Below are 245,978 nucleotides of genomic sequence, written 5' to 3' on the forward strand. Positions count from 1 at the left end.
AAATGGCAAAATGTTTTCATATTTGGTACTACTTTAGTAGGAGGTCTTTAGCTGTGGAAGTTATCAATAGCCCAAATCGAAAACAGGGAAAAGGTAAGAGCAGGTCACCGTTAGCAAGAGATGCCAAATGAGTACAGAACTATAAGGTACAGTTGCCAAATACTGGTTTCTCTTTCCCATGGAAATGCCTTTTTTCTTCATGCGCTGAGAGAGCTGGTATATATGTATTTGTGATTCTCTAGTATTCTGGCTCTCTTTGTTTGGGAGAGATCTTGATAAATGACTTAATTTTCTTTTAAAGAAAAATATTCGATTGACTTAGCAGAGTAGATCATAATTGTAGCTTACCCATTGACATGGTTCATCCTTTAAATATGGCATTTCCCCCCTCAGCTGCAAGTTGCTGGGACTGGGTGCCGGAGAACTGTGTTATATGAATGCATGTGACAGCCCCAGTCTTAGGATAATTACTTGTAGGGAACGCAGGTAAACTTCCTTATAAGAGAAATTTACTTTGGACTTAGAAATCTCAGGAGCCTCACTATGAATTCCTGCTATGAACCGCACTACGAAATTGGTTTTCTGATTCAGTTTGCCCTGCCTTCCTTCCTACCCTCCTTCCTTCCTTCTGTCCGTCCATCTCTTCTTTATGGAGGTGAGAGTGCTGTGTTTTTTATTTCATAAGGGTAAAGAAGTAGAAATTCTTCCCTCTCTGACTTGCCCGCTTCCCTGTTTGAGGAAAGTTTTTGATATATATGCCTTACTGAGTACCTACTGTCTTTAATGTGACTTGGAATAATTTTTGAGGTTTACTGACAAACATAAAAATCCCTTTGACTTAACTGTAGTTGATCTATAGATTACACCTTTTCGTGCTCGCTTCGGCAGCACATATACTATAGATTACACCTTTTCATGAATGTGGATATTTTATTTCTTTTTGACTCTGTCTCCATTTAGTTTGGTGGTGGTGAAATTTACTTGCTGATTTTCTTTTATTTTCCACCGAATGAAGTTTGTGCTTGAATGAAGAGTGTATCTTAAACCCTTTTTTTTTGGATGGATTGCACTTGGATAAAATAGGCACCACTGTGTTGATATGTAATTAAATTCTTAACCATTATTTATCTATGAATGTGACCATTGTTAAATTTAATTATAGTGTATTCCTTTTTGAATTTCAGTCTGCTGCTTTGTAAAAATAACTATGTAATCGATATTTCAGCTTTTAAATTTGTAAATCCTAATCATTGTCATCCAGGCTATTAGAAATGAGGAGTCAAGGAGCTAACTTACGGTTCTGTACTCATTTTTAAAAATGGTTCATAAAGATTGAGATATATTCGGTGACCTTTTTCTGAGACTGAACATGGTGAGAAATGGATGCTGCAAAATGTGGATAGTGATTCTATGTTAATAAATTGCCATCATGGAGGTCAGAGAATGAACAAATTCAGTAACGGTAACTCTATTTTTTGTAGACTTTGTTTTTTGTCATCTATAAAATTGAATAGGATTAAGTGGTAATTTGGGCTGGGAACAAAGCTTTGTTTGTTCTAAGGTTTCTGAGCTAATCATTTTACCTTTTGTTGATCTTGTACACAAGAATGAGATTAATCTGTATTATATAAGAAAAGAACTGAGAAATATTTGTAAATGACAAATTTGGACCACGGGCTTTCTTCACCTTGTACAGTATAGTTAAAAAAAAAATACCTTTCTGGTGTAGGGTCATGTTCTATACTTTTGGGGCTATTTTACCTCAGAGTGTCTTTCTGTTCTTTTTCCATTGCATCAAGTTTATTTGAAATGGTTTTGCGCGTGTACTTCACGACCTGTTTCTCTGTAGGGGTAAAGAATTGCGCCACAGTTTTACTGACACCATTAGATGAAAGGTGGCTGTCAACAAGGCGAAAGTGAAACTGAGTGATGCCCTGTTTGAGAATACCATGGACTTGTTACTCTTCAGTGGACTGCTGACTTTTTCTTGGTGTAGTCTGCCATCTTGAACTTACCTCGAAAGTCCCCATTTGTTGTTTAGTGATGTAGCAGCTGAAGCAGGACTTAACTTGCAAATAGCTCTGTATATTTGTGTCATACCAATTATCATAACATTTCCAAAGTATAAAAGATATTTCAGGCTTATGCATGATATTTTGGGGTGAGTCTTCCACCCCAGCCTTTCTCCCAGCATACACTGAGCTGCCTTTGGGGAGCAATGGCATGGTTGGTCATACATGCATGTTTTCTGTACATTTCAGAGTGGAGTGCCTTAGCCAGGCCAGATGTTTGCTTTGTGTTTCTGCTGACCAAAGTTACCTAGACCTGTGAGAAGTTACTTGTCAGGTTATGGTATGAAAAATGTCCTTTCCTGCTTGTCAGAAATTAATTCCTCTATATTTGAGGGGAGCATGGGATAGAAAAATCCTTAAAATGCCTGGATAGAGTATGTTGTTGCTGCCTTTTCTGATCCTTTACTAACATTCATGATCTTTAGTGCATTACACAGTTTAAGATCATCACAGTTGACACTGCTCTTCTTCCATTTATACATAATAGATGTAGTTCATGAGTTTTAGTTTCAAGTAATGGAGTGAATGACTTCAAAATAAAAAACTAAATAGTCCTTGGCCTTTTAATAATATCATGCTTAAAATATTTTAAATTCTAATTTAAAAATCTTCATGCTGATTATGGTCTAGAATGTTCTACTACTACCAACATGTCATTTATTTTAATATAGAGGTATGGGGAAGAGGAGTGTATGTCTAGAGTTGCCCAAATTCTAAACAGGTACTGAGAAAGCATTAATCATGACCTGGAGTCGGCTTTGGGGGAATATGGAAAAGAAAAATTAGGCATAGGGTCCACCTGAAGGAGAAGAAAGGATCACCTTAATGCCCAGTGCCTATAGTGCCCAATGATCCTGATGCAGTGCAGAGTTTAAAATTGTCACAATTTAAATTGTTGTTCCGCCACTAACTTCAAACACCAAAAACTTCAAAGCCAAATGTGAATTTGAAAGGTTCCCAAGTGTTTAGTTTTCAACGAATTTGTTTTGTAGTCAGTCAAAAAACATTTGGAGTGTACCTTGCTTTCCAAAGTAGACTTTGCTTCTATAACCTGTGGAAAATAAAAAGATAAACTGAAGGTGTTTGAATCAAAGGGTCCCTTTCCCCTTTATATTTTAACTAGAAGCCTGTGTGTAACTCTTCCTTTTCATTCTTCAGCCAGCCTCCCTTTTGACTTGCTACCACCTAGGACAGAGACACCCACTTGTTTTGAGCACCTAGGTCTTGCCACATTCCAAATCTCCTGGATTCTTAGATCTCTTGACATGTCAAAGACTGGGAACGTGCCGGAGGGAACGGAGTAAACCCTATAGGCTAGAACTTTTGACTTTGGGTCCCCCCAAAAGCCAAAAACAAATACAGAAGTCTTTGGTTGTGTTGAGTCGTGTGTTCAGAGTGGCTTTTATCTTGACCTCAGTTCTGGTCTTAATTGAGCACTCTATAGGAGATTTCTGGTCAGATTAGAATTTTCTTTGTCCTGTGAGGTGTCTTTGTAAGAGCATGCCCTTTCTTGAGTACCCTGTGGGTGAATAACCATCCTAAGTTAGCTGCCAGTACTAGAACCTTCCAGAAGGAATTCTAATTAGTATGCTGCATTTGAAGCACTTTGACATGTACATTTTAAGTGAGTTTTAACAGTAAAACGGTGTTAAACTAATCACTGTGAAACTTGAAAGTGTGATGCTCTGTACATCTTAGGAAGCTTAAGTAGATTTCTGATTTTTCCTTTATTAATTAGGTAACCCATGTGATTTGCATATCTTACTTTTCATCTTTGACAGTGGCACAGATAACTGACATATTGGTAGGCAGTTATATTAGGGTATATGGTAAATCATGGTTGTGTAGCTTTTCCAGAGAAAGTGGCGACATGTTTCTTGTGTGAAACCATGGGAGTGGGATTTATTGGCTAATTCACTGCAGTGTTTCTACGGCGCAAAATAACTGTAACCTTACTTTTTAATCCATTTGCTAATAATATGCTTCGCTCTTTAATAAGTGTGCAAGAGATAGTAATCTAGCTGGTTTTGTTTTTGTTTGTTTTTTTGTTTTTAGGTAGGGACCTGCTCTTTAGACAGAGATCTTAAATTATATTTAGGGAAGCAAAAGATGTTCTGTCATTTGTAGCCCTCTCACAGGTGGCCCGAGTGAGGGAGTGGTGTTTCATTTTGTCAGAAAGGCCAGGTTCCCAGAATTGGAAAGTAGTACATGGACTGATTTTAGAATATTTGAACAAGGCCTTATCTCTGTAGGAAAGTCCGTTTGGACCTAACAGAAGGTTTGTCTGGTCTTCTACAGACCCATTCATGTTGTTTTACTCTTCACAGAATCATTTTTAGAAAGGTAGACTAAATCAGAGTGGTGCTGTTTTTAAACCTTGTGAATTGGATCATGGCCATATAGTACCTAATCCGACATGGAACTTAGAGGCAGTATTAAAAGATACCAGGTGTGGGGGAGCCTGGCTGACTCAGTTGGTAGAGCGTGCGACTCTTATTCTCAGGGTTGTGTGTTCGAGCCCCATGTTCAGTGTCGAGATTACTTAAAAAAAAGAATCTTAAAAACGAAAATAAAAACAAAACCAAACAACCAGGAATGGCTAAATGCCAGGATGCCTTATGGCTCTTTGGCTAAAGTCTTCTCTTGAGCAGTTTCTGTGGGTAATGATTAAGATTAGAATTGATTTAGTTTTTTTATTAAAACACACACAATTTGCCATGATATTCTTGACAAGCACTTTTTTATCTCTAAAGTAAGTACTTGACTTTACTTGGGACCAGCTTACTTAGTATGTGATGTTATTAGCCCCTTATGGGAGGAGTTTTCATTTTGCAAGATCTGTGAATGTTGCGTTTTAAATCTGTTTGAATTACTGGTATCATTCGCAGCAGACTCTAACAACTGCTAATTAAAACTGCCCACAATATTAACATTGTAGGTTATTTTCTTTAGCTAACTTACCCTATTAGTTTTCAAGAGACAAAGTCCCAGTGACATGTAATGACTTGCTCGTTCCAAAATGTGCCAAGAGAGCAGACTTCAGTATTAAACTCCAAATTTCAGTTGCTTAAAAAAAAAAAAAAAAAAAAAGGCATTTTCTCTGGGTAATGAGGAGGCAGAGAATTACTGCCCAGATGCAAACTCCCCCCCCACCCGCCACCTACCTTGTCCCCTTACCCTCCCATCCAACATATAATAGGTTAAATTTGCAGGAATTTAACCTTAGGAAGAGAAGTTGGTACTTTTCTGAGTAAGGTTTCATGCCCTGTGACTAAGAAGAGGTGGCGGGAATCACGGCCGAATCAATGACTCAGCTGGGTCGCTTGATTCATCGCAGTTCGCTTTGGGTAGTATTCTGAAATGAAAGGATGACTCCTTCCCGTCTCAGATACCTAGAAACAACACCACTTAAGCAGCCGGCGTGTGTTAGTGACAAGTAGAGTATATTAGAGTGGAAGATAAAGGGGAGCACAAAGTCTTTTGTTTTCTCTTTCAAGTCATTCAGTGAGCGTTTTCATCATTGTTCTGTCCAGAACTTGCTGTGTTCATCGTACATAGCATAGCATTTATTTTACCTGGTTATGTGCGGCGTGTGTATGTACATATTTAATATGGACACATATTTTCTGCATTATATGTATGATATGTTCCTTCATCCGTGCAGTCTGTTCTTGATTATCTGCAAATGGTGAGGCCTCATTAGAGTGTTCTCTTCTCGTGGACCTAGCATGTCGCCCATAACTCTGTGAAACCTCTTCCCGCTCCCGAGCCAGTCTCTCCTATTTGCAGTTCCTCTTCATCCCCAAGGAAGGCCCTTGAAATATGTCACTTTCTGTTTCCCTTTCACCAGGGATTGCGAATGAGAAAGATAGCTGCTTCCACCGGGTTTGAGGCTTCTGGCTCTGAAGGATGATGCAGCCCATTCCCCGCCCAGAGGCAGCTTGGGAGCAGTTGTGTTCAAGGGCTCGATGTGGGGAAAAAATCCAGCTCTTGCCGAACCGGGCTTCATAACTTGCTTAAATTCCTGAGCTCCAGTGTTGTGAGGTCTAGGTAATCTGACGCACAAATAGATGACAGCGTGCATTTTCACCGTCACTGTTGCATCATTGGTGTTACTGTTCCCTATTGCTAGCCCAGATAATCAAGACCCGACTGTTTCTTGCCACTGGATTCTGGAAGCCTTGCCCTTTCAACTGGATTTATGTTTGTTTCTGCTGCTGTGAACCCCAAAAGTAATGCAGTAGGTTTTAATTTAAAATTGTTTAATTCTATTATTGATAAATATTTATTGTAATAAAAGTAAAGAGTAAATAATTTTTAAATCCTTTTAACTGTTTTCAGATTGTCTTCTTTGTCCTTGGTAGGTGCACGAGGGGAGGGAGCTGTGGGGAGAAACATAATGTCCAGCTACTTGCTTAAGAGTTACTGTTTATTTTAAAACAAAACATTAAATGTTTTTTTTTTGTTTGTTTGTTTAAAGAACGATCAGCCCAGGGGCGCCCGGATGGCTTAGTTAAGCGTCTGTCTTTGGCTAAGTTCATGATCCTAGGGTCCTGGGATTGAGCCCTGCTGTGGGTCTCCCTGCTCCGTGGGGAACCTGCTTCTCCCTCTGCCCCTCCTCCCACTCATTCTCTCTGTCTCTCTCTTAAATAAATAAAATCTTACAAGAGAAAAAAATAACGATCAGCCTGCTTGCTCCCGGGTGTTCTACAGTCCTGGGCCCTGTTTCAGAAAGCAGAGTACCAGGCGGGTGGCAGTAACAGCGGTTCATGGTGTCCTGCTCTTGACTTCCCCAGAACTGGGCACTGGGCAGTGTATAATAATACTGGGTCACACTCAGTTAGTTTGTAAGGTGGTTGTCTCATACTTAAAAACATTTTCCTATAGAAAGAATGTTAATTCTCCAGACTAATTCCATAAGAACTGAATGACCCACACTTGGTACAATTAAACTTTAGTGTATGAATCACAAGCTTTATTGAAAAACCTCATATTTCCTAATATTGCTTCTGAGAATATTTCCTGTCTTTTACATCAAAATTGATCTCCCCACTTCTAGCAGCAGGCATTAATTTTTTTTTTTTTCCCCCCTGTAAGAGGTTTAAAGAAAGTGAGGGGAAAGTCCCTGTTGCAGCCCAGGCTAGTTGTCTAGCAGTGTGCTCACAGTCCCCTGGCCCTCCCAGCCTCTCGGTTGCACTAGCAGTTACCCCTGCCTTTCTGTCTGCAGACCTCCAGCACCCAGTCCGTGCCTGACGGCATCGCAGGCATGTCCTAGGTAAGCAGCGCGGGTCTGTCCCAGCTAGACGCCGTGCTTCCAAAATGTCCTGCTCTTCTTCCTGCTCTCATCTTTTTCTCCTTGCTTGCAAGTTCCCCGAAAGCAAACCTGATATCCGCTCCTTCCATTTTTCTTTTTGCCTCTGAAAATTTCTCAAAACCTCCCAAGCTTTTAATGCCATGACCGTTTCTTAGTCATGTTCGGCCTGGCAAGCTTTGACCTGGGGCAAGTTACTTATTTTTTTTCAGAGACTCAGTTTCTTCACCTGTAAAATGGGATTAGTAATTTTGCCGCAGTTGGGCATATGTGCTATGAATGATGCAAGGAGGTATTTAGCACAGTGTGTGGTCTAAAGTAGGTGCTTGGTTTCTACTGATAACTTTGAACTCTTCCCTAAGCCTTATGACCTACTCGTGACGCCCCTTCTTCCTTCCCTTCCCTGTTCCATCCTTCGTACCTTTAGTAGTCAATACATGAAGATGATGGGTGAGGCAGTTCTAAAAATAACTTGGAAATGAATAAAAGAAGATTGCCTTCTGAGAATCTATTAGTAAAATTCACACAAATTGGGAGACAGGATTAAGCCAAGAAATTATGTAAATGTTTGATGGGATGATTTGCTGTAATCTTATGGATGTGGAATTAAGTATGTGACTTGCTTTCATAGACTAAAATCTAGTCAGTGTATCATTTCCCTGGAAAAAGACTGTATACTGAAGGTAGATGGCAAGCCTGTTGCATAGCAAAAGAAGCCCATATATTCAGAAGGGTTTGCGTTTATCATCCCATACTTACCCAGGGATGGGATGAAAGGACTACTGGGGCTTTGTGGCGAGTTATACTCATTGTGGGCCCCTGAGTTCATTGCAGTCAATTGTACAACATCAAGAAACTTGCCAGTTATAGTTTGATTTCCTTTGGAGAGCAGCCACAGATATGTGCTGGTCACAGGTCATAAATACACATGCTTATGTCAGTTGTAGTTTCCTGCTCAAATAGGGTATCCTCTTTCTCTTTTGCGAGCTTATTAGTGTAAGTTATCCAAAGCATTCTGCCTTTTTTTTTTTTTTTTTTTTTAGGATATTATTTATTTGTTTGACAGAGACGCAGCTAGAGAGGAAACACAAGCAGGGGGAGTGGGAGAGGGAGAAGCAGGCTCCCCACTGAGCAGAGAGGCTGATGCGGGGCTCGATCCCAGGACCCTGGGATCATGACCTGAGCCGAAGGCAGAGGCTTAACCACTGAGCCATCCAAGCACCCCGCATCTCTGCTGTTTGTTTTGAGGCATTGCCTACCAGTGAGGACCAGCCTCTCGATATTTGTGAATCATCAAGGTAGACCTACACCTACAGCCCACCCCCAAAACCCTCTTATCTGTGACATTTGCCTGCTGCAGTCTCTTCAGGAACCTCTGTCACCACTCTTTAAAAAAAATAAATAAACTTTATTGTTTTTTATTACATCGAAAGTGATTTGTGTTTTTTGTAAAGTTTTTTGGAATAGAAAAATAAAAACCACCCATAGACCCACAGCCATACCTACTTTGTGGTTTTTTTCCAAATCAAAAGCTTTATTAAAGCAGTGTAAATTTGGGAAATAATGGATATTAATCAATTTCTGCATTTTAATTATTTCCCCCAAGTTTTTATTTGAATTCTAGTTAGCTGACATGCAGTATACAGTACAGTGATTCAACGCTTGCATACAACACCCCATGCTCATCACAATTGCCCTTCTTAATCCCCATCACCTATTTCTCCATCACTCCACTGACCTCCCCTCTGATGACCATCAGTTTGTTCTTTATAGTTAAGAGTCTGTTTCTTGGTTTGCCTCTCTCTCTTTCCCTTCCTTGGCTTGTTTCGTTTCTTAAATTCCACATATGAATGAACTCATATGGTATTTGTCTTCCTGACATAATACTCTTGAGCTCTATCCATGTCATCGCAAATGGCAAGATTTTATTCTTTTTTATGGCTGTGTAATATTCCATTGCATATATCTCCCACATCTTCTTTATCCATTCATCAGTAAATGGGACAGACACTTGGGCTCTTTACATAATCTGGCTATTGTAGATAATTCTGCTATAAACATCGGGGTGTATGTATCCCCCTTTTTTAAATTTAAATTTTAGTTAACATACAGTGTACTAATTGTTTCAAGTGTACAATATAGTGTACTTGAATACAACACACAGGATACAAAATCAATGTATAGAAATCTGTTGCATTTCTCTCTCTCTCTCTCTCTTTCTCAGAGAGGGAGTGGGGGTAAAGGCAGAGGGAGAGAGACTCTTAAGCAGGCTCCATGCCAGCACAGAACATGACATGGGGTTTGATCTCACAACCCTGATATCACGACCCGAGCTAAAATCAAGAGTCAGATGTTTACTGAACTACCCAGTGCCCCAGAAATCTGTTACATTTCTATATACCAATAATGAAGCAGCAGAAAGGAATCAATCCCATTTACAATTGTATCAAACACACTAAGATGCCTAAGAATAAACCAAACCAAAGATGTAAAAGATCTGGGGCGCCTGGGTGGCTCAGTGGTTTAAGCCGCTGCCTTCGGCTCAGGTCATGATCTCGGGGTCCTGGGATCGAGTCCCGCATCGGGCTCTCTGCTCTGCGGGGAGCCTGCTTCCCTCTCACTCTCTCTGCCTGCCTCTCTGCCTGCTTGTGATCTCTCTCTGTCAAATAAATAAATAAAATCTTTAAAAAAAAAAAGATGTAAAATATCTGTACTCTGAAAACTATAAAACACTGATGAAAGAAATAGAAAACACTACAAAGAAATGGAAACATTATGTGCTCATGGATTGAAAGAACAAATATTGTTTAACTGTCTATACTACCTATAACAATCTACACATTTAATGCAATTCCCATCAAAGTACCAACAGCATTTTTCACACAACTAGAACAAACAATCCCCAAATTTGTATGGAACCACAAAAGACTGAATAGCCAAAGCAACCTTGAAAAAGAAAAGCAAAGCTGGAGGCATCACAATTCCCAGACTTCCAAGTTACAGTACAAAGCTGTAGTGATCAAAACAGTATGATACCGGCAGAAAAAGAGACGCAGAGAGCAGTGGAACAGAATAGAAAACCCAGAAATGAACTCACAACTATATGCAATTAATCGTTAATAAAGCAGGAAGGAGTATCTGATGGGAAAAAGTCTCTTCAACAAATGATGTGGGGAGAACTGGCCCACTTTCTTACACTCTACACAAAAATAAATTCCAAATGGATTAAAGACCTAAATGTGAGATTTGAAACCATAAAGATCCCAGAAGAGAACACAGGCAGTAACTTCCTTGATATCAGCTTTCTTTTCTGTTCGTTTTTCTTCCCTATATACTAGATATATTTCAAATAGAACTTGGCCTACATTCTACACATTGTGTTACATCTTCTCTTTCTCATTTAATCTCTAACTTTTTCTAGGTCAGATCCATTCTTAACGGCGGCATTGTTTTCCAACCCCTGAAAACTACCAGTTACCCTATTGATGGAATTTGGGGTCATACCAGTTTTTTAATACTATAAATATCTGCAGTGAGCATACACCTGTGTACATTGCTTTCACTCAGCAAACACTGGTTGTGCACTTACTACACATTAGGTATTATGCTAGGCGCTATTTGTACAGTACTGAATGAAACTGATGTCATTTTCACCCCGTGAAGGTAGAGCCCAAGTCCCATTATCTCCCCGGGAAAGAAACCACAAGCTGACATGCAAATACCGGAGGGGGGGCGGGGCGGGGCCTGAGGTGCTGCGCGCACGCGCACTCCAGCTGCCAGTCAGGTGACCACCTCTCCCTGGCAACGGCTTGTGTTTAGCAACCGGCGGTGGTCTGGCGGTGGTCCAGGAGGAGCTGCCTGGGGCGGGAGGCACCTGTCATGAATCCACCGGGACCCCCGGGGGTCCCGGAGGAGAAGGAGGAGGAGCACTTGTCCACCCCGATTCTTGGGCCGTCCATACATTCTGACAACCCTCAGGAGCGGATCCAGGCCCGGCGCCTCCGCATCGCCGCGCGCCTAGAAGCCCGGAGGCGGTGAGCGGGGCGGTCTGGGCGGGTCCTCAGCGGGGAACCCCCGGTGCCGGCGACGCAGGGCGGGGACGAGGCGGGCGCCTTCCCCCGGCGGGAGGCTCTGAGGGGGGCGGCGGGCGGGCCCCGCGTGTGAGCGGAAAGATAGGCGGTGAGATAGGAAGATTTCTTCCACAAGGTTCCATCAAGCAAAGGATGGGATATGAAGACATTGAACACACTTGTAAAGTCAAAGACGGAAAGAACAGGTCTCTCAGCCCTTTTACCGAGAGCCTGCTGTGCGGTGCACTGCGAGCAGTACACTGAAGACACAGGCCGTCCGTGACATCCCCTGGGAGGTCTTTCTTTCCTTCTTCCATCCCAGCCTGCCTTCCACAAGCATTTCTGCAGTGGACCTCAGCTGTCACTTCTGCAGGTCTCAGTGGCTTATCTGGTTGTATGACACAAATCCTCATCCTTGAAGGGTCTGAGACTGATAATCATATCCTTCTCAGGCCAGGGTTGTTGCACCCGTCCATTCACGGACACAGTGGGCTGTCATGTGCCAAGAGGCACCTGCACGATCTTCTGAATTCCTGAACACCTCTCTGTGTGACAGCACTTGTACCTTGCCCTGGTGGCCGGGGTCAGCTACCTTACCAAGATGGTGACTTCTTGTCTGCTGGCCATTTGGACGCAAGGGGCCCAGAGCGGTGTGACAGTGTTCCAACAAAACTGTACTTATGGACACTGCAGTTTGAATGTAGTATGTTCACGTGTCACAAAATATTCTTCAGATATTGATCTTATTTTCTGAGATCACTTTTAAAAGATTTTATTTATTTGACAGAAAGAAATCACAAGCAGGCAGAGAAGGAGGCAGAGAGAGAGGAAGAGAAGCAGGCTCCCTGCTGAGCAGAGAGCCTGACATGGGGCTCGAACCCAGGACCCTGGGGTCATGACCTGAGCTGAAGGCAGAGGCTTTAACCCACTGAGCCACCCAGGTGCCCCCTGAGATCATTTTTTAAGAGAAATTTTAGGTTTGCAGCAAAATTGAGTGGACAGTACAGAGATTTCCCCGTCCACTACCTGCCCCCACACATGCACAGCCTGTCCCACTATCAACATCCTCCAGAGTGGCACATTTGTAACAAATGATGAAACTGAGTTGACGCATCATCACCCTAAGTTCATAGTTTACATCATGATTCACTCTTGGTGTTCTATGGATTTTGACAAGTGTAATGACATGTGTCCACTATTATGGTATCATACAGAATCGTTTCATTGTCCTAAAAATCCTCTATGCTCTGCTTAGTCATCTGATATTTTTTTTAAACCATTTAAAAAGTATAAAAATCATTCTTTGCTTCTGAGCCCTACAAAAATCGGTGGGTCATATTTGGCTCACAGGCCAGTCTGATGTAATGAATCAATGTGATGTTGTTCTGCGGGATATCCAGATGGTCCTTATCTCTTCAGACTATATTTTAGCTGAGATCAGGAGAATTAACGTGACCCTGTAAGTGTGTGGGTTGTACAAGTAAACATTATCATCTGTTGGATGTAAATGTGAACTTCCTGATCCTTTTTCTTGATTGAAGTAGAAAATAACACATTTGGCCCAATCAACAGCCGCTTTGCGTGTATTTTAGACCACCCCGATCTGCTCTAGCAAAGATACCACACCTGCATGGCAGCCGCGATCGGGACAAGTCCTTGGCTGAGCTTGCAGTATTGATAATCATTTTCTCAGATCCATCCAGTTTTTGCAGGGGCCAGAGCGGTGATTTAAATGGAGACTTGATTGGGACCACCCCTCCTGTATCCTTGACATCCTAAGGGTGACACTAATCCCTCCCTTAAGGGTGACATCCATTTGGCTTTCCCTGTCATGATAGCTCTTACCCAGAGGCCAAGGACTTAATGTGGGAGTTTCTCAAATTCCTAAGTATGTTGAGATCACTCTGATCGCTCTTTGAGGGAATGGCTTGGAGAAGCCAGAAGTGTACTTAAGGAGAGTGGTTACGAAGCCGTTGCATTGGTCTGGGTGAGGGATGAAGTTGGTCTGGTAGGATTGGAGAGAAAGCAGATGTGCTCAAGGCATGTGTTAGAGCTTCAACTGCCTGGATTTCCTGATTGGGGATATGCTGGTTGAAGACAGGGAAAAGGCAACAATGGCTAGAGCAGCTGGGTAGGTGGTAGTGCCTTGTATTGAAACGATAAAGCTACAGGGGGAAGTGAGGCAGCAGCATTTGGAGATCAGAGAGTTTGGCTTTGGACATATTAAATGAAATTGGATTTTGGAAGACATTAAAACTGACATGTCTCTTGGGCAGTTGGACATGGGTCTGAAACTCGGAAGAGAATTCTGGATTAGAGAGGTCAGTGCCGAGGGTCAACAGCATTATGATTGGATTGAAAACTGTAGGAATGGATTGACTTACACTGGAAAAGAGGATAAGAAGATGAGAGGAGAGCTCATGCCAAGCCCTAGGAAAGCTGTGCATTTAGAAACAGATAGAAAAGGGAACACTGACAGAGGATTATCTCCATGATCTAAAGATGCCATGAGTGGCCAGTGGTGCTGCGGGGGGGGGGGGGGGGGGGGCGGGATGAATATGCAAGGTACAGAGGTGGACCCAATGAATTTAACACCCTGAGCTGGGGAGTTTTTAAAATAATAATGGCCTGAAAAGGAGAGCAGGTGGTCAACCTTTTCTTCTATTGAACTTTGTTTATGTAACCAGGCCAATGAAAAAAAAATTTTAAATAAAATTTACAGTATGAAATAAGAAAACAGGGACAGATCGATACCTTTTAATTACATTACTGTATTTTGGGGTGGGAAAGGAAGGAAAAACATGAAGAAGTGTTTCCAAAAGAATTCTGTGAGGTTTGGAGAATGATTACATGTAGAACGACAGAACTGAACTAACCAGAGTTCAGCTTCTTCATGTTTTCAATAGCTGGGCTGTTGTTCATGTCAAATCCCTCTTTTTTTTTTTTTTTTTTTAAGATTTTACGTATTTATTTGAGAGATAGAGAAAGAGAGAGCACGAAAGGAGAGGGAGAGGGAGAGAAGCAGACATACCAAGCCGAGAGCCTGAAACAGGGCTGCATCCCAGGACCCTGAGATCACGACCTGAGCTGAAGGCAGGCGCCCAACTGACTGAGCCACCCAGGAGCCTCATATATCAAATCCCTCTTGTGCTGGGAGATGTAGTACCTTGGGGGTTGGGGATTTGCCCTGTGGCTAACTGAGCTGGGACGATAGAGCCATTTTATTTTATTTTTTTTTAAACATTTTATTTATTTATTTGACACAGAGAGATCACAAGTAGGCAGAGAGGCAGGCAGAGAGAGAGGGAGGAAGCAGGCTCCCCGCTGAGCAGAGATCCTGATGTGGGGCTCGATCCCAGGACCCCGAGACCATGACCTGAGCTGAAGGCAGACGCCTAACCCTCTGAGCCACCCAGGTGCCCTGATAGAGCCATTTTAAACATGCCCTCAGAACATGTGCGTGCAGCTTAGTCTGTGTGTGTCACAGGCCAACTGTATTCTTTGTGTTCTCTGAATTAACTTCCTTGTTAAAGGATAAGACATAGAAAGTTGCTGTATCGAAGCCTACATACATATTTTTTTTCTTAAGATTTTTTTCAAAGTAATCTCTACACTCAATGTGGGGCTCGAACTCACAACCCTGAGATCAAGAGTCTCATGTTCTTCCAACTGAGCCCGCCAGGTGCCCCCCATACATATTATTAAAAATTAACAGTAGCTGCAGAAATTGTTTAGAACTTAGATTAACAGAAGATTTTCCAGAAAGGAGTATTTTGTCATTGACCTTGTTTTTTTGTTGGCACAGGTTAATAATAATATGCAGACAGACTTTTAGTCCACTGTGTCATTTTTTTTTTAAGATTTTACTTATTATTTATTTGACAGAGAGGGAGAGAGATCACAAGTAAGCAGAGAGGCAGGCAGAGAGAGAAGAGGAAGCAGGCGTCCCACTGAGCAGAGAGCCCAATGCGGGACTCAATCCCAGGACCCTGAGATCATGACCCAAGCCGAAGGCAGAGGCTTAACCCACTGAGCCACCCAGGTGCCCCTCCACTGTATCATTTTTAAATGATCTGTAGCCGCCTTGATTTCCTCTGGTGCCCACCACCCTAAGTGCTGGGGCCTTGGTATGCCGTTGAGGTGTAGTTTTAGGGAAGAAGCTGTTAATAGAATCAAATGTCAAACAAAAATAAAGAACAGGTTTAATAAGCTAAAGCTCCTGAAAATCCCAGTCTCTACTGTCTCAGCTGAAGTTTGAAATTCCTGGAGATGTGACTCCAGTGTAAGGATGGCAGATGGAACACATACATTTATCTTGGATCTCTATCAAAACTCCATTAACGTGACATTTAAAGGGATTAAATAAAAAAGACATTAAACCCAAAAAGTCAAGCCAAACAGAAGGGACTCAACAGCAACAACATTTGGAAGCTGGGAAGCATAAGGACAGATGGTAAATGGTCTCGCAGATTCAAGACTATGGAAATATGAACTAGCAGTGAGGAAAGCGAGAGTCCCCACGCCTTGATTTACTCCGCAGTAAATCTGCAAAACACCAGGAAATCGGAAGCATCAGGTTCAAGTGGAAGTAGAGATGAAGAAGGGGATTAAGTCAGGAAAATAGTTGGATGCCAGGAACCTTTTCCCCACCTTGCACAAAAGATGGGAGGTTTGGAGGAAGTAAATTGGAGAATCTGCAGTTTGTGGGGTGCTGGGCAGAGATGAGGCAGAAACACTGTACTAAACTGCCGCTGAGACCTTGCAGTCCTTCTGCCTATTCGGGGAATATGGGCAAGTTGGAGCTTCACACACAGGCAGGAGACTGAAGTCTCTCTGGAAAATTTGACCAGCTGCCAAGGAAGGATTTAAAGACACCGACGTTCAGAGTTGCCCACCAGGCGATCCAAGTAGATGGTCCTGTGCTGAAGTTCATTGTTGTCAAGCTGTACCCTTGCATTCAGAACTTCCTTCAGCTCTCCAGTCTTTTTTGTTTGTTTGTTTTGTTTTTGACAGATTGAGATTCCAAGCAGACAGACAGACAGGCAGAGAGAAGGGGAAACAGGCTCCTTGCTGAGCAGAGAACCCAGTGCCGGGCTCGAACCCAAGACCCTGGGATCAGGACCTGAGCCAAAGGCAGAGGCTTTAACCCACTGAGCCACCCAGGCACCCCCAGCTCTTCAGTCTTAATAGTGACAAGGTAGTCAAGGATTTCTAGATGTCTGAGGAAAGTCTTTATCATGAAAGGTAGACACCAAAATGAACACACAGCAATAAAGCAACTTAGAGGAACTTGAGAACTATGTAGGGAAAAAAGTCAACAGAAATACAACAAAATGGCTATTATTCAGATGATCCTTGGAGAAAAAAAGAAATGATATTGCAATCACAGAAAAAGAATAAGATGTTGTTAAAGGGGAGGTGAGAGAAAAAAATAGAGCTCTTGGAGATTAAAAAATATGATAGAAATGGAAAACTGTAGAAGGGTTAGGAAATAACAGTCATGGAGTCGCATAGAAGGTAGAGCAAAAAGAAAAACAGAAACTTAGGAGAGAAAAAGATTTTTCAAAATTAGAGGACCAGTCCAGGAGATATAGTCTCTTTTTTTTCTAGATCCATAAAGAAAGGGCAGAGCAACAGAGGGGAGGAAATGATCACCGGAAGTATTCAAGAAAATTGATCAGAACTGAAGTTCTTGAGTTTCCTGCTTGGGGTGGGGTGGGGGGGAACGCCCTACTGAAAATATCCAGCCCAGTGGAGGAAAGTAGACCCACCCGCAGGCACACCATGGAGAAAGTTCAGAGCGTTACTGAAACACCCAAGTTCGGCTGCCCATTGCTCCAAAAGCCAGTACTCAAGAGACGAGTTTTTTAAAAAATTAATTAATTTATTTATTTGACAGAGATCACAAGTAGGCAGAGAGGCAGGCAGAGAGAGAGGGGGGAAGCAGGCTCCCTCTCGAGCAGAGAGCCTGATGCGGGGCTCGATCCCAGGACCCCGGAATCATAACCTGAGCCGAAGGCAGAGGCTTTAACCCACTGAGCCACCCAGGCGCCCCATGAGACAAGTTTTGATTGGAAAGGAATATGAGCTTTATTCAGGGGGCCGGCCATCTGGGGAGAAGGCAGACTCTTGTCCAAAAACCAACTCCTATGTATCTGCCTGAAGGTTTTTAGAGGAACTTTAGGGCAGTTAATCAGTAAAAGGGGAGCACAGTGGTGTTTAACCCTTCTTGATTGCGGGCAGACTCAGTGGTGGGAGCTACAGACATTATCCTCGTGCTCAGAGGCTGTGTACTGCGCCCTGGGGGTGTGTGTGGAGGTGGGGAGGTTGTGCAAGTGGGTTTCTTGCAGAGGCTTCTGAGGAAACAATGCAATGCCTAATCTATAGATACACAAAGAAAGCTTACTTAATCAATCCTGTAGGCTAAAAGTGCTTGCTAAAACTTTAAGAGGACTCGTTGGCCTGAGGGGCTGAGAGAGGAGTTTCAGGAACGCGGAGAGCCGGAAGGTCCTATAAGTTTCTGGAGTGAGAACTGTCATATCCAAGGAAAGGATTAAGAAACACAGTGACTTCAGGGTTTTGAAATAGCAACACTGGAAGGTAGAAGATGCCGCAGCAGTTCTCTCAAAATTCTGAAGGAAAATGATTTCCAACCCTGAACCCGAAATCCAGCCAAACAATCAATGAAGTGTCAATTTTTTAAATCCGAGAAGGGACTTTGTTTGGTCAGGAGAGGTGGGGTATTCAGGAAGATGGTGGCTCCATGGAGACCACGTGGGTGGGAGCCCCAAGGAAGCAGTTTCTTGAAACTGAGGTAAACCTGAGGAGGGAGATGTCTCTTTGGAGTTGACTCCTTTGGGGAATATGCTGGGTCAGCAAGCAAAACGAAACAAAACAACAAGTTTCTAGTAGCCCTGTTAAAGTAAACAGAACAGGTGAAATTAAATTTTGTCGTTTATTTAACCCACAATGTAAAAATAGTCTTTTAACATGTAATCAGTGTCAATTATATCGAGGTATTTTACTTTGTTTTTTATTCAAGGCCTTCAAAAATCCATGTAGTGTATTTTATACTCACAGGACATTTCAGTTTGGATGGGCCACTGGTGGTCAGTGGCTCGCTTTTATTGGACAGGGCAGTGCTAGGAAAGTCAGAAATGCTAAGTAAAAGGCAGCAATGGGGTTCCAGTGAAAACTAGGTTAATAAGAGTTCTTTCTCTTTCTGAAGCACTGGTCTTTGCTCCAGGAAGTGGAGCAACTGGAAGGCTTATTTAGATAGAGTTGGTTACTTAATTGGTGGTCAAAGTAGAAAGTCAAGAGAACGAGTGCATTTTGTGTGATAGTGGGAGATCCATGAACCTGGCAACTTTGGAAGACGATTGGAACGGAACACTTAGTTCTCTTAGCAATGGCCAAGAGTAGATTGAATAAGAATAGGGAAGTGCATGAAATGACAAGAAAGAAAATGGGGTTTTAGTTAGACTTGGAGTTGGCAGGGAGCGGTAACTCAACTCTGTAGCGGCCTATTTAGCCAGAGCAGCTCCATCTGGTTGAACAGAAATTTGTTGTTTATGCAGTAAAACTTAAACTGACCTTGCCGCCCGCCCCCCCCCCCCCCAACCAGGGGACTTACTTAAAAGCAAGTCCGGGAAACTAGTAAAATATGGTCTACCAGTCCCAGGTAACAGAGCCCAAATACAAGGGCGGGTCAGGCCAGGTGGAGACATCGAGTCGTGGAGCGTGCATACTGTTGTTGGGTCCCCCCCAAAATGGGTATCCCAATAATGGGCCCGTGATTGAAGGAGCGAGACTGATACAAAGCGAAGGTCAAGCAAAGCTTTATTTTGCGCCAAGCATCAAGAATCAGACTGACCATCAAGCAGACCGGTAGGACCGCCCCTCACAGGGGACGACCCCTCCCTGCTTTCCAGACTAACTTTTATAGAGCAAAGGCCATGTGGTTGGGCCTGGCCACACACAGGTGGCTAATTGAATTACAATTCACCCCACAGTAACCATGGAAACTAGCCCATCACCTTGGTAGCTAGGAGACAGTCCGCGCCCCCCACTGACTGAATACCTCCACCTGGCCTGATCCACCCTTGTACTTGGACTTTGTTACATGGGACTGGTTTCAGGGACTTCTTTTTAAGTCCCGGGGCGGGGCGGCAGAGTCAATTTAAGTTTTACAACAAAATGGCAGTTCAACCGGGGGTGGGGCTGCTCTGGCTGAATTGGCCCTTACACTGTCTCCCCAGCTACCAAGGAGTGTGGGCCCTGCCTTTTGGGCGCCTTTTGGGTGCCAATTCTGACCAAGGTGATAGGCTAGTTCAAATATCTACTATAGGGTGAATTGTAATTCAGTTGGCCACCCTGTGTGGGACCTAGCATGACTGTGCAGCTTCCTCTGTGTGTTACAATCTCACTGGCCACCTGTGTGTGGCCAGGCTCAACCACATGGCCTTTGCCTTTAAAAGTTAGTCTGTGAGGCTGGGACGGTCGCTCTCTCTGTAAGAGGCGGCCCCCAACGATCGGTTTGATTCTCCATGCTTGGCGCGAAATAAAGCTTTGCTTGACCTTCACTTTGTATCAGTCTCGCTCCTTTGATCATGGACCTAACAACTCCACATTTCAAAAATGCTGTAACACTGTAGAGTGGAGCTGAACTTTGAACAAAGGGAGTGGAAATGGAAATCAGTATTAGAAAGAAATCAAGAAAGAATGAGACAGAGAGATCTGCTTGTTGTACCGCAGATGGGGTCCTAATAGGATGGTTTCATTTTTCTCATGCCCTGGGAGTCCTCGTGGCCCACTGTGTGCCCGAGGGGAGAGATGGAGGTTGATGGGGTCATTCCCCCATGCATCCTCTAAAGAAGCCCATAATCTGGAACCTTATGTTACCTCCTCTTCTTTGGTCTGATTTTCTGATTAACACACACACACACACACACACATATACGCTATTGGTAAAATTCTGCTAGAAATTACGTCATTCTTTCTATAGGCTACAAAATATTTTCTTTCTTTCTTTCTTTTTTTTTTTAAAGATTTTATTTACTTATTTGAGAGAGAGACAGAGAGAGCTTGAGTGGGGGAGAGGGAGAAACAGACACCCTCTTGAGTGGGGAGTCCAGATTCGGGACTCGGTCCCGTAACGGGATCATGACCTGAGCCGAAGGCAGACAGACACTTAACCGACTGAGTCGCCCAGGGCCCCCCCCCAATTTTTTCTTATGTTGTTGTCTCGTAAGCTCTTAAACTGGTGGGTATTAGCGAGGGTTAATACGTGTGTAGGAATGTTCCCAGGCTTCTGCCGGTAGAGTTAGTGCTGTAATAATCATTCACATGCAGATTTCTCTGAGTACTTTCTGCAGGGAATTCGTGAAGGTTGGGTCAGAGGGGAGGCATTTTTAAGTTTGTGATAAACCTTAACGAGTTGCCTTTTATTTTATTTTAGTTTTTTATTTTATTTAATTTTTTTAAAGATTTTTTTTTTTTTTTTTTTTTTTTTTTTTTTTTTTTTGGACAGACAGAGATCACATATAGGCAGAGAGAGGCAGGCAGAGAGAGAGGAGGAAGCAGGCTCCCTGCCAAGTAGAGAGCCCGATGCAGGGCTCGATTCCAGGACCCCTGGATCATGACCTGAGCGGAAGGCAGAGGCTTTAACCCACTGAGCCACCCAGGCGCCCCCCAAATCGCCTTTTAGACAGGTTGTTATACTTCACATCCCCAGCTGTGGTGTGGTGTGAATAGCTGGGCACCCAAACCTGATGTTATCAATTATTTATTTATTTATTTATTTGCGATTTTATTTATTTGTTGGAGAGAGAGAGATAGCACGCAAGTGGAGGGAGCGGCAGGCAGAGGGAGAAGCAGGCTCCCCTCTGAGTAAGGAGCCCAATGCGGGACTCCATCCCAGGACTCTGGGATCATGTCCTGAGCCAAAGGCAGACACTTAACTGACTGAGAAAACCCAGGCATCCCATTATCAACCTTTTAAATCTTTTCTCCTCTGGTATGGAGAATAATGATACCTTACAGGCTTCTCAATTGCATTTCTTGTGTTCTATGTGATGTTGAACGTATTTTCAAATGTCTGTTTGCCTGTTGTATTTCTCCTGTAAATTGCCTGTCCACATCCTTTGCCAGTTTTTCTAATTGGTATTTTGTCTTTATTGTATTGATTTGAAAGAGCCTGTTCTCTTTTCTAGATGGCAACATTTTATCAAGTATCTTTTATGAGTTTATCCCTTGAATCAGGAGAAGAGTTTTAAATTTTAAGAAGTAAAGTCTCTCAATCTTTTTATTTTTTTCCAGCTTTGGTCTTATTCTTTTTATTTTATTTTATTTTATTTATTTGACAGAGAGAAATCACAACTAGGCAGAGAGGCAGGCAGAGAGAGAGGAGGAAGCAGGCTCCCTGTGGAGCAGGGCTCGATCCCAGGACCCTGAGATCATGACCTGAGCCGAAGGCAGAGGCTTTAACCCACTGAGCCACCCAGGCGCCCCAGCTTTGGTCTTATTCTAAGATGGGGTTTCTCCTGAATTTACTTCTAGTGTTTTTATGATTGTGTTTTTTAATTTTGAAATTTTTATCCATATGGGATGTATTTTCATATATAGTGTGATGTACTATGGAAACTCTAAATATAGAATCCACATTCTAGAAATAACTTTAGCTTCTCTATTTTCTCCCATCACAGGGAAGCACTTGGAGAATATTTAGATGGGAAGAAGGAGAGTGAGGAAGATCAAAGCAAGAGCTACAAGCAGAAAGAAGAAAGCAGACTGGTATGAGCTGGGTGGCATATGGGTCCTATCAGCCAGTGACACTAGGGAGCTGGGTGTGATGTCATGGTTTTCATACTTAGACTAGAAGAATCTCAAGAGGGATTGTGTGTGTTCCTGCCTTTGGTTAGGCAGAAGCGAATCTGAATCTTTCCCATTTTGAGAGCTCTCTAGGAGTGAGCTTTCATTTCATCCTGTGAGCTGTTCTTTAGTGCAAGTCAAGATGTTTACGCTGCCCATTCAGGGCCTCTGTTTCCGTCCTAACGTCAGTCTTCTCTCCCGCCGATACCCACCGTAGGCCTTCACTCTGGCTTGGCCGATCTGCTCACTCACCTCCAGTGGGGGCTCTGCTCGTCCTGTTCTGTGCCTCTTATCTTCAGGGATGCCAGTCCCTCCCTTGCCCTCCTCCCCGTTGTCCTCTACCTCTGTCTTCTCTCCTCTCATCAGGATGCCTTCCCATACTTCAAGACCATCTCAAGTCCCAACCCGAGAGGACTGCAAGTCCATGATTTCTCCACAGCCCAGGCTCCTTTAATTCACACATCGGGTACTTCTCTGTGCCATGTGTTTCATTTTAGACCGTTTTCTCCCTTGTAGGACTTGCAGTGTGCGTGCCTGCAGTGTCCCCAGCAGAACTGTAAGCTCCATGAGAGCGAGAGCCTCTCCGTATACCTGTGGAGTAGTGCAGGGCTTGTACTCAATAACCGCTAAAAACAAAGTCATCGACTGCTGTCCCATGGCAATGCCAGGGCTCCTGGGATGTTTAATAAAGGACTTGGAATAACAGGTGCAGGAAGAATGAACAACACTTCCAAACAGCAAGCAGAACTGGCAAAATGCTGCATTTAATTAATTGTTAAATGGATATCATAGGGCAGTGGGATGGTAGGAATTGAGGGGAAGAAGAGGGCTGCCCAAGGGGGCCTGATGGGGGAAGGTTCCATGGAGAAAGTGGGATTTGAGCTGCATCTTGGAAAAATAGGTGGGACTTCTAAAAGCAGAAAGGAGAGAGAGCATTTCTGGCAGAAGTTGAAGTACACTTACTGCGAGAAAAAAAAAATACTCAAGTTACTGAAATGTCATTATGGAGCAAAGAGATCTACAGAGACCCCTGAGTGAACTATATGGTAATGGATCAAGGATAAGATTTCTTACTATGGCAGGAAGAACACTGAGCTGCGGTGTGTTCTTGGTCCCAATCTGGTACTCACTGTGACGTTGATGAGTCATGCCCCCTGTCTGTCCTGGGGTCACTTCGTCGAAGTGTCAATCATCTCTGAGCATTGCTAGGTAGGATCAAAAGGATACTGTATATAATCTGGAGCCTCTTGATATAGTTTATACTGCTATGGTCTTGAAAATGCTGATACAGAGTTCATCTGGAGCATTCTTTGAGTGTGAACCTGAAGAGATAATATTGCTTTCATTAGCAGCTTTTCTTTTTTTAAAAGATTTTATTTATTTATTAGACAGACAGAGATCACAATTAAGCAGAGGCAGGCAGAGAGAGGAAGGGAAGCAGGCTCTACTGAGCAGAGAGCCTGATGCGGGGCTCGATCCCGGGACCCTGGGATAATGACCTGAACCAAAGGCAGAGACTTTAACCCACTGAGCCACTCAGGCGCCCCATCATTAGCAGCTTTTCAAGCTTCCTTTCACTTATGACTTTAATCATGTAAAGTGTTGGCATAGAAAAGAAATTTATAAAATGTATAAAATGTAGGGGCGCCTGGGTGGCTCAGTGGTTTAAGCCGCTGCCTTCGGCTCAGGTCATGATCTCAGGGTCCTGGGATCGAGTCCCCGAATCGGGCTCTCTGCTCAGCAGGGAGCCTGCTTCCCTCTCACTCTCTCACTCTCTCTGCCTGCCTCTCTGCCTACTTGTGATCTCTCTCTGTCAAATAAATAAATAAAATCTTTAAAAAAAAAATCCTTTAAAAAATAAAAAAAAATTTAAAAAAATGTATAAAATGTATAAAAACCAAATGCTGCCTTCCTTATTATCAAGATATTAATAACTGGTTCTACCATAAGACTTGGACATGAAGGGCCACTGTCCTTGGTCCTACACCTTATCAATCATTTTTACTTGGTGATTCTTTCGTTTCCTATTTAATCTTGCTCCAGTTTTATAAAGATATTCTTCCAAATTTTCTCTTAGAAGCTTTATTTTTGTATCATGTACATTTTGGTCTGTAGTCTATCTTGAATTGATTTTTGTGGCTGGTGTAAAGGTAAGGCTCAAGGTCACTGTTTTGTGTATGGATTTTTAATTGACCCAGAACCATTTATTGGAAGGATCATCCTTTCCCCACTGCACTGCAATACACCCTTGTTGTGAGTCAGGTGGTCACATTTGTGGATTTGTTTCTGGATTCTCTGTTCTGTTTTCTTGGTCTGATTGTCTGACTTTACACCAATTCCACACTGTTTTAACTATTGTAGTCTTATGACAGGACTTGACATCTGGTGGAATAGGTCCTCTAAGTTTTTGATTCTTCAAATTGTCTTGGCTATCCTTGACCTTTTTCATGTCCATATAAATTTTACAATCAGTTTGTCAGTTTTCACCAAAAAACCTGCTGAGATTTTTGAAAGTTTTATTTATATATTTTCGAGAGAGAGCTGTGGTGTGTGTGGTGGGGAGATTGGGGGTAATGGGAAGGGGAGGGAGAAAGTCCTCAAGCAGACTCCCCCTGAGTGTGGAGCCTGATGAGGGGCTCAATCCCAGGACCCTGAGATCATGACCTGAACCAAAATCAAGAGTCAGCCATTTAACCCACGAGCCACCCAGGTGTCCTCTGCTGGGACTTTAATTGAAGTCAGATTGAACCTATCGATCAATTTAGGAAAGAATTAATATCTTACCAACGATGAGATTTACAATCCATGAGTATAAAATATCCCTCCACTTATTTAGGTATTCTTTAAATTTGTCAACAGTGTCTTATGCTGAATTGTGTAAGACTGATGATTCACGGACCTGTAGCCCTGGAACAAATAACACATTATATGTTAACAAAACAAGAACAAAAGCAACGTCTTAAACTTTGCGTTGAGGCTCTAAGTGTTTTTTGCTGATATATAAAAGTACAATTGTTTTTTTTGTATAGTGATCTGATATTCAGCAACTTTGTCAAATTCTCTTGTCAATTCTAATAGTTGTCCTGTGGTTTCTTTTGTTTGTGTGTTTATTTTTTTACATATGTATCATATCTGAAAATGACAGTTTTAGCTTTTCCTATGTTTGTTGGTCTGTTGGTTTTCAGTTTTATTTTGAGTCTGAAATACTTGATTCAGAAATTTCTGATGTTCGCATTGTCTGAGCAGAAAATAGAAAATTGTTCAAAAGCTGCTGGAAAGCCTTTACTTCCTTAGGCATGTAAAACCGTTTGGTACAAGTGCTCCAACTGTAGCCATTTAAAAAGTCTGGCGAACCTCTGGATACTGGGGTTAAGGCTCCCATTCTGTATTCATTAAAACTGCATTTCCAAGTGTCCTTAGGAGGGTGAGATGAAATAGAATCTCTCATTGTTTCAGTGACTCCTTCGTACGGAGAAGCTTATAGGTTCTTTGTTCAGAAACAGTCTGAGAGCTGGAGAATTTGTAAGTTCCAAAACAGACTTAGAAAAACATAGGCACAGCCTAAGGGTACCTGAATTTTTGGTTGAAATCCTGTCATCACCCAAAGGTCAGGAGTGACGACACTGATGTGGAATTCAAGGAGGGATTTATTTATTTATTTATTTACTTATTTATTCAAGATTTTATTTATTTGAGAGAGAAAGAGAGCAGGAGCAGGAGCACATGAGGTGGGGGAGTGCAGAGCGGGAAGCAGACTCTCCACGGAGCAGAGAGCCTGATGTGGGGCTCGATCCCAGGACCCCAAGATCGTGACCTGAGCCGACGGCAGATGCTTAACCAGTTGAGCCATCCAGGCACCCCCAAAGAGGGATTTAGAAGGGGGGCACCAATAGCAAAACTGTTGCGCCCTTAAGGGAGGCAGCGGCGGAGCCCGAGTGTCTGGAACAGAAGATGCCATGTAACAGTAGCTTAAACAACGTAGAAGCTTATTCCTCTGGTTTCCTTAGTAGTTCAGAGCATCAGGACACTGATCAGGGCTGATACCGCAGCTCCTTGATGTCGGGGACTTCATCTCCTGCCATTCCTTCGGTAGCTGCATGTGCTCACTGTGTCATACCAGAGCACCACACGCTGGCCCCGGAGAGTTGAGGGATGCGGCAGCAGACGACAGGCCTTTTCCGTTCAACGCATGAGTCAGAAGGGGCACACATCACTTCTGCTCAGACTATATTCTAGCTGCCAAGGAGTTTGGGAAGTGTATCCATCTTGGTAGGTCCAATGTCCAGCTAAAATCGGGGGGTCCTGTTCCTCGGAGAGGAGGAGGGAATGGATGTGGGAGGATGATCGCCATTGTCTCTACCTCACCTCTCCCACTGAATTCTCAGAAAAGCGCCTGGTGGTGTCAGTCACTTGGAGGGTCTACGGGGCGAGTGCTGAGATGTGCCTAGGGTACCTGCCAGTGTGCTAGCCAGCTGATCCCTAGTCTAATGAGAAGAAGCCAAAGTACCTCCAGAATCACACGTGCTATTAAATCGTAAGCTCTGATATCACATCACTTTCCTGATGGAAAGGGATTGCCAAGTACATGCTACTCTTCAGGGTCTTAAGGTTGCTTTTGATTCCTGCTTGGCTGGATAGAACAGCTATAGACAGCTGTGCAAAAGGTTTCTAACTTCATAAATTCTTTTTTTTTTTTAAAGATTTTATTTATTTCAGAGAGAGAGCGAGAGTGGCGAGAGAGACCATGAATGGGGGGCGGGGAGAGGGAGAGGTAGTCTCCCCCACTGAGCAGGGATTCTGAAGTGATGTGGGTCTCCATCTCAGGACCCCCGGGATCAGGACCCGAGCACAAGGCAGACGCTTCACTGACCGAGTCACCCAGGCACCCCTCTAACTTCATAAATTCTTCTTCATTTTCAGAAGTTGAATAAATTGCTGCTCTGTGGCACTGAGTTGGTAACAAATATCCAGGTGGCTACAGATATCCGAGAGACCCACAGGAGAGTGGAAGAAGAGGAGATCAAGCGTCAGAGGTGAGGAACCCCCACTCTGCAGCGTGGGCATGAGGACGTCTCTTCCATGGGTCCCCAAATTCTCCCCAACCGTTGGAACATGGCTGTGTCAGAGACAGTCCAGCAGAATCCTTTTACTGCCCTTTAGGAACGAATACCTTCCTTCCCTCCCTGCTTTCCTCCCTTCTTCTCCCTTCCTCCACGTGGCCATTTTAGCTCATCTCCGCAAGAGCAAGAGTTTAACGATGATTTTAGTTGTTGAGCGTAAGGAATTCCTTCAGCACCTTTATTAGCTTTACCAGTATGCAACTAACTGGTGGTTTTATTCTTGTGACTTCCCACGGTGTGCCTTGGCCTGTACCTAGCACGAAATTGGCTGATTTCCCAGCCACACCAAGGAGGTAGGCTGTGTCCTATGACCGCGGAGGAAAAACTGAAGGTCTTCAGTGGCAGACGTACAGGATAAATGTGGGCTCTGGCAAGAGGACCTGGCTGTTGTTTTTCATTTTCTGAGGCCAGAAGTCAAGTGAATTAATGTGCTCTGTGCTCTAGCTCGGAAGGGAGGCAAGAAGGAGAGAGGGGAGCGTGAGTTTAAGTTGTGACTCCTGTCCTGGAAGGGTCGGCACTCTTGTCGGGAGGCAGTCTCCTACAATGACAGTCTGTGAAGGAGAGAGTCCTGGCATATGTCCTCGCGGCTGTTCTAAGGGGGGACCTCACCTCTTGTCCTCACACCTCTCTTCAGGCTGGTTCCCTCCTCAATACACTTCATCACAGAGTCTCTTTTGGAATTTCTGGAAAGGCCATGCTGATTTTCCATTCCTTAATGGTGGAGTTTCCCTATTTGTATGGCCCCCTGGTTGGTTTTTTTTTTTAATTTTTATTTATTTTTTAAGATTTCTTTTCAGTGTTCCAGGATTCCTTGTTTATGCACCACACACAGTGCTCCATGCAATACGTGCCCTCCATAACACCCACCACCAGACTCACCCAACCTCCCACGCTTCTCCCCTCCAAAACGCTCAGTTTGTTTCTCAGAGTCCACAGTCTCTCATGGTTCATCTCCCTCTCCAATTTCCCGCAACTCCCTTCTCTTCCCCATCTCCCCATGTCCTCCGTGTTATTCCTTATGCTCCACGAATAAGCAAAACCATATGATAATTGACTCTCTCTGCTTGACTTATTTCACTCAGCATAGTCTCCTCCAGTCCCGTCCATGTTGATACAAAAGTTGGTATTCATCCTTTCTGATGGAGGCATAATACTCCATAGTATATATTGTATGGCCCCCTGTATTTATTGATGATTTGGGAGAGGAACGGCCACACACCAGAAGTCATGTCGATAACCAGAAACAATAATATGGGTACCCTTTGTTGAGCGACTGCTGTGCCGCGCGTCATCTCACCTAACCCTGGGAGGATCCGTAGGAAAGTAGGTGCTTTCATCCTCCCTCTTACGGAGGAGAAAAATGCAGCTTGCTGGGGGTAAGGGACTTGTCTCAAGTTGAAAGTCCGTTAGTGGCAAAGTCAGGCCTTGGTCACTGGAGTCGTACAGTTTGTTGCGGAAGTATCTGACAGACTGTTGATCTGCCGTGTGTGTGCGTGTTTAAGTAGGTATAGCTTTAAGGTCCACCTGCTTTTGTTATGGGTCACCTTGTTTATTTGGTCTCCTTGCTTCCAAGCACTGCTTAAGCTAAAAGAAGATTCCTCAGAAGCTGGTTTGGTTTTGAGTGGGGAGTGCGTGGGAGCAGTGCTTGGGGCCCGGGCCTGGAAATTCAGACTCTTGAGAACCAGCCTGCTTCAGCAGGAGGCGGCTTCCCCAGCTGGGCTGGCATGGCCGCTGTGTTTGTGTCCACAGACTCGAGAAGCTGGAGAACGAAGTCAAGACCAGCCAGGACAAATTTGATGAAATCACTGCAAAGTGGGAGGAGGGCAAACAGAAGAGAATTCCCCAGGACCTGTGGGAAATGCTCAACACCCAGCAGGTGCACTGCGCCGGGCTGATCGAGGACAAGAACAAGCTGATCAGCGAGTTACAGCAGGCGAGACTCCCGGCCCCGACCCTGCCACAGGGGCTCAGGCTGGGGATTTGACTGGCTTATTGGTTTGCTCTTCCTGGGAAAAATGGGGAGGCCTCACTTCACGACTCAGATGATTGCACAACTCAGGCAATAAATTCAACCAGAAGGAAGAGCTTTGGAGAAATCTGGGAATTATTGGTGACCTTAGAAAGATGCATGCTCGTAGCCAATGCTGTGTCAGATTTTATGTTTTCAGTTAAGGAATGGCACGTAGTCTGCAGTGGATAGAGTCCCGTGTTGGATCCTGGATTGCCATTGCTCCACTGGGGGGCCGTAAGCTGTCTGGGAGCTTACAAGGAGGTTTACAGCAAGTAGTCACGGAGGGTTTGATCGCCGGCTGCTATGTCCACCTTTGCCCCGAGCTGAGGCCACTGTGCTCCGTCTGCCTGTGCCCTCTCCCGGGCGTCCTCAGATTCTTCCGAAGTGACTTTCTCTGTGTATAGCTGCAGTTCTAGCATTCACAGGTACTGAAGAGCGAGGTCCCAGGGGAGTGCGCTTGGCACCTCTTGCCTCGGTCCTATTTGGGGACCAACCTTCGGTTGCTCTTCTCTAGGAGTTGAAAATAAAAGATGACCAGTATGTGAAGGATTTGAAGAAGCAGTCAGATGACATCTGCCTGCTGCTGGAGAGGATGGAAGAACAAGTGAAGCACGTCATGAAAACCTTCCGTCAGGAGCTGAATTACATTGAGGTAACGGTGTGGTAGAGCTGCCTTCTGCCCCGGGGGCGGCCCCTGAGGAGGGCCAGGTCAGCCCTGACCGATCCAGGTGTCTCGTCCTCTGAAGTCGGCCCCTTCATTTGTTTACCCATTCATGCACTCACCCAACAAGTATTCATTAAGCACCTACTATGTGCCAGACACCATCCCGGGGCTGTGGATACAGCTATGAACTAAACAAAGTCCTCGATGGGATCTGTATTCTAGTAGGAGACAGCTAGACAATAAACAGATAAACTACTAAATACATAGTTGGAGAGGTGGTAATAAGTGCTTTGCAAGAAAATAAAACCGTGGAGGGATAAGAAGAGTGGAGGAGGGGGTATGTGAGCTGTTTATTTGTTGTATTTATGGCAGCTGGGGGCAGGAGCATGGGAAAACAGGTTCAGGAATGAATACTTTAAATTCGAATGAAATGTTAAGGCTTGACATTGAGATTGGCCTTTCCAGAATGGAAATCCTCTTGGATTATTATAGACTCCTTTCTGCATTCCTTGGCCTACCTCTTGTGAGCAGTGCGCTCCTCGGTTTGTGGGAACCCCAACCATGCAGCAGCCCTCGGCATGATGGAAGCGCATGCCGGGGCCTGCCCCGTCACTTCACCCAGGGCCCTGGCCTTCCTCCAGCTCCCTCCTCTGATGTTGGCTGGGCCACAGGGCACATTTCCTCTCAAAATTTGTGGGAAGTCCAGACTTCATAACACTAATTTCCACACAACTCCTTCCATAGTCCTTTGGTTGTATGAAACTTGGCAAGGTTGCATTTGGATTTGACTTGGACTGTCCAGTTGGTACATGGCCCCTTGTGCAATTACTTATGAGTTTTTTCCTACTGTGGAACCTGCCCAATCAAAACAGACACTAGAGCCCTCTTCTTTCTTGGTTGTAGAAAGCATTTGAGGTAGAACGACAAGAACTGCTGGCCAGTAATAAGAAGAAGTGGGAGCGGGCCCTGCAGGCTCACAATGCCAAAGAGGTAAAGGGGCAGTGGGTGTGGAAGGGGGTGGGGGAGGGGGAGCGGGTGGGGGGGATGTGTCAGGGGTGCTCCGTGGAAATCTGGGGCCGTATCTGCTGTGACTGAACTCGCTAGCCTTTATGTATCTTGGGGAGGATTGCCACGGCAGACATTTACTACTCCACTTTGTGGTTAGTCCCTGCTGCTCCTGGTGGTGACATTTGCTTCTGGTGGCGGTGAATACCACCTTCCTTTGCAGCTCGCTGGGGTTCCTGTGGTCCTGTCCCTCTCTTTTTTGTTCCCAGGCTTCTACCCCAGCCACGGATGTTTGTGACTCAGAAGATGTTTTAAAGGGTGTGGGGGTATCACTTTACTTCAGAGACATAAAGAACAAAGAAATAGCTTGACCAAGATCCAGTGGGGGTTTTTTTTGAGAAATATAAATGTCTGACCACAGGGCCCATGGCTAGTTTCTTAATGGAGCAGTCCTCTTGGAGTTTTTCAAGTAAGGAGACTCCCGAGTACAGTAAACGAGACAAAGCTTTGGGGCCTAGGAGCTTCTGAAGGCTGACGGACTCCCTCCAGACTCCTGACACTTGGAGACCCTTCACTGGGTCATGCTGCTCAGGCCGCCGGAAGGACTGAGACAGGGCAGGGACAGGGCTGACTTTCCTCTTGTTTTCCTGTGCCTTCAGCTGGAGTATCTTATGAACCGCCTCAAGAAGGTAGAGGACTACGAAAAGCAGCTGAACAAGCAGAGGGTCCGGGACTGGGAAGAGTACAACATGATCAAGATCAAGCTGGAGCAGGATGTGCAGGTCTGACTTGTTGCTTGGCGTCTGGGTGGCGGTTTTGTCCTTGGTGACTGCCCAGAACGTTCTAGAGTTAGTCCCTTCAACAGATACGTATTCGTTATCTGCTTTTTTTCAAGCGATCATATCTGAAGGAGCTCATGGACAAAATATATGGGGAAGAATTCTTTCTTTAATAAATCATGGAGGGGGGCGCCTGGGTGCCTCAGTGGTTTAAGCCTCTGCCTTCGGCTCAGGTCATGATCTCAGGGTCCTGGGATCGAGCCCCGCATCGGGCTCTCTGCTCAGTGGGGAGCCTGTTTCTCCCTCTCTCTCTGCCTGCTTCTCTGCCTACTTGTGACCTCTCTCTCTGTCAAATAAATAAATAAAATATTTAAAAAAAATCATGGAGGGCTGCCAGGAGGCAAAGCAGGAAACCACGACCTGAGGAATCACTGGGAGCATTATGACTTTAGCCAAGCAAAGGAAAGGTATCCCCAGGGCAAGTTAAGTATGCTGGGGCCAAAGTGGAACAGCCACCATCTAGTGAGTGAGTGGGCACTTAAGGCACAGTGTCTCTGATCCTCGTATTAACGCAGAAGGGAGGAATCACGGACCACATTTTTATGCCAGGAAATAGGCTACTTACCTGGCAAATGGTAGGCCCTGGATTCAAACCAGCTCTGTCTGGCTCGGTAGCCTGCAATGTTCCTAATAGTCCGAACAGCCTCTGGCTGATGGATGGACATTGCAGTAAGGCACATTCCGACTTGCCGTCAGAAAGAACGAACTCACTCACTCCCTTCCTTCTTTCTGCCCTCCCTTCCTTTTTCTTTCTCTCTTTCTTTCTTTCCTCTTTCTCTCGTTCTAGATTGATGTATTCGAGAGAGAGCGAGCTCTGGTGGGGCAGAGGGAGAGGGAGAGAATCCCAGGTGGACTCTGTGCTGAGCGTGGAGGCTGACTTGGGGCTCAGTCTCACAGCCCTGAGATCACAGCCTGAGCCAAAACCAAAAGTCGGACACTTAACAGGTGCCCCAGAAAGAACTTTCTAATAGGTAGAACTATCCAATGTAGAAAAGGGTCATCCCACAGAACAAAGGGTCTTTTATCTCATAAAGTATTCAAAGGCTGCCTGTCTTCAATGCCGAGGAAGGCTTCTCCCAATGGTAGGTTAGATTTTCTGGTTTGTGAAGTTCTTTCCAAGCCTAGGATTCTGTGCTTCATTAGTTTCAAAAAAAAAAAAAAAAAAGAAGCTCATCTCTAATTACATGTGGGTGTGATGTTATTAGCTCTGAATGTTTCAGCGCAGGCTATTCACCTCAGGCTCTGTCTAGGAAAACGTGTTAGACTAAAGCTTTGGCGCGCAGCCTGCGGCAGAGTTTCAGGACCTACTGCTCTTGTGTTTTATGTAACAAGGTCGCATCAAAGCCCCTCCAGACTACAAATATTCTTACCGGTCTTGAGACTTTTCCTGGGCCTTTCTCATAGTGATGTCATGGAAATGGGAGTCACTGACAAAGAACAGCGGGAGTCTGGGAGAGCGGTGCTGCGCACGTGGACTGTGTACATGGCACTTTTAATGAAAATGGCTCTTGTTAAGCTTTTCTCTCATTATTTTGGCTTTATGATAATTTGTGGGACAAAAGGACACACCGCTGGCCTCAAACAGTGAAATAATGGAAACTCACGTTCTTTTATCTGTTGTTTTGTTTTTTTTTTCCTTTTGCGTGAGAGCACGTAACACAAGATCTACTCTCTTAACATATTTTTGAACATACAATGACAGCGTTGTCGCTCAAAGACCTTCTGTTGTAACCGTGAGATCACCAGAACCTTTTCATCCCACATAACTGGAACCTTGCGCCCTCCGCCCAACACCTCCCCCTCTCTCCTCCCCCAGGCGGACTATTTTAGATCCCACACACAAGTGAGACCACGCAGCATTTGTCTTTCTGTGTCTGGCTTATTTCACTTAGTATAATGTCCTCTGTTTTCATCCCTATTGTTGCCAATGGTAGATTGTCTTTTTTTAAGGCTGAGGACAATTTCGTGATATACCGCATTTTCTTTCTCCATTAGTCCATTGATGGACACTTAGGTTGTTTCTGTCTCTTGACTGTTGTGAATATGCCTCAACGAACATGGGAGGGCAGACATCTCTTCAAGTTTCAGATGTCTGCGCCTTTGGATCTATATCCAGAAGTGGGATTATTGGATCAAATGGTCGTTCCATTTTTTTAATTTAATTTAATTTAATTTATTTATTTTTTTAAAAGTTATTTTTTTTTTCAGCGTAAGGTCGTTCCATTTTTTATCTTTTGAGGAATCTCTGTACTCTTTCCAGAGTGGCAGCACTAGTTTGCATTCCCACCAGCGCTGCACGGGGTTTCCTTTTCCACATCCTTGCCAGCACCTCTCGTCATTGGTTTTTTGACAATAGCTATCCTAAGAGGCGTGAGGTGATATTTCATTGTAGCTTTGATTTGCATCTCCCTGATAAGTAGTGACTTTCATAACTACTGGCCATTTGTATGTCTTCTAATTGGGTAGTTTATTATTATTATTATATTTTGCCGTTGAGTTGTAGGAGTAGAACCTCACATTCTTTTTTTTTTTTTGAAGATACTTTTTTTTTTTTAAGATTTTTTTATTTATTTATTTGACAGAGAGAGAGATCACAAGTAGGCAGAGAGGCAGGCAGAGAGAGTGAGAGGGAAGCAGGCTCCCTGCTGAGCAGAGAGCCCGATGTGGGACTCGATCCCAGGACCCTGAGATCATGACCTGAGCCGAAGGCAGCGGCTTAAACCACTGAGCCACCCAGGCGCCCCAGAACCTCACATTCTTAATTTAATCCTCAAATGCTTTAACACAGCCAAAAAATTCTGGGGTGAGATATTCAGAGCAGGCAAGTGTGTGCAGTTCCTGTGTTAGAATGGAAGCCAGGAGTATACTGTACCATATTACCTTTTAACTTGGAACAGATAAATCAGGGATTGCCATGTTGCTGTATGCGGGGAATTTTTGTAGATCAAACATAATCATAAATGCCCCTTACGTGTACTTTGATTAGACAGTAAAGTCAAATAGCATCGATTTTGTCAAGAAGATACAGTATGCAGCTTAACATCAAATTTGGTCTTCCTAAGTAATTTATAGCACTGTATCAGCTCTGAAATATACAACTAAAATTTTTACAAACTGCAAAAATACGAAGACTCCAATACACAGATTTGATGGGTAAAGTACAAGAAGTAAAAAAGAGAATGTATACTTTCCAAGTGCTTACTGCCAGTAAGGTGACATTATTAATGAGCAAAACGAAGCCTGTAAACAAGCCCTAGAGAGAGATTTTTACCACAGCGGCCCATCCCCCCCACCCCCATAACACTACTAGAAACGCTTAGTTCTTGATGCAGGAAGCAAATATTATTATTATTATTATTATTTTTTACTTTGGGTCCTACTTGTGCTTTTAAAATTGTAAAATGGTTTAGTTCAACTTCAGGGACTGTTACCTATTAATCACAAAAATCAAATCCAAGTTACTTATCTAACAAACAGCATGAACTTAACGTTGTGCAAAGCACAAAGATAAACAAGGCACAGGCCCTGAGAGCAGAGGTGAAGGGGCCGGGTAGGCTCTCTGAGGTCAGCCGACAGGAGTAGGGGAAATGCTTTTTTAAATTTCCGTTCTGCTTGGGGCGATGATGGCAGCTGGTTTTCGGGAGCTTGTGGGGCAGGAGATGGCGTGGAAAGCAGCTGTGGGTAGGCTCATGCAGACGCAGGAAGAAGGGGAAGGTGGGATCCACACCCGCAGCCCCCACTACACTGAAGGCCTCTCGTGGCAGGTTAGATTGTAATCTTTGTAAATTATTCACAAAAACCAAACACGATGTCTCACCGTTAGTCTTGGGAACATGAAATACAGCTTTGCAACAGTATCTTTGGATAATTCAAGAATAAGGGCGGACAGTTAACAAAATCAATTACAATTTTTTTTAAAGATTTTATTTATTTATTTGACAGACAGAGACCACAAGCAGGCGGAGAGGCAGGCAGAGAGAGAGAGGAGGAAGCTGACTCCCTGCTGAGCAGATAGTCCAATGTGGGGCTTGATCCCAGGACCCTGAGATCATGGCCAGAGCCGAAGGCAGAGGCTTTAACCCGCTGAGCTGCCCAGGCGCCCCTCAATTACAATATTAAAATATAAAACTATCTTTAACGTATGACAACCAAGGATGGCTGTCTATTGGTTATCCAGTGGTTATCCGTGCCAAACCCTGAGATAATTAACAATAGAGTCACCAGGACCGAAATTATCTCGAGCAGGTGTTGAAAACAAATAATGAGTCACATAATTCACGCAGCCGCTGGCGGCTCAGTTGGCCAGACTGTTAGTTCTGCAAGTTCATTGACAACACTGCCAGTAACTCCCAAGGTGCACCGTGACTGCGGAGGCCACTTGGGACCCCCTGCGGAGGGGTCTTGGACCAGAGCTGGGGTGACCGAGCAGCTGATCTGGGACCCCCTAGAGATGGAGAGCCCACAGTGCATGTTGCATTGCTAGTCCTTCCAAGTATCAGTCTCCTAGGATCACATTCTAGCAAAGAGCAGGAGCAGGTGCGTCCCACAAAAGAAAATAAAATCGGCTAATAAATAATTAACCAGGAGTGCAGGCAAAGACATGCAAATTAGAACCGGCAGGTGACAGAGTTTCTTTGTTTGTTGTTTTGCCTATAAAATCAGCTCAGCTGTGAGTTCTTTCAGGGCACAAAGGAAAAGACATGGCCTGCTTACTTTAGCTCAGTTTTGTGAACCGTGTTCAGCCAGGTGAGGTACGTGCGGTGGGTTCACAAAACTCACAAAAAAAAGTGAGTCAGTGATTTTTTCCTTTCAAGATGTATTGTGCAGGAAAAATAGAGAGTCGGTTTCCGTTGTGAGTATTATCTAATGACTGGACTTCAAGAGTGAAATTTACATGAACATTCATTGCTAGAACTCACGTGCTCTCACTTCCTTATAAATGTAAAGGCTGTCCTATGGCCAAAGTTTGGGAAATGCTGTCTTAGTGATAGGGGCTTATTGCAAAGCTATGAGAAAAAGGAGGTCCCTACATCCTCAGAGCAAACACCAGGCACTCGGGGTCTCAGCCCCTCACTGTTGTTCCAAATCAGAGCAAACCCAGAGAGCGTTGGTACCTTCCAGATTATCTCCATCAAGGAGGAGCTTTTCTGCTGGACTTTGTACTGAGCAACCTCCCAAGTCGGTGGCCTTCCCCATGTCCAGGGCTGGTCACATGTGAAGCAGCCGGGCTGGTTTCATTGGGAACACAGGGGCACAAACCCCTGCGAGATACCTACCCACAGTGGAGATTTAGAACTCTCTGGAATAGTTAAACAGGGTGCTCTTGACTGATTCTCTTGGTTATCCGTGCCAGTGCCTTTGTTCTTCTCTGCATCACCTCCTGGCCGGTTACCGTCCTTGAGGATAGTCCGGAGCGGGGAGGGGATGCTGCCTGGATTCCCCATCTAAGCTGATACCTTAGCAAGGCCCTTGGGGACCGGGGGGGGAGGATTTGAAAGAGGGCCACATGTCACATGTCCCTGCTTGTCAACTTCTGATTACACTTAATTGCATCGTCTGTTCATCTGTTCCTGCATTTCCACTCAGGAAAGGCAGGAGCAAGCTTGCCTCTATTTGCCCTGTCTCTAGCCCTGTCCCGCTCTTGACAAAAAAAAATTTTTTTTTACCCACAGTCAGCATGATCTGTCTTCTTCCCTCTTCCCTCTTTCCTTCCTCTCTTAGATTTGTTATTTTAGAGAGAAAGAGAGAGCATGAATGGGAAGAGCAGAGGAAGAGGAAGAGAGAATCCCAAGCAGACTCCATGCGGAGTGCAGAGCCCGACGTGGGGCTTGATCTCATGACCCTAAGATCACAACCTGAGCCGAAACCCAAGGCAGACGCTTAACCGACTGTGCCACCCAGGTCCCCCCAGAGCGATCTCTCTCTACTGCCCTGCTGCTCTGTCAGCCTCTTTTTTGAGCATTCCCTGCCTCACACCTAACACTGCTCGTGGTTTCCCCAAAGCACGGCACTCCCCTTGCCTCTCTGGAGCTCTGTCCCCTGACGCGTCCACGTGAGCGACGACTCCTCATTTTCCAGGTCTCAGACATGCTGGTGCCCACTGTTCAGAGATGCCTGCCTGGCTTGCAGGGCCATGAGCGTCCCAGGCTACCCTGTGCTTACCCCTCTCTTCTTGTCACTGGTGCTTGTCGATCTGTCCCTCTCCCAGATGGGGCAAGACCGTGCCTTTTTCAGCAGTGTTTTCTCAGCAGCACCTGGAAAAGTGTCGACATAGAGCAGGCCCTCAGATCAGTATTTGGTGAATGAATGAATACAGGTAATGGAAATCCAGAAAGAAAGGATGGTCATGTCTAGCGTCCTTTAAAACGAACACCATCTCTTAAACACCAGCACTGCCGGTTGGAGGTCAGAGTGGGGACACCTCTGTGGCAACGAGAACTTGTGTTTCTGCTGGGGCGACGTGTATCTCCCCATGAGGGTCTGGTCCACAGCACTGGAACGGGCCAGACCGGAAGGCTCTAAATGCCATCTCTCCCAGACTGTAGGGACACAGGCTTTAAGCTTGCAGCAGAATGATGGGTATTTTCTATAAAGATTTTATTTATTTATTTGTGTGTGTGTGAGAGAGAGAGAGAGGGAGAGCAAGAGGGAGAGGGAGAAGCAGACTCCCCACTGAGCAGAGAGCCCGATGTGGGACTTAACCCCAGGACCCTGAGATCATGACCTGAGCTCAAGGCAGACACTTAACCTATTGAGCCACCCAGGCGCCAGAATGATAGATATTTTTTGTGGTTGGCCTTTCATTTGCCCAAAATGGCAGATTTTCTAAGAATTCAGGGGCAGGCACTTGTCCCTCCAGTTCCTCTGACATGACTCCAGAACAAAGAATGAGGGACCCTCAGGTACAACCGATGATACCAGGATCAGTGAGTATCATGACTTTTTTAAACTTCAATGGTAGGTTCTTGAGCAGCAGCTTCAGCAGATGAAAGCAACTTACCAGCTAAACCAAGAGAAGCTGGAGTACAACTTCCAGGTGCTGAAGAAGAGGGACGAGGAGAGCACAGTGATCAAATCCCAGCAGAAGAGGAAGATCAATCGGTAAGCGGACCTGCAGCCCACCAGCCCCTTCCGCGTGGACCATGGGGATGGGGATGCACTCTTCTGTTCTAGAGGAGTGCAAGCTGGTGAAGATATGACCAAGTCTTATTAAAAGAGGGTTTTTTTTTTTTAAATTTTAAAATTTATTTATTTGACAGACGGAGATCACAAGTAGGCAGAGAGGCAGGCGGGGGTTGGGGGAAGGAGGCTTCCTGCCGAGCAGAGAGCCCAATGCGGGGGTTGATCCCAGGACCCTGAGATCACGACCTGAGCCAGAGGCAGAGGCTTTAACCCACAGAGCCACCCAGGTGCCCCCCAAAGAGGTCTTTTTTGGGAAAAAATAATGGTTTCTGCTGCCCCACCGCCTCCCCCATGAAAGAGTGTACAGCAAAAAGTCCGTCTCCCACCCCCTGTTTTGTGTGGTTCCTCTTTCCAATCTCTGTTGTAATTGTTCATTTCTTTTGTTTCTTCCAGAATTTCTTTAACCACATATAAGCAAACACAGATAGATGCTCTCACCCCCGCCCCCTCTGTCTGTTTTTAGACCAAGTGATAGCTTTCTATACACACTGTTCAGTGTCTTGAATGTTTCCGTATTAGTTCGTTAAGAGCTTTGACAGGCTCTAATGTCCCCGTGGATGGACATTTAGATTGCTTCTAATCTTCCGCTCTTGCCGATGACACCCGTGCCGGTGCCCACGCCAGCGTCCCACCGTGCATTTGCGTGGAGCCAGCTGTAGAGTAAATTCTCCACTTGCTAGTACAGAAGCAAGACTGTGCATTTTAGAGAAGTAGGAAGTACCATACGTGGAAGTAAGATAAAAGCATAAAATCAGGGGCGCCTGGGGGCCTTATTCAGTTAAGTGTCTGCCTTCGGCTCAGGGCATGATCCCAGGGTCCTGGGATGGAGCCCCGCATCAGGCTCCCTGCTCAGTGGGAAGCCTGCTTCTCCCTCTCCCACTCCCCCTGCTTGCCCTTGCTCTCTCTCTCTCTCTTTGTCAAATAAGTAAATAAAGTCTTAAAACCCATAAAAACACCATATGCCTACCAGCAGAGATCAAGTGTGTAGTGTTTCTTTCTAGATCTCTCCTTTCTCTCTCCCTCTCTCCATCCACCCGTGACAGCCACAAATCTGTGCAGTTTGTGGGGCGCTCTCTGGGAAGGCTTCCTGAAGAAGTGAAATAGTGAAGGGGGAGGGATGGGAGTTGGTGAAAAGGAGTTAGGACTCCCGGGTAGATGGGGCCAGAGCCAGGAATGAAGGGCAGGGCTGAAGGCAAGGAAGTCGGAAGCCGAAAGTTCCACATTTGATGAAAGAGACTGCACTCTGGGAGGGGGAGGTTGGTAGGACGGGAGGTGGGCACAGGTATGTGCGGCAGACCTTGTGTTTGATCCCAAGGGTCGAAAGATGAGTGACCTCAACCCCACCATCCCTTCCCTGGCTCTTCCCTCTGACTTGAAGCCTGCAGTTTTCCTTACCCTGAAAAAACCTTTAGCCAACCCTGCTGCTCCTACGTGAGGCCAACTCCTCCTCTTCTTGATCTCGTGACCATTTTCCTCTCACCACCAGCCCCGTCCCTCACCTCCAACACTCCTAATTTGACCTCTGACACCAGAACTGGACAGCCACTTCCCTCTGTAGGTGATCAATGATGTCCTTCTAACCAAACAACCACGGCTCTTCCTCAGGTCTCATCCTGTTGTTACTGGCACCGAATCTCAGAATCTTTCTTCTTTGGCTTTCATGACTCTAAAATACTTGCTCTTTTTTCTCAGTGCATTCCTAATTGGCTTCCTGTGGTGGTTCTGCTTTCTCTTGCCTGATAAGATATTCTGGAAAACTTCTCTTCCCTTTTCTTTATATTTTTATTCCAGCGGCCCTCTACACCAGTCTCATGGCTTTGAATATGACCTCTTTTTTCAAAAAGTATTTTGTTTATTTGAGAAAGAGAACTTGAGTGGGGGCTGGAGGGAGAGGGAGAAGCAGACTCCCCACTGAGCAGGGAGTCCGACTCGGGACTCGATCCCAGGACGCTGAGATCATGACCTGAGCCGAAGGCAGACACTTAACTGACGGAGCCACCCTGAATAATGACCTCTTTCTTGATGACTCCCAGCTACATATCCCTAAATCGACCTCACGTCCTCACTTTTTCTGGGACTGCCAAAGCTTGGAGAGTCGCTGTCACTGCCAGGAGACAAGTTTTGAGACCCGGCTTGCCTGCCCTCCCCGTTTTCCCATCCTCCACCTCTGTCCTCTCCATCTCTAGCTTCCAGCCAGTCATGGAGGATGGGACGTTTTTCTGAGGCTCCCCTTACAGCCACCTGTCCTGTCTACTTCCTGTCTTGATGCCTTGCCCCAACCTGCAGCATGCACCTAGAGTTGGTTTGTGTTTTATTAGCTTCTATGATTAGATGACACACAGAAACCCCTTTACTAAGTGCTGCAGGGAAAAACACTTTGGGATGACTACTTAATACATTTTTTTTTTCTTAGTAAATTTTTTTACATCTATATGTGGAAAGTCTCCTAGAATGTTGTAGTTAAGGAAATGAAATAATCACTTTTTATCAGATATCACTTTTTTTTAAAGATTTTATTTATTTGTCAGGCAGAGAGAGTACACACAAGCAGGCAGAGAGGCAGGCAGACAGAGAGGAGGAAGCAGCCTCCCCGCCGAGCAAGGAGCCCGATGCGGGACTCGATCCCAGGACCCCAGGATCATGACCTGAGCCGAAGGCAGGCATCCCCAGATATCACTTTTTCACTTTAACTTTTTAACTCTTATGAGAGCCTAAGTTAAATGATTTTTGCGTTTTATTGAGGCTGAAAGCATGAAGGGTGAATGTGTGTTTAGGAACCCTGTGCTTCTTTCAGAATAATGCTTAAGACAGAACATTTTATTTTTAGAATTTTTAAACACAAAATATGTAGGCCTTCAGACTCTGTCTTCCGGTGTAAGTGGGGCACTAACATAAGACACCTCTTCACGGGGTTGAAGCCTGACATATGGTTCGGTCTAAAAGCCGAGCCTGCCATGCATATTTCATGAGACAAGTTTCCATGCCCAGAGCTCCCAGAGCAGCGAGATGTGGAGCTGTGACATGCCTGGGCCCGCAGGGCCATTGGCAGGCTATCACTGTCCCTCACTGTGCTGGAACTTTCGGCCACACCCCTGGAGGGTAAGTTCCAGGCCTCAGCTCTGGGCTCCCCGGCATCCTGTGTAAAGTGTCCCCCACCGCGCTTTCATGCTCCGCTGTGATGAGTGTGTCTTTGCCTCTGTCTCGACTGATAGTACCTTCTGTTGGAACATATCCTTGTACTCTCGCTGTATCCAAACAGAGCCCTGGCAAGAGGCCGTCCATGTTTGATGAGTGAGGGAGGGAATGAATGAACAGTATCGGCTCTCTGAGGATAGAGGGCTCATAGCTTGTAGACTTATAGTGTGGAGTTTTACTTTTTTCCTTTCTATTTTCCTTGTTTTAGACGGGAATTGAACATCCAGATCATGGCAGTGAAATAGTTGAGATCTGCCCTTTAAAGACATGAGGGGGTGCTCGATACAGACACGCTTGCAGATGGCGTGTTGGGGAGGGTTGGGTCGCGCTTCTGAGCAGGAGACCGTCCCTCAGTGTGTCAGGGGCTCTGGACCTTTGTGAAGGAGTTTAGTCCTGGACCATCCCCTTACCTCCCGTGGCCTTCCTTTCCCTGATCATATTCGGGACCACTGGGTGCTAGAATAAACGGGAGGCTTCTCTGCACCTGCACGGCTCTGGCCCTGGGGTCTGTAGTGCTTTGTATAGTTGCCGAGAGGAACGGACACCACAGCTTCCGTTCAGCTGCGGATGAACTCTGTCCCCCCTGCCCCGCAGCCTGCACGATGCCCTCAACAATCTGAGAGCAAAATACAACAAACAGATCAAGCACTTTCAGGAGGAGAACCAGTCGCTGACCTCTGACTACAAACGCTTTGTGACGCAGTTCAAGGAGCTACAGAGAGCCATGAGGTATTTTAGGGACCTGGGTCCCAGGCACGTGTCCTAACTAGAGAGGCCCCTTCCCTCGCATGTCACCTGCCTTTTCTTGAGACGCGTGGGGACCGCCTCCAGGCTGTCATAGGAGAGAGCTGGTGACCCAGGCAGGGGGAGGCACCACAGCTCCACCTTTGGGCTCACCCTCCTGCTCATGGAGGGGACCCAGGCCAGGCCCCGGGGTCCGCTGGCCATGCCGAGCAACTCTCCTTCACAGGCATTTCGCTCTTGTTGATGACAAGCAGTTTCGGGAGATTTGGCTGATGAACGAAGAGGAGGCAAAGGACCTGGTCAGCAGAGCTTTTGCTGTAGACAGGATCATTCATACCCATCACCTGGGGCTCCCCTGGATAGCACCGGATTTCTGGTTCCTGAGCAATGTGGGACCGATCTCTCAGCAGCCGCGGAAGTCTGCCGCGCAGATCTTAGAGGAGGTGCTTATGCAAGCAGGTGACTGAGACTGCGTCCTAGAGCCCCCGAGCCCCCGAGCCGAGGGCCTGTCCGACCGTTGGGTCAACCCATTCATTTCAAAGACGAGCACACTGAAGTCCAGAGAAGGGGAGGAGGTCTCCTAGCTGGGAGGGCCATTGTTGTGGCTTCTAAGTCTCTAATTTAATTGACAGCTTTACCCTCTTCCCTGTATTATAATCTGGTAGTTTGATCTAGAAGCTCGATCACATTCAGGTTCAGTTTGGTTTTGCTGAGTACATTGTCGTGTACCTCCACTGGGAGAAATTAATGGCGGGTTGCCTGTGTCTTTGGGAGGTTGGCAGCTATTGGTAGTCATTGTCTAAGATCCATTCATTGCCTTAGGGGTTGCAAAATGGCGATATTCTACATTCTATCATATGTCTTCATGTAGTAGCTGGAACACTTCTGGAAACAGAATCGTCCCCTCATCAGCTATATGTTACCCTGAGGCACAGTTCATATAGGAAAAACAACTGCTATTCTTTCTCTCTTTACTAGTTTTCAAAGTAAATGGCTGGGTCTCTAGCATTTTCCAAAGGCGGCCAGTAACGTTTTTTTTATAAAATAAATATCATTGGCTACCTGGCTGGTGCCGTCGGTTAAGTGTCCAACTCTTGGTTTCTGCTCAGGTGGTGACCTCAGTTTGTGAGATCCAGTCCCACGTGGGGCTCTGTGCTCAGCTTGGAATCTGTTTGAGTTTCTCTCTCTTCCTTCCCCCATCCCTCCCCACCACACACTCTCTCTCAAATATATAAATTAATTAATAAAAACATATCATTATGGACACATTGGATTTAAACAAATTTGATGTGTTTCGTTTACTGTGCTTATTCTTACTGGTGCTCACGTCCCATCTTCGGCCAGTGGGGGTCTCTTCATGTTGGCTTCTGGGTCCTTTTGACACAACCTCACTAGTCATCGATAGCTTCCTGGCTTTCCAGAATGACCCGATTTCCAGTCTCACATTATAACTTTCCTGCTTCAAGTTTGTAATCAGCCATTTCTCAAGGTCAAGGCGGCCTGGTTCTTTTAAAGATAATGGTATTTTGAAGCCATAGTCTGGGAGTTGGAGTGCACATTAGTCGGGGTAGATCAATTTTTAGGGCTTCCTAATGGATGAGAATAGGGTGTAGAATTACATTTTCACCATAAAATAAATCACGTGTTCCTTCCAACACTTCCTAATCATCGGGATGCCAGAATTTTTACTTAACCTTATCAAGGTATATCTCATTTCTCCTAACTTGAAAATCTTGGTGCACAGTGACTCCAAAATAATTACTTGTTGTTTTTCCCACAACCACAGAACAGTTGCAGAATGAAGTATCAACTTGGCACTAACAAACTGATTATGAAAGATTGTTTGAACTTTTTTGAAGTTCTTTTTACTCTTAGGACACATTCCACTAGGGACGTACAGACAGATTGCAGTCTTTTATGAATTTTAAATTTTATTTTATTATTTATTTATTTTTTTAAAAGGTTTTATTTGAGAGAGAGAGAGAGCTGGGGGAGGGGCAGAAAGAGAGGGACAAAGCAGAACCCGCGCTGAGCGAGGAGCTGGACACCGGGCTCCATCACAACCCTGAGATCATGTCTGAAACCAAGAGTCAGAGGCTTAACCAACTGAGTTACACAGCCACCCCTCCCCCCCACATTGGTGTCTTTTACCTTATTATTATTTTTTAAAAGATTTTATTTATTTATTTGACAGAGAGAGATCACAAGTAGGCAGAGAGGCAGGCAGAGAGAGAGAGAGAGAGAGGGAAGCAGGCTCCCTGCTGAGCAGAGAGCCTGATGCGGGACTCGATCCCAGGACCCTGAGTTCATGACCTGAGCCGAAGGCAGCGGCTTAACCCACTGAGTCACCCAGGCGCCCTCTTTTACCTTATTTTTATTTTGTTATTTTTTAAAAAGATTTTATTTATTTATTTGAGAGAGAGAGTGGTCGAGAGAGAGCACGAGCAGAGGGGAGGAGCAGAGGGGAGAGGGAGAAGCAGACTTATCTGCGGAGCTGGAGACTGACTCAGGGCCCGATCCCAGGACCCCAGGATCATGACCTGAGCCAAAGGCAGTCACTTAACCGACCGAACCACCCAGGTGCCCCGAACCACCCAGGTGCCCTGAATGGTGCCTTTTAAAGCCACTTAAAATAGTTTCTATTTGGTTATGTCACCAACCAAATACATACTTAGGTCTTTTTGTTTTATTTTACTTTTGATTGTTAAGGATTGCTTTTTATAATTTAATTTTGTTTTTATATTTATGTAAAATAATTCCATCCTTCCAAAATCCAATATACAAAACAAGGTATACTGGAGGAAATGTAGTCTTATCCTCTCTGCTCTATTTTTATCCTTTTCCTGTAGGTAACTATCTAAAAATGTATGGTTTATTTTTCCATTGCTTTTACAAACAAATGTGTATATATATTTGTTTGTATTTATACAGACCCGCTTTCTAAATGAAAAGCATATGCTTTTCTCCATCTTGCTTTTTTCACTTACAAGGTATCCTGGAGGTCAGTGTATGGTAGTAAGAGGACACATTTTTCATGCCGTTTTCTCCGGTACTCCTTTGTGTGGCCGCGCTCTAACTTACTCAGATATGGTCTGTTGCTGGCCACTTGGAATATTTCCAGGTTTTGGTCTGTTTGTTTTTGCCCTTATAAACATTGCTGCAATAAATAGCTGTGTGCGTTTGTGTCTGCATATTTTCCTGGTGAATTGTTGGGATAGATCCTTAAAGGCAGGACTGCTGGATCAAAGGGTAAAGGCCTCTGTAATTCGGCTGGATCTTGCTCCATACCAACGGGACCATTTTGCACTTACACCAGCAAGATGTGTCTTATACTTTTCAAAGCATCTTCATTTATATTGTCTCCTTTTATCTTTCAAACAACTAGTAAAACCTGGTAGGACAATTTTTTAGGACTATTTCCAGATGAGGAATATACAGTATAAAACATTTTAAAATTTCTAATTTTAATTAAGAAAATGTTTGGCTCTTGCTATTAGCTACCAGTTCTTGCTAAGAAGTGAGGCTGCCCCCGGGACCCAAAGACAAAGTTGTCTTTGGCAGCTTCTGATCTGTGGCTGGTTTAGAAACCACCTAACAGATATGCTAGATTGTTCTCTAATGTGAGGATAAACAGGTTCAAACTCTCCCTTCCACTTCCTGGTGGTGGTGGGATTTTGAATATGATGTTGGCATAGAGATGAAATTTAGAACAGCAAAGCATTGTAGCATGGCAGAATTCTCCTGCTAGTCTTGTATCCAACCAACCCCCAGCCTCCCTGTTTTTGCCACACTAGGCTTTCTTTGGCTAATGAGACTCCATAGGACCTTAAAAAGGTTTTTTTAATGGGTAAATGTTCTTAAGGAAAGCTGTTTGTTGCTCAAAGTCAATAAAATCAAGCAACGATCTCCCTTTTCTCTCCCATCTCTCTTCTCTCTGCCCCGCCTGCAGAAGAGGAGGGGACGGAGGAGGCCGCCTCGGAAGCAGAGTCTTACCTCGACCTGCCAAAACAAATTTCCCCAAGAACTACCAGAAAGATCCTGATGCTCCTGTGTGATGAGTCGGTGAGGCTGGCCACATGGGGCTGTGCTGGAAGGACCCCCGGCCCCTGTGTCTGGTGTGCTGCTGCTGCCCAGGCTAGCCGGGCTGGACGCGCCCGGATGCAGGAGGCCACAAGCATTGAGCAGCAGAGCTGGGGCCGTTCACAGACAGGCCCGGCCTCAGAGCTGCCCCCAGCTGGCAAAGGGGTCCTCCCTTCGTGGGTCAGCAAGATGTGGGCCAAGTTGGCCCACAGGCTCCTTCTAATTAAAAAAAAAAAAAAAAAAAAACTGATTCTGCAAGAGAAGGGGCGCCCGGCTCACCTCGGTGAGCCCACCTGCCCAGTAGCGCGGCCACAGCTGACGTGGCTTCAGTCTGGGAGCTCGGTCTGTGATTTCTCGGGGTGTGTTCGGCTACGGATATCTCTGCGGCATGTTAGCCAGACCCATGGGATTTCGTGTAAGGGTGCTGAGCTGGCTCAGCTGGGAGTTGAGGTGTTGCAGGAATATGACTGGTTCACAAGCCCCTATTTCTGAGATGAGTCTAAGAGCTGCAGGTAGGACTGGCAGCCTCCCATCCCCTAGGGACTCTTCTCTTGGGCCAAGAGCTCAAAAGCTCAAAAGAGCTTTTGCCTCTGAGGGCGGCTCCTGCTGGGAGAGGCAATGGGGCAGGTGCTCCTCTCTCTCACCCACTTGCTGCCAGTGGCCGCCTCCCCCGCAGCCCTTCCCCAGGCCTTCCCAGCTCTGAGTGGGGGCCGATGCCCAGTATCCCCACCCACCCCCGCCGTCCTGTACCCTGGGCTGTGACATGGTTGTCCACCCCCCGCTGTGTCCCCCCTCTCCGCCATGTCACCCTCTCCCGTCCCCATCTCAGGGCCTGCAGCCCTGGTCTCCGGATACTGGAGGGCCAGCCTCTGAGCGAAGCGACTTTGGGCGGGTGAGGATCTGTGACTGGATCAGGTATGGGCTGCTCTGGGGAACTTAGAAGTTTGCCCAGGGGCTGGGGTGAGGTGAGCCTGCATCCTTCTGAGGTGGGAGGAACTAAAGCCATGATGAGAACTGGCCTTGTGTCCGGGAAGGGCTCATCCCCGGGGCCCTGCTCTGTGGAGTCATCGCTGACAGTTACACAGAGGTCGGCTGCAGACCGGGCACTCAGACCCCGGAGACCCGTCTCTGACTGGAGATGTCATCTTCCTTCTCAGGGTTTCCTCATAGAGAGCAAGCTGCTGAGCCTTCTCCTTCCCCTGGAGAAGAACGAACGCTATCTGCTGAGGCTGGACGCCATCTTCTCGGTGAGTCCCGCTGGGCCGAGTTGATGGGGTGGGGGCCTCGTTCTAAGCCGGCCTCCTCTTTTTTCCCAACATTGCCGTGGCCCTGGGAAGAGATACGGGTCTCCGGGCTTCTCTGGACTCGCTGCCACCTCCTTCCCTTTCCTTGTTCTCCATGCCACAAATCGGCCACAGAGTCTCCCAGCCCTGACCCTTCCTCTACCAGCTTCTCTCTCACGGCCTGGCTCTCAGACTGTAGAAGAACTCGGATGTGTGTCCAGCCTCCTCTAGGGTTCTCATACCCACCAGGCCTGGACAGAGCTGTTCGTGACTCTGAGCATTGTTCCTCTGCTCAGATATGATCTCATTGAGCTTCCCCGGTGTCGAGTGACCTCACTGGGCCGTGGCAGGTGTTGGGGGGCTCGGGGGACAAGCTCTTAGGAGCTGGGGGTCTGTTAACTCTCCCAGCCCGTGGACTTCTTGCTGTGGTGTTTGAGCAATGCCCCTATTTCCCCCCAGGCCCTTGGAATTGAAAGCGAGGACGACTTATATAAATTGGTGAACTTCTTCCTCAAATATCGAGTTTATCATTCACCCTCCGGTCAGGTAATGTGAAGTGCAATAAAAGAGAGAACGTTTGAGATTCTGGAAGTCCCCAGAGGGCATTGCTGCCTTTGTATAATCCTTCTGGAGAAACAGTGTGGGTTTTATGTCAGAGATAGCTGACGTAGTGTTTCCGGTGTTATTACCTTTTCTATTTGCAAGGGAAACAATGACTGGGGGTGGGAGTCTGTTCTCACACTAAGGCCCAAGGTGTCTTTTCCTGGGCCATTCCTCAAAGCCAGGCTTCAGCTCCCGGGAGCCCTGGGCCCATCAAGTTCTGAATATTTTGATCCTTACCACTTTCCTGCAAAGCCGGGCCCATCTGTAATACTCATCTTGATTGTAATGCACTATTCTAAAGAAGCCACCATGTTAAAAAATATTATAAAGTTTTAACTTAAAAATTAAAAACTTGAATTAAAAATATGTTTCATACTGCTGGCTCCAGGGTGAGTTTCCTGATATGCTTCTAAGAAGAATTGGCGGGTGAACAAAACCCAGAAGCCATAAAGGGGGAAAAATAGGATGTATTTGACTACGTAAAACAAAACAAAACAAAACAAAACAAACACAACCCTGTGGGGCAAAAATCACTACAAGCAAAGTTAAGATAAAGATGACAGCTGGGTGGGGGTGGGGAATGTTTTTAGCTCCTACCACAGTTAAGGGCCTATTTCTTTGATAGACAAAGAACTCGAATAAACCAATAAGAAAATGACCAACGACTCAATGAAATGGACGAGGGATATGAACAAAAATCTGTAAGAGGCAATATCAGTAACTTTTAAACATATGAGAAGACAACCAGGCTTCTTATAATAAGAGAAGTGAGAATGAAAACTCTTCCAAATTCCATCTGCTCCTGTCACGTAGGCAAAACTCTGGGAGTTCGATAGGATCTAGCGACGGCCAGGGCGTGGGAACCAGACATGCTCCCGTCACTGCTATTGAGCCCGTTGTCGTAGCCTCCGCGGAGGGCAGCGTGCAGTGTGGATGACACCACCACAAACACTGTCCCCTGTAGTTCTTCCTCTAGGATTTCGCTCTGCAGCTCTGTCTCAATACGATGAAAGCACATGCTTATTGTAGCTCATGGGTTTCAGCACCAATCGAAATGGGAAAAGATTTCGAACAACCTACAATTCCATCACGAAGGGATTGATTTCCTCATCAGTGGTGCATCGAGACAGCGGAATGCTATGCACCAGGAACAAAACAAAACAAAAAAATCAAGGAAGTTCTTTACATATTTTTTTTACGTGAAAATATCTCTAAGGTTTATTGGTATGTGAAAAATGCCAAGTGCAGAACTGGGTCTGCCGCAGATGATTATTTGTGTGAAAACGGGAGGGAAGGCATTGCTTGTATGGACAGAGGATTTCTCTGGAAGGAGGGTAAGACATGGATGACGTTGGTTTGCCTGCGGGCGGTGAACGGAATGAACCACGAGAACGAACTACGCGTAGGAGGAAGACTTTCTTAAATAAAAAAATAAAAAGGTAATTTGTGATTTTTGATTCAAAAAGATAAATATATATATGTGGTGTCAGCTTTACGAATATCAGTAAAATGAACACCTATGAGTCCCGATTTAGAAATGGAAGGTTATCGCGGTTTTGAAGCCCCCGTGTGCCTCTCCCTGATCCCATCCCCCTTCTCGTCCTCTCTTGCCGCTCACCGTTTCTTCCTTCCTATAAATGTGTCCCTTCGCGTCTTTTCTGTAACCTACTGTAAACGTTTCTCTTTTTTCTGTCTTCAGACACTCACGCTTGCTCTGCACCCTCAGTCCACAGTCACCCTTGTGTGTTTCTCCAGCTCAACTCCTGGCATCTGTCACCCCCACAGGAGCAAACAAGCCTGATGTCGGGACAGGAGCCAGGAGAGCGGATAGACCTCGAGGAACAGAAGGAGGAAAGCCTCGTGGAAGGGGAGCAGGAAGAGAAGGAGGCCCCCCCTTCTCCCAGTCTCATCCACCCCAATGATGTCCTCAAGATCCTGGAGGCCTTTGTCATGGGTCTGAAGAAACCCAGGTACGGTGCTGGAGGGTTTTCCTGAGGCCCAGGAGAGCGGGCTGGAACCTGGGCAGGAAGGAAAGGATGATGGGGGAGGGCTGGAGGAATCCGAGGGCACAAGTGATTTGCATTTTCTCATGCATCATTCATTCAGCAGTCAGTCACGGGGTCTGCTGAGTGCAGGTCACACCTTGTCATCAGGACAGTGGCCAGAATGTAACAAGGTGTCACGCGGCTCAGAGGAAGCAGTGGCAACCCCATCTGGCGGGTCCGAGAGGGCTTTAGACACCCAGACTGGGTTTTCCCAGGTGGATAAAGTGGGGGAAAGGGTATTTCAGGGTGTCACAGTGTGGGGAAAGGTGTGTTCGAGAATCATGACGGAGAGGTGTGGCTGCTATCAGGGTCTTCCCTGGGAAGTGTGGCTGGTGGGTGCGGAGCCAGGCCAGACCTTGAATTGCCTTGTCCGTTGTGCCCAAGACCTTTGTCTTTGCCTTGATGGGGCTAGACCATGGTCTTGAGGAGTGGGGAAGCCATAGGTAGGCTTTTTTTGTTGTTTTTTTTAAAGATTTTATTTGTCAGAGAGGTTGAGCACAAACAGAACAGCAGGCAGAGGGAGAAGCAGGGAGTCTGGGATCATGACCTGAGCCGAAGGCAGATGCTTAGCCCTCTGAACCAGCCAGGCACCCCTAGGCTTGCATTGAAAGATCCCTTTGGTGGCAGGGAGGGAGGTGATGTTGGCTACAGGAGAGCAGCCGAGGGTTTGTCCCGGCGGAGGTGATGACATCCTGGACCAAGGCCATCCTCGAGGGGAGGCCGAATTTTGGGGGGGGTTTGAGATGCGTTAGTGAAAAAAATGGGCAGGATGGAATGCCAGTGAGGCGAACTGGCTGAGAGAAGAGGGTGGATAGAACTCCGGTGATGCTGTCACAAAGGCAACAGTGGCACCAGGAATCGGGAACGTTGATGACAGTCATGTGCCCTTTCTGAGCATCTGCCGTAAACCGATAGGCTGGCGTAGGCGAGTGTGCAGGTGGGCGGAGGGAAAGCGAGCGTGTGAGGTTGGGCGCCACGGCTGGCACCATGTGGGGACCCAGGGGTACCAGGCGGAGACGAGGCCACTGTCGCTCTTGACCTTCAGGGACTCTCGGGCACCAGTGAAGATGAAGTATGTGCGCGATAACTCGAAGGACTCGGAGTACTGGGAGGCCCTGGCCACGGTTATCCCTGACGCCACGCAGAACCTCTGGGACGCCCTGTACACAGCCCTGGAGAAATACCAGTGAGTGCGCATGTCATTGCGCAGGAGAAGGAGGAGGCCAGGCAGTCGCTGGGGGAGGATCCCGCTTGCCGGGGCCACAGTTGCCACGTCCCTGGCTTGGAGAGAAAAAGCTGCCTTTGGAGGGAAACCTCCCGCCAAAGGGGCCTGCGGTGTTGGGGGGCTGGCCCCCCGGCCCCGGGCTCCCATTCTGTTCCTGCCCGCCTGGTCCGTTCAGGGCAGGAAGGTGGGTGGGTGAGGCTTCTGGGCTCCTCTTCCACCTCCAACCACAACAGAAACCCAGAGATCCCGGCCCCGCCTTGGCAGAGGACGGAAGAGGAGTCAATGAGCCTCTAACCTATTTTTCCGCCCGAAGCCTTGTCCTGACCCAGAGGGCCAAGCTGCTGCTAGAGAACGGTTCCCTGGAGCAGCAGAACACCGAGCTCCAGATGCTGCTGCAACAGTATCTAGACTCCAAGGTGGGTGGCAGGGACCCTCCGAGGAGGGCAGGCAGGAGGCTGAGGGAGGCCGTGGGACTATTCTTAGGAGATGAGTTTCTTCCCTCGCCAGAAGCAAGAGAGCATTGAGATGTGACATAAAATATGAACAGTCGTGCCTCGGGACAGAATTATCGGCCAATGGAGAGGACATTGCCCCAAGTCTCCTCCAGGACGTCTGGGCTGTAACCGGGCCCCTCTGATGCCACGGTCTTCGGCACCAGCTGCTTGCTGGCCCGTTCTCAGAGACAGGGCCAAAGCCTGCCATAGCGTCACAGGCCCCAGGGCCCTACTTTATTTATTTATTTCCCCTTTCTCGTACCCCCTCTGTGAAGTCGATAGGGTACAAGTGATTCTCCCAAAAAGGAGAATCAAAATCGGGAGACTCTGTGACCTGCCCAGAGCCCTGGGCCCTTCCCACCCTCCCGGCCCAGGTTGTGCGGCCTGGGACACGACGTGGCTAGAAGATGCTCCATCTGGGACAGATATTCCCTGGTCCCCACTCTTGATCATGCCGGTGACGGTTGGGCCGACTTCCCCGTGGCCGGCGGGAGAAGGAATCTCACCGTCTGCTTCTGAGGGTAGAGTCCGTTCGTCACACAGTGGCTGGCTCTGCCACTGGCACTGAGGCCGTGGCCAGGACAAGTCTTGACCCACTGGGCTGAGGGCAGGTCCTCTGTCACCAGCTGTGTGTGGGAGAGGTGACTGAGGCCACAGCCACAAGCCGGGGAACTTGCCGGGCCTTGCCATGGTTTCAGGCCCCAGGCCACACCTGAACGGAGGCTGTGGTAAGCCTTGGTGTCGTGATGGCCTCTCGGCCGGTGACAGACCTCAGGGGGCTGTGTGGCCCACGCTTTCGTCCGTGCTGCTGCCCCAGGAGGTTGGGTCGGAGCAGGGAAGGGCAGGGCTAGACCGGGGGTGGGCTGCACAGGTGAGGGGCGGACGGAGGATTTGAGAGAGTGACTCAGAGCAGGAGGCTCAGAAGGTTACCGACGGTTGTTAGCTGGCGGGAGCAGAAGCCAGACCAGAAGCTGCAGGACTTCTCCTCTGAAGGAAGGCAGCCTGGTGGCTTTCGCTGGCGTTCGGAAGCACTTGGGGAGGAAATGCTTGCAGAGACTTGGAGGCTGAGGAGAGCCCACAGGTGGGAAGGAGGAGGCCCCGGGAGACGTGTAATGACCTTTCTGCTTTCGTTTCCAGATAAACTCTGAACTGCAAGTTCCACCCACTCAGGTGCTCCGGGTCCCCACAAAATAGAGCTGGGCCTCCGAAGGCTGCCGTGTCAGGCTGTAAGCTGGGGCCGGGCCCAGAGCCGCCGCTGGCACGTTCCCCCTGGGGACCTGCCTGGGACCACTCTGAGTCTCCAGAGCTGCCGGGATAGGGCCCGGCAAACTAAGGCAACACGAGCCAGTACCTGTATCCTGCCGTCACCATTAAAGTCTTTAAAAAGTTGTGGCTGAATCTCTTTGAAGAGCTCAGGTCCAGTGACAGACTAGGCCACCTCAGACTGGGCCAGAACAGGCCGGTCACTGTGGGACTGGGCCTAGGCCAAGGGCATGGGACCCCCTTCTCGCATCTGGGGGCAGTTGGTGTCTCTGACTGGAGGCTGGAACTCTGGGGTCTTTTGTGGGATTTTTTTTTTTTTTTTTTTAAAGTAGGCTCCACACCCAGTGTAGAGCTTGGTGCAGGGCTTGAACTCATGACCCTGAGATGAGACCCGAGCTGAGTTGGAGGCTTAAGCAACTGAGCCTCCCACATGGCCTGGGCTCCTGTAGACTCTTTAGCCTTCACACTGTCCTTGGGCCTGCAGGACCCTTTTGGTGAGCTTTTGGGGTCCCTGGTTCCATTGGGTATATTGTGAGGCTCTTCCTGTGGGCAGCCTGGGCAGGTGGCCCGGTGCCTTCAGCCCTCCTCGAACCCTGGGCCATGAGACTATCCAAAGGGGAAGAGGCGGAGGGGTCCAGCTGGTGCTGAGTCTGCCGGCGTCAGAGTGCCCCTATTCTGGTCCCCCCGCTTGGCCCAGTGCAGACTGGTCAGCTCAGTGTTTAATTCCTTTTATTAAGAGACAAATCACCACTCAAGAAAGGAACAACAGCCAACAGAAACCCAGCTCTCACTGCAAGCACCACCTCCCAGCCTGGCCTCCACGAGCACCGGGCAGGGCGGGTGGGCACGGGGTGGGGTACCGGGGTTCACCCTCGCTGTGCCTCATCTAGGCTTCTGAGCACTGGACTGCGCAGAGGAAGCTCTGGGAAGCAATCGAAACCCACAGGCAGGGCCGGGTGTGGCTCGTGAACCCACCTCGGCAGCTCCCTGGGCAGCAGCAGGAGGAGCCTCTCCGAAGGGCCACAGGGTGGAAGCAGCCGCCTCCACACCCTTGGTGGGATGGGTCTGGCCCACAGGTGCAGAACAGAGAGGGGTGGTGTGGCCCCCGCTCACAGGATGCTGTGGGAGGGAGGGTGTCGCTTTTTGCTTATTCATTCTTTTCATAGCTCTGGGCACTGGCTAATTCTCAGTCAGTTCCATTAAAGCTTTATTCCTCCCCTGGAAGGGCTGGGGGAAGGTCGGGGGTGGCCAGACCGAGCCAGGCGTGCTTCAGCCAAGGAGGGGCAAGACCCCACTCCTTCTCACCCTTCCCACCCCACAGGCGGGGACCAGATGGGTGGCCCGGGGCAAGCAGCAGGCCTGGGGCAGGGGGGACGATGAGAGGGGTGGGGTGACCAGCCCAGCAGTAGGCTTCTAGGACCGGAGGCCACAGGAGTGGACACTGGGCTCCCCAGGGTGAAGAGGGGCAGAGGCTCGGCTGGGAGAGGAGTGGCCAGGCAGGAGTGGCCGCCTGGCCGAGGGCTTCACGCCCCGAGGAGCTTCTTGACCATGTAGCCGGGGAGGCTGTAGAGGAAGAGCGCCAGCATGAGCAGCCCCAGCAGGGCCAGCACTATCTTGATGATGAGCCACTTGTAGCGCGTGCAGATGAGGTACTTGATGGACTTGAGGGGGTTGAGGAACCAGACGAAGGCGGTGTCAGGCCGGCTGGGGGCGGGGAGGGTGGCAGGTCGTCAGGCAGTGGGTCTCTCCAGGGACACCGGGTACCCTCAGCCCTTCTGGACCCCCACAGGCCCTGTCCCAGCCCTGGTCCCGAAAGCAGTGGCTGGAGTCACGGTTCATGCCCGTTCTAAGTACCAGTTTTGCTGCTTACATGCTGGGGGTGGGGGGGGTTCTCTGTGAGACCCCCTGGCACCTGGGCCCCTCCCAAGGCCGAGAGACTTTCCGGCAGTCCCAGCCGTCAGCCTTCACCCTCTGCCCCTGACACTCACTCAGTAGGGAAGGGGCAGCCACCGGGGTTGCTCCCTGTCTGAGCTCCGGGGCTGCCCCGCATAGTCTCTGGGAAACTAGCGCGTCTCAGCCTCACCCCCTTTCTGGGGAACATGAGCATCCGTCCCCACTGGGCCCTGCTGAGGCTCTGAGGATCCCCCGTGGGACACCTACCACTTGCTTCCCCACATCCCGGCCAGCCTCCAAGCCCAGCCCGCGGTGTGTGCTCCCCAAGAAGGAGCCGGCAGACTTGCGAGGGTTCAAGAACCCTGAAGTGCGGGTCTGGCCGGCTGGAGCCGCAAGAGGACTGAGGGAGCACAGAGAAAGGGCACGGGGGTGAAGGCTCAGGCTATGGCCCAGCCTTGCCACCAGGGGGCGCCCCTGAGCCGAGTGTGGGCACTTCTGGGTGCCTCCCCGCCATCAGGACTGTCTGGGGCCTCACACCCCACTGCTGCAGCTGCTGGCTTCTGGCAAAAACTAGGACGAGCATTTTACTCTGCGAAATGGGGCCTTCCCTGGGAAAGGTGCCGCTTTCCTGCAAAGGTAACCTGTGCTTTGGTTCAGGGGAGAGGTGGATTGTGGGGGGGGCAGGGAAGCAGAAAGGGGAACCCAGGGAGGGATAGAGAGCACAGAGGTGCTTGCTTAGCGGGAGCAAGAAGACAAGGTTCCAGCCCCTCCTTCCTGTTCCCGTGGCCCCAAGGACCAGCGTTGGGGGTGGGGCAGCAGGCAGCACACTCACTTGGGTTTCTCTAGGGGGTCAGGTTCATTGCGGGCCAGCCCCACAGGATTCTTCTCTGCCTCCTCAGCTGTCAGCAGATGCAACTCTGCCTCCACCTTGCCCTGCAGAAAGGAACAGAAGGATCCCCCCAGCCCTCAGGAGGGGTGCTGGGCCCTCAGCACCCTAGCCAGGCCCAGTCCTGCCCTCTGCCCAAGCCGCAGTGGTCCGCACCGTGAGCTCAAACTCGTCATTCTCATTGCGGGCCAGGAGGGGCCACCAGCCTTTGACGCGCTTCTGTTTGAAGATGGAAACCAGGGGCACGTCCACCTCCCCCGTGGCCATCTCCATGGTGCACTGCTTGGCCGTCTTCGCGCCCCGGGGAAACCGGTTCAGGTCCAGCTCGATGGCCCCTGTGGCAGCCTCAGAGTCAGCTCGGATGGGTCGGGTCGGGTTGACCCTCCCCAGGGTGGGCTCCCCCTGCCTCAGCCTCCCCCTCCCCACGCGCTCCGTTCCCCAGCCCTGCACCCAGGAAGTCATCCGCGGAGAAGTGGTCGGCGTCCCAGATCTGCAGGGTGAGCCTTGCGGGGATCTTGTACTCTGTCTCATCCCAGGAGAACATGGACTCCTTCTTGGAGATGACGATCTTTTCCTCAGCAGCCAGGTAGTCAAAGGGGAACAGGTAGCGCCAGTTGAAGTTGCCCTCGCCAGTGAGGGAGTGATAGTGGACATCCGTGTCCTGCTTGTCCTCCTGCTGGCCCTTCAGCCACCTGCCCGGTGTCATCGGCTTCAGACCTGTGGCCACCCGCAGGGAGCCCCCTCCCTCTTCTCCTGCCTCCCAGGAAGACTGGCTCGCCCAGCCCAGCGTGCCTCCCAACCCCACCTCCGCCGCCCCAGCCAGGGGCCCTCTCACCCACCCCCGCACAAAAATGTCGCTAGACTTCTCCCCAGTGAAGAAGTCATCGTCCTCCAGGACCACCTCGTCTGTGTTCCACACGATGACCCGGAGCTCGTACCTGGGCAGGGGAGAGGCTGGCTTGCAGTCCGGGGCTGCAGGCTGCCCCAGGGTCTTGGATGTAGATGGGGCAGGTAACCGAGGGGAGTTCTGGGGACTCAGGGTGAGCATGGGGTCTGGGCCAGGTTGGGGTGGAGAGAGCTGATTCAGGGAAGGGGGCGAGGAGGGGGAGTGGAGAGGACAGGAGGTGGTGGGGCCACCCTCTAGAGAGAGAGTCACCAGCCAGCATGACCACCAGCCACCAGACCTCTAGGGGAAGCCTGTCTGGCCGGCCCCCAAGAGCACTTTGGTGCACACTCCTGGACGGAGGCTGGCCCAGGGCCAGGAGGGGCAGGGGCCGCTGCTGGGGCTCCTGAGCGTGATCCCGGGCTCCAGAGGCCAGAAGGCATCCAGTTCTAACACAAGTGCATATTGAAGCCCAGCAGCTGGCAGCGGACACCCATGCAATCTGGTTTCCTTTATGTCCTTGTCCCCAAAGAGGATTTTTTCCCCTTGAAGTATAATTGTCATTGCAAATAGGTAGTTACATTACAGCCATTAGGAGGGAGGTTGAGTCATCCCTTCCTCGTCACTTGGAGTGTGGCTCTGCCTGGAGTTACGTTATACCTTGACTTTACGTCCCAGGTGGCACAGTGGGGTTACGTGTCCCCTAGGGGCCGGCCAGGGAATAGCACCCTCGTGACCTCACACCTGGAGGCTATTCCAGGCAGAATTTGCTCTATAATTGGCAGGACCCAGTGCAAACTGGAAATGTGGGGCCCCTTTTAAAAAATTAAGAATTTAAGGGGCGCCTGGGTGGCTCAGTGGGTTAAAGCCTCTGACTTCGGGTCGGGTCATGGTCTCAGGGTTCTGGGATAGGGCCCCGCATCAGGCTCTCTGCTCGGTGGGGAGCCTGCTTCCTCCTCTCTCTCTCTCTCTGCCTACCTCTCTGCCTACTTGTGATCTGTCTGTGAAATAAATAAATCTAAAAAAAATCAGGTCGGGTCATTTAGGAAGATGAGTTTCAAGCTGATTTAAAAAAAAAAAGAATTTAAATATCGCCATCTTGAAATAAGCATGGGGCCCCTCTGAGTGCGGGGCCTGTGCTACTTCCCCCCCGCCCCCCCGCAGTCGGCCCTGGTTCCAGGCACCGAGGATGTCAGAACTGGCAGCAACTCCATCCTGCCATTTTACAGATGGCAAAACTGAGGACCAGGCAGGCAACGTGACCTGGCCAGGGTCAAGTGGGAGAGGCAGTCAGTTTGGCCTCACTCCTGCATATCTCCTCAGCGGGGGTTTTAAATAAAACCTGGCAGAGCTTAGTGCCAGCCTGGAGTAGGGACAGCCCGGAGCAGGCTCAGGGGTGGTGGCCGCTGTGAGGATGGCAATCCACTGGAGGGCGCCAGCGAGGGTGCATCGCCTCTCGGACTCTGGGACTGCACCCAGGGGTGTGGCTCTGCGGTGGCCAAGAGGGACCACCCAGGGCCAGCCCCACTGAGGGCTCCAGGGGTTGCTCTGTTCCCCCTCCCCCACCAGGCCACAGGGGAAACACCACTGACTAAGGTGATGCGGGTGATCTGAGCCTGGGGCCCCTACAGGAGGGAAGGCTGTGGAGGGGTGGAGAGGGGTGAGGACGGGAAGGAAGTAGGTGCTGGGCTGCAGAAGCTCACTTCTTGGGCTTCCGGGGGGAGATGTCCAGAGGTGTCCCGGGGGCCGGCATGTCCATCGGGAACATGTCCACCCACAGCTCCAGGCGGCCCTGCGGAGGAGGGGGGGCGTGGCTGATCTCCCCACAGCCTCCCCCCTGCCCAGGAAGGCCAGCTCTCTCCTCTGCGGCACCCCCCACCCCTGCAACCTGTGTTCCCTCAGGACCCAGTTCCTCCATTTTCATCCCGAGATGCCGGAATTCCTACGACATCACCAATAGCCAACCCCAGCTTCTAAGGGAGACAGTCCAGGGCTGCCCCGGAGCCCATGTGACTCTCACTCAAAGCAAACACTTCCGGCCCTAGAGTTGCTGTGGGGGGCTGCGGTGGGGAAGTGCCTGCCAGATTTTGGGGGATGTGGCGACCAGTATGAGGATTCTACGGACTCCGGTTGGGACTCCCCGATCCTAGATACCAAAGAACCTCAGATCTTGGCCCGCGAGGGTCACCTGCTCGATGCCGGGCTTGTCAGGGTTGAGCAGCGGCCGAGTCTCCACATGTTCGGGCACCAGGCGGCAGCCCACACGGGGGATGTCCTCCCAGTGCCTCAGGGCACACAGCGCCACGTGCTCTTCTGTGGGCTTCCTCTGACCTGTGGGTGCGGGTGGGTCGGCTGCACATGGCCTCAGCAGAACACGAGACCTGTGCTGGGCTAGACTCAGGGGCACAGAGAGGCCCCGGAACCATCACCTGGCCATCCTATCTCCTTTTTACTGTTGGGGAAACTGAGGCACAGGGGAGAACTGGCTTGCCCAAGGTCTCAGCCGCCCCTTAAGCCCTAGGGAGTCCTGTGTTCTGGGGTTTGCTCTGGCTGGGAAAGCTGACCAGAGACTCCTCCTGGGCTGTGAGGGTGGGAAGGGCAGGAATCCACTTCCCGGCCCAGGACCCCGAAGGTGGCCAGCAATATTTCTTCAGCACACATGGCTCCCTATTCTCTGGGAGGTGCCACGTGGGCAAAGGAGGGGCTCGGAGTCAGATTTGAGCCCACACCTCACTCTGCTTCTGAAGAGCCATGTGACCTCGGGCAAGTCACTGTAACACTTTGGGTTTTAGTGTCCTCTTCTGCAGAATGGGGAGAACCTTCCTACCCGGCAGGAATTCTGAGAGGAAGAGAGAAGACAAGTGGGCAGGTGCTATGCAGGATGGGAGGGCAGAGGCTGGGCAGACAGCAGTGGGACTCTAGGCTGACAGGCAGAGGGTCTAAGGAGACCCCAGTCTAGGCTTCAAGGTCCTGCCACAGGGAAGTGTGGGTTCCTCTTGGCCTCTGACTGCCCTCCCCCCACCCGCGGCTGTGTCCAGAGCCCCGTTACCATTCTCGTCCTCGATCTCGGAGGGCCCAGTGAAGACACGGTTGGACACCTTCACTCTCCCGGGGGGCCCAAAGTGGGGGCCGTCCACTTTGCCCTCCTTGCAGAGGCGGGTCAGGATCTGGCTGGGCTTCATGGGGTCCCGCCAGATATTGTAGCCATGTCTGTGGGAGGTGACACGGGCTTCGTGGGGGCTCAGGTTGTGACTGGGCCCATCCCCAGGTGGTAACGGGCTCCAGCTGGTTCTCTTAAGGTGGCTGCTGCCCCTTGTCAGCAAGTGGGCCCCACCGGAGACACCAGGGCTGCTGGAGGCTGATGCCTCTGACCCCAGGCTCCACCCTCGCTCGCATGGTGTCCCAAGGATGGGCTTTCAGCCTCCCCCAACGCAGCCCAACCCATTCCCCAACTGTGCCCTCTGCTCTGGTACTTTGAAGACTCCCACGAGGACTCTGATAACCAGAGAGCTGAGGGATGTGACCAGAGTCACACAGCCTGTCAGTGGCAGAGGCTGGCCAGTCCCCAGTGGACTCTCCTCCCAGCCCGGGGTTCTCTCCTTGCCCTGCCTCCTCTGTCCTGGAATCCTCTGGCTCTCTCCTTGTCTTGGAATCTGTGGTCTGCCCAGAGCCTGTAGGAAAGCCTCCCTGGCCTGGGACAGAAACCATTCTAGAGCCACCTTCCCAAATCACAATCTCTGATCTTGTCTTCAGGGTCAAGGCCAGCATGTGTGCCCAGCCCCGCCCCACGCACATGGAGTAGGTCTGGGCGATGCCGCAGGTGGCGCGGTGCTTGCTGTAGAAGCGGTTCTCCAGGTCGATCTTGGTTTCCCCAATGAGGTCGTCCGTGCCTACCAGATCCCAATCGTACACGGCCACCGTGAGCATGGATTCCATGGGGAAGGAGGCCTCGATGTCGAAGGACCTGGCGGGGTGGGGGTTGGAAGAGCTGAAGGTCAGGGGTGGGGTAGGGTGGGTGGGGGTGGGGCTGGGGAAGCTGGGGTGAGGCTGGGGTGAGGCACATGGGACACAAGGAGCCTTACTTTCCAAAGACAGGGTTGAGCTGCTTGGAGATGTAGTTCTCCTTGTCCCGGATGTCTGTCTTGCCCAGCCGGATGGCGATGTAGGGGTCGGCTTTGCCATTGATGTCTGCGGGGTGCAGGTCCGTGGCCTGGGATGGGGGAGGGGTGCTCCTGAGCAGCCTCCCCACACACCCTGCTCATCTTCCAGTGCCCTCACCCCCTCCCTGATGGTCCCATGATGGCAAAGGGTGGGAGCGCTGGACCAGAGACAGGAGCCTTGCCGTGTGACCCTGGGCAAGTCACTGCCTGTCTCAGGTCTTGGCTTCCTCCTCCATAAAAGGTGGGAACTAAGGGCACCTGGATGGCTCAGTCTGTTAAGCATCTGCCCTTGGCTCAGGTCATGATCCCAGGGTCCAGGGATGGAGCCCCGTGTCCGGCTCTCTGCTCAGCGGGGATTCAGCTTCTCGGGCTCCCTCTGGCCCCTCCCCCACTCATACTCTCTTTCTCTCTCTCTCAAATAAATAAATAAAATCCTTAAAAAAAGAAAAAGGTGGCAACTAGACCAGACGACCTTTCTGGTGTCTCCCAGCTGGGGCGGTCACTTAGCAGCTGCTCAAGCTCCCCCTGGGCAGAGGGACTTGGGAGACAATGGGGAGAGGATCTGAGGGAAGTCTTACCCTGACCACGTAGACTCGGACCAGCACGTTGGTGGGGTCATTGCTGGGGATGCCCTGGAACATGCCATAGGTGGGGTCGCAGCCGGCTTCCCGGGACACATCCTCTGGGAGTGGTACTTTGTACACGCAGAGGGAGCCCTGGGGCAAGGCAGGGACGTCAGGGTGCAGTTCCCACAGGCACAGGGTGGCATTCAAAACTGCGCTGAGGGTCTGCACCCTACTGCTCTGGGCCTTAACCCTGTAGCTGCTGGATCGGAGGGAAGTTCGGGGTTCTGGAGCGCCCAGGGCTATGTTGAGGGTGGGGCGCTAGGGACAGATCCTCTTTTTTTTTTTTTTTTTTTATCAGCACAGAAATACTTTCATACTTTGCCACAGTGTAGCTGACAGTTCCACCTGATGGTCAGCCCTGGGCTCGGGGTTTGGGGAGGGGATGAGAGCTGGCCAGGGAGGAGGGCGGCTCAGGGTTCAGGGCCTGGGCGCAGGTCCTTCGCCTGACCTTGAACCGGCCCACGATGCGCTCCTCCTCAGTGGAACCATCCTCGTCGTCTCCCGTCTTGCCCCGTAGCAGGTTGAAAGTATGCAGCCAGTCCTCAAAGTTGTCAAACTCGGACTCCAGTTCCTTGGGGTACACCTGAGCCGGGCCGGGCCACCGGTGGGACAAGGCATGACCACGTGGCCTCTGGCTTGCCCCATCTGCCACGTCCTGCCCCAGGCAGGACCCCACGCCCCTGCCTGGGTCTGTTCCCCGAGCCTCACCTTGAGCTCATCAATCTTGGGTTTCTTCTTCTCAGGGGCCTCAGAGCCCTGGCCGGCACCAGGACTCTGGGTTCTCTTTTTCTTCTCTTCCTTTACTGCCTTGGCCTTCTCCTTGCCCTTCATCGGCCCCTTCAGGCCTGGCCAGAACCAGAAAAGGAGGCCCTGGTCAGTTTGGGGCAGAATTGATGGAGCGGGAAGTTCTGGGTGAGAGAATCAGAACTGCTGCTAATTTACTTTGCTGATTTATTTGACTTCTCAGGGTTCTGTGTACTCATCTGTAAACCGCAGACAATACCTCCGGGCATGCCCGCCTCACACGGGTGCAGGGCACCCAGAAAGCCATGCTGGGACCTTGTACAGACTGCTCTCAGGTCCTCTGGCAGAAGACAGCAGGGAAGGAGCACGGGTCTTGAGTCACACACGGGTCTTGAGTAGCACAGCAAGGGGCCAGCTCACTCTCCTCCCTGGGCCCTAAGCTACCTGTCTGTCTGTCACTTTAAGAGGGCGGATCTCTATCAGGATTTCCCAAACTACATTCAGGGGAACAGCAGCTGTAGATGTTGTTGGAATGTTTTAGAAGAAAAGGGTACATTGTGGTCAGATAAGCTGGGGAAATATTTTATATTGTATTTTCCACTTAGAGACTTACTATCACATCTGTATATTAAAGGCACTGGGAAGTCCTGTGTCGAAAGACCTGTTTAATCCATTTAACCAAAGAATGCTCTTTTCCCTCTGGAATACCCATTAACAGTGTTCCAGGGAAAAGGTCTGGAAAATGCTGGAGCTCTGAGCTCCCTCCCAGCTCTGATGTCCTGTGGCTCTAAGTGTCTGTTCAGCACGGTGGCTGCTGCACGGGTTCGAGCACAGGCCACAGTTGTGGCTGCTGCAGCTGTGTGGGCTTCTGGGAGGGGAAAGAGAAGCCATTGGTGTGGCAGGCGGGGGGAGCCGGCCCTTGGGGGAACAGGAGGGGCGGGAGAGACCCACCGTCCCAGGCTTACCCTCAGTATTGTCTACCTCCTCCTTCTCCTCCAAGTCAACGCCTGAGGCCTCTTGCTGTCGAAGTTGCTGCCAAAAGAAAGAGGAGGGAAGGGGGGCTCCCTGGGGAGGGGTCTTTTGATCCCACACTGTGGTCTCAGACCAGTCTTAAATACTTAGAAACAGAAAAGTTTTTGGTGTACCTGAGTGGCTCAGTCAGTTAGGTGTCTGTCTTCAGCTTAGGTCAGGATCTCGGGGTCCTGGGATTGAGCCCCGTATCTGACTCCCTGCTCCCCGCCCAGTGGGGGCCTGCTTCTCCCTCTGCCCTGCCCCCTCCTGGCTTGGGATCTCTTTCTCAAATAAATAAATAACGTCTTAAAAAACAAGAAACAGGAACAGTTTCCCACTGGGTTTCAAGCTCATCACATGCTCTGTGTTAGTGGGTTAAAAAAAAGTTTATGATGTGTATAATAGGACTATAGTCAGGAGTTTATGATTCTTTGCATTGTGTATCATCTAAAAATAAAATGCCCTTTAATGTTGATTCTTAGTGTTATTATTATTTTTTTAATGTAGAAAAGTATAACTGAATCAGAAAATGTGTTTTACGTGCCTTCCCACAGTCCACCCCACCTGCTGGAAAATGTAATCACGAAGTTTCAACTGAGGCGCTCCCCTGGTGGCAGCCTCTGCAAATTACAGGAGTAGAGACAAGGAGACTCTCCTCCCTGGGCCCCTTAGACCACAGACCCCTTAGAGCTCCAGCCTGGCCCGCTTGAATCCAGGAGGTGATGGTGGGAGAAGGTAGCACTAGGTGACCCCCAGTGATATGCCCTCCTGCCGTTTAGAAGTTTTTCTGGACACATAGGCATGTGTGGCTACCGGGACTAGATTCCGGACAACATGAATGGAAGGGATGTGTGCAAAGTCCGGGTTGGGCCCTTAAGAGGAAAGGAGTGTGCTTCCTCTTCTTCTCTTTACCTCTTCCTGTGCTCTGGTATTAGGACCCGAGGGTGAGCCATCTCTAACCACACAGGTGCAGGGGCTTTGCACTTGCTGCCATTATGTCCCCCTACCAGCCTAACGCCACTCTCGGAGACATTATGGGAGAAAGGAGTTTCTGTCGTCTTCACACCAATCTAACTCACTACTCAGCTTTCTGTCGTCTTCACACCAATCTAACTCACTACAGCAGCTTAGCTGACTAACCTAACGGTGGACAGTCAACCCCACACACAGCCCGAGTCACAGAAACAGCCTGGGGAGAGAGGGTGGCTGGATCAGCTCAGGTCCTACCAAGGAAACACACCACAGGCATACGTCCCTCCTGGCTGGTTGGTCAGTCAGGGAGTGCCCTGAGCTGGGCAGGCGGGGTGGAGAGAGACAAAGGAGGAAGAGGAGAGATGCATTTTCTGGACCGTGCAATCAGCCTTGGCAGGCGGAAGCTGCGTGCGCACAGTGGGGGAAGAACATTCCACAGCCACAGTGACGGAGATGCGGAGAGCAAAGCCGTATGAACGGATGCGAGTCCTAACGGATGCAAACCATTGCTCCCTTTTGGCCTCTGAGCACACGTTTCTCCTCTTCCTCAAAGGTCACCTTCCCCGTGAAGCCTCCTCTGACTCCCCCGGGCACTGATCTGCCTTCGTCATCACCCCGTACTGTGTCAGCTGACATGTCCACGAGGGCTCCGTAGGCCAGGTATGGGCTCTGGCTCCCACAGTACCTAGGATGGTGTCTGACTCATCATAGATACTGAGGAGATGTTTGTGGTATAAATGAGTGAAGACAAGGGAAAACCTAGCCAGGGAAGGTAGGCCGACCGCCATCTTGGAAAAGGCGGGTCCTGAGCTAGTACGTCAAGGATGTGAGACAAGTCTGTTCCAAGCTTGGGTTAATGCAGTGCGACAACTGGCTCTGGTGGGGGATGGGTAAGAAGCAGGCTAGGAGGGGATGATGTGGACTTGGGGTCAGCTCCCGTAGCCCTGTTCTTCCTTGGCTCCCCAGCCCAGGCCCGAGGCCTTACCTCCTTCATGGTATCAATGGAAGCAAAGTACTTGGACCACCAGTCCAGCATGCTCTCGTCCGGCTCCTCTTCCTCTGGCTCTTCTGAGCTGCCCTTTTTCTTCTTTTTCTTCTTCTCCTTCTCCTCCTCAGCCTGGAGGGTTGGCCGGGTCCAGAGTCCTGCCTACAGCCCTGCTCCCTGGCCATTCTCTGAGCCCTGGACCATCCAAGGATCCCCTATCCCTTCTATTTACTTCTGGGAAGCCCTAGACTCTGTGAGGCTCCTGGGGGCCACCACTGTCAAAGGGGCTGGGCTTGGAGGAGGATACCAGGGCCCAGAGAGGGCCATGACTTCCCAATTCCAGCCGCTGACCAAGGCACTCCTGGCACTCGGGGGCTTTGCTGCCTGAATAGTTCTCTCCCTCTGCCTCTGTGGGGGGCGGGGGGTGCTGGCCCCGAGCATCCAAGGGCTGGGGAGTGGCTCAGTCCCATATGTGGGGCCCCTTGGCCTGATGCCCTATGCCACTGTAGGGTTCTATCTCCCCAGAGCCCCCAGATGGCCCCACACTCACCACATCCACCTTGATGACAGCATCCGAAGTCTGCAGAAGGGAACCAAGGAGATGGGGACAGAATTAGCCATCAGGGGCCTGAGTGGCAGGCAGGTGCCCCATCAGAAGAGAGGAGAAGGGTGAGAGCTGAGAGAGGGCTCACTGTGTGAACCCCTGTGCTCTGTGGGCTCAGCCCTGACAAGGGCGCGCTGTCTGGTGAGCCTGCGAAAGGCCTGCTTCACAGACGTTTCGACCCAAACCTTTGAGGGTACTGGTCCTCCGCCCTGGCTGCGTGTTGGGCTGATAGGGGCCTCACACAAACCATCCGTGCCAGGTCTCTGCTGAGTCCAAAGGTGGGGACGGGGCACTTGCATGGTTGTGACTCCCCAGATGTCTCCTATGGGCATTCGGGTTTGGACAGGGAGGCTGACCCGTATGCAGTGGGAGTTCGGTCATGTTGGCTAGACAAGGTCAACTCCAGCTCTACTCCCCCCACTCACCAGGGCAAGAGCCTTACAAATGCAGCAGATACTCGTACAACCGCACAGTTGTGAAAAAACCCTGCCAGAGCCCAGGGCCTGGGTGGTGATGGGAAAACTCAGGTTCATGCTGGCCTCTATGTCACTGATGATCTGAAATGAGGGGGCTCTCTCCCGGCCCCAGAAGGAGCCCTCAGGGAGGTGTTCGGGAGGATGGGAGCTAAGGGGTCACAGGATCTTCAGGCATAGCCCTGGAGCAGAGAGCTTTCTGGGCAGTGCCCCCCTCCCCTGAGAACCGTGACCACTGCTAACTCAGCCGGCTGCCTGGGACCCTCTGGCATCCACGACTGTGGGCCCAGGGAAGGTCATTCAGACCAAGCTCAGACCTCAGAAGCTAGAAGGTGCCCCAGGCTGTGTGAAGGACTTGAGGTCAGGAATGGGGTGGAGAGGATGTGGTCAGGAGGAAGCCCACATCTGGCCTCCCAGGGCCTCCTTCCCACCTGCCCCTGAAGACACCCTCTCTGCACTGAAACCCCACATGACAGGGTTCTCTCTGGCAGACAAATGGCCCCAGTCCCCCTAACTGAGAGGAATAAGGAGCTTCCACCTGGAAATCCTTGCCTGGCTCGGGCCAAGGGAGGGTGACCAGAATGGAAAACCAGGGAGCTCTGGATGGGACACTGGTGTTCATGCAAAGAACCTATTGCCTATGGGGGTGTTTGTTGGAGGAAAACAATCCCAGGCTATTCCCTCAGATGGTTACTGTCTCTCTGTCTCTCATCCACGCACACCCCGTGCCCGTCACGTGTACATGCTCACGCACACTGTGGCCCCCGCGGAGTGGACGGTCTTGCTTTCCAGGACGGAGCGAGGATGGACTGCTTGCACACGTAGCCATGGTTAGCCCTCAACCACGAGTGCCATGGCTGTGAGTCAAGGAGGTCGCCCTGCTCCTGAGAAGTGCCACCCGGGCCCTGCTAGCGTGGGACTGACCCCGCGCGCCTTACCGCATCCAGCTTCACCATGGTCTCCAGCTTCTTGACGGGTGCCTCTGGCTCCATGTTCACCACAACCTCCCCTGTGGGTGAGAGGAGGGGCCCCCGTTGCACAGCACACGGCCGTCCCGGAGGAGCCTGGCTGGACAGAGATGGCCAGACAAGCAGACAGACAGGGAGGAACAGGGACGACAGGGAGAGTCAGAGGTGGCTGGAAGGCCCAGAGGTCTGAAGCCGATTCTGGAGCATTCTGAGGCTAGAGGGAGGGACAGGGCAGTTGAGAGAGAAAAGACAGGCCTAAGGAGAGGGAGAATGTGAGCCAGAGAGAAGGCTGAGCTGCTGTGGGGGGAAACAGCGGAGGCTGGGCCGGGAGGGAGGCTGGAAGGGAGGCGGGGGGCTCATCCATAAACCAGCAGAGGAAGCCGCCTGCCCTTAGGCCCTTGAAGAGCGTGTCTGGCTCTGGCCCTCTCTGGCTCTCGAGTGATGGGCAGCCAAAGGTAGCCTGACCCCCAGAGGGGGCTGCTGCACCCCCGCACACACCGCCCACTTGGGGATATCGGGCATAAGCCAGACGGGGGGCAGGAGCTCTTCCCCAGGGCCGCGTGGAGCCAGGCCTGGGCCCCGGGACGTGGCCGTACCCGTGGTGTTCCAGCTGGGGGCCGAGTGGTCTGGGGGTCTGTAGATGAAGCGCCGGAGAGAGCTGACGGCGTGGGAGCCCACCAGGGTATAGCGGCCAAAGGCCCGGCAGTCCACTACCCGGATGTTCAGCGGTGGGTGCAGCAGCTCGTTCTCTGGGAGGTCCTGGGGCGGGGTCGAGCAAGGGCAGCCCGGCTTAGCGGGAGGCCCTGGAGCGGCTGCCCCCAGCCACCCTGGCTGCACCCCACTTAGCCCGGCTCTGCCCCCCGGGGCCTGCACCCACCACTTCAAACCACTTGACGAGGGTGTTGAAGTTGGGGTTCTTCTTGTAATTGTGGATCAGGGACGACTGCACCCCCTTCCCTGCACACTCGATGTCCACACGTGGCCGGTCCACCTGGGCCAGGTTCACCCGCTTCAGGTCTCGCAGGCCCCAGAAGAGCACCTGGGCGGGTGGATAGGGGAGCCCCGCGGTCAGGGGGGCCAGTAGAGGGTGGGCTGGGCCACCTGAGGAGGAGCTAGGCTGGGGGGGTGTGGGGGGCAGCAAGTCAGGAGGGGCAGGGCCAGGAGAGCTGATGAGAGGCTGGGATCCGCAAGGGGCTCTGGGGTGTGGACGGGTGTGGGGGCACAGAAGGGGAAGGTCTTGGAATGTCGCAGTGTGGCTCAGTGTGGACCGGGAAAGCGCCTGGCTCGGCCGCTGGCTCTCGGTGTGACTTTGGATGAGTCACTTCCCTTCCGAGGCCCCCAGTCTCCTTGTCTGAAAAACGAGGAGGCGGCCTGAGGTTGCCGAAGACCTCTGGATGCTCACGGTGTGATGTATGCACGTGAGCCTTGACGGGAAGACAGTGAGAGGGGCAAGGAAGCCAACATGGCAGGGCCTGTCCGGGGCAGGGCCCAGGGAACACCCACGGAGCCCTCACGAACCTCGATTCGGTATTTGCTGAGCACAGGCCGGATGCCTACGGGCACAGGCATGATGGGACCGCGGTCCATGTCCATGGGGCCGTTGATGGGTGGCAGGTCCGCCTTCCCCGCTGGCCCAATCTGCGGAACGGGAGCCAGAGTGTCACGCTCTCCTTTCCCGTGGGTTAGTTGTCAAGTGCTATGGGGAGACAGGGAAGGCCAGGGCCCCAGGCCCCCAAGAAGCACGCCCCAGCTGGGGTCGAAGTGGCCTCCCAGCTGGATGGGGAGGGGAGCAGCCTCCGACCCCCGGCCCCGGCCCTGCAGCCACACCTGCAGCAGCTCGAAGGCAGCCAGCAGGTCTCCGGCCGTGGCGTTGCCGCGGTAGATCTGGTAGTACTCGAGCTGTGGTGGGAAGCGGGGTGGGCAGTACCCCTCGTCCGCCATCTTCACCAAGGGTTTGGCGAAGGTCCGGCCCATGAAGTCGGCTTTGCCCTGGTGTGACGAATAACCAAGGTGGCCTCCCAGCCCTTGAGTTCACCGTGCATGTTCACACCTGGGGTCTCCTTCAGTCCTCACCATAGCCCCTGGAGCTAAGGGGCAGGTGTGATCACTCCATTTTACAGTTGGGGACAACTGAGGCTTGGGGCCCGCCACAGACCTGCTCAGGTCTGTGCCGGCAGCAAATGGCAGGTGTAGGACTCAGGGCTAGCCGTGAGATCTTCCAGAGTCCAGAGCGCTCAAGGTATCTGGGTAGCTGGACGGGTGGGTTCCCAGCGCTGCAGGGGGTCACCTCCATCTTTTCCCTCTCCCTCCCAGAGCTCCCGTGGAGAGCTGTGAGCCTGCCACGGACTGTGGGACGTGTGGGCAGGGGGCTGAGGAGCCCAAGGGTGTGGGGAGGCTGATACAGCAGGAAGTGACGGCCTATGTCCCGATGACTCTGGGCCTGAGCTGGGTCTGCTGGTGGCGGGAGGGAGAGGGGGACACTTGGCCCAGCTCCTTCCAGTGATCCCAGAGTCTCCTGGCATTGGGAAGGGGACAGGTTGCAGTGACAGGGCAGGAGACATCTAGGTTTGCTGGAGGGCTGGTCAGCAGCCCCCCACTCGCAGCTTCCCAGCAGGCACCCTGGCTGAGGAGCTAGGGGGCTGGGCGGGGGGAGGTGTGGAGTGCTCCCTGGTGCCCAAGTCCGCCCATACCATGGTGTCCTGGTCGTAGATCTCGATGACAATGATGGGGGGGTCATCCCGCAACTCCTGGGCTTCACCGTACAGCTCCAGGTTGTCGAACACCAGCATCTGGTCCCAGGTGGGGCACAGGGTCTCATTCAGGACCTGCAGCGCGGGGCAGGGAGAGGGTGGTGTGTGGGCAGGTATAAGAGCAGGAGTCACCCCAAGTCACAGCGGCTTCTGGAGACTCCAGAGACAAGACTGTCATGCCTCCTGGTTCTTCCCGAAAGCTTCAAATGAAGGACGGACGTGAGGTTGGCTCCCGGAACCCCCACACCCTCCTGTCTCCCCTTACTCCTGTGTCGAAACTAACCACCGTTAAAGCCTTTACCAGGGTAGCAGGGGCCTGTAGCTATCCGCACGGCTGTCCCCTAAGGATGTGGGTTGCTGGCCAATCTGTTTTCTGGTTCCCCCACACTCAGGCGCCTTCCAGGACTCTTCCCTCCTCCCGTGGGCCCTCACCTCCGTGCACTGACTCTGGTTGATGAAGAAGACGCGGGCGAAGGGGTCGGAGAGGCCGCTGCTGTCGGCGGCAAAGAGGCCGCGAGCCTGGTACACGTGGACCCGGAGCTGGAAGGTCTGCTTCTCTGCGGGGAGAGCAGGCTGAGGCTCCCGTCCCTGGACGCCCCTCCAGCGCCCTCCCGGAGTGAGGGCTGACCCACGGCCGGGTCCCCTCACTCACTGGTGTAGACCAGGCTGATGGGTGGGAAGGAGTGCAGGCCCAGGCCCTGGGTGGCCTTGACCTCCTCGAAGCCGCAGGGCAGGCCGCACAGGAAGTCTCTGCGCTGCTTGCTGAGGCCCAGCCACAGGTAGAGCTCCAACTTGGCCTGCACTGTCCAGCCCGCTGAGCCGAAGCCCCGCTTGCCAGGCAGCTGCGGGTGGGGGTGCATCAGCCCATGGCGAGAGGAAGGGGCGAGGGCCTGGGCCGGGCTGCCTGCCCCTGCCCCTCCGCAGCTATCCCACTGGACTGGAGCTCAGGGCGAGGGAAGAGAGTGGAGGGGAATGGGCCGACCGAAGCTGTCTGACCCCCTTCCCTCTCTTCCTATTCTCTCCGCCCACCCTTCTCCGAGCACCTGCTACTTGAGGGCTCCGCCCCTTCAGGCCGGGAGGTGGAGCCTTTGGAAGAAGCCGGATGCAAATGCCGGCCCCCAGCCCCGCCCCACCCCACCCCCAAGTCGCGTTTTTTTTTTTTGACACCTTGAGGAAGAGCGTCTTGACCTTGGCGCAGTCCTTGCCCAGCTCCTCCTCGACCATGGAGAAGAGCAGGTCCTTGGAGGGCACCCGGGCATAGGCCACGCGCTTGTTGTTGCTCAACATCCAGATGAAGACGTCGGGGATGCTGTGCTGGGGCTGGGGCCAGGCGGGGCGGGGCCGCTCAGGGAGGGCGTGGCTAGGGCCCCGCGCTGCCCCACTGACCCTCAGGGTCTCTGCTTGGGGCGGGGGGCAGGCCTGGGCCTGCCGAGGGAAGGGCCCCAGGGCTGGGTCTTCCTTCACCTCCCAGGAGGAAGGGTTCATTCTCCTCTGTCCCCCAGGGTCTGTCACAGCGTGGGGGGGAGCCCTCTAGGTGGTGCTGGGCGGCAAGCCCCTCCCCACGCCAGTCACTCGGGTCTGGGGGCACACCTCGTCTGCCAGGAAGCGCAGCTTCTGCAGGAAATTCTGACAGAGCCTCAGCTTGTCCCGCACCGTGTGTCTTTTCACCTGTGCCCGCAGGGTCTTGGCCTGCTGTCCCATGCTCTCCTGCAGGGGGGTGGTGTGCATGGGAGAGGGGCTGAGGAGTTGCCGCCCAACTGAGGGGGCAGGACTGATGGCTGTGACCTCAGAGACAGATGTTCCCCCCCCACCTCAGGCACCCTCCCCTGATGCCCTGTGTGGTCCAGCATGTCCTCACCAGCTCCCGCATGCAGGACTTGAGGCGCTCCCGGTCCAGCCTGGTGCGGGAGGCGTGGCCTTGGTCTTTGTCGGCGAGGGACAGGAAGCGGCTGGGGGACCAGGGGAGCAGCGCTCAGCTCAGCGGAGCCCACCTGCGGCAGCAGGCCTGCACACACCTCCTTCCCTGCCCAGCCCCCTGCTTCCAGCCCCTCTCGCCCCGCCCCTTCTTCTCACTAGCAGCCACAGCTGAGCTCCTCCAGAACGCCCCGCAGACGACGCTCGGGGTAGGACTTCTCTGTCTTGATCATCTCCTGCACATCGTTTAGGCCTTCTTCCTGTGGGCCAGGAGGGAGGGTGCATGCTGAGCCCCAGACCCCAACCCCAGCTTCCCCAATGTCTCCCATCATTCATCAGGGGAACGAAGGGCTAGCGACCTGGGACCCCTCACTAGAGCCAGGACCCCTCCTCCCAGGTCCTGCCACCATACAGAAACCATGAATTCTCCAGAGGGAAGAAGCCACCTCTGGGCTGTGGGTCTGTGGTCCCGGTGGACTTGCTGGGGCTGGGCAGAAGTCAAGGCTGGATGGGGGTGGGGTGCAGTGCTGGCCAGAGACAGAGGGGCTGGCCAGCCTCCTCCAGGGGAACGCCAGGACAGAATGGGCCAGGATTCCCAGACTCCACTTTAGGTAGCCCTCACGCCCCTGCCCCACTCCTGGGACATGGGAGCAGGGACAGGACCAGAGGTCGTGCTGGGGCTATTCCTGCAGTCCTCATCCGCAGCCCCCTACCCCCACCCCCCCATGGCAAGCTGCGGGGCAGACTGCCTAGTGTGTTGCAGGGGAAGCGTCCAAGCTGGTCAAGGCCCTCAGAAGCTCCCCCTGGCCCCCTGCCTTTCCCTCCCCTCCCCCACCCTCCCTGCCCTGCCCTGACCAGCTTGTCAGCGATGTGGTCCATGATGTTGGCGTTGTAGAGGCGGCGGCGCTGGTCTGGCCACCAGCTCCTGATGTAGATGCAGGGCTTGCGGTCCAGGTAGGGCAGATGGAAGTAGTTCCTGGGGGTGGGGAGGAGGTGGGAGGTTGAGAACTGGGGCGCTGGGAGGGGGGAGGCCAGCCCATGTGAGGAAGCAAAGCAGCAGGCAAGACCTCTCAGGACCCTCCATCCACCTGGCTCACCTGTCAGTGACCTGGGGCCGCATGGGTGGGGTGGAGGACACGGAGGCCAGGTCCCCACTCTCGTCAGCTTCGTCGTCACTTGAGTTTTGGATCAGATCGACTTCTTCCTCGTCCCCAGGCTCCTTCCGAGGATGAGGCCGCTGGGGCCGCGACAGGCCATCAACTTCGTTCCCATAGTTACCTGGAGGCAGAAGGGGGCATGCGAGGGCCTAGAATCCTTTCCCTCCAGGTGCCCGCCCTCTGATCCGGGTGCTGCTTTGGGTTTGTAGGAGGGAAGTGGGGCACAGGGAGTGGGGAAACTGCCTGGAGTCTGTCCCAGCTTGGACACAAGAGAACACTAGCCAGAGGAAGGAGCTCACAGCCTCCACCCTGGGCAAACCTCGCTAGGAGCCCTGATGACCATCGAGCTCAAGGTCCAGCCTAGGACATGGCCTGGATTTCTACTCGCTCCCCTTTTGCCTCTGCAGGGAAGGCTTCCTTCTTCCCCATGCCCCAGACACAGCTTAGCCCTGTAGGGCCTTAGTGTGCACTAAGGAACCGCTGTGGGCTTGTGTGCACGCTCGTGTGAACACTGCGTGCTATGCGGGTGCCTGAGCACATGGGAAGGAAAGTGGTCAAAGTTTCCCTCCCTCCAGGCTCATGGTGCGGTTACCACCCAGCAGCTCCCAGGCCTGAAGACCCCACTGCGAGCCCAGCACTCACCTATGGTGACCTCAAAGGTGATTGGCTTGTCTCCATTTTTCCGGTCAATCATTGAGGCCTCTAGGAAGGCTCCAAATAGAAAGAATTCTTCTGTTCTCCCTGTGCAGCTCTGGGGGGAAGGTGGTTCGAACCATCCTCAAACCTCAGCAGAGATGTTGGGCCTGGGGCCAGGCCTCCTCCTATACTTACAGCCAGGCCCTTTGGGCCACTGTGGGCAGACACCCCACCCTGCCGTGCAGTCAAGCAGTCCAGACCCTGAAAGCCTAAATCCTTTTGCCCTCCAGCCTGGGTATCCCCGTACAGGGACAACCATGGCCAGGAAGAGGGCAGAGAGGAGGCTCCCCCTTGGGACCTCCAGGCGGAGTGTAGGCACAGGCAGTGGGAGGGGGCAGGCCCCCATAAGGGGCAGAGTGTGGGCCCCTGCTTCCTGGGGAAGGGGGCCTCATCATGGGGTCTTGCCCTCTGAGCAGACAGGGCACCCCGAGGCAGAGCGCAGTCCCAGGCTGCCCGAGCTGGGGGCTCTGGAGGACAGCCCAGTCCCCGGGTCCTCACCTCTGAGACGGGCGTGGCCTGTTCCACCTGCACCTCGGTGGAGCTGGTGAGCTCGGGGTTGGAGGTGTCCAGGATCTCCACGGCCAGGCCCAGCATGAGGCGGGCGCGGAACGACACGCCCTCACCCAGGCCCTCGTTCAGGTCCTGGTGCTCGTCCAGCAGCGTGTAGTTGCGTGTGGAACCGTACATGTTCACCCAGGCTGGGCCCAGCGTGGGCAGGAAGCCTGTGGGCCGCAGGGAGAGGACAAGGGGCTCATGGGAGTGGTGGAACCTCTTTGGGGGGCTCCCGGTGGCTGAGCCGAGAACTTTATGCCTTGCTCAGCGAGACACTGGAGGTGGGAGAAAGCCTGTGGGCCAGCGCGTGGCCGATGGGAGGCCTTAGGGCCGCTCCCATCTGCTGAGTGTGGGCAGCCCAGGACAGCCTCCTCGCTTACACGGAGCGCTCGAAGGTCAGGCTCCCTGCCTCCTGGTCCGTGAAGCCCAGGCTGCCCACAATCTCTTTGAGGGACAGAGGCTGGATCCCCTCAAACTCCTCAGCCTGGCCTTCTGGCCCTTAGCGGCCTGTGCGGACCAGCATCTCACCAGGTCCTCCCATCGCACCCCCCCTCCCCGCCCACGCAGACCCCTCCCCTCCTCTCCGAAGACCCTCCCTCCGTCTGCCTGTGTAATGCCTTCTCGGTGAAGCAGGCCCAGATCCTAGTCCCAGCTAACTTGTCCCGCTGTTGCCCTTTGCTGTCTCATGTGTAACTCAGGCCCAATTCGGCAGCTTGTGCTATGTTTTTTTTGGTTTTTGTTATGCCTGGTTTAGAAAAAAATTTACGGCATTTAAAAAACTCAGGATATGCTGTACATGATATAAAATTCACCATTTAAAAATGTGGCCTGTGGTGATTTTCTGTATATTCACTCTGTTGTACGGGCATCACCTGATTCCATCCCCCCTCCAAGAAACTTTGTACCTATTAGCGGTTAGGTCTCTGCCCCCCACCTGCAGCCCCAACAAACACTAGTCCTACTTTCTGTCTCTGTGGATTTGCCTATTCTGGACAGTTCGTATCAACGGAGTCAGAGAACACGTGGGCTTTTGTGCCTCTGGCTTTAGGTTTTGAGCCCGTGATGGCACATCGCCCTCTCTAGTCCCCTGTGAGCACCACGAGGCCGGGAGTAGGTGTTTCTCGTGCTCTACCTCCCTGAAGCCCAGAGCCTGGGTTCTAGAAAGAGTCAGTCCCACAAGCCGGTAGACAGTACGAGCATATGTGAAACGTGTGTGCACATACGTGTCATCATTATTTCCATTTCACAGATGGGAAAACAGGCTCAGAGACCGCACAGCTACTAACTGTCAGGGCTCAGTTCAAATCCAGGCAGACTGGCTTCGGCAGGCTGTATGAGCTGACCTGAGCCATAAACTTCCCCTTTTCCTTTGAGGGGGAGTGGGCTGCGGACCAAGCCCTCACCGTGCCTGGGGCCTTTCGGGAAGAGGTTGAGATGGTGGAGGAGGTGTGTGTGGGGGGGTGGGGGGGGGAAGGTCTCACTGACTCCCGCCCTTCAGTGCCCTCGCCCCTCACCCAGTCTCCGGCTGCTGACCTTTGTCCCCATCGTTGGAAATCTTGCGCAGGTCAATGAAGTGGGTGCCGATGGCCACGTCGTTGACCTTGTCCGAGTCCCGGATCTGCACCTTCATGCGCTTGCAGAGTGGGGGGAACAGGTCTGTAAAGACCACCTGCTCATTCCACAGGGGTTCGTAGCTGCTTTTCTGCACTGAAGTCTTGCCCTGGAGGGAGGAAGCGAGGGCCAGGGTGTGTGTGTGTGTGCATGTGTGCACACGTGTGTATACACATGGGGGTTACGCGCGTGTGTTACATGTATGCACGTGTGTGTTTGCACGTGGGGTGTGTGTATACAGGTGTACGTGTGTATACGTATGTGCATGTGTACGTGTGGGGTGTGTATATACATAATTTTTAATTTTAATTCAGCTTAGTTAACATGCAGCATATTGTTGGTTTGAGGGGTAGACTAGTGATTCATCAGTTGCATATGACACCCAGTGCTCACGTGTGTGTGTGTGCACACGCACACTTCTGTCCGGCAGGCACTCTCCCCCACACCAGCCTCTCAGACTCTCCTCCCTTTCAGTGCTCCTGTCTGAGCTCTTGGTCTGCAAGACGCAGAGGCAGGCAGGATCCCCTAAGGCCTGTCTCTAGCTGAGAGGACCCCCGAGCCGGTGGCAGCTCCAGCACCTCTCAGCAGGAGCTCCCCTCCCTTCTCCCTCTCCTCGAATGCACCCCGGGATTGAAGGTGCCCTCTGGCTTCTCTTTCTGTCTCACATCTGCCTCCAGCCTCTGTCCTCCAATCACTCCGTACCTCTCATGCCTGTTACCCCAAACCCAGCCTCCTGCCTCCTGCACCCCAATACCTTCTGGCCAGCAAAGGAGACTTGCACATAGGGGTCGACCAGGTCCTTGTTCTCACCAATGAAAGCCTTCTTCACATTGGCCATGAGGCTGGTGTTCATACGGGGCAAGCCCTCTGCTCGGTAGATTTTCACGTAGAACCGGGCCCACTGGCGTTCAGGGGGCACCCCCTCGGGGAGCAGCAAGTTCCTGCCGGCACACAGAGCTAAGGCTTTCGTGGCCAGGCGTGGGCACCTCAGTCCTGCCCTGCCATCTGCCTACCCTGGTGCCTGGGACAATCTCCGTGAAGTCCTGCCCCGCCCTGCCTCAGAGCTTCCTCTCTTGGGTCTCTTGGGGTCTAGGGACCCCAAGGCCAGCCCTGCCCTTGGTCCTTCTTGGAAGAGCTGGTCTGTCTGGGAGTAGGTGGGGACAAGGGTAAGGGGGGGCGGGGAGGGTCTGTGTGCCAAGTCCACCTCAGGGGCTCCTTGTGGGGGAAGGGAGGGCTGGGTCAGGTCTCCAGGGCTGGGGGCAGATGGGAGCCTCACCCCTCAATGTCTTCGTCATCTGTCTCGTTGGCCTTGTGGGGTGTCTTGATGTTGTCCCCCTTGCCCACCACGGCGACGTCACACTTCACGTAGCCCTTCAGCCCAGCGGAGATGTCGTCGGGGTCTGACAGGATGGCCCACTTGTGGTGGAACTGGTGCTCTGCAGGGGTGACGAGGGCGGACTGCACCTGCTGTCCCCGGGCAGGCGCGGGGCTGAGGAGACTTTTGGGGCCTGATCCCCAGAATGGCCGGGAGGAGACAGAGGCCCCTAGAGGGGCGAACAGCTGGGGAAAGGTCCTGCATCCGGGAGTGTGACTTTGAAGCGAGAATGCTCCAAACTGGTTTCTCTGCCCGCAGCCGTCCTGCCCCCATGCCTGCGGACAACCTGCGCACAGTAGCCCCGCAGAACCCTCGGAGAGGCTCCCCCGTCTTCACTCCTCCTTTCAAATGTCTGCAGCTCGTGAGTGTGTGGGGTACAGACCACAGACCTTAGTGGGGTCTGTGAGGCCTCCTGATTCCACTCTGCCCGGCTGACTCCTCTCATCCCACCCCGTCCCTGTGCTCCCGCTGGGCCCAGCTGCTGACTTTCCTCGGAACAACCGGAATCCCTGCCAAGCCCCTCCTGCCTTAAGGGCTGCTGCTCTTTGGGCTTGGAAGGGCCTCCTTCTTCTCCCCCATCCCTTCCAAGCTTCTCAGACACCTGCCAGGGAAGGCTGGTCGGGCTGGGGCAGTGGCTAGCGACCAGGAACTCCTCTATGATCTACCAGAGGGGGGTTGTGGCTTGGATGATCCCCCTCTCCCCGCTTACCTCCAGTAGGGAGAATTAGTGAGTGAACAGGGTCCTGCTGCTGCCTCTGATGGTGGAGACATGGTCCCGCCAGGGTGAGAAGCAGGCCCTGGTCCCCCAGGAAACCCTCCCAGCTCCACAAGATATCGAACTACCAGAGACTCTCAGCCTCACCCACGAGTTCTGTGTCCCTGGCAGCTTGCTTCCAGTGACTCCCTGGCTGGGTCAGCAACCAGGGGTTCATGAGGAAAGTCAGGCCAAACCAGAGACCATCAGATTGAAGACCTCAGTGCCCTAACGGAAGGGGCCGTGTGACCTCAGGTTCCCAGGAAGGGGACCAGGCTCAGGAACAGATTCAGAAGCAGCAGCAACTCTGGTGGTGGGTTAGCCCAGCAGAGAGCCTGGAATCTGGGCCCACCTGGACCCGGGTTTACATGCGATTCCTTTCCCTGGACCAGCTGTGTAAGCTTGCTTGGCCTGCTTCCTTCTCGTGAAATGGAGTGACGGTGCCTGCAGGGGCTGGTAAGGGTTAGGCCTGGGGGCACGGCCTGTATGCCCTCTCAGTGGCAGTGGTCTCCTCTCCAGGACTCCACCGTCGAGAAGCCCAGGGGTCCACATCAGGCTCCTTGCTGTCTCTCCGAACCCCTGCTGCCAGTCCTGGGGGTGGGGAGTCCTGCTCGGCCGCAGGTTGGAACACCTGCTCTGGGATACCCGTGTGATTCCAGCCCACGGCCCGCAGCTGGGTATGCTTCCCAGGAAGGGCCGGATCACCCTCTCCCCCCTCCCGAAGACGCTAATGGTCGCTAAGGCCCCCCTCTGCTGAGGACACGTGTGTGTGTGTGTGTGTGTGTGTACGTACGTGTGTGTGTGTGGCAGTGGGAAAGGCCCTGGCCTGGGAGTTGGGAGACCAGGTTCTGCTCCCATGGGCCCTGGGCAAGTCTCTTCCTAACCCTGGGCCTCTTTGTCATACAGAGACACCTGACTAGTGTGTTGAGGTCTCTGGTGGCTTGAATGTCCTATGATTTTGTGGTGGTTATGCGTACAGTCCTGGGTTTGGACTCGATTCCCTAGTCTAAGTCATGGAGCATGCACCAGCCAAGTGTCTGTGAAGTCAAACCGTAAGAAATCATCGACTTGTTCAACCTAGTAGCTTGTGGCCCTTCCAAGCTACTTAACTTCTCTTGGCTTCATTGATCTCATCTGCACAATGGGGAGGAAGCCCAATGCCTCCGCCTCACTGTTCTGTGAGGGGCAAACGTGATGCCGGGTGAAATGGGATGGTCACTCTCAAAACGCCTGACGGAACCATCACTGCGTCCTGAGTGGTGGGTTCACTTCAGGGACATGACGTGGGGCCCTCTTGGCCTGGCCTGGGCCTCACAAACACTCTGGGAATTCCACTGGGGTTCCCTTGCCGGCCCCATTCAGGCTTGGCCCATGGGGACCCATCACACGCCATTTTTGGGGGGCCTGGGGTCCTCGATGGATGGTCCGTGAGCCTGGCCTCCCTCAGAGGAAGCCACACCCCGTTTGTATTGAGGACAGGGTGGCTCAGGGGGGTGCCCTAGAGTCATGCAGCCTGATTTCTCCCCAGGCCATCTGGGTGACAGTGGAACCCCAACACCTCTCTGAACCCCAAGTCCCTCAAGTGTAAAAGGGGGTGAAACCCCCTATATCTCGCCGGGCTCCTGGGACTCCAACGGCCTGAGCACAGGTCATCACTGCCTCCGTGTGCAGACGGGATACCCATCCCTCCACGTCCCTGAAGGCCTCACACTGAGTTTATAGTCCCGGCCAGGCCAGGCCCGGGGACTGCCAGGTTGGGAAGGATGCCTTGGGCCACCCTCGCTGAGCTGTGGCCACTGAAGCTGACCGAGTCACGCGGCTACTCACCAGGCTGGGAGTACACGGTTCCCACATCCATTTTGAAGGACCCCACTAGGGTGCCACTACGCAGCAGGTTCTTGGAGTGGATCACCTTCCAGGCAGAACCACCAGCCCCCAGTCAGACCAGGCAGGGCAGGGGCTTTCCATGGGGGACGGGTGGGGTGGTCTGACAGTGGCACCACCTGTCTTTCTGGGGAATGGAGCTTTTCGGTGAAGTGGGAGGGCATTCGGTAGGGCAGGAATGGCTTGCTGAGGCTCAGCATTAACCCCTCTTGCCCTCATTTCTGCCGGCTGCCAGGTACGGGTGAGTAGGTTGCACACTGTGCAGAAACGCCTGGTTAAACAAGCGAGAGGGGCCCAAACAAGCCTTTGCTCTGCTTGCCAGCTGTGTGTCTGGACATGGGGTTGCCTTCTAATGGTTGGTCCATCCAGAGGGATGACCTTTTCAAGTCTATGTAGACCAAAGAGCAGCTTGAGCTACACTCACCGAGATCTTGATGATCTTGTCGAACATGACGTCAGGAGAAACATGGAAGTCGAAGACGAAGTACTGGAAAGAGGAAGGACCCAAACCTGCCATCATTCAGCTAATAGCAGCCAGCGACCTGGGACAGTGACAGGCCCCTCTCTCCTGCCAGTGCTTGTCTGCATCTCCCCTGAGCCCCGAAGGTCAGAGGAGTAGCAGTAGCAACTATCAGTTCCCCTGACTCTGTGGCAGGCGGGAGTCACGTGGCTTTGGGCAGCACGTGGTCCACTCTATTTCCCAAGCTGTAAGATGGGGTATGACACCCACCTCGGAGTCTTGTTATGAGGCTGCGTGAGACCGTACGAGACACCATAACGTACGGCGCCATTGTATAGGCAACACAGACATTGCCTTTAACCACACTGCTCCAGGCCTGAAGTGTCCCAGCTTCAGCGATGTTGAAGGTGCGAAGGACTTCATTTGCCAGAAATGGAAATTGCTCCGAGTGAGACCTGGCCGTTGGAGCTGGGAGCTGCCACTGTCCCCGGGCCCCATCTCTCCAGGCCTCGGTGTGCAGGTGCGGGGAACGAGGGCAGGGCGCAGTCACACAGGGACCATGGCTTTGGTGAATTTGTGGGCAGAGACAAGGAAGAAGTGTTGCCAACATGCGTACGGTCAACGTCTGAGGAGAGTGTGTTCCCGGCTGCTGGAGACTCACACTGGAGCATTGTGGGTCAAAGTGCTGCCTTTAGGGCGCCTGGGTGGCTCCATCAGGCAAACTTTTGCCTTCTGCTCAGGTCATAATCCTAGGGTTCTGGGATCAAGCCCCGCATCGGGCTCCCTGCTCGGCGGGGAGTCTGCTTCTCTCTTTCCCTCTGCCCCTCCCTTCCCCTCTGCTTGTGTTCTCTCTTCCTCTCTCTCTCTCTCTCAAAATAAACAAAATATTTTTAAAAAAGTGCTGCCTTTAGAGCAGACAGCTGGGCTCTTTCTGTTAGGCCAATTACTTCCTTCCTGGGCCTCCAGTTTACTGCCGTGCGGTGTGGGGACAATACTCGAGGTTGCCATGTTGAACTGCTCCAGAGGCACCATCCAAAGGGGTGTGGGAGGCATGGTGGTGAAGTCTGAGCGAGCAGACCCCTGTCAAGCGCTAAAGCCGTAAGTGCACGTGGTTGGGGGCCTCATACATGGCAACTGCTGCGTGTGGCCGCGATGTGTCAGGTGTTACTGGTCGGGGGCACCGAAGCTCTGGAGAGGTGGATGGAGATCTAGTCACGCAGGTGGCATTTCAGCAGAGGGCACAGGGCACATGTCAGGAAAGGCTGTGAGGGATGGGATGGCAGGAGGGAGTGCAGCAGAGAGACCAGCAGGGGAGGGGACGTCAAGACGACAGAAAAAGCTGGGCAGTCCAGAGAGAAGGGTGACTTGGACTTGGACTTGGGGACAGTGTGGTCCTTGATGACCCAGAGGGCGGTTTCCGTGGAGCTGGGGGTGGAGATTAGGGGGTACTTGGGCGGAGAGGCAGTGAGGACAGCTCACGGAGTTGGACAGTGAGTGGGAGGTCAGAAAGGGGTGTGGCTAGAAGGGACAGATGGGGGACAGATGGACAGAGAGACTCCTGGTTCCTGACCCTGAGCATATGCGGTTTTCCATCATTGTAACTTGGAGAGAATACGCCTGAGTAGAACACCTTACAGGCAAGGAAGAGCCAAAGGAAAAGTAAAGGCAGAGTTGGGGGTGTTGAGTGGATGGGTGATGCCAGACCCTTTGGGAAGAAGGAAGGGAAGGATCCGGGGCCAGGGAGAGAGGTGGCTAAAGCAGAAGGAAGGCACCAGTGGCCAGGACTTGAACGGTCTTGACCTGGACTTGAACGGTCAGGTTATAACGGGAGGGCAATGGTTGTGAGCCTCCCTTCACAGGAAGATAGGTCTGGAGCCAGGCAGGAGGCAAAGGCCAGGCCAGCTGCCTCTGACTGCGTCCGCCCTGGGAGAGCGAGCTAGCTAAGTGACGGCCAGAATTCTGCAGCCTCTGAGGAGTCTGTGGGCATATTCCTTGTGCGTCCTGAGCAGACTTCCCTTTTCTGACCACCTGGAAGTCTGCTAAGTCATTAAGTCATATTGTTCTCATCTCCCTCTGTTGTGTTTAGTGGAGTCAAAGAAGGAGAGTTCCTGCTAACTCAGAGAATTAGCCAGAAGCAGCACAGCCCTGGGACCACAGGTATTTTCCAACGAAGAGGAACGTGGCATAGGACAAGAAGCAAAAGGAAAAGTCCTGCTTTGGGACCAGAGGAATCATGGGAAGATAGTTTCAAGTGGTTGTTCTCAGCGAGGTAATTCTAACCCCAGCGGGACATCTGGCAACGTCTGGAAACATTTTTGGTTGCTACAACTGGCTGGTGTTGCTACTGCCATCGAGTGGGTAGAAGGGACGCTGTCCAACGTCCCACACTTCATAGGACAGTCCCTGACACCAAAACGTCGCTAGTGCTGAGTGAGAAACGCTGGTTTGGCAGAAACAGAAATTCAACGAATCAGAGCTACTTGGATTTGTGAGAAAGAACAAAACTAGAATCAGGAACAGGTTGAAGATTCACGTGAATGGAAGGGATAGTCTTAGTGGATTGAGGGCAACAACCTCTGACTTTTGTGGAGGCCGGATCAGGGGACACACCTGCAGCGTTTACAGGAGAGGCTGGCTCACAGAGACTGCTCCTGAATGGTGTCACTGCCCCAGCGGGTTCTGGCCAAGCCCCACGGGGTTCACCCACAGACAGTGCTGGAGGTTTGTTTCAAAGGGTGGCCTCCGGCCAGGACACTGTCAGGGGGTGATCTAGACTTGGGCTTCGGAGGACACAGCAAGGCACATCTGCGTGCTGGGGGCTGTAGCAGCGTGGGCCAAGGTCAGCCCTGCTGAGAGCCTTTTGTGTCGCTTGACTCCCGCTGCTCCCATGGGTCTCGAGTGACCTGGAGCCCCGACTCCCACCACATGTATGAAGTCCCTTTCCACATGGAAGGCCACAGGGTACTGACCTCATTGTAGTAGGGGCAGTTAGTAGACTCTTTCATGGACGTGCACTTCTTGTCATCACCCACCTCCACGCACACTACGGGGTCCATGTTCAAGCCCACCAGCTGCCGGGCCTCGATCACCGTGATGCTGACCTGCGGGCAGAAGAGGGAAGCCAGAGGTGAGCCCAGTGAGCCGGGTAGCCGGTCCTCCTGGAGCCGAGCCCAGGAGCAGGGAGCCAACACGGGGCCTGGGCTCCAGTGTGAGCCCTTGGATCTGGGGCTCTTTCCCCACTAAGCCTCTGTGTCTTCCTCTATAAAGGAAGGGCCTGGGCTGGATCACCGCTGCCTGTGTTCTAGAATTATCCACAGGGAGGACGGCGCTGGTTAAACAAGCTGGTGTCCCTGCCAAACTCCAGACCAAACCTGTCCAACCTCGGGTGGGTGGGGCCAGGCATCAGTACTTTTAGGGCTCCCCCAGCCTCCCTGGCTCCGCCTAGTAGAGGGCTGGAAACCACTTCCCGGGTTTCATGCGCTCAGGAATTAAGCTTTCTATGTCTTCATTAACGTGCAAGTAATTTCCTGCTCTAGGATCTCTCTTTTTAAGATTGGGGGCCTCTGAGAGCTCTCTATGTTTCTGGTATCTGGCCCCCTTTCTACATTCCTGGTTTCCCCCTTTTGTTTAATTTCTTTGTTGGGGAGCATGGGCCACCTTTGCTGGCCTGATGCTGTGTGTTTTGTGTGCTCTGTGTCTTCTGGGGGGGGGGTGGTCTAGCCCCCTGGAGTCTTACTTCTATGCTGGGAAGCCATTTTCCAGTAGTTCATACATCAAACAAATATTTGTGTATATATACAGGGTAGGGGAGGGGTGTGCATACCTTTTCTGAATTTCCCTGTCAAGATTTATTTATTTGAGAGAGAGAGAGAGAGAGGTAGGGAGGGGCAGAGAGAGGGAGACAAAGTCCCAAGTAGACTCCCTGCTGAGCACGGAGCCCGGCGACACCTGGGCTGGATTTCATGACCCTGAGATCACAACCCAAGCCAAAACCAAGAGCGAGGCGTTTAGCCGACTGCACCACCCAGGTGCCCCTCTTGAACCTTCATTTTAAGCAATCGGCTCTTGTTTTGGATTTAGAGGTGCTGGTCCCCATTGGGGCGGCTACAACAAAAATGGAAAGAAGCACAGATTTGGGGTGGCTGGGGTGGTAATGAACTCCAGAACTCATACATGACCAGGTGTGAGAGGAGGGCCACCACATAGGCTCACTGAGCTAGATGTGGAAACACCACATTATGTGAAGGTTAAATGAGGTCATGTGTGTCAAGGTGCTTCATAAACCATAGGAAAGTTCTAGAAAATGTGAGCTCTTGTGAAAAATGACTTCTCAGAGTCTCCCAAGTAGGTAGGGTCCTATAGATGCTTATGATTGTTCCCTTTGTCTCTCTCACACTTGCATTTTAACAAAATAGCCTGTGCTAAGCTAGTGTTAGCATTTACCTTAGCTAATTCTTCTAATGAAACTGTGGAGGTTGCTTTTATGCTTCCCATCTTGCGGATTTGGTATTTTAATCTCTGTGCTTTGATGCAACTTCTAAATACGATTTTACTCCAGAAAATTATTTTCCCTTTTCATAAAAAAAGAATAACCATGGAAATTATCCTCCACTATGTCCATCAAAGTCTTTTAAATTTTCTGAAGCCCAAGAAATCTGCACATCAAAACTAATGATGTTAAGAAAAATAGAAATTTCGGTACCAATGAGAACATTGCCAAGAAAGTATATAGAACTGGAAACCGAACATTCACTAATTGAAGTAACACTTGAACTATGAAAGCAAGGATTTCTATTTGGAACTTGAAATGCCAAAGGGAATGAAGCTCAGCATCCAGAGCTCTGAAGACGTTTAATGATCACCGATTCTTCAGGGAGCTAAAAAGGAAATAGAGCTAATTAACTTAGTTCTGAGAAGTTGACTGTGAAGAGAGTAAGCAGACACTAGGAAGTCCTTCCAGAATATTCTTGCACAGCAGTTCATAGAGTTTTAACCTCTATGAAACTTTTAATGCCAAAGACTTTAAAAAAATCTCATTATATTTTCCCACAACTAACCCATCCTCTCCTCTCCATTAAAAAAAGAAAGAAAGAAAGTAAGACTCTGTAACTCAAGACTGGGGAAGGAGACATACACAGTTTGGGCCTAATAAGAAATAAGAGTGACATCAAGAGATTAACCTTCCAAATGTGAGCAGTTGGTTAGTTTTTATGTTTTTTTATCCAGAGGCCAGCCATGAGGCTAGGTTTTTGCCCCCTACTCTTTTTTAGGACCCAAAGGGTGGGTATAGGCGGAGGACAGAGGGTTGAAAGGAGCAAGGGTGGGAGCCAGGGGAGAAAGGCTCCAGAGGGTGCTCTTTGCTGGCTGAAGGGTGACCCCCGAGGGAACCCTGAATGTGAGCCTCTGGGGTCATTGCACAGTGTTGGTGGGGGAGGAGAATGTCATTCCTGCTGCTTCCCCACCCCCCACCTGGGGCTATGTGCAGGGGCTATATCACTTGGTCTTGAGATTTCAAACAAATTTTGAGGGGTGTCTGGGTGGCTCAGCCAGTTGAGCATCCAACTTCTGATTTTGGCTCAGACCATGATCTCAGGATCGTGGGATCAAGCCCCACGTCCTGCTCCCGCTCAGTGGGAAGTCTGCTTGAGATTCTCGCTCTCTCCCTCTGCCCCTCCCCACCCTCAAATAAATAAATAAAGCTTAAAAAAGAAATAGAAATAAGATAAGACAAACTTTGAGGGAGAGAACTGGCCATCCTTTCCTTCCATTCTCTCATCAGCAGAGGACTTGATTTTTCCAGGGTGGAAGATGGGGAAGTAAATAGACCCATAAAGGAACGGACCAAGCAGCAGACCTGGGAGACTCTTTGGGTAATGATCTATTCAGTCCTCCTCTTCCAAGATGAGGGACCTAATCCCCAGGTGATTTCATGAAAACCAACACAAGGAACAAGGCGGAGTGTAAACCTGCACCTTTGTCCTGGGAGAACCCGAGAGCCATGGTGCTTTGCGACATGCTTCCGTGGGCTCTGATCATGCTGTAGGAACAGTGGCGGGGAGTTGGAGATGGCAGGGAGCACGTGCATCAGTGCGACCCTTCTGAAACACCCTTCACCTTTCCTCACCTCCGGGTGGCCAAGATGCGGCATGACCAGATCCGCATTTTGAGGTCACTCCAGTGGTGGCGCAGAGGTTGGAAGGGAGGAGGCGCTACGAGGGCGGGGAGACCAGCTAAGAAGAGGGTGTAATATCGCCTTCGAGGCTGGGGCCATGGTCAATGTCACAAGACGACATGGAGGCGAAAATGTATGCGATCTTGGTGCCCGGAAGAGAGGTCAGGGAGCACACTCAGGATTCCATGACCCAACAAGAACCTCTCTGCCAGGTGCTGACCTTTGCTCACTCTGATGGGAAAGCTGCAGATTCACTGCAATGACATTGTGGCTTCTCGCCTTCGAGATGCCAATAATCAGGAAAGGGTTTGCACATGACACACATTCTAGCCAGTGGAAACAAAGGGGATGGGCACGCCATAGCCTCTTGGTGGTTCTGAGCCCTCAGGGTCCTTTCCACCTCTCCTCCCACCAGCTGGGTGTGCTTTCAGAGGTCTTTCTAACTGGGCGACGCTAAGCTCTCTCGAGAGGGACGTTCCTTTGCTATTTTCTTGCTTCCTATATTTTATTTATTGGAAGCGAGGATAAATCCACACTTGCATTCTCAGAGCTCTCTCTCAAACCGTGTTCATAATTGTAATTGAGATGGGAATGAACTTGTCAGACGATACTGTGTTACCAGGTTAAATACAGCAACTGTTCTGTTCAATTCAGAATGTCTGCAAAGCCTTTGGAGGGAGAAAGTGTGGTCCGCTTAATTAAAGTCTCTGTCAGGAAGCAGTTGGAAAGAGCTTTAAAAATAAGCAGTAGAGGGGCGCCTGGGTGGCTCAGTGGATTAAAGCTTCTGCCTTCAGCTCAGGTCATGATCTCAGGGTCCTGGGATCGAGTCCTGCATAGGGCTCTCTGCTTGGCAAGGAGCCTCCTTTCTCCTCTCTCTCTCTGCCTGCCTCTCCACCTACTTGCGATTTCTGTCAAATAAATAAAATCTTAAAAAGAAAAAATAGCAGTAGGTAGTAAGCTAAAGATGAACGCGGACCAGAGTGGGTGACCATCCAACTAGAGTCATCCAGTTAGAGAGAAATTAGTCACTCTGACTGCTTCGGTTGGACACCTTTGGATTTGAACCCTGGCTTTACCTTTGAATAACTGCGTGACCTGGGGAAAGCTCCTCACCCTCCTTGTGCCTCGGTTTCTCACCTAGGAAGTGGAGGAATACCTATATTTGGATGGTTGTAAGGATTATATTAACTCAAATGGAAAACTCACACTGACAGCTCGCAGTATTGTGCCTGGCTCATAGCAAGCCTTCAGGAATGTAAGTTACGATAACAGGATCAACAATGACTCCCTTTTCTATGTGTCTCGATGTGGCAGGCTGGTGACACATCTGAAAACACAGACAAGCAGGTCTTGGTTCTCTGGAATTTTCTTATTCTCAGAAGACGGGCGCAAAGCCCTGAGCCCAGGCCCCTGGAAAATTCTCCAGATATTCTGTGTTTGGGTTGTGGCAGAGACGGGAGGGAGCGACATTCCCAGACCTCCCAGGAGCCCAACGGCTTGAAGCCATTTAAAACCACTGCCTGGAGCTTATTTTCGAACACCTGGAAAGATGGTTGCCAGCTGGATGAAAACGAACTGAAGCAAGGATCAAGCGAGAAAAGGAATGTCCCTGAGAAAACACGACCCGATGAACGGATACAAAGAAAGGTGCTTCCTAGTCCTTGGTACTGGCACCTGAGGGAGGAGGGATGGGGCCGTCCTTAATGATGGGAAAGTGTGTACAGTCTGGGAAGTGAGTATCAAAGATATAACTGTGGGGGTGCCTCGGTGGCTCCGTGGGTTAAGCACCTGCCTTTGGCTCAGGTCATGATCCCAGAGTCCTGGGACCGAAGCCTGCATTCAGCTCCCTGCTCAGCAGAGAGTCTGCTTCTCCCTCTGCCCCTCCCCCTGCTCATGCTCTCATGGGAATGCTTTCTCTCTCTCTGTCTCTCCCAAATAAATAAATAAAATCTAAAGGAAAAAAAAAAGATGTAGCTCTAACCTGGGAGAGGAGGCTCACTCTGATTCTGGGCCCAGGTTCTGATATAGTGGTAGCCAAGTGGCATCTCCTGAAGGCTGTTTCCTCTGACCAGAGAGTGTACTCAGTCCTAGGAATGCCCAGAGTCTCCTGACCTAAAGTTGGGTCTCGTTAGACCCTAAGGGAAGGTCTAGAGCAATGGGTGGTCCGTGGGCCCTCTTGCTTCCAGTTTATAAGTACTCGGTGTTTTCGGCTTAGTCTGTTGTGGGTTGGGTTAGTGGAACTCAGTCTCTCAGGCTCTGATCGACTCTGCCAGAAGAGACAAAATTGGGATGTGGCCCTACAAGCCTCAGGACCAGGCCCCCAGGCTTGGGAGGCTGCACTGGGGTTCAGTTGCCCTGTGTGGCCCTCTCTCAGCAGCTACCAGCCGTGCTCACGACCCATCCTGCCTGCACTGTGAGCACATTAACGATTCAACGGCTTCAAATCTCTCCTCATCAGCCAGTTTGTCTCCAGTTTTAGAAACACACAAACAGAAAAAATAAGTGTTAATTTGAAAAAAAAAAAAAAAAAACACAGAGAAGAAAAAGAAAAAAAAAACCACCCACATTCTCTCATCTATGGATAACCAGAAATGACATTACTTCTGGCATTAAATAATAAAAAACAATCATTTAAAACAGCACACCAAAAAAAAAAAAAATCTTTCTTCAGAGGCTCTTATTTTAATTGTTGGAATATATACATATATATATTCCAACATATATATCATGGTGCTTCTTGGTCTTTTTATGGTTTTTCCAGGTCCCTCTGACTTGATGAAGTCCAGTGCTAGACACGAATGAAATCCTGGGAGGGCTTTGCCCAGCATAAGCATCATTCTCAAGCTGCCCTTCAGGCTTGTGCCTCTTCAGTCATGACACTTTTATGAGTGCCTCCCAGAAACAAGCTTACTTTGGGAACTTACATTCAGCTTGTGGTTCTCTATGACCCTCAGATCCATGCAACCTCAGAGTCTATAATGTACATCTGGTCAGAACTCCCCACTCGAGTAAAGTCTACAAGGAATACAGCCTCGAGTTGCTCCACCCACCTGGAAATCCATGGGCCGCCCAGCACATGGCTCCATCTTAATGTCTGGCTTGGACCTGAGAAGGAGAATGTGCAGTCAGGCCCAGTGTAAGGGACTGCTTGTAGGGGAGGAGGCGGGCACTATCAGTGGTTGGACCCTGGCAGAGGGCAGAAGGACAGAATCATAGTCCTCAAACCTCCAGGACTGTCAAACAGGATGGGGATTAGTTGTTTGCAGAGATCTCAATAGAGAGGACCAGTTAATGGCAAAAGTCACAGAGACAGAGATACTAGGTCAACAGCTTCCGCTGTGGGCTAGGCAACTCTCTGATTTTCCTTGGCCTGGAGGTGTTCAGTGACCCAGAAATAGGCTCCTGCCTTTGTAGGGACCGAGGTGTGAAAGACATCCAGGAAAAGAAGAAAGGGGCAGGGTTAGGAAGAAGCTGGTTAGGGGTGGGGGTGGGGGCTGATTCTTCCCCACCCCAGTTCCACACCCAGCAGGGTCTTGTCTGAAGGGGCAAGGGCAGTTTGGGTTGAGGGTCTCCTGTGTACTCACCGCTTGTTGGAGACGTTGGTGGTGAGAGCTGTGACAGAGGCTAGAGACACAGAGTCGGGGTCCAGCCCATCCCCCAGCCGAATGGCCAAGCGGTCAAGGTCCTCCATCTCCAGCACAGCTGGTTCATCTGCCGAAGAAGAAAGGCCATTTAGGTGGACTGGATGGTGGGATAGAGACCATCTTTCCCCTTTTTCTTTGGCATCCAGGAAACTAACAGCCAATTTGGGGGGTTTACTTGGTAGCACCTGCTTAGAATAGTATGGCCTGGGTATCTGCCAGGTTTCCTACCTAATCTTGATCTTTTATTTTAATTGATATTGTAACTCATCTTGTTTTTTTAATTATAATTTAAAAAATGATTTCAAAATATTTTATTTTAATATATTAATATTTAAAATATTTTATTTTAAAATGATTTAAAATTATTTATTTATTTATTTATTTATTTATTTATTTATTTATTTATTTTAGAAAGGGAGAGAGAGAGAGGTGCAGAGAACGAGAATCTCAAGCCGACTCCAAGGAGTGTATAGCCCGACGTGGGACTTGATCCCAGGACTCTGAGACTGTGACCTGAGCTGAAACCAAGAATCAGCTGCTCAACCAACTATGCCACCCAGGCGCCCCTTTAAAGCTTATTTTTAAGTTTATTCCTTTAAGCAATGTCTACGCCCAATGTGGGGTTCAAACTCGCGACCCCAAGATCAAGAACTGCGCGCTTGCCCTACTCACTGAGCCAGCCAGGCGCCCCGAGTCTTTTTCAGTTTGATTGTATATTACTTAGGCGCGCATGGAACACCCCTGGGGGAGAAGCGAGGGAGGGAGGAATCCACACTCACACACCTTTCCAACAACAGCTCTTCTACCATTTACTGAGTGGTCTCTGTGTGCCAGGCTCTTTGTACATGTATCCCCTGTCCTCACATCCATGTCCTAGCTTAGGAAGTAATTTACCCAGGTGAAAGTGCCGATGATGAATTCGGAACCTAACCCTGAACTGATCTATATGAGTCCAATGGGATGAAGAATTGATTGTCCTGAGAAGCTCCGCTCTAAGGGGAAGGAAGGGCACACTTAGAATTGGCACGGGAGCAAGAAGGAGAGAGTTGCTGGGGCCAGTGGACCACACAGGGGATGCTGAGGCAGGAAGACGGGAGCCCTGCAGGAGGACGTGTGTCTACAGACCCGGGTCGGAAAGCTACATACAGCTCCCTTATCCAATCCAGTTCTCCCCTGTCTTCTGCCCAGCCTCCCTGCCTCCCTTCAAACAGCTGTCTTGCCCTCCCCCAAGGCTGAGGATCCCCAGGGAACCAGGGCCCCAGGACACTCCAGCCTCCCAAGCCCCGTCCTGCCTCTCTTCCCCCCGGGGCGTTCTCTGCAGCTTGGTGAGAAGGCTTGGGGAAAGGCAGGGCAATGGGTCCTGCCACTGAGTAAGCAGTCTTGGGTTGCTAATTTTCCCCCAGAAACAGGTAACTGGCCCTACCGCTTTCGTTTTTTGTTATTCTCGTCTCTAATGAACAATCTCTAGGCTTCTGTGTGCAGGGAAAAAAGGAGGGGAGCAGAGAGGGCAGGAGGAGCCTTTCAAAAACAGACCCATCCGACAGAGGATTCTGCTCACTTGGAGACCAGAGGAGATGCCCTTCCCAACCTCAGTGCTAGGAGCACCCCCTTCCTGAACACCACCTTCTGGACCCGGCCCCACCAGCAGCCAATGGGAGGCTAGGGCCCGCCCAGGTGGCATCGCCGGCCAATCGCAGGAGAGCCTGTCGGGGCGCTACCTGCCGAGGGGAGGCGTTTGGTCTCTGTCAGGTGCGGAGAGATGGCCCCAGGCTTGGCCAGGCTGGGGCGGGCTTCCCTACCTTGGCTTTGGGGTTCCTCCTTGTGGGGCCGGTTCTTGCCGAGCTTCATGGCCGAGAACACACTTCTCCCGGCTCTTTGAGGTGGGCGACGGAACAAGGTGGAGGGAGATGGACGCCAGGAGGAAGACAAACACACACAGGAGAGCAAAACCCGAGAAAGAACATGTAAGAGAAAGGAGCTGCTTTCTCCAGCCCCTCATGGGCTGGTCCCGAGATATCGTGGGGGCCAGACTTTCTAAAGCGGGAGCCAGGAGGGACAATTAGGGCAGAGGAGACCCCACCACCTCCTCCTTTCCCGTGCCTTCACACCCCTGAGCAGAATTAGTTATTTGCTAATCACTGCAGGGCCCCGCGGTCAGAGAAGGGGACCTTCAGCTGGAAAGAATGGTCTTAACTGGAGCCCCCCCCCCCGGGGTGGGGGCTGGGCTGATCTCCGCACCCTCCCTCCAGTCATAGACCTCTGAGCTCCACCATGCCTCCAAGCTCATCCTCCCTGTCCGTGCATCCCGCCTCAACTGGTTGGAAAGAAAGCCAGATGACCCGAGACCAAGCATCAGGACAGAGGGACAGGAGCAGTGTCAGAGGGGCAGAGGCCACGGAGGAGGTGGGAGATGTGGCTGAAACTAGCAAATGACCCTAGTGCTCAAAGCCTGCCTTGTCTTTCCCAACCTCTCCACGCCCTCGGAATCTCCTCGGGCCCCAGTGAGAAGGAGGAGATGGGCCCTTTCCCATCTGTCTTTGGTGCTGGCTTCCACCCCTTCTGCCTGTCCCCACTCACTGTGGAATCACCCCTTTCGACCAACCCCCAGGAACGTATGGCAGACTCCATAGTTCCTACCTCTTCCTCTGGCTTGGTGTGGCCTTGTGCGCCCAGGTGAAGGGCCTTGCAGTCAGGGGGGCTGAGGGAAAGGGGCAAGGGCCGTCAGTGTCCTTTCAGTGATGTCCCAGCAGCCGAGCCTGAGGTCCCCGGTGCCAGGAGGGACCCGGGATAGGATCAGCAGGGGGTAAAGTGCAATATTCCATTACCCCATCAATATTGCACGAGCTGGATACCTGACTCCCTCGTCTTCCCATGCTCCCTCCTCCTGGGTGTAGCCCTGTCATCCTGTAGCTCTGGGGGTTGGTGGGGGAGGTGAGATGGAGGCTCCAGCTCTGAGCTCACCCACAGCAGAGGGTCCCACAGCTCCCTGTGGAGCCTTGACTATGGTTGCCAAGACCCCCTGTTTTTTATGCCGGGTAATGTGAGGTTGGGCAAAACCTTTCCTGTCCTTGTAGGGATGGCCTAAAGTCCTCAAGCCGGTCTACTCCAGGTTGGGGGTCCACCTTATTCCCCCAAACCAGGCCTTCCTTTACTCTTCTTTGCTTTCTTTACACCCAGGCAACACGTAGAGGGCTGTGAGTCTGCATCCCAGTTGCACAGCCAAGAACCCTTCAGTGTGCACCAGCTCATAGCTTAGAAAACACCAGCGTGTCCATGGTTTCCTAAAAAGTCACAAGGTAGGTGAAGGAAGGCTGGGTAACACTGGTGAGTCCGCACTAGCTAGCACTGTGTTGTCTGGGACCTCACAACGGACAAGAGGGAAAGGAAGTTTCTCCCCTTCAATAAGTGGAGGTATATATGTGCCAACAAGAGATTATGTAATTTTTCTTGAGCACCTACTATGGGCCAAAGGCTCTTCCAGATGTTTGCTCATTCCATCTTCATAGCAATCCTGGGAAGGACATTCGCTTTTCCAAGGAAAGACCCTGAGGCTCAGAGGGCTGGGGCTGATGAGCAGAGCCCCACCTACAAGGCCGGCCGCCATGGGGTTGCCCTTCTCTCTCGGTGGACATCCCATCCCGACCATCTGGAACTTGAGTGAAGAGTGTCCGGGGCCCGCACTGGTAGGGGGTAGGTGTGAACCATGGGCCAGCACAACCCGCAGGGTGCCATCTGGGTCCCACAGACTGCCCAGCTTTGCTTATGAAGGGGCTCGTTCACAAATGATCAGCTCACACGTTTTGGAAGAGACTGCCGTGAAAGTTAATGGCTGGTGACAAAACCTCAAACAGGTCAGTGAGCTCATCAGGAACAACTGAGCGGCCGTGAGAATAGACCATCCTGCCTGGCTCACGCTGGCCTGGCAGCCTTAAGGGCGGGGGTGCTCGCTGTGCTCTGACCCCTGTGACAGGCACACGCCTGGTGTGGGCCCTCACTCTGCTTCCTGTCTCGGTGTCTGGGACTCCATTCTGTCCAGCCTTCCCGCTCTGATTGCCGCTCCTGGATTCCCCAGGAGTCTCCTGGATGGTCCCGTGCTTGGCTTTGTGCCATTGCTTCTTGGTCATTTCTGGGCTGTGCTGTCCTTAGAGTCCCCAGCCCCATGCTGTGTGGGACCTACACAATGCCATCACACATGGCCCGCTCCCCAGCGCCTGCCCCTCCGGGCTGCCCCCTGCCCCGCCAACCCTGTTCCCCTTGTCCTAAAGCTCCTGGGAAAGTGGTCTGAGATGGTGGGTCACAGCATTGTGTTGGATCAGAAGTAGGTCCTGCCTAGAGAATCCAGCTGCTCGGCATCCTGGGACAGGGTCTGTATCTGCTGCCTGAAGCCTGGAGGGCGTTCGAGAGACAGGGACTTGTGGCTTCCTGATGCTGGTGCCGAGGACCCACCTAAGTGGAAAAGGGCCTGGGGCTTCCCTTAGGCAGTGATGGCCCTTGAGTTTGAAAGTCACTTTCTTCCTTAAAACAAATACATTTGGAAGCAACGATTGAGACTTAAAAAAAAAAAAACAAACCCAAACCTATACTTTTCTACTATTCTCTACTGTACCCTGAAGCCAATCAAAAGAGAAACCCCTCTCCCTAGACCCTGCATAATTTTAAGCATCTTGGCTGGACAGGTTCATGGGTGCTACTCCCATTTTCTCTCTTAATGAAGAATTAAGGATATATGTAATATAGGGTAGATGTAATTTCCAGAATTCTTACTGTGGGCTCTCCACCTGGCTCGTTTCTCCTAGACTCGCTCTTTGATTCATCTGGACAGCGTGCAGTAGAGCGTGACATCACCGGCTCGCACTGCCCTTTGGAGCTTTCTGATCGATGACACGTCAGAAGTTCGCTACAGAAGCTGCCTCTCCCAGCCTTTGTCACACCGCTTCCCAGAAATAGCATGCCTGCTCCTCTTGGCAAAGGGCAGAGGTGCTTTTTGAAATAAATCTGAGGCCATAATAAATAAATCTTGGAGATTGAAGAAGAAGACATAAATCTTGAAGACCATCCCCTTGTGTTAAAGACCAAGATTTCCAAAATGTGGAATTTGTTGACTAGGTGACTGATGCACTGGTGTCCTGAATTTTGGTTTTTGTTTTTAAATAAAATGCTGCATTTGGTCTAATTGTGTTCTTCAATTACTCAAGATTCCATGCAGTGAGAAAGAGACAAGGAAAACAAACCAATCATCAACTCAGTGGGAAAAAAACCACTTTGCAACCAAGGGGCTCCTCGCTCAAGGCTGCAGGAAAACGGAAGCAGGAGCAGGGGAGGTGGGCCTTTGCGGGCCCTCTGAGGATTCAGGGTCACATTTGGGCTTCCCCGTGGCTGGATTCGCTGCAGACAGAATGATAGGCACCTGTGGTGAAGACCACTCTTTCCCTCTAGAGAAAAGATTTTAACGTTAGTTCGCTCATCTATAAAATCTTTTCATTTCTGGACCCGATGACTTCTTTGCTGGCTGCACAGCTCAGATCTAGAAGGATGTCGTGGTTGGGGGATGCACTCAGGACCCCAGGGGAGGACTTGGTATTCAGAATGACTTGGGAACATCGGCCAAAATAGCTGTAGTGAGCCGGGTGTTGCATGAATTCAGGTATGCGTATTCTTCTGCGAGCTGTGCCTAAGGGGCTACGGTGCTTGACCATGGACTCCAGGCCTGGCTGCACACGGCTCTGCCCCGAGACGGCCTTCAGTCCTCACAACCCAGGCTCTCCAGCTCAGGCCTCGGGTAATCAGGAGGACCTCCTGTCTTGAGAGAAACAGGTCTCTGGCTCTCTGTGTTGTTGAAACAGCCACATTTTCCAAATGTGCTCCTATGCTCCAAGTGCCCCTCGGTGGGTTGATTTCTTTTACTTCCCTTGCCCCCAAGTACGGCCAATTTCATAATTGCAGGCTGTAGAATTGGTTTTCCCAGTGTGTTCAATTTCAGTTAGTTTCAAAGCGCTTCCTGCATCTGGGCAGGACAGGAGGAGCCTTTGTGCAAGAGCCTGTCTCCCGATTGGCCCCGTGCACCCTGGGGGAGGCAGGAGGCTTGGGAGGCCCCTGTGTACTGAGGCCCACAGTTCTCCAGGGAGCTGGCCCCTCAGCTCCCCCAGCGGCCAACCCGGTGCACGATCCAAACCACCCTGTCCCGCAGCTCAGGGCCTCACGGGAGCGCGAGTCCTTTCACGGCTCCATCCTTCAGTTTCTCCTACTGCAACTTGCACATACCTCCACTTCTTTCTCCCCTGGGGAGCTCCAAACTAGCCAGCTTTACCACCCGATAACCTTTCGGAGATTTAAAACTGGTTTTAGAGCCGTTCTTCCCCAGGTGAAAGAGTTTCAACTTGTTGATAATCTCTAATTTCGGCAATCTCATTTCCCTCCCCTTTCAATCCTCCTCCTGCCCCACCCATTCAAAGAAGAATAAAAAATGCCAGTTGGCTTTATCTCCTGTGTTAACTGGAGGTGGGGAGAGATTGAGAGATTCGGATCGGGTAGCGCTAGGGACCCGTGTTTACGGTGGGGCTGTGAGGCGCCCCTGCTGCAGCCTGTCTGCGTGGCTGGGGGTCTGCCTCGGGACAGACCCGGGAGCTGGAAACCAGGCAGGGCCCTAGAGCAGGCCACTCGCAGATAGAGCCCAGGGAGGGACGGGTTGTTCACACCTCCTATGTAGGAGGTGTGGACTTTTAAACGTCCTGAGCCCTGGAAACCTCTCCCGTCCAGGGACTCCCAACTCAGCATCTGCATCATCTCCCCCACAAGCCTCTACCGGATTCGGCTCTCTGGCTCCCTCTCCAAGCTGGCACGAGCTCTGCCTGCCATCCCTTTCCTTGCTCAGAGCCTGACACACTCCTTGACCCCTCAGGTCCCTGGGCCCCAACTTTCCCAACACGGTGCCATCTCCTTGTCACGTTTTTGCTTGTGTGTGACAAGTGGGAGTTGGAACTCGGTATGCTTTTGTTACAGCACTAGACGACGATGAGTCACCCGAGATCCTGATGCAAGCAGAGGTCTCAGGCCCATACCCGTGCTGACCACCTCAGACCCCCTAAAGGCACAGGCCTTGTGTCCCCATGATGTCCTCATGTCAACTAGTTTCTAGATAATTGGCACCACATTCTGGGGTAAATCTCTTCACATCTCTGAAGCTGTTTCCCCATCTGGAAAATAAAGACCACATGCTTGGCTTTTCAGCTTGCATCAGCGTGTTCGGAGAATTAAATTAAATTTAGAGTACAGTCAAGTGCTCTAAACTCCCGGGTCTATTGTAAGCTCTGGGTCAGAAGCTAAATTCCCTGTGTTGTTATCCTAGCTCTGCTCCTATTCTGGGGCAAGTCACTTCCCCTCTCTGGGTTGCAAATTTGTCATCTCTAGGAAAGGGCTGTGGCCCAGAGGCCCCCTCCAGCTGGTCAGCCCTGACTACTACTGCTCCTGTGAATTCCCCAGGATGCTAGAAAGTTCTTGGGATGACATGTGCTTTTGTGGAACTCTGTGAGACCTACTCATCAGCCCCAGGCCTTGAGCCTTTCCAACGCCCTGTGGCCGGCCCCTCTCACCTGGGCTCCCCACCTCTGTCCTCTCCCAGACAGTCCCTGATCTCTCCCTCCTGCAGGAGGCCTTTTGATGATGGAGACGGCATGGACAACCAGAGGGTTCTCATCTTCTCATCTCCCCTTAGCTTTCTGAGGCTTCCTGTTCCAGCCACCCCTGTGGACCACTCCAGCCCCGGAGTCTGTCCTCCTTGGGCCTCCAACCCTGCTTGTCCACCTGCCCAGCCCTGCCTTGAATCTTAGGGGGAGGCGGCCATTGACTTCTTGGGTCTTCCCCACTCCTGTGCCTTCAGTCATACCCTCCCTCACAGGGAAGCCTAGGGGCCTGGTCCGCGGGTGCCGAGCTGAGCAAGGAAGTGGAGGAAGAGTCAAGACACTGAAAGGAGGCAGGAGGGAGTGGAAACCAGCAGGCCCAGACACCTGCCCGCACCCCCCCCGCCCCCTCCCTCCGTGACCCTCACCCTCCCATGGCCAGATGGACAGACCTCCCTCACCCTGCCGTCCCCTGGTGTGGCTCCACCAGGACAGCCCACACCTAAGCCCTCTGAGACAGGCCATCCCGACATCCACACCCTGTGGTGAGGCGCCTTGGGCCCCAAGGGCTCTGCCCTGGCCTGGGACACCTACTTGTGCTCGCCATCTCTGCCTCCCTTGGTCTTCTCTCTGCCTTTGCTGAGTCGGGGGAAGAAATGAGGAGACAAGGGGATGTGAGTGAGAGGGTGTGGACCAGAGACACTTGCAGACTTAGCCCCTGGCCCTGCGGACCCCCCACTCCTCTGGGGCCTCCTTGTCCCAGGGACCCCTCATCCCACAGTTTCTTACTTCAGCCTAAGCCTGCTGGGCCAGGATTGGATGGTCCCAGGCTCTGTCCTGATCACAGGAGTGGGGCTGGGTGGCCCCTTTCCCAGCCCCGAGCCCAGGAGAACCCGGAGCCTTGATGAGGAAGGAAGCCTCAGGGTGTTAGCTGCTCTCTTCCATTCTCAGGCAAGAGTTTGGTGATTCCTAATGTGGGTCTCAGATGCCTCAAGCAAAGGTTAGATGAGCCTGGCCACCTTCCAGGCCTGGGCCACCCTGTTCCTCCCCTCCTCCTCCCCTGATCTCCTCCAGCAGAGTGGCCAGCTCCCAGGCTCTGAGGGCCTCCAAGAGGAAAGGTGGACCACAGGGATTCTGGGCCACAGGGATTCTGGGCATGTGGCAGTAGAGAGCTACGACTCTGGAGTGCAGGGCAGGGTAAGAACAGTGCTCTTCTCCCTCTTTAGGGAGGCTTTCAGAAAACCCTTCTAGAATGTTCTCTCAGTGCTTCTCTGATGCTGTGGCAATGAGGATAATCGGCTGAGACCACTGTTCAGAGAACAGCTCACTACAGCAGCCCTGGCCTGGCTGTTCTTGGGGCAGACAGGTCAGGCGTGGACTGTGGGACCCCATTGGGACCCATTGAGAGCTGCATGGGGCCTACTTCCCTGGAGCAGGATCTCCAATGAGAATGAGGCCTGAATGGGAGACTTATGGGCCCCACCTTCACGGTGATCTAAACAGGGGCTGCCGCTCTCTGAATTATGGATCCAAGTTTTGATAGATGTTTGTTTGTTATTTTTAAAAGAACTCTACAACCCTGGAAAGTCTGAAAAGCACTGTAGTAGAGGAACCAGAAGGGGAACTGTATCGTCTAGGATTGGCCAAGGATGGAACAGGAAGGGGGAACTGAGGTACTGAACCATAAAAACGTGATGCCTTTTCTCTCTCCCTTTGGGTTTTGCTCTGAAATCTCAGAGACGGGTCAGGCTGGCCCAGTGGGGGCACCGCTCAGGCACAGAGCAGGCCAAGGTCCAGCGTGGACCTGTGCCCGGGGTCCAGTACACCCTGCCCGGTGCAGGCCTGCCACGCCCCCTCCTCACACGCTCCAGGCCTCTGGGCCTACGCAGGGGCTGGACACGGGCCCACAGTCTTGAGTGTGGACATGGCAAAGGGAAAAGGACATTCTCTGTGAAGAAATCATACTACAGCCCCGATTAGGTCCGATTAGGACCACAACTAACATTAATGATAAAGTTCCAGCCTGTGCTCAACCTGCCCTCAGTCGCTCAGCCACAAGCGACAGGGGGGACGTGGCCCCTGTCTTTGTTGCACGAGGTGAAGCCTTGGACCGCTCTGACTTTCCTCCTGGAGTCCACGTTGTGTTTTTAGTGTCCCGCCCTGGCCCGGGGTGTCCTGTTCCTCAGCCAGCCTCCCCTCTCTCTGGGTCTTGGTCTCACGCCCCCTTCGTCCTCACACCCCCACTCCTACTGCTCTAGGTGTGCCAGTGAGAGCGGCCATGGGGCGGGAGACCCAACATGCCAGCCTGCTGGGGAACTCTAGGGTTCGCTGGGACCCAAGTGCTTCACGGCGCCAGGCCTCACTAGAACACTCAGGCCTGGGTCGGGGATGGACCGGAACCTGATGCCAGGTGAAGTGGTTGGGTTGGGGAAGAGTCTCCCCAGCACTGCTTCACCCCATATCCCAGCATGACCCTGACCTTGGCTCCTCTGCGCTACTCCTGCGTCTCCGGAGCCCAGCCTGGGGAAGGGAGGCAGGGAGGAGATCGCGCTCTGGGGGTGAGGCTGGCTGTGCCGGCCCCAAGCATACCCTGGGATACACAGTGCAGGGAAACCCTGCTGCCCTCTGGCCCCAGGAACAGGAGTGGGGGCTACCGAGCTTCCACGGACCTCTGCTGGAGTGGAAGAATGATCCGTAGGGAGAACAAGAAAACTGGTCCCCCCTTGCCCTTGAGACAGAGCAGAGAGGAGCCCGACAGGAACCTTCTTAGGCAGGGGCGCCATGGAGGGCGGGAGGGCCCGGCAGGGGGAGAAGATCAGGACACAGAGTCACAGAACAGAGGACTCTGCAGGAAAGCCCCAGGAGAAGCTGTCCTTCTGGGCTGTGGCTCCTAGAGCCACCACAGCGGCAGAGCCCAGAGCCCAGAGTCAGGAGTGAGCACAACGCCCGTCATCACACCGAGAGAACACATGTGCACGGGAGTGTGCAAACACTCAGGCATTGTGAGTGTGCATACGTGTTTGGAGCCCAAGTCTCCTCTCCTTCCAGAGACTGGGGCAGGTGCATCCTGACATGCAAGGCCCAGAACCCTGATTTTGTGCTCCTGAGACCAAAGGGCCATTCCTTCTCGGCAGCGCCGACAGCTGTGGGAGGTGAGGGGACGGGACTCCCGTGAGCAAGTGAGACCCCGCCCTGGCTCTGGGCTGCTGTGAGGCTCCAGGTGTCGGCAGCATGGCTGGCTGAGCACTTGGTAAAGGGTGGGGTGGCCAGAGCCGAGGGGGAACTTAATAACAGGGTCTGGGCACAAAGTCAGATCATGCTCAGGCTGGACGTGGGGATGGGTGACACGGAGACTCTGGAAAGGAAGGAGGAAAGAATCAGATGCCGGCTGCGTGCTGACCACCCACCCGGGGCCACAGAGGCCCACCCACGTGTAGCATCTCACGTGATCCGAACACTCCTGGGGGGCGTTAGGGATGCGCCTCTTACAGGTGGGAAAGTGTGGCTCCAAAGAGCAGAGCTGGGATCTGAGTGCAGGGCTTGCGGCAGCACCGCGTGGCTTTCTGGAAAACTCCCAGGGTGTTTTTAACAGACAGCCGGCCAAAATCAGAGGCCGCTAGTTTGGGGCGGAGACTAGAGAAGTAGAGAGAGTGGCTCAGAGGTCATGAAACAGACCAGGGCCTGGGATCAATGGAATGGTGGCAGGAAAGGGTTAACAGGCTGCTTCTGTGGGGTTAGGGGTTAGGGATTGGGGGGCATGCTTGGGCACGGGGGCCAGCACGCATTCCCTGAGGTCAAATGAGAGAAATTTCCAGGAAGAGACTTAAGGCCTTGAGAGTGAGTGCCCTTGCGTAAGGGGAGTCTCTAGAGAGGTCTTTCCTGGGGTGGTAAGGGCAGATGGCTGGGGTCCAGCGGGGGGAGGGGGGAGTAAGCCCTAGAGGGAGAGGTGTGGGCTCCCCAGGACCTCCCCACATCAGCCTCCTCTGTCATCTCTGGAAGAGTCCCTGCCAGTCTGGGGCAGAGGCTGTTTCCCGTCCCTTCACTCCACCAGCCACCCACCCCGCCCCCCACCCTCCAGCAAGCACCCTGCTGAGCCAAGTCAGACAGGGAAGAGTGGATTCTCACACCAGACCCCCATGGGTCCAGGGGACCAGGTGAGACACTGCTGTTTGACAGCAATGAGGGTTCCCAGCTGCTGGTGACGGGCCCAGAGGAGAGACGAGAAAGGCTTTGAGAGACTGAGCATCTTTATCTGCAAACAGGTGGCCTTTTCAGGAGTGGATGGAGGCAAGGGGCAGATGTGGGCAAGGAAGACTTCCCTCGGGCTCAGAGGTGAGGCACAAACATTCCTCCCCCTGTCCCTTTGTTGGCCAAAGCCTGTCTGGGGGGCCTCTCTGGTGCAAAAGACAGTGGCTTCCTCCCACACTCCAGAGCTGACAGGCCTGGCTGGTTGGCCCTTGGGTGACGAGGGTGAGGCATAACACTTAGGGCCTCGAGGTGCTTGTTGTTGGCTGCATGGCAAGGCCTGGCAAGGGCACCGTCTCCAACGTGCTCTTAGCGTCGGGGCCGGCAGCCCCCGCGGCAGCCGGGAAACCAGGCGCTCCCTTGCACAGCCCCTCCAACCCGGGGTGGTGGCATCTGGAAGACAGTGGGCTCTAACCGTGGTTGTCACCCTCTCCCAGTTCCCAGTCCCGGATAAAACCCTTCCTCTGGCTCTGGCTTCTGGCTGCTGCCCTGGGCTCAACCACAGGAAGGTCAGGGAGGCGTGGGAAAGGGTGGCCTTGGCCGAGCGAGGATGGGAAGAGTCCTCTGCAGGTCTGGGGACCAAAGCTCGGCATTTTGCTCTGCTTTTTCCACTCCTGCCCCTTCCGTCAGCCTCCTGGCCTGCTCTCCTAGGACTGAGAGAGGAGCTGGCTCAGCTGCCCTGAGCTACAGGAGCCGGAGAGGGCCGCCCTCAGCTGTCAAAGCTCCCAGAGACCTGTTTCACGTGGGCGCTACCCATGAGATCCAGAGTGTCCCTGGGTCCTTCAGGATGTCACAGTTAGAGAGGAGCCGGGATGTTCAACTCATTCCTGTAACTGGCCCAGAGGGTAGGTGACGGGCTCAAAGTCACTTTGCTAGTTAGTGGCAGCCACGAGGGGACTTAACAGAACTTAGCTTCCCCGATTCACGGCAGTGCTCCTTCCCCGCACTTGGCGGCCCTTGTGTGGCTTCAATCTTGTGCCCTTTCTTTGAGTCTCAGCCAAGCCAAGTTCTTTCTTATGTGGGGACAGAGGACTGGGACAAGATGGTGCCCTTCATGCATGTCCTCTGGCTCCCCACTGGGTCACTGCTCCTCCTGTCACCATTTCCAGCCCAATCCCTGACCCTTTGCACTGTTGAGCTGCCAAGAACCCGTTCGTCAGCAGCCCTGACCTGGGACAACTCTAGACCCCCAGTTACAACCCGCCCCCCACCCCACGGTGCTGCTGGCTCTCCTAACAACAGTGTAGGGGGGTTGGTTCTCATTGCCCCGGGCCCCATTTTACAGGTTAGGAGAGACAGTAAAGAGGGTAGGTGACTGGCCAAGGGTCAGAAGACCGGTAAGAGGCAGAGCCGGGACACAGACCTGGGTCTCCTGAGACCAAACAGCCCACCCTTTCCCCCAGGCTGGCCACAGTGGAAAGAGGACAGGCTCCTAGCTGGCCTGGCGATGCCGCCCCACCCCCCGGCTGGCCTGGAGTCAAAGGTCAGCTGTATTTGCCACACACATGGTTCCTTCGAGCTTGTTACTATTATGCAGCACCCGGCTCCCAGGGTATTAAGCTTGTATAGTGTGTGTGTGTGTGTGTGTGTGTGTGTGTGTGAATGTGTGTGTGTGTGTCTGGAAAGGAGTGGTTCAAGTAAAATGAAGAAAATGGATATATAAACATATATCCATTCTCAATTCAATTGCGCTGATTTAGAGTCTGTGTCTTTTCAGAGTAGGGACTGAATACACTTTTTTGGAAAGGGAAGGCAGGAGATTGGAGGGAGGGGGTCACTGGGAGGACATCCCTCCCCTAAGACGTTAGACGCACCACTGACTTACCTGCATTTTACACGTTAGTCCCAGTGAACTAGGAATCTAGGGCGAACATCCTACTAACTGAGAGTCTGTCTCTCTGAGTTCTAAGAGTAATACCATGGTATTTCCTTTTTTTTGGAAAAACCCTGCTTCCGGCATGAGCAGGTCTGGACTCAGCATCCTGACATCTGTGTGTGGCGGGACCTCTGCGGTGTAAGTCCTAGGCCCTAAGGGGGCCAGGATGTCCGGATGCCTTTTTCTCAACAGAAGAGAGCTGTGTCCTGACCAGGACCTTTGGCTTCACCGTGGCAGGAAAAGGCCTCCCTGTCTTGGGCCTCCATGGGGCCAGGGGCTGGTCTGGTACTTCTGGGTCTTGGACCAGAGAGGTTAGGGCCCCCTCCTGTCTTCCTGTCTGCCCCACCCATCCTCTCAGGAGGCAGGGGTCTATCCTCTTCCCCTCAAGTTAGAGGTCACCCTCCCAGAACTTCCTCAAAGTAGTAGGAGGTCTGGGCCCTCAGCCTGATCCCCGGGTGAGCCCTGGGGTTAGGGGACAGGTGTGCGGGGCCCTGTAGAAACACCTTCCTGCCTCTCCTATGTCTCTCCAGCAGCTCCGCCTTGGACTCTGAGCCCAGTCAGGCTGAGAGGGGCCTTCGAGGGGGACCAAGCCCCAGGCATCTTCCCTGTGTCTTTTGGGGGTGGTGGGTCACCAGAGGGCCTGGCCTGTTACCTCCGGAAACTCTTCTCGCCTGGTGTCCGGGAGCTGGGGCGGGAGCCGGGGAGCAGCCCATCGGTCTCCTGGCTGTCCTTTCCTTCTTCCTGAAGAGACTCGTCCCCCAGGAAGTCGCCATCATCCCAGGAGCCCACTGTGCCGTCTGTGGCCTGATACCGGACCTCCACACACAGGCTGGTCTGGAGGGAGGGGGGAGGGTGGTGAGCAGGGGAAGGCAAGAGCAGTCATGGGCACACGCGGCCCAGTTGTGATGGTTACAAAGCGCTTTCACTTCCTTCACCGGCTGGAGGAAGACAATCTGGGAGTTGTCCTCCCCACACCTTCATTTGACAGATAAGGAAACCGAGGCTCAGAAAGATCGAGATGTACAGGCTCCGTCAGCTTAATCGGTTCAGGCTCCCGGTCCTGCCCCACTGGACTCTGCTCTTCCCTGGTGCCCATGGTGGGCAGCCCACCCTGGACAGTCGAGTCTAGATGGCAGTGGGCTCTCTGAGTCCACCACAGACATAATCAAGAAAATCAACCCCTCGTCCTCAGAGCGGGGCTGACCTCCCCTCACTCCTGGGGCTGGAGATGGGCTATGAGCTGAGCTTTCCGGAGCAGAGGCCTGGGCACGTCTAGGGGCCTGGGGCTGGCACTTTTCCCTGCTCTTCTGACACCTGCCCTCCTACTTTGGAGTGGGACTTACGGGGTCAGACCAGGCTTTTCTCTGGGGGAAAGTGGAGCCCCCAAACCCGGGCCCAGGCTGTGTGCTTGAGAATCCTGGTTGGGCTTCTTGCTCTGGGTCCTGGGAGCACTTACCTTCTTCCAGCTCTGGTGTCTCCCCGGTGCACGGGGAAGGCTCATTCTAGTCCCTTCCCTGGCCTGCATGGATGTCAGTCTGTCCCCCAGAGGTGCTTGCTTGTCCTCACAGGTTGGGGCTTGACTTGCTCCTGCCACCCACACGGGCAGCCTTCGTCCAGCACGTGGGCTTCGGAATGCCCAAGCTTTGAGTCCCCCAGGGAAGGGAAAGTTATACGTATTTTCTGAACCTTCACTGTGCTAGGTGTCATGTTAAAATGCTTTACTACAAACTCATTTGATCTTCTTAACACTTCGACTTACCCTGCCTAACGTATCAGAGAAGGTAGATTACTTGCTCAAAGTACACAGCTAGGATGTGCTGGTGCTGGGATCTGAGCCCAGCCGGGCTGACCCCCAAGCCTCATGTCCTTCACACTGAGCCATTATGGCCCTGTTCACGGGACCACGGATGGTGTGGCGGGAGAATAGTGGCCCGGGATTGGAAGTGCCGTGTCCCAGTGTTGGCTCTGTTGCTGACCAGCTGTCTGACCTCCACTGAATTCAGTTCCCATCCAGGATGTCAGGGTTCCCATCCACAAAATGGGTAGCAGAGAGAGTTGGTAGATGGGCTAGATCTTCTGTAAGTCCTCAGCCTGATTCTAAAAATACAGAGCACGGATTGTGTTGCCTACTCGTTCTTGCCTCCTTTTTCTCTCATCTCACTGCCTCCCACTGGTGTCTAGACCTTGGTCTGCATCCCCTCTCCCCTGGCTGGGGTGGCTGAGCTCTCCTGACTTTAAGAAGTCCCCCTGCCCACTCCTGCCTGTGGAGAGAACAGCCTGGCTGGGGCCAAGCTCTGAAGTCCCGAATGTCCTCCTGTTCTCTGTAAGAAGCATCTCGAGACACCAGGACACTGTGGGAATTTTTGCTCCACCCTGGGCACTTCTCACAGGGGATCCCTTCCATTCTGGCTCCCCATGGCTGCAGCCCTGCCTTCTGAGGCTCTCCTGCTGGCTACCACATAGGGCCATACATTATGCAGGACGCAGGTGAGGGAACCACGGTATAACCCCACTTTACACACAGGTACACGGAGGTCGGGAAATAGCAGTTACCAATGTGATTTTATGTATTTATGGAGCGCTTATTAGGTGCCTAACTTTTCTAAGCACTATCTGTGTATTCCCATTTAGTCCTCGGAACAAGCCCTGTGAAGCAACTATGTTGCTCGCTTTGCAGATGGGAGGTCACACAGCTGGTAGCCTAAGGGGCTCGTGCTCGGGGGCTGTGTTCCTCAGCACAGCCGAACTGCCCGTGAGTGGACACGAACAAGCCAAAGGGGACAAACGCATCAGAGCAGAGCTCGGGTCAGAGCCTCCAGGTTGACTCATCTCCTTGCTTTGTGAGGACAGGTGCCGAGTGCCTACAGACCGGGCGTCATTAGTCCGCGTGTGCTCACGTTGGAAGTGCTGGATGGGACGCGACAATGGGAGTAGGAAACGAGGTTCCTACCCTCACGGAGTAGGAACTTAGAGAGGCAGCAGGGCAGGCGTGCAGAGTGAAGACTGTACTCTGGAGTGGCCAGCAGGGCTCAGTCTGGCCTTCAGATGCTGTCCCTGCCTTGGGACCGCAGACCTTACTGTGCCCCCAGGCAGAGGGGCTCCGGCAATCTGACCTGAGTCTCCTCCTCCTGCCTCCCCTCGCCACCCCTTAGGAGCCTCCCCCCGACCACCTGAGGAGTGGGAGGAGGCAGGTGAAGCAGGCTCCCAGGGGCCCCCACACAGGGTGAGTCCGGGAACTCGCCGGGGCAGACCCACCTTGATGACAGCGTTGTTGTCGTCCATCAGTGTGTCGGTCACCTCCACGTGCTTCTCCTCCACCACCTTCTGCAGCACCATGCGGAAGGTCCCGATGAGCCTGGGGATGGCAGGGGAGACGTGGCAGTTCCTCACAAAGAGGCCAGAGCGAGCAACGGCCATCCCGCAGGGCTATGACCGGCTGGGGAGGGGGCTGGAGGGACGGAGGGCGTGCTTAGGCTCCAGGCTAAGCTTGGAGAAGGTGGACCCAGGGCCAGGGCTGGTCCTGGCCAGGGCAGCATGTCCGGGAGGGTATGTGGCCCCTGATGAGTGTGAGTGGTTGTACGTGCGAGACCCATTTCCCTGGGAGAGCTCATGGGCAGTGAATCCCCTTGGGAGATGTCCTCAGAGCGGGGCTCTGACTTGTGATCCTTGAGGATGTGGAGTTGGGGTTCAGCTGAGCCCCTGCCCAGATGCCCAGCATGGAGGTTGTTGGGAAAGGACCGCAGGTTTCTGAACACACAAATACCTTCTGCTGCCTTCCAGCCCCCTAATCACAACTGAGGTCTCTACCCACCACCGACCCCACCGGGTCCCTGGTCCCCTGAAGAGTCCGCAGTGCTCACCACCCGCATTCCACAGGCCCCCTGAGGGCAAGGGCACATCTGGTTGCAGGATCCCCACATTCCCACATGACGGCAGGGAGGGGAGCTCTGTGCTACGAACAGCACAGTCCGGCGGTCGGCAGCTGGGACCGGGAGCCTAGCTCGACTCCAGCCCGTTACCTGCTTCCCTGACAGCCAGGCTCTCTCAGTCCGGCTTCTCTTAAGGGGAGCCAGTAATCCCTGCTTCTCCAGGTTGTTTAGAGGGCTGAGCTCCTCAGAGCACCTAGCACGTCGCCAGCACTCCAGAAGCGGTCTGATGGGTATGCAGGGGTGTCACTCTGCTGGGTGCCTCTCCGGGGGGTGGGGTTGGGCGGGGAGGGGGGGAGCTATGTTTCCTACTTCCAGCCTCTAGTTGACATTTCCAGCACACGGGAGATCTCGGTATCTGCGAGCTGAATTAACAAACAGCAGCAGGTGCCTTATACATGCTGACTGAGTTGACTTGAACCCCATTTCCCCCTATGCTTTAAAGGTTATTGCTCTGGGAGGGAACAGGGTACTGAGCAATATCCTCACACAGTGATTCCACAGGGGAGATTAAAAAGTTCAACCGTTTCTGGTGAGAGGTGAGAGCCAGGGGGGACTTGGGGTCCCCCGGTGCTGCCCTTGATTTACAGAGGAGGAAAGTGAGTCGGAGAAAGTGGGAAGGGACGCAGCTAACAGACAGCCCACCCAAGCGATGTGAGGCATGGGGCGAATTCTGACTTTAACAGACATGTCGGATGTCTGTTCTCTCCTGAGGAACATGGAGGGTGGATACTGTTAAAAAAAAAAGAAGAAGAAGAAGCCTCCCTTCTGTGTGAGGGGAGGAAGTGGCGCGAGCAGTCCTCGTGAACAAATGTGAAATACTTCCCTCCAGGGCTCAGAGCCCTATCCAGCAGCCGTCCTGCCTCCCCGAGGGCAAAACTCTTCCTGCCACTCCTCTCCTGGAAAGCCTGCCCAGGTTTCTGGGTGCTTCTCAGGCCCAACCCAGTGGAGGTTTCCTCCCTGGCGGTGTCCTGGCCTCTCCCGCACTGGGGGCTGTGCCCAGAGAGAAGTCCAGGCAAGGGGTCCGGGGAGCTGGAGCAGGTGCCCCTTGGTCCCAGTTTCGTCTTTACGACACGAGGAGGGCGGTGGTCTCGCAGCCCCCGTTCCGTGTACACATTCTAACAGACTGTCGTTATGAAAAAATGCGGGTTTGGGGGCAGCTTCACCTCTTTTGGTTTTAAATCAGTGGTTTTTGAACTTCAGGATAAACAGAATCTTCCGGAGGACTTGTGAAAACAGAAATGACTGGGACGTCCCCGTCCTTGGTTGTGGCGGGCACTGTTTAGCAACGGGCTGGGAGAGGACAGTCCTGACTCGGAGCTCCTGACCATGTCTATGCTGCCAACACTCCCGCCATGGCCAATTTCAAGCTTCCAGCGTGGGGGTCACTGAACTCATGGAGATGGGGCACCGTCTGCTCTTGGGAACCGGTAAGAGCCCCCTCCCAGTCACCCCTGGCCCCCCTCGCAGCCCTGGAGTCTGATGTGGCAGGGTGCGGGCCCGAGAATAGGTATTTCTGACACGTTTCCAGGTCGTGTTGATAACGCCCGCTGGGGGAGCGCCCTTTGAGAATCCCTGTCCACTAGTGCCCTTTGTCAAGGGGCCTTTTAGTGCAAGTAGGACCCACTGAGCCCCTGCTGAGTGTGGGCAGAGATGCTGCAATGTAACAAGAGACCCCCAGGGGGCAGGATGGAGCCATTTCCCTGCCCGCCCTCCCCCCCACCCCCACAAGCCTCGCGCAAGTAAGTGCTCACTGAGGTCAGTCTCAGACCTTAGACTCAGACGGCCCAAGAGGAGGGCTTGTCAGCATTTCACCAAGGAAGAGCTCTTCAGCATCCTCCCCGACTCGTGCTCTCCACCTGCTGCTAGACACTCTGTGACGGGGATCTAACCACCCCACAGGTGCTCTCGCTGCTTTCATCACACTTACTATGTGGTCCGCCTCCTGGCCGATTCCGCATTCAGCACGACCTGGTCTGAGACTTGTCCCCACGCAGACTAAGTGCCCTCCTTAACAAGAGCAGTGTGGACAGCCGAAAGTGGCTGGGCTCTGGAGTCAGACAGAGGTGGGTTCGCCCTGTGGGCAGCTGTGTGACTTCGGCTAGCTCTCCAACCTCTGTGAGCCTTGATTTTCTTCCCATCTCCTCAGAGGAGGTAATACTACCTGCCTCGCTGGGCAGCCGTGAGAGCAGCCAAGGGAAAGCCCTCTGACGTTGTCGTACTCAGAGGCCTGCCCCTCCTCATTCAGTGACCATGACCATGGGGTTTGCTGTCTAGAGGGCCAACACGCTGCTGGTCTTCCATGCAGGGTAGGTTCTGGGGGCAGGTGCACAGCCTCATGGAGCCAGGGTCTGTCTGGGGCCCAGAGGGTGGGGCTAGGACCCTGGGACCCAGGGGGTGGTTTGGGGGGGCTTTAATGCCCAATAGTTTCCCCACAGCTTTAAAACAAGCATCTTTTTTTTTTTTTTAAGATTTTATTTATTTATTTGACAGATCACAAGTAGGCAAAGAGGCAGGCAGAGAGAGGAAGGGAAGCAGGCTCCCTGCTGAGCAGAAAGCCCGCCGTGTGGCTCTATCCCAGGACCCTGGGATCATGACCCAAGCCGAAGGCAGAGGCTTTAACCCACTGAGCCACCCAGGCGCCCCTAAAACAAGCGTCTTAATACTCTTTCCCACAGAATGTCACCCCCAAACCCTCTCCTAGACATTCTTTGGGGAGGGAGCTGGTGCAGAAAACCGAGCTCCAGCCTGTGTGTGGGCTCCCTGCCTGCCCTGGCCCCCATATGACCAGCCTGGCTGCAGACGTAGCGAGCTCTGCCTGTTGCCTCTCCTCTGGGTGGCGGGGGGGCGGGGGGGCGGGGAGTCAGCACAGACAAGCTGTCTGGGAGGCCGAGCGCCCCAGGGTGACCGGGCAAGGTGGGCTCATGAGACCTTGGACAGCAGGGTCCTTTCTCTGGAAAGTGGAGGTGTGAGGCCATTCGTGCTCTGGGAAGGACTCTAGCCTGGGGGTCAAGAGGTCTGACTCAAAGACCAGCCCTGCCCTGCCCTTGCTGTGTGATCCTGGGCAAGGATTGCTGGGCTTGTTTCCTCAAGTTAGGTGAAGGAGCTGGGACCTGACTTTCTGTCCTCTGATAGCCTCCCTTAGGTGGTCCACTGAAGTTACCCATCACAAAAAGGGCACCCGCTAATGGCCCACAGCTGCCCAGGAGGCTGGGTTGGCCCCCAGAGTGGCCAGGTGCGCTGGGCAGGGTAGCAGGAAGGGGGCCTCAGGCATGGATGAGCCCAGAGACTGACCACAACAGAGCGGCAGTCAGGCACCAGGACCCGTCAATAATTCATCGCTTTCCCCTGGGAGCCCGTGTCAAGTGCCCAAGGCTTGGCCAGGCCTCCACTGCTCTCCTGGCTGCTGAATTATTCAGAAGTCCCAGGAGACCGGCACTTGTGGCAGGTGGTTCCCCACCGGTGATTCTGGACAGGGAAAGGGGGACACACAAGATCCTCTGGACCCAACACCTTGTCCTCACAGGAGGTTCCTGAAGGAGGACCGTGTTCAAGGCAGGCTGGACAGATTTGGGGTCTCCTCGTGCCTGATCACGACTTGCTTCCTCCTGGCAGCCCCTCCCACCACTGGGGAAGGGCCAGTTCCCAAACCACCATCTGCTTCTAGAACGAGTCTCTTTCTCTGAGATGGGGGTAATGAGATCAAGCCCATAAACTCTATTTCTCATACCAGCTTCCTTTACCTCAGTTTCCCCAAATGCTTCAATCGTGTGAGTTGGCTCTCACTTCAGAGTGCCCTGAATTTTTCAAAGAAGAAGGATCATTTGGATTTCTGCTTCCAGACCCTTCCACCCTGCACACCCTCTGACTCCTGATCCCATGGGGCATTTACCCATTTATTCATTCCACAAAGTCATCGGGGGCCTGCTAGGGGCCAGGCACTGTCCCAAGTGGCAAGCAGCTTTGCTGGCTGCTAAGCCCAGTGAAAACCCCAGAGGCTCCCCCTCAGTTCAATTGCCTCATGAGAAGGAGCCCAGCGACTCCAGGGTGGGGAACCTGAGGCCCGCTGACTCCAAGCACCCTGGCCTCCCACTCCAACCCCCAAGCTGGCCTGTGTCAGGATGAGCCTTGTGTTCTTTACAGGGTAGCCGCTCCTTTCCCCATTCTTTCCAAGAAAATGAGAGGACACTTTCCCACCAGGCCAGACTTCCCCTGGAGGGGTTTCCTGCCTCCTCTTGGGTGGAGCAGGGAGGGTGGGGAGAGAGTAAGAAGGAGAGAATTCTCGCTTGTTGGCATTTCAGAACAACTAATTGAAGCCTAAAGTTTCAGTGTGTTCACTGGGATGGTATTCAATTTCCCAATTTAACAAATACTTCTGATTTGTTTATAGCAAGCGTTTTGATGTTTCCAAGGGTCTCCAGCATTTTGGTGACTCTAGCGCCTTTCACTGTAAAGAACGTCCTAATCTCAATCATGTCAGTGGTGTCCATGCTCACATGCCCTGGTTTTCTGGGAGGTCCAGGAGAAGGAAGACAGGAATCCTAACCTCAGCCCTGCCACTGTCCAGGGGCCTCAGTAGCCTCTCTGAAGACTCAGTTTCCCCATCTGTGCAGCAAGAGTTGCACTGGTTATGTTCTTGGGTTCCTGGAAGCTCTGACATCTGCTTGTAGGTCCCTGCTGGGGTGCCTGAATGTCTCTCCTGGCTCTTGGCTTCTAGTTCTTCCTTTTCCACACCCACTTCAGTCTGTGTCCCTTCTGTTCTAGTTTCTTCTATCCTTAGAGGTCACCCAATCTCTCCCCCTAGGGAAGAAGGTTTTGCTTCATCTTGGGGGCACCTGGTGGGTGTCTCTTGTGGATACTATCACAGCTGCTGGAATGATGCGATACCCCAAGAGGCCAAGGGGCAGCCTCTCTGCCCTGAACATCTTCCCTTGTGGCCCTGCCAGCAGGCCTGAAAAGCCCACACCCCATGCTCAGCTGAGATGTTGTGGGTTCTCCATAAAAATCACAGAATCACTGAACCATGTGTGGTTTGGCCCAGTTCAAAAATTCCCATTCAGAAATCCCCTCCACAACATTGTGGTCCACTCTCTGCTCAGCCTCTGCCAGTGATGGGGAGCTCACTACTTCCCAACAGCTCATTGGTTGGAGAGCTTTGGCTACCTTTCAGCTGTCTACTGTCTCCCAGCAATGCAGCCTGGTCCTGGTCCTGCCTCTGGGCACACATCTCTCTTCCCTCTTCCAAATGGCAGAAAACCTTCTTAGGGGACAGGCATGGTGACTTAATCTCTCATTTCTGTACCTTCAGTGACTAGCACAGTGTCTGTCTGGTACAGAATATTTGCTTAGTGAATGTTTGATGAGTGATTGGAAGAGTGGATGGATGGATGGATGGACAGAAGGATGGATGGAAGGAAGGATGAATAGAAGTAGGGATGAACGGGAGGAAGGATGGACAGTAGGATGGATGGAAGGATGAATGGATAAAAGGATGGTTGGATGAATGGATGGATGGATGGAAAGATAAATGGGTAGAAGGATGGATGGAAGGATGGATGAATGGATGGATGAAAGAATGAATGTATGGATGGATGGAAGGATGAATGGAAGTAGGGATGAATGGAAGGAAGGATGGACAGTAGGGTGGATGGAAGGATGAATGGACAGAGGGATGGATGAATAGAAGGATTGATGGGGGATGGATGGAAGGATGGATGGAAGGAAGGAAGGATGAATAGAAGTAGGGATGAATGGAAGGAAGGATGGACAGTAGGATGGATGGAAGGATGAATGGATAAGAGGATGGTTGGATGAATTATGGACAGATGGATGGATGGATGGAAAGATGAATGGGTAGAAGGATGGATGGATGAATAGATGGATGGATGGATGGAAGGATGAATGGAAGTAGGGATGAATGGAAGGAAGTATGGACAATAAGCTGGATGAAAGGATGAATGGATAGAGGGATGGATAGATAGAAGGACTGATGGAGGATGGATGGATGGAAGGATGGATGGAAGGATGGATGGGTGGATGAATTGATAGAAGGATGGATGGAAGGAAGGATGGATGGATGGAGGATGGATGGATGAATGGGTGGATGGATGGGTGGATGAATTGATAGAAGGATGGATGGAAGGAAGGAAGGAAGGATGGATGGATGGATGGATGGATGGATGGAAAGATGGATGGATGGAAGGATGGATGAATTGATAGAAAGAAGGAAGGAAGGAAGGAAGGATGGATGGATGGATGGATGGATGGGCGGATGGAAAGATGAATGGATAGAAAGATGGAAAGGATGGATGGAAGGATGAATGGATGGACGGATGAAAGGATGGATGGAAGGAAGGTTGAATGGAAGTAGGGATGAATGGAAGGATGGATAGTAGGGTGGATGGAAGGATGAATGGATAGAAGGATGGATGGATGGAAGGATTGATGAAGGATGGATGGATGGATAGATGGAAGGATGAATGGGTGGAAGGATGGATGAATAGATGAATGGAAGGATGGATGAATGGATGGATGGATGGGTAGATGGAGGATGGATGGATGGATGGATGGATGGATAGATGGAAGGATGACTGGATGGACAGAAGGATAGATATATGGATGGATGGGCATGTCCTCTGTGATTTCTCTTTGAGACTCTCATCTCCTCATCAGACTTAAAGTCCCTTCCAATCTAAGGAGCTGCCTACTAGTATTCTCTCCATCCAGCGTGAAGACCATGGAACCTCATCTCTCGTCTATTCTCTGATTGATCTACTTCTATTAATATGAGCAAGGATTAGGTCAGCTTTTCTTTTGTTTGTAGTCTCCTCCCACTGTCAAGTAATACTGCCCTCTCATTGAGTAGCATCCCCAGGCTTTTCTGGACATGTTGCTGTTCAGCCATGACCCCCTCTAGCTGGTATAAAAACAATTGGTTTTGAATCTCCAAATGAGACTTTACATTGATTATACCTAGCCACCATTCCAGACTGTTCGAATCATCCTGAATTCTTCTTGTTGCCCAGAGAGACGGATGGGAACTGCTTTAAATGAAACCTTAGTAGTGATAGAGCTCATGCAGTAGGTATGCTTCACTGAAGAATGTAAGCCCCGTGGGGGTGGGCACTTGCTATCCTCAGCGCCTAGTTCAGAGCCTGACACATGGTAGGCACTTAGTAAACATTTCGAAGAATGAATGAATGAATGGGTATCTATTTAATTCTCACAGTTTCCTTTGACATAAATACTTCTACTTCCTACAGGCTGGTACATTGAACTCAGAGAGATTCTGTGTAAGCAGCTCAGGGTCACACAGTAGTTGACTGAGCTCAGAATCTGAGACCAGGCTTTCCTGATTCCCAAACCACTGCACCAGATTGTCTCAGAGCTTCTCAGTCTCCGGGCATGTGGCAAGTTTGCCCTCAAGGCTGCTGATGATCTATGGGAGTTCATGATCCACCCTTCTGTTAACTCTTCTGCTGGGTAACTGTCACCCAGGACAGTGTAAAGCGGGAAACTTAAAGAAGGGAACAGGAAGCTGAGATGGGGCTGGGGACAGAAGGAGTGAATGGGAGGGTAGGGTGTTCTTGGCTGACAATGGTTGGGAGGGCTGAGGGACTCTGAGGACGACAGGAGAGAGCAAGGAGGGGGGTCTTCGGCAGTCAATCCAGGTTAGGCTGTGAGTGTAACGCCCTTTTTAAGCCCAAGGGACAGGGTAACCCAAAGAGCAGGGCAGGCCCCTAACCCCTTCATGCCCCACCTCTCCCACCCCCCACTTACTTGTTGCTGAAGACTTTGCTGTAGTTGAAGATTTGAATCTCCAGTATCTCATTGCTGTCGATGCTGCTGGCCACTGGCCACCGGAAGGTCTAGGGAGAGAGAGACAGCTGTGGCCTTAGAAGGAAACGACAGGGTATGAGGAATAGGAGGCAGATCCCCGGTAAGGTGGCCCTCTGAATCGAACCAGTGCTCCACAGGGATAAAGTCCACACCTAGACTCTCATCTAATTCCAACCACCCCCTGGTAACGTGGGTATTGTGACCCATTCCTCTTTCAAAGATGGCGCTCAGAGAGGTCCAGGGACCTACTCAAGGTCATATGGTGAGTGCAAGGACCTAGGGCTAACCAGGACCTCTGAGTCTCAGCCCAGTTCCTGGGGTACACTCAGGAGTGGGTGGTGTGACCAGGATGGAGTGGGCTCCGGGATAAGAGAAAAGACCGTGGGCATGGGCTTGCTTTTTGCTGTGTGCAGAGTGGAGCTGTAAGCTTCCAGCGCTCTCCTCCCGGAATCATTCTGGCCAGTTCAAGCTCTGCCTTGAACGGGAGGTCCTGTTCCCCCCCGTTCAGGTCAGATCACCCCCTCACACTGGCAATGTTAACTCTGGGGACAGACTTCAGCTGTTTACTGTTATTAGGGTCAGGCCCACAAAGGAGGGGCGGCCTGTTTCCAGCATGCTGTTTCTAATTTACCCTCGCCACTTCTATCTTGGCTTCATTTTTTTAGAAAAAGATTTTATTTATTAATTTGTCAGAGAGAGTGAGCACAGGTAGACAGAGTGGCAGGCAGAGGCAGAGGCAGAGGGAGAAGCAGGCTCCCCGCTGAGCAAGGAGGCCGACACGGGATTTGATCCTAGGACTCTTGAGATCATGATCTGATCTTGTCTTCATTATTCAATCGATAATAATGATGAGCAGGAAGTTGAGTGGGATTTTTCCTGATGCCCTAGACGTGGCAAGGAGGACCCAAAATAGAGGCTAGACATGCTAAGGACCCCATCCTCTAAAGAGAGCTGCCAACAGGCTGAACCAGGCTCCTGCCTCAGAACTTCCTCAAAGGCCTCTCACTCCCAACTGTACCCTAGCGCTCTTTCTTCCTGAGGTGTAAAGACTGCGGAAGGGAAAGACGCCAACAGTCCTATCCTAGGCCCAGCGGTTTTGCGGCTCCTTCCTAGAAGAATTGCTCAGAGAGGTCGAGGCCATTCTGCTCTGTGGGGAACCAGGCTTAGCAAGCTTGCTGACCTTCCATCCCAGCCGGCCCTCTGATGGGGGGTCTTCAGCCTGGGTGAGGCTGTGGGGCTCTGCGCCCCGTGGCGGGAGCTGAGGTGGGGTGGAGTCAGGTGTCCTGGGTTGGGAATCTGTACCATGTGGGGAGCCGTGCTCAGGTTGCCCACAGGAGCCCCCACACGGTGCTCTCTGAGATAGCCCGCGTCTACAGGCCGGCCATGCTGACAGCCTCCAGAGCTGGTTGGAGCTCGCCAGACAGGCTGTCACACCACAGGGAGGGTCCACGTCCATGGCAAGGCCCCCAGAATCAGACCATGTCCCCCACCTTTGGCTGGAGCAGGCAGAGGATGCCGAGGGCCGGAGCCGTCATCCCCGTCCCACTCGGGGTCTGGAACCACAAGCCTGACAGAAGGGAGAAGACCAGGCCCGGGCTCTGAGAAGATGCTGGACTGGAATGACAAGCCTTCCTGGGCTGGACTGTAAATAACGGAAGACGACCAGAAAGCTCTGCGCTCTGCTCACGATGCTGCTGAGAGATGGTACCACGGGGATTTTGACACAACAGCTGGAAGGCAGTGACTTCCAAACTCGTATCATTTTTGTTCCCCTCCCAATCCAGACTGCCCAATAGGCGAGAAATAAACAATCACCATAGGCATCTTAATAATGACCTGAACAATAGCTCTAGTATTAAGAATTAAGATAGTAATAGTATTAAGATAGTGTAAGTAGTATTAAGACAGTAATCTTAATAATAGCTGCCATTTGTAGAGAACTTTTCATCGTGTTGAAACGTTGAGGGGCTGAGTGGTTTAGGTGCACTAATTCATTTAGTCTTTCCTCCAACCCAACGGGCTGCTCCCATGTTCTCTGTTTCACACGCAGGCCTCACAGAAGGATCACGATTCAGAAAACTCTGTCGGTGGCCGAGTAGGCCCTGGGGGCCTCTGAGAGTGGGTCCTGAGAGCCATTCTAAAGCTTCCATCTCCCAGACTGGCGGCCCAGGGGTTGGTGAGGGGCGCCGGGCCAGCTTGGCAGGTCACCTCACGGTGTGGGCAGGGCCTGACTGGGGGAAATGGCCTCACGTTGCTCTCTCAATCCCAAGCAGGATTCAGCTGGAGTGGGCAGGTGAGAGAGGAAGAGGCATCGGAAGGAGTGGGGGATGGATACCAGGGAGGGAGAAGGTTCTCAGAGGGGCCTGGGGAAGACTTTGGAGGATATGGACACAGACGGGTGGTCTAAGCAGGCAGCCCAGCCCGGGGCCCACAGGCCTCGTAAAGTGGCTTTTGCTCCTGCTGTCTGCACGCCTCCAGCCCAGCCAAATGTGTGGTTTTCTTAATGAAGTTGCTTTTAATTGAGCTGCAGGGAAATAAGCTAGCTCGTGGAGGCCCAGCTCAGCAGCCACAGCGCCAACGGGAGAGGCCTGCGGAGCCTCTGAGATTTCGGTTTCTGTGGGATGAAGGGGGTGGGTGTTTGCTCCACCTGAGGATATGAGAGTGGGGTCTTGACTTTGGGAGGAGAGGAAGATTAGGAGAAAAAGGGGGTCGCTGTGGCCGCGGCGCCAGGACAGGAAGGGGCGCTGAGCCGAGACATGAATGAAGGGAACTCGAAAGATCAGCAGAAGTCAATTTGAGGAAAAGGGACTCAGAGCAGGAAGCTGCTTGGGACTTCTGCTTGTTCACCGCCAGGCACTGACTTGCCTAGGGATTGGGGTGCAGTTTCTGGGCAGGGAGTGGTGACGGAATCCGGAGCTGGTCGCCATGGGCAGATGTGCCAACAGAGCATAGGGGACTCTGGGCCGGCTGCCCGCATGGGAGACTCTGCAGGAAGGGCCTGGACTCGCGGCATGGGGGGCCATTTCCAGAATGTACCACATTCAGTGTTTCCAGGAAGGAGCCCCAGGAGGAGGGGACAGGAGGAGCAGATGCTCCAGCAATGGGGGGGGTCGGGGGCCAGTGACTGTGGACAGCAGGGACTAAGCTGCCCCAGGGGCTTTCACGTGGGAAGAGACTAGTCCTGAGGGAGTCTGCCACATTGTGCCTCTGACCCCCCTCCGTGCTCTCTTCCTTTTCTATCTCTCATGCCTTTCTCTGCCCTTCTCTGTTCTTCTCTTCTCCTGGCTGCCCTGCTTTCTGCTCTAACCGGCTCCATTCTGATCTCCTTCAGTTTCTCTCTGGGTCTCAGTCTCTGTCCCTCTCTCAGTGCTTCTCCATCCCACCTACACCCTTGAATCCCTTCTGGAAGCTTTCAACACTCCCTCGGCCCAGGCTGCATATCAGACTGATTTCACTGTGTCTCTGGGGGTCCCAGCATGGGATGGGGGAACTCCCAGGTATCCATGTCCCCGCCACACAGCCCCCACACCTGGCTGGGCTGAGCCTTATTTCTAGCCCCGCTTCCTGCTCCCAGCAAATACCTCCTGAGCTCTGGAACAGCGGTGAGGACAGCCCTGGCTCTGCCACGACTTAGCTTTGGGATTGCAGGCCACTCCTGGCACGGGGCCTCAGCTCCCTCGTGGATAAAATGAGGGTGACCAGACTTCCCTCACGGGGCTATTGGAAGAACCCAGTGAGATCGTACAGGTGGATTTTGTAAGGGACACAACGCTGCAGAAATGAGAGGCATGACTTACTTTGTTTTATTTTGCTTTTCCTTGTGGGGACTTTCTACCAGAATGCCTGGGGCTGACCCTCACCCCTCCCTGACCCTTCACCGTCTCTCCCTCTCCCTCTATCACTCTCTAACCACGTCTTCAGCCTTGGTCTGTTGATGTCCTGTTTCTCTTTTACCAGAAAAAATGTTATTTCTCATTGTCTTCTCACTTTTTGCCATGACTTCCTTTCCACCAGCTGGGGTGATGTGTACCGACGTGTATGGAGGGCTATAGGACCACGGGGCAGGGGGCTGTGGGGGGCCTCGGGGCTCCCGGACCTGTGCACGTCCCCTCAGAATCAGGAGAGCACATCTGGGTAGAATTCAGTACTTCTCAGAGCACTCTTTGTTAATAACCCTGGCTCACAGCAACACGGCCCATATGGGCTTCTTCTGGACCTTGGAGCGTGGAGGGTGTGAGAGGTGTTGCGGGACACACAGCCAGTTGGTGGTGGACAGAATTGGAACTCATGTCTCCTAATACTTAGCTTGGGGCTTGGCCTGCCACCCTGCACCCGCTCCCGAAGCCAGAGAGTTTAGCTGAGGTTGACACTCAGACGGGGTCTGTGGCTCGGACCATCCTTCTAGGTTGACAGCACCAAAAATGTTTATTTCTTGAGCGCTGATCCCGCATTGGCACCACATTTTGCACATATTCTAGAATTCAGTGCCCAATTCACAGGTGAGGGAACTGAGGCTCAGAGAAGATTTGCCCAAAGAAATTCAGCTAACAAGTGGTAATGTAGCTTCGTGGTTGAGATAAGAGCCTGGCCCTCTCGGAAGTCAACAACTGGGCACAGAGGTCAAAGCCACCGTGCTGGAGAGAGCGCGTGGAGAGAGGGCCCAGAGAAGGCGAGGCCACAGGGAGATGCAAGGTGCCCCAGACAACAGTCAGCGCCAACCGCGCTCCCAACTGGAGGCAGAGCCGCCCAGCTGAGCCTCGCCAACCGCAGAATCACGGGAAGCCCGAAAATGTGGAGAATGTGGTGCTTTGTTCCGCGGCACTAGATGGCTGTGACTTTCCCCCCTGCTGTCTCTCTAAGAGTCAGACTCAGGTCAGGGAGGCCTGACACCAGTGGCAGAGCTGGGCTCCATGCCCCAGGCCTTGCCTCTCCACACACTGATGCTGGGCTCCCTCTCCCTCGGTTGCTGCATGAGCTCCAGGGAGATCTTGACCATTGCTCTCAGAGCATCTCAGAGCAGGAGCAGAGTAGACAGGCCCAGTTCTGTCTCGTTCACCGAGGTCTCCCTCCACTAGGCATAGGGCCTGGGACACAATAGGCATTCCACAAGTGGACCTCAGATGGCCGCCTGGGCTGCTGGTGGGTGAGCTCAGGTGGGCTAGTTCATCTCTCCATGCCTCAGCTTACTCTTCTGCAAAGGGAGGGTGGCAGTCACTGTATTGCTTCTTGGGCCGATTGTGGGGCTGGTGAAGCGCAGAACCTGGCACGGAACCCAGCCCAGGGTAAGAGGGCGACCAACATGGCGGCAACAGTAGTGACGCTCCGTGAATGTTAGTTCCAGGAGCCAGGGCAAGGACGGGCCTTCTTGGGGATGGCACCCCAGGGACTGCTGGAGGCTTCAGGGAACAAGGGGCCTCTCTCCAGCCTGAAACAGCACCAGCATGATTCCCTTCCCATGGCCTCAACAGCTCAAAGTTGTGCCTTCAGTTTCTGAGGTGCCTTGCATGCTGGTGGGCCAGAGACTGGGCCAAGGGAATCCACACAGCATTTCAGATTCCACGCCACATCAGCCTCCAGACACTCCGGGGGACTCTGATAGTAGCTAAGCCAAGCACTGCCACTCAAGATGTCACCAGCCCGCAATCCCCATTCAGGGCAAATGTTTTCTGAGCACCTTCAGGGTTTGCTGAACACCTCCTCGTGCCAGGCTTTGTACATGGCAGTACAAAGTACAGTACAGAACGCAGGGGTATTTCCTAGTTCTACAGGAGCTCCTGGATAGGTCTGGAGACACAAACCTGAAATTGCCGCCCATAATAGGAACATTGACAGAAGTAAGGTGGCAAGTGTTAGGGGCAGGAGGAGGACAGGAGGACCTCTCTTCAGAGGAAGGGCCTCAGGATCCCTGGGAATGTGAAGCCATGACCTAGATCGCCAGCTCACAACTTGGCCCTGACCTGGCAGGGTGGCCAGGGTGACAGAGTTGTGCCTCCTATCAGCCCCAGAGATGTGGGACCCACGGAAAGTTTTCCCTGATGCAGTTTGGAGAATGACCTGGATTAGCCTGAGCCTCATCACTGACTAGGTCTGGAACCATCCTGTATCAGCAAGATGATGAACTTAAAGGGACAATCCTCCAGATTTGGGGAGTGGGGGTGAATTGGAACATTCTGCAAAACTTTAGAATTCAATGGAAAGAGAGTATCTTGGGAATTTAAGGACCCAAGACTCAAGTTGGGTTCATTCTTTTTTTTTTTTTTTTAAAGATTTTATTTCTTTACTTGACAGACAGAGGTCACAGGTAGGCAGAGAGGCAGGCAGAGAGAGAGGAAGGGAAGCAGGCTCCCTGCTGAGCAGAGAACCCAATGTGGGGCTCGATCCCAGGACCCCGAGATCATGACCTGAGCCGAAGGCAGAGGCTTAACCCACTGAGCCACCCAGGCACCCCAGGTTCATTCTTTTGTTCATTCTTTCCTTTGGCAATATTCCCTGTGCCCTGTGCTGGGTGCCAGGCCACTGATGAACAAGACAGGTGCATTCCTGGTTCCACGGAGCTCATAGCCCATGACTTCCATGTACAAGTGCAGTGGGCAGGTGAGGCCAGCCCCTGTCCTCCCCACCCCAGGCTGATGACTTTTCCCTCTTCTGAGTTCAGAAGACCCATGGTCCATCTTTGTCTGTACTGGGTCCATCTCCCCACTGGACTGGGCCCCTTGAGGGCAGGTTCATTTTGCAAGTGACCACAGGCTCTGGAATCAGGTAGAATTGGGTACAAATCCGGATTATGGCTACTTATCACCTGGAATGATCCTAACCCAGGGAGTTAGAATGCTTGTGTGAAGCTCTCAGCCCATCCTGCTGCACGCTAGGTACCCGGGATAGAGCAGCTCTTCTCATTCCTGCAAGTTGCTGCTGTGGCCTCCCCTGTGGCCTCCGGTCCACGTGGGCCTGGCTTAGGGCCAAATCAGACTGCCTTGGGGTGGGCTCCTTGTGACCACTCTCATTCTCCCAGGGCACCTTGTGACCACTCTCGTTCCCCCAGGGCAGGGGTCTCTGCTTGCTGCTGGCCGGGCATAAAGTCTGTCCCCACCCCCACCCCTGCCCTCCAGAGCTGTAGGTAAATGGAGGGTCTCAGGTTCCAGCCTCAGGGAAAGGAGACACCCCATCCAGGTTCTGTTTCCACCCATTGTTGTCCAAAGCATTGTCTTTCTTCCAAGGCCACTGCCTCCCCACTCAGGTTCCTCGGCCCAGCCCGCAGCAGCCCTTGTCTGGGCAGAGAAGGAAGAGACATTTGCTCTCTTGTCTTTTATTTCATTTTTCAGCCATGCATCTGTCCCACAAGGCAGGCAGAACAAGGAGTATCTCCCCATTGTACAAAAGGGGAACCTGAGGCCCAGAGAGGTTGAGCAGCCTGCCCAAGGTCACAGAGCTTGTTCATACCTCAGTGAGGACCATAGACCCATTCTCATGACTCCTAGGCTGATACGCTTTATACCTACCTCCCTGAGCTGGTTCCCGAAAGCTCTGGGCACAATAACGTAAGAAAACAGACTTTCTGAAAAGCCAAGAGATTTTCATAAGTTTTGCAAGGAGCTGATGAGAATCTTTTTGCAAGCTTATTCTAGAACCACAGATGGCTGTTTCTTCCAGGGACCAGCAAGGAAGTTTAGGACTTGTCCACCCCAGTCTGGGGAGACAGGTGTAAGCACGATGGCAGTTTCAGGCTCTCTCTGGGGGCTGAGCTGACGCAGGCCCCTGGGCCCTCCTGACAAGGGGTGCAGGTGCTTCCCCTGCTTGGCAGGAGTGCCCTGCTGGCCAGCGGCAGCCAGACTTCTGGCCACTTCTCAGAAGGAGGAGTGGTGGCAGGGGGCATGGGAAGACCCCCAAACAAGGCCTTGCAAGGGTGGTGGGGGGGGGGGGGGGTCAGGCCCAGGAGCAGCTTCCTGCTGCTGCATCCAGAGTAGATTTCAAATCTAAGTGAAGTGTGGACTTAGAGCCCTGGCTTTGCTACTTCCAGCCCCTGGGAAGATACACGCTCTTTGAGCCTGAGCCTCGCCATCAGGCGAGACTGCACGGAAGAGGACGGCTCAGGAAGCAGTGCTGCTTCCGGAAGCTGCCGCCATGATTGTCTGATGGGGTTTCCCCAGGGAGGTGATGGACAAGTCCCTGCAGTGTTGAGGGAGGGGAGCGCTGAGCTTTGCCAGTCACTCAGCATCCTGGGCCCCCATTCCATGAACTGCCAGTGGGTTCCACACAGTGATGACCAGAAACTTCCCAGTCAGCTCCTGGGTGGGTCAGACTTTCCCCAGTGAGGACCCCTTCTCCCCATCTAGGGGCTACTCTCTGACTCTGGCTATGTGCTTTTGCCTATTACTCCCTGGCTTCTGGCCCCTCCCCACTCTCTCCGTATAGATTCAGAGGCTCCCTTCACTTCCAGAGTGAAGAGGCTTCACTCCCATGAAGTTCCTACACGGATCTTCAAGCACCATTGAGCTCATCTTCCCCTCTGGGGTAGCCTAGCCTGGCACACGGGAGGTGATCAAAATGTGGCCCCGTGCTTTGCTTGGGGCTGGTAGGGACTGAGTATCCACTTGCCCCATGTTGGGCAGCACTGGGGAGAGGAAGGACACAGTGATTAACTTTGAATGTCATGTATACCTGTGGCTCAGGTATCCCAGGGTGCAGTTCATGGAAAGGGGTGGCAGCGCCCTTTGAAGGGGCATCAGGTTGCTCACCAGCTGAGACCTGGACAGACAAGTCCCCAGGGAGACTTGATGGGAAACAGGGAATCAGATGCTCTGCCTGGAAGACTGGGGGCAGAGGCCCAGGGAGGCAGGACTGTGAGGGACTGAGTCTCCATTCAACCTACCCCTCCTCTCAGGGCCCTGACTGATGAAACGGGGAGGGGGAAGGAAGCCTAGGTTGCATAGCGGGGCAAGTCCAAGGCCAAGATGCTGGCATAGTAAGTAGCCATGGTCTACTGTCACCATCACCCCTCATTTTGCTTATCATTTGACAAAGAGACCTCATACCTGTCATCAGTCCCCTTTGACAGATGAGTCACAGAGGCTTAGAAACAAACTGAAAGTCACACAGCCAGGAGGGGAGACATCTAGAACAGAACTGTTCTTGGGGAGGGCACAGCCTCCTGGCTGTGATGGTCAATGGTTACTCTTCAGCATAGGAGAGAAGGTCAAAGCCTTGCTTCTCTGTGCTTGCAGCTCTGGGCCTACAGACATAGCCACACTGTGTGGGATGGGCCCAATGTGAGGAGGAGGCCAAGGTTCTGGGTGGTTCCTAAGCCTGGCGGCTGCTCAACTAAATACCAGGTTCAGAGGAGACAGTCTGCTCTGAGGCCCTTCCTACCCCAGCTGAGCCAAAGAGAAGAAGCAAAGCCCAAGAAAGAAGGGGTAAGCTATTCTGGGGGTCACAGCAGAGCTCCTGTTTCATGCCAAGATGGTAACTTAGGACTGCTGATTCTCACCCCAAAGTCAACCTCGAGAAACTCTAGAAGCAAGAGGGAAATATAGATTCTAGGAAGTAACAAGCAAATAGACAAACAACTTTGAGAAATGAGAGACCAAAGCCTCTTTGACCTGACCTGTGTCAGGGGAGGATAGAGGCTGCCCAGGGGAGGCTGGGGAGTGGGCTTGGCAGTAGGACAGTGGGTGGGAGGAAGTTTTCATGAGTTCTGTTTTTACTGACCCCTTGGTCAGTAAAAGACCCCAAGGCCTTGCCTTGGGTTGATCCTTGCCTTCTCCTTTACCGATAAAATGGTGGCAAGAGCCCTACTGGGATGAGGATTGACAAAAATAGGTGTTCATAGGTGGTGGGTAATGGGGAGGGCACGTTTTGCATGGAGCACTGGGTGTTGTGCAAAAACAATGAATACTGTTACGCTGAAAAAATAAATAAAATGGAAAAAAAAATAGGTGTTCATTGACTTCCTCTCAGTGCAACTTCAAAATTTGTTAGTTAAAAATCTAGCCTGCTTTCTGTTCACTGTTTCTCCTTAAAGGCTTAGAGATGAGACCTTGCCTGTTTCTATGGTGACTGGGCCCCCCTTGGTGCTCATGCCTGCCCTTTAACCCCTAGGCTCAGACCCAGCTCACCTCTGATGCTTCCCCAGTATGGGTCAGCAGACAGCATAGCTGATACCAGGGGCACTTGAACTGGCCAAAGGAAACACACACTTGGAGAGACATTTCTTATAAAGACGAGACACCGAACAGTATATACCAACGGGAGCAGAATCATTAGACCAAATGGACCATAAAGGCATTTATTAGCGATATAAAACAAGAACAAGGAATGTTAAGAAAAAAGGGAACAAATTAGTAAATTGAAAGATCATTTTGAAGAACTCCCTCAGAGAGCAGTAGGAAAGGACTGATAGACCAAAAAATTTAAAAGCAAAGAAATAACAGCTAGAGGTCGAAGTAGCAGCATCTGATAACATGGGGGGCAGAGACGAGAACAATATGAAAACTGAATGGAAGGAATATTTTTAAAAAATAGAGATAATTTTCTATAATAAATGAAAGATGAAAAACCTTGGATTTGCAAAGCGCTCACGAAATAGCGCAAAACAGGAGAGATAAGACACCTCACCGTTAGACACATTATCATAAAATTTGAGAATATCAAAGATAAAGGAATTATACTTTTCTTCCTCAGGGAGGAAGAAACGATCCCACGCAAAGGTACAAGAACCAGACGGCCACCAGACTTCTCAATAGCAACAGGCACTGGTATTTTGAAGTAAAGGGAAGAACTTTGAGCCTCAAATTTTATATCTAATGAAAGACTCATTCAAATTTGAAGAAATAAGAAACTGTTCTTAGATTTATAAGGCTTTAGAAGCTTGGCTACACAAAGACCCAAACTGAAACTACTTTTAGAGAAAATACTCAAATAAGAAGAAAAAAAGCCAAAAGATGCCTCAAGAGATAGGAGAAGTAAAGGTGATCAGATACCCTGGTGAAGACCATTGTTGTCCTCAAAAAGAAAAAGAAGGCTAGGACAGAAAAAGAAAAGGAGAGGGGCGCCTGGGTGGCTCAGTGGGTTAAAGCCTCTGCCTTCGGCTCAGGTCATGATCTCAGGGTCCTGGGATTGAGCCCCGCATCAGGCTTTCTGCTCTGCAGGGAGCCTGTTTCCTCCTCTCTGTCTGCCTGCCTCTCTGCCTACTTGTGATCTCTGTCTGTCAAATAAATAAATAAAATCTTAAAAAAAAAAAAAAAGAAAAAGAGAACACACATTCGTAAGAATCTAGAATGAAAATTGTATAACCTAGACAGTGTGGGCTGAGGTAGGGAAATCAAAGAGGACTAGGAGAGTAGTATAACAGTACTTGTCATGATAGGGGAACTATAATTACTCGTTTGTTTTCCAGTTATCAACAGGGATCCCTAAACGTGACCAAGGAAGGGTGACTACCTTGAAAACACAAATAGAATGTATAACTTTTCACCTAACAAAAGAAAATCTGATCTATCCCATGGAAAGCTGGAAAGGAGAAAAGAAAACAAACAAAAAGGACAGTAAGTGGAAAATATAAAATAAGGTGGTGATAGAAATAAAAGCCAAAATACCAACTATAATAGGTGTAAATGGATAAAATAATCAAAGCACAGAGACTCTCATGCTGGGAGAGAAAATTTAATTTAAGAATATATGCCCTAGGGATGCTTGCCGGGGGTGGGGGTGGCGCTCAGTGGGTTATGCATCTGTCTTTGGCACATGTCATGATCCCAGGGTCCTGGGATCAAGTCCTGCATTGGGCTCCTTGCTCAAAGGAGGGCCTGCTTCTCCCTCTACCTGCCTCTCCCCCTGCTTGTGCTCTCTCTCTCTCTGACAAATAAATAAATAAAATCTTTTTTAAAAAATGCACCCCCTAAAAAGACACTTGAATTTAAGAGCACAGAAATACTGAAAATGGAAGCACAAACAAAGATATACCAAGAAAATAAAAGAATGGAAAGAGCTACACTAGGCAAATGAACCAAAATTAGCTGACATTGTAATCTTAACATCCAGCAAAATCGAAACTAATGCAAAAAAATCATAAAAGACAAGGAGGGATATTAAGTACCAAGAAAAGGAAAAATATGACAAGAAGATACAACCATCATGAGCCTATAGAACTTACTAAAAATACAGTTTCCAAACACATCAAGCAGCAACTGACAGCCACAGGGAGAAACATGCGAATCAGCATTTGTAGAAGTAGATTTTATTGCCATCGTTTTTGAAACTGATAGATCAAACAGAGAGAAATAAGCAGAAAAGGTGAAGAACTGAATAGTATAACTAAGAAGCCGGAGTTACATTGCACTCTAGGGGCATTTATGACCATGAATGGAGGCCATAATCAAGGTCTCCATGAATTCTGAAGGATCGGTATCATACAAATTGGACACTTTGATCATAATGCAAGAAAACCAGAAATGAAAAAAAGAATAAGGAGCTAACATGTCATACACATTTGGTAACTTAATAACATTCCTTATATAACTCGGCTTTAAAAGAAAATCATAAAGGAATATTAAAAACGTTGAAAGGAATATAAAAAATCATAGAGGAATATAAAAAACGATAATGAAAATACTACATATAAATTTCTGTAGGATGCAGCTAATACATAGCAAAATTTATATGTTTAAATACATTTATCAAGAAATAAGGAGTTAAAAATAACAGGCTTAGCCTTCAATTCTGGAGGTTAGGAAAAGAGCCACAGAACAAAATAAAATAAACAGGGAGAAGGGAAATAATTAAGAAAAAGGCAGAAATCAATGAAATGGTGAACAACAGAAGAGATGAATGAAGCCAAAAGCTGGTTCTTTACAGAGATTAATAAGATAAACAGATCTTTAGCAAGACCAAGAAAAACAGAGCAAAGCTAAAAATAAATGCAGTATGGAATAAAATGGAGGAAATAACTACAGGCACACACACACAAAAAAACCATTTTAAAAACAATTTTAAAATCTTACAAATAGATGCTAATAAATTTGAAAACATAGATGAAATATAAAAATATAAAAATCCAGGGACGCCTGGCTGGCTCAGATGGTTAAGCGGCTGTCTTCAGCTCAGGTCATGATCCCAGCGTCCTGGGATCAAGTCCCACATCGGGCTCCTTGCTCTGGGGGGAGCCTGCTTCTCCCTCTGCCTCTGCCTGCCACTCTGCCTGTCACTCTGCCTGTGCGCTCTCTCTCTCTCTCTCTCTCTCTCTGACAAATAAATAAATAAAATCTTTAAAATATGTATATATATAAAAATCCAAAACTGGTGCAAGAAGACACAGAGAAATTGAAAAGGGGGTTGAAGAGGCCCCTCCCCCAAACCATCCGGACTTAGATGCCTCTACATGTAGTTCTTCCAAAAGGTCGAGGAAAAGGAAGTCTCTATTTTATGCATGTTGTTCCAGAAAATTTTATGCATTATCAAAAGATGAAAATTGTACAAATGTAGCTTCAAAAATCCTGCATAGAAATATTTGGCAGTTGAATATAATATTGTATTAAAGTATAACATTATGGAATATACTAAGGGAGCAAAGTTGTAATTGTCTCAATAGATGCAGAAGAAACTTGAACGTTCAACAACCCTTTCAAGTAAAAACTCTTAGCAGACAAGTTAGACAGGGTTAAATAGTAAGATCCTATAACAGCAAGTATATATGATGACAAAATTTTAAACGCACTCATTCCTTTTAATACTAGAGGCACAGAAAGGATGCCTACTAATCACCATTACTGTCCAGCATAGAACTAGGGATCATGATCCATGATCTGTGGAAAGATAAAGAAGTAAGGGGATAGGACTGATAGACTAGGACTGATAGGAAAGAGATCAAACCTCTTTTTGTGGATGAGATGATCACCTACATTAGAAACAGAACAAACTATGAAAACAAGTAAGAGACTTCAACAAGTTTGTCAGGTAACAGGGGGACTTCTAAAGGAAAAGAAAGCATTTCTCTAGGTCAACAATAATCAACTAAAAAATGTAGTAAAAGCAAGACACCATTCATGATAACAATAAAACTGGAAAGCATCCAGAAAATAATCAAGTTTGGGGCATCTTGGTGGCTCAGTTGGTTAAGCATCCAACTCTTGGTTTTGGCGCATATCCCGATCTCATAGGTTGTGAGATGGAGCCCCGCGTCAGGCTCCCTGTTCAGTGGGAGTCTGCTTGGATATTCTCTCTCTCTGCCCCTACACCTACCCCTCACCAAATAAATAAATAAATACATAAATTTTGAAAAAAGAGAAGAAAATTATCAAGATCATATGACTTCTTTGCAGTAAATGTAAAAATGTTAGTAAATGATGATGGATAAATTGAATAGATTTATTATTATAAAAATTGACATCTTCCTCAATTAATTTTTTAAGTCCAATGGAACTTAATCAAAATTCCAGTTGGTTTTTGGAAGGACCTGATGAAGTTATTTAAAAATTGTCTGGAAGAATAAAGGTCCACAAATAATTCACTCTCAAAAAAAGGAGAGGAAAACAGAGGGAATTTGCCTCATTGGGTACTAAGACATACAAAAACGCCACATTAATGAGTACAGTGTGGTAAAGTTCAAGAACAGACAAACAGATTAAAGGGATGGGATAGAAAGCTAAGACATAGACCCTAAATGGTGAGAAGATGATTGATTGCATAGCAAATTGATGTTAGGAAAAGTGATTTCTTATATGGAGTAAAATAAAACTCTACCCCTCTCTAAAGCCACATACAAAGTAAAAGAAAAAAAATACAATTATAAAATCAGAAAATGTAGGGAAATGTATCTGTAACCAAGAAGAGTGTAAAGAAGTCTTCAGCAAAACTTGAAAACATACCAGGATTAAGGACTCCTAGTCAGCGAGGGGACAAAGTTCATAAATAGATGGCAGATGGAGAGAAATTTCAGTCTCTAAATCCAAACAAGGGGTCGATATTTCAGACATATAAAAAGTTACTGCAAATCAATAAGAAAAAGACAGCCACACCCACACGGAAAAAGGGCAAAGAATATGAACAGGCAATTTACAAAAGAGGAAACTTTAAATGTATTACTAAAAGGACAACGAGACACCACTGTTAGACGTCAGAAAGCTAAATACCAGTAAGTGTAGATAGGGATTGGGAACCAGGGATCCGTATGCATTGCTGGTGGGAGTGTAGACTGAGGCAATGCTGAGGAAGCTTAAGTGGAAGCAAATCCCAGGAGCCAGCAATTTCAGGTTCTGGGGAATATTCCAGAGAAATGTTCACAGAAGTCCAAAGGGGACATACGTAAGAATATTCAGTGCCTTTCTGATGGTTGGGGGCAGTTAGAGACCAGCTGGAGTTACTTCTCTGGAGGAGTAAGTAGGTAAAGGATATGAAGGATGACCAACTCTTCTGAGTAAGATGAGGACTTTTCCTATTTTATACCTTCCGGTCTGTGTCCCAAGAACCCCCTCAGTCCCAGACAAACCAGGATGGCTGAACGCCCTCATACACATTGGCTGTGCCCATAGACCATAAACAGGGGCAAATGATTTACTCAACCATCTGAACCTGAGGTTCAAGGAAAAATAGCTTTTTGGGGAGACAGACTGGGATAGGTAGCCTGATTGCTCTTAGATTGACAAGGGTGACGTCTCTATGAGACTGGCTTTCCGGAAGCCCAGGTGGGCTTAGCTTGAGCCCTCCATGTGCCCAGGGAACTGGGGAGGGAAGCCCCTCTTGTTGGAGTGAGGCCGGGCCCTCAGCCAGGGCTCACTTTCAGGCCTCTGACACCTGTAGGCCCTTTCTCTGGAGAACAAAAGTGCCCCAGAGGGCACCAAGCCATGGACTGGGACCACACTGCCCTTCTGTGGGTCAGTCACTCCGCCCTGGGCTCTCCTGGCCAGGACTTGGGGGGGGGGTCCCCAAGGGTGTCCTACCTCGTCGAAGTCAGCCACGTCCTCGCAGTTCTCCAGCACCCGGGAGTAGAAGGCTTGCCCTGGGTGGGAACAGAGGACAAGAAGCTGGGGTCAGACCTCTCCGCCTGACCGTCACCAGGACAGCACTCGGATTCACATAGCACTTGTCACCAGCCAGGGACCCTGTGTCGTGTGCTACGCTCTCCGGGCTGAGGCAAGGGCCCACACCATCTTCTCTGCCCGCCTCAGGAGCCCTGTGGTGTAGGTGGGTCAAAAGCCACTAGCTCCACCTTACAGATAGGGACACTAATGTAAGAAGGGACAGTCTGGTCAGAGGCAGACATGAGAAGAGAACCCAGGACTCTTTTCTCCACCTTGTTGCTCTCTCGATGGCTTTCTGGGCTTCCTTTTGCTGTCTCCTCGGCTCCACTGGCTTCCCCTGGCCTGCAGCTGCGTTGAGCAGAAGCCTAGTCCCCAGGGTGGTGGGCGCCCTGCCAGCTGGCCACCCCCCTCTGTGACTCTGTCTGCAGCCAGGCCCCAGGAGCTCCTGCCCAAGCCAGGCCCCACCACAACCAGGCCTGCCCCAGACCCTCTTCTCCTGGAAGCCACGGGCTTTCCCCACCATCCCTTGCCCCAGAATTCTCTCATTCATTTTGCTGTCGGCCTCTAGGGGGAAGCCTCGGGTGCTTCCTCTCACATGTCACTCTCTCCTTTCCCCACTAGCACGGGTACTACCGAGTGTGATATGGACACACATCTTCCCACCGGCCCACGTCCATACACCACCTGCCAGGGCAGAAACCAAGCTGCCCGCTCTTCAAGCCCATCCAGTGAGGACCGGCCCCGCTGCTGGAAGAACCATAACCAGGAGGGACGGAGGACAGGGTTGGGGGGCATGGGGCGGGCAGTGAGTATGATGCATGGGTCACCTCAGTTTACTTTGAGAAACGTTTGCTGGAGCCTACAATGGACCAGGCTACCTCCTGGAGCCTCAGGATAAAAGGAGGGGTACAAGGCCCAGGACCTCTGGCCGCAGGGAGCTGATGGTCAAGCAGGAGCTAGAATGGGTTGCCTGTTCAATACCACACAATCCATACCCCGAGATACCATGTTGCATGAGATAGAGAAGTGATGCAGAGAAGGAAGGATAAACATTGCTTTTGGGGGGATTTTTTGCTTTTTGGTGTTTGTGGGATAGAAGCATGTGGGAAGGATTTGTCATCTCTGCAAGGAGAAACCCAGAGATAGGGAGCATTAAAAAGAAATTATTATTTAGGATTAATTTATTTTTGTCTCTCACTTGTAGTCCAAACGGAGGGGGGTTAAAAAAAAAAAGGGTAGTATGTTTAATAGAATCCTGTACATGACTGCCCCACCCCCAAATCCCAAACCAAACTCTTCTATCTGTGAAGAGACAAAGATCTCCAACCACTAGAAATGATTACCTCTGGCTAGGGGAAGCACGAAGAGATTGGAAGCGGCATACGTTGGCCTTTGACTATATACACTTAAATTTGGCATTTTTTTCCCACGACCATGCTTTGCTTTTGTCATGGAAAGAAAAATGCTTTGAAATCCCCACCAACATAAACCAGTGGTCCGTGTCACTGAAGGACTATCTCAAGAATGAATTCAGCCCCCTTTCGAGGATGAGTTGTGCTTGTCACTGATGGGCAAGTTGGGGACCCAGGAGAGGACTTGGCAAGCAGAGTGGGCATGGGAGGGGCGTACTCACTGACATGGCATGGCCAGCGCCAGGCCAGGGAGGGGTTGGAGCGAGCCCCCTCTGACCCCGCACTGCGATGGGGCTCGGTCCCCTGGGAGCCACTTCCGTCCCCTGGACTTGGTTCCCTTGCTCACATGAGAAAAGGGGTTGATCCAGAGATCTCCAGGGTCTGCCTGGGCTTCCGAACTTGAGAGCAAGTATGTAGCTACCTCCTGATAAGGAGGAGGCCAGGGGTTTGCTGTCGGAGACAGGTGGTGGTCTGCGGAAGGGTGTGTGTGTGTGTGTAGGAATAGCATGTTGGGGGAAGGGCTGTGTCTCAGATAATCAGGAAGAATCTATAAAACAGAATGAGATACACAGAAAATAGATGTGTGAACGAGACAGATGGGAAACAAAGACTCTCCAGCACTAGCCAGACACAAAACAAAACTGAAAAACCGGGAAGAAAAATTTCACCCACTAACCCCAGCGCAGCCAGGGGAGGAAAGGAAAGGATGAGCGATGGTGCCTGAGCTGCTTGCAATTTTCCCCACAGGTAACACACAATATATACGGGGACTCAGGAGTGCTTATGTGTGCACTGGGGCTTCCCTGAGGACCTGGCACTCTGAATCACCAAAGGTCTCTTCATGCTCGAAGATGGTAATGAACCTGGATATTTCTGGGTTCAAGGCTTTCCCGGAGTGAACACCCAGCAGCCCAGCCAAGGTGGAGTCAGGGAGGCACCGTCCAAGGGGGTGCAGGAAGGCACCGAGGCTCAAACAGGTCCCCGGGTGCGGATTTCCTACAGCCTTGATAGAGAGGACATAAAATGCAGTGAAATGAGCAACTGTGGAATTTCTGCATCGGGGCTCTGTTCCCAAGTGCAGTAAAACCTCATTGCCTCGGGCTCTGGGCATTTAGATGTGGTGAATATTGTCAAACGGGATGAGCTAAATTTTACCTCTAGATATTAAAAAAAGAGATTTGCTAAACTGAATCAAATCAATTGTACAGAAACAGAATGTCCTCAAGTGTTTTTAAAAAGCGGCATTTTAGGGGAAAATTCTGCAAACAGTGGCAGGGATCATTCTGGTGGTCCTTTGTATGCCTTAGGACAGAGCCAGGGGACCGCTGTCATCCCTGGCAAGTTATCAATGAGGATTCCTAACCCCATCTCTCCTCTCAAGTTCATTTCCACTTACCATCTTCTCCACTCAGCATGGGTCATGTTGACATTTCTGCTCCCTCTTAAATGGCTTTCAGACAAAACCATTTGAAACCCCAATATCCAATCACCTTCCTTGCCACTGAGAAGATTGAGAATGAGGCTTGAGGGAAAGAAAATAGCCTGCTCCTTGCAGCGGGGAGGCTTTGTGGATAGAGTGAGAGATGGGGAAAATTGAATGGCGCCCCCTTCCTTCAGAGGCAGCAGCTCGTAGGATAGCCGAGCTGTTGGGTTTGGAGTAAACACCTCCTTCAGTCAATAAATGAGGTGGAGAGCAGACTCTGCGCTCACAACTATAAGAAGTTCTGTGACATTGGATAAACCCAGATGGAGGGACTCAGGGGCCAAAGCTTCACAGAAGTATCTACCTGGTATTCCATTTGCCATTTAAAATATCCCTCCTGCTTTTACCCTCCTAGATGAAGGTGAGCCCAAATCTTGTCTCATTTGCAGGATGGAGTGTTAGTCTTTCACGTGATATGACTTAAGGGTACCAAGTGCGCCGTCGGAACCCAACAGCCCCATCTTCCTGACATTTGACCTTGTTAGAGCCAGACCTTGGGAAAAGGCCGGTGTGGGGGACTGGGCTGTGAGCAGGTGTGCCTTCATCCATTCCCACATGCAAGGGGGTCTTCTGCTCCTGCTGTGTCAGCGTGGAGGGGACAGGGGTTCTACAAGAGATTTAGTCACGGGACGCTGACCGAAGACGCTTATTACAATCCAGAAGGGGGTTGGGTCAGACATGTAAAAGACTACTGTACAAGGCAAAATTTGATCATTCGCAGGCAACAGAGTATGAATAAAATGAGTACACAGGAGAAGGAGAAATGACCTCAGCTTAGCAGATCAAGGAAGACACGCAGAGGCAGGGGCATGGACCCTGGGGAGATGGGAGTGACAGGGACATCCAGGCAGAGAGGACCGTGTGAGCAAGTGTGTGTGAGTGTGAGTGGAGAATGGAGCCTTGAAGGAGCAGGACACAGGACAGGTGAGTTCTGATGGTAAAGGGGAAAATGAAAAAGGTCTCCCCTCAGGGAGCAGCCCACTGAAGGTAGATCCAAGAGGGAGGTCCTGGGTTCCGGAAAGGACACAGGGTGGCCTGCTGGGCCATCTATAGGAGAAAGGGGATGTCCTGAGGACAAGCTTCAGGGACCTCAGGTCCTGGACCCGTGTCTGGAGTTGGGTCTCCCACCCCTCAGGGTCTCAGAGCCATCATCTCTAACCCGGAGCAATTACCCTGGACCAGCCTACATCCTGGAACTGGAAACTGAAACAGAGTCAAGTGAGTCCCTTGCAAGCATGGGGGACCACAGGAGAGTGTGGTAAGGCTCTTGGACCAGACCGCCAATTCAAACCCCAGCTCTACCACTTGCTGGCCACGTGCCCTTGAAGAAGTTAGCATCTCTTTGTTAGTCTCCTCATCCATAAAACGGAGCAAATCGTAGGGCTTGTACACCTGGGACATAGTTCATCACCCAATTTAAAAAGGGCTATTATTCCATTAAAGGGTCCTATTCTTGCTTTTGACATTTAAGTTACATCTCAAATATAAAAATGGTCTTCTCTACTGTGAATCACATTGTTAGCTTATTTTTAGTAGTATATAATCAGAAACGATTTTCTTCCTCATCTACATATTTTTCAAGTTTTAGGTATTTTAGGTGTGATTAGCTCTTTTTTTAACGAGGTACAATTTACATTCATAGACCTTAAGTGCACAACTCAGTGGGTTTTGATAACTGAGCATACCTGTGTAATCATCCTATAATCGGGATTTAGGACATCTCCATTTTCTTTTTTTTTTTTTAAAGATTTTATTTATTTATTTGACAGAGAGAGAGATCACAAGTAGGCAGAGAGGCAGGCAGAGAGAGAAGAGGAAGCAGGCTCCCTGCGGAGCAGAGAGCCCGATGCGGGGCTCGATCCCACGACCCTGAGATCATGACCTGAGCCGAAGGCAGCGGCTTAATCCACTGAGCCACCCAGGCGCCCCAGGACATCTCCATTTTCTTAAGATGGTGCCTCACCACTCACTCTCCCATCAGTCTCTACCCCTTATAAGTAACCACTGCTCTGATTTCTATCACCAAATGTTAGTTTTGCCTGTTTTAAACTTTACACAAGTGGTGTTGTATGGAATGTACTTTTTTGTGTCTGGCTTCTTTTGGTCCATATAATATTTTCATAATTCACCCATGTTGTTGCATAGATCAGTAATTCATTTAATTTTTATCATTGAGTAATATTCTGTGTATAAATATTCGTTGTTTCAGGATTAAATATGATGTTACCCCAATGTCTTTTGTAGCTGTTCTTTATGAGATCAAGGAAGATTCCCCCTCTACCCGGTTTGCTGAGCGTCTTACCATGAATAGGTGTTGGATTTTGTCAAAATTTTCTGTATCTGTTGGTGGTTTTTCCCTTGTAGTGTATTAATATGGTGAAATGCTTTGATTAATTTTCTAATTTTATTTATTTATTTATTTATTTATAATTTTCTAATTTTAAACTAACCTTGCATTCCTGGGATTAAATTTGCTTGTCATGATGTGTTTTCCCTTTCATGGATTGTAACTCAACTAATACCTTGTTAAGGATTTTTACTTCTTTGTTCATGAGGGACTTAGCTCTAATATTCTTCTTGTACAAGGTCTTTATCAGGGAAAATGAGTTATAAAGTGTTCCTTCTTCTGTTTTTCTAAAAGTCTGTGTAATACTAATATTATTTCTTCCTTAAATATTTTCTAGAAATATTTACTTCTAAATATTTCTAAATAAATATTTCACCCGTGAAGCTATGGAGACTTAAAGTTTTCTTGATGGGAAAGCAGTTTACCATCATTGTGGTCATCATTTTTATTTTGAATTTCATGTCTTTGATAGATCTTGGACTCTTCAGATCTCCCATTTCTTTTTGTACCAGTTCAGTAAAGTGTTTTTCAAGGGATTTGTCCGCTTCATCTGAGTTGTAGAAACTTAGTGAGATAAGGTTATTCATGGTATTTTCTTATTTTCTTTTTAATGAAACAATATCCCTTTGTCCATTCCTGATATTGGTAATTTGCATTTTCTCACTTTTTTTTTCTTGGTCATTCTTGCTACCGTTTATCTATATTTTCATTGTTTTGAAAGAGTCAACTTTCAGCTTTGTTGGCTTTCTTATTTCTTTTTTATTCTCTTGGTTTTAGTACTTTTTGATTGTATTTATTTCTATCTATTGAAATATAATTCGCAAACTATATAATTTACCCACTTGAAGTGTACAATTCAGTGATTTTGGTAACTTACAAGATCGTGCAACCTTTACCACTATCTAATTCCAGAATATTGTATCACCCCAAAAGAAAGCCCACACTCATTAGCGGTATTCCCCATTGTCCTAGTCCCTGGCAACAAATCGTCTACTTTCTATCTCTATGGGTTTGTTTGTTCGAGGCACTTTGTATAAATGGATTCATATGATACATGGTCTTTTGTGTCTGGCTTATTCAATTAGCATGATGTTTTAAAGACTTAGGTTTAATTCGATCTTCTTTTAGTAGCTCCTTAAGACAGAAACCTAGATCGATGTTTTTAGACTTTTTTCTTTCCTGCCATAGGTATGTACAACTATAAAGGTTGACATGTCGTATTTTCATTATCATTCAGCTGGAAATGATCTATAATTTCTCTTTTGTTTACTTCGCTGACCACAGGTTATTTAGAAGGATACTGTTTAATTTCCAAATATTTGGAGCTTTTTAAGATCACTCTTACTGTTACTAATTTCTAAGTGAATTCCGATGGGGTCAGAGAACATACTTTGGAGGACATCAGTCATCTGAAATATACGGAGACATGTTTAACCTCCCATCAAACGGTCTATCTTGATAACTAGTCCATATGCATTTGAGAAGAATGTGTATCTTTCAGTTTGGAGTGAAATGTCCTAGAAATGCCAATTAGGTCAAGGCAGTTGATGGGGTTGTCACGTGTTCTATATCCCGAACAATTTTCTCATCTAGTTGTTTGTAATTATCTCCCATAATAACACATCCCCCCATTGATGGTCCTTCAATACTGTGCTCTCTGAAAATGAACAGCGACTCACAGAGCCAGACCTGGGTTATGCAGAGTCCCTGGGCCTCCCAAAGGGAAGGTTGCCCCTTCTCTTTCCCCCATTTCTCAGCCAGATGGAGGATCCATCTACTTCAAACCCTTCACTGTCCACAGATCTCATTCAAATATAATTTCCACCTTCACTCTTTTATCTCTCCGTTCCCCATCCTGCCAACACCCCAGTACACACAGTAGAAACTCAGCTTATGCCAGGGATTCACCCGCGAGGCAGGGGACAGGGCAAGGATTATAAACCCCGTCTCTCTGGCTCAGCTTAAACCTATACTTCCTTCTAAGTGCTCACTCAAACTCTGACTTTGCTATGTAACTAACTGTTGGCCCCGGTTCTTATTTTTCAGACCCAGGCACAGGCAGAGAGAGCGTGGTGTTTCCCCTCAAGCCTAGGACAATGCCCGCTACACAGTCATCAACTGCCAGGTCTCAGGTGACCCCATTACTGTGACAGATTAGAAGAACCTGTGATCCTAGTGATCCACAAGCTGTACAGAGTCCCTGCTCTAAGCCAGGCACTGGGCATATAATAAGGCATGGCGAGAAAGTGATTTTTTACATTCTTAATGGAGTAAAATATTGTTAAAACTATAGTCCTGATTTTATCTTAAACCTTAGCTTGGGGCAGGGGGGCGGAAGCCAGGGAGTAGAAACTGACTTTCAACTAAGCCACTGAGCCCTTTGGCTTTGGAAAAAAAAAAAAAAAATAAGTAGGAACAAAGACTGTTGAGCCACTGTCTCAAGGGTGGATCAGTCCAGGCAGGAAGTAGACAAGGGCTTTAGGTAGAACTGATCACATGGTATTCTCTGTCTCCGGAGACCCTTCTGGAACTGGCAGTGCGAGGAGCAGTCACTGTCTGATGCTGCCGGGATGGGGGCTGCAGAGTGGCCCCTCCCCTCACTGCCTCTGTTCCGGCTGCACCCGTGGGCCCTGCTCCTTCAGGCGTCACCTCTACCCTGGGGCTGCTCTGTGCCAGGCACTGTGGGGGTCCTGCTGCCCACTCTGGAGGAGCCTGCTTTGTGGCTCCAGGTGTTTCCACACCATCATCTCATGGCTGGCAGAATTCGGGGTGTCAGCAGGAATCCCAAGGAAGATCAAGCAAGGCTCTGCCCACAACCTCCCCCCACCCCCGCCACCAAATCCCCCAGTCCATGGAGTCCCTGAGAGTCACAGTCTATTCCACTCCGGTCTCTCTAGAAGTCTCCAGCAGGTGCCTGAGATGCACAGCGAAATCCTTATGCTGACAGAGCACTCTACAGCGTGTAGAGCCATTCACACACACCGCCTTTTCCACTGGACCCCAAAGCAGCCCTGTAAGGACTCAGGCATATCTCACCTTCTCCTAGACCTTCACGTATCCCCTGGACTCCCAAACCACGGGGCTCCAACCGCCTCCCTGGGCACTCACAGTACCAAGCCAGATCTCTGGCATCCTGGGGGACATTTTCACTAGAATGACCGACAGACAAGTCTGTCCTTCCTGTGCCCCCACCCCCAAACCTGCTCTTCCTCGCATGGCACGCTCCCCTCCTCCACCAGCGGCCTCACCACCCCCAGGTACCCAAGTACGAAATCCAGAGACACTCTGGTCCTGCCCTCTTGCTCACTATCAACTCCAGATTCGCTACCCCCTCTCTGAACCCATGTCATCTCTTCTGTCCAAACCCACAGCTTCCCCGTTAAGACACCGTCCTCTGCCTGTACGGCTGCCCCAGCTTCCTCCCTAGGCTCCCGGTCTGGAGTCCTGACATCCAGAGTGTCCTTTCCAAAACCAGATGTCCCCTGCCCATTCTCCTACTAAAAGCATCAGCTCCTATTCACTTAAAAAGCGGAAGTTCAAACCCTCTGTGTTTGGGCCCCGCCTCCCTCCAGGGCACACTCACCCCATCCCCAGCAAGCACTCGCTGCTCCCTAAACCCTTAATTGAGCTCCACGCCATTACATCTGTACTGATGTTAGCCCTTCTGCCTGGAATGCGGCCATTTGTAGGTTTTGTCCCAGCTAAGAAGAGTCAGCTTAAATATCAGCCATCCCCCATGCCCCTGCGGTAAAATCTCTTCCCTGGTCCCGCGTATGGCCCAGCTTCATCTGTTGGCTTCAGGGCGGCTGACTTTGGCCAACACCAGTGCTGCTGGTTTGCTCCCACCTCCCTTTCCAAGGGCTTTTCTGCCATCTTTAACGAGCAAGTGCTGATGCGCCCTCTCAGGGCGGCTTCCAGACCTCCTAGACAGCATGGGCTTCCCTTGCCTCATGCTGCCTTGCACCTGCACCTCTCTTTCCAGAATATTCTTCATGCTGCTCGTGGTGACTGGGGCAATGACTGGTTTCCCCTTGAGGGCAAGGACCATGTCTTTTTAATTTATTGCTGCACACCAATGCCTAAAATAACACTTGAGGGCACATGGCTGGCCCTCACTCAATATTATGATCTGGATGAATGAAAGGAGTGAATGGATGAATGAAAAAATCCTTGGTTTACAAAGCACATGAAAATGCAGCTTTTAATGACGAGGAAAAAAATTATCACGTCAATGAGACAATCAGAAATTTGATCACTGACTGAATATTTGGTAGTATGAAGGGGTTATTTTTTAAGAGTGATGTAATATGTGGGTTTTAAAAAAAAATGAGTCTTTGTCTTTTATAGCTTTGTACCGAATATTTTCAGATGAGATGGTGTGGCGTTTGGGCTTTGCTTCCAAATAATTTGGGGTATGGGAGGAGGAGGAGGGGAGCAAATGGGACAGGACTGGCCAGGAGTTGACGGAGGTTAAGACTGCCCCGGGAGAGCCTGGGGGCCAACGCAACACTCTCCCAACTCTTGCATGTCTTTGAGACTTTCCATCACAGAGAGTTAATAATAAAAAAGGGATTAGGCCCAGCCCTGGGTGTAGGTGGGAGGGCTGTAGCTTTTATGTTATGAGTAAAGGTGGGTGAGACAGCCAAGGAAGGCATTGCAATTCAGGGAAATTATGTGCGAGCCTATTCTGGAGCACATTTCCAGAAGCATTTTTGCTGAGGGCCTTTGTAGCAGGACACAATTTTACAGTCTCTTCCATATCATGAAAACACCCTCATCAGAGCAGGAGAAGCCTGGGGAATTTCCAGTGCACTCTGCCTTCTCTCTCAGTCTGCACTGGCTTGCTCTGGGTGGGAGGGGGGTCATTTACCACCTGGGAATTTGGACAGAGAAGATCTGTCCCCAGCCTCGCTCCCAGACGGTGAGGGGCCTGTGTGTGCTGGGTACAGTGGAGGAGGTGGGAGGCACAGCAGACGCACAGAGCTGGGTTCACAGACAGTGTGGGTGGCAGAGTCTGTCCTAAGGGTCCCCTCCCTTCATCCCCTTCCGTGGGGGCAATGCCCACCCCCTTGTGTGGGGGGTGACACCTAGCCTGCAAGCTCTCAGAGAGGAGATGTGGTGCAGGACCAGGGATGGCGGGGGAGCCTCAAGACAGAGGTCTTACTTCTCATTAAGAGGGAGAGCTCCTCCATTTTAATGGGGAAAAGAAATCTAATTTGGAATCCCATTGGTCCCCACAGCCATGAGTGGGGACATCTTGTCCCCTGTGCTGAGGTCGGGACCCCCGCATCCTCCCATCACTCTCTCACCTGACCCCATGGATTCTGGCTCATCTCCCTCACTGCCCCCACACCCTGCCTCAACTTCCCTGCAGCCTCTGCTCCAGCCCAACCTGGAGCTTCCCAGTCAGGGTACTCAACTGGGATTTCCCTCCTCTGGCCTCTGGTCCCGCCAAGTCCCTCGCCCAGAATGGCCTGGCCTCCTGCAGCAGCCCCCCCTCACCCCTCCTTCTGCGTCTCCACCTGTCTAAGAAGGAAGTTACCAGCCCCTGAGCAGCCTGCAGTTTACGGCCCAACCCTAGGCACAGCTTGGCCCTTCTGAGTCGGTCATTTCCCCATTATGCCCCACGCATCTCTGCTCCCCTACCCAATTATGGGACCCTGGCTCACCTGTGAAACCCCACTCTGTACCACATGTTGTATGCAGCTGTGCTCAGAAAGAGCGTGTTCTACGAAGGGCTTGGGCCACACATGGCCCCACTTGCTTCTGACCTGTGGGCCAGAGCTGGGCTCCCCCGCGTTTGCTAGAGAATGGGGTCAGCTTCCCTCTGTGGCCCCAGAACTGCGGCAGTTTCTAAAATACCAAGTGCCCTAGCTGAGCTGTGGGAGGAGTAAGCACATGGCGCTGCAAGGGAGGGGGAAGGCTTCCTGGAGGAGGGGACGTATGAGCTGGGCCTTGAAGGATGGATAGAATTCATATGTGTTCTCAAGATGGGGGGGGGGGGGTTGTTCCAGGCAAAAGAAATCAATGTCTCAAGGTCTGGAGAGATACAGGATTTGTATCTTTGGGAGAATGACAAGAAATTCAGGGTTATGGCAATGCAGTAGGGTGGGCTGAGGAGAGGAGGAGGGAGAAGTCTTTGATAAAGCAGACCTTTACCGCTGGTTCCATCACCAGTTCAAATGAATTACCTGGAGATCAGACCCAGCCCCCAGACAACGCCCAACTCACACATCCAACCCCCAAACCCGCCATCTTGGCCAGAAGGCTTGGGGATGAGGAGTACGGAGGGACCACGGGCCTGGCCCCAGACAGCCTGTCCCTACTTTACGGGCAACCCAGGTTCTCTCCCTGGGTTTGGATGGGCTGAGCACTGGCCAGAGGCTGGCCCAGAGGAACTTACAGGCTCTTCCACCCTGTGTTACCCGGTTTTGATTGATGCTAAGAACTAACTTAGTACTTGAAAAAGGACAAACAGTAGGAGAGTCCTGCTTCTCTTTGAGTAGTGACCTGCCATCAAGATGGCTCCTTTCCAGACAGCCCACTCCTGATTCTGGCTGCAGGCCTCTGAGTTCAATGAGGACCACAGTCTCATCTTGTTCACGGGAAGCTCTGGGGTCTGGGGTCTGCGTGCATGATGTGGCCTGGGGGCCAGGACTTCTGGTGTCTCCTGTGTGACCCAGTGGACTGTATCTCCTGCAAGCAGGGACTGTGTCTTCACCCCTAGGGTCCTAGGCCTGTCCACAAACTTCCGCGCGTACAGTGAGTGAAGGAATAAGGGCAGGATCAGGCTTAGAGTGAACGCACAGCCCCCATGGGAACAGGGCTCTCAGGGACAGTCTGCTCCAGGCCCAGGTTCCTGAGGAGCATCTTAGCCGGCGGGTCCCTACAGAGCAAAGGACAGGCCCGAGTTGCTCGCTCCTGGCACAGGTCAGGAAGTTCTCAGAGGTGCTCTCCTCTCCCCTGAGGAAGGTGGGCTGGAGAGAAGATGGCTCGGGAGCCAGCAGCTGCCCCCCAGGAGCACCGGAAAGGGCTGCCTCGCAGACCTAGCAGTCATCTGAATGCCCTTCCCTCAACCTCCTCCAATGCCCACTCCTTCACTGAAGCAACCCGGCGACGTGCTTGTTACCCACACGGCCATTTTAAAGATGAGGACTAGAGACGGGAAGTGAGAGGCAGAACCCAGTAGGACCCAGAGCTTCTGACTCCGTATCTAGAACTTTTTCCACAGCAGCCCCTAAGGGTCCCGGGGGGCACAGCACGGAAAGGCAAGCTATGTTTCAACCAGCTCATCCTGTCTGCCTGGGCCACAGCCAGAGGGCCCAACCCACTAGGGCTCCCCGCACCCAAACTGTCACTGAGCTCCACTCGCGGGACTAGGGGAACCCAGGGCCATCCTCTCCCTCTGACTATTCACCAGTTTCTGATTTCCCCCTGCGGCCATTTGCTTGGAAAAGTGAGGCTGTGTATGCCAGGAGGGGCTGTGGAACATTCTGGAATGGGTTGCTTCCTCTGAATTGTTGTTAATGTTGGGCTTTTGGGGGTGTTTCTGGTTGTCAGCTGCTGGCAGCCGCCGAGGAATGGCTGAGACATCTCTCATTGTTATAAAGGATGCTTTCTGGAAATCCGTTTGCCATCGGCCCCTTTCTGATGCCCAGCTCCTTCCCCTAGCTCTGTCTGTGGCCGCCTGCTGCAGGTGCACCGCTTGGAAGTGGATCTCCCCACTCGGTCCAGAGGGCCCAGTGTGCAAACCAGCAAATTCCTGTGTGGTGGGTTGAGGCTGGAGGCCCAGGGATCAAAGGAGATCAAAGGAGAAGGGGGCACATCAGATAGCATGCTCTGGTTGACCAGGAAGAGAAAAAGGGGGCTTGCAGGATGGAGCGCCCAGGGAAGGGGGTGAGGTTCTGTGCCCCAGCCCCTGCACTGAAGCCACAGGGGTCTTTTTGCCTCTGGGTCCTGGTGTCTCTGCCTGCAAATGCCTGGTTGCTGCCACGGGGGGCTGGCGGGTCGTGGCCGCAGGAGCACAGCACTCTGGAGCCAAGCAGCCCAGTGCTGCGCTGTTTGTGGAGCCCAGGGACAAGTTTCACAGATGAAGGGACACACTCGCTTTTCCTAAAGCCAGCAGGTGGCACACAGATCCAGGGTGCTGCAGACAAAGCCTTCCTCAGGCTGGTGTGGGAAGCAACAGGCAGCCTGCCCACCCTTTCCTCCCCAACCTGCCTGCAGGGACGCTGCGATCCCCTGCACCCCTGCCCATTCTGTGCACAACCTGGGCCTCCCGCCAGAGCCCATCTGACGGGGGGGGGGGGCAAGGTGGGCATGGGGGCTACGGTCCCTGGTCTCACCTCTCCTTTGTAACCCGGGTGCGGACGTGCACCCAGCCTGGGCCTGATGCTCACTTTGCTCTCTGGTCTGTTGGGCTTCTCTCAGCTCCTCTCCCATCCCCCATCCTCATCCCTTCTCAGGAAAAAGGGCCATGTCTAATGAGGAGTGCCCTGGCCTTTGGTGAAAGGCTATCAGAGATGCCCCTGGCCCAGAGGGCTGGGCTGTGGCCAGTCAGAAGCCAAGGCGGGTGGATGGTACGCACAGGGAAGCCCGATCTTATTTTTTTCTACTTAAAATCCTTGGAGGTTGCCCACTGTCTTTAGGGTAAAGGCAGCCTTGCGTCCTTGGTTCCGCCTCTCTCCTGCCTCAGCTTCTGTGCTTACTCTGGGCTCCAGTTTCATGGATCCTGTATTTATTCTGTTCCACGTTCCAGCTCCTCTCCCAGCCTTCAGCCTCCTGTCCCGGCACCAGCTCTGCCCTCACCTCCTCACCTTGCTCTCTCCTGCTAGTCCCTTGAGTTTCAGCTGAGGGACTGCCTCCTCCAGGAAGCCTTCCTTGATCACTCTGCCCCAGCCCAAGTCGGGTGCCGCTTCTGTGGCTTGCGTGCTGCCCTTGTCCCTGTCCTCATCATATCAAACACCTGTCCTACTTGTCTGCCCACTGGTCCTTCTGTCGCACTGGAGGTGGGCTCCTCAAGGACAGAGCCTGGGTCACGCTCAGCCCCCAGGCTTGGCACATAGATCATAGTAAATGGCTGCTGGAGGCATGAGAAGGGAGGAGGGTAGGAAGAGAATTGATAGAGGGGAGGCCAGTGGGGCTCACAGGATCCCTGCCCACCAATAGATCCACAAGAAGCCAATAGTATCCTCAACCAGAGAGCCCCTGGCTGCCTGGTTTCTGGGGAGCCATGCTACAGCTTTCAGTCTGCAGAGGCCACCACCACCCCGAGCCCAAGGAGATCTTCTGGAGGGAGAGGGAGAGGAAGAATGGGCCCACGGAGGCTCTACGGGGCTGGGCCTCTTCGCCGTGGGTCCCCCTGAGCTCCGAGAGGCGGTCTTTACCTCTACTTCCCCAGGACCCCCTGCAGGCAGAGAACTCTGCACCCTACCAGGCACACTGCATGTTGGCAAGTACAGGGAGGGACGGACACAGACGCAGACAGGGCGACACAGGGGACCCTGACAGGAAATCACAGTGGCCAGTCAGGCCAGGGGGAAGAGGGCTGCCCACGAAAGGCCTCATCGCCCCAGCCCTGCTAGAACTTTTCCCATCCATCCTCCCTGCCCTGCCTTATGCCCATCAGCCCAGAGCTAGGGTCCCTCTAAGACAGGGGATCCCCTACCTCGGAAAGTCACTTTGGCGATCCTGTCGCCCCTGCCCCGCAGCTCCAAGACCGTCTTGAGGTGGACAAACAGAGCCATGCTGGCGTGTAGAGCCTGGACACTGTCGGCGGGCAGGAGCGGCTGGGAAGGAGTGAGTCTGGCGGAGCTCGGCTCACACGCACACGCCTCCCTCCTCTCCCTCTCTGCTCTGCGGCTCCCGACTCCCGCGCCCCCTCGGATGCTGCCCACAGAGACCCAGGCAACAGAGCCAGAGAGAGGCTCCCTCCAGCGGTTCGCAAAGCTCACAGCCCTGCCAGTGCCCGCCCCTCCAAATTGTCAGCCCAGTGCGTATTGGGTGTGTGTGTGTGTGTGTGTGTGTGTGTGTGTTGTGTGCCCTGCGTGCAGCCCTGGGAATGCAGGCTAAGAGTCGGAGCGGGAATTCATTATTCAGCAGCCGCCTGCTCCTAGATAAAGCCCTGCTCAGCCTCTCCTGGCCCCCTGGGGCTGACACTCCTGCCCACCTCTCCATCCGGCTCTGCTGTGCCCTGCTAAGCCAGTGCAGCCGCCAGGAGTGGGCAGAGGGGCTCGCACACGAGTGTGAAGGGTGAGTGCAAGGAGCCCTACCATCTGTGTGCACAGGAGGCTGGCCTGTTGCACTGGTGTTTCCAGGGGATTCATGCCCCCAGTCAAGCTGGCCACCGGGGCTGCCGGTGTCCGTGAGGCTCAGGGAACCTGGATGGTTCAGGCCTGGCTGGGTCCCACTGTGCCACGTAGAAATCCCAACCCCCCCACCCCCACGCCCGCTGGAAAATCAGCATCCACCAGACACCATTGAGCCTGTGTCTGGTGGCTGCTGTCAGAAAGGGAGCCCTGAGAAAAAGGAGATGTTACTTCCCCCATCTGCTCTTGGGGACATTGTACCCCCAGGAGGTGGGGTCCTGACCTCCTGCTTTGGGATCCCTGGATCTGAGAAGATGGTTGCTCAGGAGCCAGGCTCTGCATGGTGGGAACTGCCCCAGTGTGAAGGCGTCAGAAGCTAATGTTCTACTGAGGGCGATGCTTAAGGCAGCTGGCCTCACCCCATCCTGGGCGCGGGGATGGAGAAGCCTGGGCCACTGAGCCTCACTGGAGCAGAATTGTCAAGACTTGTGTCCAATTAGCTGCTGGGTTTGGGGGGTGCAGGGAAGGGATATCTGGCAAAATTTCCAAGGACTGAAAAAGAGCAGCCGTCTCTTCCAGCAACATACCCCAGGAAAGTCTTATAACGAAAGGGAGCCCAGGGACCAGGATTCCGGAACCCAGAGCCTCTGCAAGTCCATCTGCCCCTTCCTCTGGCTGGTCACTCTGCAGGGAGTGCTCTCACTCCACACTGCCTTCTGGCCCGGACTCAGCCCAACTGATGCCCAACCCTGAAAGTGCCCTCTGCAGCCACAACTTCGCTCAGACCGGGTGGGGTTCTCATCTATGCCGCCCCACCCCTCTCATCTCCCTGCTTCGTTCTCACCACGGGGAGACCCTGGTGCCCTGCATCTTTGCAGTTCCAGAGCCTCGCATGGAATCCTGGGTATAACAGGATACCCATACAAGGTTGACGGGATAAGGGGAACAGAGCCTAAAGGTTCAAAAAGGAGAGCATCACATTTTCACAGCATGCTAACAAGAGGTTACTCCCTTTGAATTCTACAGTCCAGTGACCTGCAGGATGTCACAGGAGCGTCCTTCTGGATGATTCCTTGTTACATTGCCTTCTTTTTCTTTTTCTGTTTATGTTCTATTTCCTTCTCTCCCTTTCCTTCCTCAGTTCCTGCTCTCCTTTCTCACTTTTATCTAGCCACAATGAAGTAAAGAGTATTTCAGTCTACTGTGTTTATTGAATACAAAAGAATATCCACCAAATTTTAAAAACCAGGTAAGTTTAATGTCTCTTTAAAAAAAAAACCAAAACAAAACACTAGCTTTATTTGTTAGACTTGATAGGAAAAAGAGATCCATCTCCTCCCCAGGCCCTCTGGTGGTTCTCTCCTGCAGGGGGTGAGTGAGTCTCAAGAGGCCTGTGCCTCTTTAGGAAAAGGCCCATGAACTTGTCCTAAACAAAGCATTGAGCTTGGCTGAACCTCAGTTTCTATATTGATAAGATGGTAGTAATTCCACCCCGCCAGCACACAGCACCCCTTAGCCAAGCCAGCTGACCCTCTGAAACCTAACCCAGACCTCACCTTTTCATTTCCACTCTACCTACTATTACACATTTCTGTAACTGTCACTGTAAAATTTATTCAACATATACTAGCTCCTCCTGGTACCAGGTGCTGGGGATTCAGGGGTGATTGTGATACGGTATTGGACCCCAAGCAGAAGCCTCGCTGGAAGGGTCCTGGGTTCCGGGCACCACCAGCTGGGAAGTCATGACGGGGGAGGGAGTGGGCACTTGACCTTGGTGGTGGGGGGCACCTTCCTGGAGCCCAGCACACCCGAACTGAGAGCTGCTCTTTTACAACTTTTACAAATGTTTTTCTTATTATTGCTCTTATTCTGCATGGGGAATTTAGAAACACACAGATCTGACTGCAGTTTGAAGGACTGGTGGAGGGTCTTTCCGTCTGGTCTGCAGCCACTCATTCCGGGACAGTCTCTTTTCCTTCCCAGACCTCAGTTCCCCTGCTTCTTGCACTCTTTGGAAGCCCATGGCTCCCCCCAATCCCATTCTTATCTCTCAGCGAAAGCCTTTTGACAGTTCTGGTTGCAAAAGCGTCCTGCAAGTTCATTAGTGTCTGTGCTCTTCATTAGCTGCCATGTACAGATTCAGACTGTGAAGATGACACTTCTTGGACAAGACTGAATGAAACCGTGACGGCCGAGGGTAAAAGGCAGAGCCCTCTTGCTGATACCAGGACTGCTGCAAGGGAGCTGGGAGACAGGTTTGGCTCCAAGCCGCAAAGAGCATGTCGCCTTCGAGGCTGTCACGGCTCTTTCACGTCCCAGTTAAAGACCAGGGCTGAGATGAGGGTCGCTGGAGAAACGGGGTGTGAGGGCACCGGTTGCAGGAGGGAGCCATTATTATAAGGAACCCTCACCGGGGACTTGGGTAAGTTTGCTTTCTGGTGCAAACAAGCCAAACCTGTGGGCTGCACTTCGGAACTGAGGACCGGTGTACATCACACATCCCAAGATTGCTTTTTGCCCCTTACTGATAAACCACTCTCGTGGAGTAGTGTGACAGGCAAGACGAGGCGAGAAGGAAGTTCCCAGGGAGGAAAGAGAGGAGGAAGACAATTCCCTTTGAGGAGCTGGGGTGCGCGGGCAGAGCCTCGATGGGGCTGTCGCTTTCTGCTCCGCCTCCTCAGCAAGGGCGCTGGGCCGTGTCCCGAGTCCTGCAGGGGACAGAAGGGCACTCAGGGCGCATCCCCCGCCGGGCCTCTCCAGCGAGTTTCCACCTTCATCCCGCATCTGGGCGCCACCACACGCGGACATGCGGGGAAGCAGAGAGATGAGCCCATTCCTGGGCGCGGGAGCCCCGCTTGGGGGTGAGCGGCGATTGGCGGGGACCTCGGGAGAGCGCGCTTGGGGAGGTCTGGGAGCCCCCTCCGGAACTCGGCTTCCCCTCGGCCCAGTCTGGTTGCCAGGCGCGCGTTGCCAGGTGACTCTGGGCTGTTTACCGTCGGGCGGGGAGCCCTGGGGCGCCGGGCTCGCTGCGCGCTCGCGCTCGCCGCACCCACCATGGCTTCCCGCAGCGCGGGCACGCTCCTGACCGAGTTCAATGCCGCCTACGTACCCCCCGGCCTCATGCCCGGGTAAGGCCGCCGCGCACCCAGGCCCCCCGCCTGAACTCCGGGGGTCGGAGTCCCAGGCTCTCCCTCACCCCAACCCTCCTCTGGCTCTGGGGTTTGAAGGAACAGAGAGCGCCAATCATTCACCTGCTGGGTGGCCTACCCCGGGGCTGGTGCGCTCAGGGTGGGCGGTGGCTGGGCGCCGGCAAGGGCTCTGCGTGTCCCCCTTTATAGAAAGTGGATCCCCATGGAGTGGCCCGGGGAAGGGGGAGGAGCGTGAGGTTGGTGTTTGGAGACACCTGGGCGGGAGCAAGAGCGTGGGGGGCCCAAGAAGGGAGCAGGCTTTTCAGGCCCCGGCCGCGGTGGTGCACCAGGATTTGGGCAAGAGCCGGATTTGTCAGATGAAGGACTGCGGCAGACCGGGTGGGCGCCTGGGTGGGTTTCAGAGAATGTGGCACGGCCTGTGGCACGTGCTAGTTGTTGCTGAGAGATGTGCACTGGCCTCCGACCTTGTGGTCGCTTCTCCCACTGATCTCACTTAATCCTCCCAGGACTTCCCGGTCCCCAGATGTGCCTTGCCATTAGCATTTTCAGATGCAGGGTCAAACCTACCTTTCCTTTCTCTGGCTGCTATCAAGCTCCAAACATCTAAGATGCAAGTCTGAAGGTCTCTTCCATTCTGTGGCCCGTGTCCCACGGGTGTCTGAGATTTCCACTCCCAACCTTTTCTCCCGGAGTGTAAGAGTCTCTTCTCTCTCCCACCAGTTGCCCTGGGGCATGGAGAGAAGGATGTCAAGCCAGGGGTGTTAGAAAAGGTGGCTTATGATTTTCCTATGATCTTTTCCTTCATTTAGGCATTCTTTTGACAAAGACCTGCCAAGCACTTGAGCTGTCCCAGGTGTTGTGATAAAACAAACAAGCAGGGGGCCGCCCTTAGTGGGTAATCCCATAAGGTTTAGTTCAAAGCCACCTTGGCAGCCCTTGATAGTGGTGTTAATATCACATCTTGGTGTTTACTGTAGGATTTCATTCTATACATTAACATATTTTTTTTTCTTCAGCTCCCTGCCGTCCCCAGGTGGGACCTAACCCTCCCCAAGTGTCCCCCACTCTGTGGGGACCTAACCCTCCCCAAGTGTTCCCCACTCTGTAGGAGACCAGGGGAGGCTGCATATTTCAGAAGCGATTCTGGGTTGGTTCTCTATCCATGCCATTCGTCTGCGGTTCCCTCGAGCACCCTGTTCTGTTATTGATCTAGAAATTGTGATAACAGGTGAATCATAAAGAAGGCTAGCTCAGTCTGTACCCGAGGCTTTTGCCACGGATCTTTCTGGGAGGGGTAGGCTATCCCTCAGATCCTCATCGGTGAGGAATGAATGAAGTTAGCTTTTGTTTCTAACTGCTACCTCATTTCGTCAAGTTAATGAAAGAATCCAAGGTTCCCCCACCACGCTTGGATAATTATTATTTTTGTGTGTCTTTTCAAATATTAATCACAGGATTGTAAGCACAGCGTCTCTTCTGACACTCAAATCAGCCCCCTTACCAGTTTTATTCTCAGCAGCAGAGAATATTCACAGGGGTAAGGACGGTGGAGATCATGTAGCCCAGCCCTGTGCTGCTCCAGATGTGGTCACTGAGGTCTGCCAGGGGGAGTGGGGGGACTTGCCTCAGTTGCAAGCTGGTGACTGAAGAGCCAGCATTGTGAGCCCCCAGGCACGAGCACCTACTATGTGCCAGGCACTGTGCGGGACTCCTTACAAACTTTCTCTAAAAAACCTTTGCTATGACCCAGATGAGAGATGAACCGCTTATCTAGGGTCAAGTTACCCCGCCTTGTCCGTGTGACGTCAGCACCCAGGCTCTCCTCAATCCCTCCAGCTGTTATCTGTTACCATTAGTTAGATCCCTGCCGTGCTCAAGGCCTGATTCTGGGTACCAAGGGAGACGGGATGCTGCTGGGCTTCAGGCTCATTGCCAGGGAGCTTCACCTGGTCCCTTGCTGCTCTGGGCAGCACAGCCCACCCTCCTTGCAGTAGGGAGGGAATTCTTGGGTCCAAGTACCGGGATTGTAAGTCTTCTCAAGGGATGAGACTGACCTCAGTAGGGCTTTGTGCCTCCTGCTTGCACATCAGATCTAAGTGGTATCCAGTCCCTTGCTCTCAGCCTCCCGCCATGCCTCAACAGGCTCTTCATCCAAGCCCTTGAGCCGCCACTGTGCCTTCATTCCTGACGGGACTACTGCTGCCCCTGACGCTCCCAGCTCTGCCCAGGGCCTCTCCCCAGGAGCAAGGGCAGGGGACTTCAGTTCCCTCCCTCCCTTCCCTCTGTCTTCTTGGAGGGGCAGTCTGGTCTCTCTCTGCCACTGAGTTGGGCCTGAGCCTTAGGGGCCGCAAAACCCTAAAGTCAGTGTATTCTGCTCTCAAGAGGACATTCTCAAGATGGTAGTCGCACAAAGGTGACTGTGTCCCCTTGCCCAGAATCCCTAGACAACCACCTCTCTGGAGGGAAAAAGCCTTGATCTGTAGCGTTCATCCCCTATCTGTAGCATAAACACTCCCACCATGGCTGATTTCAGGCTATCGTCACGGTGTCCGGGTACAGAGCTGGGGAGAGACGCAGAGTAGTTCACACACCTGATAAATCCACCCTACACACACAGGAGACACGACTAAGCTCCAGAACACGGACGGCGGCAAAACAGTGACATCATTAGGTAGTGATCAGTTTCGAGTGTTTATTACCTTCGTTTTCAATATAATTTCTTTAATTGTGACTTCATATACTTTAATGTTTTTTATAATTCATTTTTTAATACTGGCTCGTTTAGCAGCAGCTTGGAAAAACCCTGGAACTTTAGTAATCAGCTTCCTTCAGCCGTAGGAGCCAGAACCAGCCTCCTCTCTCACACCCCTGCCTCCTGCCAGCTGCTGCAGGCCTGAGGCGTCACCTCTGGGCTGAGACAGGTGTGGGCCAGGACAGGGGAGCCCCTTCATTTCTGCCCAGGCCCTGGCCATGGAAGTGCAGCCCCAAAGACAGGCCACTGCGTCCTCGGCTACGAAAGAAAGGCCACATGCCAAAGGGATGTAGGAGAGTCCAAGCACCCAGATAGGCAGCTGATGCCTCTCACGTAGCCCAGCAGAACTGGGGAGACTTTCTAAGAAGGGGACCAGGGGCTCCTGGAGACCTAGGCTTTGTCTTTCTAGAAGAATCATCAGCCTTTTAAAATGTGCTCCACATGTCAGTTCATTTCAACAAATATGTACAGAGCCTCTCTGGAGGACCAGGAGTGACGGGATGCGGACAGGAGGAGAACACCTCCCTCTCTCCCCACGGACTTTGTACTTCAGAAAGAGACTAGACTAAAGGCACAGGTAATTACAATACAGCCAGAATGTGACCAGAATGTGACCACAAACAGAGACGCCTGGCTGGCTCAGTTGGAAGAGCTTGGCGACTCTTGATTTGGGGGTCAGTGAGTTCGAGCCCCACATTGGGTGTAGAAATGACTTAAATACATAAAAACTTAAAAAGAAGAGTCACAAAGGGCACAGGCAGTTCAATGGAGAGGGCAAGCATGGTCTATGGTTGGCTCCATGGAAAAGTCTTGGAAATGGACCTTGAGGGATGGCAGGGAGAGGAGGAGGAGAGGCGTGTCTTTGGGAGGGGGGATGGCCCGAAGAAAGCTGGAAGTGCTGACCAGATACGCTTCCAAAGCAGCAAAAGCCTTTTAGCTGGAGTAGAAGAGCTATGACATGGAAGTGGCTGGGAAAGTTGAAAAGACGCTCCCAGAGGCCCACATCAAGCAGGGCCTAGAGCGTCTGGCCCCTTTGTACTTAATTTCCTAGACGATGGGGAGCCCTTGAAAGTTTTTGCCCAGGGGAAGGATCTGATGGCCCTGTACTCAGCAGGAAGTGTCTTCAAGAAGGAGGCCCGGGTGGAATGAGGATGTGCTGAACAGTCACAAGTTAATTAGTTAATAAGGCTGCTCATGGGATCTCTGATGGCATGGTAATTAATTTTAATGTCAGGTATGGGGCCAACCAGGGCCGTCAAGAGGCAGGGAGGGACTGTTCACTGTGCTCACAGGGATGCACACAGGATCGTTGCCTGGAGACCTGGCTAGCACCGTCTCCCAGCTCCTGTGCAGGGGGCCAATGAGCCCAGCAGCAGAGGAGGGCATCAAGGAGGAGGTGTGGCTGCACCATAGGGCCTGTTGGCTCTCCCGTTATGCAACCTGTCTGCATAACAGACAGCATTCCTGCTGTTCCCCTCTGTTCTTTCCGCCATGGCCGGCCATGCAACCTGTAACGACAGGCCTTTGGAAAGCTCTGCCGTAGAACCACACGGGGTCCCGCTCAAGGCACAGAACCGCGAGTGCATCCAGGGGACACAGACCTGGCTTGCCCAGGCGTGCCCTCTGAGTGCTACCGGAATGTGGTAGCACCAACGTACGCGCACCTGCGTCCCTCCCGGAGCAGCAAGCCCTGAGCCGGATCCGGAATCCAACCCATGGAGGACTTCGGATTGCGGATTGCGGAGGAGAGGGCTTCTGTTCTATTGGGATGCAAATATCTTGGCATTCAGAGAAGGTGGAAAATCGGGGAGCAGAGGAGGACTATGGCAGAGAGCCTGGGGGTGGTGAAGACAAGAATCACGGGAACACGTCACATTTCTATAGCTCCTTTCTTCCGAGGAACGCAAAGGCCCCCGTGGGTGGGACGTCCTGTGCCCACGTGCACTCTGCAGATCAGAGCCAAGCCCCTTGGGAGCAGTGTTCTGGGACGCGGTGCCCCCTGGCTTTCGGGACTCCGTCTCCTCCCGGACGTTTATTGCGCACTAGTCCTATGCTAGGTTCTGTATAGGTGCTGAGGCTGGAGGAGAACAGATTAGCAGAGGAGGGGGATGACTGTGACACACTCACACTCAGCAGAGGGGAGTGGTTAGGGAAGACAGAGAGCCCTGGTTCTGTGAGTGGGTGGGGAACCCCGGGGGCAAGAGGGGACATGACGTCCTGGGGCGAGTGGATGTGTGGATGTGTGCGAAGGCTCAGAGGTGTGGACAGCCTGTGAGGTCCCAGAGACATGACGCTTCTGGGGCCTTGGGCACCCGTGGGGAATCGAGAAGGGAGAGGTGAGCCTTGGTGCTGTGATGCATGTCTGAGAAAGGTCATTCTGGCTGAAGTGTGGATGGCAGGCCGGGAGGGTGAGACTCGGTCTGGGAGACTGACTGGGAGACTCGAGATGGTCCTGGTGAGCAAACAGCCAGCCTGGCAGCCGTGGGAAAGTCACAGGGCTTAGGGACAGAAGAGGGGGATGGAGAAGGGTGGATGGCTGAATCCCAGTTTCTGGCTGGTGAGGGGTGAATATGGGTGTCATTAAACCAGCCAGAGCTATCCAGGAGGAGGAGGAGCAGGCTGGTATTCATCCTTCTGCATCTGGCACTCGGGGGCAAGCCCTGTGTGGACAGCTAGGAGTGTGGATCCGTAGCTGGGAGAAGAAACACAGAGACATGGCTCTGGGCATCCTTGGTGAACGGGCAGTATTGGAAGTCTAGCATAAATGAGCTCTCCCAAAGGGAGTGGGTCTCTGAAAAGGACGAGGACCCTGGGGCATCTGGAAGCACCTAGAAGATAAGCCGAGGAAGAGAACGAGCTTCCAGGCCGTCCCCCTCCACACTGAGGTCCTCGTCAAAGTCTGACCCCAGTGGAAGGTCCTTCATGGGGTTCCACCAATACCGCCCCCTCACCCTGGGGAATGGGCCTCCCTTCCCAAATTTAAAGGCATCAGAGCTCCTGCATGTACACCGTGTACAATTCTGGATCCCCGACACCCGGCACACAGTAGGTTCGCACTAAAGTAATTCTTAACACTATCTCACTGTCTTAAAAAAAAAAAAAAAAGATACACGTACAAAGCAGGGGGAAAAAAAAACCACTCCAAATCCAAACACCTAGAGTTAACCCCTTTTTAGTTTTTGGTGAATTTCCTCCCACCGTCCTCGTTGTGCATCTGTTCAGCAAAAAAGACTCGATGGCTGGCTGGCTGGCTGGGTGGATAGAAAGATAGACAAAGCAATTCTATAAAAATATGATCTTGCTACATTTGCTATTTTAGAACGAAAATCACGAAATGTAAACTTACTAGGACTCCACCGAAGAGAAGATGTTGGCATAAAATGGAAGAATACCCAGACGTTAGATAAATGCTAATCCAGCTCAAGAAATATTAATTCCTAAAAGATTTCTCTAAAGGAGAGGGAGGGAGGGAGGATAAAAACCATCCAGGGGTGAGAGTCACTGTGTTGTGTATTTTTCAACGACACGTTTTAAATTTAGTTGCCATGGGTTGACTCTGCTTATAAATTCTTCGTGGGTGCGCTCCCATCACCCCTCCACCCACCTCCCCAATTTTTGTTGCCGAAATTATTTTTCCCTTTGACAGGTTTTATAACATTTCCACTCTGTGCTGCCACCAGACTTCACCTAGCTGCTATTTCTAGTTCCAGGACTGAAATAGATTTGAAACTAACCACCCTACATTCCTGGGTATTTCTTTTGAATCATCTCTTCCCTGGCAGATTTTTGTCACTGAGTGCTACTTGCAAGGAGAGCCTATGGGTGGCTTTGGTTCCTGAGCTCTTTCTTGCCAGGAAAGGACCAGCGGCTGCCTTTTTAACAGGCTGGTCGGCTGGCCAGTCTGATGTTCTTGGGTCACGCTCTTGTCCCTACAGAATGCTGCGGACAACCTTTCTTTCATTTTCATGCTATCCCTTTATTATCTTGCTTCTATATCTCTTTATTATCTTGCTTCTACCGCTCAGGTTATGTTTCTTGCCAATGAGTTTCTTCATCAGCGTGAGTGTTGCAGAGAGAGGCTGAACCGAGGATGTTGGATTTGGCAATTGGATCATCTTGCATTACCTTAATGAAAAAATGCAGGCTCACATTTAAGCTAGGGTGGGGGTGGTGAGAAGTCGGGCTGAGGGAGGTCAAGGAAAGAATGGGAGAGGAAGAAGCAAAGGCAGAAGGTGCAGAACATTCCACGGAGAAATTCAGGAATACAGGGAGAGAAAGGGTGGGATTCTGCAGCCTGGGAAAAATGCACGCAAATATGCGTGTTTTGTAGGCAGAAGGGAAGAAGCTAAGAGAGCGGGAGAGAGTATTGATGACAAGGCGGGAGGACAGAGGCTGAGAGAAATAGAGAGAGACTGATGGGGGCAGGGGAAGGGCAGGAGGGGAGGCTCCAGACCCAGGAAGTGGACGAACCAGGGGAAAGAGGAGGACTCGGGCCCAGAAGTGGCCACGGTGACCTCACAAGCATCACTAGCCCTGCCATCTTTTTGGGAGAGAAGGAGACTGAGCCATCGGCCAGGAACTTGGGAGGAGCGAGCAGAAGGGCAAAGGCGGGGGGGGGGGGTGCGGGTTAGGGTCCCGAGGGTCATGGTCTCAAGAGCAGAGAGAAGCCACAGGCAGGAGAGATAGGGCTGGACCAATGCCTGAGTGCAGTGGAACTCATCTCCCCTCGCTCCCTGCTTGAGCCCAGGCAACCTCACGTGCTATAAGATTCTAGAAAGGCACAGCTGGCGAGGGGAGGTTGGGGCAGGAAGTAGGGAGGGGCTCCTGTTCTGTTTTGCCTGCAGTGGAAGGCCTGGTAGTAATCCCCCGGCTTGGCTTTCCTGACTCCCACCCGAAGATGGGAGGAAGGAAACTCCACAATGCTCTCTCATTTTATTGGTGGGGGGTCGAGGCCCAGAGCAGCTGCCGCAGGTAACCCTGAAGCTTGGACCTCGGACCCCAGTGCCCTGTGGCCTGGGGAGTCGGGGAAGCCTGCCATGTCGCAGGGATCCCACAGGCTCCCTGCACTCCCTGGGGCTCCCCTGGTAAGAGAACTCAGCTGAACGGAGAGGAGGTGTCCAGCCTCCCAGCAGGGGAGGCACCGGGGGAGGTGCTGGGGATCCCTGCGGCACGGCGGTCCGTTGGGCATTTGTGTGAGTGGGTCTGACTGGAAACATCACTAATGCTGTAGGCATGCAGCGACTCGTTTTCTTTGTTCCCTAAACATTTCCGTCCCAGACCGCATGCCAGACCTGGTAGGGCAAACTGGGAACCCAGAGGGAAGACGTGAGCCAGCTGTGCTCGAGACACTCCCCGCCTCGCGGCAGAGACAGAGACAGGGACAGTGATGAGAGCATTCGGAGGAGGTTTGGCTAGTGGTGGGGGTGGGCAGAGAGCAGGACCCACCTAGACCTGAAAGAGGTGGCAAGGAAAGGATCTTCAGAGAAGCGATAGGGCTGGTCTGTTTAAAAAAAAAAAAAGAAAGAAAGAAAGAAAAAAGATTTATTTATTTGAGAAAGAAGCAGATCATGAGCAGGGGGAGGGGCAGAGGGAGAGGGAGAGAGAGTCCCAAGCAGACTCAGTGCTGAGCGTGGAGCCCGGCATGGGGCTCGATCTCACGACCCTGAGATCATGACCTCAGCGGAAATCAAGAGCCACCCAGGAGCCCCACACAGCAGGCCTTAAAGGATCCTTTAGTACTGGGGGCAAGCCTCAGGAGCCAGGGGAGAGGGCAGGCATTCCTAATGGCTGGGGGCACAGGGCAAACCCCAAGGGAGAGACAAGCAGGGGGAGGGAGAAAGAGAAGTTACATGGTAGGGGCTGAAGAGGGAGGCGACGTCAACTCCCAGATGGCTTTGAATGCCATGCTAAGGGCTTGGCTTTAGAAAGGTCAGTCCGGGGGCACCTGGGTGGCTCAGTGGATTAAGCCGCTGCCTTCGGCTCAGGTCATGATCTCAAGGTCCTGGGATCGAGCCCCGCATCGGGCTCTCTGCTCCGCAGGGACCCTGCTTCCTCCTCTCTCTCTGCCTGCCTCTCTGCCTACTTGTGATCTCTCTGTGTCAAATAAATAAATAAAATCTTTAAAAAAAAAAAAAAAGAAAGGTCAGTCCGGCTGGAGTATGGGAAAGGGGTGGGAGGGAAGAACTTGGTTGGGAGGATAGGAGGCTGCTGCGGCCATGGTCCAGATAAGAGGCAGCCTGGCCCAAGCTCGGGATGGTGTGGAGCCCCGGGGTTTGGGGACCGATGGCATGAGATGGATGAGGCTGTGGGAGGTGGATGCCAGGTTTCTGACTTGGCCATCTGGCGAGTGCTTTTCACCGAGATGGCTAGCTGTTGGGGAGGTGGTGGGGAGAGAGAGTGTCTGGGCCATCTCAGGGAGAAGTCCTGTGTGCCACGGTGTACGGAAGTCTGAGGGAACTTCTGGGCGGGAGATGAAGACCAAGGGCCAGCCACCCAAGGGTGAAGGTTAAGGGCTCGGCGTGAATACCATCTTCCCAGGGACAGGACGGACTCCAGAGGAAAAGAGCAGAAAAGGCGCATCACGAGGGGGGAACCAAGAAGGAACAGTCAGAGAGGCAGGTGAACACCAGCAGACAAGGAGCGAACATTGTCCTAAAATCCAGGAGTGGCATTTCGAGAAGGCAGAGTTCACCAGTCCCCAGTGCTATAAACGACCCGGGATGGCCTTGTCAATCGCCATTTCAAGGGCACTATGGGGTCCAGGCTGGGTTTTAGGGTGTGAGAAGCACTGACAGGGAAACTACTGGTCTCTGTCTCTTGCACAAAGTCTGATGCTCCTGTTTCTTGGGGGTCGCCCGATCGCCCCTCACTTGGCCGCAGCAAGCCTGGCTTTCTGTAAATCTCACCAGACAGGGGCTCCCTAGTGTCCTGTGCGTGCATGCGTGGGTTGTCCCATCTCTCCGAGGGGCCCCGCTCGCCAGCCCCTGTCCCTCTCGTCGGTCTCCAGCCTCCAGGTTTGCAGAGGGTGACGGAGCTCCTGGCAGCCCGTGTGAGGGGCGTGTCGCAAGGTTGCTAAGCTCGAGGCAGGCTGTAGCACGTGAACCCAGGCCTCGGCTGCAAGCGACAGCATTGTCCCACTGCTATGTTCCCACTGACTTCTGACGTCCTCTACCCTTAATGAGCCGGTGGCAGGAGGCCTCCCCATCTTCCGAATGGAGAGTGACTTGCCTACAGGCTTGCTCGGGGCTCAGGATGGGACCCCGGGGCTCTTGCTCCTGCCTCAGCCTCTGGTCTGCACGGATGACCATCCTCTAGGGGGAGGGAGAGGCCCAGAGTCTCTTTCCCTCATCCTGCCCCAGAGCCCCAAACTGGGCAGCGCCTCTGAGGGAAGCTTCTCACGGCCTGGAAGTGACCCACGGGGCCCACGGGCCCCATCCCTGGGTTTTCGGGGCCTCTCTTGGAACCAGCCCCGGAACCTTGCGCTGATCTCCCCTCCTGTTCTGCTACCCCCATTACCATGGCAGGTACCAAGGCCATGTTCCCGGTGTGGCCTTCGCCTTCGGCTCCCCCTACGGCACCGCCACCCTCAAGTACTTCCAGGACCAACGCAACGCAGCCCTGGAGAAGAGCCACACTCCCTTCAGCACAGGCGGCCACTTCCCAACCCTCTTCTCCTCCAACCCCGACCTGGTGCTGAGCAAGCGCTCCCACACCCGGGACCGCTGGCTGCACACCTCTGTCTACACCCGCTTCAACCTGGACAGTGACCGCTCCACCCAGCTCGCGGGGTTCTACCAGGTGGGCTGCCCTGGGCTGGGCGGCTGCCTCCTTTCCCCGGTGGTTGGAGGGAGAGGGTTAGAGCGATGACGGGGCCAGAGGAGACCTTTCACCCTCAAAGAGTGACTTTGCTTTTTCTGAGCCCCTGAGCTGGCAAGGAACCTAAGAGTGTGGCTAGGGGGCGCTGGGGACAGGGCTCAGGCTCGGTTTCCTAGATGGCCCCGCACCTCCAGGACTCCTGGGGCTCTTGCCCTTGCTCACCTCCATTGCTGGTAGAGTGGGAGCCTTTGGGGATGTGCCCGCCCTCCCCTCTGCCCCATAGCCCAGTGGACTGTCGCTTGCTTCCTACTTGAGCAAAAGGCCAAAGATTCACCTTCAGGTTGAGCCCACCCAAAACAGACATAGGATCCACTAAGCCTCCTGCCCCGACTGTACTTGCCCACGTGGGTCCTAGTGACCACCCGATGCCTCCCTGTCTCCCAGATCTCTGAGGATGTACCGGGGAGTCAACTCCAGCCCCAAACACTAGCTGCCTGACCCCTGGTGTTCTGGTCCTGTCTCTGTGGCTCTTAAAGCCTCCTCTCAGTCTGGTTCAGACACATCCTTGTGGACACAGGCATTGACCACTGACGTGCTTGCCCAGCTCACAGGGGCCAGGGCTCATTCTCTGCTGTGTTCCTAGAATCTCCCCTTCCACCCTCCCGCAGTATGTTGCCAACAACCCTCCAGCCCGAGTTCAAGGACACGGGTACCTCCTGGTCCTCAGGGCAGAGAACCGTGTGAGAAGGCAGCCTCTCCAGGGAAAGGATCGGGTCAATGCTGTGTGACATCTGGGGGATGGGGGACTGTGCCAATGGACACGGAAAGACCTTTGGTCTCCATCATGGGGGGCGAGGGGAGGGAGAAACAAACTGTGTCACCTGTTCAGGCAGAATTCACATACATTCCTTTTGCTGGTCCCTTGTCTCGTTTACTCTCCCTAGCAAAGCTGGTGTGGTGTGGGCCATTATCCCCATTAGACAGATGGGCAGCTGGTCTCAGAGAGGACACACAGCTGGGAACTCCAACAGGGGCATTAGGGGAGGCAGCCCCCTGCCCCTTGCCCAGGTATAGGCAGGCAGGAATGGCAGGTGACCCCAGGTTGCTCCTCCAACACTAACAGCCTGTCGTCTCCTCCTTGGGTCGAGCTGTAGATGGCACAACAGCATCGGAAGTTCTATCTAGACAAGACGGGCATGGTGCCCCGGGTCCCCTACTTCGTGCTGCCTGTGAAGGAGTGGGAACGGTACCCCCTCCCCACCGACCTGTGAGTGCCTGCCCTCCCTTCATTCACGCGTTCCACAAACACATGTCCATAGGCACCTGCTTTCAGCCAGGCATGCAGCCACTCAGAGTGAGAAATGAGTTAAGAACTGGCCCTAAGGAGCCTATGGTGCAGAGGATGACAGTTACACAGCAAGGGGTCAGGGTGTGGGCAGCCTTGCAGCTACACTAGTCCAAACGTGGGCGCAGCTGCTCTGAGCAACAAGGAACTGCTGCCCTCTGGTGGACACAGAGGGCACTACACAGAGCCTGGAATTGGTACCACACACCCCCCCACCCCCCCACCAGCACGGACCAGGCTCAGAAAATGTTCTCCTCTGGACTGCAAAATAGCTTTCAAAGTCCAGATGTCCATCTAACGAAATCTGAAAGTTCCCCACTGCCTGAATCTCACTGCTTTTATCCAGGAGAGTTGCTCTTCCCAGGGAAGGCTAGCTCTGCTCTGGGAGATAATCCAGACACATGTTTGCCTTGTGCTCCCTCCTGACACCAAGGCATGGAAATCAGAAGTCTCTGCTGCCAAGGTGTCATGTGGGAAGGAAGCATCAGGTGGTCAACTGGAAGGTCTTGGGTTTCCAACTATGTGCTGACCCTTTGCTTGCATCGAGAGCCCCAAGCCTTGCCACCATCATTATGGATAGGGCAGCAGCACTTTCCATTGAGATTAATGGGTTTTAAAGACACAAATTTACCTGCCTCTGTAGGTTCCTCTCTGTAACATAGATGGGCCCATTTTATAGATAGGGAAACAGGCTTAGTGATGGCCTCAGAAACTTTGCCGGGTAGAAGGTCTGGTTGGAGGTAGAACCTGGAGAAACTGAGATCTCCTGACACCAACTCTAGGACTCCGAGTTGGTCATCTTCACCCCTTGGGTGGCTCTGAGTCAGATCAAACTTGGAGGCAGTGTGGGGCCTCTCCTGGGCCATATTTTCTTTTGAGATCACTCTGGGCAGGACCTGCACCTCCTACAGCTGTGGGGAGCCTAGGATGTCCCAGCCCCACTTCTCCAAGTTATCTGATGATCGCCATCACCACCATCACCAATCCCACCATCCCCACCATCAGCACCATTACCATCATCATCACCGTCATCACCACCATCACCATCATCACCACCATCAACGTCATCACCACTATCACCATCATCACCATCACCATCATCATCACCATCACCGTCATCACCACCATCACCATCATCACCATCACCATCACCGTCATCACCACAATCACCATCATCACCATCACCATCACCACCATCACCGTCATCACCACCATCACCATCATCACCATCACCATAACCGTCATCACCACCATCACCATCATCACCATCATCACCATCACCACCATCACCATCACCGTCATCACCACCATCACCACCATCACCACCATCACCATCATCACCATCATCACCATCACCACAATCACCACCATCACCATCGCCGTCATCACCACCATCACCATCATCACCATCATCACCATCACCATCATCACCGTCATCACCACCATCACCACCATCACCATCACCACCATCACCACCATCACCGTCATCACCACCATCACCATCATCACCATCACCACCATCACCGTCATCACCACCATCACCATCATCACCATCACCACCATCATCATCACCACCACATCACCACCATCACCATCACCATCACCATCATCATCGCCATCATCACCATCACCACCATCACCGTCATCACCATCACTGTCATCACCACCATCACCACCATCACCATCATCACCATCATCACCATCACCATCACCACCATCATCACCATCATCACCATCACCACCATCACCATCGCCGTCATCACCACCATCATCATCACCACCACATCACCACCATCACCACCACCATCACCATCACCACCACCATCACCATCACCATCATCATCGCCATCATCACCGTCATCACCATCACCGTCATCACCATCACTGTCATCACCACCATCACCATCATCACCATCATCACCATCACCACCATCACCATCACCGTCATCACCACCATCACCATCATCACCATCACCATCACCACCATCACCATCCCCACCATCAGCACCATTACAATCATCATCATTGCCATCACCACCATCACCATCAGCACCATCACCACTATGACCACTATCACCACCATCATCACCATTTCTTATAATGTTTGTTGAGTGTTTCCTCCTTGTCCAGGGTTACTGAAGTGCTTTATAAGCATTATCTCATTTACTCCTCAAAACAAAGCTGAGACGGATGTACTCACATTAGTCCATTTTATATGGGTCCACTTCCAGCAGGAGCTGAGCCAGAATCTGACGCCCATGTTCTGTCTGACGCCCATGTTCTCTCTCCGAACCACTCTACCGTCGTGCAAATACCAGTTATTCTGATCTCACCTGCAGGGTGGCTTATCAGATGTTGGGCTGATGAGAAGTCAGCAGGGTCAGGATGGGCTAGGACACTGGGTACACAGGGCCGCTGTTGGGCATCCCTTCCCCCGCAGGCTCACTGCCTCATGCTGGCTCCATCCTTGCCCCCAGCCCTCCTCTGACCCCGGAGAAGAAGTGGCACCTTCTAAGAGCATCCCCTGAGAACATGAAGACCTACCAGACGTTTCCCTCGGGGAAGAGGGTCTCCCCACAGGAACGGCAGAAGAGAGATCTCTACTTTGAGTTTAGAGCATGATGCCTGGAAGCCTGGCTCTGACCAGATTGGCTTTTTGGAATAAAATCTTTAGCCATGACCAAACCTGTGGTCTTCTCCTCTGAGCTCCAGGGACATTTGGCTACAGCAAGAACATGCCCGAGGGTCACACAGCACTGCATCTTAAGGACTATGGAAAGTTCAGCTCAGGGGTTCAAGCCAGTGGAAAGCAGTGTCCCGTGACCTATGGGCCCCCATCACCCCTCCTCCGAGGTGGGAGCTGGTAGGACCAAGAACTGTAGGGCTCCCGAGCCTGGGTGGCAGGTCACTCCGGGACAGAGATACCTCCCATCTGCTTCCACCAGTGTAATCGAGGAAGCCCCATGATTGCATGTCCGAGAACGAAGGTGAAATGACCACAGAGTCATTGCACGGGGATCAGATACAAAGGAATTCCAGTTTGAGCCCTGACTTGGCATCATTAGTCCACACACTTGCCTGTGAGGGAGGTGGCGTTATCCCCACTTTACTGATCAGGACACGGAGTCTCGGAGGTTAAGAATATTGCCCAAGCTCCCACAGCTTAGAAGAGACCCAGGGTTTGGACCCAAGCCCTCGTTCGTCCACTACATAACCTGCCTGTTGTCCATGCGGAGACTCGGGAGGTGGGAATGACACAGCCTGGAGGCCCCCAGGTGCCTGAGAGAAAAAGCTGCCTCCGGCAACCTCTCTCTGCATTCTTCCCAGACAGGCACGGACGGGCTGCTGTGGGGTCTCTCCTGGGGACTATTTCTGGAATAGGACGGGAGGGGGTGGCCCAGGACTGAGCCATTCTTCAAGGAAATGGGAAGAATGGGTTCCCCGGTCACATGTCTGAAGTGGGGAGTCTGGAGTGTCTGCTCTCACCAGGCTGCTGTTCCCACTTCTCTGTGGCAGGGGGCGGGATGTGGGGGACAGTCCCTCCATACACAGGATCTGGGATGGAGACCTCAAGCCAAGGTGTATCCACATGACAGGTTTTCTCTAACATTCCAGCATCTCTTAGATTTGATCAAGGGACTCCATCCATCAATGGGAAATTTATTACATCTTGAATGGGCGAGTCAGGACCTGAAGGCAAAGAGACCACTGCAGGTTCAAGTACATGTCGCAGTGAAATAGCCCCTCCCCTGGGATCCAGTGTTTGGACACCTCCCCGGAGGACGATGTAAACCAGAAAAACTGTGTGCCCACCAGAGGGGCATCTGTCAGCTCTCAGAGACCCTATAAGGGGCTTCTCCTGTGACCTAGACTCCTTGACCACCTGGGTCCCCAAGGGTCCCTGTGGTGGCCAAATTCATTCCAGGATTTGGCTGAAGAGCAAAGCAAGTAACCCCCAACTGCTGGTCCACATGTTGCATCCTGGGCCCTGGGGGTGCGAAGTGGGTCCTAGATATCTTCTCCCATGACAAGGACCGGGAAGCCAGGCACCAGCTGGAATGACCACTGCCCAACATGACTCCGTACAGTTGGCAGGAGAGACGCTGTCAGGTAGCTCCAGGGGAAGAAGGGAATGTTGTGGATTTTCTGCGTAAACTTCATCCCATTTGGCCTTGTCCCTGTTGTGAGGCGGTGGTTGGGATTTGGACCCTGTCCTCAAAAAGTCTGGTCATCCCAGCTAGCTTGGTGTCATTGGCAAACTTAAGCCCTGGAATGAGCAGTGCGTAATAAAAATTATCTCTATGTGATCCTGTATTCAAAAAATGAACTGGTGGAGCAAGGGAAAGGTTTTGTTTTGCTTTATTGAATAAACAATGGTCTAGAAGTGAGGGAAGGATGGGGACCAAGTCATGCTTCTGACCAGATTTCCCCAGTGCCTGGAGGGGGCTGAATTCCAAGTTCCAGTGGTCCTCCTTGAGGCCGCCAGATCAGGTATGGCCACATCAAAGTCCCCAGAAGTGAATCCGAAAGGAGCTGAGAGAAAGCATCCCATGAGCCACCCTGAGCATCTAAAGTGCCCTCCAATTTCCAGGTTCATAGTGGTCCTGGTGGCACCCTCTCGTCCCTCTCTCTGGCATGGCCAGTTTGCAGCTATTGCAAACCGTCCCAAAGCCTTCTGCTCCTTTTAGCATCACCAGAAAGCAAAGGGTGTCAGAACCTCGTGGTGCCAAAAACTAATGGAAAGACACGGGAGAGATGCAAAGAAAAAGACAAGGAGGACAGGATTCTGGCCTCTGTTATGTGCTGGGCTATCCCGGAAGAAGAGGAATTACCCTTAGTTGGGTGGTTCTAAGTGTGGACTGTCTGTCAGAGGGTATGCTCACACAAGGATCCCCCAGTGGCCAGGACGGCCTGGAGAGCCCTCTCCTCCCGCCACGAGGTTAGAAGAGGGGTGAACACCTGACCCAATCTGGAGTCAGAGCTGAGAGATACTACTAGGAGTGACCAACATCTGCCGGGAAGCCATAACTGGCCTCCTGTCTGACAAAGGAGAGATTTCCAGTCTGCAGGTTGAGCTAAGTGCAGAGGAGCTGAGGAGAGAGGCAGAAACTCTGGGTACGGAGAAGAGAGAAAATACACCGTCTTCCGTTCCTGACCAGGTACTCTCTGAGGGCTAGCACTTTGTTCTTTTTCTGATTGGTTGGTTAAACCATTATGGCGGCCATGCTTTGCTATCAAATTCAACGAGACTATGAGACCAAGGGCAGAAGAGGGCCCAGGAGTAGCAGACACCGGCAAACAGAGGTCCACTGCACCCAAGAAGGGCCTTCTAACAAGGGTGTTGGATCATGAATGGGCTGCCTCTTGGGGGTGGGGTGTGGTGGTGTGCTTTCCCCATAACTGGAAGGATCCAAACAAGACCATTAAACATGGCCGGGGCAATATGGAGATGGCCAGTCATCTCTAGGGTGTCTGTACGAAGACAGAAGACCATTTAATGCCCCTTCTGCACAAAACAAGGTTTGGAAATACTCTGTGACCAGCATCTTCACACACCCATGCAAATCCCTGACTCCCGGGAACCTCTGGAGTTGTGGGGGCAGGGGAGCAAAGGCCACCTGCCCGTCAGTCCTGGAGCCCCCTGGGCCTAGGGGAAGATGCCTGTGTGCCAGCTCTAGGTGGCCAGCATCTGAAGTCAGGGCCACCCACATCATTTGCAGAGCCTGGAATGTACTCTTGCCTTTGCTGGTTAAGCCCCACTCCCTCTTTCTAAAGGTTAGAAATTTCGGTTACCTAATTTCTCCAAAGCTCCAGGTTTGCTGATTCTGAAAGCATCAGCAAAGTACCCTGGAGACTCATGACCTCCTTAGGAAGACTGGGGGGGCTTTATTGGCTCTTCCTGCCACCACAACCCCCCAACTGTGGTGGGCACTTCCTGTCCCCCCACCCCCAATCCAGAACACCTTACTTCATGAAGTCTGGAGACTTGGCCATCGCATGTTCAAACTCCGAGAAAGAGAGCATGTTGTCGTTGTCCAGATCTGACTCACTCAGGACCTGGCCAGGGGTGCAGAAAAAGCCAGAGAGCAGAGAGGAGTCCGGTATGAGAAAATGACATGGGGACCCAGGCAGAGGGGAGAACGTCTCATGCCAAGTGTTACTATAGGCCAGGCTCTCGCTAGGTGCTTCCCTAGCATGTGAGTTCCCCAACCTCCTTGGGGTGGGGTAAGGCAGATGTTCTCCCCACCCCCCTTGCTACTCCTCACCCCAGACAAAGACATGGAGATGCAGAGATAAGGTCATGTGCCCTGAGGTCTGGAGCCTCGTGGGCTGGTCTCCTCATGGGAAGAGTGTCCTTCATGCTCCAGCACAAACTAGGCAGTGAAAATGGGTGCGGAGGTGAAAGGGGCGACACCCCCCCACACCTGTATCCAATCACAGGCAGGGACTCATACTGCAAGGAGCCCAGTCAGGTCGAGGAGGCAGCGACAACCTCCCACAGTGTTATCTTTGCTTCAAGTTTCAATCCGGACCCTGAGCACTTGAAGATTCCCATGGTCTTAGGACAAACAGATTCAGGAGCCTGCCTTCATGTCCTGTCACACTTTGGACTGTCACTCTAGGACATCTGCGATAACATGGGAAAGGGGACATGGGGATGGGTCCCTCTGAGGCTAAGCCGCTGTTGGGCCACCTGCGCGCAGTGACCACCGTGTGGGTGGGAGGGGCCCTTGGAGCAGACAGCTTGGACACCTGTTCTTGGAGACCCTGGAAGGATGGACCTTGGAGGAAAGAGAGAAACTTGGGGGATAGTTGCCTCCAGCCATGTGCCCATCCGTCGGGGCACCCCACCCTGCCTGCCATCGGGGGGCTTTGGGGGATGGCCAGGCCCAACCCAGTCCGTGTGGCTCCAGACACACACACGGCTCACGAGGTCAGCCAGCATGTCCTCGGACACGTCGTCACTGTTGAGCAGTCGGAGGACAATCCTCTGCAGGTCCTCCTCGTCAATGAAGCCATTCTCATTAAAGTCTGTGAAGAGGAGGCCGAGTGTGAGAGGAAGGGGGGCTTCCTCAGGCCAGGGAGCCATGGCCCCACAGAACCCCCACCCCCGTCCCAGGTGGGCCTGGAGCCCACCTGTTTTCAGTCACCGAATCTTCACAATTGACCTTTTATGAGTCTCACTTTGCCAAAAGGACACTGAGGCCCGGAGGTGTGAGATGTTGGCCCACACTGCCAGTAAGCGGAAGGCAGGATTCAGACCCAGCTAGGCTGGTCCCCAAATCTGCGTCACCCACCGCGCTAGGGAAATCTCCACCTCAGACCACATAAGCCACTAGGCGGTTTGGTGGCCGGGAGCAGGGGCCACGGAGGAGCAGACGGACGCCTGGACCTGAGCACGGATCCCAGCTCCTGGCCCTGCGCAGGGTGACCTGAGCACCTCCCCCACTCGCGCCGAGGACAGTGCCCGGTGTCCACTCCAGCGGGCGCCCTGACCCTTGTCAGACCTTGAAGCGTCCTCCTTTTTGAGTTAAAAAATATGGTCATTCCTATGAAACTGCTAGAACACTGTATGTCAACAACAACAAAATATGGGCATTACACAAGCCCCCTGCACACTGGACCCCACTCCCTGCCGCCAGGTGTGTTTAACCCAGTTCCCTACAGAGGAGCCTTGGAAGGGTGTCCCTGGGCCTGTCGGTGCCTGCGGCAAGTCTTCTCTACTGGCCTTGAGTGCTTCTACCCCCAGCAGAATACAGCCCCCTGCCCGGGGTGCCCTTCTCCTTTTCCTCCAAGCCCTGGGATGCTCTGACTTCACCCTGTGCTCACTCTCCCTTGCCTCCCTGTGACGTCTCCCTGACACCCTCAGGCCCAGGATGGTTCTCTCCTCGCGCTCCAGCAGCTTCTAACATGGGACCTGTCCTCCTGGCATGAGCATTGCTCTCTTTGGCACCAGGGCCTAGGGCTGCCTTATTTCCCTGTAACTGCTTCTTGCCACCGCCTCGCCATTTGCCCTCAACAGACATGTGGGTGCCTGCTGGGTGCCCTTCCTTGAGCCAGACCTCAGGGCACAGATGGACCAGGCTGGTTCCAGTCTGCATGGAGCTCCCAGTCTGGAGGTGCAGGGGCAGACCGCTGGGCACCTGAGTAGCTTGGCTCCAGGGAGAAAGGAACAGGCCTCCCAAGGGCTCCACGGGTTTCCAGATGGGCAAGTTCATGTCTGATTGGGGTTGGGGGTGTGAAAGAGGAAGACTTCTTGGAGGAAGAGGCGTCAGAGAAGGATTAAAGGGTTTGTGCCTCCGGAGATGGAAACCGGAGAAGGTGCCAGGGTCACTAGGGATAGTGGTGGAGAAGGAACAGCACGAGAGTGATCAGTCTGGGGTGTGGGGAACAGTGGTTTGGAGGTGTGGGAGAGTGAGACTGAGGTTAAGTGCGGAAGGTGGGCTGAACTACATAGAGCCATGGATGCTGAGGGAGGCTCTCTGGGAGAATGCCCCTGCTGCCTCTGGGAATCCCAGCACGGCCCCTACCTCTTCTAGAATCCCCAGCGCAGCCCCTGCCTCTTCTAGAACCCCTAGCACAGCCTCTGCCTCTTCTAGAACCCCCAGCGCAGCCCCTGCCTCTTCTAGAACCCCCAGTGCAGCCCCTGCCTCTTCTAGAACCCCCAGCATGGCCCCTGTCTCTTCTAGAACCCCCAGCGTGGCCCCTGCCTCTTCTAGAACCCCCAGTGCAGCCCCTGCCTCTTCTAGAACCCCCAGCACAGCCCCTACCTCTTCTAGAACCCCCAGTGCAGCCCCTGCCTATTCTAGAAACCCCAGCATGGCCCCTGTCTCTTCTAGAACCCCCAGTGTGGCCCCTGCCTCTTCTAGAACCCCCAGTGCAGCCCCTGCCTATTCTAGAAACCCTAGCATGGCCCCTGCCTCTTCTAGAACCCCCAGTGCAGCCCCTGCCTCTTCTAGAACCCCCAGCATGGCCCCTGCCTCTTCTAGAACCCCCAGTGCAGCCCCTGCTTCTTCTAGAACCCCCCGCGTGGCCCCTGCCTCTTCTAGAACCCCCAGTGCAGCCCCTGTCTCTTCTAGAACCCCCATCATGGCCCCTACCTCTTCTAGAATCCCCAGCGCAGCCCCTGCCTCTTCTAGAACCCCCAGCGCAGCCCCTGCCTCTTCTAGAATCCCCAGCACAGTCCCTGCCTCTTCTAGAACCCCCAGCACAGCCCCTACCTCTTCTAGAATCCCCAGCATGGCCCCTACCTCTTCTAGAACCCCCAGTGTGGCCCCTGCCTCTTCTAGAACCCCCAGTGCAGCCCCTGCCTCTTCTAGAACCCCCAGCACAGCCCCTACCTCTTCTAGAACCCCCAGCGCAGCCCCTGCCTCTTCTAGAACCCCCAGCGCAGCCCCTGCCTATTCTAGAAACCCCAGCATGGCCCCTGTCTCTTCTAGAACCCCCAGTGTGGCCCCTGCCTCTTCTAGAACCCCCAGTGCAGCCCCTGCCTATTCTAGAAACCCTAGCATGGCCCCTGCCTCTTCTAGAACCCCCAGTGCAGCACCCACACCACTCATTAGCCATGCAGTAAGTAAGGGCAGTAAGCTTAGGCAGGTGCAACGCCCCCATGACAAACAGATATGCCTGGCAATGATCTAAGTGCTTTCTCTTCTACTGCACTTAGTCCTCATAACACGGATGAATACAGTGAGGCGTGCCGAGATTGAATAACCATACCCACTTTCTCAGTCTCAGTTCAGCTTCTTGCCTTTAAATATCTGTGTCCAGCCTGGGCTTCTCCTGAACTCCAGGAGCATATCCATCCACAGGCCTTCTCGTCCTCTCCACTTGGAGGTCTGATAGGTCCCTCAAGTTCAAGTGGTCGAAACCCAAACTCTTGATGTGCCCCCCACTTCCCTGGCACCAAACGTGTTGCACTCAGCTGTGCCCTTCTTGGCAAATGGGAAATGGCCAATAAGCTTGGAATCATCCTTGACCATGTCCTTGCCTTGATCCCCATGGCTAAGATGTCAGCAGAGTCTCCCAGCTCCCCCTCAAGAGACCCAGCCTGATGACCTCCACATGATCCTGCCTCAGGGCCTTTGCACTTCCCCTCCCTGAACACCCACCCAGAGATCCTGGAGGTCTTCATTTAAATGCCAGCTTCTCACCAGAACCTGCCTAAAATTGTACTTTCTATCCCATTCCCTGCTTTATTTTTCTCCTAGAGCCCCATACTACCTGACACACTGTATGTTTTACCCATTACCTCCTTTATTTCTCTCCGCTAGAAGATAAATTCCTCAAGAGCAGAAAGTTTAGTGTTTTGGGTCACTATTGCATCCCCAGCTCCTAGAACAGTGCCTGGAACAGAGTAAGTGCTCACTGAATATTTGTTGAGCCAGTGAACACGTGAACTATCCAAAGTCACACGTTGATAAATGATGGAGACAGTGGTAAACCCAGGTAGTCCAGCTCTGTGGGCAGTCTGTGCTCTGAATCACTCATAACTGCTCTTATTATAATGAAGCACCCAATTTTCAGCTGGGTTTATGACCATCTAAAATGAACACTACAATACATTTCCCAGCCTCCCTTGCTGCTCGATGTGACCCCATATTTGAGATCTCGCCAAGAGGCACCAGCAAACTTCCGGAAATGTCTTTAAAGAGAAGACTATACCTTCTTCGTGACCTTGAGGCCACCCTGGGAATAGAGGATAAGGTGACACCAAGGAGAAACCTACATCCCAGCCATTGCAGAACCACTGTGGACTACTGTCCCTGGGATTCTACACGTTAGAGAAATAACACGTCGCTGCCAGAGATCTTGGAAGCTATCTTGTGTAAACCACTGGGAGTCCCCTGCCATTTGCCACCAAATTTAACCCTAACTAATGCATGATCTGAGCCTCTGTTTTCTCATCCATAAAATAGATAACAGCGCCTCCAGAGTGTTGTTGTGAAAATTAAATAAGGAAAGGCAGGGAAGTCGTCTGGCACGGGGCTTGGAACATAGAAGATGCTCGCTACAGAAGACGTTCATTAGGTAGAGTAGAAGCTCAATTCTGTGTCACTCGATATTAAATACTGAAAATGCCAACCCTGGAAACTGTGTAATCTCTCACTTTAAAGAATGGAACCCAGAGCTATGCTGGCCCTGGAATGGAGGAGCAGGTGTGCTGAGGTCACTGAATCCTGCAGGGGTAGAGCCCAGACCTTTGTCTCTGTTCCCCCGGACGGGATATGGAGGCGGAAAGTCTAACTCAGCACCCCAGTCCTTAAGCAGGTGGCTCTCCCCTGACCAACTGTTTATCAGTCCCAGGACTTGGAGGCTAAGGCCCGAGACGTTCCTCCAAGACTCTCCCTGCACAGCTTTGCTGTCTCACATTGTGGGTGAGGGCTGGGAGCAGGTGGAGGGGCAGAGGGACCAGCACCTGGACTAGAGGGAGGGGGTGGCCGCAGTGAAATTGCGCTGCTGGTAAGAAGTTCCGCAGCCTCTCCCCGAGACCCCGCAGTGTCCCCAGGCTGGTCCTGCTGGCCCAGCTCCCATATGCGGAGACTGCAGCAAAGTGACATGGCTTTGGTCCCAGGCCATCTGAAGACAGAATAATTTGCTGGAGTAGAATGCAGTCCTGGACAGTTCCCCACCTTTGGGGGTGCAAGGGCACAGCCGACTGGGAAAGGGGTGGGGGCTGGGAGCTCTGGGCGTCTGGCCAGCCCCTGCAGCCTTAGCAGTCTCAGACCTGCAGCCTCGGGCCGTTCTGAGAATGGGGGAGGGCTTACCTCTTGCTGTTTCCCCGACAACAGGAAGGTTAGAGAAAGCTTGGAGAATCGGGGCTCCAGAACACTCTTGCCATCATCATCCCAACCTCCCTGTCATGTGACTCCTTGTAATTTATGAAGTCCTTTTACAGAAATCAGCCCATGTTGGCTGAGTGATGAAGGGCATGCTTCCAACCGTCATTGCTAGGAGAACGGAGTCTGCCTCCCATGACTTTCCCAGCCCTCAGTCATGGGTTGAGTCTTGGGACGGTGTGGCAAGCTCTCCCCAGGGGCGCTCTGGCCCCTGCCTGAAGATCATTCACATCTGGTGACAGCCGGGCTGATGGGAGCAGGAAGGCAGGGCCTGGGGTGTTGGTTGGTCTCTGACAGGTGCAAGTCCCTCCTGAGACGGTTGTGGGGTGAATCCGCTGGAGGCCAGGAACATCCCTCAAAGCAGAGACTGGAACCTAGCAGGTACATCCCCAGTGCTGGATTCTTGACAGATAACCATCCCCTCCCGCCTAGCCTTCCTACTAACAGCAGTGCAATTCCTGTCCAGGGTGACATCGTGTTCAGCTTAAAACACCCAGCTTTCCAGTCTCCCTTGCAGCTATCTGTGGCCACATGACATAGTTCTGGACAAAGCAGTCCAAAGCTGCTGGGTGGGGCATCCAAGAAAGCTTGTTAACAGATGAAGTTGAAGAGTCAATTTCATCGGTGTCTTCAAACGTTCATTTGGTTCCTATCCCTCCTCCCGTCCTTTTTTCTTCCTGCCTGGAATGAAGATGAGAAGCCTATAGGCACAGAAACCATCTTGTGATGATAAGGACCACAGTCCCATACTATAGGTGGCAGATTAGGGGGCTTGAAGGAACCAGACTGTCGCCTACATCTCCCTGGCTCTGTAGAGCCTAATTCTAGGCTTTTTTTCTCTCTTTTTTAAAACATGGGCACTTCCATACGACTGAATGCAAGCCAAACCGGTACAGTAGCTCCGAAACTCCGCTGCACTTGAGAATTCCCCAAGGAGCTTTGAAAAAGCCCACCAGCCGGGGCCCACCCAGCACCCCTACATCAGACCTGCACAGTGGGGGCCCAAGCAGCCGTGGATCTTGGGTCCCCAGATGACTGCAGTGTGCAGTCCCGTTTGAGGACCAGTGAGTTAGAGCAATGTCTCTCAAATGTTAGGATGTGGAGGACCCAGCTGGGGGTCTTGTTAACGTGCGGACCCTGATGTGGCCTGTGTGCGGGGCGGGGGTGGGGCCTGGAGATTCCGAATTCCTGACTGGCTTCCTGGCAATGTCGCTGTTGGTGCATGGACCACGCGCGGAGGACCAAGACATTGGAACATCTAGGTAAGTCTCTGGACTTTGCCGAAAAAGGATCACCAGGGCCATCACCATTTTCTTTTCCTTCCTCTTCCTCCTCTTCTGCCCTCACGTCTACCGTTACCACGTCAATGTACTGAGCAGCTCCCACACGCCAAGCGCCGCGCTCAGAGAGTCACGCATCCCGTCCCTAATCCTGCTGACAGCTCTGTGAGGCAACAAATCTTCTGAACCCAAAGAGAATTCAGATTTGTCTGGGTGTATCTGAGGAAGCCTTGGAGTTTATGAGTCCCCGGGCGTCTATTTGCACAGCTGATTTGCATGAAGGCTTTGTGCTTTATGTTTGGGGGCTGGAGCTCAAGGAGGAAGGAAATCTGTCAAGGGGGCCTGCAGAGAGGGGCTTGAGAAGGACGCAAGGACAGCGTGGGGGACAGGGGGTATCTGGTCCCTTATCGGACCTCAGGCGCTCAGTCTGACCTCTTGGGAGTGAGGACATTCTCCCCATGTCTCAGCCGAACATAGTTTGGCTCCTGTGCCTTGAAGCTTGAAGAGAACCTGCTGTTCTTGTAGCTTCCCTGAAGGTTGGGGTGTTTTTGTTTGTTTAGCTAGGGAAACCATGGAAAGACAGCTGAGGCAGACATCTTTGGGAACATCTGCTCAGCCCACACTTTACCATCTCTGAGAAGTGTCCCCACCCCCAGCAGTGGGCCTCTGGAGCTGTGTCTGTTCCGTGACTCTGCATCTTTTGGGCCGTGGGTGGTTGGACAGGCTGTTGACCCAGCCAGGGCATAGCAAGATCATGGGTTTGGTTGAGCTATCAGCCTCTCCTGAGAAAATGGGGGGCCAGGGTGTTCCTCTTTGGCCCATGGGCACAGAAGAAGGAAAGTCTGCAGGAAGAGCAAATGCAGAGAGAGAAGCAGAGAGGAGAGACCCGGCAGACATAGAGAGAAAAGCAGACAGCAGCTGCCTCACTTCCTGATCACTTGTCCCTGCATCCTTGGGAGGCTGCTTCGGTTTCCCCATGGTTCCATGCTGCTTGCGAAGGACAAACTTTAGAGCCCTCCTCCCCCCAGATCTGCCCCTCTTGGTGCTTATGCATATATAATCTCCATGTCCCTTTGTGTGGAAGGGAACTGTGACTTAGATCTCACCAGCAGAATTTGACAACAGTGATGGGACACTACTTCTGTGATTACAGTGTTATGAGACTCTATCTTACCAGCATACATGCCCAAGAGACTATCTCTCTGGCTGTCTTTGAAGAAGCAAGTGGCCGTGTCAGGGGAGGCCCATGTGGCAAGGAGCATAGGTCAGCCTCTGGAAACCGAGGGCAGCCTCCAGCAGATAGCCAGCAGGAAGCCAGGGCTCTAAGCTCCACAGACACAAAGAAATGCACTTGTCAACAACCAGAGTGAGCCAGTAAGTGGATTTCTCCCCAGTTTCATGCAGCCCAGACACATTGACTGCAGCCCTGTGATATCCTAGGAGAGGACACAAATAAGCTATGCCAGACTCCCAGACCACGGAAACTGTGAGATTATAAACATGTTGTCTACATCCACTAGATTTGTGGTAGTTTATTACACAGCAATGGAAAATGAATATATTGCTATTCTTCATCTGTTGCCTTTTACACAGGTAAGTCCCTGTTACTGGCCACCTGAAGACTCTTGGCTGAGATGAGATCCCCGAGCCTGGGCCAGCACTCTGCTTTGGGAAAAGCTGCCCTTTCAGAAGGGTACTGACAGGAGGCAGAAGGGGCTGGGGACAAAATAGTAAGTGCTCTGTGGCGCAAGTCCTGACAGAGAAGGGCTAGAGGGCTAGACCTCCCTGGGGATCCCCAGAAGTACTTGGGGTAAGGAAGGAGTAAGTAATGAACAGGTGAGGACCACGAAGCCAATTAAATTTGGGTATGTGATTTCATTTGTACTTAACTCTTCTCAAAGTTCTTTATAAATGTGTGTCTTCTATCAAACGTAGGACATGTGAGGCCGTTACGTCTTCAAATATCTCTTCTTCCCCATTAATTCTTTTCCTTCCATTCTTCAGACTAGATTATTTATACTGAACTATCTTCAGGTTTCTGACTCTTTCCTCTGTCATCTCAATTCTCCTGTTAAGCCCATCCAATGAATTTTTATTTTAGATCTTTTATTTTTCACTTTCATATTTTCCATTTGATTCTTTCTTATAGTTTCTGTTTCTCTGTGGAGAATTCCTACTGTTTCTTTCATTATGAATTTCTTTTACTTCACTGGCCAAGGGTTAGTAGCTGTTTTAAGAGACTCGTCAGCTAATTCCAATATCTGGGTCATGTCTGAATCAGGCTCCATTCTTGAGACCATATCGGTTTTATTTTTTAATTGTCTATTGAATAATTTCAGATTGTAGTTCAGACATTTCTGGTTTTCTAAAATTTTTGTATATTGAATAATTTTGGATTGTATCTTAGACGTTATAAATGATTTATTGTAAAAACTCTGGATTCTGTTATGTTCCTCCAAAGAGTGCTGATTTTTTTTTTTTAATTCTATCAGGCAATTGACAGGACTTAAAGTGCAAACCCTGTCACAGAGGTAACTTGTTAAAATGCAGTGGACACTCAAATCTCAGTTCTTTTATCTTTACCTGAGCTGCTTTGAGTCTGCCCTTGTATATATGGTTTAGAGCTCAGAAAGAGATCTGGGCATAGTTCATCCACAGATGTTGGGATCCCTTGTCTGGCTTTCTTTCATGGTGTCTCCCTTCTTTTCACTTTTCAGGGGAAAATTGCCCCAAACTCTCTGATTTTTCAAGTCAGAGAGAGTTCACGGTTTCTATTAGTCCTGTGTGATGTCCCTCACTGAAAGCCACCTTTAGGCTAAAAAAGTTTGTAAAAAGGGGATGGGACCATTCAGTACCATTTCTTTCTTCTGAGTCTCAACTCTCTGCTTCTGGGACCGTTAGTGCCATCAGGTTGTTGATAAATATATATCATATATATAAACCATGTATGGTATATGTGATTTTATTTATTTACAGGAGAGAGAGAGAATGAACAGAGGAGGGGCAGAGGAAGAGGGAGAAGCAGATACCGCACTGAGAAGGGAACCCAACCCAGGAATCAATCCCAGGACCCTGGGATCATGATCAAAGCCAAAGGAAGAAACTTAACTGACAGAGCCACCCAGGGGCCCAAATATACACATATATTTGAGTTTGTAGTTGCTCTCTGTGGAAATGACAGTATGATAGAAGCTTACTCAGCTATTACTAGATACTAAGCTTGAGGACATAGGGCTTACAGAAATACCATTAAGTCCTTTTAACAGATGAGAAAACTGACCCCTCACAGGTCCATCAGGCTTAAAACTCCCCCATTCCATATTATCCAAGTCCATTTGGGCAAGGCAAGAATAAGACGGTGTTCACTGTGTGGAGACAGGGAGGACCTGGCTGGAAGGGAAAGCATATGAAATGCCAAACTATGCAAGCCTGAATGTACAAGTCCTTTGGGGACAAAGAGTTGTCACAATGAGCTTAAAGCCTTGTACATGGTCTGTTTGAAGGCTTCCCAAGATTTCTTTGTTTCCTTCCCTTTAATTTCTTTTGAGAACTCCAGGCATCTCAGCTAAGGGGACATGAGCCCCCTGAAGAGCCAGAACTTTTGCAGCATCTTACGGCTACCCCAGGCAAAACCAGAGACGAAAAACTGTCATAAGACCTCAGAGATGATCTCTCTCAAACACCTCATTTTAAAGATGATGAAACTGAGGCCCAGAAAGATGAAATGATTTGTCCAAGATTTCTCAGCCATTTTGTGGCTGCGCTAGTTCTGGTGTTCAAATTTCAGAATTTCTGCAAAATAAGCACGGCTCCTTCATACCCATACGTAGTCTTCCATCTCTCTCTCTCTCACCTGTCTACACTGTTACCACAAAATACAACACCCGTGGCTCCATTTGCCTCTGATGGCATGGAGGGGAAGGCACCTATCCACTGTAGTAGTAGTTCATCACCATTTTTTTTTTAAATCTACAGAACTCAAGAAACATGTGAATACCCATAAACACCCAAGTGAATCCCAATGGACATCATCCCACCGGTGAATTGATGTTGATGGATTCCAGATTGGTATTTACTCTATGGCACTGACCCCCACCCACCACCACCACTTAGTCACCCACCATAGATGCGAAAGGCATACTCGATCTTCAGGCTGGGGCAGGCCTGCTCACTGAACACAGATGCCATGCCCAGCACATCCTCAAAGGAGAACATATTGTTGTGGGAGAACACTTTGCAGATTCGGTCTCTGAAAGGGTTGACCTGTGAAAGAGAAGGAGGAGGGGGTGGGGAGGCCTTTCAATGTCAGGTTCATTCCTCCCTGGCCCTCACCTGTCTATCAGAAACACAGCAAATACCTCTCTAGGACCCTCCTCTGCTTTCAATATGCTAATTCATTCCCACCTACCAGGACTTCTTTCTCCCAGTTGCTCAGAGTCCTAGCCCTGCCTGTTCTAAACACTTCCTTGCCTGTTGGCAGGCCTTATCATGTCCCAACTTTGCTGTAGTATCCTAGAATGACCCCCGTGCCTCCCCTCAAGCAACCCAAATTCTTTTTCTTAGATGCACCTCAGCTAAGAAAGCTATTTGATCCTGTGAGTTCACAGAGCAGATCTGAATGGCCACTCTGCCCAATTTTTAATTAGTTGAAACAAACTCTGGTTGATTTTTCTGGTCCCCCTTTCACTGACTTTCACTGACAGGGTAACTTTTCAAGTCTCCAAGCTTCAGGCAAAATGATTAGTTCCTCTGCTTCAAGCACCCGATGGGCCTATTACCTCCCTCAAGGGCATTTGAGCCCCAGTCGCCCCTCCCACCCCCCACTGCCTCTAGGGGCCTATATCCTTGTCTAACACTCCTTAGGGTCTTCCCAGCAACAGCCAATGCTTAGCCCTCTGGTTTTGATCTCTCCTTTTATGGCACATGAAAATTTCTTCATTTCTTTTGAACTAAGCTACGTATTAACATCTATGGTTTAGTGTTATTTGGTGCTCCTATTGTATTTGAGATGGGAGAGAGAACATTCTGTGTCACCACAGGTGGCCATGTAGCTCTCAAGCTTTAGTGAGCAAACAAGGTACCTAAGGTCCTTATTAAAAACATGAAGTGATGGGGTGCCTGGGTGGCTCAGTGGGTTAAGCCGCTGCCTTCGGCTCAGGTCATGATCTCGGGGTCCTGGGATCGAGTCCCGCATCAGGCTCTCTGCTCAGCAGGGAGCCTGCTTCCCTCTCCCTCTCTCTCTGCCTGCCTCTCTATCTGCTTGTGATCTCTCTCTGTCAAATAAATAAATAAAATCTTTAAAAAAAAAAAAACATGAAGTGCGAGCCCCCACCCTCATAGATCCTGTTTTAGAAGGTCTGCGGTGTAGCCTAACTTCATGGCTGAATTGTGTCTTCCCCCAGATTTGTATGTTGAAATCTTAACCCCTAGTACCTCAGAATGCCACCTCGTTTGGAAACAAGGTCTTGTAGATACAATTGGTTAAGATGAGGGCGTATGAGGTAGGGTGGGCCCCTAATCCAGTATGACTTCTGTCCTTATTGAAAGGGGAATTTGGGACACAGAGACACGCAGTGCAGGAGAACACCCTGTGCACATGAAGGCAGACATTGGTGTGAGGCACCTACAAGCCGAGGAAGGACTGCCAGCATGCCGCCGGAAGTTAGGAGAGAGGCATGGAGCAGATCCTTCCTCGCAGCCATCTGAGGAAACCAACCCCGCAGACACCTTGATCTCAGTTTGCAAGGCTCTAGAACTTGCAAGGCTCTAGAACTGTTCAAGGCTCTAGAACAGAACAATAAAGTTCTGTTGTTTAAGCCCCATAACTGTGGTACTTTGTCCCGGCAGCCTTAGTGAACTAATACCCCTAAGAATTGACATCATAAATAAGGTCCCTAGGTGACAGGGTTAGTGTCCCAGGAGTGGCCGGGGGCTGAGAGAATCCGGGCTACCTTGCTAGAACCTCCAAACAAGCTCCTGCCCCTCCACCCTCTCACCCCTGCACGCTCACCCCCCGGAAAGCTTACTGTGATGGCCTCAAATGAATGCTGATAAGGGCCATCTACCCCCCATGTGTCCCCGGTCACGTGGGTCTAGCTAAGTGGCTTCACAAATTGCTTGACCAAATTTTAACTCAATTAACTCTCGCAAATGGCGGCTTAACAAGATTCCTGCAAAGAAGCTACAATTGAAGATAATGCTTATAATGCAAGTGCGGGGGGTCGACCAGGAAACGTCAGGGCCAGAACCTCTGCCGCTTAAAATACAAGTTCTTCTCTCTTCGGTAGTAGGAACGGTGAGAATCTCGTCAGACATAACTGAAGTCCCGGCTTCAGTTCTCATTTCCTGTGGTGAGACAAGCGACCAGCGAGCAGTGAGCCTAAGCATATATCCAACCAGGGAGTGGGATAGCAATCTTCCCTTCTCTGGGGGCCCAGCTCCACGCTTGGCTTTGCTGGGAGTAGTGGGGAGAGGGGATGGTTGCTAGGAAGCCAGTGCACTCTCTCTTAGGCCCATGTCACGTGACTCCGCTATCTACACACACACACACACACACACACACACACACACACACAGCCCTTGTCTTCCAGAGGCCGGGAAGAAGGCAGTTGATGTGGAAGCCGGTGGTAGCAAGAATAGTGCACAGAACACAACGTAGTGACCACAGATCCTATCGGAACATGTGGGGGAAATATTGCTGAAGGTGTGGAGAAATAAGCGTCAAAAAATTCCACACCGTGGAAAGGCGGCTACATAGTTGAAGAAAAGTACCATTGTTTCTCACATGGTTTTCCTAGATTCTGTTTCGATCATAAAATACATGAAGAACCACAATTCTGTGAGAGACTAATGGAAAGCAGCAATATTGACTGAACAGTACATTACTTCTTTAATGAAAACACCAGTTATGGGAGAAACTGGGTGTGATCGCCGAGGGAGTGACTGCTCCATGATGAAAAGGATTCTGGGTAAGGATGCAGGGATGGCTGCGCCTGGGAAACCAGTGCCCCACAAAACTTCCCACAGGCCACCGGTGGAAAGGTTTAAGTCCAGAAGTACACAGAGTAGTACAGGATGCACTGGTGTGGGTAGTTAATTAAAAAAAAAAAAAAGAATTTAAAGCACAGTAAAACATAGACAATGATTTGTAATCAGAAGGGAAGTGACTTTGAAAATCTTTTGAACACATAGAGGCTTGCTGGTTATCTCTTGACAGAGCACTTAAAAGAGCCATCAAACTTTAAGAGGAATTATATGTGTTTCTTGTACCAAAAGGCAACCGTTCCAAATTTGCTGAGCATTTTATGATGACAAGTGACTGTTGGCAGATATCCACTGAAAAATGAACTCGGATTCTTCTGACTCTTCGAGGTAGAGGTGAGTCATTTCAGCAATGAGGGAGAAAAGCGCTTGCTTTTCCAAAGAACTCCTGCTTTGGAGAGAGTATTTTCAACATCAGATTGTTGTTGCTGAAAACGTGCCGAGTCACCTACAATCATGCTTTCTATCTGCGTACTTGAAAATATTAGAAACAGATTTTTCTAATCTGTTTGAAAATCATCCAAATGGAGAGCATCAGTGGATGCTGAGTCCATTTGTGAAAAATACAAAAAGGCAGTGTTTTTCCAATTAGCTTGTAAGAGCCACTGACTGACAGAAGGGAAGATGGACATCTTTGAGCTTCATTTCAATAAAAAGCCTTTAATTGGTGGATGGGATTGAAAATGAGGGCCATAATTTAATACACGCAGCCAAAGATACATTTCTTCTCTTTGGACCAGCTAGGACAGCCACTAAAAATAGACTCAACTAGAACCAGACCCCTGAATGGCTCGATCTCAAAGTGTTAAAGTAAGATTTTAAAAAATAATGAAGTACAGACTGCCAGACTGCTTTCCCTTACTCTGTTCTTATTAATTACAAGCCAACAATACAACGGTGAGACGAGGAAATTTTGTTCTATAAATGAAAGGGAAATCTATTTTTAAGGTATTTTATGTGTATTCAGTTTATATGATATTTAGCTTTAAAATGCTTTATTTTAGGGGTGCCTGGGTGGCTCAGTGGGTTAAGCCACTGCCTTTGGCTCAGGTCATGATCTCAGGGTCCTGGGATCGAGTCCCACATCGGGCTCTCTGCTCAGCAGGGAGCCTGCTTCCCCCTCTCTCTCTCTCTGCCTGCCTCTTTCCCTGCTTCTCTGCCTATTTGTGATCTCTCTCTGTCAAATAAATAAATAAAATCTTAAAAAAAATGTTTTATTTTACATGTTCATATCATAACATACTGGTATTGTAGTAAAAGGACAGCTTGAATATACACGTATTATGGGTTCATGCTCCCAATTTTTTTTTATTGCTGGGGAGGCATGATCAAAGATAGCTGATGATCTCTGGTCTAGACTAACCCCTTCATAAATCAGGGATGTGGAAAAGGGGCCTCGGAGTGGGGAGTGGAGGGGAGTGACTTGCCCAAGGTCACTCAGCCTAGGACCCAGGTCTCCTGAGTCTGGTACCGTTTCTTCTATGGTCCCTTGTGGCAGATAAACATAAAAGAAAAGGAAGCAGAACATGTGACCATTAAAATGTAGAAAGCCTTAGAACTGGAACCTCTTAAAAGTCTCACTTCAACTGAAAAAAAAATTTTTTTTTTTTTTTACAAAAAGTGCCAAAACGGAGGCTAGCTTGAAGTCAAAACTGTGGCCCCTGCCTGTGGGAACTCCACGTCCAGCCTTCTCGTGGGTAGTGGCCGTCCTGACTGGGAGCAGCCCTGAAGGGGACAAGGTGAGCAAACACTGCGGGAGGGAGAAGCCCCGAGGGAGGCAGCAGGAAGCCCGCACACTTGTGAATGGTGGAGGGGCTGGAGTGAGGAGTGGGGGACGCTGTTTCTGAGAAGATGGCAGGGCAGGACCCGGGGTAACCAGAGCTGTTTCGGGCCTTGGAGGCCGAGAGGCGGTTGGTATGGTTCTCTGTGAGGTCTAGCGGGCGCCTGCCAGGAAGGTGTCCCTGGCCTGTCTCCATTCCAACAATGGCAGCCTCCCCCTCCCCCAAGTTCGCTGCTTCATCCCTTCCTGGAGGGAGATCCCAGGGCACAGACTTCCCCTGTGACAAGGTGTCCTTGGCACACACAGCAATTCTGTGCAAAGGGACGCTGCCAGGGCCTGCGAGGATAGTTTCGAAGGGTCCAGAAGAGGCTGTCTTGTTCCTCTCCCTGCTCTCCACCCTGAGCTAAGCGGCAGCTTCGCCGGTGTCCCTGGGTCCCTGGGTCCAGCCACCTGCGCACAGAACAGCTGGGGAGAGGCAGGAGAGGGAACGAGGCTTGTGAGTGATCCCAGTTCCAGTTTACCGTGTTCCAGATTTCTGTTGCTATCACTTTAATAATCCGAAATCCGAACCACTGAATTCTGGGTCCTATCCAGACAGTGATAGCCTGCATTAAATTTCACACTCATTTAGAAGCCCTTCAGTCCTCCACAGGAGGAAGAAGATGACAACTGACGAAGCAAGGCTTCCATTTCAAGAATCACACGCACCCCAGCGTGAAAGTGTTCTGAACAAGGGAGTATAAACATGTCAGTACAGAAATTTATACAGGTAACTCAGTAGTGCAATTTCCATCTATGTCTGACAAAACTAAAGAAGATGAAAATAAACCCCAAATGCTGAGGATTTTTTTTTTTGAAACAGAAACTACAGTCTGTTGACAATAAAAAGATCACAGTCCCTGCCAAAAAACTAACATTTTTTTAAAAGATCCTCTCAAAGTTATTGAACAAGAGATTTGATTTGAAGATGAAAGTCAGAGGGAAAATATTTGGACTTAGCTTAAAAATATCTCCTCACCATTTCTCCAACTAGCACATAGTCCAAAGGAGCTTTTTACAGTTGCTGGAAAAAATTCACACGAAAATACGCTAGTGATTCCACAGTGACGTCACTGAAGGAGTTTGATTTTTAAGATCTTGTTTGTTAAAAAGGATCAAACAGCATTATTTCACTTAAAAGTTCTCATTGCTGATGAAACTGTCGTAATTTTTAGTGCTTGTTGTTTTTGAATTATGCTTCATTTGTCCATCTTGTCTGCTACCAACTCTCGCCAAAAGGATACGATTCATGTTTGTATTTTTAAAATTTTAAACAGATGTAAGGCATTTGCCAAGGAAAGGAGTAGACGGAGGTGTCGGCTGGGAGGGGTACGTAAGAAGCCAGTCCTTGCTGGGTCTTGAGTGAGAGCCTGAGGTTACCGACACAGACTCTCACTGTGCAAAGTGCTGCCCGAAAGACTTCTCATAGTCTGGCAAGATTGGGTGAGCAGATCCTGGGAGTGTTTTAGTGCCTTTATAAACTTCCCCCAGATATACCATATTTATGGATTGGAAGGCTCAGTGTAATGAAGATGTTGTTTCTTTCCAAACTGAACTGCAGAGTTAATACAGTTCTAGTTAAAGTCTTCCAGCTAGATGTTTTTGCCGAAATTAACAAGATGATTCTAAACTTTATATGGAAATTGGAAATACAAAGGGCCAAGAGCAGTCTAAAGCAATTCTAAAGGAGAGGAACAAGGCAGAAGAACTTATGCTACTAGGTATTAAGATCTTGCTATGGCTTTAGTAATGGATACCAGTGCAAGGAGAGATAGTTCAATGGCCACAATAAAAATTCTGGAAATAGACCCACACATGTATGACTACTTGATTTATAACAAATATCACACTGTAACAGAGTGAGGGAAAGGGAGGTCTTTTCAATAAGTGGTGTTAGGTTGATCCCTACCTCATGCCATGCATAAAAATCAATTCCAGATTGATCATAGACGGAACATGGAAAACCCATAGTAAAACTTGTAGATGAAAACATAGGAGAACATCTTCATGATCTTGAGGCCAAAATTCTTTAACAGTATACAAAAAGCACTGATCATTAAGGGGAAAAAAATCCATAAATTGGAGTATATTAAAATTAAGAATTCATGTTGTTCAAAAGACATCATTAAGAAAGTGAAAAGGCAAACCACAGCAGTCAATGTGTACTTCAGCAGGTGAAGGGATAAACAAAGTCCGGAGTATATCCATAAACTGGAATACCTCTCAGCAATAAACAGGAACAAGGTATTGATTCATGCAACAGTGCAGGTAATTTTTAAATGTGTTTTGCTAAGTAAAGGAAGTCAAATCCAAAAGACTCTGTATTATAGGAGCCTATTTGTGTGACATTCCAGAAAATGCGAAAGCATAGGGATGGAGGACAGGTGGAGGACCACTGACAAGTGGTCGAGGGAGGGGAAGAAAAGATCTACAAAGGAGACTGAAAGAAATTTTTAGGGTGATGGAACTATTCTGTATGGTGGTGCTGTGGTGGTGAGGCCACACTTTCGCACATTTGTTTAAACCCATAGAACCATACCCCACAGTGAGTGAAGCTTACAGAGTGCAAATAAAAAATTTTAAAAGTTTTTTAAAGATTTTATTTATTTATTTGACAGACAGAGATTACAAGTAGACAGAGAGGCAGACAGAGAGAGATGGGTAGAAGCAGTCTCCCCGCTGAGCAGAGGGTCTGATGTGGGGCTCAATCCTAGGACCCCCCTGAGACCATGACCTGAGCCAAAGGCAGAGGCTTTAACCCACCAAGCCACCCAGGCGCCCCCCAAATTTAAAAAGTTTTAAGGGCCAAGGATGTTAGTAAACCTAGGATGAAATGGGGACTATGACAAATAAAAGTAACTATATTTCAAATATATGACAAAACCTCACTGCAAGGAATTAGGAAAGAGGAGATGAGCAAATAACTTGGGGAAATGGTGGTTTGATTAAAGACAAAAAGAGCCATAAACCAACGCTGTGCCCTACCTAGAAAAATTGTTTCTTACAGGCATGTGTGTAGGTTAGCAATTCTGAAACTACAGGGATGCTAGAGTTGAACGAATAGATCAATAAACAAATAACAGAATATGGGAACCAAGTTTCTCATTGTCACAAGAAGTTACAAATAAGCAAGAAGGGAAGACTAGATGTGATATATACAAAAATAAATACTGTGTGTAGTATATATGAGTCACTATACATACATATATTTTCTAGCTCTATCTACTAAGTAGCTTTACAGTGGAGAAATCCAGAAACACCACCTTAATTAAGTGATCAAGGTTAACATCACTAGTAATAGGTCATGTCAGTATTGTGTATTCCCTGATACGATACAATGAGAAGGGCACTTCACCCCTGTGGAATTTGTTGCACAAATCCATAACCCAAGTCTAATCAAGAGAACACATCTGATAGACCCAAATTGAGGGAGGTTCTACAAAAATACCTGGCCAGCGGTCTCCAAAAAATCATGAAGGACAAGACTGAGAAACTGTCACAGATTAGGGGGTACTAAAGGTAACATGGGAGACTGGAGTGGCTACTGGAACACATAAAGGACATAAATGAGAAAACTGATGAAATCCAAATGAAGTTTCTCATTTCATTTATAGTGTCTCACCAACTTTAATTTATTACCAGTTTTGATAAGTATACCATGGTTATGAAATAAAGATATATAGTACTTGCCTTGAAAAATCTTAAAAGCAAACCTCAAAAGGATTGAACTCATTTCAATTAACAGCACTGCATCCAAGAACAAAACTCAGTAACATTTAAATGAATACAACAAAAGTAAGCACCTAAGGACATAAAATTTACAATATTCAGCATCCAATTAAAGGGTAGCAGTCCTTCAAAAAAGTAGGAAAATAAGACCCACAACCTGTCGAAAAAAACAACTAATAAAAATAGATCCAGAAATGATACTGATAGAATAAGCAGGCACAAACATTAAGATTGTAATAAATATGCTCATATGTTCTAGAAGGTAGAGGAAAGCATGATGAGGAGAACTGTATCCCCATCAATTCAAGAAGCTCAACAAAACCCAAGCAGAAGAAACTTGAAGAAAACCACACCATGGCACAGCATAATCAGATCAATAAAAACCAGTAATAAAGGGGAAAATATTTTCTGGTGTGGGTGAGATGGAACACATACATATAGAGGAACAAGATAAAAATGGAACTAAGCAAGCCGAAAGATATGGAGCAATATCTTTAACTCTGAGAGAATGGAAAAAAAGCTCTCATCCTCTTATTCTATACCCAGCAAAAATATCCTTCAAACCCAAAGGCAAAAGGCTTACGTTTCCAGACAAACAAAAGCTAAGAGAATTTATCTGCAGACCAAAGCTACAAAAAGATTAAAGGAAGTCCTTCAGGAAGAAGGAAAATATCAGAAGGAAACTTGGATCTACACAAAGGAATGAAGAATGCCAGAAGTGATAAATATGTGAGTTAATATAAAAGAAATTTTTCTCATTTCAAATCCTTTTCAAAGAGAAAAATCCATATAGATAGCTAGAAATTTCAATACCCTTTGGTCAACAATTGATAGAACAATAGACCAAAAAATCGTTAAGGAAATGGAAGATTATCAACCAGCTTGACTCACTTGATATTTTAGAGAGCTCACCACCGTACACAGTAGTATACATGTTTTTCTCAGGTGCACTTGGCACATTTACCAAGGTAGATTGTATTTTAAGTTATAAAGGAAGTCCAATAAATTTTAAAAGAGTTAAATCATACAAAATATATTCTCTGACCACAACAAAGTTAAATTAGAAATATGTAACAGGAAGGTATCTTGAAGACCCTCAAAGTAAAAAAAGTCACAAAAGAAATGAGAAAATAATTTGATCTAAATGGAAATAAAAACACAAGATATCAAAATTTGTGATATTCAGTGCAAACATTGTGTACAAGGTAATTAACAGCATTAAGTGTTTATATTCGAAAAGAAAGGACTGAAAAGTTTAAGTGGGGAAAAAAAGGCCCTTCACCCAAGGGTGGGAGTTGGTCACTAGAGGAAAAGGGTGTCAGGAATTCCAGGTCTATCAGATGGAGCCTGTTCTAGCCCTGTGCTTCTAGGCTACTTAGCCCTAGGAAGAAGCCCCCGAGGACATGAAGGAATTTGTCACTAAGAGGCAGTGGTTGGAAGCCACAGGTGGGTGGAGCTTCTGGGCTGGGCTGAGAATGGATCAGCTGGATGTCCCTTCATGGAAGTTTTTTTTCCTTTGAACCATTGCCCAGGAGGAATTCCTATTTCCAGGTCTGAACCCCTGCACCCTTCAGCACTAGAGTAATCGCCAGAAGGTGGCAGTGTTGAGTTGAAGTTGGGCAGTCAGAGCTCAACCCCAGCTTGGGTGAGCACCTACTGTGTGCAGGCTATTGATTTGGGCTGTGACTATCTTGTGGGCACGTGGCCAGATGGATATGACCGCTCTACTTTATAGAGAGAAAACTAAAGTCTAGGAAAGGAGAATGCAAACTCCTAATTCAATGCTTTGTCTGCACTGCTACTCTTGACTCCAAGAAAATTTTTCAAATTCACATTTCTGCAGGATTTGAAGCATTACCCTGAGTCCCATGTCCCTGACTCTTGGCAGTTGCTCAGAGAACAAACCAGTGGAACTGAAGGATATGAGTTCTCAGCTAGGGATGCAGGGCATAACACTCATGAACCTGAACTTCAAGTCCTTGTAGCAAATGTGTAAGGGGAGTGACTGTTCACCAGGCACTGAACAAGTCCCTGGACCCCCCAAATAATGGAGATGCCACCTCTGTCCTTTATGGGACTCAACCAAGGCACTTAAATAATTATCTTCAGGAACAGGTCGGGTAGAAACAGGTGTCTGAGTCAGGTACGAGGCAAAGTCAAATGACAAGAGCTTGGAGAGGTAGTGTTGCATGAGGAAGGACAGACAGAGGGCCCAGGAAGAAAAACCAGCCAGGAGACAGAGACAGGGCAGGAGCCAAGGCCAGATCAGGCAGGGAACAAGATGTGGTGGGATTCTGGGGGGTGCTCTGGGGAGGGGAGTAGGAAACAAGGCCAGGCAGCACGGCTCCCCCTTCCTTCTTTTTCCACATAGACTCCAGCCCCTTTCCCACTTTCCAGGCTGCCCAGGCTCTGGCAGGATAGATAAGAATGTTCTGTGGGAGAGAGCAACAGTGGAGCTTAACCTGGACCCTCAAACCTCTCAAATCCAGATTGGTCTGCATGATCTTCAGCAGGTGGAGAGAAGCCTGATATTTCCATTTAAGGGGAGTTGGGGACAGGGAGCGTGAGGGATGAAAAATTCACTTTGGTGAATGCACTCCTCAGTTGGCCAGGCCAGTTGTTTATAAAAAAGGGACAGTCTCTGTGTTTTAGATGTTCAACCTTCCTGAAGTCTAAAAACAGAGAGGCCCGTATGGGAGCTGTCTCCCAGTGACAGATGGGTTGGCAGGGACAGGCTGAGGATGTGTCCTGCCGGCAGCTGGAGGCAGATCGCTAATGGAACAAATAGGGGAGAAAGGCAGTAAAAATGTTAAATATTATTAAACATCCATGGGACCACGTGGCTTGAACCTGGCTCAGACCCACCAGTCCAGTCTCTCCCCAGATTTCAGGCCTGCAGGTACCTGCAACGGTCCCAAGGAAACTTCCAGAAGAGCTTCCTGCTAGTGCAGAGGAGTTCAAGGGACTGCATTGTTTTTTTTTGGGGGGGGGGTGGCCCAGGGGTGTGGTCTTGTGTGCTGGGAGTTTCAAGATAGAGCACGGAAGGAGCGGAGGCTCTGGAGTCAGACGGACTCTAAAAAGCCGGTAGAATCATTGTATTTGACATCTCCAAGATTCTGGTATCTGCAGCTTTTGAGGTTTACACAAGCTCAAGGGCAACTTGCCCAAGCAACAAAGGAAAAATAAGAAGAAACTAAAAAAATGGGGGGGGACCCAAAAGACAGGTTGTCCCTCACTGGTTTATCAATATCTATTACAGGAGAGACAAACTCAGCTGGTTTATAAATTACTATCTATTCCCATTTGTACAGCCCATTTTTAACAGCTCAAGATCAACTCCAGAGTGCCTCACCACACAGCAGACCACGTTCAGTTTCCTGGGTAACAAGAGTAACAACAAAAACAAATTTGTGTGACCTCGGGCAGACCATGGGGGTCCCTCTATCTCCCATCTGTAGAATGGGCAAAATCGTAATTCTGCTCATGGAGTTTTATGGGGATCGAATGAGATCATATTTGCAAAACACCTGTTACTTGCAGCCCCCCAATAAGCCCTAGCTACCATTAGTAGTATCCCCAACTTCTCCATTCCCTGCATCAGCATCACCAGCAGCCCCCGAGCTGTCCCTTTTGAGCTCCCAGGCAAAGATGTCACCTGAGCTCACCTGTTTGCTAGGAGCGTACCCTGCCTGCTGATGGGGAGAGTGGAAATGTTTGTTCTGGCTCCAGGGCATGCCTGAGACCCAGCATATCCTCAGGGTCACTGCTGACTATGGCCAGAGGCATCATCTCCGTGTGCAATCTCCCGGGGACTCAAGGGAGAACAGTCAGGGGAGAAGAGAGGTATGAAGGGGGCTGACCTGTTGAGCGCCTGTGGATGCATAACCTCATTTGAGGGTTGAGGCTAGAGGCTCACCAAGACACTGACACCCCCACTGGCTCTGTGTCTAAAGCCCACAGGGACCTTTCACCAAAATCGTATCCGTTACCCCCATCACAGGCTTTGTGAGTCAGCTCCTATAGGGGTAGGACCCAAGAACCTGTATCTCATCACGCTGCCCAGGTGGCTTTCATGTAGCCAATCCTTAGACTAAGGGATGGGTCAAAGTCACAGTGCGAATGAATGGCAGACACGTGACATCAAATGCTGCCCCCTACCCCACCGCATCCCCACCAGCGCACAGCATCCCACACGGAGCAAGGACGTGCATGGGGAGAGGGCTTGTATGGAGACATGGTGGGCAGCACAGGCAGCCTCCAGCCTTAGCACAGGGCAAACGCCCAACTGGCAAACACTTGCTTTGCCCAGATACCTCACAACGTTTCTTTTTCCTCCCTCTCCCTTCCCTCTGCTTCCCCTCCATCCCTAAGGCTGTGGCCAGGCTCCCACAGAAGCAGGCAATTCCCATCCCCCACGACCCATGGTGGTCCTCCCTTGTCTGAACTCATGACACACGGTCAATTCCACCTGTGACACACTGTCTGTCCTGTAAATGTGTCCTTCAACTGCTCCCCCCCTTCCCTTTTCCAATTTCTGCCAGGTTTATTTCAGAAATGTTTCCATTTACCGCCTTAGACCTTCTGATGAAAACCACTTCTCCCAGAGCACCAAATAAAGCATGGGTGTCGAACGGATGACTCTCTAGTTCAATCCCATAGCTTTGCTGTTTTCTTGAGTTACGAAGATAATGAGGAGACGTAATGCTACAGATCCTAGAGTCTCTCCCATCCAGGAGGCGGGTCCTGTGAGCGGGAAGACCCCTGTGTTCAGGAAGGTCTGGACGGAGAAAGGAGGGAGATGTGGGCATCCCAAGAGGCCCTCTAGGCTGTGGACAGTGAAGGGGACAGATGGAAGAGAGAGAGAGGAGAGGCAGCAAATGGAAAAGATCAAAGATATGACCCTTTGCGGGACCTAGCTACCCCTTCTGCTATGCCAACACAAATCCATACAGTGCCTGGCCAAAGTGGAGTTTTTATGGAAATCGGTGAAGAGGTCAAGGCTTTTGTTGGGGAAATAGGAAGTAAAGCAGATGTGCAGGAGATGGGGGCAGAAGGGACAGAGGGAGACATCAGAGCCCTTCCTCCTTGTCCTTTACAAGCCTTCCCCGCCCACCCCCAAAAGAACAGAAGAATGGGGGAGAGGGGCCATGTTCTCTCAAGGAGAAACAACCTGGAGAAAGGTGGTCGGCAGCCAAGGGTTTTCCCCGGGGCAGGAAGGCCCCCCAGGTCCTTAGGGCTCCCCACGCTCCTTCTCTACTTTGACGCCATTGCACCAGGAGTGGCGTTAGCTTGTGGCTCAGGCTAGGGACCTAACAACAGTTTATACGTTTTTCTGGGGAAAATGCAAACAAAGTTCCAAAGAGCCAATACAAACATCTCTTAAAACCCGGTCTGTACCTGCCCTTGAAGAGCCGTGGGTGTGAAGCAGGGAAGCCTGACTGACGCGATGAGGTCCCCCCGGGCAGACCAGGCACGGGACGGCTTCGGGAGCTGCCCAGAGCTGAGCCCCACGCTTGTCGCAGCACCGCGGCCCCCCGGCTCCGGCAGCTGTTCACGTGCAGCCTTCCGGCCTGTGAGCCAGAGGGGCTCCCCGAGTGTCGGGACTGCTGTACAGCTGTTTGGGGTCACCCCAGGGCACCCTGGGAACGTGTTCCCCTGTGAACTCAGTAGGATGTGTATCTTTGCCTCGAGACAACAGTTTCTCTTTTATCAACACATCTGAGCAACAGCAGTTGCTGTATTCTGTCCCTCCCTCTGCATCCACCGATGGAAACTGAAAGGGGCTCGCCCCCCAGCCCAGGAGCGGCGACGCTCCCTCTGCGACGCTCAGTGAGTCTTTCAACATCACAGAGTCCAAACCGAAGCCTCTAGAAGGTCCTATGTCCTTTCAGTTTCTGATATTTTGGATTATTGGCCTCTCGAAGGCCCTAGCTTCCTTTCCTGCACTTTCCCCTTCGTCAGGGGAACATTGTCACCGCCTAGGGCCCAGCCCGCAGCCGCTCGTCATGACTTACACATTCATTAAACACCTACTAGGGACCCAGACCTCTAGGCACATGGGCTCATCCCCACGTTCCCTTGGACCCAAGGAGGGGGGGGACTGTGCTCGTTAAATGTTGAAGGCGTGTCACGTGCTGTGCTATTCTTGTTGACGCGTGTGACCCCCTCTATTCCTTACAAAAACCCACACCGCAGGTATCTGTCAGTTCATCGTACAGACAAACAGAACCCAGGCGCTAAGAGGTTAAAGAACTTAACCAAATAAAGAGGAAGAGTGACAGCTTGATCCCAGGTCTGTCTGATCCTCCAACCTGAGCTCTCGCCGTGGAGCGTGGCCCAGGAAGATGGTTCATCCACGTGGAAAAAACGTGCACGGACGTGTCGGGCTCCTGGGTCGGCAGGTGGGTCCAGGCTGAGCTCTGAGCATCGTGCTATGACGGGTGCCGATGGCAGCTCAGGAAGGAGCAAGGGGAGGAGTGGAAAATGTCCTAGGGATCCTGGCACTGGGGGGCCGGGGCTGGGGGCCAGTGGCAATGGCAGGCGTGTGGAGCTCTGCATCTGGGTCCGTGGCAGCTCATGATCTCAGGATGGCAGCAGCTGGACAGCAGGAGGAGACCCCGGAGTTAGGGCTGCCGTGCCTCAGCAGGAAATGCCGAGGGAGGGCTCGCACTGCAGTACCCTCCTCAAGGATGGAGAAAATGAATAAGACCCCAACACGCGCCTATGGAGAAACCTCATGCAAAGTGACCTTTATGTCAACCTGGAGAGAGGTCTCGAGGGCTCTATCTTTTATCATTGGCTTGGCTTAGGGATATTCAAGAGCTCAGGTTTTACATTTATTTTGTGCTTTTTGCTGCCTCGAGGCTTAAATGTTTTTCCATGTTGCTACATACCCAGTATAATTATCATCTTAACGGCTGCATAGTTCACATTCCCAAAGTGGACGGCCCTATCTCTCTCATGCCTCCAAGGGGAACCTGGAAATCTAAACTAAGAAAATAATTTCCTAAAATGAATAAAATAATACATGAGGATGTTTATTGCAAAATTATTTATAGTAGCAAAAAAAAAAAAAAAATCCCAAACTGGGAACAATGGTAATGTCCTGCCATGAGCGAGTGGTTTGGTACATCGGAACTCAATGCAATTATGCAACCATTAAAATGATAATTACACGGACTATGTCACAACACCGAAAAAGCACATTTGCGCCTCATGGGAGAAAAAGCACAATAAAATTGTATCCGTGTGTGTCTACAATGATGTAAGACCAAGTGTGCCCGGGGCGGGGTGGGGGGGGAGAAGGTTACAACAGACGTGACAACTTCTATCAGGGTGGTTGGATGCGTAGGGATTCGTTTTTAGAAAATGTATTTGAGGGGCGCCTGGGTGGCTCAGTGGATTAAAGCCTCTGCCTTCGGCTCAGGTCATGATCCCAGGGTTCTGGGATCGAGCCCCACATCGGGCTCTCTGCTCAGCAGGGAGCCTGCTTCCTCCTCTCTCTCTCTGCCTGCCTCTCTGCCTACTTGTGATCTCTGTCTGTCAAATAAATAAATCTTTTAAAAAAATGTATTTGAATGCTGACATACCATCTTAACAACAAATAAAAGGCGAGTTAAAAAAGAAAAGCGCGCGATCGAGACATATTGTTAGGAGTGTAAACAAACTCTCCTTCCCAGAGGGTTGGAAAGTGGGTACTTGTGCTTCTCTCTTCGGGCTCCTTCTCTGCAGGGGGAGGGCTGGGCCCCAGTCGGAGCCGGACTCAGCTCTCAGACCCCGTCAATGTTCTCCAGCCCAGCCAGAGAGCAGGCACCGACGGGAATGGGGTTCAGGGGAAGAAGGCTGCAGGTCATCTCCTGGCATCTGTCTCCATCTCTCCAGATGTGTTCCAAAGTATAAAGCCGCAGGCTGATCAGCAGCAGGTGGTGAGTGTGTCTCCTGGTAACTGGACCGGACTGTAACGGTGCTGTCGGCTTCCCGGAGCTACTGCCCCACTGTCTTGGCGGGCAAGACGGGCAGAGCACCACAGTGGTCCCGACCTCCCTTGCCCCTTACGGTTCCTGCTGACTCAGAGGCCTCTCGGAGGAGGGGAGCGCATGCAGACAGAGGTGGGGCCACCTCAAAGGCCTGGCCCTGTTGGGCAGCCTGCCCTCCCCTTGGGGATTCTCCTTATTCCTGGAGGCCTTCCGCCTAGAATGGAGAGCAGCAGCCGGCCAGGCAGGGCTCTGTTCATGCAGACAAGGGACCGATTCTTGGATCCAGAATTGCCCACTAGCTGTTCTCCTCGACTGCCCTCCTGAAAATGGGAGCACTTCTAGAGTGCAGGACAAAGGAGGGGCTTTGGGTCTACAGGGGCTAAGGACCAGTGGCCTCCAGCCATCTGCAGTCTTTGCCACCTGAGAACCAGTGTCTGGGTCTAGACATTCGCTTCAGTTCCTGGGTTGCCTGCTGGCCGCGCTTTCCTCTGACATCTGGCTTCAGGCAGAAAGAGAGAGGAGGGTGACCCCTCTCCCAGCTGGAGCTCTGGATGCAGGGACATTCAGGGGTTGGAAGGACATCAGCCATCTCTGTTTTGACGCCCTGGGCAGGTGGGCCACCGCCACCTGAAGCCTGATGCCTCCAGAAGCGAACAGCTTGCTCTCTGAATGATCATGTTCTGGCTTCCAAAAGTGGTGTCTGTTTAGGGATTTTAACCTGTTCCCATTCCTCCAATTCCTTCTCCTCCTGCCGGCAAATACATACAAAGGGCTATGTTCTCTTGAGTCCTTCTTCAGGGGGATCCCACCCACTTCTTAGCTGACTTCCCGAAGGTAGGGTTTGGGGTCCCTCCAGCAGCCTGGAGGCTATCCAGGGACGCTGCCAACCTGCCCCCCGAGCCCCCACTGTGAGGGCAGAGGGGCAAAGCCACGGCCGCTCTCTGGAAGCCCTTCCTTGATGAAGGCTGCCTGAGAGCCTCTTCCAGCATCTTCACGTCCCCTCCTCTCATCCAGTCGTCATAAAAACCCTCCAGCGTAGCCACGGCTGCTCCCATCAGGTCCATTGATCAGGTGGGGAAAACCAAAGTCTTCCACAAACAGCAAACCCTGGTTCAGGACTTTGAACAACAAGCTTGTCTGCCTGGAGATTTGCGGGCAGAGTCCCGGGGGTCTGGTCCAGGGTCTGGCAGTCAAAGGGGCCTGCGGCTTCCTTAGGGGCTGTGGTTGGGCCTGAGCTGGGCCCGGCCTGGCCCTCTGTGCCTGGGTGAGTGTGCCCAGACCCCAGCTGTGTGGAGTCTGGTGGTCTCCAGGTCCGGGCCGGCTGCTCGACACCGGCCGCCACGCTGTGGCGTATGGCGCTGGGAAGCCCTCCCGAGCCGCAGGGCGTCTTGTCCCTGTGGAGGAGGCAGCAGGCCCAAGGCCTGCGGAGGGTCGAAAATCCTGGGAACTGAGCCCCGGCCAGCCTAGCCAGCACCTCGTTAGGAGGCCCAAAGTTGGGGGGAGCATTTTAGGAACAATGTTGTTTATTTTTCTATTTTTATACAAGCCGGAGGTCTCTGGGGGCGCAAATGGAGTTATCAGAAAAGACGCGAGTGAAATAAAGCCTCCAGCCAGCGGGCTGAGGAGGGCCCTTGGGAGCAGGACTCTTGAAAAGCTGAGATGGGGTTTGTTTATCTTAGACTCTGTGACACAGGCCTGGGACCCGGGTGCCGGACAAACATGTCCCCAAGCCCGCCACAGCCTGTTCCCTTGGGTGCCGCCAGGGAACTCGGGCTCAAGCCACACTTTGAAAATGGCCCATCCGTGTCCTCTGCGGCAGGGTGGAAGGACGTTCCACCTCTGGAAGGAAATCTGGATTCTCTTCTCACCTCGGTGTAGTGAACAGTGTTCCCAGGGGCTGAGAGCCCCACGGGGCTCTCAGCCCGCATGGCACCCAGTCCCAGCCCTCGCCCTGCCGCCAGCTGGGCCTGCTGCCAGACGGCCCCACCAGCTCCCCGAGTTTCTGTCATCCCTCACCGGCAGCAGGGCTGGCGACTCCTGCCTCGACTCCCAGGTGCCGGTCACAGGGACAGGCAGTGAGATAATATGTCTGTCGCCTAGGGAGGGCTGGAGCGTGCATCTCACTGGATCCCGAGATGGCCCCGAGAAGGGGACTTGTCATTCCCATCTGAAAGATTAGGAAGCCAAGGCTCTGAGGGTTTGCGCGACTTGCTGAAGTCTTCAGACCCAGGCCTGCCTGCTCCGCGATGCCAAGCCTCTCAGTTCTCTCAAGAGTTACACATCTGCTCTTGGGAGGTCAGGGAGAAATCATGAATTATGGCCAGAGCCAATTAAAGGCCCAAGTGGCTTTGGCTGCATGAGAAATACCTTGGAGAAGTGAACAGCGTGGCAAGAGGCAAGGGGAGCAGGACTTGGGGACAATAGTCCTGGTTGGATGTGTGTCTGACCTGGGGACCAAGCAGGAGCTTCTTCCCAGGGTCAGTGAGATGTGACGCATAACGGGGCAAGGGGTCGCTTGCGATCTGCACAGGAAACAGAACACTTCCCCCGGGGTGCCCCCGGGGATGAGGGGTTGAACAAAACTCACCCAGATGAGCAGCGGAGAGTGCTAGCCCTGACCCCCTTCCAGGGGCAGCCAATGGAGGGCAGCTCTGCAGCACCTCCCATCAGGATGCACTGGGGGCGAGGCTCCCCGTGGCCACACCCCCGAACCCCCCCCACCCCGCCCCAGGCCCCAGTTTAGTGCCCCATCATCCACGCCTTGCCCTGGGGTCCACATAGAAAGTTGAGGCCAAAGCTGACCCAAGGCCAGTCAGTCAGCAGAGGGAAAAGCCCCCAGTGGAGCCCAGCACCCTTCCCCACCTTCCAGGCTTTCCTAGCCACTTGTGTGCGAGGCCTGATCACACCCATCTGGAAGATAAAGGACACCGAGGCCCCAAGGTGAGCAAGGACATGTGCTCAAGGCCCCCCGGTGTCAGCCCCGCGACCCATGCTGGGGGCCAGAGCAGGCTTTCTCTTGCTAACTGCTCACCCGCCGCAGAGCTGGCTTCCCACATCATGGAGCTTTTTCTGAAACCAGCCACTTCTTAATTCTTTGGCTGAATGTCTAAATACGGATTTTTGCCAATTCTGAGCCCTGCTAACTGATGAAGTTGTCAGAAAAAGATCTAATGATGCTTGAAAATGCAGGGAGAGAGCCAGCTGCCAAATTGCCCTCCCAGCTCTGACTCTGCCTCCGGGAGTCGGGACCCTCCCCGGGAGAGGAGGGGGGAGTCAGTGATGGGATGGGTGGGGGAGACTGCTGCCCTTCATCAGCTGTGTGACTGGGGCTGCTTAAGCCCTTTGCTCCTCTGCCTCCCAACTCTGAGCGAGGGTAAGAACTCCCTCCTCACCAGTTACCCTGAGGATTCCAAGAGAGGACGTGTGCATGGCTTCCCGGGCACAGTGCCTGGCACAGCAGAGTCCAGGGCAGGCGGGGAGGGCGGGGCGGGGGGGGGCAGTTGGCCTGAGCTCTCCCTAGCGGACCACAGGAGCGGACCACGGTGGCCAAGCCTGCAGCCCTGGGTCTCCTCTGGGGAGGCGCTGGGTCTCTGATCAGCACCCAGTATTTATTTTGGGAGGGGGTGCTTGGGATCCAGCTTCCTTCTCTCCTATGAGATGAAAGGCTCAGAGTGACCTCATGGCCTGGACGGTGGGGCCTCTGGGTGGGAGCCTGAGAGGCTGGGCTGGGGTGCTCGCAGGCCAGGGCTGCCCCTTTGTTCTCTCTTCTTGCTCAGTGGAGTATTTGTCCGGCTCGGGAGTCTGGCAATGGGGGTGGGGCAGGGCTTGAGGACTTGGGATTCGGGCAATTCCCAGGCCTGCCATGGGAACCTGAGACGCTGGGTTCTGGGAGGGGCCCCGAAGAAATGAGCTGGGACTCAGTACAAGCCTCCCCAGTATATGAAACACACAGTGTGATCTGTCACCAAGCAGGGCTGGGGAGGGCATCGTAGCTAGTGATGGGAAAAGCCATTCCTCCCTCGATCGCCCACTGTCCAGGCCACAAGCTCCTTCCCATGCTTCTTCCTCCTCTGGCCATGCACGCGCCCAGACACATGCATGATGATCTGCTCGGGGACCCTGACTTCATCTGCCCCCAGAAGATGGAGAAGAACAGACGTATGAGAACAGACGTATTTTTGCGATTGTGTGGTCTTGGGTGGAGCTTTGAACTTCCCACAGACTCAGTTCCCCCATCTGTAGAATGGGACTGTACCTCTGTGCTTTACGGACCCACTGTGAGAATCACATGCAGGAGAGCACGCAAAGGGGCTCGTGACCATGAAGCACATGACTCTGGGCAGTAGACGTTTGGGGCTGAAAAGCAAAATTGCTGTAACCGTCCAATCCGCTTCCTTTGTTAGCAAGCCAGGGAGAACAGCTGAGCAGGAGGGAGGGCCCAGGGCAGTGGCCTAAATACAGCCTGGGGATTACCCCTGGGTCCAGCTGTCCTGGCCCCAGGTGGTGGGTGATCAGACACCCCCTCTGGCATGCAGCCTTCCCTCTGTGCTCCCGGCTCTGCCCTCTGGCTGAGTACCTGTGCTCAGAGGACTGCCCTGAGGTCAAGGTTAGGAGCCGGCAGGTGAGCTCCTCACCAGGGAGCCAACCTCAGCAGGAGCTTCCTCAGGAGGAGCTCAGACCGTGAGGCACGGCACAGAAATGGTCTAGTATGAAGCAGGAGACCTGGGTTCCAGCCTTGGCTCTGCCTCCCCTGTGACCTCGCATGTGCTGTCTGTGGGCCTCGGTTTCTTCAGCTGTAAGGTCTGTCCATCCTTGGGAGGGGCCCTGAGCTGGGAGCCACGCAAAGGGCTGACAAAGTCGATCCAAAAAATGTACCAGGAAGACTCCCAGCGTCCAGGCACTGCCTTCCCACCCACCTGATCTTTTCCTGGCCGGACAGGCAGAGGCCAAGTCTCTCCAGGCATGCCATCTGCCATGGAAAAGGGGCTCGGGAACCCCCCAGACCTCTGGGCCCCCTTCCAGCCTTCTGAAAGACGAAGCAAGAGGGTCATTTATAGCAGCAGAGATTTCACTGGACGAATTGCCTCCCCCTCCTTGACCCTCTGCTCTCCCAGCTGTCAATTCAGATAAAAACTCAGCTGGCCAAGCCTGCTGGGAGAGTGGACCTGCAGGCATTTCTGGGCCAATCCCTGGCCCTGGACCAGCCGCAGGACAGCTCTAGGGGGGTCCTTCCAGGGAGGGGTGCCTAGACCTGCCTGGCTACCCCAGCAGCCATTCAGCAGCCTGAGAAGAGGGGCGGAGACCCTGACAGAGACGGCCGAGTGTCTTGGGCTGGGTCTCTCCAGGTAGCACTACATGTCTCCCCCTACCCCAGTAGCCTGGATGTACCCATCTGGGACGCAGCACTTGGCATGGGGGTCAAGGATCTGAGCTCCGCCGAGCCCCCACGGTTTGTGATCTCCTGTTTGTTCTTACACAGAATTCCATCAGCAAGGAAGCCCCCGAGACCTCACTCAGTGCACAACGCACGGGAAATAATAGCTACTTCTAGGGTAAACAGCTGAGAACCGGATGTGAGAACCCTGCTCATCAGGCTGAGTCCACAAACGTGTCTCAGCTGTGGGAATGTCGCCTTGGTAATGAAATCAACTGGACAAGCAGCATCGTTTGCCAGGGGTCCTGGGGAGGGTGGGGCTCCCAGAGTCGCCTGGCTCATCTGGAGGGTGAGGTGGGGACAGGAAGGAGAATCAGCCACGCAGGAGCTCTGAGGACACCAGCCCAGGGGAGCGTTCACGAGGCAGAGAGTGGGGAGCGGGACGGTTCTGGGGGCAGCTGCTGCGGCGCGTGGCATGTTCTGAGACAACTACCGGGAGGGGAGGCTGTTTTCGTAATGCTTTACTGATCGTCGGGAATGCAGGTGTTATTCCTGGGTAAAGATGACGGGTTGAACACTTGCGTCTATTTTCACTCTCTCTGACACCCACTACAACTCCAGTGAAAGGGAGTTTTTAGAGGCATCACCCACAGGAAAACAGAGAGAATGCAGAGAACAGCAGTGCTCTGACACACACAGGAAGCCGTAACTGACCGGGCAGGCAGGAGAGAGCCCCACCCTGAGTGCACAGTGAGAGAAGCTGGTTAGCAGCCTTTCCTACATCCCAGGGTCCTTGAAAGGCTCTGGTTAACTGCAAGTACCTGGAAGCACTGGAAACACACAGAGGTCGGAAAAGGACTCATTAAAAGTGTGTTGAAAGCTTTGGAGTTCTAGTCCCCTCCGCTGGACGCGGGGTGGCTGGTCCTCCCCAGCTTCTGTACCAGACTGGAAGGTTGTACACTGGAGAATCTAAGAGGGACTTTCTGCATGGCGGGGGGGTGCGGTGGGGGATCAGTCATGTTGAAAACTGGGGATTAAATAAATAGATTAGCAGAAGTCTGAGACCCCAGCAGCCCTCCTTTCAGAACTTTCCTGCCCTCCTCTCTCGGGAGACCTCAAGAAATGGTCCCCCCCGCACTGCTCTGTCTCCAGGGGCGCTCCCAGTCGAAAGCTTACCCAGGGACTCCAGCTTTGACACAGCCGGCTAGCAACCAACCCCTACTCTCCACTACAAGCCCACAGTTACCAGATAGCCAGGGAAGACCTCTGACACAGAAGATGGAGACCCAAGCAAGCTGGGGGTGCAGAGGGGTGGTGAGGCACCACAGAGAAAAGATCGGATAAGACACTGCATCCAGGAAAAAGAAAATACTATTTTAAAGTGGGGTGGGGAGGGGGGAAGGAGCCTTTGGAAATTAAAAGCATAAGGGCAGAAGTGAAAAACTAAATTAAGGTTGTAGATAAAGTTGAGAAAATCTCCCAGAAAGAGGAGCAAAGAGATGAAGATGAAAAATGAGAGAGGAGATAAAAAGTAAAGGGCGATCCCTGATGTACAACAGCAGGATATTAGAGTTCCAGAAGGGGAGAACAAAGAAGACACAAGGGGGAGAGTTATCAAAGAAAACAATCCATGGAAACATCCCAGTCCTGAATGACAGTTTCCAGACCAAGCAGGTCCTCTGTGCCCCGGGTACACGGGGAGAAGGACCCACACCACCTCGCATCCGTGAGAATTTCAGAATCCCAAGGCCAAAGAGAAGAGCCCGTAAGTTAATCGAGTTACAAAGCAAGGTCAGGAAACAGAAAGGCTTTGGATTCTTGGTAACAACAGCGAAAGCTAAAATGCACCTGAGTGCTGCTTTCCCAATACCAGGGAAAATGACAACCAGCTGAGAGGTCAGTTCCACATAAACTCTCCATCAAGTGCGAGGGGAGAGTAAAGACATTATCAGCCACGTAAGGCCTATGGAAGGTGGCAAGACATTTACCTCTGCGAGCCCTTTATCAGGAGGCTACTAAAGGATGCACCACCCAAACAAGGGGTTATGCAAAGAGAGGAAGACAGGGAAGGAAGATCCAAGGGAGACGTGACCAGAGTCGAGGACAACAAGGACCAGGCTTAGGGGGCCACCTGGCCCTGTCTAGAGCAGCTCCGAAGGCTCCAAGAGAAATTTCTTAGAGAAAGTGGAAGGTACAGAAAGCGTCTCTGTTCTGAAAGCCTTTAATTAGAGGAGATTTTTAGGTGATCGACAGAGGTTTGGAGTCAGCTTAATGATAAGTACACAGAAAATTAAGCAAAAACAATGATTACATCCAGGAAAGACGACAACAGAAAACGTGCAGACAGAGAAAAGTAACTGTAGTCTATTTCCTGGCTCAGCTCCGAGTAACATATGTAATTATTATCATGTAAACATCGAATACCGATCTCATCGAAATACTTATATATCTACATTGGGGGTGATGTGGAGGATGGGAGTCATGGGGGGGATGGGGGTGACTTGTGGGATGGGAGTCATGTGGGGGGTCGTGTAGGGGAGGGAAGAGCTAAACCTCTTCTCTAGGGGGAGGTCAAAGGCTGAGATATGAAGAAGGGGCCATAAAGAGTACTCTCCAGAGATATGAAGGCAAGAACCAAGAACCAGCTAAGAGCCTCAAATGGTTTCTTTCCAGAGAAGAGAATTGAGGGTGACCCCCAGAGAGCAATTTGACTCTTGGCATGCATAAATAATTTTGATTTAAAAACTAAAAAAAAAAGAAAAAATCTTAAATTTAAAAAAACCACGTTCCCCTCCCTGCCTCTGCTACGCTGGTCATTTCTCGAAAGCCTGAATAAGCACGAGAACTCCTGATTTGCCGAAAGCCTTAGGAAGGGGTTCTTTGCCAGCTAGTCTAAGGAGCCAGGCCCAGCCTATCAGCAGGCATCAGAAAGGTTCAGAAAACCTAGGGACAGCTAGAAACCAAGGATGTGGAGCTGAAACCTTGGAACCACACCCACAGAGCCTCCTGACACCTCAGGCAGGTTCTTAAACCTCTCTGTGCTTGCAGAGTTGATGCTGGGGGGAAACGTAATGGAGGCCAGGCTGTGCACAGACCACCTGCCCTCAGGAACCCTGGAGTGGGAACTGGGAGAGGCCGGAGCAGCACTGTTCGAACCTCCATCCCAAAGGCTGAGACCTTGGGATCTGCCCAGATTCTACCACCCGCCGTCCTGAGCCCGGAAACCAGAAACCCAGGTCACACTGCACCACTTCTCATCCAAGTTTACAGAAAGCAAGATCATTATTTACAAGAACAGAAACATTGTTTTTAAATACACCAAAGAAAGCCGCAAAGAGAAAACAGAAATTTCTGAGTGAGAAGGGACCACTGTGTCCCCATCATCTGGTTTTCCCACTGTCCTCTGCCGCCCAGGCCATTCTCCTTCCTTGCTCTCTGCTGACCAACAGACCCTTCCCAATATTAACCAACCCATTTTTCCACCAGTGAATCCAAGTTAAGAAAACAGGACTCTCTTCCCAGACCACTCAAACCCCTGAGCCAACTTATAGCCGTACCGGGAGCTCCCTGGGGCCCAATTCTCACAGCCTTTTCCAGAGACGTGTTCTGGGCAGTGTGAGTCATGCAGCTCCCATCATTGGGCCGGTAGAGGACACAACAGGGACGCTCAGGCCCCCATCCCCCAGCAAGCCTCTCCTTGCTCATTTCGGGAAGCAATCTTCCCCCTTTGACCAAGATTGGAAAGACATGGAGGGAAATTTAGTCCCAGATCTAAATCCTCCAAAGCTGGTCTCAGGACCAGGGACGACCCGTGACAACGTGGTGGTGAAAGTAGAAAAATGACAAGAAGAGATGTATATGGAAAGAGCTGTTCTTGTGCCTGGGATTAGCTCCTTCTTGTATTTTTGCTCTGAAATGAACATTTTTTAAAAATGAAATGGTGGTGATTGTGGAGCACATCGTTTTTAAATGTCCTTACTTGGCAAAATTAGGAAAGTTGGCATCTCTAGCTAGTTCTTCCTCAAAAAAAAAAAGAAAAAAAATTTATTTTGGAAATTTTATTGGACTGTGAAAAGTCCGAAGTCTGAGACACCCCCATGGTCGCCCATACAAGAGAGTAAGAACGTGTCACAGGGCCAGAACCAGCGGCTCGGGCAGTGAAGAGGGCACCAAGGATGGGGTCAGTTTCTCGTTCATACCTAGGCGTGCACTAGAACATCCCAGCTAAATGCCTGTCGGCCCATTTCGCACCCGGCAGTGATAGGGAGCTTGTGCTCACTGTACTCTTCCTTGTAATGTTGAGAAACTTGCATCCTTGGACCCAGGGCCACACCTGGGAGCACCTAGAACCAGGCCTCACACCTGCAGGGAAACAGGCCCCACACGGCTCCCTTCCCACCCCGTCTTCTCTGCCTGGTGTCTGTTTGCTTCCTTCCACTCTGATTCATGATTCATTCCTCTTGTGACGTGGCTTGCCTAAGATCATATGGCTAGCAAGGAGAGTTCGAACCCAGCCCTTCTGCTCCTGGCACCAGGTCCTGTCCCCTCGTTCTCTAGATGTGGCAGTGACTTAGTGTCCTAAATTCATGAGATGGTTCTGGCTGTTCAGAACCTGTTAGAAAAGGAACAAAGAAACCAAAATAGGAACGGAGTGGCGGGGTGGGGTCGGGGGGGGGTGGGTAGGGAGAAGCAACATACAGAAAAGTCAACGTGATCCCAGTAAACCCTTCATAAACACGTATCTGCTTAGAGAAAATTAAGGAGGGAAATAAGGCAAATAGATCATGATCATCGTCCCTTGAGGTGGGCTTCCTGACGGTTTTTAATTGTATTTTTGCTTTTCTGTGTTTTCCTGTAACGATCTGGTTTCTAGTCGCCAAACAGAGTAAAATAAAGGCCACTTAGAAGGGTGAAATAAGGGACGCCTGGGTGGCTCAGTTGGTTGGACGACTGCCTTCGGCTCAGGTCATGATCCTGGAGTCCCGGGATCGAGTCCCGCATTGGGCTCCCAGTTCCATGGGGAGTCAGCTTCTCCCTCTGACCTTCTCCTCGCTCATGCTCTCTCTCACTGTCTCTCTCTCAAATAAATAAATAAAATCTTAAAAAAAAAAAAAAAGGGTGAAATTGTAAAACTAAAAGTAGGCTTGTCCCAAGACCCTGTCTCCATTCCCAGCTGCTGTCCAGCTTGGGGGTCCAGGGCTGCAGAGGTGGCCCCGGGCTGGTGCTCCCTGCCTGAACCCCCATCCACCGCCCTCCCGCCACCCCGGGTGCATAGGACTACGGTTTAGCCCTGCACATGCTGATACACGGCACGGGACGAACATGCTGTCTTACTGACAGGGATTCAGGCTTAGAGGGAGAGGTCCCAGGTGGAGTGATGGAGCTGGGCCCTGACCCAGCCCTCAGGGTCCAGGCCTTGCTCCTTGGGAGCTCAGAACAGAGACCCTAGGCCCGACCAGGGTGTTCTGGGGCTATGCAGGGTGCTGGCCCACGCATCCCCCAGCACTCTCCATGCCAGCCCTCCAGGACGGGTCTTTGCCAGGCGCTCCCCTTGAGCCCCCAGGGCACCTTGCCAACCCAGGCACACCATCGGCACCAAGCCAAGCCCCGATCAGAGGTGGAGGCCCTGGTTAGAAGTGGGTCAGAGCCTGTCCAGGCTCTGCAGTCACCAGGCCTGAGCAAGGAGCTTCCCTCTCTGGGTTTCAGTTCTCTGATGGGTAAAACCACGGCAGAGAGCATTTGGCAATGATTAGGCTGGGTGGCCTCTGGGTCTCTTTCCAGGGTTTACATTCAGATATTCTGGGACCACCCAGTGACCCTGTCCCCGACCTGGAGAACAGAGGGCAGAAGCTTCCCATTCAGGCTGCCCCTCAGCCCCGGCCCCTGCGTGGACAGTCTAGTTCTGAGTGACCCACCCCCCCGCCCCCCTGCCGAGGCAGCACGTGTGTGGGGGGTGGGGAGGTGGAAGTGTGCCTGTGTGGGTGAGGGTGTGCGTGAGAATAAGGGGTACCAGGAGGACAAGCTCCCCATTTTGTGTCTGGCACAGGCAGATTCTCCAATTATCTCACATTTTTGAGTATTGGGCTCCTTTCCTCTCGGAGACCCCAGCTCTCAGCTGCCCCGTTCCCCTTCCCCTCAACACCCTTTCCTATTCCTTTGTCTTCTCTGTTCCTGCATCCATCTCAGGTACCTAGCTCTGTGCTCTTTCTCTGTCTCTGCCCAGAACAAGGTCCATCACTTCGGAGAGGCCCCATAGCCCGTGTTGAATGCGTGCTCCTTGCACCTGTTCGGTGTCTCCCACCCCCCGCGCCACCTGAGCCCCTAGCCCTCTTCAGGCCCATCTTGTTCCAGACAGAAGTGAGGGTGGCCTCTCATTGCACAATGACAAATTCAACCATTATTCCTCTGAGATCAGAATGAAACATCAGGACGCCTGACACCACCGTGATTAGTTAACCTGACGTCGTCCTTCTGAGTGCTGGACACATTCTAATTACAAATCTCAGACGTGATTAAGGAGCCCTTTTATGGTGCACCTTCGGGCTCTTCTAGGTGCTTCGGGGGAAGGGCAGCGCCTTTTCACATCAGGAACCAAAAATTTAAGATGGTCCTTAAAGTTGGGAGTGGGGGGGCATTAACAGCTTGTGTCAGCATAGCCTGTAGAGTTCGGGGACCTTGGGGAGCCTTGGGGAACAGAGGGAAACAACTCCCAACCACCCCCACCATTCTACCCATTTCACAGGTGGGGAGACTGAGATGCGGGTTTGGACAAGGACTCTGCTCTGACAAGGGCAGGGTGGGTATATATCAACTGGATATAAGGGTTATGAGATTTGGCCCAGGAAAGTGGGGAAATCCAGGAGAAGACAGGAATATTTGGCCCACCTCTCTCAGGTCAGGGAGGACTGGCTCAACTGACGGGGATAGGAAGACGGGGACAAGGACAGAAATGCATGTGTCCTTCTTTCCTGTAGTCACACCTGGAGATGGAAGGAGGCAGCTTCGGACAACAGTCACTGGGCTCCAAGTCCTTTTCCTGGCTTCTCAGGGAAGAAACTGAGAAGGTTCTCAGTCCTTGTAGAAAAACCCTAGTTTACTGAAGCAGCCTGAGCAGAAAAGGGCTGAGGAGGGGGCTGGGCGGATGGACTGGCGTGACACTCTGGCTTCCCCAAGGCCCAAATTGTTCTGCAGGGGATCCCGACCTTCCCACTTATCTGGCTTGCGGCATAAAGGACAGCAGAGAAAGCTGGCCAGGGCAGGGTCCTCTGGGTGGGAGGGCTCCAGTAAAGGGTCAGCAGGAAGCTGACTGAGGGGGCCCCTAAGATGAGGCTCAAGAGGGAATCACAGAGAGGCCCTGGAGCCTCAGCAAGACCCACCCCCTTCCCCAATGAGACCTGGAACAAGTGGCATTGTCCTCATGCACTTTGGCCCCTCACCTGAGAAATGGTGACAGTCGTCACACCTGTCCTGCCTCCGGGACTGATGCAAGGATAGAGTGAGGCCAGACGCGCGTGAGAAGTGCTGGGGAACCAAGCCCTGCGTGGTGGTCCACCAGCCCCTCTGGAGAGCCTGCCACCAGACGCCCGCAGGGCCACAATGCCCACCCCCCCCAGGGTCCTCCACCCCTCCGTGGACCCCAGTGGCACGGCCAGCCCCTCCCCTATGCTGCACTCACCCTCAGGGCCGGCAGGGAGCTGACCTGGTCTGTGGTCAGTGTTGCCTCCTTGTAGTACTTCCCAGGGGGACAGAGCTTCAGGAAGGTGTCGTGGATGCTAAGAAGAGAGGCAGAGTGAGCTGGGGACAGAGGACCACGTCCCCCTCCCCTGCAGGCCTATCTGGAGGAAGAGGACTTATGATTGAGTGACATAGTAAAGGCAGTTGGACATCAGTCCACGCTTCTAGAAACATCTTTGAGGATCCAGGGTACCCGGCCCACATTGGGGTGGTGGGGGCAGGGGGGAGAGGTGTTCAAAGATGAGCCGAGCATGAGGAAAGGTACGTGAGTGTGCTCTGTAGCACAGAATACACACGTGTTAGTTCTAGAATGTCAGAGCTGGAAGGGACATCTCTGGTCACACAGTCCAGTCCCTCACTTACAGATGGAGAAGCCAGCAGGGCCTTCGGGAAGCCAGCGTGCCACCCAGGCCAGCTGCCCAGCCCTGCCCTTGTCCGGGAGAAAAGAGACCACACGGTGGGTGTGGCTGAGCCCAGATTAGAGCCCAGCCGGCAGGCAGCCGGGGACCACGCAGCCGCCCTAGCCCGCGGGTGGTCTCCAGAGACCACAGGGCTAAGCCTCCCGCCTCATCTCCCCGCGACCAGTGTCCCTGCTCTAGGCCCACACCGGCCTGGAGGCTTTGCTCGTGAGGGACAGGCAGAGGGCGAGGTGGCTACGTGGCCCGATGGGAGGAGAGTGCAGGACCCCCCGGGGCCAAGAGACCACGAGCTGCATCCTCCCGCCCTCCTGCCCCATCCTGTCTCCGCTCCTGGGTCATTTAGGACTCGCGACCGAGACAGCCAGTGGAGAGAAGACACGGTGGCCTGGACCCCAGACCCTGTGGTGCCACAGCAGAGCTGTGCGACCTTCGTTCCTGAGCCTGAGTTTCATCATCCGGAAAATGGGCAATAACAAGGGCTGTGGGAGTTTGACGCGACGGGGCTGCAGGGCCTTCCTGTGATTGTGTGCGTGTGTGTGTGAGTGAGTGTGCACGTGTGTGAGTGTGCGTGTGTGACTGCATGTGAGCGAGTGTGAGTGCGTGACTGTGCGTGTGAGTGTGCATGTGGGGGGTGTAACCACAGGCTGGTGAAAAACAGTCTCTAGAGCTGGACAGGCCTAGTTCAAGTCCTGAGTCTGCCACCTGGTAGCTCTGAGACCTTGGGCAGGGTTCTGATCCCCCAGCCCTGGGCCCCTAATCTCCCTTCACAAACACGCGACGGTGATAAGAGACGAGGCGTAGAACGTCAGCACGGTGCCTGTCTCTCCTGATCCCTGAGCCTCTCTATGTCCCTGTCTGTGTTCCTGTCCTGCTGCTCAGGCACCCAGTGCCCTGACTTTCAGAGCTCAGACCTAGACCTTGATGGGGGTGGAGGATGCCTTCTAACTGGACCTGGGTCCCTGGGCCCGCCCTCTCTTCTTCCCCTTGCGTCCATCACACTCCAAGCTCACCCTCTCCCCTCGCCTCCTTTCCTGCTCTTCTCCCCACCATCCAACCCCTCACCTCAGCTCAGTGCCAGGAGGCAAGCCCCCAGCCAAGCTAATTCATACTCGGGGTTGAGTGACTAACAGCCCCTCACTGTCGCTGGCATGACATTTGGTGTCTGAACCCAGACAAATCTGATTAGTGGAAGTTAGGGACAGGCAACTCAGAGAAGAATTCAGAGGATGATTTTACAAGTGAAGATTTGGAGATAGAAAGGGAGTCCCCCCAGCCAGGGCCCTGATCATGGTACATGGAGGCCCAACGCCAGGAGAGCTCAGAGCCATGGTCTGTTCCCACTCTAGCCTCTCATGCTTTCACAGCTCACTGACTGGGAAAATGTCCTTTAGATCCCGGCCATGGGAGAGTAGCAAGCGCTTCAGCTGTGTCCGTGATCCGGTTCTGTTTTCCCACCTGCTGGCCAGGCCCCTCTCCCATCTCTGTGGTGCATCCCACCTCTCTTGCCCTGTGACATCAGACGCTTCCAGTAGTCTTTGGTCCAAGGGAGGCACCCGCTGGAGACTGGAGGTGGTAACAGAGCCAGGTGGGGATTTGTCCCTCCCACCCTCTTCCAGCCATGGCAGGTGTTGACCCTCTTCCAGCCATGGCAGGTGTTGGTCGTGTCTGCACGAGGCCTCCACCTTCCACAGCTCCAGCTCCCACTGGGCTCCTCAGGACTTCCAGGTAGCAATGGCCAGTCGCTTAACCTCCGTGAGCTCAAGACCCCCAGTTGAGTATGCTGCCTGTTCCCCGATTCCTGTTAGAATGCTGCCAGATCAGTCAGGGGCACCCGTTTGGACCATGATCCTTGTCCCACTAGCTGTGTGATCTGAAGCAAGTTGCTTGACCTCTCTGAACAGAGAGACCTTGACTCTAATCCTAACTCTGCCCAACAGGGAGCTAATCCCCATCACTGACCCTGTGCTGACCCATAAGAAGGGCTGAAAACGGGAGCCAGAAAGGCGCATGGCTCTTCATGAAGGACAGACTCTGTCAGCCTTGTCTGGGGCCCTGGACCTTCATCACCAGGGACAGCTCTGGCGAGTTCGGAAGGCAGCCGAAAAGCAGGGTATGGAATAGGTGAGGGGAGACGTTCTCCAGGCAAGTGTGGGGGGCGCTGCAGAGCACAGAGCAGGAAAGGCAGGCCAGCATCCCTGGAGGGTCCAGTGGCCCAAGAGGGGAGGGGACAGTAAGATGGGGTGGCCGAAGCAGCCAGTCCTAGTCAAAAGGTATGTTTCATCACTGTCATCGTTAGAATTGCTGGCCTGAGGAGAGAAAAAGCAGACTGACTCTCAGTAAGCTGTACTCATTTTTAAGACTTCTCTGAGTCCCTGCACCGTTGTGGCCAGCACCCAGAACAGACGGCTCCCTTGACCCCGCCGGGGGCTCCCCACCGGGAGTGGCCTGCCATGAGCCGTCAGCGCTCGTGGGCATTTTTCATGGAACTTGCATGAGTCTTGCAAGGAAGGAGCTACAGTCTCTCCTTCCCTGATGAAACGGAGGCTCAAGGAGGAGAAATAACTTGCTTCGGGTCACACTGCGGCACGTGTTAAATCCAGAGCTGCAGACCGAAGCTCCGTTCCTCGGAGCCCAGAGAAGGGGGATGTCCGAGGCTCTGCTGGGGGAAAAGGGTGACGGCCACGGCCACCCCCTCCTCTCATTTACCAGGTCTCTGTGCTGGGTACACTCATGCACATTTTCTCGATTTTTCCAACATTCCTCAGAGACAGGTGCAGTGGTGATCATTTCTAAAGAAGGGTAAACTGAGGCTCGGGGGGCGAAAGGGATGTGCCCAAGGTCATTCAGCTGGAGAGAGCGTGGGGGGCCAAACCCCACACCGGGTTCTGCAGCCTATGCTGCCCCACCCCTAAAGGATCCGCCCCGCAGCCAGGTGCGAGTCTCCTGGCCCCGCCCCCCCCAAAGCTTTCTGGGGAGGGTGCTGTGGGGAGGGCCTGGCCTGGATTTCATGCCTTCCCAGGCCGCCGAGTGGGTGGGCTGCCCGCAGATGAATCGTGGCTGCATCTCAGCTGCCACAAAATGTTCTCCTCCTCCAAATATGGATCAGCAGGCTCTAAATGGAACTCTGAATTAATCACTAATGGACTCAAGAGTCAAAGCCGTTTGAAAAACTCACACATTCAGCCTGCCAGAAATCAAGGAGCCCGGGCTGTGGCTCTCTCCCAGACACAGGGAGGGGCTGTCTGCAGGCTCCGAGGCCCAAGACAGGGGAGACCAGCCCCATAGCTCATACTCTGCCACATTCCCTCTTGTGCCTCAGTTTCCCCTCTGTAAAATGAGAGACTTGGTGACTCCCATTGCTGCCTCTGGTTCAGGCCTCCCATGGCTATTTCTCTACCCTTCTCTGCCCCCTTGCCTCTGAGGTTTTACTTACTGATATTCTACTGGATTGCATGTTAGAAACACCCGTATCCACCCCGAGAGACTCTCATTCAAGGCCAGGATGGGGGCAGGACCTCTACTTTCTATGAGCTTCCCCGTTCCTCTCTTGCAGGCAGGACTGAGAACGCAGCTCCATGCCAGGCTCCATCTCTCCTCCTTTGTTCTGGGCTCCGCTCCGGGGGGCCACGGGGTCAGTGGTCCTTTGCCCTACAGGACAGACTGCAGGCGTTTCATAAATAGCCCTATCTTTAGCCTGAAAAGGTGGCTTTTATGATCTGCTCCTTTCAAGCTGTGTGGCTTGAACAAACTGCTTCATTTCTCTGAGCCAATTTCCTCATTTGCAGAAAAAGAGAGATAATAAAAGCATGAAAATAACAGCCAGCCCCTAGTAAGCACGGACCCGGGTGCCCGGGGCTGCTCTGACCTTTGACAGGCATTTGATCGTTTAATCGTCCTAATAACAACCATGGGAGCTTAGCTTCCAGTACTTTCATGTCACGCTTTTTATAAGTGTGGGAACAGGCTCAGCAAAGAAATGCACCCACAGTCACACAGCTAGAAGGGGCAGAGCCGAGCCTCCAACCCAGCCCTTCGGCTTCCGGGAAGCCAGCTCGTAACCACGCTGCCTGTTGACCTTGACCCAGTGATGGGTGCTCCCAGAGGGCCAGACGCTAATGGCCAGGACAGGGCCTAGAGGCTGGGAAGTGTTGGGACCTCTGGGGTGCCAAGAGGAAAGAGCAGTCCTTATGGCCACTTCAGCCTATGTGGGGGCCAGGGACAAAGCTTCAGGTTCCCCAAGCAGACCCACACACAGCCCACGATCGTGACAGGAGCAGTCCCTGAGAGACACCCAGAAGTCCAAATGGCTCAGACTGAGTGGGGCCGACCTGGGCTCCAACCCCGGAGGTCTAAAGGAAGCCACAGGTGCCCTCCTGGATTCAGGCCTCAGACACGGAGTCTGTGGCTATGGTTGAAGATAAGGACCTGAACAGCCTGTGCGCTGAGCCCAAAGAGACATCTGGAAGTCAGGGCCTTCTCGGGGAGCAATTCGATCACAGGTCAGGGAGGGCTGACTTGGAATTGCTGTGACAGGGAGAAGCTGTGACAGAAAATCCCCACCGGCTAGACATTGAGGGTGAACAGACCCCTTCTCGGAAAACCCGGCCAAGGCAGCCCGGGACTGCAAAGGGGCCAGCCCGAGACCAGAGTGTCACATGTGGTCTGACCTCCCGCTGTGCGTCATCAGCAGATCTGGTGACTAGGCCTTCAGGCCTTTGTGTCCTCTGCACCACACAGATAAGAAGGTGGGAAAGTTAAAAAAAAAAAAATGTGAGAAAGTATTGGAAGAGGGCAGAGGCACCCTCGTCTGGAGGCTACTCGTGTCTGTCAGTCTCTTGGATGCTTTTTTCAGCTGGACCGACCTCTCCAACGGCACCGTCACCCAGGCTGTATGTCTTTGTCACATTAATAGGAAAATCCCCACGTGTCTTTGGAGGCCACATGGGACAATTGTCCAAAAGTGACTGGGGCTTAGTCTCGCCCCCCCGGGCCACTGTCTCCCTCAAGCACCCCGTGCCACCGGCTCCCTCGGCCACTGCGGGTGTCCCTGGGTGTGCGTCAGCGCCGCCCCTCACCTTGCCAACAATGCAGCCACGCTAAAGCCGATGCGGGCAGAACCCCAAGGCCCCTGCAGGAAGCTAGCTAGTGAACGGCGTGCGTGTGTGTCCTTCCACACATGCTCTCTTTGTGTAGTGTGTGCGTGTGTGTGTGTGTGTGTGCATACATGTAGAACCTTTTGTTTTACAAAAACAGAAGCGTCCTAGATACACCAGTCTCTCTTACCAAAATAACACCGTTTACTTACTCGTGCTAATGGAGCACGCCCTCCAGAACTTTCCTCAGACAAGATGCCTAAGAGGTCATTTTTAAAAATAATTTGCATGTCAAAAAAAACCGTTACTTCACATTCCCTCTTAGTTACTCGTTTAACTAGGACTTCATTCTGGATTGGAGTTTTTCCCTGTGTGTGTCTTTTGTTTTGTTTTTGTTTTCTCTATGGAAGCTCTTCGCCTCTCCTCATGGTCTCGGATGTTCTGAAACGTTATGATACATGATCTAATGCAGAGTTTCAAATGCTCTCTTCAAACAGCCAGCGTCCCTCGGCTTCCAGTTCATACCCAACAAGTGAGGCTCGCTGAAGCCGGCCGGGGGCTCATCCCTGCCTCTCATGGGGCCTAGTGGTCCTGAGGAGAGAGCCTGTCTGCTCAGCTCCACCCCGCGGAGCGCCTGTCTTGTGCTGGGCCAGGGAAGGGGTGCCGAGCAGCTGCAGGGCAAGAGAAGAAATCTCGTAAGACTTTTTCAGTCCTCCATCCTGGAGTTGGACGGAGCACGCACACACGGTGCCATTCACACCTCTGTGGCCCCATTGAGGAGGGCGTGGGCCGCCCTCACTCTGCCTGATGCTTGTCTTCTGTCCGGAGCCTTCCCAGCTGGACGGTCACCTGCATGACGACGGGCACCGCGGGCTGCTCCCTGTTACGCTCCCAGGGCCTCACAGTGTCTGACACATGGCAGGCTCTGAAGAGAGGCTTGGAGCGGGAGCCAGGGCTTAGAGCACATCTCAGTTTACCAGCCAGGCTTCGGACCTTTTTCCTAAGTCCCCCCCCCAACCCCCCACCCTGCCCCAAGACCCCAAGAGGCCTCATTCATTTCTGCGATTCTGTGAAGAAATCCTGCCTCGGAGCGCCTAGTGGCTTAACGCCTGAGGCTTCCCTCAGCCCCACTGGGGTCCTGGCATCCTGGCGTTGGGCTCTCCGGGCTGGGGTCTGTCTCTGCCTGCAGGTCTCATCTCCAGGGCCTCACAGGGCCTGGCGGGAGCCACACTTAGGGACCAGCATGAGACCCCACCAGGACGAGCACTCAGCTCAAGCGGGGGGAAGGGGGCCCCTCGACTCACCACAGGATCTCATTTCTGGTCAGAAAGGTCAGGGCCTACAACAAACCACAGAGAGAGGTGACCTGCCTCCTCCATCCGTTCTGGCCCTGGACCCCTGGGGAGGGGGTAATTTCAGGGACCTGGGGAGGAGAAGGGAGAAGCCCCTGCTCTTATCCTAGACCCGGCAAAATGGAAATGCCCCAACCCTCAGGCCTCCAGCCGTGGCAGAGCAGCCAACCCCAGGCTCTGACCGCCTTGGGAAGGAGCATGCCGGCACAGAACTGGAGAGAGGGTGAAGTCGAGACTACAGCCCTGGGCTCTGGAGCAGCGGGAGACAAACGCAGGAGGTCTCGGAGGATGGGTCAGCCTCACGTGGATGGGGGTTTAGCAAAGGCGACAGTGCCTGCTACGCTGCCTGGGAAACTCTCCAGCCGCAGGCAAACATTTCCCACTCATCCCACCTGTCTCCCGGGGCTCGCCTCACCTCTGCCCAGAACATTCTGCCTCTTCTACCCACCTGGTATTCTTCCAAGTCCTCCCAGTGCATCTGGTGCCTCAAACACTGCCCCATGCCAACCCCACGCTTCTCTCTGCCCAAGGGCTCAGCAGGGGAGGTGACCAGAGTGACCCAGTTGCCATGGTAGCCCACATTCCACCTTCTGCCCATCTACCTGAACCTCCACGTGGGCAAAGGGACAGATTCTCTGGGTTCCCAAAGCTAATAGACGCCACCCCCCCTACACAAAAAGGACAACCAGAAAGACAACCCAATAGTGGGATTTCGAGTCATAATATTGGCTGAAGAGTCACACTGGCTGGGTTCAAATCCCAGATCGGCCGCATGCTGACCTGCGACCTTGGGCAAGTTACTCAACCTCCCTGCATCTTTATTTCCTCATCTGTGAAATGAAGGTGAGAAGTGTGAGATTGCCGTGAGGATTATTTGAGTAATACAAGTAGCAGTGTGGGCACATTATAGGTGCTCAGTAAGTTAGTCAGCTCCCAGAACCACATCCCAAATACTGCGCCAGGTGTGGGGACTCAGTGATCAATCAGTCTAGACTCCGACCTTGAGAAAAGGGTGTTCCACCCCACCGGCCAGGGTCCCTGCAGGAACAGAGGCAAACTCAAATCGGGATAATTTCAAGAAGGTCTACTAACCCACAATGGCAAGGTCAAGGTGTGGGGAAACCAGCCAGGAGAGCAGAATCCAGGCCAGTAACCACGGAACTGCTACCAGTCCCAGCCCAACGCACACGGACTGAATCCGCCAGCATCACTCTCTCTTCTTCCTCTGCACTCCTGGGAGGACGAGGAGCAGGGCAGAGAGCGAATCTGGAAAGACCAAGAAGACCAGCACAAGCTCTCAAAGCTACAGACCAAGAGGGTCCTCGCCAAGCCATGTGCCCTGTGCCTGCCTCCGGGATGGTCTGCACGTCCCTCACGCTCTCCTCGGTAAACATCCCAGAGGCTTTCTGATAGAGTGAGTTTATGTCTCTGGAAATGCAACTGCTCATTTTTCTTCATCTGTCCTCCGCGGACATGGAGCCTGCCGGAAGAAAGCCAGGAGCCCTCAGTCCTTGGTTTACTTGGGGACACAGGTGGGGTAACTACAGTGTGCCTAGCACTTGGCTTGACCCTGGGGGAGATGAGTGAATGGTTTCAGCCCTCAAGAAACGGACACTCACCACACACACACACGTACACACACACACTCACCCCAAGGGAGATCGAGCAGATGTGAGCAGAGAGGTAAAAGGACAGAATTATGGGTATTTATCAGTGGAAACACTGCCGGGCAGGAAGTCTTCGTGGAGGTGGTAGCATTTACGTGGTTGTAACAATGTCATGGTCAAGAACATAGGCAGGCCGCATCAACTTGGGCAAGTCATGAAACTGTTCTAAGCCTCAGTTCCCTCGTCTGTAAAATGGGAACAGTGAACCCCCACTTTATAGAATTATTACAAGGACACAATTAAATGATAGATATAGAAAACTTACTTAGCAAGACACCTGTCACATAATAAGTGCTCAGTAAAAGGTAAATAATATTATGACTTTTTAAAAAGTTGGGCCTGGTGAAAAAGAGTAGGATTTTTTCGCAGGCCACGTCAGTAATTAAATCCCACCCTCTGGTAAGCCCTCTGAGCTCCTACTTTCATTGAATCGAGCAGCTTCTCTCTGCCGGGTGTGTATGTGAGGTGGGCAGGGGATGGCTCCTTTACCCTGGGGAAGGCAGACACAGGGGCAGTCCAACGATGGCTTGTGGGGTCACTCAGCCGGCCAGCGGGCAAGCAGGGATCAGGGGAGCCATAGGATCACACCGTGAAAGGCCACTTCCTTCCCAAGCCTGGCTCCGTCCCACCCCCCTAACCCCCGCCTCCATGAGAGCAAGGTGCAAGTGTCAAGAGTGGCACGGGCTGGTGTGTCCTTTAACACCCAGTTGACACTTGCTAAAATGAGGAAAACAAGGTAGAGCACAGCCCTGCATGCAGCTCAGAGCTTTTAGCTACTTATGTGACAACTATTTATGGAGGTCGGGCGCGGAGATGGTGAGTAAGACAGGCCCTGCCCGCATGGCACCCGACACACACGGGGAAACACCACCCCCAGATAGCGATGAGCGCTGGGAAGACATAAAGTGAGGGTGGCAGAGAGGGGGTTGCTGGACAGGCCCCCTGGGGAAGCCCCCTCTGAGCAGAGGCCTGAGGGACTGGGAGAGGAGAGCCAGTCCAGAGCTGTCTTCCAGGCATAGGGGGCCCGGCCTCTGGCTAGAATGAAAGGACGCTTTGGTTTTTGTTCTATTTGTTTACATGGTACCTTCCAGTTTGCAAATAATGTGGGTTTGCTATTTATAACTGTGATAGAAAGTTTCCTTTATAAATATATTTAAATCAACATTAACAACATATGCCTACAAATCAAAAGAATCAGGCTTTTCATTTTATGGCTCTACTTTATGTTTTTCCAACTTTTAAAAATAAACTATAATTTACATAGGACAATAAATAAATAAATAAATTTAATTCAAAGAAATAAGAGCCCGTTTAAAGAAAAATATTAAATTAATAATTATACAGGTGGTAAGAGAACATGGCAGAATCACAAAGTCTTTCTCTCTGTTTCTGTCTGTTTCTCTCTCTCTCTGTCTCTTTCTCTCTCTCTCTCTCTCACACACAGACACACACACACACACACACACACACGTAGCCAACATTTGCAAACACTGCTACCCTCCAATCTCCTTTACTTTTCATCCCCCAGGTCCTCCCTAAAACGCTACTCAACTGCATCTCCCACGCAGGCTCTACCATTTCTTCCTAGAGAGGATTTTCACTGGTTCCTACAAGTGACAACAGAAACAGTAATATCATTTTACATTTGCATATCCCTCTGTAATTCGCAAATTCCTCTCTACGTAGCATCTCATTTGCCCAAGAAATAAAAGCCTATGCTCTTAAAAAAATAAAAATTAAAAAAAAAATAAGGAAGAAAATTCCCCCAAACTGATCCTGCCTTCAGGACACTAACCAACCAGCATCCCCACCCACCTCCAGCCTGGGGAAGCTCAGACTCCTTTCCAACAGGGGTTTTGAAAGGGGTGTGATTGAACAGAGGGCAGGCCCAGGCCCGCCCAAGAAGTTCGGTGCCCTTCCTCTCCAAGGTCTGCCTCTGCACAAACCCTCTGAATGCTCCAAGAGGAATGGAACACATTCTTTGTGAAATTTCTGTCACCGGCAGTGAACATGGCAGACTTTTTTTTTCTTTTTCTTCTATTTTTTTCTTTTTCTTTTTAATTATTTTTATTAACATATAATGTATTATTTGCCCCAGGGGTACAGGTCTGTGAATCATCAGGCTTACACACTTCACAGCACTCATCTATTAAAACAGCAACTCTGGGTCTAACCTTGATTTAGATTTCTCTTAAAATCCCAAAGGGGCTGGAGGTGAACCTGTATTCAGAATGTATAAAGAACTCTTACAACTCAACTCAACAACAAAACGACAAATACCCAATTGAAAAAATGGGCAAAGGATCCGAATAGCTATTTCTCCAAAGAAGGTATGCAAATAGCCAGTGAATGCATGAAAAGATGCTCGCTGTCCTTAGCCATCAGGGAGATGGAAATCGGAACCACTGTGAGACACCACAGCCCGCCCACTAAGATGGCCGAAACCGGAAGCCATGAAGCGTCAGGGAGGATGTGGAGAAACTGGAATCCTCACACACTGCTGGTGGGAACGGTAAATGGTGATGGCACAGCCACTGTGGGAAAGAATTTGACACACTCTCAAACTGTTAGGCAGAATTACCACGTGACCCAGCTCCGGGCTATGTACCCAAGAGAAATCAAAACATTTGTCCGCATAAAGACTTGTACAAGAACGTTCATACTCGCTTTCTTCATAACAGCTAAAAAGGGGAGACAGCCCAAATGTTCGTCCGCTGATGACTGTATAGATAAAACGCGGCATATCCCTACAGCGGAGCATTAACTAACAATAAAAATAAATGAAGTATTGATACAATATGGAAGCTTAACAACATTCTCCTAAATGAGGGAAGCCAGTCACCAGAGGCACAAATTGTATGATTCCATTTACATGAAATGTCCAGTATAGATGAATCCCTAGATACAGAAAGTAGATTAGTGATTTCCAGGAGCCAGTGGAGGGGAGACTGGGGGCAGGAGGCGGTTTACTGCTAATGAGTTCGGCATTTCTTTTTGGGGTGATAGGAACATTCTAGAATTGGGGGGTGGTGATGTTTGTACAACTCTGTGACTATAGTAAGAAATATTGAGCTGTTCCCTTTTAAGACAGAACTGTGGGGCATGTCAGTGATATCTTAATAAAGCAGTTCTTAAAAACAATTTCTAAGCAGTGTTTATGTCCTAACCTAGTGACTGGTGCATAGCAGGCCCACCATAAGTATTATTCGAGGCGCATGTAAATGAGATTATATTTTGAAATAGTTTCTGGTCTGTTTCCTCAGCCTGTGAGTCTTCTACCCCAGGGGGTCACCCTCGCCCCTACCCCTCGCTGTGGTTCCTCTGTGCTGGGACAAGGGGAGATCTTGCTGGAGCAAGTCACTGCCTGGCTTTGAACGTCAACTAGATTTTTGTTTGAGTTCCTGGCAACTAAGTGGACTGGAAAGCCATCCTTTGTCTGGAGGAAAGATTTTCTCAATTCCTTTGTTGTGGCAGGAGGCAGGTCCAGGAGGGTAGATCCTACACTCTGTAGAGGCATCCTCAGCAGGCAGAGGAAAAGGATGGGTTTGCCCTTGTGGTCTTGAGGACAGAGGATGAAGAAGATAGGGAGGAAGTTAGACCGTCGTGAGCTCACCGTTCCAGAATGAGGGTGCAGGGGTGCTTAGAAATGTCCCCGGGAGCTGAGAGTCTCAGGCACTTGAGTCATGCTTCCCTGAGCTCATTGATCGTGGCAGGTGGGGTTGGGGCAGGTTGTGGGGAGGGAACCTGATACATCTAGAAGTCTGCCTGATGCTCAGCCCGTGCAGAGGGCAGGACAAAGGTGGCCAGGGAGGCATGACCAAGGCAAGACTCCTGGTGCCCCCAGGCATGCGGGGAACCCAGAAACTCTCATGTGCCCCAGGGAGAGGACTGGAGAGGTAGAAATCTCCAGCAAAGGCCTGACCAGGAATGAAGAGCCCACTAAGGGGCTTTTCCAGGGATAAGTGGGATGACACAGCTCCCATAGTACACTCAATACATTGCCCAGAAGGCCAGCAAAAATGCATGGAACACACATGGATCCAAGGACGCTCTCCTTGGCACACATCACCTTCCCCAGGGCTGAGCCCATCCTACCCAGACCCAACTCCCATTTCTCCCACCTCTGTGTCTGCCTTCTGGGGTGAAGGTGGAAAGGAGCATCTGTTTGGAGGAGACTGAGCCTCCTGCCTGATGAGTACGGATCTCCAGGTGGTAGTAAGGAAGGAAGCAGGTAGATAGATACACCTAAGGGCAACACAGATCAGATCGTCTGGAATTAGTGCAGACTTCACGGGCTAAAGGCACCATCATCCACAAGTCTCCCCTCACTTCAGAGCCAGCCATAAGTTCTGGGGTTCCCAGGCCTCCTGTACTTCTGACCAAACAGCCACTATCCCCTCAAATTTCATAATTCACTAGAATAACTCACAGCGCTCAGGGAAGCACTGTCCTGACGACCGCAGTTTTATTAGAAAGGGCACAAATCAGGACCAGCCAAATGAAGAGACACGTCTTCGTGTGTCTGAAAGAGTCTCAAATGTGAAGTTTCTGTGTTCTTAGGATATACACACCATATCCCCCCCGACCAATGATGTTTCACGTAAGCTAGGAAGAGCTCACCTGAGCCTCTGTCCAGAGTTTTTCTTGGGTTTTCATGACCTAAACATTATTGATGGAATCATTGGTCATGTGATTCAACTTACTCTCCAGCCTCTCTACCCTTCCCGGGGGTCAGGCTGACATCACCAATCTCAAAACCCCAAGCCTCTAATCACACGGTTGGGTCCTCCGGCCTGGCCTGCCCCCCCAACCCCCGTCCTGAGTCATCTGATTAGCATGAACTCAGTCACGGTCTGAACAACCCACCGTGAATGAAGAAGACACTCCCATTACTTGGGAAATTCCCCAAATTTAGAGGTTACTTCCCATGAGCCAGGGACATAAGTCACCCAAATTCTCTGTTATATACAGCACCAGGAAACCTGGGGTTGGGGATAGGGTACAGTTAGAGAAATGAAAATCCTTTCCTCTCCCCAAGGAGGGTGACATTTATTGGGGGGTTAAAAAGGGTCATCCAGAGGAAGAATTCAGATAGTATCTTGGAGCTTAAATCTTTGTGTTCTTTTCCACCTTCTCATAAAAGACATTTTTTCCCCTTTAGTCTCCCATTCACATTGCCTGGGGACAAAGTAGAATTGGGATAGCAGAGGAAAAAGGCTAGAAGGAGCCACTTCCCTTTTTTATTAACAAATCAGACTTTTGGGGAATGCAAAGAGAAGGCTGAGGGAAGCCAGGTCCAGAGTCTACAACGCAAGGACAGAGAGGAGGCATCATGGCACGAGGGAGGTAGTGCAAGGGTCTCCTGACTAGGAGCACCGCCACTAGCAGGCCTGGGGAGCCCCAAGCCTGCGGGCAGACCCTTTGTTAGCCTTTGGGGGAGCATCACTCATGACCAGGGCAGAAGAGACACCAGTGCACCAATTCACCACGGGGTAGGGCGCTGCATCGTAGACCCGGTCGCCTGGAGGGCCCTCGTCCAAAGATCTGCTGAGCCCTGTCTGAACCGCCCGGGTGGACAGATAATCCCCCACCCCGAATCCCCACTTTCAGTGGCTCCGGACACCAAGAACTTCATAGTTAAGAGGGTGGGGCCCCGACACTCGGAGGGCAGAGGATGGATGGGGGTCCCAGTGCCACATCGCATGAATGTGGATGGTTGGTGGTACTCCTGTCCCTCTGTGACTTATGTCACATGTCCAGGGGCCCCAGGTCCCACCTTGACTTCAGGTGCTGTTGTGGGGACAGGTGTCCCTGAGCTGGCCCTGTCTCCCAACTCTTGCCTCAAGGATTCTTGCCTTTTCTGCCCCAGAACTTCTCTACCAAGAGGCCTCCTTGGTCTGGGTGGGCACAGCCCTGGGGTTCAGGGGACAGTCCTGCAGGTGAAAGCCCACCAGCGGAGGTGAGAGCTGATGGAGAAATCTCACCGGGCCTGTACTTCTGGCTGACAGCTCTGGGAGGGGTGCTGCGGCTTCTCAGCAAGTTCTAGTGACGTCATGTCCTTTCCAGACAGAGGTGATCTGGACGCACTGGCCTAGCTGGGTTTTTCCTCTCCCCGGTCCCTCACTCCTAATTCCTGGGGCCGCCTCTCGCCTTAACCACCTACACAAACGTCCTGATTTCTGTCCCATTTCCAGCTTTCCGTGACCCTTCCCTGGGGCGCCCTGGTATTGTCCGGAGCCTGGGGCCGGGGACGGGGAAGGGATGCTGCCCAGCTACCGTGATCCTTTGCCTTCTGACTGGAGTCCTTCTGAATTTTTAGTTCTAAATTTCCAGAGGCAAGCCTTAGAGATCATCTCTTTGGATTCCTTCATTTTATAGACAAGCAGGCTCAGGGCTGGAGATGAAAGCTGTCTGTGATCCCGCGGGGAGAGGATGGGCCTGGAAACCCGCTCCTCCCCCCCCTGACAACAGGCCTCTAAGCGCTGCTTGCTGGAGGTCGCTGAATTGATTCAATGAGATGCTATCTGTGAAAATGCCTTGTACGCTGTGAAGCATTATATGAATGCTCTCTGTCAGCATTTGCTCCAGGCCTGGGACTGGAACCCAGATCTGCTGGCTCCCCAGCCAGAGCGCTAAGTCCGACAAGAAGAGGACTGCATCAGACTGTTTAGAATTCCTCGTTTTTAATATCACACTCTCAGACTCTTGCTAACTAGAAACCCCATATCCCAGCTGCCCTCGTTCCGCTCTGCACTCCCCGTGTTTCTTTCTGCTGCAGAGGTGGGGGTCGGGGGTGACCGGGTGTCCTTGTGGGTCTTTAACCCACTTATTCAAAACGTTATTGACGAACCTGCTAAGATGTTCCAGGCTCCTTGCTGGCTCTGGGGATAGAGTGGTGACCAAGACAAAGAGCCTCCAGGAGTTAGAGCCCAGCAGGGGAGAAACCTCAACAATCCCCTGATTCCACAGTTTATTCCAATGTGCTGAGATCTATGATACAGTGACAGCGAGCTCATGGCAGGTGGGGTGAGGGGGCTGGGAAGCTCCTACGAGGAGGAGACATTGAGCTGAGACCTGAAAGATGAACGGGAGAGAAGCAGACAGAAAAAGGAGAAACTATTTTCTGGCAGCAGAAGAGCCTGCGTGAGTCCCCCACCCCCACCCCAGGGCAGGAGGAAGTCAAGGCGTTCCAGAACCGAGCAGGTCCTCAGGATGGAATGTGTCAAGGGCAACAGTCAGGTAGGCTGAGCCTGGGAGGGGGTGTGAAGTAGACCAGCGGGATGGTGGCTCCTCAAGGGTTTATCTTCAAAGCTTTCTTAAAAGCAGTGGAATGTCATTGAACGCTGTTATGCAGAGAAATGACATAATCAGATTTTTGTTTTCAAGAGATCACTCTATCTGGTGGCTGGTGAACCGGCTGGAAGGAGACCAGCATGGCTTTGGGGAGGAATGTGAGGAGACTACCAAGTACCCGAGGGGAGGGGAACAGTCCTGGGACGGGGCTGTGGTGGCAAGGAGAGGACTAGATGATGTCATGTGACATTTTAAGGTGGAGTCAGCAATATGGGGGATTGGAGGTGGGAGGGGAGCCAGCGACAATTTGTCAGTGTGACCTTCTGGTCTCGGACATAAGCAGGTAGATGCAGGGAGCCTGGGACAGGGACAGATTTAGGGGAAAGAACCAAGTTTTTAACGTGTGGAGTTTCTGAGCAACGGCCCCACGGTGATGACATTGGCAGATACGTGGGGCCACGAGCTCAGAACAGAAAGTGTCCAGACCTAGGTGATATTTAAAGCCGTGTCCTGAGATGAGCCAGGGATCACAGCGGTGGTGGAGACAAAGTCCCTGCCCTCATGGAGCTTCCATTTCGAAGGGGGTAGATAGAAGAATCCAGTTCCTGTAATGTCAGAGTGGCCCATCAAAGGCCAGTCCTCCCACTAGGAATGATCCGAACAAAATCCAAAAGCCACTTGTTTGCAGGTAGCCAGGACTTGAAAGGTCAGGCTAATGGAGATGACACTGGGTGCTACCCTTCCCCTCCCAGCGTCACTGGTTTGTGAGCGGCATGGACCCGAGAGGCTCAGAACCAAGCCAAAAGTGGTAGATAAGAACCCGGAACTCCAGCTAGAGGTTTCGGCAATCTCGTGGGGCGGGGAGACAAATTTGGAATTTGAAATGCCCAGGCAAGAAAGACCTGAGGGCCAAGGCATCTGGGGGAAGAGAAGCAGCTTAGATTAGTTCAAAACGCCAGGCCCTCCCCTCCGCCAAGGCATCTGCAGATTCATAAGCAGTAGGGGCCCCGGTAGTGAAGGGCTGATGAGCCCAAAATCACCCACCGGCTGAGACACCCGGAAGCGGAGCAGAGTTCTTGACAGTCAGATGGGGACAGGGGAAACAAACTGGAAATCAGAGCCCCGCTGAAGGGGAAGGGAACCCTGAAGTGTGAGGCCCCAGGAGAAAAGGCAAGTGGGGGACAGGGCAGCCTTCACAATTCTGACAGGCAGCCTCAAATCAGCACAACCCGGACTGGACTAGGATGGCCTTCCAATGCTCGCACTGCCTTCCGGAAAGCCAAGATAAATCCTGTGATGAAAAAGAACATCAGGCAGAGCCAAAAAAGTATCTCCATACTAGAAACAGACCCATAGATGATCCAGGAATCGGAGCGATCTGATACAGACTTTCCAACAGCTGGGATTAATATGGTCAAGCAAGTAAGTGACAAGATAGAGGATTTCTTCAGAGAACTGGAATCTCTATGCAAAAGCATCACATGGGAATTATAGTGGAATGGACAGAATTTGGAAATTGACATCCTTGACGTTTTTCATCAGCCAGGAAAAAAGGCATCACAGAGTGCAGGTCTGGGGAGTGCACCTGCCGCCCGGCCAGGGAGTCTGCAAGGAGGACTGAGAACAGGGTGGGCTGGTGAGGCCGCTGTGCTGGGGAGGAAATTCAGGGAAGGCCATTTGGAACCATGCACGTTATGTTGGAATTGGAATGCTGGAGGAAGAAATTCGACTTCTGTTCTGCAGAATGGACAGTAGTAGTTAAGTTTGCATCTCAGTTTGGGTTCCGTTTGCCGAAGGGTCAATTTAGAAAAAGTAAAAAATGACATTGTTTACATTTTACAAAAATTAGCCTCCTTCTCAAATGTCAGGAAAATACAATATCTGCACCCGTACTGAGAGCATTTTTAATTTCTCCTCCATCCTGAAAGAGTCTTATCTTTGGGGCTATTTTTACAAAACTACATAATAAGCCTATATTACTGTTTCTGACTGTAACATTGAACTTTTAAACAAATTTTGGTATTGAGCAAGACTTTTTTTCAGCTGGTTTATTTTGTCCTTCCCTCCCTGACCTTGTAAACTACTTAATTGCGAAATGTGGTTTGTCTCAGAGTGCCTCTTAACATTGTATTCTTTAAAATAGAGATTTTTCCATTGCATGGGAGACCAACAAGAGCATCTCTAACTCAGGCGCACACAAAGCAGGGCTCCTCATTCCACTTACTTAGAGACATATGGTTTTCATCAGCACTTCTCTCCTCTTGGCAGAAACCATGCTAACGATTTAAATTTTACTTAGCAAATAGCCCACCCCTCTCACACCAAGCCCCTCTTTGCTGTTCTTGCTCTTCTTCTGTCCCCGCTGTCCCTCCCTCCTTCTCTGTTCCCAAAGAGTGCCCCCAATCTCCTGCCAGGCAAACCCAGTTGATGGAATCACCCTGCCTTCCAGACATGATCAGTAGAGCCCTGCCTCAGGAAAGCAGCCCAAAGGCCTCTGGGAGTTGAAGCAGACCAAACTGAGCGTGAACCATCTCTCAGAAAAGATGGTTCTTGCAATTAGATCGGCTGGCCAGCTGGGAGCCGTTCTTTGCTGCCACAGACAATGAGCAGCTAATGAAGATGGTTCAGGGATTGGAGACCACTGAGATTTGGGGTGTCCTGCCCCCATGCTGATCTGGGGGGGAGCCAAGTGCCATTCCCTTGCTACAGGCTCCCCCCCTCCTTCTGTTCCCACCAGTTCTATCCTTCCTCGCACCACTGAGGGAGGCAGAAAGGTCCTAACACAGTCACCATCTCAGCTGACAGCCAAGTTGGGTGATCCCTCAAGCCCCCCGACCACCCTTTCTCTGGAGGCTGGCTTAGCCCCCCTGAAGTCTAAGTGGCCAGAAAGGAGCAGCTGAGTGCTAGTGAGCGGGGCCCTAAACAAAGTGTGAGAGACCCAGGCATCAGCATCTTCACCACCATATTAACTGCGACACGGACCATTTCTGCCTCAAGCCTGCACTGAACCCGTGCGTGCACACCTCTCCCTGGTCTCCTCTCTCGCCGGGACCACTGCGCTAGCCTCCCTGGTCCTCCCTTGATTCTACTCGGGGGTTCCCTCAGTCCATTCTTTGCACAGAGGCAGAGAGCTCCCCATTGGAAACCTCCTCAATGGCTCTCTGTTGCACCTAGAGTAAAGTACCAACACCTCAGCATGGCCCAAGAGGTCCTGTCCATCTCTCCAGCCTCACCCTGAGTGACTTGCCTCCTCCCATAACCCCCCAACTGCCCTGGCTCCCCTTCAGTTTCTCAGAACTCCAGCATCCTCGACCTCCAAGGTCAGGAGCCAGCACAGCCTCCACCTCCGTCCGCGGCTCAGGGCCGCACAGCTGCTGCTCACAAGGTGAGTCTGCTGGAGGGCACGGTCATGAGCTCCAGCCTGGGGGTAAAGACGGTCCTTTCCTAGGACTGGGTTCTAGGCCTCTGGACCTCAGCTAATCCAACCTCTTCTTCCCAGCTGAAGAGACAGAGGCCCAAGCAGGGGCAGGGGTGCCCAGCCGCTGAAACGAATTTTTGGAAGAATGAGCCCAGAAGACTTGTGTCTTCACTCCAGCCCAGGGCTCCTTTGCCTGCCCCAGGCCACCGGGTCACAGACCATGGGTGGCAGTGCAGGAACAGAGAGGAGCGGGGACTATAGTTTGTGCTGCATTCGGGAGACCAAACTCCAGTCTGACATCTTCCCTCCGGGACCTGGGTGCAAGGGAGCTCTGATTTAGAGGAACGTTTCTTGATGCTTCTCATAGGCTGGATGCTCCAGCAAATCCTGGGGACTTGTCGGGAATTACCATTCTTTGACCATGTAGGGTTCTAGGGGCCCTAGGTTTTTTGAATCACACACTAGGAGACCCTCAGAGACAGAGCAGCCTCAGGCAAGCTTTAGGGCTCCTGAGATCTAGCTGGTGGAAGGAGAGGAGGGCCTTCCTATGGTTCAGGGCACCGGAGGGGGGGGGCAGGAAGAACTGGGAAATAAGGGTATGAGCTGTTTCCAGAAGGTTCCTGGATGGGGGAGGTAGGGTGGGGCTAGGAGGTGCTGACAAGGGAGGGGTGGTGCCTGGGTGGGGGGGCGGAATATATCGGACTAGGCAGGGGGTACCCACAGAAACATCACTGAGCTATAGTCAGGCTCAAGCTGCAAGAAAGACCACGCTACAGTTTAAACAGCCAACAAAACTGTTCTAGCCACTTCCACCTTCCAAGGGGGTAGCGTACTTTCATATCAAGGGATGATGGATCTTCACATGCTTGTGGAGACCGGTAAGTGAAGGAGTTAAGATGAATAATTTGATTGTGTTAAAGGAATAAGTAATTTCAAAGCTGGTCCTTAATGTTTTCTGGGCAGGCAGAGACTGGCCCAGAGGTAGTCTGGGGCAGTGGGTGAGGAAGAGCTGCTTCAGAATAGCCTTGCCATGAAGGGAGGGAGGGAAGGAGAAAGAGAGGGGGAGGAGAGAGCCCTGGAAACAGGTAGAGGCTGGGCCTCAAGGAGGTAGAATGGGGCGGGGGGGGGATGGTAGGATGTGGCCAAGAGAATATTTGATACTTAACTTTAAGGTGTTTTCTGTGCTAAGACACAGTGCTGCTCTACCGGTTACATGCAGGGAACTCGTGTTACATGCGCTCCTGTGCTAGGTCTACTGTTGAGAAATCAAAGAAATCAAGGAAAAAGATCTGTATTTTGCATTTGTCTTGACACCAGTCAGTGAGAAAAAAAAAATCCTTGGAAAGGAGGGGGATAGTGGGGAAGAGGAGGGAGAGAAAGGAAGGGAGGGGGTAGAATGGAGGGAGGGGAGGAAAGAAGGAAAAAAGGAAGGGAATTCAATGGAAACAGTAAAGGGGGATTGTGAACAAATCCCCAGAAGTATAGCAAAAAACCCTGCATTTCCTTCTATGTGTGTTGAGAGTTTGATTCATTTTCTCTAGGACATTAAAAGACAAGGTGACACCATATGGCCAAGGACATGGGAACACCCAAAATGGTGTTTTAATCTTGGGATTAATCTTATGTGTAACTTACTAAGTGATCAGGAAAAAAGAAAGCAAGACACAGTGAGGTTCAGAACAGTTTGCAAGGGGGCACTTGAAGGAATTCATTGCCTGGGAGTCTAAGCCCAGATCTGTTCTGTTGAAGGCAGGTCCTCAGCTCACCTTAACCAGGGGGATTATCGACCCTTGTGCGATCAGGAAGGAAGTGGGTTCACTATTCCCTTCTATGCACACACAAACATCCTCAGATTATGATAAGGACGGATCTGGCCTGAGTGTCTTCTACCCCCTTCCTTTTGCAATTCCTTAAAACCACTTCTAAATTATGAATTGGCTCATTAACAGCCAGTTAAGATGACTGAATGGTTTCATTTATATTTCAGGACAGCCTGGGATCTTGTTGGCCATAAAGGAGGACACATTCTTTTCTACTTTCCCTCCCACTTAGAATCTGCTCGAGGTGCTGGCCTCTGAGAACTCCCTGTTCTCAGTTCCTGAGAACTGTACTTTGTTCTTTATAGAAATGTAGACACCTCAAGTCATATATTGCTGTGACCAAGATCCTCCCAAAAGCCCTCCCAGCACCCAATTCACAGGTATCAACCTTATATCTTGATTTCTTCAGAGAAGAGTTCATCATGTACTTTATTAGAGTACAACTCTTACAGAGAAGGTCCCCCGGGGACTCTACTGTGGACATCTCCCTCCAGAGGATGATGACCACGGTGGGAGTGATCTAGGAACCATCTCAAATTGTGAAACTAATTGGGAATATTGAGTTTAGGGAAGAGCAAATCAGGAGAACACACAACTGTTAGAAAGAACTTTCACTTCTAAGTGAGAGAAATACAACAAATTAGATTAAGCAGGAAAAAAGTTATTAGCTTCTGTAAAAGAAAGGATTGGCTGGGATCCAGTAGCTCAACAATGTCCTTGGGGTTTCCTCTGTCTCTCTCTCTCTCTCTCTCCCTTAACTGCCTATTTCTACTTGGCATTGCCGGTGGCTGGATCCTGTGGCTCAAATTACAGCCTGAGGGCTTGGTCTCACACCATTTCTGAGGGTTTGGTCTCACACCATCTCTGAGGACTTGGTCTTACACCATCTCTCAGTTATTTTCTGTCCACATGGCAGAAAACCTCTTGGCCACCAGGAGACCAGATTCATATTCTATCAGCTTAGAGACCCCACCAGAAAGAGATGGTCTTTTCTGACTTTTCTGTCAGGTATGTCTAGACATGTCAAAAGTCCTAACACAAACTTGAGTCACAGAACCCTCCCTGAACCAGTATCTGCGGAGGTCAGTTGCTCCTGTTGGGCCTGGCCTGGGTCACAGGCACATTCCCTGTTTTTGAGAAGATCAAAGTCAACTCTACTCAAATCCCAGGGCATAGGTGCGCCACAGGAAAGAGGGGTTCTGTTACCACAGGAAGATTTAAGAGGTGCTGTCCAGACAAAAGCAGAAGATGTCCACTACAATGGTCTGCAAATTTATAAGACACTCTGAAGTTTTTTCCTTTCTATATACTATAAGTTTGTTCCCATCACCATCTTGCTTGATATCCTTTAATGGCTCCACAGGGCCTTCAAGACAAAGTCCCATTCCTTGGAATGGCTTACAAAGCCCTTTGTGCTCTGGTCCTGCCTTCCTGCTCAACTTCACGGCCTACCACTCTCTGCCTCGCTCTCTCCCCAGATACCCCTGCACCTAGATCCAGACAGGTCTTGGTTCCTCACCCAAAGCATGGGCCAGGATATCTCCTAATTCTCCACACCACAGCCAAAGCTAAGTTAACAATGCTGAGGCAGAAGGGGAAGAGGAATACATACTAGAAACTATCCTCTAACTGTTCTTAGAAGTGGCTCTGCTGAGAGCCCACAGCACCTAGCTAACTTCAGAGTCCTTTAGAAGCCCACGTCTCACCTCACCTGCTAACTGCCTCCATATGGCCAGTGATAAATCTCTCACCATCCGGCATATCCCAATTATTCCCCTTCCTTGGAGTCCAGATCTAAGAGATACCCCCACCCCAGCTCCTGGAAGTAGTTGTTGTTGTTTTATTTCTCCCTCTCACTGAAATCTAATATCTGCCTCGGAATCTTCTTGTCCTGCTCCAGAGTTTGCTTTTTCCATGCATTACTGATAGCAGAGATATCAAAACAAAATACCTGTCAAGACATCACCCCAACATTGGCATGGTCAGGTTAAAATAGAAGACAAGTGGGACAACCAACTCCCAGGTCCAGACTAGGCTGTGCTAGGCCCAGTGTGGGTCATTTGCATGGTTGTTTTCTCCAGTCTAAGCTGAAGAAAGAGCACTTCTCTCCCACATTCTTCACCATCCCAGCCCCTTATCTTGTGTAAACAACTAATGCCCGAGTAACACACATCACTTTGCAAGGACACACAAATTTCAGGGGCAGGGTAGTCTGATTCCAAATTAGGAAATGGTGGTGCTCTAAATAAAATAATGCTCAGAGGCAGAATTTCACAAATTCATTCAATGTATATTATTAAAGTGTATTAACATTTCAAACTAGAAATTTCCTTTAAGGCCCCAATGGTGTTCTTCCATACCCACCAAGAATGATAGGCAGGTCCTTGCTTTATCATAAATAGCATAGCTAAAAGGGCCGACTCAAGCAGTATAGGCTAAAACAGAAGAACATCTTCGATAAAGCAAATTTTAGTCTTTATCTTAAAAAGTACACAGCTTATAATCCTAAAATGGCATTTCCCCCAGTTAAACAACACCCCACTTATTATAAATTCATTAAAAAGTAATTTTATAATTCCAGGACAAAGGACAATTAGGAAAGAAATTGGCTGAAAGCTAATTTCAAAGTTTTATCATGGGAAACCATTTGACACATTCTATCAAAACCAAAAACTAATCTGGCATGAGAATTTCCCACACAGCAATATTTTATATAATTGTTTAAATTTTCATTTAAAACATAGCTAAGCTGAAAAAAAATAAAGAAAGAGAAGAGAGAAAATTTCCAAGTACGCAATAGTGAAATCATCTCATAAGAGACCTTAATAACGCAGAACACTTATAGGACTCTTGTGAAAAATAGCCTCTGTTGAAGATGAGCTCATAGACAAAAATTATAAAATATATGAAGAAGTCCAATGCCAAGATGGCCAACAAATGGAATAATTCACATCAGAGAAATTAGAGACTAAAACGTTATCTGTAAAGGGCCTTAAATTTAATTGAGTTTAAAAAATAAAGGAAGGGCAGAGTAGAAATTGTGAAATAAGGACAAGTGGATATGCAATCTCTGACTATAATTTTGAGTTTGTCTATTTCTCTTTGCAGTTCTATGTGTTTTGTGTCATTATTTTGAAACTTCTTCTTAACATGAACATACATTTTGAATTGCTATGTCCTCTTGATAAACTGATCCCTTTATCATTATGAAATGACCTTCTTTATCCTTGGAAATATTCTTTGCTCTGAAATCTGCTTTGTATGATATCAATACAGCTTTCCTTTTTAAAAAGATTTATTTATTTATTTTAGAAGAGAGAGAGACCCTGCAGGAGTGTGGGGGGCAGAAGGAGAAGGAGAGAGAGAATCTCAAGCAGACTTCCTGCTGAGGGCAGAACCTGATGCAGAAATCAATCTCACCACCTTGAGATCATGACCTGAGCCAAAATCAAGGATCAGATGCTTAATTGACTGAGTCGTGCAAGCACTCAATATAGCTTTCTTTTGATTAGTATTAGAGTGGTATATCTGTATCCAACCTTTTCACTTTTAACTTACTTATGACTATATTTAAAATGGATTTATTATAAGCAGTATATAGTTGGACCATGCCTTTAAAAAAATCCAATCTCATAATCTATGCCTTTTAATTGTGATGTTTAGAACATTTATATTTAATGACATTATGGATATGGCTGAGTTTAAATCTACCATTTTGTTACTTGTGTTCTATGTGTCTCATCTATTCTTCTCTATTTCCTCTCTTTTGAGTTACTTAATATGTTTTAAGATTCCATTTTATCTATTCATAGGATATCATGTGAACCTTATTTTTATCATAGGTAAATGATAAAATATCCTTTTTAACCTCAGTATAGTGTTCCATAGGGTGGGCGTACCATAACTTATGTACCTATGGATAGAAATTTTAATTTTTTTTCAATTTTTAAATAAAACCAAAATACTGCAACTAATTTCTATATGCATACTTCTTTGTACCTCTCATTTCTGTAGGATCAAGTCTCAGAAGTGAAACTCCTAGGTCAAAAGATATGTACTTTATACGTTAATGGAATCTGTCAAATTGTCCTCAACAAAAGTTGTATCAATTTGTTCCATCAACAAACAGCAGTTTCCCACATCCTTGCCAACCTTAGATAGAATCAGCCTTCTTTTATTATTTTTTTTGCCATTCTACTGGGGGAGATTGTTGGTTATTATTGTTTTTACTTTGTATGTCTCTGGTTTGGGGTCTTATTATATATATTGACATATATTTATTGGCCATTTGTACTTCTTCTGTAAATTTTCCACCGTTATGGGATGAATTGTGTCCCTACCTCCAAAAAATTCATACGTTGAAGTCCTAAGTCCCAGCAGTTCAGATGTGACTATATTTGGAGACTAGACCTTTAAAGAAGTGATTAAGGTAAAATAAGGTCATGTGGTGGGGCCTAATTCAATGTGACTATGTCCTTATAAGAAGAGGAGATTAGGACACAGACTTATGCATGAACAGTGGAAAGACCCTGTGAGGACACAGTGAGAAAGCAGCCATCTGCAAACCAAGGACTTGCAGGTCTCAGAAGAGACCAAACCTTCTATGTCCTTGTTCTTGGACGGCTAGCCTCTAGAACTGTAAGAAAATTAATTTCTGTTGTTTAAACCCCCCCATCTATGATATTTTGTTATGGCAGCCCTAGCAAACTAATGCACCTATTCATATATATTGCCTATTATTCTCCTGGATTGTTTATCTGTTTCTTATTGCTTTACAGGGTTCTTTATATTATTACCAATAATAACTTTTTATCTAGGGTCACCATATAATTTATCATTTAAACCAAGGCACTTAGAGAATGACAAATACAAAACCAGCTAAAACACCAGGACAACTGGCATAAACCAGAACTGTCCTGAGAAAACCAGAGTATATGTCTGTTATATTTGCTGCCAGTTTTCTCTCCGAGTATATTAATTATTTGTAAAACTTTTTATAGACTTTATTTTTACAATAGTAAAAACTGAGCAAAAAAGTATGGAGTTCCCATATACCTCCTTCCCCCATCACAATATTCCTTCCTCCCTCCCCACCTGTTCATGCACAATTTTTCCTATTATTAACAGCTTACATTAGTGTGGCACATTTGTTACAACTGATAAACCAAAACTGCTATATTATTATTAACTAAAGTCCAGAGTTTACATGACAGTTTACTCTCTGCGCTGTACATTCTATGGATTTTGACAAATGCATAATATCATGTATTTACCATTACAATATCATTCATTATTGCCACCCTAAAAATGTCCTATGCTCTATCTCTTCATCCCTCTCTGCCTCCCTCAGAAACCCTGATATTTTTACTGGCTCTATTGTTTTGCCCTTTCCAGAATGTTGTATGGTTGGAATCATACAATATGTAGTCCTTCAGACTGCCTTCTTTAACTTAGCAATATATATTTAAGATTCTTTCATTCTTTTCATGGTTTAATGAAAAGCTCCATTTTTATTGCTGAGTAATATTCTATTGTATGGATGTACCATTGATTGTTTATCCATTCACCTATTGAGAATATGATGGTTGCTTCCAACTATTGGCAATTATGAACAAAGCTGTTATAAATACTTGTGTGCAAGGTTTTCTATACCAAAGTTTTCAACTCATTTGGATGAATACGTAAGAGCCCAATTGCTGGGTTGTATGGTAAGTTTATGTTTAGCTTTGCAAGAAACCACCAAACTGTCTTCCAAAGTGGCTGTACCATTTGCATTTCCACCAGCAATAAATGAATGTTCCTGTTTCCCCACATCCTCATCAGCATTTGGTGTTGTCAGTGTTTTGGATTTTAGCCATTCTAATAGATGTGTAGTAGTATCTCATTGTTGTTTTAATTTGCAGTTCCCTAATGACATATGATGTTGAACATCTTTTCATATGCTTATTTGCCATCTGTTTGTTTTCTTTGTTGAGATGTCTGTTCAGATCTTTTGCTAGTGTTTTAATTGGATTGGTTTTCTTCTTATTGATGATTTGAAGAGTTCGTCATATATTTTGGATACAAATCTTTTATGACATATGTCTTTTGCAAAGATTTATCCCAGCCTATGTCATATTTTTATTCTTTTAATGGTGTCCTTCATAGAGCAGAATTTTTAAATTTTAATGAAGTCTAACTTAGCAATTTTTTTACTCATAGATTGATTCTGAGTCTAAAAAATCATGGCCAAATCCAAGATCACCTAGATTTTCACCTATGCTATCTTCTAGAAGTTTTAAATTTTGTGACTTACATTTAGGTCTATGATCTATTTTGAGTTAATTTTTGTGAAGACGGTGTAGACTGTCTAGATTAATTATCTTTGCATATGTATGCCCAATTGTTCTAGCACCATTTGTTGAAAAGACTGTCCTTTCTCCATTGTATTGCCTTTGCTCCTCTGTTGAAGATTATTTGACTATATTTGTATGGGCCTATTTGTCAGCTTTTTATTCCATATCATTGATCGGTTTGTTCTTTCACCAATGTCTTGATCACTATAACTTTACATTAAGTCCTGAAATCGGGTAATATCAGTCCTTCAACTTTGTTCTTTTTCAATATTATGGTAGCTATTCTGGGTCTTCTGCCTTTCCATGTGAACTTTAGAATCTGTTTTTTTATCTATTTTTTTAAAATTTTTATCCACAAAATAATGTGCTAAGGGTTTGGGTTGAGATTGCTTCAAATCTTTGGGTCAAGTTGAGTAGAACTGACATCTTAACAATTATTGAGTCTTCCTATCCATGAACATGTACCTTTTCATTTATTTATATCTTCTTTGATTTCTTCCATCAGAGTTTTGTAGTTTTCTTCACATATATTCTGTACATGTTTTGTTAGATTTATTTGTAAGATTTTCTTCTTCCTTTCTTTCTTTCCTGCTAATGTAATTGGTGTTGTATTTTTGATGTCAAATTCTAATTATTCATTGCTGGTGTATAGGAAAGCAATTGCCTTTAGTATATTAACCTTGTATCCTGCAACCTCACTATAATGACTTATCAGTTCCAGGAGTTTTTGGTTGATTCTTCTACATAGGCAACCATGTTATCTGCAAATAAAGACCATTTTATTTCTTTCTTCCCATTTTTTATGTCTTTTATTTCCTTGTTGTTGTTGTTGTTGTTGTTGTTCTTTTGCATTAGCTAGGTCTTTAGGAACAAGTTAAATAGGACTGGGAAGAAGGGACATTCCTGTTCTCAGTCTTAGAGGAAATACATCTAGTGTCTCACCATTAAGGATGTTAGGATTAATTACTTTTTTAAAACATAAAAATAAATAAAAACTAATTTAAAATGTGCCTCTATATAATTTTGATTTTGCGTTTTGCTTAAAAGGCAAATTTAAAACAACAAAATAACATTTTCTGTAGTGTTCTAGATTTCAGGCAGAAAATCAACAGTAAAATACATGTCAATAACCTATTCCTGATAGATTACACAGCATCCCAGGATCAAGAAGATTCTTGAGATTCTTTTTTTTTTAATTCATTTGACAAAGAGAGAGAGAAAGAATAAGCAGGGAGAGCAGCAGGGAGAGGGAGAAGTAGACTCCATGCTAAGCAAGGAGCCCGAAGTGGGACTCGACCCCATGACATGAGCTGAAGGCAGGTGCTTAACTGACTGAGCCACACCGGCACCCCGATTCCTGAGATTCTTAAAAAGGCTTCCCTATTCCAAAGTTATAGAAATATATTCCTATATTTTCTTGTAATACGATTGTATTTCTTGTAATACAACATAATTTTGTTCTTTCCTTCACACCTCTTTAATTCATCTAAAATTTACTTTGCATATGGTGTGAGATAGAGGTCTCTGGTAGATAAATACTATACACTGGCTAGATCAAAATTCATATCATCCCTTTTCTGATTGTCTTACTGTATTATAGGGACTCCCTTCAAGTTAGAATTCCAGATGTATTGGATATTCTCCCAGTTAAATGCTTTTGGGATCTGTTAGAGCTCTTAGTCAATGACTGAGCATAGATAAGAAATAGGGCATGGCCATTTCTTCCCCACATAGAAGGAAGCCTCTGTGGGCAATTCTTCTGGTGACCAAGACTTTCTGAAGGCTACGTCACAGTCTGAGCCTTTTTCTACCCAGTCTTCCTTCCTCTCCCTTTCCTTTCACAGATGTCAGGACTATACCAGAGTCTGAAGACTTTGCTTGCTACTCCTGCTCCTTCTCCCCTTTATCTTTCACAGGCATTATCCCAACAAATCTCCTGCCCCCTAACTCCATCTTGGTGTCTGCTTCCTAGAAGACCTAGGCAGATAGAACTCACATGATGTTTTGAGTTATACGAGAAAAAAACAACACAGCTTCCATTCTACTAGCACAGATCCTGGCAATGGTGGTGTGGTTTTGGAACAGTATCCACGGCAAAAACTTCCTGCTATCTGGCAGCTTCCAGATTGTAGCAGTGACAGCATCTCTTTCGGTGGTTCAGTTCTGTGCCATGGCTTTGAAGTTATTCTGGTAAATTCAACCTGAAAAATTTTTTTTCTCCATCCCTGCAATTCTGGCAGCTCTACATACCTTCCATGAGTTTCTTTCTGATTAAAATAAGTAGAATGAATTCTCCTTTTAGGAAGTAAAATCATCACCAATATAATATACAAATGTTTTACCAAATGGATAATCTATTGGTTGAAAACCATCCTTGGACAGTTAATCCTTGCCCCGAGATTTAAAATGTTCTGTTAGCATAAGATAGATTTCCATGGATCTCTTTCTTTGCTCTGTTCCGTTGTTTATGTTATCTGTTTTTACACCAATATCGCTCCATATTGACTACTTTATAGTAAATGTTTATATGTGAAAGAGCAATTTCCTCCCCATTGTTCTTACTGTATAAAAATATGCCTGGCTATTCTTGTGCATGTTTTCCCTTGGTGACTTATAAAATTAGCTTGTAAAGCTCCATTTTAAATACTCTTATTAAGTTTTTATTGGTATTTCACTGAATTTATAGATTAATTTGGGGGAAAACTTACATCTCTACAATATTGGATCTTTACCAGTACCCATTTATATTAGGTGCTGGCTACATGGCTTGGGAATGAGCCTGAAGCTGGAAGGCACAGGGCTATTCCAGGCTAATGAACTTGGCCAAGAGAAGGTTATTGGTGTCAGAGAGACTGGGAAAAGTTTTACAAAATGGTGGGAATGCAAGCCAGACCACCTGGAGTTAAGAAGTGGTTTGATGGCAATATATTGAAGTATAAATAATCATCTTACATATAAAAGGAGGAATTTTAGGCCATATATCATGGCTGAGGAAGGGACTCTTGAGTCATGAACTCTTCCATGAGAACCATCTCTTTGATGTAACCAAAAAAGTTTCTAAATTCTAGGTATCATCAAGATGGGATTGAAGAAGAAACAACACTGAAGGCCCAAGAGAACTTGGAGCTGGAGCAGAATAGAGGAAAAGATCAGGCCATAGTTCCCTGAGGACCAAGATAACTGGGAGAGAGCTTGGCAGATGCTATGGGAGAATGAAATGGGACTGGGAAGGAAGGACAGACTTTTGGAGAGTCAGGAAAAGAGGGACCAGCTTTGGAAGAGACTGGATGTGAGCTGGAACAAGGTTTACAGAGTCATAGCATCCCTATATAAGATTCACCTGCAACCGTGACCACAGATTAGTCTCATGCCCATTATCTGGGCAAAGATGCCCATTGACAAGGTTTCCTTTCTCAATCCTCCTTCTACAGAAAGAAGCTTCAGTTCTCAATACCACTAGCTTGGGTATGTATGGTTATTGGTGACTCACTGCAAGTGGGAAATGAGGGTCCATGGCGGGTATATCTCCTTCCCAGGGCCAGAGCTTCAAGCTCTGGCTGGTGACAGAGGACGTGTCAGAAAAGATAGGGAGCTACCCTGGCACCTTCTTAGTGCTCTCATACTGGAATGTTCTCTAAATGTCTTCTGAACTGAGCCAAGATCTCTGGAGACTTTTGGGTCCCCACAGCCACTGTTGACCTCCAGATTGGATCCTTTTTCTCCCCTACCTTTTTATAATAAAACATCTGGATAGCGTTTCAGAGTTTATATTCATTATCTCATTTGACCGCCTAAAACCACTAAGATTTAGGAGAAGTTATAATTACTGAGGGGGAAATTGAGGCTCAAAGAGTTTTGTTTTGTTTTTTGACTTGCCAAAGGGCACAAAGCTACTCAGTGATCAAGCTATTTCACTTGGTAAATGTCTCCTGAGGGCCTACTGTGTGCCCAACACTCTGGAGACCCAGACCTGAAAGACCTGTCCAGACTTGTCAAGGAGCTCCCAGGCTAGTGTACAGACAGTCATGAACAGGTAATTCTAAAGAAATATTGTTGCCCCAGGGGAGCTTGGTACCCACCCGGAGGTTACACAGGAAGAAGCCCCCAGGATGGCCTGGAACAGTCTTCAAAGACATAGAGGCAGCATTTGAGCTAAGACTTGAAGAATGACTAAGAATTTTCCAGAGAGTGGTATTCCAGGAAGGGAACAACGTGGGCAGAGGTGCCCAACATGAGAGGACGCAGAGTGTTCACAGAAATTCTAAGTTGTTCTGGATCACTGAGTCACACAGTCGTGGCGGAAGGGGGGTGGCACAGAGACTGGGACTGACTAGGCTGAAGGGGTGTTCATTTGTTGGCCAACATGCTTGCAAGGCACAATCCTAAGCTCGTACTAACTCATGGAATCTTTCTCTTGTCTTGAGGCTGGGACCCTCCGAGCATAACTTACCCTCCAGAGGCCCTACAGGATCAGCCTGGATGCCCTCTGTGGGACTTCATCTGTACCCTAGCCTGGGCTCCTGTGTCCTGCCTTGCTTCTTTCTCCCCTACCACTTTCCCTGGGAGTACTTCCCTAGCAAATGCTCATCACAGGGATTGTTCCCGGGGAACCCACCCCAAACAACCTGCTTTATTATTTCCAACCCACTTATGGCTGCTTGTTGCCATGCTAGATTTTATTTGCTCCCTGTCTGTCCCCTTCCACTAGAATATAAGCTCCATGAGGACAGAGACCTGGCACATAGTAGGGCTCATGTGTCTGGCACATAGTAGGTATTCTGCACCCAAAGATATTTTGCTGAATAAATGATCTCAATGAATTCTTACAAGGACCCTGTGAGGTGAAAATTATCAACCCATCTTACAAATGAGGAGACAGTCTCAAAGAAGTTGAATAACTTGGCTAAGTTGGGGTGCCTGGCTGGCTCAAGAGTCAGTAGAGTGTGAGGCTGTCGATCTCAGGGTCATGAGGTAAAGCCCTGCATTGGGCACGGAATCTACTTTAAAAAAAAAAAATAAATAAATAACTTGGTTAAGTTGACACACATAGTGGCCAGCTCAGCCAGGGTTCCAAACTCTGCCTATGTGACTCCAAACCAAAGCTGAGGCTTTTAAACCCAAGCCCAGGTTTGCAATTTCCAATAAGAAAGAGTCTATTGGGGCGCCTGGGTGGCTCAGTGGGTTAAGCCACTGCCTTCGGCTCAGGTCATGATCTCGGGGTCCTGGGATCGAGTCCCGCATCGGGCTCTCTGCTCGGCAGGGAGCCTGCTTCCCTCTCTCTCTGCCTGCCTCTCTGCCTACTTGTGATCTCTCTCTCTCTCGCTGTCAAATAAATAAATAAAATCTTTAAAAAAAAAAAAAAGAGTCTATTGAAGCTGCTTCTGAAGCTGTTTCTTTTGCAGAGAAACATCCTTCTTATCCCTTACCTCACCTCCAATTGACTACAGTCTTGCTCTGTGAGGCCCTCTGGTCCCTGGTCAGAATCTGACTCTTTCTCATGCTTGTTTCCTCTTTCTCTTCCATGAGATCCTTTAGGATAAGACTTTATCTTACTCATCTTTACTTCCCTTGCACCATGTTGGAGCCTGACGGAAGACTGCGAATGTTTGTTAAATGGAAGAAAGGAAGGACTTATCAGGTGTGCTCATTTCTGTGGTGTAAATACTTCTCTCATGGCCCATAGCAAGCTATGAGAGTAACTCCCCCTCTGTTACTGAAATGCAGAATTGGAAAGAAATATGCCTGGTTGGCTTTTGGGAGCCAGAACGGCTCCAGTATCTCACTGACTACATCCACTTTATTTAGGAGAAAACTGAGATTCGGAAACTTGCCCAAATTCACAACATCTGTCCTAACAGTGTAGGTAAGATTGAAGCCCAGGCTTCAATCCCTGCTGAGGCTGAGCGGGGACTGTTCATGGTCATGGAAGGAGTCAGAACTTAAAATCAGAAGATGTAGGTTTGGAGCTTGGCTCTTCCACTTTCTAACTGGGAGACCCAATGGCACCACTCAGCTTCTCTTAACCTAAGTCTTCAGTCTCCTCATCTGTTAAATGGGAGTGCATGAACGACATACATGGTTTCTCTGTGGTTTCAGTGAAGATGGCCAGCCGAACTTCGTGGTAGAAAAGCTCAGTCTTGAAGCAAAAGTAACACCCCACAGTGGGATGAGGGGGAGGAACTGCTCCCCAGGGAGCCTGTCTGCTCCGAGGACGCTGCTTCCCGTGGCTCTCAGGACTCCCATCCTGCCTCTTTTCACGTGTGGGGTCTGTCACCCAAGGCAGGCAGAAGCATCCTGGGGTCCCTGCTTCAGTCCTTTCACAGGTTCTGCCCTTCAACATCCTAACTCCTAACGTTCCAGCGCTAGCCCCTCCCTTTCATCTCTCCCCAGGAGCTCGAGCCCTGCAAAACCAGAACGCTTCCCAGAGCGGCTGGAATCCCGCGCCCCATAAATCAAGATGCATCCTGACTGCAGGAACAAAGGAGTATTCTGGAAAAGTGAGTGATGACGATTGTTTCCAAACACCATCCCACACCCCACTGAGCTCATACACGAACCCCCAGATTAAGGCATCTTCTACCACCCCCTGTAAGGATTTCTGGGCTCAAACCTCTCTCCCTTGACATCCAAGTAGCGTGTTGTGGAAAGGGTTCCGTGGCAGGGCTCAGGGCTCCTGGAAACCATTCCCTGCTCTGTGGCATGACTGGGAAGGAGTCTAGCAGCCCCCTCAGAGCCCGCACTCACCCAGCCCCGCTGAAATGCAAGGAGGGAAGCAGGTCTTTGAGGACCTCTGGAAGTGGGAAACATTGTGCTCTCTGGGGACCAAGCCTATCTTCAAATCATGCAAATTCACACACACACATACACACACGAATGTGCACGAGCGTGGACTCTCCCATCTATACCATCCCGAGCCTCCCCAGATCTCAGACATGCGCACTGTGTTGTTGACTCCAGGCCTCAGAAGAAGCAAGATATTTCCAGATGACCTGAACCCCTGCGGAGCATGTAGGGGAGCAGAAAAGGGAAAGCATAGGCTGGAAACCAGAAAACAAGAAACAGGAGGAGGGATTTCCTGAGTGGAGCAGCTCCTGGAAGTGGCCTCGGCGGGGGGAGGACAACAGCCCTGGAGTTCACGCGCAGCTGGCACCAGCAGCCGGGGCCTTCCAGAAGGTAGGCTCGGCCGGGCGCCGAGGGGCTGGTGTAGGTCTGAGAAATGGACAGCTCTCTCTGAGGGACTGGGAGCTCAGACAAAGAGCTTGAGGATGAAGGAAGGCTAGTCTCTGACAAGGACTGGACACCCCTCCCCAGTGGGCTGGTCCCAGCAGCCACCCAGAGTGAAATCACAGGGACCAGGGTTGTCCTTGCCCTGGCTTGTATGCAGTGCCATTCCAGCACTTTCCTTAAGTATGTGCCTGAGGGGTGGTGTGAGCAGAGGAGGCTGGGGACAGCAGAGTTCAGAAGCAGTGGTGATCTGGCTGGGGTCGAGATTTGTTCCATCTCCGGGGCATCAAAAGGACAGGTAAGGGCGCCTGGGTGGCTCAATGAGTTAAGCCTCTGCCTTCAGCTCAGGTCATGATCTCAGGGTCCTGGGATGGAGCCCTGCATCGGGCTCTCTGCTCAGTGGGGAGCCTGCTTCCCCCTCTCTCTCTCTGCCTGCCTCTCTGCCTACTTGTGATCTCTCTCTCTCTCAAATAAATAAATAAAATCTTTAAAAAAAAAAAAAAAAGGACAGATAAAAGTCACCGAGAGACATTCTGTGGAAAGCTGTGCCAAAAAGGGGAGATTAGCAAGGGGGGAGAATCCAGTAGGCCAGGCAGCACTAATCGTGGGACCTCTCATGTGGCATCCCCCCTTCGAATTGTCCATTCTCCCAGACCAGACCTTGTCAGGGTTTCAGGCCGTATCCAGCCCCTGGGGCTGACTTGCCAATCACACTCCCTAGAGCTGGGAATCTGCAGACAGGCCTTGGCCAATGTGTTCAGCCCTAATGTGGGCTCTGAATCCCCACAGCCCCCACCAAGCCTGCCCCAGCCTGCCCCTGGAGCCCCTGGGTGGTTGAGGCTGTGAGTGTGGGATCTGGGCAAAGTCCAAGGGCTACTCCATCCTGGCTGGTGAAGCCCATCACACTCTCAGCCCACATCAGAGCATGAGGCTTGGCCCCTAGAGCATTCTAGATTCCGGGACTTTCCCCAGCATGGCGTTAGACAGACATTGCTCCCTGCGGCTCAGTGCTCCTCTTTGGCTCTCGCAGGTCCATCACTTCCACCTCCTCTGTCCCCAGAGTTGGAGTGGAGGGAATGGAGGGAGTCTATTTCAACGTACTCACCCCAAGCCTGCCCCACAGCGATCACCCTCACATCTCGGTGGGCACTGAGAGTTGGCCAAGTCATCGTCTTATAGCTGCGGACCAA

The 245,978-nt window shown here is 51.1% G+C and overlaps 4 protein-coding genes across 6 annotated transcripts; 2 read left to right on the top strand and 2 right to left on the bottom strand.

The window, feature by feature from the left end:
- Positions 1 to 11,201: 11,201 nt before the first annotated feature.
- On the top strand, positions 11,202 to 54,187 carry DRC1 (dynein regulatory complex subunit 1). Of its 3 annotated transcripts, none has more exons than XM_045980045.1 (17): positions 11,202 to 11,417; positions 22,157 to 22,244; positions 27,243 to 27,355; positions 29,192 to 29,375; positions 29,968 to 30,105; positions 31,021 to 31,107; positions 31,782 to 31,904; positions 38,923 to 39,062; positions 42,933 to 43,067; positions 43,309 to 43,541; positions 47,032 to 47,144; positions 48,320 to 48,409; positions 48,905 to 48,996; positions 50,782 to 51,018; positions 52,139 to 52,279; positions 52,632 to 52,734; positions 53,950 to 54,187. In XM_045980045.1, the coding sequence occupies exons 1-17, from the start codon at positions 11,263 to 11,265 to the stop codon at positions 54,004 to 54,006; spliced, it is 2,229 nt and encodes a 742-aa protein (XP_045836001.1). In that variant the 5' UTR covers positions 11,202 to 11,262; the 3' UTR covers positions 54,007 to 54,187. The 3 variants fall into 3 exon arrangements, with proteins under 3 accessions (XP_045836001.1, XP_045835999.1, XP_045836000.1); XM_045980043.1 differs by having other exon boundaries at positions 48,905 to 48,991; positions 50,834 to 51,018; XM_045980044.1 differs by lacking the exon at positions 48,905 to 48,996 and having other exon boundaries at positions 50,834 to 51,018.
- A 675-nt stretch (positions 54,188 to 54,862) lies between these two features.
- Positions 54,863 to 147,749, bottom strand: OTOF (otoferlin). Its single transcript, XM_045978640.1, is given in 48 exon segments — positions 54,863 to 55,779; positions 56,801 to 56,901; positions 57,011 to 57,189; positions 57,305 to 57,546; positions 57,694 to 57,792; positions 59,441 to 59,529; positions 59,926 to 60,068; positions 60,787 to 60,947; positions 61,531 to 61,701; positions 61,820 to 61,947; positions 62,476 to 62,613; positions 62,972 to 63,106; positions 63,232 to 63,368; positions 64,233 to 64,299; positions 66,236 to 66,367; positions 66,786 to 66,815; positions 68,251 to 68,327; positions 68,330 to 68,380; positions 68,877 to 69,039; positions 69,158 to 69,319; positions 69,799 to 69,918; positions 70,108 to 70,269; positions 70,971 to 71,105; positions 71,463 to 71,587; positions 71,683 to 71,872; positions 72,198 to 72,350; positions 72,621 to 72,737; positions 72,889 to 72,979; positions 73,104 to 73,204; positions 73,800 to 73,920; positions 74,042 to 74,222; positions 74,744 to 74,852; positions 75,296 to 75,519; positions 76,883 to 77,069; positions 77,715 to 77,901; positions 78,237 to 78,396; positions 80,917 to 81,001; positions 81,398 to 81,460; positions 84,403 to 84,534; positions 90,656 to 90,710; positions 91,190 to 91,316; positions 93,049 to 93,122; positions 99,460 to 99,504; positions 105,639 to 105,820; positions 108,242 to 108,341; positions 116,692 to 116,780; positions 132,681 to 132,739; positions 147,671 to 147,749. Coding segments are annotated over 48 exon segments (6,039 nt in total). The 3' UTR covers positions 54,863 to 55,598.
- Positions 147,750 to 151,367: 3,618 nt separating this feature from the next.
- FAM166C (family with sequence similarity 166 member C) lies at positions 151,368 to 166,000 on the top strand. Its single transcript, XM_045978615.1, has 4 exons — positions 151,368 to 151,441; positions 161,738 to 162,011; positions 163,184 to 163,296; positions 165,852 to 166,000. The coding sequence occupies exons 1-4, from the start codon at positions 151,368 to 151,370 to the stop codon at positions 165,994 to 165,996; spliced, it is 606 nt and encodes a 201-aa protein (XP_045834571.1). The 3' UTR covers positions 165,997 to 166,000.
- Positions 166,001 to 167,782: 1,782 nt separating this feature from the next.
- Positions 167,783 to 217,533, bottom strand: CIB4 (calcium and integrin binding family member 4). The gene is made up of 7 exons (XM_045979705.1): positions 217,480 to 217,533; positions 216,984 to 217,018; positions 210,109 to 210,205; positions 180,616 to 180,757; positions 170,297 to 170,406; positions 169,343 to 169,431; positions 167,783 to 167,907 (listed from the first exon to the last, which is right to left on the bottom strand). Exons 1-7 carry the CDS (start codon positions 217,531 to 217,533, stop codon positions 167,877 to 167,879), a joined length of 558 nt encoding a protein of 185 aa, XP_045835661.1. The 3' UTR covers positions 167,783 to 167,876.
- Positions 217,534 to 245,978: the final 28,445 nt, after the last annotated feature.

Source organism: Meles meles, chromosome 15 (genome assembly GCF_922984935.1).
Source record: "Meles meles chromosome 15, mMelMel3.1 paternal haplotype, whole genome shotgun sequence".
NCBI classification, from domain to species: Eukaryota; Metazoa; Chordata; class Mammalia; order Carnivora; family Mustelidae; genus Meles; species Meles meles.

Bases quoted from the DNA above. Each gene is read 5' to 3' on its own strand.
- DRC1 (XM_045980045.1), top strand. From the start codon at position 11,263: ATGAATCCACCGGGACCCCCGGGGGTCCCGGAGGAGAAGGAGGAGGAG. The intron at 11,418-22,156 runs GTGAGCGGGGCG...CTCCCATCACAG, and splicing joins CGCCTAGAAGCCCGGAGGCG to GGAAGCACTTGGAGAATATT. The intron at 31,108-31,781 runs GTAAAGGGGCAG...CTGTGCCTTCAG, and splicing joins AGGCTCACAATGCCAAAGAG to CTGGAGTATCTTATGAACCG.
- FAM166C (XM_045978615.1), top strand. From the start codon at position 151,368: ATGGCTTCCCGCAGCGCGGGCACGCTCCTGACCGAGTTCAATGCCGCC. The intron at 151,442-161,737 runs GTAAGGCCGCCG...TTACCATGGCAG, and splicing joins CCCCCCGGCCTCATGCCCGG to GTACCAAGGCCATGTTCCCG. The intron at 162,012-163,183 runs GTGGGCTGCCCT...GTCGAGCTGTAG, and splicing joins AGCTCGCGGGGTTCTACCAG to ATGGCACAACAGCATCGGAA.
- CIB4 (XM_045979705.1), bottom strand. From the start codon at position 217,533: ATGGGGCAGTGTTTGAGGCACCAGATGCACTGGGAGGACTTGGAAGAA. The intron at 217,019-217,479 runs GTGGGTAGAAGA...GGTTTGTTGTAG, and splicing joins AGGACTTGGAAGAATACCAG to GCCCTGACCTTTCTGACCAG. The intron at 167,908-169,342 runs GTAAGGTGTTCT...GCTTTCTCTCAG, and splicing joins AAGTCTCCAGACTTCATGAA to CTCCTTTCGGATTCACTTCT.